We start from the raw sequence: 288358 nt of genomic DNA, 5'->3' as shown, positions 1-288358 counted from the left end.
ATTGGCTATAGTTGGCCGTTTAACTCTTAGCTCTTTCTGAATGATGCCACCCCCTGACGAAGACAAGAAGCCGAAACATACATCGGGTGGACGCCAATCAGGAGTGGGATCTGCATCTGCTATAGCGTGAGTACAATGCACATGTGGTCACCTTTTTTAAAAATGCTTAAAGTGGATACAAATACAGATCTGTCAACAGCACATATGCCCAAGTCAGTGCACTACTCTCTACAGGATTCACACCGACATCCAAATAATAAGGGACCAGCCCTTGTATATATACATACACAGGTGCATCTCACTAAAATAGAATATCATCAAAAAGTTAATTTATTTCAGTTCTTCAATACAAAAAAGTGAAACTCGTATAGCCATAATCATCAGCATTAACAGAAATAAACAATAACTGTTTGATTATATTCTAATTTAGTGAGAAACACCTGTATTTGTTCACATATGAGATATATAATTTATGTAGATTTATTCTTTGGAGGCACTTGCACTTTATGTAAAGTTTATGATAATTAAACAATCATATGTACAGATATATCTAACTAATGATATGTATATATATTTTTATATACTGGATTAATTTGTGGCTTGATTCTCTGTATTATCCCTTTGCTGTTCTAATCATGATCCATTCCCACTGGTGTTAATTGTAATTCCTGTCTCGACGTCCCCTTTGCGTATAGTTAATTCCCCCCTTTTTTTGCATTTCCTCCTCTTCCACCTGGTTATCAATATAATAATTATGTGCATCACCCACATGCCTGGACTCTTCTGGTCTCCTTTCTGCTATACACTAGAGTGGTATACTATGTGCACAGATACATGGAGTGCCATATACTTCTCAGGAGGTGCGCAGCGTCCACCTCCTCACCGCACAGGCCCACAAGCTCCTCTCCGGCAGGAAGAAGATGCATTCAGGCGGCTCCTACCACTGCAGCAGACGGCAGTGCACAAGTATACAGGGTGCAGTGTGGATGTGTCTGCACCACTGGGATGTGCCCGACCTGCATATATACATATGCCCCTCTGCAGGGCGGACTGGCCCACCGGAGGATCGGGAAAACCCCCGGGTCCCGATGGCCCCGCCCCCTACCCCCCTGGGCCCTGTACAGAGAACAGAGGGCCCCCCCCCCGGTTCGCAGCACTGCCGATATGATTAGTGATGGGCCCTCTGCCTCCTCTGCGCAGCACGACACTGCCGGCGCGTGCGCAGGAGGTCAGTCTCAGGGTGATGACGTCATTGCCCTGGGACTGCTTCCTGTGCGCGCTGTGGAGTACGGACCCTGCGTCTCTCCAGACAGCGGCTGCAGCTCATCTCGACGCGTGAGTATGAAACGGGGAGGGGGAGGGGGAAGGGATAGGGGGGAGGGGTGACTGGGAGGACCCCTGGCCGGGGCTGGCAGTAAATACTACTGGACAATGGGCATGGTTCTCATCATGCCCATTGCCCAGCATGTCCTGCTGCCAGCCTCTGGTTACTGGTACTATGCCCAGCAGCATGTACTATCACCAGGGGCTGGCAGGACATAGTGGGTGGGCATGATAGTACCAAGGAGGCTGGCAGGACATACTAGGCATGAATCATGCCCAGCATGTCCTGCCAGCCACTGGTGGTACCATCATGCATGCCCATTGCCCAGCCACTGGTGGTACCATCATGCATGCCCATTGCCCAGCCACTGGTGGTGTGGTACTATCATGCTAGTACTAACACCAGTGGCTGGCTGGCAGGACATGCCATGTGAGCTTGAATGCTAATACCACAGAGGCTGGCAGTACATACTGGGCAATGGGCATGATAGTACCACCAGTAGACTGACTAGGTGGTCTCCAGGGCTCCGTCTCCCCTTCTCGCTGCTGTTAGGCTGGGTTAACATTGCGTTTATGCTGTGCGTTACAACGCATCCGTTGTAAATCAGCGCAGACGCAATGTACCGTAGACTTGCATTGCAAAAATAGGCATGTGTTTGAAAGTATGCATTATTTGCAACGCACAGGAAAACATGGTCGGCGGCTGGAGGCCAGCTGAGCACTTCTCTGACAACTGGGTTCTAGTGTTATTCTGTGCCTGCTCATCTGTCAGCAGGCATATTTGTCTGATGGCAAAGATGTAGCTGAGCTGGAGACAGAAGATCCGTGGATTACGTCAGAGCGAGGATTTTGTTTTTAATTAAAGATGGAGTCCCTACATGTGTTTTGTGTTTTATTTTTATTAAAAAATTGTGTTGTGTTTTTTTCTGTTTACTGGAAATTCATGGTGGCCATGTGTAGTTTGGCGTGACTCCATGAATTTCAGGCTTAGTGCCAGCTGATAATACAAAGCTGGTATTAACTCCATTATTACCCAGCGTGCCACCCCCCACCAGGGCCGTTGGAAGAGCCGGATAAAGTGCCTGGAAATGGCGCTACGATGAATGCGCCAATTCCAGGGGTGGCTGCGGGCTGCCGTTTTCAGCGTGGGGGGCCCAGAATGCTTGGGCCCTACCATGCTGAGAATCCCAGCCCCCAGCCCCCCCGATCAAAATATGGCGGGAGCCCACGCATTTTTTTTTTTTTATTATTTTTTTAAATAATTAAAAAAAACATTGGGCTTTCCTGACTTTTGATCGCCAGTCAAGGTAAAACCAGGCAGATAAAGCAGACAGCTACGGGCTGCCACCTCTATCTGCGCTGAGAATCAAAACTTCTGCAGAGCGCTATGTCATTTTTGTTTTATTATTTATTTATTTTCACACTTCTATATGTGTGACAGTCCCAACAGCCAATCACAGAGGCTGACACAGAGAATGGGTGTCTGTGACTGGCTGCTTGAGTAACCTGAAAGCAACCCATACATAGTACCATACTAGAATGTATGGGCTGATTGTACATTACTCAAACAGCCAATCACAGAAGCCCATCCTCTTTGACAGCATCTGCGATTGACTGTTGGGTCTGTCACATATAGAAGTGTGAAAAGAAAATTTTAAAAACAAATTTTTGATTCTCACCGCAGATAAAGCAGACAGCTACGTACTGCCACCCCCATCTGCCTGGCTTTACCTTGTCTGGCGATCAAAAGACAGAGAAGCCGAATATTTGTTTTAAACTTAACTTTTTTTTTTCCCGCCATATGTTGATCGCCAGCCAGATAAAACCAGGCTGCTGGGGGCTGGGATTCGCAGCATGGTAAGGCCCAAGCGTTCTTGGCCCTCCACGCTGAAAATCGCAGCCCGCAGCCACCCCTGAAAATGGCGCATTCATCATGGCACCATTTCTAGGTGCTTTACCCGGCTCTTCCAGCGGCCCTGGTGGTGAGTGGCACACTGGGTAATAATAGGGTTAGTACCAGGCCATCTTTGCCTTATCAGCTGGTACTAAGCCCGAAATTCATGGTTTCACGCCAAATTAGACATAGCCACCATCAATTTCTAGTAAACAGAAAAAAAAAAGACAGAATTTTTTTTTTTATTATTAAAAATAAAACACATTTAGGGACTCCATCTTTAATAAAGAAAAATCCTCACTCCCAACGTAATCCATAGGTCTTCTTCCTTCATCTATCTTAGATCTTTGCCATCAGACAAATATGTCTGCTGACAGATGAGCAGGCACAGAATGACACTGGAGCACTGTTACTGTGTAGTGCAGTGCTATGTTTCTTTTTTTGTCATTTCATGTGACGCGCCCCTGGGCCTGTGTCGCGCTGCGGTGCGCACGCGGGAGCTTACCCGGAGCCGGATCCGTGGAGGGTTGTAATCTCGTGGCGGTGACCCGGTCCGTGCCCAGGGAGTCAAACTAGACGGCAGTCTATTAGTAGTAAATAGTTGATGACTACGCCACCCGTTGAGTGCAGCCAGGAAGCTGCTGCTGCAGGGCAGACCGCTGAGGCCGGTGGTAGGATTGTGCAGCGTGATAGTATAACCCCCAACGGGAGGGGTATGGCCTCAGGGCAGCCGACGTGGATGATGGGGGTAGCAGGAACCACTCAGAGACGGTACGGTGTAGTTCAGGGTCTTTACTGGTAACAACGACAGACCCTCCCGGAGTACTTGCTAGCAAACGGGGCCTGGTCAGTCTTTGAGCAGATGGGATCTCCCCTGGCCAGGCGTAGTTGTAGGCCTCCCAAACTGACTGTACTCTTCTGGCTACCTTGCTAGAAGCTGATGTAAGTAGCCCACGTCCCTGAGTGTACCGTGTGGTGCTCACCCGTATGGCCGGTGACTCGGGGCCTTCTAATGGCTTCCGCTCCACGATGGCGGTGCTGGTCCCACGCGTGTGACCGTGCCTTCGGGCTTCTGGGCCAGAGGACCTGAAATCCCCTGCCCGACGGATTCTGCTGCTGGGTAGGAGTTAGTCCCCACAGCCTCGGACTCCGGGTCCGGTAAAGAATCTTCTTAGTCAGGGCGAGCTCTGTAGCTGCCAGCCCCTGACTCCTTGTAACTCTGCTGTTTCCTATGCTGTTTCTCTTCTCCACTCTCCTTGTCTGACTCACCCTGCCTCAGCCCCGGGTTTATACAGGGGAAGTTCTTCCCCTCCCAAGACTGGGCAGGAGGTGTGGCATGCACAGGATCCCTGACCAAAGGACCTCCCACCTGCTCTCAGACATAATATCTCTATCACTGTGGCAACCAGACCCCTGGGGTGTCACATTCCCCCCTAGTGAAATTTAGTACTCCGGGACTAAACACATTTAGAAAAACATAACAAAGTATAACAATAACAATACTATAAGAAAAACACATAAGATGGTTACGGCGTGTCCGCAACCGGATGCAGTCTTTGAAGAAAAGCAAAGGTGTCCATTTCACCAACACAGGGAGACGTAACCAGGTAGGGGTCTGTCCTACCCCGAGTCCTTAACAGTCTCTAGTCCATCCTGGGTTACGCTCCAACTATATACAATGATTCCCGGTAAATCCACCAAGGTTTCCTAAAAATAACTAGAAACACAAAATTATACACAAGCAACAAGACACAGAAAAACATAAATAAAACAATTTATACACTTTAAATTCTCCAGCGTGCGGGTAACTGGCCTCTAGTGGCCCGAGTGGACCTACGGAGCTGACTGTCTGGCCCTGAACTACAGGGTGTAGGAGCTGTCAAGGGTAAACTGGGCAGCTGTCTACCGGCTCTTTGTCTCACTAGGGGTACGGCAGGCTCACTATAAGCAGAGGGTTGATTCTCCTGTTCTGCTTGTGTGGAGTCTTCTGCCTCCTGGACCGGCGGTTCTTCCAGCTCTACCCGTTGCTCCGTAGGTTCTTGGGATGATGGTTGGAGGAAGGTGAGTACGGGTACCACAACTGCACCATTGACTTGAGTCCAAGACTGAGGAAAGTCCCCGAGCACGGTACTAACCATATCTTCCCTTTCTTCCACGGGTCGATGGTCTTCTTGTTCCTCTTCAGGGTTCCTCAGTTGTTCGGGACACTTCTTCAGGTGGTCCCGGGATACAATGGCTGTGGTTTCCCCTCCGTCTTTACTGATGGTACAGACCTTCGGGTTCTCGTGGCTTGAGGGCAGTACGGTGTACGGGTCCTTCTCCCACTGGTCGTCCAACTTGTGGAGCCGTCTCTTCCTCTTCAAGACCTGCTCTCCGGGTACCAGGGGAACAGCGGGAGCATACTGGTTGTAAATTTTCTCTTGTCTTTCCCTAGCCTGACAGAGACTTCGCTCCACGCTCTCCTGTACTCTCCGGTACTGCTGCTGCCTCTCTGTGTCCCAGTCTGTTTCTGGTGAAGTGTCCTCGGGGGTCAGGACTCCCATTTCCAGGTCAACAGGTAACTTACCAGGTCTTGCCCTCATTAGGTAAGCCGGGGTACAGTTGGTGGAACCTACCGGGATGTGGTTGTATAGGTCCACCAAATCGGGCAACTTTTCAGGCCACAGACTGCGTTCTTCCAGGGGCAACGTTTTTAGAAGATCCATTACCACCTGGTTCATTTTTTCACAAAGTCCATTAGTCTGCGGATGGTAGGGTGTCGTCCTTATCTTCCGGCAGCCATACAGATTGCAGAATTCCTGAAAGACCTCCGCTTCAAAGGCAGGTCCCTGGTCCGTCAGCACTTGGTCCGGGTACCCGTGTGGACGGCAGAAGTGCTGCTGGAAGGCTCTAGCTGCTGTTTGAGCCGTTAAGTCCTTGACGGGGACGACAACCAAGAACCGGGAGTAATGATCCACGATGGTTAACGCGTAGACGTAGCCACTTCTGCTTGGGGTCAGTTTTACATGATCCAAGGCTACCAGTTCCAACGGTTGCCGGGTGACGATGGACTGCAGGGGAGTCTTCTGGCTGGCTCGGTCCTTCCTTCTCAGGTTGCACGGGCCACAATCTCTGCACCACTTCTCGATGGTTCCCCTCATGCCTACCCAGTGGAACCGCTCGCGCAGCAGGAACTCCAGCTTTTTCCACCCAAAGTGTCCAGCTCCATCGTGGTATGCCTCCATCACCATGGCTGCGTCTCTTCGTGGCACCACTACTTGCCAGAGTAATTCATGCGTCCGGGAGTTAACCATTCTGCGGCACAACTTCCCTTTGTAAAGGAACAGTCGACTCTTCTCTGCCCATAGTTGTTTGGCTTCCTCCGGAGCGTCTGGTTCAAGGCGAGCCTCCGGCCGAGTCAGCATCTCCTTCACCAGTCGGACGGCAGGGTCGCTGTCTTGCGTTTCCGCCCAGTTGTAGTGGGGTAAGGGGTTCAACGTAGCAGCCTGCTTACTCCTTACCCGGTGGGAATACTGAATAGTCCCATGACGGTGGAACGCAGGGAGTTCAACTTCTTCCAGTCCCTCCGGATCTTCTCCTCCGTCCGGCAGGTTGGGCATCCTGGACAGGGCGTCCGCGTTGGTATTGGAGCGTCCTGCCCGGTATTTAATTGTGAACTCGTAGTTGGACAGACGGGCCATCCACCTCTGCTCCAGGGCACCGAGTCTTGCCGTGTCCAGGTGTGTCAGCGGGTTGTTATCCGTGTACACGGTGAACCGGGAAGAAGCGAGGTAATGCTTAAAGCGCTCAGTGATTGCCCATACTACGGCCAGGAACTCTAACTTAAATGAGCTGTAATTCTCGGGGTTCCTTTCGGTGGGTCGCAGTTTTCGGCTGGCGTAGGCGATTACTCGTTCCTTCCCCTGCTGGATCTGGGACAGTACGGCTCCTAGCCCGATGTTACTGGCGTCGGTGTAGAGGATAAAGGACTGGCTATAATCCGGGTACGCCAGGATTTCGTCCCCCGTGAGGGCCATCTTCAGCTGGCGGAAGGACTCTTCTTCCAGCTCTTCCCATTTGAAGGGCGGCTTCTGGTTCTTGGCCTTCCGGGACTGGCCTATCAGGAGGTCCTGCATAGGTGCTGCCTTTTTGGTGAAACCGGGAATAAACCTTCGGTAGTAGCCTACCAACCCGAGGAACTGCCGCACTTCTTTTACGCTGGAGGGGCTTGGCCATCCCTTAATTGCGGTGATCTTATCGGGGTCGGGAGCCACTCCGTCAGCGCTCACCACGTGTCCCAGGTACTGCACCTTTGGTTTCAGGAGGTGACACTTGGAGGGTTTCACCTTTAGGCCGTAACTCGCCAGAGCCTCGAACACTTCCGCCAGGTGTTTCAGGTGGTCCTCATACGTCTTGGAATATACGATGACATCGTCCAGGTACAACAGGACCGTCTCGAAGTTTCTGTGGCCCAGACAACACTCCATTAGGCGTTGGAAGGTTCCTGGTGCGTTGCAGAGTCCGAACGGCATGCAGGTGAACTCGCTAAGTCCCATCGGGGTGGTGAATGCGGTCTTCTCCCGGTCCGCCTCTGCTACAGGAACCTGCCAGTACCCGCTAGTGAGATCCAAGGTAGAGAAGAAGTTAGCAGATCTTAAAGCAGCCAATGACTCCTCTATCCTTGGTAAGGGGTACGCATCCTTGTGTGTGATACGGTTGATTTTCCGGTAATCTACACACATCCTCATGGTGTTGTCTTTCTTTTTGACTAAAACTAATGGGGCTGCCCAGGGGCTACAACTATCCCGGATTACCCCAGCCTCCTTCATATCTCTAAGCATCCCCTTGGCGTGTTGGTAATGTGCAGGGGGTACGGGTCGATACCTCTCTTTTATGGGAGGATGATCTCCCGTGGGGATGCGATGTTCTACCCCCTTGACTCGCCCGAAGTCTAACGGGTGTTTACTAAACACTCTCTCATACTCTTGAACCACCCGATAGACTCCTTGTTTCTGATGTGAGGGAGTGGAGTCAGTACCCAAATGTAGTTGCTGACACCAGTCCTCCATGTCTTTCTTAGAGCCGTTACCTTCCTCCGGGTGAGATGGAGGCAAGGGTTCCACAGATTGTATAGAACTTTGATTAGTGGTATATAATTTGGCTAGCGTGGCATACCGGGGCAGGTACACTTCCCTCTCCCCGATATTTATTATGCGAATGGGCACCCTCCCATGGCGTACATTGACCACCCCCCGTGCTGTCAAAATGGTGGGCCTACTGTCTGAGTAAACTGGTTCTACCATTGCCTGGTAATCTCTACCTCTCAGACCAATAGCTGCCCGGCACCAAATCATCATTTCACTTTTTGGGGGCATGGCAATAGGAAAAGGGTCACACATTCTTACGCTACCAATCTCACCGCCGGAGAGTTCCACTTGTTGCCGTTGCATCAGTGCCCGGATCTCTTTCTGGAGCACCCGCTGCTCGCCGGAGCTGGCATTCTTGGCAACCTGCTGTAAAAGGAAAATCACCTCTGCAAGACAATTTTCAATTACATTAGTTCCTAGAGTTATTTTTGGGTGACTCTCATGTTTATCGATATCTACAATGATCAGTCCCTGTGCGGCCAGTTCGACTCTACCAATTTTGATGGTCACCTCTTTAAATCCGATCTGTGGCACGGGCTGACCATTGCTGGCGATGATACTCAAGTCGTCGTCGGGGTAGCGGGTAATATCCGAGTCATTCCAGTACTGCTTGAAGAGCACGTACGGGATGGTGGTGACCTGTGACCCGGTGTCCAGTAGGGCACTCATGGGAATGCCATCCAGTACCACAGGCAAGACTGGACGTCCTCCCACATATCTGTCGCGCCAGTTCGATGGGCCTGGTGATCTTTTTCCTGGGGGTTGGCCCTCTACCCCAGGTTGTGCCCGTTTAAAGAACAGTACCTTGCCATATGTCCGGGTTGATTGCAGCGGCGGCAGATGGGTCGTCCGTCCTCACTGTATCGGTCACTGGGTCTTCCTCTGGCCGGTGGGGTCCTCCTTGGTCGACGCCACGGGATGTCCTCCGGTCCGGATGCCAGCTGGATCTTCCCTGGGGTGGAAACCTGTAAAGACTGCACAGTTCGGGTTAGCGCAGCAACGCTCTTAGCTAGCTCTTGGACCTGATGGTGTAGGTCTGGAGCCGGGTCATTGTCCAAAGCCTGCGCATCAGCTCCCACAGGCCCTGCTGACAAGGGCGCCGCCTCCTGGTAGTAAGTGGTAGTGGGGCGTCTGTGGGTCACAACGCCACCTGGTGCCGGTTCTCGGAGCACCCGGATGGCTCTGTCCTTGAACTGTGCAAAGTCCAGATGGGGATCCTGTAAGGCCATTGCCCGCAACTGGGTTCGGTGGGCATTGCAATATAAACCCTCTATAAATTGTTCAGTCAACAGCCTGTCCTCGTTTCCCACCCCATCAGGGTCGGTCTGCTTTATGGCCCTCAGGGCCTCTTGTAGGTTTAGTGCATAGTCCCTTATACTCTCATGCGCTCGCTGCTTGCACCCGTAGAATCTAAGCTTAATCTCGGCTGAGGTGCGGGTATCAAAGGTGTCCTTCAGCCGGGTTAGTATCCCTGCGACAGTCTTCCTCCCAGGTGGCCAGGATTTTACTTCCCTTTTGGCTGCCCCGGTTAGTTGGGCCACCAGGATGCTCACTTTTTGCTCTTCTGTGAGGGGGTACACCTGGAAGAGGCTATCCAGCTTTTCTCTAAAGTCATGCAGGGTATGTGACTCCCCTGAGTACTGGGGTAGCCAAGCTGCTCCCGGGATATAGGGCATGGTGAAGGGCATAACTGCAGCAGCGGTAGCGCTGGCGGGGGTTGAGGCAGTGAAGCTCTCCTCCGTATCCGACATCTTCCTCCCCCCTAGTGGACCGTGGCCTACCTTGCGATGATCCTCTTCCGTAGGCCGCGGCTCCGCAGTGGATCGTCAGGGTTGAGGACCTTCCGTCGCGCTCCTGTGACGTCGGCGTCTGCTGGGCTCCTTCCAGGACCTTACGCAACGTCCGGACGTGAGGCGGGGCTTCAGTTCTCGCGCGCTTTCGGAGTCCACGCCCCTCTTCTTCCCGCGCGGCGTCCTCAAGATGGCGTCCAATGGCGGGAAAACTCCACGGATGGCGGGAAGAAGGTCGAAGATGGCGCCGGATGGCGGGAAAACTTCGCGGATGGCAGGAAGAAGGTAGAAGATGGCGCCGGATGGCGGGAAACCTTCACCACTGGTAAGTTTGAACAGTCTTTGCTTTTCAGGCACGCAGTACCCGGTGGTTGCGGGCACGAAATCCTGCCGACTACGCCAAAGTTGACGCGCCCCTGGGCCTGTGTCGCGCTGCGGTGCGCACGCGGGAGCTTACCCGGAGCCGGATCCGTGGAGGGTTGTAATCTCGTGGCGGTGACCCGGTCCGTGCCCAGGGAGTCAAACTAGACGGCAGTCTATTAGTAGTAAATAGTTGATGACTACGCCACCCGTTGAGTGCAGCCAGGAAGCTGCTGCTGCAGGGCAGACCGCTGAGGCCGGTGGTAGGATTGTGCAGCGTGATAGTATAACCCCCAACGGGAGGGGTATGGCCTCAGGGCAGCCGACGTGGATGATGGGGGTAGCAGGAACCACTCAGAGACGGTACGGTGTAGTTCAGGGTCTTTACTGGTAACAACGACAGACCCTCCCGGAGTACTTGCTAGCAAACGGGGCCTGGTCAGTCTTTGAGCAGATGGGATCTCCCCTGGCCAGGCGTAGTTGTAGGCCTCCCAAACTGACTGTACTCTTCTGGCTACCTTGCTAGAAGCTGATGTAAGTAGCCCACGTCCCTGAGTGTACCGTGTGGTGCTCACCCGTATGGCCGGTGACTCGGGGCCTTCTAATGGCTTCCGCTCCACGATGGCGGTGCTGGTCCCACGCGTGTGACCGTGCCTTCGGGCTTCTGGGCCAGAGGACCTGAAATCCCCTGCCCGACGGATTCTGCTGCTGGGTAGGAGTTAGTCCCCACAGCCTCGGACTCCGGGTCCGGTAAAGAATCTTCTTAGTCAGGGCGAGCTCTGTAGCTGCCAGCCCCTGACTCCTTGTAACTGCTGTTTCCTATGCTGCTTCTCTTCTCCACTCTCCTTGTCTGACTCACCCTGCCTCAGCCCCGGGTTTATACAGGGGAAGTTCTTCCCCTCCCAAGACTGGGCAGGAGGTGTGGCATGCACAGGATCCCTGACCAAAGGACCTCCCACCTGCTCTCAGACATAATATCTCTATCACTGTGGCAACCAGACCCCTGGGGTGTCACACATGCAGTATAGAAATCTTGGGAAAAGTGTGGCTTGTGCTCTGGAAGTGATCAGTTATAGCTAACTATGTTATTTTCTGCAGAGATAAGTCCTGTATAAAAGATGTGATATATCGGTCTGCAGTTAAAGAACTTCACCTAGAGACATCACTGGTGAGTATGTGTATTACATATACACACACACACACTGACACTATATACAGAGCTCCTGTGCATAATGTCACTGGTGATCACTGTATTACCTGTACACTGACACAATATACAGAGCTCCTGTGCATAATGTCACTGGTGATCACTGTATTACCTGTACACTGACACTATATACAGAGCTCCTGTGTATAATGTCACTGGTGATCCCTGTATTTCCTATACACACACACACTGACACTATATTCAGAGCTATGCATAATGTCACTGGTGATCCCTGTATTACCTGTACACTGACACCATACACAGAGCTCCTGTGTATAATGTCACTGGTGATCACTATATTACCTGTACACTGACACTATATACAGAGCTCCTGTGTATAATGTCACTGGTGATCACTATATTACCTGTACACTGACACTATATACAGAGCTCCTGTGCATAATGTCACTGGTGATCACTATATTACCTGTACACTGACACTATATACAGAGCTCCTATGCATAATGTCACTGGTGATCACTATATTACCTGTGCACTGACACTAAATACAGAGCTCCTGTGTATAATGTCACTGGTGAACACTGTATTACCTGTACACTGACACCAAACACAGAGCTCCTGTGTATAATGTCACTGGTGATCCCTGTATTTCCTGTACACTGACACTATATACAGAGCTCCTATGTATAATGTCACTGGTGATCACTGTATTACCTGTACACTGACACTATATACAGAGCTCCTGTGTATAATGTCACTGGTGAACACTGTATTACCTGTACACTGACACCAAACACAGAGCTCCTGTGTATAATGTCACTGGTGATCCCTGTATTTCCTGTACACTTACACTATACACAGAGCTCCTGTGTATAATGTCACTGATAATCTCTACATTATCTGTACACTGACTCTATATACAGAGCTTTTTTACATTTTCATTATCAGTCACTATCTGGTGCCATTATGTGCCATGGTCATGGCGTGGCGGTATTTGTCCCTTGTATGTGGTATTATTCAGACAGTCACTATGTTGTGGTAATATGTGGTCTTCTCATGGTGTGGCAGTATATATACCTTGTACTTGGTAGTATTTGATCACTATGTGGTGGTATGTGTTCTGGTCATGGTGTGGCGGTATTTCTCTCTTCTATATGGTATTATTAGTCTAGGTATAGTGGATTGTTGTCAGTCATTTGTTTTTTCGGATATTAAGAATGGGAACATTCTTTATTTGCAATACATATTAAATACTTGGATGTTTAACCTCTCCCTGTGTTGTGACTACTACACAGCAGCAGAGATTTATTGGTTAATAAAGTTGATTCATTTTGAAAGAGTTTGTGGACTTATGTTATTCCTATATACGGTAACTGCATGGTGCTGGTGGGTCCCAAGATTGATTTTTTCCTGGTGGGCCCCAGGTACTCCAGTCCGGCGCTGGTCCCAGACAGTTACCTCCTCATCTGTCCTGCTGCCGGCTGGGAGTCCTGTACAGTGCAGCATGTAGTGTGATGTGAATGCCACACTATGGAGATGCTGCTCCTACTACTGCCAAGTGAGGATCTCACCTCCCCAGTATGGTGCCCTCAGGAGCTCCCACAGGGCATCACAGGCCTTAGTATGAAGCAATTCCACAAGTCTTCTAGTATTGCTTCATACTAAGGCCTGTGATGCCCTGTGAGAGCTCCCTGAGGAGGTGAGAGCCTCACCTCATACGGCCCCATGATCTCTATGTACGATCCCTGACTGGGCCCCATGATCTCTATGTACGATCCCTGACTGGGCCCCATGATCTCTATGTACGCCGCTGACTCGGCCCCATGATCTCTATGTACGCCGCTGACTGGGCCCCATGATCTCTTTGTACGCCGCTGACTGGGCCCCATGATCTCTATGTACTCCGCTGACTGGGCCCCATGATCTCTATGTACGCCGCTGAGGGGGCCCCATGATCTCTATGTACACCCCTAACCTGATTGGCCCCATGATCTCTATGTACGCCGCTGACTGGGCCCCATGATCTCTATGCACGCCGCTGACTGGGCCCCATGATCTCTATGTACACCCCTAACCTGATTGGCCCCATGATTTCTGTATACGCCCCTGACTGGGCCACATGATTTCTATGTACGATCCCTGACTGGGCCCCATAATCTCTGATCTCTCATGATGTTTTTTTTTTATTAAAGATGGAGTCCCTAAATGTATTTTGTGTTTTATTTTTACTGTGTAGTGCGGCACTATGTTGCATTTTGTCATTTCATGCAGTGTAGAAATCTTGGGAAAAGTGTGGCTTGTGCTCTGGAAGTGATCAGTTATAGCTAACTATGTTATTTTCTGCAGAGATAAGTCCTGCATAGAAGATGTGATATATCGGTCTGCAGATAAAGAACTTCACCTAGAGACATCACTGGTGAGTATGTGTATTACCTATACACACACACACTGACACTATATACAGAGCTCCTGTGTATAATGTCACTGGTGATCACTATATTACCTGTACACTGACACTATATACAGAGCTCCTGTGTATAATGTCACTGGTGATCACTATATTACCTGTACACTGACACTATATACAGAGCTCCTGTGCATAATGTCACTGGTGATCACTATATTACCTGTACACAGACACTATATACAGAGCTCCTATGCATAATGTCACTGGTGATCACTATATTACCTGTACACTGACACTATATACAGAGCCCCTGTGTATAATGTCACTGGTGAACACTGTATTACCTGTACACTGACACCAAACACAGAGCTCCTGTGTATAATGTCACTGGTGATCCCTGTATTTCCTGTACACTGACACTATATACAGAGCTCCTATGTATAATGTCACTGGTGATCACTGTATTACCTGTACACTGACACTATATACAGAGCTCCTGTGTATAATGTCACTGGTGAACACTATATTACCTGTACACTGACACTATATACAGAGCTCCTGTGTATAATGTCACTGATGATCACTGTATTACCTCTACACTGACACTATATACAGAGCTCCTATGTATAATGTCACTGATGATCACTGTATTACCTCTACACTGACACTATATACAGAGCTCCTGTGTATAATGTCACTGGTGATCACTGTATTACCTCTACACTGACTCTATATACAGAGCTCCTGTGTATAATGTCACTGGTGATCACTGTATTACCTGTACACTGACACTATATACAGAGCTCCTGTGTATAATGTCACTGGTGATCACTGTATTACCTGTACACTATATACAGAGCTCCTGTGTATAATATCAATGGTGATCATTGCATTACCTGTACACTGACACTATATACAGAGCCTCTGTGTATAATGTCACTGGTGATGACTGTATAACCTGTACACTATATACAGAGCTCCTGTGCATAATGTCACTGGTGATCACTGTATAACCTGTACACTGACCCAATATACTGAGCTTTTTTACATTTTTATTATTTTAGCATTATTTGTCACTATGTGGTGGCATTATGTGCTTTGGTCATGACATGACGATATTTGTCCCTTCTATGTGGTATTATTCAGTCACTATGTGGTGGTAATATGTGGTCTCATGGTGTGTCAGTATTTATACCTTGTATCTGGTAGCATTTGATCACTATGTGGTGGTATTATGTGCTTTGGTCATGGTGTGGCGGTATTTGTGCCTTGTATGTGGCATTATTTGGGCACTATGTGGTGGTAATATGTGATCTGGTCACGGTGTGGTGGTATTTCTGCCTTCTATCTGGTAATATTGGTCTTGGTAGAGTGGATTGTGGTTGGTCATTTGTTTTATCTGATATCAATAAGGGGAAACCTCTTTATTTCCAATAGATATTAAATACTTGGATGTTTAACCCCTTCCTGCCCTGTGACTATTACACAGCAGCAGAAGTTCACCAGAGAAAGCAAGTTGGCATTTGGTGAGATTTTCACCTCTGTATTTATAAGACAAAACCAGGAGTGGGTGAGAAATGCATAAAACATGACCTCGGATTGCTCCACTCCTGGTTTTGTCTTATAAATACAGAGGTAAAAATCTCACCAAATAGTCAAAGTGCCACAATCTTCTGACAGTGCGGATTCCACCAATAAATAAGTGATCACCTTCCCAACCTGTGCATCGCTGAGAACTTGTTTTCACCAATAAAAACCCTTTAATGCAAACTACAGTAATTGTACATCGCAGCTCTGGTGAGCGCACAGTGATGGGCAGGAGACGCCAATATAATGGGTATAACGGCTAACAGGTATTTGCAAATAGCTGAAGGGTGGGTGGGCCCCTGGAGTCAATGTCCCTGGTGGGCCCCAGACACCCCAGTCCGGCTCTGCCCCTGACCCAGTCCGCTCCTGATTTGTCACGCACGGACCCGAAGCGACTGTGCACTGCGATACACACATCCTGTTGAAATTTCTGCTGCCGTTTACAAGCCCCAACCCCCCCTGGGCCCGGTCGCAGTGACTGCCACTGCGACCGCGGACATTACGCCCCTGGCTACGTGAATCATATGTCCCATTTTGGTGCTCCTCACCATTTGCATGGCACAGTCATGCATGCTTCTCTATCACCATAGCATGCTGCAAACAATCAGGATGGCTTCTGCTACATCTCTATATAAAAAGATAGTACATCTGTATTTCTATGATACGTAGAGTGGATGGAAATCATACATCTTGCTAATATTTATTATATTACATTCATCTGATGCTCTGTAGTAACAATGTAAATTAAATTGGCGACTTAGTGCAGTTCTATTACTATTACTAAATGTGGCACCTTGTGTTCCACAGAATAGCTCAATATTACCTGAATATTTAATCTCAGCTAATGTTCATTTATCTCTTAAATATCATTGGTCAGATGCTGATCACATGACCAGTGGTGGTGCATGCATGATGATTCCATATGAAGTGCACTGAGTGACAGTTGGAAGTGACAGTTGGAATTGACCAACAACAGTGGAAGAGATGTCGGCTAACTCTAAGCAAAGCAATAATATGAATATAAAAGAGGAGGAGATTGTGGTGAGCAGAGAAAGAGTGAAGACACGAAGACCTTCCCATGACACATCTGATGATGAGAGGAAGTCTTCAGTCAACAGGACAAAACCACCAGTCCAGAAGAAAGAAGAAGTAGAGGAGAACGTGGTGAGGAGAGAAGCAGCGAAGAGACTAAGACCTTCCCATGACACATCTGATGATGAGAGGAAGTCTTCAGTCAACAGGACAAAACCACCAGTCCAGAAGAAAGAAGAAGTAGAGGAGAACGTGGTGAGGAGAGAAGGAGCGAAGAGACTAAGACCTTCCCATGACACATCTGATGATGAGAGGAAGTCTTCAGTCAACAGGACAAAACAACCAGTCCAGAAGAAAGAAGAAGTGGAAGAAAAGGAGAAGGTAGAAAGTCAGAAGATGGGAGCCAAGAAGAGAGGAGCCATCTTCATCTCATCAGGGGACAAAAAGGAGAAGAAAAGAAGAAGGATTACATCAGGACAGAAACCCATGGATCTAAAGCAGAAGGCTGAAGAAGCTGAAGGAAGCAGCGGTGTTCGGCCAACCGGCTCCAAAAGCACAGTCTCTGATACCATCAAGAGGAGATTATTATTCCATCAAGTGCTTGGCCGGGGATGCTATGGAACGGTCCTGCTGGCGGAAGATTCATCTACCCGCAAACATTTTGCTGTTAAGATCATCGGCAAAAGAGCCCTGCTTGCTGACGGTGATGAGCGTGTGATGGTGGAGCGACGGGTTTTACAGCTGGCATCTGGGAGCCCCTTCCTTGTCCACGCAGACTTTGCATTCCAGACCAAGGTACAGTATTGATTGCTCGATATTAGGAAATGTCACACGTACCACACACTGCTCTGCCTCATGGACCCCACTGATATCATCTTACATTTCAATATAGCATGTCCCAAGGTAACCGCAGACAATAAGATGAATGTGATGACTATACACATGGGATATTGTGGCCCCTACTGTAATCAATAACATTTATGGCGGGGCTTGGTACATTGGGAATCATTTATTAAAACAGCCTTTTTACTTATCCCAGCCAATCACAGAACAGCTTTTACTTTTCCAGGTCAGTTAAAACAACCTTAGCTGAGCTCTAATTGGTTAGGATGGGCAACTAGTTTTCTAGTGAGCAGATTTATTAATGAGGCCCAATGTACCCCGCTGTATAAATGATTGAAAATATTAGATGTCATCATAGAGGTCAATAAACTGTAGAAAATCACTTGCCCGGACCTCATGTTTCTAATTGGGTGACTGGTAATATTTGTATAATTTGCAGCATTCGCTGGGCATTATCTTGTGTGTAGGCATCATCGCCATGTAGTAGTCTCTAGCTCATTTCTTTGACACTGTAGAATTTTACATATTATTATCTTGTATAGACATGGGATTTCAGAATAGATTAAATGTATTTGTTATTCTTTGTTATTTCCTGGATGACATTGTATTTTGTGTATACCATGTGGGGGACCCTGTGTACACTATATGTCAGGGCTATTGACTTTTGTGCACTTTATATACAATTTGAGAATGTGTTAATATTTTTGTATACAAGTATTATCTGTATCTTAAAGGTTTTTTTTAATTAATGTTGGGACATTTTTATGCACGTGCATCTACTTGTTTTTCATTGCCATGTTTTCTATGTATAAATATACTGGAATAAAGTACAAAATCCACTGTCTTGGAGTGAAATTTCTTCTAACCTCACCAACTAATGAAAAAGATGGTATCATATTGACCAGGGGCGAGGTGGGCCAGAGGGGCACATGCCCTCCAAGCCGGTGGCCAAGCAGCTGCTTCTTTACAGACTGCAGGGCGGCCCTGTATCTTTCATTGTGTACATGTGCCAGCTGGGCATCTGCAGCCCAGAACAGCCGGCACAGGCCACGTTCTTATGCCTGCCGGAGAGAAGCTTCAGCCGCTGAGCAGTACGAGAGGGCAGACATCTTTGATTCTTGTAAGGCCACGACCCCACTATCAGTATTCGGTCAGTATTCGGTCAGTATTTTTTCACAGGAGTGGGAGACAAAACCAGGAGTTGGTGATAAATGCAGAATTGGTGACTTGTTTCTATTATACCTTTTCTCTGATTGTTACTGACCTGGTTTTGGTTCCCACCCCTGAGAAAATATACTGACCAAATACTGATAGTGGGGCCGTGGCCTTAGCCTGAGCTCCGGATAGTGGTCAGGACAGGAGATTTATACTTTTTGTAGAGTGTGGAAGTGGCAGGATGCTGCTCACCTCCTGACAAGTCCAGGGCCAGATCCTGAATGTTATCTATGGTCGCTCTGCTGAGGATCAGAAAGATTTATTGTAGCAGATGGACCCTTCAAGCAGGTTGGGGTCGTGCTGTCAGTGTGAGGTCATCGGCTCTCGATCTGTATGAATGTTCAAATCACATCGGACCTGAGATCGAGACACTTCAGACCTTACTATACAGACCCCTGCCCCAGACTGATCCTGCACCAGCTACAGGGCCAGAGCCGGCATAACCACCCATTGCACCAGGGCAAGTGCCAGGGCCCTGGGCAAGAGGGGGGGGGGCCCACTCACAGTTGGGGACACTGGAACGCTATTGGGCCTGTGAGTTGGGGGGGCCCGGTGTAACCCCCCCACCCCCCCCCCCCCCCCGTGCTTTACGGTGTTTGAAATACTCACCTCTCGTCATACCCTGCTGGCCGCAGGTCCAGTCTCCTCTGCGTCTTCTGACTCTGTCACGTCTCAGTGTTGAAGAGACAGGACTTGTAGCCAGCAGGGTATGAGGAGAGGTGAGTATTTTATTATTTATTTTTTATGTATGGGGCCCATTCTCTATGGAGCATTATATGGGGCCCATTCTCTATCGTGCATTATATGGGGCCCATTCTCTATGGTGCATTATATGGAGCCCATTCTCTATGGAGCATTATATGGGGCCCATTCTCTATGGAGCATTATATGGGGCCCATTATTCTGTATGGCATATTACATGACGCCCTTTATTCTTCATGGAGTAATATATGGGGTCAATTATGGTGTAATGAGCATTATATGGGGTTCATTATTCTGTATAGAGCATTATATGGGGCCTATTATTCTGTATGGAACATTATATGGGGTCCATTATTCAGTATGGAGCCCATTCTGTATAGAGGACTATGTGGTGCCCATAATACTGTATGGAGTGCTATGTAGTGCCCATAATACTGTATGGAGGACTATGTGGTGTCCACAATACTGTATGGAGGACTATGTGGTGCTCATACTACTGTATGGAGGACTATAATGTACAGTCTAAAATGAAAACTTTTGAATCCCCCCATGACACGCCCCATGCACTGTGAGGATTCGCCGGTTTCTGAGCTATTATAGAATTTACAATAGATATCACTCATGTAATGTAAGAAGTACCGTATTTTTCGGACTATAAGATGCACCGGACCATAAGACTCACCTAGGTTTTAGAGGAGGAAAATAAAAATAAAAAAATTTAAGCCAAAAATGTGTTCCTGATGCACTTTTAAGGGGGAGGGGGTCTTCTGCTGACACTGGTATAGGGGTAATGTCCCCCAATTCTGACAATATCCCCCATCCTGGTATATATGCCCCCCCCCCTTCCTTTTATACGTGGTCCCCATCCCCATCCTGGTATGCATGGCACCCCTCATCCCTATCCCGGTATGCATGGCACCCCTCATCCCTATCCCGGTATGCATGGCACCCCTCATCCCTGTCCCGGTATGCATGGCACCCCTCATCCCTGTCCCGGTATGCATGGCACCCCTCATCCCTGTCCCGGTATGCATGGCACCCCTCATCCCTGTCCCGGTATGCATGGCACCCCTCGTCCCTGTCCCGGTATGCATGACACCCCTCATCCTTATCCTGGTATAGTGGTATGCATGGCACCCCTCATCCCTGTCCTGGTATAGTGGTATGCATGGCACCCCTCATCCCTGTCCTGGTATGTATGGCACCTCTAATCCCCATCATGCTGCACATGGCCCCCTCAGCGTTACCCTGGTATGTATGGCCTCCTCATCCCCCATCCTGGTATGCATGGCTCTCTCATCCCCAATCCTGGTATGCATGACTCTCTCATCCCCAATCCTGGTATGCATGGTTCCCTCATCCCCCAATCCTGGTATGCATGGTCCCCTCATCCCCCAATCCAGGTATGCATGGTCCCCTCATCCCCCAATCCAGGTATGCATGGTACCCCTCATCCCTATTCTGGTATGCATAGAACCCCACTTTCCTATCCTTGTATGCATGGTACCCCTCACCCCCCAATCCTGGTATGTATGGCACAACTCACCCCCCAATCCTGGTATGTATGGCACCCCTCACCCCCAATCCTGGTTTTCATGGTTCAGTCACCCCCCAAATCCTGGTATGTATGGCACCCCTCACCCCCCAATCCTGGTATGTATGGCATCCCTCACCCCCCAATCCTGGTTTTCATGGTTCAGTCACCCCCCAAATCCTGGTATGCATTGTACCCCTCATCCCCCAATCCTGGTATGCATGGTCCCCTCACACCCCTTTCCTGGTATGTATGGTACCCCTCACCCCCCATTCCTGGTATGTATGGCACCACTCACCCCCCAATCCTGGTATGTATGGCACCCCTCACCCCCAATCCTGGTTTTCATGGTTCAGTCACCCCCCAAATCCTGGTATGTATGGCACCCCTCACCCCCCAATCCTGGTATATATGGCACCCCTCACCCCCCAATCCTGGTATGTATGGCACCCCTCACCCCCCAATCCTGGTTTTCATGGTTCAGTCAGCCCCCAAATCCTGGTATGCATTGTACCCCTCACACCCCTTTCCTGGTATGTATGGTACCCTTCACACCCCATTGCTGGTATGTATTGCACCCCTCATCCCTTTCACGGTGCACAGATACAAAAAAATAAACACATACTCACCTTTCTTCCCTGTGCTCCAGCGCTTCTGTACCCTGTTCTGCCGGGGAGCAGTGCGGCGCCAGAGTACGCGTGTGCCCATACCGTGCTGTTCAACGCCATTTTGCTGAAGACACACTGCAAATATGTCTTCAGTAAAATGGCGCCGGATAGAGTTATGCACATGTGCCGATTCCAACGCCTTCACTCCTGCCCTGGTCTCCGGCGAGAAGAGAAGCACCGCTGCAAAGCTCCTCCCGGTCAGGCAATTATGGCGCCGGAGATCGCGGTATGTGTTCAGTGTCTACGCATACCGCAATCTCCGGCGCCATACACACTCCTCTTACCTGTAACGTAATGGGTTCTTCTGTCTAGAGCCAGACTGCGCAGGCATGTAGCGCTTGCCAAGTCTTTAAAGGCTTCAGACAGAGGGAGGCTTGTAGTGTTATATTATATATACAGTACAGACCAAAAGTTTATTTAAAGATTTTTCTGTATTTTCATGACTCTGAATATTGTACATTCACACTGAAGGCATCAAAAGTATGAATTAACACATGTGGAATTATATACTTAACAAAAAAGTGTGAAACAACTGAAAATATGTCTTATATTCTAGGTTCTTCAAAGTAGCCACCTTTTGCTTTGATGACTGCTTTGCACACTCTTGGCATTCTCTTGATGAGCTTCAAGAGGGAGTCACCGGAAATGGTCTTCCAACAATCTTGACGGAGTTCCCAGAGATGCTTAGCACTTGTTGGCCTTTTTGCCTTCACTCTGCGGTCCAGCTCACTCCAAACCATCTCGATTGGGTTCAGGTCTGGTGACTGTGGAGGCCAGGTCATCTGGCGTAGCACCCCATCACTCTCCTTCTTGGTCAAATAGCCCTTACACAGCCTGGAGGTGTGTTTGGGGTCATTGTCCTGTTGAAAAATAAATGATGGTCCAGCTAAACGCAAACCGGATGGAATAGCATGCCGCTGCAAGATGCTGTGGTAGCCATGCTGGTTCAGTATGCCTTAAATTTAGAATAAATCCCCAACAGTGTCACCAGCAAAGCACCCCCACACCATCACACCTCCTCCTCCATGCTTCACGGTGGGAACCAGGCATGTAGAGTCCATCCGTTCACCTTTTCTGCGTCGCACAAAAACACAGTGGTTGGAACCAAAGATCTCAAATTTGGACTTATCAGACCAAAGCACAGATTTCCACTGGTCTAATGTCCATTCCTTGTGTTCCTTATCCCAAACAAGTCTCTTCTGCTTGTTGCCTGTCCTTAGCAGTGGTTTCCTAGCAGCTATTTTACCATGAAGGCCTGCTGCACAAAGTCTCCTCTTAACAGTTGTTGTAGAGATGTGTCTGCTGCTAGAACTCTGTGTGGCATTGACCTGGTCTCTAATCTGAGCTGCTGTTAACCTGCGATTTCTGAGGCTGGTGACTCGGATAAACTTATCCTCAGAAGCAGAGGTGACTCTTGGTCTTCCTTTCCTGGGGCGGTCCTCATGTGAGCCAGTTTCTTTGTTTTCTTGATGGGTTTTGCAACTGCACTTGGGGATACATTCAAAGTTTTCCCAATTTTTCGGACTGACAGACCTTCATTTCTTAAAGTAATGATGGCCACTCGTTTTTCTTTACTTAGAATTTGTATTATGGTAAGAAAAAAGCAGCTAACAGTCTATTCATTAGGACTATCAGCTGTGTATCCAGCTGATTTCTGCACAACACAACTGATGGTCCCAACCCCATTTATAAGGCAAGAAATCCCACTTATTAAACCTGACAGGGCACACCTGTGAAGTGAAAACCATTTCCGGTGACTACCTCTTGAAGCTCATCAAGAGAATGCCAAGAGTGTGCAAAGCAGTCATCAAAGCAAAAGGTGGCTACTTTGAAGAACCTAGAATATAAGACATATTTTCAGTTGTTTCACACTTTTTTGTTAAGTATATAATTCCACATGGGTTAATTCATAGTTTTGATGCCTTCAGTGTGAATGTACAATATTCAGAGTCATGAAAATACAGAAAAATCTTTAAATGAGAAGGTGTGTCCAAACTTTTGGTCTGTACTGTATATATATATGTGACTACTATGTCTCTATAAATGTGATACTCATGTGTTTGTGATCCTCCATTGCTATACTCTGTACGATTGTCTTTTAATTTTTGCAATATTTAATAAAGATTTATTTTAGCGGCAATAAGCGCCTATTGTTTCATTTTGGTGGTATCTATAGTTTTGGTGTTGTCTGTAGTGATAAAGTCTTGGATTACTCATGCTCCTTATGTTGGTAGTCATATATATGACAGTGTATCTACTGTAAAACATCTGATGTCTGTATCACAGTATTTGATATACCAGTCACATATTATTGGCTGGCAAATTTTAGCCTGGGGGGCAAGCACAATGCAGCGGCCCATGAGTGTCGCGGCCATCTTTAGGCTTGAGTTTCATGTAGCACCTGATGAGTATAGCATGTGTGCGACCAAGGTACATCTGCTAACAACCCATTTCATAAAGATCACAGCTTTTTTGAGCTGTACTGGTAGAAATTAATTACAAATGGTTCACTTATTGTTAATGGCTGCACAGTTTTTGCAAAAGCATGCGGCCATTACCAAGAAACAAGCAATTTGCACTTAATATCTAATCATATAGTGGAAAAACAGTAGTTAAATGATTGGCAGTGAGCTCCTGTGCTTGGTTTGCACAGTCATGCTGAAAGAGTCCTATTAAAAGCCTAACTGTAGCTTCCAAATTAGTTTTACATGTTGGATAAACCCTTTATTTGTCCTGCTTATTCTTTTCTTTTAAACATCTTTTTATTAAGGTTTTTTTTAAAGAAGGTTAACAATTGAACAAAGAAAAGTCACATTGTTAATGAAACAAATCAAAGATAACGATATCACATAGATTATAAGAGCAGAAATTGACCAGACTGCATAAATTTCAGCCAAACATTGACACGTTTCGGAAGAGAAAAAAAATATAAGAGAGAGGTTCAATTCTTTTGAACATGTCGTAGTACAAAATTGTGGTCACATAACATGTTATCATATTCAAGAAGGTTTATTGTGATATCCTGGAAATAAAAACTTCAGAAGAGAAAAAGAAAAAAAAAAAACCTGGAGAAGGGGGGAAGGTTGAAAGGGAAGTGGGATGAACGGGGAGATGAGATGGAGGGGGGGGGGGGACTACAAAGATATAGATGATGGGGGGGGGGGGACTACAAAGATATAGATGATGGGAGGGGGGGGGAGTTGGGATTAGAATGGGCTAGCGATCTGAGTATTTTAGGTTAGTATTGTGCGGTCTGTAATATATTTGTGCCAGGGACGCCATATCAACGAGAATTGTTTATGCCTTTTTTCATCCCAACTAGCCAATTCTTCTAGCCTGTATACTTGTTCAACCTTCATTTCCCAGAGTGAGATATTTGGGGTCTTCGCAGATTTCCATAAGGATGTCACAAGTAACTTAGCCGAGGCCAGGAGCTGTCTAAGAAGGGTTAATTTTATTTTAGGGAAGTTATCTAGGAACAGAAACAGAAGGCAGATCTCCGGCGAGGTCAAGAGTTGCAAGTTTAAAATTGTATTAATAGTTTGAATTATTTTTGTCCAGAAGGGCTTAATCAATGTACAGTTCCACCACATGTGGAGCATAGTGCCCACATCAGAAGAGCATCTCCAGCAGTTAGGATCAAGTCCTTTGTAACATTTCTGAAGTTTTGATGGAGTCATATACCACCTGGAGAGAACTTTATAGCCATTCTCTTGTACTCTAACACATCTAGAGGAGACTTTAGGTGCTAGTAGTAATCTTTTAATTTCAGATGGGGTGAAAGGCCTATTCAGATCCTGTTCCCACTTCATTACATATGGCAGTTTCTTAGGGGTTCTGGCTAGGCATAATTGTTTTTGTAGAGCTGATAACGTTCTTTTTTAGGGGTTTTTTGCAGCTATAAGTTTTTCAAAATCAGTCATTTCCCTAATATAATTTGGAGTTTTAAAGACTAGTTTTAAGTTAGACATAAATTTCTGGTACATAAAGGGGTGAAAAGAGATAGTATCTAGCATTTGATTGAGTTCTGCCAAGCAGGGCATGACCCCATTATCTGTAATTTTTTGGAGTGGTGTTATCAAGTTGCGAATTGAGTTGTGTATTGTGGCATTATGGGCTGGAGAAAGGAGAGAACTAGGTCTGTAACTTGTAGTAGAGGGGAGGGAAACGGGGAGCATATTTGTCTTATATGGGGATTGGACCAGATTTTAAAAGTAGTGGCGGTGAAAGGGTTTTTAATTGATGTATACCTAGTACTACTTGAGGGCGTGAGGATGAGCTGTCTAAGGGGGAATTTAAGGATTGTTTCTTCTACTTTAATCCATTGCTTCTGTGGTGGGAGCCTGATCCATCCACGACTCTTTGGAGATGAGTGGCTTGTTGAAGTATCTTTAGATCTGGCAGATCTATACCTCCTTCAGAGTGTGGGAGGGATAATATTTGTAAGGGAAGTCTGGGTTTTTGGTTGTGCCACAGAAAACGGCTGAGGAGTTTTCGTATGTCAATGAAAAAAGAATTAGGTAGGTGGATTGGAAGGGCTTGCACTAGATAAGTTATTTTTGGCCATATCATACATTTAAGGAGATTTTTCCTACCCAACCAGGAGATGTATGAGATATTCCAGTTGGGGGTAAGTTTCTGGATTTTCTGCAATAGCAGTGGGAAGTTTAACTTATAAAGTTCTTGTAGGTTTGGAGAAATCTCAACTCCCAAGAAACATATTGATGGGGGGGACCAGGTAAAGGGGGACCCGATTGCCATTTGTGTTTTTTGTGGTTCTGGGATATTTATATTTAAGACTTGAGATTTGCTAAGATTCACCTTAAAATTTGATAGTGCACCGTATTCCTTGAGTAATGTCAGGATAACTGGGACAGATATTCTCGGGTTAGAGGTCATGATCAGTAGATCGTCTGCGTATGCTGCGATTTTATGTTCAGTACCAGCTGATTTGATGCCAACGATCCTCCCCTCCTCTCTGAGCTTTTGTAGTAAAGGTTCTAGTGTAAGAATAAAAAGGAGAGGGGAAAGCGGGCATCCCTGCCTGGTGCCGTTAGAAATATTAAAAGATGAAGACATAACATGAGAGAGGATTAGATACACTGCTCAGCAGACAGTATCACACCGGATAGGATTAGATACACAGCTCAGCAGACAGTATCACACCGGATAGGATTAGATACACAGCTCAGCAGACAGTATCACACCGGATAGGATTAGATACACAGCTCAGCAGACAGTATCACACCGGATAGGATTAGATACACAGCTCAGCAGACAGTATCACACCGGATAGGATTAGATACACAGTTCAGCAGACAGTATCACACCGGATAGGATTAGATACACAGCTCAGCAGACAGTATCACACAGGAAAGGATTAGATACACTGCTCAGCAGACAGTATCACACAGGAGAGGATTAGATACACGGCTCAGCAGACAGTATCACACCGGATAGGATTAGATACACAGCTCAGCAGACAGTATCACACAGGAGAGGATTAGATACACTGCTCAGCAGACAGTATCGCACAGGAGAGGATTAGATACACGGCTCAGCAGACAGTATCACACCGGATAGGATTAGATACACAGCTCAGCAGACAGTATCACACCGGATAGGATTAGATACACAGCTCAGCAGACAGTATCACACCGGATAGGATTAGATACACAGCTCAGCAGACAGTATCACACAGGAGAAGATTAGATACACTGCTCAGCAGACAGTATCACACAGAAGAAGATTAGATACACAGCTCAGCAGACAGTATCACACAGGAGAAGATTAGATACACAGCTCAGCAGACAGTATCACACAGGAGAAGATTAGATACACAGCTCAGCAGACAGTATCACACAGAAGATTAGATACACAGCTCAGCAGACAGTATCACACAGGAGAAGATTAGATACACAGCTCAGCAGACAGTATCACACAGGAGAAGATTAGATACACAGCTCAGCAGACAGTATCACACAGGAGAAGATTAGATACACGGCTCAGCAGACAGTATCACACCGGATAGGATTAGATACACAGCTCAGCAGACAGTATCACACCGGATAGGATTAGATACACAGCTCAGCAGACAGTATCACACCGGATAGGATTAGATACACAGCTCAGCAGACAGTATCACACAGGATAGGATTAGATACACAGCTCAGCAGACAGTATCACACAGGATAGGATTAGATACACAGCTCAGCAGACAGTATCACACCGGATAGGATTAGATACACAGCTCAGCAGACAGTATCACACCGGATAGGATTAGATACACAGCTCAGCAGACAGTATCACACCGGATAGGATTAGATACACAGCTCAGCAGACAGTATCACACAGGAGAAGATTAGATACACTGCTCAGCAGACAGTATCACACAGAAGAAGATTAGATACACAGCTCAGCAGACAGTATCACACAGGAGAAGATTAGATACACAGCTCAGCAGACAGTATCACACAGGAGAAGATTAGATACACAGCTCAGCAGACAGTATCACACAGAAGATTAGATACACAGCTCAGCAGACAGTATCACACAGGAGAAGATTAGATACACAGCTCAGCAGACAGTATCACACAGGAGAAGATTAGATACACAGCTCAGCAGACAGTATCACACAGGAGAAGATTAGATACACGGCTCAGCAGACAGTATCACACCGGATAGGATTAGATACACAGCTCAGCAGACAGTATCACACCGGATAGGATTAGATACACAGCTCAGCAGACAGTATCACACCGGATAGGATTAGATACACAGCTCAGCAGACAGTATCACACAGGATAGGATTAGATACACAGCTCAGCAGACAGTATCACACAGGATAGGATTAGATACACAGCTCAGCAGACAGTATCACACCGGATAGGATTAGATACACAGCTCAGCAGACAGTATCACACCGGATAGGATTAGATACACAGCTCAGCAGACAGTATCACACCGGATAGGATTAGATACACAGCTCAGCAGACAGTATCACACCGAATAGGATTAGATACACAGCTCAGCAGACAGTATCACACCGAATAGGATTAGATACACAGCTCAGCAGACAGTATCACACAGGAGAGGATTAGATACACAGCTCAGCAGACAGTATCACACAGGAGAGGATTAGAAACACTGCTCAGCAGACAGTATCACACAGGAGAGGATTAGATACAATGCTCAGCAGACAGTATCACACAGGAGAGGATTAGATACACAGCTCAGCAGACAGTATCACACAGGAGAGGATTAGATACATAGCTCAGCAGACAGTATCACACAGGAGAGGATTAGATACACAGCTCAGCAGACAGTATCACACAGGAGAGGATTAGATACACAGCTCAGCAGACAGTATCACAAAGGATAGGATTAGATACACGGCTCAGCAGATAGTATCACACAGGAGAGGATTAGAAACACTGCTCAGCAGACAGTATCACACAGGAGAGGATTAGATACAATGCTCAGCAGACAGTATCACACAGGAGAGGATTAGATACACAGCTCAGCAGACAGTATCACACAGGAGAGGATTAGATACATAGCTCAGCAGACAGTATCACACAGGAGAGGATTAGATACACGGCTCAGCAGACAGTATCACACAGGAGAGGATTAGATACACAGCTCAGCAGACAGTATCACACAGGAGAGGATTACATACACGGCTCAGCAGACAGTATCACACCGGATAGGATTAGATACACAGCTCAGCAGATGGTATCACACAGGAGAGGATTAGAGATACAGCTCAGCAGACAGTATGACACAGGAGAGGATTAGATACACGGCTCAGCAGACAGTATCGCACAGGGGAGGATTAGATACACGGCTCAGCAGACAGTATCGCACAGGAGAGGATTAGATACACAGCTCAGCAGACAGTATCACACAGGACAGGATTAGATACACGGCTCAGCAGACAGTATCACACAGGAGAGGATTAGATACACAGCTCAGCAGACAGTATCACACAGGAGAGGATTACATACACGGCTCAGCAGACAGTATGACACAGGAGAGGATTAGATACACGGCTCAGCAGACAGTATCACACAGGAGAGGATTAGATACACAGCTCAGCAGACAGTATCATACAGGGTAGGATTAGATACACAGCTCAGCAGACAGTATCACACCGGATAGGATTAGATACACAGCTCAGCAGACAGTATCACACCGAATAGGATTAGATACACAGCTCAGCAGACAGTATCACACCGAATAGGATTAGATACACAGCTCAGCAGACAGTATCACACAGGAGAAGATTAGATACACGGCTCAGCAGACAGTATCACACAGGAGAGGATTAGATACACAGCTCAGCAGACAGTATCACACAGGAGAGGATTAGATACACGGCTCAGCAGACAGTATGACACAGGAGAGGATTAGATACACGGCTCAGCAGACAGTATCATACAGGGTAGGATTAGATACACAGCTCAGCAGACAGTATCACACCGGATAGGATTAGATACACAGCTCAGCAGACAGTATCACACCGGATAGGATTAGATACACAGCTCAGCAGACAGTATCACACCGAATAGGATTAGATACACAGCTCAGCAGACAGTATCACACCGAATAGGATTAGATACACAGCTCAGCAGACAGTATCACACAGGAGAAGATTAGATACACAGCTCAGCAGACAGTATCACACAGGAGAAGATTAGATACACAGCTCAGCAGACAGTATCACACAGGAGAGGATTAGATACACGGCTCAGCACACAGTATCACACAGGAGAGGATTAGAAACACTGCTCAGCAGACAGTATCACACAGGAGAGGATTAGATACAATGCTCAGTAGACAGTATCACACAGGATAGGATTAGATACACGGCTCAGCAGACAGTATCACACAGGAGAGGATTAGATACACGGCTCAGCAGACAGTATCACACAGGAGAGGATTAGATACATGGCTCAGCAGATGGTATCACACAGGAGAGGATTAGAGATACAGCTCAGCAGACAGTATCACACAGGAGAGGATTAGATACACGGCTCAGCAGACAGTATGACACAGGAGAGGATTAGATACACGGCTCAGCAGACAGTATCACACAGGAGAGGATTAGATACACGGCTCAGCAGACAGTATCACACAGGAGAGGATTAGATACACGGCTCAGCAGACAGTATCATACAGGGTAGGATTAGATACACAGCTCAGCAGACAGTATCACACAGGAGAGGATTAGATACACGGCTCAGCAGATAGTATCACACAGGATAGGATTAGATACACAGCTCGGCAGACAGTATCACACAGGACAGGATTAGATACACAGCTCAGCAGACATTATCACACAGGAGAGGATTAGATACACAGCTCAGCAGACATTATCACACAGGAGGGGATTAGATACATACACAGCTCAGCAGACAGTATCACACAGGAGAGGATTAGATACATAGCTCAGCAGACAGTATCACACAGGAGAGGATTAGATACACGGCTCAGCAGACAGTATCACACAGGAGGGGATTAGATACACAGCTCAGCAGACAGTACCACACAGTATAAGATTAGATACACTGCTCAGCAGACAGTATCACACAGGAGAGGATTAGATACACAGCTCAGCAGACAGTATCACACAGTATAAGATTAGATACACTGCTCAGCAGACAGTATCACACAGGAGAGGATTAGATACACAGCTCAGCAGACAGTATCGCACAGGAGAGGATTAGATACACGGCTCCACAGACAGTATCACACAGGAGAGGATTAGATACACAGCTCAGCAGATGGTATCACACAGGAAAGGATTAGATACATAGCTCAGCAGACGGTATCACACAGGACAGGATTAGATGCACAGCTCAGCAGACAGTATCACACAGGAGAGGATTAGATACACAGCTCAGCTGACAGTATCACATAGGACAGGATTAGATACACAGTTCATCAGACAGTATCACACAGGAGTGGATTAGATACACGGCTCAGCAGACAGTATCACGAAAGATAGGATTAGATACACAGTTCATCAGACAGTATCACACAGGAGACGATTAGATACACAGCTCAGCAGACAGTATCACACAGGATGGGATTAGATACACAGCTCAGCAGACAGTACCACACAGTATAAGATTAGATACACTGCTCAGCAGACAGTATCACACAGGAGAGGATTAGATACACTGCTCAGCAGACAGTATCACACAGGAGGGGATTAGATACACAGCTCAGCAGACAGTATCACACAGTATAAGATTAGATACACTGCTCAGCAGACTATCACACAGCATAGGATTAGATACACGGCTCAGCAGACAGTATCACACAGTAGAGGATTAGATACACAGCTCAGCAGACAGTATCACACAGGAGGGGATCAGATACACAGCTCAGGAGACAGTATCACACAGTATAAGATTAGATACACTGCTCAGCAGACAGTATCACACAAGAGAGGATTAGATACACAGCTCAGCAGACAGTATCGCACAGGAAAGGATTAGACACACTGCTCAGCAGACGGTATCGCACAGGAGAGGATTAGATACACGGCTCAGCAGACAGTATCGCACAGGAGAGGATTAGATACACAGCTCAGCAGACAGTATCACACAGGAAAGGATTAGATACATAGCTCAGCAGACGGTATCACACAGGACAGGATTAGATGCACAGCTCAGCAGACAGTATCACATAGGAGAGGATTAGATACACAGCTCAGCTGACAGTATCACATAGGACAGGATTAGATACACAGCTCAGCAGACAGTATCACACAGGATAGGATTAGATACACAGCTCAGCAGACAGTATCACACCGGATAGGATTAGATACACAGCTCAGCAGACAGTATCACACCGGATAGGATTAGATACACAGCTCAGCAGACAGTATCACACCGGATAGGATTAGATACACAGCTCAGCAGACAGTATCACACCGGATAGGATTAGATACACAGCTCAGCAGACAGTATCACACCGAATAGGATTAGATACACAGCTCAGCAGACAGTATCACACCGAATAGGATTAGATACACAGCTCAGCAGACAGTATCACACAGGAGAGGATTAGATACACAGCTCAGCAGACAGTATCACACAGGAGAGGATTAGAAACACTGCTCAGCAGACAGTATCACACAGGAGAGGATTAGATACAATGCTCAGCAGACAGTATCACACAGGAGAGGATTAGATACACAGCTCAGCAGACAGTATCACACAGGAGAGGATTAGATACATAGCTCAGCAGACAGTATCACACAGGAGAGGATTAGATACACAGCTCAGCAGACAGTATCACACAGGAGAGGATTAGATACACAGCTCAGCAGACAGTATCACAAAGGATAGGATTAGATACACGGCTCAGCAGATAGTATCACACAGGAGAGGATTAGAAACACTGCTCAGCAGACAGTATCACACAGGAGAGGATTAGATACAATGCTCAGCAGACAGTATCACACAGGAGAGGATTAGATACACAGCTCAGCAGACAGTATCACACAGGAGAGGATTAGATACATAGCTCAGCAGACAGTATCACACAGGAGAGGATTAGATACACAGCTCAGCAGACAGTATCACACAGGAGAGGATTAGATACACAGCTCAGCAGACAGTATCACACAGGAGAGGATTAGATACACAGCTCAGCAGACAGTATCACACAGGAGAGGATTAGATACATAGCTCAGCAGACAGTATCACACAGGAGAGGATTAGATACACAGCTCAGCAGACAGTATCACACAGGAGAGGATTAGATACACGGCTCAGCAGATGGTATCACACAGGAGAGGATTAGAGATACAGCTCAGCAGACAGTATGACACAGGAGAGGATTAGATACACGGCTCAGCAGACAGTATCACACAGGAGAGGATTAGATACACAGCTCAGCAGACAGTATCACACAGGAGAGGATTAGATACACGGCTCAGCAGACAGTATCACACAGGGGAGGATTAGATACACGGCTCAGCAGACAGTATCGCACAGGGGAGGATTAGATACACGGCTCAGCAGACAGTATCGCACAGGAGAGGATTAGATACACAGCTCAGCAGACAGTATCACACAGGACAGGATTAGATACACGGCTCAGCAGACAGTATCACACAGGAGAGGATTAGATACACAGCTCAGCAGACAGTATCACACAGGAGAGGATTAGATACACGGCTCAGCAGACAGTATGACACAGGAGAGGATTAGATAAACGGCTCAGCAGACAGTATCGCACAGGGGAGGATTAGATACACGGCTCAGCAGACAGTATCACACAGGAGAGGATTAGATACACAGCTCAGCAGACAGTATCATACAGGGTAGGATTAGATACACAGCTCAGCAGACAGTATCACACTGGATAGGATTAGATACACAGCTCAGCAGACAGTATCACACCGGATAGGATTAGATACACAGCTCAGCAGACAGTATCACACCGAATAGGATTAGATACACAGCTCAGCAGACAGTATCACACCGAATAGGATTAGATACACAGCTCAGCAGACAGTATCACACAGGAGAAGATTAGATACACGGCTCAGCAGACAGTATCACACAGGAGAGGATTAGATACACGGCTCAGCAGACAGTATGACACAGGAGAGGATTAGATACACGGCTCAGCAGACAGTATCATACAGGGTAGGATTAGATACACAGCTCAGCAGACAGTATCACACCGGATAGGATTAGATACACAGCTCAGCAGACAGTATCACACCGGATAGGATTAGATACACAGCTCAGCAGACAGTATCACACCGAATAGGATTAGATACACAGCTCAGCAGACAGTATCACACCGAATAGGATTAGATACACTGCTCAGCAGACAGTATCACACCGAATAGGATTAGATACACAGCTCAGCAGACAGTATCACACCGAATAGGATTAGATACACAGCTCAGCAGACAGTATCACACAGGAGAAGATTAGATACACAGCTCAGCAGACAGTATCACACAGGAGAAGATTAGATACACAGCTCAGCAGACAGTATCACACAGGAGAGGATTAGATACACGGCTCAGCACACAGTATCACACAGGAGAGGATTAGAAACACTGCTCAGCAGACAGTATCACACAGGAGAGGATTAGATACAATGCTCAGTAGACAGTATCACACAGGATAGGATTAGATACACGGCTCAGCAGACAGTATCACACAGGAGAGGATTAGATACACGGCTCAGCAGACAGTATCACACAGGAGAGGATTAGATACACGGCTCAGCAGATGGTATCACACAGGAGAGGATTAGAGATACAGCTCAGCAGACAGTATCACACAGGAGAGGATTAGATACACGGCTCAGCAGACAGTATGACACAGGAGAGGATTAGATACACGGCTCAGCAGACAGTATCACACAGGAGAGGATTAGATACACGGCTCAGCAGACAGTATCACACAGGAGAGGATTAGATACACGGCTCAGCAGACAGTATCATACAGGGTAGGATTAGATACACAGCTCAGCAGACAGTATCACACAGGAGAGGATTAGATACACGGCTCAGCAGATAGTATCACACAGGATAGGATTAGATACACAGCTCGGCAGACAGTATCACACAGGACAGGATTAGATACACAGCTCAGCAGACATTATCACACAGGAGAGGATTAGATACACAGCTCAGCAGACAGTATCACACAGGAGGGGATTAGATACACAGCTCAGCAGACAGTACCACACAGTATAAGATTAGATACACTGCTCAGCAGACAGTATCACACAGGAGAGGATTAGATACACAGCTCAGCAGACAGTATCACACAGTATAAGATTAGATACACTGCTCAGCAGACAGTATCACACAGGAGAGGATTAGATACACAGCTCAGCAGACAGTATCGCACAGGAGAGGATTAGATACACAGCTCAGCAGACGGTATCGCACAGAAGAGGATTAGATACACGGCTCCACAGACAGTATCACACAGGAGAGGATTAGATACACAGCTCAGCAGATGGTATCACACAGGAAAGGATTAGATACATAGCTCAGCAGACGGTATCACACAGGACAGGATTAGATGCACAGCTCAGCAGACAGTATCACACAGGAGAGGATTAGATACACAGCTCAGCTGACAGTATCACATAGGACAGGATTAGATACACAGTTCATCAGACAGTATCACACAGGAGTGGATTAGATACACGGCTCAGCAGACAGTATCACGAAAGATAGGATTAGATACACAGTTCATCAGACAGTATCACACAGGAGACGATTAGATACACAGCTCAGCAGACAGTATCACACAGGATGGGATTAGATACACAGCTCAGCAGACAGTACCACACAGTATAAGATTAGATACACTGCTCAGCAGACAGTATCACACAGGAGAGGATTAGATACACTGCTCAGCAGACAGTATCACACAGGAGGGGATTAGATACACAGCTCAGCAGACAGTATCACACAGTATAAGATTAGATACACTGCTCAGCAGACTATCACACAGCATAGGATTAGATACACGGCTCAGCAGACAGTATCACACAGGAGAGGATTAGATACACAGCTCAGCAGACAGTATCACACAGGAGGGGATTAGATACACAGCTCAGGAGACAGTATCACACAGTATAAGATTAGATACACTGCTCAGCAGACAGTATCACACAAGAGAGGATTAGATACACAGCTCAGCAGACAGTATCGCACAGGAAAGGATTAGACACACTGCTCAGCAGACGGTATCGCACAGGAGAGGATTAGATACACGGCTCAGCAGACAGTATCGCACAGGAGAGGATTAGATACACAGCTCAGCAGACAGTATCACACAGGAAAGGATTAGATACATAGCTCAGCAGACGGTATCACACAGGACAGGATTAGATGCACAGCTCAGCAGACAGTATCACACAGGAGAGGATTAGATACACAGCTCAGCAGACAGTATCGCACAGGAGAGGATTAGATACACAGCTCAGCAGACGGTATCGCACAGAAGAGGATTAGATACACGGCTCCACAGACAGTATCACACAGGAGAGGATTAGATACACAGCTCAGCAGATGGTATCACACAGGAAAGGATTAGATACATAGCTCAGCAGACGGTATCACACAGGACAGGATTAGATGCACAGCTCAGCAGACAGTATCACACAGGAGAGGATTAGATACACAGCTCAGCTGACAGTATCACATAGGACAGGATTAGATACACAGTTCATCAGACAGTATCACACAGGAGTGGATTAGATACACGGCTCAGCAGACAGTATCACGAAAGATAGGATTAGATACACAGTTCATCAGACAGTATCACACAGGAGACGATTAGATACACAGCTCAGCAGACAGTATCACACAGGATGGGATTAGATACACAGCTCAGCAGACAGTACCACACAGTATAAGATTAGATACACTGCTCAGCAGACAGTATCACACAGGAGAGGATTAGATACACTGCTCAGCAGACAGTATCACACAGGAGGGGATTAGATACACAGCTCAGCAGACAGTATCACACAGTAGAGGATTAGATACACGGCTCAGCAGACAGTATCACACAGGAGAGGATTAGATACACAGCTCAGCAGACAGTATCACACAGGAGGGGATTAGATACACAGCTCAGGAGACAGTATCACACAGTATAAGATTAGATACACTGCTCAGCAGACAGTATCACACAAGAGAGGATTAGATACACAGCTCAGCAGACAGTATCGCACAGGAAAGGATTAGACACACTGCTCAGCAGACGGTATCGCACAGGAGAGGATTAGATACACGGCTCAGCAGACAGTATCGCACAGGAGAGGATTAGATACACAGCTCAGCAGACAGTATCACACAGGAAAGGATTAGATACATAGCTCAGCAGACGGTATCACACAGGACAGGATTAGATGCACAGCTCAGCAGACAGTATCACACAGGAGAGGATTAGATACACAGCTCAGCTGACAGTATCACATAGGACAGGATTAGATACACAGTTCATCAGACAGTATCACACAGGAGTGGATTAGATACACAGCTCAGCAGACAGTATCGCACAGGGCGGGATTAGATATATGACACAGCAGACAGTATCACACAGGAGAGGATTAGATACACAGCTCAGCTGACAGTATCACATAGGACAGGATTAGATACACAGTTCATCAGACAGTATCACACAGGAGAGGATTAGATACACAGTTCATCAGACAGTATCACACAGGAGAGGATTAGATACACAGCTCAGCAGACAGTAACGCACAGGAGAGGATTAGATACACGGCTCAGCAGACAGTATCACACAGGAGAGGATTAGATACACAGCTCAGCAGACAGTATCACACAGGATAGGATTAGATACACAGCTCAGCTGACAGTATCACACAGGATAGGATTAGATACACGGCTCAGCAGACATTATCACACAGTAGATGATTAGATACACAGCATAGGATTAGATACACAGCTCAGCAGACAGTATCACACAGCATAGGATTAGATACACTTCTCAGCAGACAGAATCACACAGGAGGGGATTAGATACACAGCTCAGCAGACAGTATCACAGGATAAGATTAGATACACTGCTCAGCAGACGGTATCACACAGGACAGGATTAGATGCATAGCTCAGCAGACGGTATCACAAAGGACAAGATTAGATACACAGCTCAGCAGACAGTATCACACAGGAGAGGATTAGATACACAGTTCATCAGACAGTATCGCACAGGGCGGGATTAGATATATGACACAGCAGACAGTATCACACAGGACAGGATTAGATACACAGCTCAGCTGACAGTATCACATAGGACAGGATTAGATACACAGTTCATCAGACAGTATCACACAGGAGAGGATTAGATACACAGCTCAGCAGACAGTAACGCACAGGAGAGGATTAGATACACAGCTCAGCACACAGTATCACACAGGAGAGGATTAGATACACGGCTCAGCAGACAGTATCACACAGGAGAGGATTAGATACACAGCTCTGCAGACAGTATCACACAGGATAGGATTAGATACACAGCTCAGCTGACAGTATCACACAGGATAGGATTAGATACATGGCTCAGCAGACATTATCACACAGGAGATGATTAGATACACAGCATAGGATTAGATACACAGCTCAGCAGACAGTATCACACAGCATAGGATTAGATACACTTCTCAGCAGACAGAATCACACAGGAGGGGATTAGATACACAGCTCAGCAGACAGTATCACAGGATAAGATTAGATACACTGCTCAGCAGACGGTATCACACAGGACAGGATTAGATGCATAGCTCAGCAGACGGTATCACAAAGGACAAGATTAGATACACAGCTCAGCAGACAGTATCACAAAGGAGAGGATTAGATAAACAGCTCAGCAGACAGTATTACACAGGAGAGGATTAGATACACAGTTCATCAGACATTATCACACAGGAGTGGATTAGATACACGGCTCAGCAGACAGTATCGCACAGGGCGGGATTAGATACACGACTCAGCAGATGGTATCACACAAGATAGGATTAGACACACAGTTCATCAGACAGTATCACACAGGATAGGATAAGATACACATCTCAGCACACAGTATCACACAGGAGAGGATTAGATACACGGCTCAGCAGACAGAGTCACACAGGAGAGGATTAGATACACAGCTCATCAGACAGTATCACACAGGAGAGGATTAGATACACAGCTCAGCAGACAGTATCACACAGGATGGGATTAGATACACAGCTCAGCAGACAGTACCACACAGTATAAGATTAGATACACTGCTCAGCAGACAGTATCACACAGGAGAGGATTAGATACACTGCTCAGCAGACAGTATCACACAGGAGGGGATTAGATACACAGCTCAGCAGACAGTATCACACAGTATAAGATTAGATACACTGCTCAGCAGACTATCACACAGCATAGGATTAGATACACGGCTCAGCAGACAGTATCACACAGGAGAGGATTAGATACACAGCTCAGCAGACAGTATCACACAGGAGGGGATTAGATACACAGCTCAGGAGACAGTATCACACAGTATAAGATTAGATACACTGCTCAGCAGACAGTATCACACAAGAGAGGATTAGATACACAGCTCAGCAGACAGTATCGCACAGGAAAGGATTAGACACACTGCTCAGCAGACGGTATCGCACAGGAGAGGATTAGATACACGGCTCAGCAGACAGTATCGCACAGGAGAGGATTAGATACACAGCTCAGCAGACAGTATCACACAGGAAAGGATTAGATACATAGCTCAGCAGACGGTATCACACAGGACAGGATTAGATGCACAGCTCAGCAGACAGTATCACACAGGAGAGGATTAGATACACAGCTCAGCTGACAGTATCACATAGGACAGGATTAGATACACAGTTCATCAGACAGTATCACACAGGAGAGGATTAGATACACAGTTCATCAGACAGTATCACACAGGAGAGGATTAGATACACAGCTCAGCAGACAGTAACGCACAGGAGAGGATTAGATACACGGCTCAGCAGACAGTATCACACAGGAGAGGATTAGATACACAGCTCAGCAGACAGTATCACACAGGATAGGATTAGATACACAGCTCAGCTGACAGTATCACACAGGATAGGATTAGATACACGGCTCAGCAGACATTATCACACAGTAGATGATTAGATACACAGCATAGGATTAGATACACAGCTCAGCAGACAGTATCACACAGCATAGGATTAGATACACTTCTCAGCAGACAGAATCACACAGGAGGGGATTAGATACACAGCTCAGCAGACAGTATCACAGGATAAGATTAGATACACAGCTCAGCAGACAGTATCACAAAGGAGAGGATTAGATAAACAGCTCAGCAGACAGTATCACACAGGAAAGGATTAGATACACAGCTCAGCAGACATTATCACACAGGAGAGGATTAGATACACAGTTCATCAGACAGTATCACACAGGAGTGGATTAGATACACGGCTCAGCAGACAGTATCGCACAGGGCGGGATTAGATACACGACTCAGCAGATGGTATCACACAAGATAGGATTAGATACACAGTTCATCAGACAGTATCACACAGGATAGGATAAGATACACATCTCAGCACACAGTATCACACAGGAGAGGATTAGATACACGGCTCAGCAGACAGAGTCACACAGGAGAGGATTAGATACACAGCTCATCAGACAGTATCACACAGGAGAGGATTAGATACACAGCTCAGCAGACAGTATCACACAGGAGAGGATTAGATACACAGCTCAGCAGACAGTATCACACAGGACAGAATTAGATACACAGCTCAGCAGACAGTATCACACAGGAGAGGATTAGATACACAGCTCAGCAGACGGTATCACACAGGACAGGATTAGATACACAGCTCAGCAGACATTATCACACAGGAGAGGATTAGATACACAGCTCAGCAGACATTATCACACAGGAGAGGATTAGATACACAGCTCAGCAGACAGTATCACACAGGAGAGGATTAGATACATAGCTCAGCAGACATTATCACACAGGAGGGGATTAGATACATACACAGCTCAGCAGACAGTATCACACAGGACAGGATTAGATACATAGCTCAGCAGACAGTATCACACAGGAGAGGATTAGATACACGGCTCAGCAGACAGTATCACACAGGAGGGGATTAGATACACAGCTCAGCAGACAGTACCACACAGTATAAGATTAGATACACTGCTCAACAGACAGTATCACACAGGAGAGGATTAGATACACAGCTCAGCAGACAGTATCACACAGTATAAGATTAGATACACTGCTCAGCAGACAGTATCACACAGGAGAGGATTAGATACACAGCTCAGCAGACAGTATCGCACAGGAGAGGATTAGATACACAGCTCAGCAGACGGTATCGCACAGGAGAGGATTAGATACACGGCTCCACAGACAGTATCACACAGGAGAGGATTAGATACACAGCTCAGCAGACAGTATCACACAAGAGAGGATTAGATACACAGCTCAGCAGACAGTATCACACAGGAAAGGATTAGATACATAGCTCAGCAGACGGTATCACACAGGACAGGATTAGATGCACAGCTCAGCAGACAGTATCACACAGGAGAGGATTAGATACACAGCTCAGCTGACAGTATCACATAGGACAGGATTAGATACACAGTTCATCAGACAGTATCACACAGGAGTGGATTAGATACACAGCTCAGCAGACAGTATCGCACAGGGCGGGATTAGATATATGACACAGCAGACAGTATCACACAGGAGAGGATTAGATACACAGCTCAGCTGACAGTATCACATAGGACAGGATTAGATACACAGTTCATCAGACAGTATCACACAGGAGAGGATTAGATACACAGCTCAGCAGACAGTAACGCACAGGAGAGGATTAGATACACAGCTCAGCACACAGTATCACACAGGAGAGGATTAGATACACGGCTCAGCAGACAGTATCACACAGGAGAGGATTAGATACACAGCTCTGCAGACAGTATCACACAGGATAGGATTAGATACACAGCTCAGCTGACAGTATCACACAGGATAGGATTAGATACATGACTCAGCAGACATTATCACACAGGAGATGATTAGATACACAGCATAGGATTAGATACACAGCTCAGCAGACAGTATCACACAGCATAGGATTAGATACACTTCTCAGCAGACAGAATCACACAGGAGGGGATTAGATACACAGCTCAGCAGACAGTATCACAGGATAAGATTAGATACACTGCTCAGCAGACGGTATCACACAGGACAGGATTAGATGCATAGCTCAGCAGACGGTATCACAAAGGACAAGATTAGATACACAGCTCAGCAGACAGTATCACACAGGAGAGGATTAGATACACAGTTCATCAGACAGTATCGCACAGGGCGGGATTAGATATATGACACAGCAGACAGTATCACACAGGAGAGGATTAGATACACAGCTCAGCTGACAGTATCACATAGGACAGGATTAGATACACAGTTCATCAGACAGTATCACACAGGAGAGGATTAGATAAACAGCTCAGCAGACAGTATCACACAGGAGAGGATTAGATACACAGTTCATCAGACATTATCACACAGGAGTGGATTAGATACACGGCTCAGCAGACAGTATCGCACAGGGCGGGATTAGATACACGACTCAGCAGATGGTATCACACAAGATAGGATTAGATACACAGTTCATCAGACAGTATCACACAGGATAGGATAAGATACACATCTCAGCACACAGTATCACACAGGAGAGGATTAGATACACGGCTCAGCAGACAGAGTCACACAGGAGAGGATTAGATACACAGCTCATCAGACAGTATCACACAGGAGAGGATTAGATACACAGCTCAGCAGACAGTATCACACAGGAGAGGATTAGATACACAGCTCAGCAGACAGTATCACACATGAGAGGATTAGATACACAGTTCATCAGACAGTATCACACAGGAGAGGATTAGATACACAGCTCAGCAGACAGTATCACACAGGAGGGGATTAGAGACATAGCTCAGCAGACAGTATCACACAGGAGAGGATTAGATACACAGCTCAGCAGACAGTATTACACAGGAGAGGATTAGATACACAGCTCAGCAGACAGTATCACACAGGAGGATTAGATACACAGCTCAGCAGACAGTATCACACAGCATAGGATTAGATACACAGCTCAGCGGACTGTATCACACGGGTGGATTAGATACACAGCTCAGCAGACAGTATCACACAGGATAGGATTAGATACACAGTTCATCAGACAGTATCACACAGGAGAGGATTAGATACACAGCTCAGCAGACAGTATCACACAGGAGAGGATTAGATACATAGTTCATCAGACAGTATCACACAGGATAGGATTAGATACACAGTTCATCAGACAGTATCACACAGGAGAGGATTAGATACACAGCTCAGCACACAGTATCACACAGGAAAGGATTAGATACACAGCTCAGCAGAGAGTATCGCACAGGAGAGGATTAGATACACAGCTCAGCAGCCGGTATCATACAGGAGAGGATTAGATACACTGCTCAGCAGACGGTATCACACAGGAGAGGATTAGATACACGGTTGAGCAGACAGTATTACACAGGGTAGGATTAGAGATACAGCTCAGCAGACAGTATCACACAGCATAGGATTAGATACACAGCTCAGCAGACAGTATCACACAGCATAGGATTAGATACACAGCACAGCAGTCAGTATCACACAGGAGAGGATTTGATACACAGCTCAGCAGACAGTATCACACAGGAAAGGATTAGATACACAGCTCAGCAAACAGTATCAGACAGGAGAGGATTAGATACATAGCTCAGCAGGCAGTATCACACAGGAGAGGATTAGATACACGGCTCAGCAGACGGTATCACACAGGAGAGGATTAGATACACAGCTCAGCAGACAGTATCACACAGGAAAGGATTAGATACACAGCTCAGCAGATGGTATCACACAGGATAGGATTAGATACACAACTCAGCTGACAGTATCACACAGCACAGGATTAGATACAAAGCTCAGCAGATAGTATCACACAGGAGTGGATTAGATACACGGCTCAGCAGACAGTATCGCACAGGGCGGGATTAGATACACGGCTCAGCAGACAGTATCACACAGGATAGGATTAGATACACAGTTCATCAGACAGTATCACACAGGAGTGGATTAGATACACGGCTCAGCAGACAGTATCGCACAGGGCGGGATTAGATACACAGCTCAGCAGACAGTATCACACAGGAGTGGATTAGATCCACGGCTCAGCAGACAGTATCGCACAGGGCGGGATTAGATACACGGCTCAGCAGACAGTATCACACAGGATAGGATTAGATACACGGCTCAGCAGACAGTATCACACAGGAGAGGATTAGATACACAGCTCAGCAGACAATATCGCTCAGGAGAGGATTAGATACATAGCTCAGCGGACTGTATCACACAGGACAGGATTAGATACACAGCGCAGCAGACAGTATCACACAGGAGAGGATTAGATACACGGCTCAGCAGACATTATCACACAGGAGAGGATTAGATACACAGCTCAGCAGATGGTATCACACAAGATAGGATTAGATACACTGCTCAGCAGATAGTATCACACAGTAGAGGATTAGATACACGGCTCAGCAGACAGTATCACACAGGAGAGGATTAGATACACTGCTCAGCAGATAGTATCACACAGGAGAGGATTAGATACACAGCTCAGCAGACAGTATCACAAAGGATAGGATTAGATACACAGCTCAGCAGCTGGTATCACACAGGACAGGTTTAGATACACTGCTCAGCAGATGGTATCACACAGGATATGATTAGATACAGGGCTCAGCAGACAGTATCACACAGGAGAGGATTAGTTACACGGCTCAGCAGATGGTATCACACAGGATAGGATTAGATACACAGCTCAGCAGACAGTATCACACAGGGCAGGATTAGATACACGGTTCAGCAGACAGTATCACACAGGGTAGGATTAGATACACGGCTCAGCAGACAGTATCACACAGGAGAGGATTTGATACACAGCTCAGCAGACAGTATCACACAGGAGAGGATTAGATACACAGCTCAGCAGATGGTATCACACAGGATAGAATTAGATACACTGCTCAGCAGACAGTATCACACAGGGCAGGATTAGATGCACGGTTCAGCAGACAGTATCACACAGGGTAGGATTAGATACACGGCTCAGCAGACAGTATCACACAGGAGAGGATTAGATACACAGCTCAGCAGACAGTATCACACAGGAGAGGATTAGATACACGGCTCAGCAGACAGTATCACACAGGAGAGGATTAGATACACGGCTCAGCAGATAGTATCGCACAGGAGAGGATTAGATACATAGCTCATCAGACAGTATCACACAGGACAGGATTAGATACACAGCTCAGCAGACAGTATCACACAGGAGAGGATTAGATACATAGCTCATCAGACAGTATCACACAGGACAGGATTAGATACACGGCTCAGCAGACAGTATCACACAGGAGAGGATTAGATACACAGCTCAGCTGACAGTATCACACAGGAGAGGATTAGATACACAGCTCAGCAGACAGTATCGCACAGGAGAGGATTAGATACATAGCTCATCAGACAGTATCACACAGGACAGGATTAGATACACAGCTCAGCAGACAGTATCACACAGGAGAGGATTAGATACACAGCTCAGCTGACAGTATCACACAGGAGAGGATTAGATACACAGCTCAGCAGACAGTATCGCACAGGAGAGGATTAGATACACAGCTCAGCAGCCGGTATCACACAGGAGAGGATTAGATACACTGCTCAGCAGACGGTATCACACAGGGTAGGATTAGATACACGGCTCAGCAGACAGTATCACACAGGAGAGGATTAGATACACAGCTCAGCAGACAGTATCACACAGGAGAGGATTAGATACACAGTTCATCAGACAGTATCACACAGGAGTGGATTAGATACACGGCTCAGCAGACAGTATCGCACAGGGCGGGATTAGATACACAGCTCAGCAGACAGTATCACACAGGAGTGGATTAGATCCACGGCTCAGCAGACAGTATCGCACAGGGCGGGATTAGATACACGGCTCAGCAGACAGTATCACACAGGATAGGATTAGATACACTGCTCAGCAGATAGTATCACACAGGATAGGATTAGATGCACAGCTCAGCAGACAGTATCACACAGGAGAGGATTAGATTCATAGCTCAGCGGACTGTATCACACAGGACAGGATTAGATACACAGCTCAGCAGACAGTATCACACAGGAGAGGATTAGATACACGGCTCAGCAGACATTATCACACAGGAGAGGATTAGATACACAGCTCAGCAGATGGTATCACACAGGAAAGGATTAGATACACAGCTCAGCAGACAGTATCACAAAGGATAGGATTAGATACACAGCTCAGCAGCTGGTATCACACAGGATAGGTTTAGATACACTGCTCAGCAGATGGTATCACACAGGATATGATTAGATACAGGGCTCAGCAGACAGTATCACACAGGAGAGGATTAGTTACACGGCTCAGCAGATGGTATCACACAGGAAAGGATTAGATACACAGCTCAGCAGACAGTATCACACAGGGCAGGATTAGATACACGGTTCAGCAGACAGTATCACACAGGGTAGGATTAGATACACGGCTCAGCAGACAGTATCACACAGGAGAGGATTTGATACACAGCTCAGCAGATGGTATCACACAGGATAGGATTAGATACACTGCTCAGCAGACAGTATCACACAGGGCAGGATTAGATACACGGTTCAGCAGACAGTATCACACAGGGTAGGATTAGATACACGGCTCAGCAGACAGTATCACACAGGAGAGGATTAGATACACAGCTCAGCAGATGGTATCACACAGGATAGAATTAGATACACTGCTCAGCAGACAGTATCACACAGGGCAGGATTAGATACACGGTTCAGCAGACAGTATCACACAGGATAGGATTAGATACACGGCTCAGCAGACAGTATCACACAGGATAGGATTAGATACACGGCTCAGCAGACAGTATCACACAGGAGAGGATTAGATACACAGCTCAGCAGACAGTATCACACAGGAGAGGATTAGATACACGGCTCAGCAGACAGTATCACACAGGAGAGGATTAGATACACAGCTCAGCAGATGGTATCACACAGGATAGGATTAGATACACAGCTCAGCAGACAGTAACGCACAGGAGAGGATTAGATACACAGCTCAGCTGACAGTATCACACAGGAGAGGATTAGATACACAGCTCAGCTGACAGTATCACATAGGACAGGATTAGATACACAGTTCATCAGACAGTATCACACAGGAGAGGATTAGATACACAGCTCAGCAGACAGTAACGCACAGGAGAGGATTAGATACACAGCTCAGCACACAGTATCACACAGGAGAGGATTAGATACACGGCTCAGCAGACAGTATCACACAGGAGAGGATTAGATACACAGCTCAGCAGACAGTATCACACAGGATAGGATTAGATACACAGCTCAGCTGACAGTATCACACAGGATAGGATTAGATACACGGCTCAGCAGACATTATCACACAGGAGATGATTAGATACACAGCATAGGATTAGATACACAGCTCAGCAGACAGTATCACAGGATAAGATTAGATACACTGCTCAGCAGACGGTATCACACAGGACAGGATTAGATGCATAGCTCAGCAGACGGTATCACAAAGGACAAGATTAGATACACAGCTCAGCAGACGGTATCACAAAGGAGAGGATTAGATAAACAGCTCAGCAGACAGTATCACACAGGAGAGGATTAGATACACAGCTCAGCAGACAGTATCACACAGGAGAGGATTAGATACACAGCTCAGCAGACAGTATCACACAGGAGAGGATTAGATACACAGCTCAGCAGACAGTATCACACAGGAGGGGATTAGAGACATAGCTCAGCAGACAGTATCACACAGGAGAGGATTAGATACACAGTTCATCAGACAGTATCACACAGGAGAGGATTAGATACACAGCTCAGCAGACAGTATTACACAGGAGAGGATTAGATACACAGCTCAGCAGACAGTATCACACAGGAGGATTAGATACACAGCTCAGCTGACAGTATCACACAGGAGAGGATTAGATACACGGCTCAGCAGACAGTATCGCACAGGGCGGGATTAGATACACGGCTCAGCAGACAGTATCGCACAGGGCGGGATTAGATACACAGCTCAGCAGACAGTATCACACAGGAGTGGATTAGATCCACGGCTCAGCAGACAGTATCACACAGGGCGGGATTAGATACGCAGCTCAGCAGACAGTATCTCACAGGAGAGGATTAGATACATGGCTCAGCAGACAGTATCACACAGGAGGGGATTAGATACACAGCTGAGGAGACAGTATCACACAGGAGAGGATTAGATACACTGCTCAGCATACAGTATCACACAGCATAGGATTAGATACACAGCTCAGCAGGCAGTATCACACAGTATAAGATTAGATACACAGCTCAGCAGACAGTATCACACAGCATAGGATTAGATACACGGCTCAGCAGACAGTATCACACAGGACAGGATTAGATACACAGCTCAGCAGACAGTATCACACAGGAGAGGATTAGATACACAGCTCAGCAGACAGTATCACACAGCGTAGGATTAGATACACAGCTCAGCAGACAGTATCACACAGGAGAGGAGTAGATACACAGATCAGCAGACAGTATCACACAGCATAGGATTAGATACACAGCTCAGCAGACAGTATCACAGAGGAGTGGATTAGATACACGGCTCAGCAGACAGTATCGCACAGGGCGGGATTAGATACACGGTTCATCAGACAGTATCACACAGGAGAGTATTAGATACACTGCTCAGCAGACAGTATCACACAGGAGAGTATTAGATACACAGCTCAGCAGACGGTATCACACAGGGAGAATTAGATACACAGCTCAGCAGACAGTATCACACAGGATTAGATACATAGCTCAGCAGACAGTATCACACAGGAGAGGATTAGATACACAGCTCAGCAGACAATATCACACAGGAGAGGATGAGATACACAGCATAGGTTTTGATACACAGCTCAGCAGGCAGTATCACACAGCATAGGATTAGATACACGGCTCAACAGACAGTATCACACAGGAGGGGATTAGATACACAGCTCAGCAGAGAGTATCACACAGGAGGGGATTAGATACACAGTTCATCAGACAGTATCACACAGGAGAGGATTAGATACGCAGCTCAGCAGACAGTATCTCACAGGAGAGGATTAGATACATGGCTCAGCAGACAGTATCACACAGCATAGGATTAGATACACGGCTCAGCAGACAGTATCACACAGGAGGGGATTAGATACACAGCTGAGGAGACAGTATCACACAGCATAGGATTAGATACACAGCTCAGCAGGCAGTATCACACAGCATAGGATTAGATACACAGCTCAGCAGACAGTATCACACAGCATAGGATTAGATACACAGCTCAGCAGACAGTATCGCACAGCATAGGATTAGATACACGGCTCAGCAGACAGTATCACACAGGACAGGATTAGATACACAGCTCAGCAGACAGTATCACACAGGAGAGGATTAGATACACAGCTCAGCAGACAGTATCACACAGCATAGGATTAGATACACGGCTCAGCATACAGTATCACATAGGACAGGATTAGATACACAGCTCAGCAGACAGTATCACACAGGAGAGGATTAGATACACAGCTCAGCAGACAGTATCATACAGCGTAGGATTAGATACACAGCTCAGCAGACAGTATCACACAGGAGTGGATTAGATACACGGCTGAGCAGACAGTATCACACAGGATAGTATTAGATACACTGCTCAGCAGACAGTATCACACAGGAGAGTATTAGATACACAGCTCAGCAGACAGTATCACACAGGAGAGAATTAGATACACAGCTCAGCAGACGGTATCACACAGGAGAGGATTAGATACACGGCTCAGCAGACAGTATCACAGGAGGGGATTAGATACACGGCTCAGTAGACAGTATCACACAGGAGAGGATTAGATACACATCATAGGATTAGATACACAGCTCAGCAGACAGTATCACACAGGAGGGGATTAGATACACAGCTCAGCAGACAGTATCACACAGGATAAGATTAGATACACTGCTCAGCAGACAGTATCACACAGGAGAGGATTAGATACACGGCTCAACACACAGTATTACACAGAGGATTAGATACACGGCTCAGCAGACAGTATCACACAGGAGAGGATTAGATACACAGATCAGCTGACAGTATCACACAGCATAGGATTAGATACACAGCTCAGCAGACAGTATCACACAGGAGTGGATTAGATACACGGCTCAGCAGACAGTATCGCACAGGGCGGGATTAGATACACGGCTCAGCAGACAGTATCACACAGGATAGGATTAGATACACAGTTCATCAGACAGTATCACACAGGAGAGTATTAGATACACTGCTCAGCAGACAGTATCACACAGGAGAGTATTAGATACACAGCTCAGCAGCCGGTATCACACAGGAGAGGATTAGATACACAGCTCAGCAGACAGTATCACACAGGATTAGATACATAGCTCAGCAGACAGTATCACACAGGAGAGGATTAGATACACAGCTCAGCAGACAGTATCACACAGGAGAGGATGAGATACACAGCATAGGTTTAGATACACAGCTCAGCAGGCAGTATCACACAGCATAGGATTAGATACACGGCTCAACAGACAGTATCACACAGGAGGGGATTAGATACACAGCTCAGCAGAGAGTATCACACAGGAGGGGATTAGATACACAGTTCATCAGACAGTATCACACAGGAGAGGATTAGATACGCAGCTCAGCAGACAGTATCTCACAGGAGAGGATTAGATACATGGCTCAGCAGACAGTATCACACAGCATAGGATTAGATACACGGCTCAGCAGACAGTATCACACAGGAGGGGATTAGATACACAGCTGAGGAGACAGTATCACACAGCATAGGATTAGATACACAGCTCAGCAGGCAGTATCACACAGCATAGGATTAGATACACAGCTCAGCAGACAGTATCACACAGCATAGGATTAGATACACAGCTCAGCAGACAGTATCGCACAGCATAGGATTAGATACACGGCTCAGCAGACAGTATCACACAGGACAGGATTAGATACACAGCTCAGCAGACAGTATCACACAGGAGAGGATTAGATACACAGCTCAGCAGACAGTATCACACAGCATAGGATTAGATACACGGCTCAGCATACAGTATCACACAGGACAGGATTAGATACACAGCTCAGCAGACAGTATCACACAGGAGAGGATTAGATACACAGCTCAGCAGACAGTATCATACAGCGTAGGATTAGATACACAGCTCAGCAGACAGTATCACACAGGAGTGGATTAGATACACGGCTGAGCAGACAGTATCACACAGGATAGTATTAGATTCACTGCTCAGCAGACAGTATCACACAGGAGAGGATTAGATACACGGCTCAGCAGACAGTATCACACAGGAGAGGATTAGATACACAGCTCTGCAGACAGTATCACACAGGATAGGATTAGATACACAGCTCAGCTGACAGTATCACACAGGATAGGATTAGATACATGGCTCAGCAGACATTATCACACAGGAGATGATTAGATACACAGCATAGGATTAGATACACAGCTCAGCAGACAGTATCACACAGCATAGGATTAGATACACTTCTCAGCAGACAGAATCACACAGGAGGGGATTAGATACACAGCTCAGCAGACAGTATCACAGGATAAGATTAGATACACTGCTCAGCAGACGGTATCACACAGGACAGGATTAGATGCATAGCTCAGCAGACGGTATCACAAAGGACAAGATTAGATACACAGCTCAGCAGACAGTATCACAAAGGAGAGGATTAGATAAACAGCTCAGCAGACAGTATCACACAGGAGAGGATTAGATACACAGTTCATCAGACATTATCACACAGGAGTGGATTAGATACACGGCTCAGCAGACAGTATCGCGCAGGGCGGGATTAGATACACGACTCAGCAGACAGTATCACACAGGAGAGGATTAGATACACAGTTCATCAGACAGTATCACACAGGATAGGATAAGATACACATCTCAGCACACAGTATCACACAGGAGAGGATTAGATACACGGCTCAGCAGACAGAGTCACACAGGAGAGGATTAGATACACAGCTCATCAGACAGTATCACACAGGAGAGGATTAGATACACAGCTCAGCAGACAGTATCACACAGGGTAGGATTAGATACACAGCTCAGCAGACAGTATCACACAGGAGAGGATTAGATACACAGTTCATCAGACAGTATCACACAGGATAGGATTAGATACACAGCTCAGCAGACAGTATCACACAGGAGGGGATTAGAGACATAGCTCAGCAGACAGTATCACACAGGAGAGGATTAGATACACAGCTCAGCAGACAGTATTACACAGGAGAGGATTAGATACACAGCTCAGCAGACAGTATCACACAGGAGGATTAGATACACAGCTCAGCAGACAGTATCACACAGCATAGGATTAGATACACAGCTCAGCGGACTGTATCACACGGGTGCATTAGATACACAGCTCAGCAGACAGTATCACACAGGATAGGATTAGATACACAGTTCATCAGACAGTATCACACAGGAGAGGATTAGATACACAGCTCAGCAGACAGTATCACACAGGAGAGGATTAGATACACAGCTCATCAGACAGTATCACACAGAGGATTACATACACAGCTCAGCAGATAGTATCACACAGGAAAGGATTAGATACACAGCTCAGCAGAGAGTATCGCACAGGAGAGGATTAGATACACAGCTCAGCAGCCGGTATCACACAGGAGAGGATTAGATACACTGCTCAGCAGACGGTATCACACAGGAGAGGATTAGATACACGGTTGAGCAGACAGTATCACACAGGGTAGGATTAGAGATACAGCTCAGCAGACAGTATCACACAGCATAGGATTAGATACACAGCTCAGCAGACAGTATCACACAGCATAGGATTAGATACACAGCACAGCAGTCAGTATCACACAGGAGAGGATTTGATACACAGCTCAGCAGACAGTATCACACAGGAAAGGATTAGATACACAGCTCAGCAAACAGTATCAGACAGGAGAGGATTAGATACATAGCTCAGCAGACAGTATCACACAGGAGAGGATTAGATACACGGCTCAGCAGACGGTATCACACAGGAGAGGATTAGATACACAGCTCAGCAGACAGTATCACACAGGAAAGGATTAGATACACAGCTCAGCAGATGGTATCACACAGGATAGGATTAGATACACAACTCAGCTGACAGTATCACACAGCACAGGATTAGATACAAAGCTCAGCAGATAGTATCACACAGGAGTGGATTAGATACACGGCTCAGCAGACAGTATCGCACAGGGCGGGATTAGATACACGGCTCAGCAGACAGTATCACACAGGATAGGATTAGATACACAGTTCATCAGACAGTATCACACAGGAGTGGATTAGATACACGGCTCAGCAGACAGTATCGCACAGGGCGGGATTAGATACACAGCTCAGCAGACAGTATCACACAGGATAGGATTAGATACACTGCTCAGCAGATAGTATCACACAGGATAGGATTAGATGCACAGCTCAGCAGACAGTATCACACAGGAGAGGATTAGATACACAGCTCAGCAGACAATATCGCTCAGGAGAGGATTAGATACACAGCTCAGCAGACAGTATCGCACAGGAGTGGATTAGATCCACGGCTCAGCAGACAGTATCGCACAGGGCGGGATTAGATACACGGCTCAGCAGACAGTATCACACAGGATAGGATTAGATACACTGCTCAGCAGATAGTATCACACAGGATAGGATTAGATGCACAGCTCAGCAGACAGTATCACACAGGAGAGGATTAGATACACAGCTCAGCAGACAATATCGCTCAGGAGAGGATTAGATACACAGCTCAGCAGACAGTATCACACAGGAGAGGATTAGATACACGGCTCAGCAGACATTATCACACAGGAGAGGATTAGATACACAGCTCAGCAGATGGTATCACACAAGATAGGATTAGATACACTGCTCAGCAGATAGTATCACACAGTAGAGGATTAGATACACGGCTCAGCAGACAGTATCACACAGGAGAGGATTAGATACACTGCTCAGCAGATAGTATCACAAAGGATAGGATTAGATACACAGCTCAGCAGCTGGTATCACACAGGACAGGTTTAGATACACTGCTCAGCAGATGGTATCACACAGGATATGATTAGATACAGGGCTCAGCAGACAGTATCACACAGGAGAGGATTAGTTACACGGCTCAGCAGATGGTATCACACAGGATAGGATTAGATACACAGCTCAGCAGACAGTATCACACAGGGCAGGATTAGATACACGGTTCAGCAGACAGTATCACACAGGGTAGGATTAGATACACGGCTCAGCAGACAGTATCACACAGGAGAGGATTTGATACACAGCTCAGCAGACAGTATCACACAGGAGAGGATTAGATACACAGCTCAGCAGATGGTATCACACAGGATAGAATTAGATACACTGCTCAGCAGACAGTATCACACAGGGCAGGATTAGATGCACGGTTCAGCAGACAGTATCACACAGGGTAGGATTAGATACACGGCTCAGCAGACAGTATCACACAGCAGAGGATTAGATACACGGCTCAGCAGACAGTATCACACAGGAGAGGATTAGATACACGGCTCAGCAGATAGTATCGCACAGGAGAGGATTAGATACATAGCTCATCAGACAGTATCACACAGGACAGGATTAGATACACAGCTCAGCAGACAGTATCACACAGGAGAGGATTAGATACATAGCTCATCAGACAGTATCACACAGGACAGGATTAGATACACGGCTCAGCAGACAGTATCACACAGGAGAGGATTAGATACACAGCTCAGCTGACAGTATCACACAGGAGAGGATTAGATACACAGCTCAGCAGACAGTATCGCACAGGAGAGGATTAGATACATAGCTCATCAGACAGTATCACACAGGACAGGATTAGATACACAGCTCAGCAGACAGTATCACACAGGAGAGGATTAGATACACAGCTCAGCTGACAGTATCACACAGGAGAGGATTAGATACACAGCTCAGCAGACAGTATCGCACAGGAGAGGATTAGATACACAGCTCAGCAGCCGGTATCACACAGGAGAGGATTAGATACACTGCTCAGCAGACGGTATCACACAGGGTAGGATTAGATACACGGCTCAGCAGACAGTATCACACAGGAGAGGATTAGATACACAGCTCAGCAGACAGTATCACACAGGAGAGGATTAGATACACAGTTCATCAGACAGTATCACACAGGAGTGGATTAGATACACGGCTCAGCAGACAGTATCGCACAGGGCGGGATTAGATACACAGCTCAGCAGACAGTATCACACAGGAGAAGATTAGATACACGGCTCAGCAGACAGTATCACACAGGATAGGATTAGATACACTGCTCAGCAGATAGTATCACACAGGATAGGATTAGATGCACAGCTCAGCAGACAGTATCACACAGGAGAGGATTAGATACACAGCTCAGCAGACAGTATCACACAGGATAGGATTAGATACACAGCTCAGCAGACAGTATCACACAGGAGAGGATTAGATACACGGCTCAGCAGACAGTATCACACAGGATAGGATTAGATACACGGCTCAGCAGACAGTATCACACAGGATAGGATTAGATACACTGCTCAGCAGATAGTATCACACAGGATAGGATTAGATGCACAGCTCAGCAGACAGTATCACACAGGAGAGGATTAGATACACAGCTCAGCAGAGAATATCGCACAGGAGAGGATTAGATTCATAGCTCAGCGGACTGTATCACACAGGACAGGATTAGATACACAGCTCAGCAGACAGTATCACACAGGAGAGGATTAGATACACGGCTCAGCAGACATTATCACACAGGAGAGGATTAGATACACAGCTCAGCAGATGGTATCACACAGGAAAGGATTAGATACACAGCTCAGCAGACAGTATCACAAAGGATAGGATTAGATACACAGCTCAGCAGCTGGTATCACACAGGATAGGTTTAGATACACTGCTCAGCAGATGGTATCACACAGGATATGATTAGATACAGGGCTCAGCAGACAGTATCACACAGGAGAGGATTAGTTACACGGCTCAGCAGATGGTATCACACAGGAAAGGATTAGATACACAGCTCAGCAGACAGTATCACACAGGGCAGGATTAGATACACGGTTCAGCAGACAGTATCACACAGGGTAGGATTAGATACACGGCTCAGCAGACAGTATCACACAGGAGAGGATTTGATACACAGCTCAGCAGATGGTATCACACAGGATAGGATTAGATACACTGCTCAGCAGACAGTATCACACAGGGCAGGATTAGATACACGGTTCAGCAGACAGTATCACACAGGGTAGGATTAGATACACGGCTCAGCAGATAGTATCGCACAGGAGAGGATTAGATACATAGCTCATCAGACAGTATCACACAGGACAGGATTAGATACACAGCTCAGCAGACAGTATCACACAGGAGAGGATTAGATACATAGCTCATCAGACAGTATCACACAGGACAGGATTAGATACACGGCTCAGCAGACAGTATCACACAGGAGAAGATTAGATACACAGCTCAGCTGACAGTATCACACAGGAGAGGATTAGATACACAGCTCAGCAGACAGTATCGCACAGGAGAGGATTAGATACATAGCTCATCAGACAGTATCACACAGGACAGGATTAGATACACAGCTCAGCAGACAGTATCACACAGGAGAGGATTAGATACACAGCTCAGCTGACAGTATCACACAGGAGAGGATTAGATACACAGCTCAGCAGACAGTATCGCACAGGAGAGGATTAGATACACAGCTCAGCAGCCGGTATCACACAGGAGAGGATTAGATACACTGCTCAGCAGACGGTATCACACAGGGTAGGATTAGATACACGGCTCAGCAGACAGTATCACACAGGAGAGGATTAGATACACAGCTCAGCAGACAGTATCACACAGGAGAGGATTAGATACACAGTTCATCAGACAGTATCACACAGGAGTGGATTAGATACACGGCTCAGCAGACAGTATCGCACAGGGCGGGATTAGATACACAGCTCAGCAGACAGTATCACACAGGAGAAGATTAGATACACGGCTCAGCAGACAGTATCACACAGGATAGGATTAGATACACTGCTCAGCAGATAGTATCACACAGGATAGGATTAGATGCACAGCTCAGCAGACAGTATCACACAGGAGAGGATTAGATACACAGCTCAGCAGACAGTATCACACAGGATAGGATTAGATACACAGCTCAGCAGACAGTATCACACAGGAGAGGATTAGATACACGGCTCAGCAGACAGTATCACACAGGATAGGATTAGATACACGGCTCAGCAGACAGTATCACACAGGATAGGATTAGATACACTGCTCAGCAGATAGTATCACACAGGATAGGATTAGATGCACAGCTCAGCAGACAGTATCACACAGGAGAGGATTAGATACACAGCTCAGCAGAGAATATCGCACAGGAGAGGATTAGATTCATAGCTCAGCGGACTGTATCACACAGGACAGGATTAGATACACAGCTCAGCAGACAGTATCACACAGGAGAGGATTAGATACACGGCTCAGCAGACATTATCACACAGGAGAGGATTAGATACACAGCTCAGCAGATGGTATCACACAGGAAAGGATTAGATACACAGCTCAGCAGACAGTATCACAAAGGATAGGATTAGATACACAGCTCAGCAGCTGGTATCACACAGGATAGGTTTAGATACACTGCTCAGCAGATGGTATCACACAGGATATGATTAGATACAGGGCTCAGCAGACAGTATCACACAGGAGAGGATTAGTTACACGGCTCAGCAGATGGTATCACACAGGAAAGGATTAGATACACAGCTCAGCAGACAGTATCACACAGGGCAGGATTAGATACACGGTTCAGCAGACAGTATCACACAGGGTAGGATTAGATACACGGCTCAGCAGACAGTATCACACAGGAGAGGATTTGATACACTGCTCAGCAGACAGTATCACACAGGGCAGGATTAGATACACGGTTCAGCAGACAGTATCACACAGGGTAGGATTAGATACACGGCTCAGCAGACAGTATCACACAGGAGGGGATTTGATACACAGCTCAGCAGACAGTATCACACAGGAGAGGATTAGATACACAGCTCAGCAGATGGTATCACACAGGATAGAATTAGATACACTGCTCAGCAGACAGTATCACACAGGGCAGGATTAGATACACGGTTCAGCAGACAGTATCACACAGGGTAGGATTAGATACACGGCTCAGCAGACAGTATCACACAGGAGGGGATTTGATACACAGCTCAGCAGACAGTATCACACAGGAGAGGATTAGATACACAGCTCAGCAGATGGTATCACACAGGATAGAATTAGATACACTGCTCAGCAGACAGTATCACACAGGGCAGGATTAGATACACGGTTCAGCAGACAGTATCACACAGGGTAGGATTAGATACACGGCTCAGCAGACAGTATCACACAGGAGAGGATTAGATACACAGCTCAGCAGACAGTATCACACAGGAGAGGATTAGATACACGGCTCAGCAGACAGTATCACACAGGAGAGGATTAGATACACAGCTCAGCAGATGGTATCACACAGGATAGGATTAGATACACAGCTCAGCAGACAGTAACGCACAGGAGAGGATTAGATACACAGCTCAGCTGACAGTATCACACAGGAGAGGATTAGATACACAGCTCAGCTGACAGTATCACATAGGACAGGATTAGATACACAGTTCATCAGACAGTATCACACAGGAGAGGATTAGATACACAGCTCAGCAGACAGTAACGCACAGGAGAGGATTAGATACACAGCTCAGCACACAGTATCACACAGGAGAGGATTAGATACACGGCTCAGCAGACAGTATCACACAGGAGAGGATTAGATACACAGCTCAGCAGACAGTATCACACAGGATAGGATTAGATACACAGCTCAGCTGACAGTATCACACAGGATAGGATTAGATACACGGCTCAGCAGACATTATCACACAGGAGATGATTAGATACACAGCATAGGATTAGATACACAGCTCAGCAGACAGTATCACACAGCATAGGATTAGATACACTTCTCAGCAGACAGAATCACACAGGAGGGGATTAGATACACAGCTCAGCAGACAGTATCACAGGATAAGATTAGATACACTGCTCAGCAGACGGTATCACACAGGACAGGATTAGATGCATAGCTCAGCAGACGGTATCACAAAGGACAAGATTAGATACACAGCTCAGCAGACAGTATCACAAAGGAGAGGATTAGATAAACAGCTCAGCAGACAGTATCACACAGGAGAGGATTAGATACACAGCTCAGCAGACAGTATCACACAGGAGAGGATTAGATACACAGCTCAGCAGACAGTATCACACAGGAGAGGATTAGATACACAGCTCAGCAGACAGTATCACACAGGAGGGGATTAGAGACATAGCTCAGCAGACAGTATCACACAGGAGAGGATTAGATACACAGTTCATCAGACAGTATCACACAGGAGAGGATTAGATACACAGCTCAGCAGACAGTTTTACACAGGAGAGGATTAGATACACAGCTCAGCAGACAGTATCACACAGGAGGATTAGATACACAGCTCAGCAGACAGTATCACACGGGTGGATTAGATACACAGCTCAGCAGACAGTATCGCACAGGGCGGGATTAGATACACGGCTCAGCAGACAGTATCACACAGGATAGGATTACATACACAGTTCATCAGACAGTATCACACAGGAGAGGATTAGATACACAGCTCAGCAGACAGTATCACACAGGAGAGGATTAGATACACAGCTCATCAGACAGTATCACACAGAGGATTACATACACAGCTCAGCAGACAGTATCGCACAGGGCGGGATTAGATACACGGCTCAGCAGACAGTATCACACAGGATAGGATTACATACACAGTTCATCAGACAGTATCACACAGGAGAGGATTAGATACACAGCTCAGCAGACGGTATCACACAGGAAAGGATTAGATACACAGCTCAGCAGAGAGTATCGCACAGGAGAGGATTAGATACACAGCTCAGCAGCCGGTATCACACAGGAGAGGATTAGATACACTGCTCAGCAGACGGTATCACACAGGAGAGGATTAGATACACGGTTGAGCAGACAGTATCACACAGGGTAGGATTAGAGATACAGCTCAGCAGACAGTATCACACAGCATAGGATTAGATACACAGCTCAGCAGACAGTATCACACAGCATAGGATTAGATACACAGCACAGCAGTCAGTATCACACAGGAGAGGATTTGATACACAGCTCAGCAGACAGTATCACACAGGAAAGGATTAGATACACAGCTCAGCAAACAGTATCACACAGGAGAGGATTAGATACATAGCTCAGCAGACAGTATCACACAGGAGAGGATTAGATACACGGCTCAGCAGACAGTATCACACAGGAGAGGATTAGATACACAGCTCAGCAGACAGTATCACACAGGATAGGATTAGATACACAGCTCAGCTGACAGTATCACACAGGATAGGATTAGATACACGGCTCAGCAGACATTATCACACAGGAGATGATTAGATACACAGCATAGGATTAGATACACAGCTCAGCAGACAGTATCACACAGCATAGGATTAGATACACTTCTCAGCAGACAGAATCACACAGGAGGGGATTAGATACACGGCTCAGCAGACAGAGTCACACAGGAGAGGATTAGATACACAGCTCATCAGACAGTATCACACAGGAGAGGATTAGATACACAGCTCAGCAGACAGTATCACACAGGAGAGGATTAGATACACAGCTCAGCAGACAGTATCACACAGGAGAGGATTAGATACACAGCTCAGCAGACAGTATCACACAGGAGGGGATTAGAGACATAGCTCAGCAGACAGTATCACACAGGAGAGGATTAGATACACAGTTCATCAGACAGTATCACACAGGAGAGGATTAGATACACAGCTCAGCAGACAGTATTACACAGGAGAGGATTAGATACACAGCTCAGCAGACAGTATCACACAGGAGGATTAGATACACAGCTCAGCAGACAGTATCACACAGCATAGGATTAGATACACAGCTCAGCAGACTGTATCACACGGGTGGATTAGATACACAGCTCAGCAGACAGTATCGCACAGGGCGGGATTAGATACACGGCTCAGCAGACAGTATCACACAGGATAGGATTAGATACACAGTTCATCAGACAGTATCACACAGGAAAGGATTAGATACACAGCTCAGCAGACAGTATCACACAGGAGAGGATTAGATACACAGCTCATCAGACAGTATCACACAGAGGATTACATACACAGCTCAGCAGATAGTATCACACAGGAAAGGATTAGATACACAGCTCAGCAGAGAGTATCGCACAGGAGAGGATTAGATACACAGCTCAGCAGCCGGTATCACACAGGAGAGGATTAGATACACTGCTCAGCAGACGGTATCACACAGGAGAGGATTAGATACACGGTTGAGCAGACAGTATCACACAGGGTAGGATTAGAGATACAGCTCAGCAGACAGTATCACACAGCATAGGATTAGATACACAGCTCAGCAGACAGTATCACACAGCATAGGATTAGATACACAGCACAGCAGTCAGTATCACACAGGAGAGGATTTGATACACAGCTCAGCAGACAGTATCACACAGGAAAGGATTAGATACACAGCTCAGCAAACAGTATCAGACAGGAGAGGATTAGATACATAGCTCAGCAGACAGTATCACACAGGAGAGGATTAGATACACGGCTCAGCAGACGGTATCACACAGGAGAGGATTAGATACACAGCTCAGCAGACAGTATCACACAGGAAAGGATTAGATACACAGCTCAGCAGATGGTATCACACAGGATAGGATTAGATACACAACTCAGCTGACAGTATCACACAGCACAGGATTAGATACAAAGCTCAGCAGATAGTATCACACAGGAGTGGATTAGATACACGGCTCAGCAGACAGTATCGCACAGGGCGGGATTAGATACACGGCTCAGCAGACAGTATCACACAGGATAGGATTAGATACACAGTTCATCAGACAGTATCACACAGGAGTGGATTAGATACACGGCTCAGCAGACAGTATCGCAGAGGGCGGGATTAGATACACAGCTCAGCAGACAGTATCACACAGGAGTGGATTAGATCCACGGCTCAGCAGACAGTATCGCACAGGGCGGGATTAGATACACGGCTCAGCAGACAGTATCACACAGGATAGGATTAGATACACTGCTCAGCAGATAGTATCACACAGGATAGGATTAGATGCACAGCTCAGCAGACAGTATCACACAGGAGAGGATTAGATACACAGCTCAGCAGACAATATCGCTCAGGAGAGGATTAGATACATAGCTCAGCGGACTGTATCACACAGGACAGGATTAGATACACAGTTCAGCAGACAGTATCACACAGGAGAGGATTAGATACACAGTTCATCAGACAGTATCACACAGGAGAGGATTAGATACACAGCTCAGCAGACAGTATTACACAGGAGAGGATTAGATACACAGCTCAGCAGACAGTATCACACAGGAGGATTAGATACACAGCTCAGCAGACAGTATCACACAGCATAGGATTAGATACACAGCTCAGCAGACTGTATCACACGGGTGGATTAGATACACAGCTCAGCAGACAGTATCGCACAGGGCGGGATTAGATACACGGCTCAGCAGACAGTATCACACAGGATAGGATTAGATACACAGTTCATCAGACAGTATCACACAGGAAAGGATTAGATACACAGCTCAGCAGACAGTATCACACAGGAGAGGATTAGATACACAGCTCATCAGACAGTATCACACAGAGGATTACATACACAGCTCAGCAGATAGTATCACACAGGAAAGGATTAGATACACAGCTCAGCAGAGAGTATCGCACAGGAGAGGATTAGATACACAGCTCAGCAGCCGGTATCACACAGGAGAGGATTAGATACACTGCTCAGCAGACGGTATCACACAGGAGAGGATTAGATACACGGTTGAGCAGACAGTATCACACAGGGTAGGATTAGAGATACAGCTCAGCAGACAGTATCACACAGCATAGGATTAGATACACAGCTCAGCAGACAGTATCACACAGCATAGGATTAGATACACAGCACAGCAGTCAGTATCACACAGGAGAGGATTTGATACACAGCTCAGCAGACAGTATCACACAGGAAAGGATTAGATACACAGCTCAGCAAACAGTATCACACAGGAGAGGATTAGATACATAGCTCAGCAGACAGTATCACACAGGAGAGGATTAGATACACGGCTCAGCAGACGGTATCACACAGGAGAGGATTAGATACACAGCTCAGCAGACAGTATCACACAGGAAAGGATTAGATACACAGCTCAGCAGATGGTATCACACAGGATAGGATTAGATACACAACTCAGCTGACAGTATCACACAGCACAGGATTAGATACAAAGCTCAGCAGATAGTATCACACAGGAGTGGATTAGATACACGGCTCAGCAGACAGTATCGCACAGGGCGGGATTAGATACACGGCTCAGCAGACAGTATCACACAGGATAGGATTAGATACACAGTTCATCAGACAGTATCACACAGGAGTGGATTAGATACACGGCTCAGCAGACAGTATCGCAGAGGGCGGGATTAGATACACAGCTCAGCAGACAGTATCACACAGGAGTGGATTAGATCCACGGCTCAGCAGACAGTATCGCACAGGGCGGGATTAGATACACGGCTCAGCAGACAGTATCACACAGGATAGGATTAGATACACTGCTCAGCAGATAGTATCACACAGGATAGGATTAGATGCACAGCTCAGCAGACAGTATCACACAGGAGAGGATTAGATACACAGCTCAGCAGACAATATCGCTCAGGAGAGGATTAGATACATAGCTCAGCGGACTGTATCACACAGGACAGGATTAGATACACAGTTCAGCAGACAGTATCACACAGGAGAGGATTAGATACACGGCTCAGCAGACATTATCACACAGGAGAGGATTAGATACACAGCTCAGCAGATGGTATCACACAAGATAGGATTAGATACACTGCTCAGCAGATAGTATCACACAGTAGAGGCTTAGATACACGGCTCAGCAGACAGTATCACACAGGAGAGGATTAGATACACTGCTCAGCAGATAGTATCACACAGGAGAGGATTAGATACACAGCTCAGCAGACAGTATCACAAAGGATAGGATTAGATACACAGCTCAGCAGCTGGTATTACACAGGACAGGTTTAGATACACTGCTCAGCAGATGGTATCACACAGGATATGATTAGATACAGGGCTCAGCAGACAGTATCACACAGGAGAGGATTAGTTACACGGCTCAGCAGATGGTATCACACAGGATAGGATTAGATACACAGCTCAGCAGACAGTATCACACAGGGCAGGATTAGATACACGGTTCAGCAGACAGTATCACACAGGGTAGGATTAGATACACGGCTCAGCAGACAGTATCACACAGGAGAGGATTTGATACACAGCTCAGCAGACAGTATCACACAGGAGAGGATTAGATACACAGCTCAGCAGATGGTATCACACAGGATAGAATTAGATACACTGCTCAGCAGACAGTATCACACAGGGCAGGATTAGATGCACGGTTCAGCAGACAGTATCACACAGGGTAGGATTAGATACACGGCTCAGCAGACAGTATCACACAGGAGAGGATTAGATACACAGCTCAGCAGACAGTATCACACAGGAGAGGATTAGATACACGGCTCAGCAGACAGTATCACACAGGAGAGGATTAGATACACGGCTCAGCAGATAGTATCGCACAGGAGAGGATTAGATACATAGCTCATCAGACAGTATCACACAGGACAGGATTAGATACACGGCTCAGCAGACAGTATCACACAGGAGAGGATTAGATACATAGCTCATCAGACAGTAGCACACAGGACAGGATTAGATACACGGCTCAGCAGACAGTATCACACAGGAGAGGATTAGATACACAGCTCAGCTGACAGTATCACACAGGAGAGGATTAGATACACAGCTCAGCAGACAGTATCGCACAGGAGAGGATTAGATACATAGCTCATCAGACAGTATCACACAGGACAGGATTAGATACACAGCTCAGCAGACAGTATCACACAGGAGAGGATTAGATACACAGCTCAGCTGACAGTATTACACAGGAGAGGATTAGATACACAGCTCAGTAGACAGTATCGCACAGGAGAGGATTAGATACACAGCTCAGCAGCCGGTATCACACAGGAGAGGATTAGATACACTGCTCAGCAGACGGTATCACACAGGGTAGGATTAGATACACGGCTCAGCAGACAGTATCACACAGGAGAGGATTAGATACACAGCTCAGCAGACAGTATCACACAGGAGAGGATTAGATACACAGCTCAGCTGACAGTATCACACAGGAGAGGATTAGATACACGGCTCAGCAGACAGTATCGCACAGGGCGGGATTAGATACACGGCTCAGCAGACAGTATCACACAGGATAGGATTAGATACACAGTTCATCAGACAGTATCACACAGGAGTGGATTAGATACACGGCTCAGCAGACAGTATCGCACAGGGCGGGATTAGATACACAGCTCAGCAGACAGTATCACACAGGAGTGGATTAGATCCACGGCTCAGCAGACAGTATCACACAGGGCGGGATTAGATACGCAGCTCAGCAGACAGTATCTCACAGGAGAGGATTAGATACATGGCTCAGCAGACAGTATCACACAGGAGGGGATTAGATACACAGCTGAGGAGACAGTATCACACAGGAGAGGATTAGATACACTGCTCAGCATACAGTATCACACAGCATAGGATTAGATACACAGCTCAGCAGGCAGTATCACACAGTATAAGATTAGATACACAGCTCAGCAGACAGTATCACACAGCATAGGATTAGATACACGGCTCAGCAGACAGTATCACACAGGACAGGATTAGATACACAGCTCAGCAGACAGTATCACACAGGAGAGGATTAGATACACAGCTCAGCAGACAGTATCACACAGCGTAGTATTAGATACACAGCTCAGCAGACAGTATTACACAGGAGAGGATTAGATACACAGATCAGCAGACAGTATCACACAGCATAGGATTAGATACACAGCTCAGCAGACAGTATCACAGAGGAGTGGATTAGATACACGGCTCAGCAGACAGTATCGCACAGGGCGGGATTAGATACACGGTTCATCAGACAGTATCACACAGGAGAGTATTAGATACACTGCTCAGCAGACAGTATCACACAGGAGAGTATTAGATACACAGCTCAGCAGACGGTATCACACAGGGAGAATTAGATACACAGCTCAGCAGACAGTATCACACAGGATTAGATACATAGCTCAGCAGACAGTATCACACAGGAGAGGATTAGATACACAGCTCAGCAGACAGTATCACACAGGAGAGGATGAGATACACAGCATAGGTTTAGATACACAGCTCAGCAGGCAGTATCACACAGCATAGGATTAGATACACGGCTCAACAGACAGTATCACACAGGAGGGGATTAGATACACAGCTCAGCAGAGAGTATCACACAGGAGGGGATTAGATACACAGTTCATCAGACAGTATCACACAGGAGAGGATTAGATACGCAGCTCAGCAGACAGTATCTCACAGGAGAGGATTAGATACATGGCTCAGCAGACAGTATCACACAGCATAGGATTAGATACACGGCTCAGCAGACAGTATCACACAGGAGGGGATTAGATACACAGCTGAGGAGACAGTATCACACAGCATAGGATTAGATACACAGCTCAGCAGGCAGTATCACACAGCATAGGATTAGATACACAGCTCAGCAGACAGTATCACACAGCATAGGATTAGATACACAGCTCAGCAGACAGTATCACACAGCGTAGGATTAGATACACAGCTCAGCAGACAGTATCACACAGCGTAGGATTAGATACACAGCTCAGCAGACAGTATCACACAGGAGTGGATTAGATACACGGCTGAGCAGACAGTATCACACAGGATAGTATTAGATACACTGCTCAGCAGACAGTATCACACAGGAGAGTATTAGATACACAGCTCAGCAGACAGTATCACACAGGAGAGAATTAGATACACAGCTCAGCAGACGGTATCACACAGGAGAGGATTAGATACACGGCTCAGCAGACAGTATCACAGGAGGGGATTAGATACACGGCTCAGTAGACAGTATCACACAGGAGAGGATTAGATACACATCATAGGATTAGATACACAGCTCAGCAGACAGTATCACACAGGAGGGGATTAGATACACAGCTCAGCAGACAGTATCACGCAGGATAAGATTAGATACACTGCTCAGCAGACAGTATCACACAGGAGAGGATTAGATACACGGCTCAACACACAGTATTACACAGAGGATTAGATACACGGCTCAGCAGACAGTATCACACAGGAGAGGATTAGATACACAGATCAGCTGACAGTATCACACAGCATAGGATTAGATACACAGCTCAGCAGACAGTATCACACAGGAGAGGATTAGATACACGGCTCAACACACAGTATTACACAGAGGATTAGATACACGGCTCAGCAGACAGTATCACACAGGAGAGGATTAGATACACAGATCAGCTGACAGTATCACACAGCATAGGATTAGATACACAGCTCAGCAGACAGTATCACACAGGAGTGGATTAGATACACGGCTCAGCAGACAGTATCGCACAGGGCGGGATTAGATACACGGCTCAGCAGACAGTATCACACAGGATAGGATTAGATACACAGTTCATCAGACAGTATCACACAGGAGAGTATTAGATACACTGCTCAGCAGACAGTATCACACAGGAGGGGATTAGAGACATAGCTCAGCAGACAGTATCACACAGGAGAGGATTAGATACACAGCTCAGCAGACAGTATCACACAGGAGAGGATGAGATACACAGCATAGGTTTAGATACACAGCTCAGCAGGCAGTATCACACAGCATAGGATTAGATACACGGCTCAACAGACAGTATCACACAGGAGGGGATTAGATACACAGCTCAGCAGAGAGTATCACACAGGAGGGGATTAGATACACAGTTCATCAGACAGTATCACACAGGAGAGGATTAGATACGCAGCTCAGCAGATAGTATCTCACAGGAGAGGATTAGATACATGGCTCAGCAGACAGTATCACACAGCATAGGATTAGATACACGGCTCAGCAGACAGTATCACACAGGAGGGGATTAGATACACAGCTGAGGAGACAGTATCACACAGCATAGGATTAGATACACAGCTCAGCAGGCAGTATCACACAGCATAGGATTAGATACACAGCTCAGCAGACAGTATCACACAGCATAGGATTAGATACACAGCTCAGCAGACAGTATCGCACAGCATAGGATTAGATACACGGCTCAGCAGACAGTATCACACAGGACAGGATTAGATACACAGCTCAGCAGACAGTATCACACAGGAGAGGATTAGATACACAGCTCAGCAGACAGTATCACACAGCATAGGATTAGATACATAGCTCAGCAGACAGTATCACACAGCATAGGATTAGATACACAGCTCAGCAGACAGTATCGCACAGCATAGGATTAGATACACGGCTCAGCAGACAGTATCACACAGGACAGGATTAGATACACAGCTCAGCAGACAGTATCACACAGGAGAGGATTAGATACACAGCTCAGCAGACAGTATCACACAGCATAGGATTAGATACACGGCTCAGCATACAGTATCACACAGGACAGGATTAGATACACAGCTCAGCAGACAGTATCACACAGGAGAGGATTAGATACACAGCTCAGCAGACAGTATCATACAGCGTAGGATTAGATACACAGCTCAGCAGACAGTATCACACAGGAGTGGATTAGATACACGGCTGAGCAGACAGTATCACACAGGAGAGTATTAGATACACAGCTCAGCAGACAGTATCACACAGGAGAGAATTAGATACACAGCTCAGCAGACGGTATCACACAGGAGAGGATTAGATACACGGCTCAGCAGACAGTATCACAGGAGGGGATTAGATACACGGCTCAGTAGACAGTATCACACAGGAGAGGATTAGATACACATCATAGGATTAGATACACAGCTCAGCAGACAGTATCACACAGGAGGGGATTAGATACACAGCTCAGCAGACAGTATCACACAGGATAAGATTAGATACACTGCTCAGCAGACAGTATCACACAGGAGAGGATTAGATACACGGCTCAACACACAGTATTACACAGAGGATTAGATACACGGCTCAGCAGACAGTATCACACAGGAGAGGATTAGATACACAGATCAGCTGACAGTATCACACAGCATAGGATTAGATACACAGCTCAGCAGACAGTATCACACAGGAGTGGATTAGATACACGGCTCAGCAGACAGTATCGCACAGGGCGGGATTAGATACACGGCTCAGCAGACAGTATCACACAGGATAGGATTAGATACACAGTTCATCAGACAGTATCACACAGGAGACGATTAGATACACAGCTCAGCAGACAGTATAACACATTAGAGGATTAGATACACAGCTCAGCAGACAGTATCACACAGGAGAGGATTAGATACACAGCTCAGCAGACAGTATCACACAGGATGGCATTAGATACACAGCTCAGCACAGTTTCACCAGGAGAGGATTAGATACACAGCTCACCAGACAGTATCACACAGCATAGGATTAGAAACACAGCTCAGCAGACAGTATCACACAGGAGTGGATTAGATACACAGCTCAGCAGACAGTATCGCACAGGGCGGGATTAGATACACAGTTCACCATCACTGCGTCATAATAGCACTGCAGTATGTGGTAAGGGACTACAACTCCCAGCAAGTGACAGTGCAGGCACCGATCATGTAACTAAACCATCACTACGTCATAATAGCACTGCAGTATGTGGTGAGGGAGTACAACTCCCAGCAAGTGACAGCGCAGGCACCGATCATGTAACTAAACCATCACTGCGTCATAATAGCACTGCAGTATGTGGTGAGGGACTACAACTCCCAGCAAGTTTATTTCTTTTTATTTTACACGCTGCTGTTTTCCATAGTGAATTACCAGAAAGATCTGCACCAAAATCATGGAGTGCAAATTTGCTGTTGTGGATTTTCTTGCGGATTTTTGCTAATTTGCTCTGATTTTCTATGGAAATCCTCCAGGAACAATCTGCCACATTTGAACAGATCTTCAGGCCTCATTCAGACATCTGTAGTTTTCTGGTACATTAAAAAAAAGGAAAAAAAACAAAACTGATTTTCATCAAAGGGATCGATCCGAATTGTATCAATGTTTGTTACTATATGCAAATAAAAAAAATATATATATATGGATATGTGAGCTGCCCCATAGATGATAAAGGTGCGTATAATGTCTGTCAATAACATGGATGTAAAAAAACAGACGTCTGAATGAGACGTTCACCCACAAGATCATCTAGCAATAGTGCAGCTCTGACCTGACACATAGCATTCACAGAAAGGCTCCTGATCAGCACATATGATGTCTGTGATCTATAAAGAGTCCTCCACATTGTACCCACTACATATACATTCACAATAAAGCTGCCCCCGTAACATCAACTGCCCCACACCTACCACATATAGCCAGGTCCCCGCTCCCCCGCACACAGTATATAGCCAGGTCCCCGCTCCCCCACACAAAGTATATAGCCAGGTCCCCGCTCCCCCACACACAGTATATAGCCAGGTCCCCGCTCCCCCACACAAAGTATATAGCCAGGTCCCCGCTCCCCCACACAAAGTATATAGCCAGGTCCCCACTCCCCCACACAAAGTATATAGCCAGGTCCCCGCTCCCCCACACACAGTATATAGCCAAGATCCCCGCTCCCCCACACAAAGTATATAGCCAGGTCCCCGCTCCCCCACACAAAGTATATAGCCAGGTCCCCACTCCCCCACACAAAGTATATAGCCAGGTCCCCGCTCCCCCACACACAGTATATAGCCAAGATCCCCGCTCCCCCACACACAGTATATAGCCAAGATCCCCGCTCCCCCACACAAAGTATATAGCCAGGTTCCCGCTCCCCCACACACAGTATATAGCCAGGTCCCCGCTCCCCCACACACAGTATATAGCCAGGTCCCCGCTCCCCCACACACAGTATATAGCCAAGATCCCCGCTCCCCCACACAAAGTATATAGACAAGGTCCCCGCTCCCCCACACAAAGTATATAGCCAGGTCCCCGCTCCCCCACACAAAGTATATAGACAAGGTCCCCGCTCCCCCACACACAGTATATAGCCAAGCTCCCCGCTCCCCCACACAAAGTATATAGCCAAGCTCCCCTCCTCCATGTATAGCATATTTATCCAGGTCCCCGCTCCCCCACACAAAGTATATAGCCAGGTCCCCGCTCCCCCACACAAAGTATATAGCCAAGCTCCCCGCTCCCCGACACAAAGTATATAGCCAGGTCCCCGCTCCCCCACACAAAGTATATAGCCAAGGTCCCCGCTCCCCCACACACAGTATATAGCCAGGTCCCCGCTCCCCCACACAAAGTATATAGCCAGGTCCCCGCTCCCCCACACAAAGTATATAGCCAGGTCCCCGCTCCCCCACACACAGTATATAGCCAAGATCCCCTCCTCCATGTATAGCATATTTATCCAGATCCCCGCTCCCCCACACAAAGTATATAGCCAAGGTCCCCTCCTCCATGTATAGCATATTTATCCAGGTCCCCGCTCCCCCACACAAAGTATATAGCCAAGGTCCCCTCCTCCATGTATAGCATATTTATCCAGGTCCCCGCTCCCCCACACAAAGTATATAGCCAGGTCCCCTCCTCCATGTATAGCATATTTATCCAGGTCCCCGCTCCCCCACACAAAGTATATAGCCAAGGTCCCCTCCTCCATGTATAGCATATTTATCCAGGTCCCCGCTCCCCCACACACAGTATATAGCCAAGATCCCCGCTCCCCCACACAAAGTATATAGCCAGGTCCCCGCTCCCCCACACAAAGTATATAGACAAGGTCCCCGCTCCCCCACACAAAGTATATAGACAAGGTCCCCGCTCCCCCACCCAAAGTATATAGACAAGGTCCCCGCTCCCCCACACAAAGTATATAGCCAGGTCCCCTCCTCCATGTATAGCATATTTATCCAGGTCCTCGCTCCCCCACACAAAGTATATAGCCAAGATCCCCTTCTCCATGTATAGCATATTTATCCAGGTCTCCCTCCCCCACATATAGCAAAAAGAACCAAGTCCAGCACCCCCTCCCCCACCACACAGCATACGGTATATAGACAAGTCCCCCCCACACAGCATACGGTATATAGACAAGACCCCCACACACAGCATACGGTATATAGACAAGTCCCCCACACACAGCATACGGTATATAGACAAGTCCCCCACACACAGCATACGGTATATAGACAAGTCCCCACACACAGCATACAGTATATAGACATGTCCCCCACACACAGCATACGGTATATAGACAAGTCCCCCACACACAGCATACAGTATATAGACAAGTCCCCACACACAGCATACAGTATATAGACAAGTCCCCCACACCCAGCATACGGTATATAGACAAGCCCGCCACACAGCATACGGTATATAGACAAGTCCCCCACACACAGCATACGGTATATAGACAAGTCCCCCCCACACAGCATACGGTATATAGACAAGTCCCCCCCACACAGCATACGGTATATAGACAAGTCCCCCCCACACAGCATACGGTATATAGACAAGTCTCCCCCCACACAGCATACAGTATATAGACAAGTCCCCCCACACAGCATACAGTATATAGACAAGTCCCCCACACACAGCATACGGTATATAGACAAGTCCCCCCCACACAGCATACGGTATATAGACAAGTCCCCCCCACACAGCATACAGTATATAGACAAGTCCCCCCACACAGCATACAGTATATAGACAAGTCCCCCCACACAGCATACAGTATATAGACAAGTCCCCCACACACAGCATACAGTATATAGACAAGTCCCCCATACACAGCATACGGTATATAGACAAGTCCCCCACACACAGCATACGGTATATAGACAAGTCCCCCACACACAGCATACAGTATATAGACAAGTCCCCCATACACAGCATACGGTATATAGACAAGTCCCCCATACACAGCATACGGTATATGGACAAGTCCCCCACACACAGCATACAGTATATAGACAAGTCCCCCATACACAGCATACGGTATATAGACAAGTCCCCCACACACAGCATACGGTATATAGACAAGTCCCCCACACACAGCATACGGTATATAGACAAGTCCCCCATACACAGCATACAGTATATAGACAAGTCCCCCACACACAGCATACGGTATATAGACAAGTCCCCCACACACAGCATACGGTATATAGACAAGTCCCCCACACACAGCATACGGTATATAGACAAGTCCCCCACACACAGCATACGGTATATAGACAAGTCCCCCACACACAGCATACGGTATATAGACAAGTCCCCCATACACAGCATACGGTATATAGACAAGTCCCCCACACACAGCATACAGTATATAGACAAGTCCCCCACACACAGCATACAGTATATAGACAAGTCCCCCACACACAGCATACGGTATATAGACAAGTCCCCCACACACAGCATACGGTATATAGACAAGTCCCCCACACACAGCATACGGTATATAGACAAGTCCCCCACACACAGCATACGGTATATAGACAAGTCCCCCCCACACAGCATACGGTATATAGACAAGTCCCCCACACACAGAATACGGTATATAGACAAGCCCCCCACACACAGCATACGGTATATAGACAAGTCCCCCACACACAGCATACGGTATATAGACAAGTCCCCCCCACACAGCATACGGTATATAGACAAGTCCCCCCCACACAGCATACGGTATATAGACAAGTCCCCCCCACACAGCATACAGTATATAGACAAGTCCCCCACACACAGCATACGGTATATAGACAAGTCCCCCCACACACAGCATACAGTACATAGACAAGTCCCCCACACACAGCATACGGTATATAGACAAGTCCCCCCCACACAGCATACAGTATATAGACAAGTCCCCCACACACAGCATACGGTATATAGACAAGTCCCCCCCACACAGCATACAGTATATAGACAAGTCCCCCACACACAGCATACGGTATATAGACAAGTCCCCCCACACACAGCATACAGTACATAGACAAGTCCCCCCCACACAGCATACGGTATATAGACAAGTCCCCCACACACAGCATACGGTATATAGACAAGTCCCCCCACACACAGCATAAGGTATATAGACAAGTCCCCCATACACAGCATACAGTATATAGACAAGTCCCCCACACACAGCATACGGTATATAGACAAGTCCCCCCCACACAGCATACGGTATATAGACAAGTCCCCCACACACAGCATACAGTATATAGACAAGTCCCCCACACACAGCACACAGTATATAGACAAGTCCCCCCACACACAACATACAGTATATAGACAAGTCCCCCCCACACAGCATACAGTATATAGACAAGTCCCCCACACAGCATACAGTATATAGACAAGTCCCCCACACACAGCATATGGTATATAGACAAGTCCCCCACACACAGCATACGGTATATAGACAAGTCCCCCACAGACAGCATGCAGTATATAGACAAGTCCCCCACACACAGCATAAGGTATACAGAGAAGTCCCCCACACAGCATACGGTATATAGACTAGTCCCCCACACACAGCATACAGTATATAGACAAGTCCCCCACACACACAGCATACGGTATATAGACAAGTCCCCCACACACAACATACAGTATATAGACAAGTCCCCCCCACACAGCATACAGTATATAGACAAGTCCCCCACACACAGCATACGGTATATAGACAAGTCCCCCACACAGCATACGGTATATAGACTAGTCCCCCACACACAGCATACGGTATATAGACAAGTCCCCCACACACAGCATACGGTATATAGACAAGTCCCCCATACAGCATACAGTATATAGACAAGTCCCCCCCACACAGCATACGGTATATAGACAAGTCCCCCACACACAGCATACGGTATATAGACAAGTCCCCCACACACACAGCATACGGTATATAGACAAGTCCCCCATACAGCATACAGTATATAGACAAGTGCCCCACACACAGCATACAGTATATAGACAAGTCCCCCACCACACATCATACAGTATATAGACAAGTCCCCCTCAAACAGCATACGGTATATAGACAAGTCCCCCCCACACACAGCATACGGTATATAGACAAGTCCCCCACACACAGCATAAGGTATATAGACAAGTCCCCCCACACAGCATACGGTATATAGACAAGTCCCCCCCACACACAGCATACGGTATATAGACAAGTCCCCCACACACAGCATACGGTATATAGACAAGTCCCCCACACACACAGCATACGGTATATAGACAAGTCCCCCCCACACAGCATACAGTATATAGACAAGTCCCCCACCACACATCATACAGTATATAGACAAGTCCCCCACACACAGCATACGGTATATAGACAAGTCCCCCACACAGCATACGGTATATAGACAAGTCCCCCACACACAGTATATAGACAAGTCCCCCACACACAGCATACAGTATATAGACAAGTCCCCCACACACACAGCATACGGTATATAGACAAGTCCCCCATACAGCATACAGTATATAGACAAGTCCCCCCCACACAGCATACGGTATATAGACAAGTCCCCCACACACAGCATACGGTATATAGACAAGTCCCCCACACACAGCATACGGTATATAGACAAGTCCCCCACACACAGCATACAGTATATAGACAAGTCCCCCACACACAGCATACAGTATATAGACAAGTCCCCCACACACAGCATACGGTATATAGACAAGTCCCCCGCACACAGCATACAGTATATAGACAAGTCCCTCGCACACAGCATACAGTATATAGACAAGTCCCCCGCACACAGCATACAGTATATAGACAAGTCCCCCACACACAGCATACGGTATATAGACAAGTCCCCCGCACACAGCATACAGTATATAGACAAGTCCCCCGCACACAGCATACGGTATATAGACAAGTCCCCCGCACACAGCATACAGTATATAGACAAGTCCCCCACACACAGCATACCCGGTCTCATGCTGCACATAACACATCTGCATCTCTGGCTGCTATGGGCATAAAAGGGGACAAACTTATGGTGTGGCCCCCATGCTCCCCTGACCTCAACCCCATTGAGAACCTCTGGAGCATCATCAGAAGGAGTGTCTATGATGGCGGGAGGCAGTTCACATCTAAGCAACAGCTCTGGGAGGGTATTCTGTCCTCATGGAAAACAATTGAAGCAGAAACCATCCAAAACCTGACAAATTCAATGGACGAGAGAGTTCAGAAGCTCCTTTCGAACAAGGGGTCCTATGTGCAAATGTAACATCACCTCGAATAAAGTTTTGAGTTGAAAACTGTTTGATTTCAGTTTGTAATAACCTGCTAATGCTTATAATTTCAAAAATGACCATTTTTTTGTTCTTTATTAAAATGAAAAGGTTGAAAACTCTGCTGTGCATAATAATTTGGAACATGCATTTTGAGTGCAGTTTGAGTTTTTATTTTTTTAAAAATATACTGTTATCATAGGCAGTTTGTACAAAAACCTTTCAATTGTACTCTAATAGTTATTTGACTGGAAAATTACAATGACTGCAATTCATATAGGTAATTTGGGAAAATCTGAGAAAATATTATTTACATAATAATTTGGAACACAGTGTAGACAAGTGCATAGCTGTGCTAGGGTAGGAGTGGGAGGAGCCTTCCTTCTCTTGTTAGTGCTGGCCCTGCAGTGGGGCCCACCGGGGAATTCCCCAGCAGGCCAGTCCGAGCCTGGTCACATGCTGACTAGAGTCTCAGACACCTCTCTGAGTAGCCCACTGATAGAAGTGGATGAGAATCTAGTCGGCATTTGACCTCAACTATTACATCATAACACCGGCTTTATCTTTTTAAAGCTTTGTAACCTTTACTCACTTTATGAATCAGCCACAGATAAAACTCAATAAGGATGGGTTGCTACTGTGTGCAATTTGCCAGCCAGCCCAGAACAGCGGTGACCTGAGCCGACAGCAGCGACTTGAGTAGACTGTGGCCACCTGAGCCAACAGCGGCATTTATATTGTGCTATCGCCAGGAAATGGATGACAATGGCAGTCAGGGGAATGGTGAAGGCCTGCATGGCTGCCATCTTGGTACTCCTGTGAAGTTCATCCACAGTCTGAACTTAATCTTATAAACTGTATACTGCATTACTAGAGGATTACTGTATATAGAATAAGCAGTCAAGAGATCGCAGGTTCAAGTGCCCTAAGGGGACATAAAAAAATAAAGTAAAAATGGAAAAAAAAGAAAAGTTTTACAAAGGAAAAAAAATAAACAAAAATGTTAAATCACCCCTTTTTCCCGAGGTAAAAAAAAATAAATTAAAAAAGAAACATTTTATATTGTCATGTCTGTAAAAGTCCGACCTATCAAAGCCCAAATTATTTAAACCGCACGTTAAATAGCGGAAAAATAAATTAAGAAGCCAGAATTGCCGTATTATGGTGTCACCAAACAGTAATTAATAACCCGGTATTGTGTCACCATTTTGTGAGACCCGGCATTTGTTCCATGCTTCTGCTGATGAATCTGGGCGAGGTTCGCTTTCTGCTCGCCGACCTGCGGGGGTTATTGATGCCATTCTCTGCCGTCTACAAACTTTTCATCTCTTTTTGATGCATTTTTTGGAAGGTAAAATTACCCAAAAAGAAAAAAAAAAACTGGGGTGTTTAGATTATCTTTGCTGTTGGGCATTTGCTGTAGGGGTTAATATATTTATGATTTGATAGATGGACTTTTTGTCAGTGTGTCAATACTAAATAAATAAATATATATATATAATCTTTTAGTGTTGCTTTGTATTGACAAATGGAGGTGGGAAATTTAAAAGGATTTTTTTTTTATATATATAAATTTCAATTTTAATCCTTTTCTATCACATTATTTTTTGGTCCCATTGGGCAACTTGAACCAAAAATCCACAACTCATTGGAATTGCGACACTTAAATTCTGCGGATGTCGGGAAGGGGATAAAGAGAATAAAGTAACTTTGCAGAAGGCTTCCGTTTTGTGTACACAGCTCCTGTGCTGACTTAGTGTTCTCTTTGGTTACACCACACACCCATTCTGTGTCCGGCCCCCACAGATCGCCATCTCCATATATATGGGGGGATTTCCTCATGTGACGACCCCTCTGCCGATGTATACAGATCACATGTGGCTTCACCTTCAGCTTTGATCTCCGCAGTCTTCAGTTCCGGATCCTCCAGGATGAGGGATAAATCTTTCTTGCTCTTCATTCCCCTCCGTGGCTGATACAGCAGCTCCACCGCGCCGACGTTCCCCTCATAGGGAGGAATCGCTCCGCAAAGACTGTTCTCAGCCACAGGACGATCCGCCGGATACAGGAGGAAAGTTCTCCTCTCTGCAATGAAGGATTATTCCACTGTTCTGCCATTTGTAAGATCTCTGCTTGTTGTCTGAGAATAAAATCATTCTTGTTAATATCCAGAACCTGAAAAAAATCTAATCCTGACAGCAGCGGAGCATTTATTACAATGGTATTCAGTCTAGACGATCCCCCTCCTGTCCTGACCGTTTGCTACAATGTATCAGTGCAGGGAAAATCTATCAGTTCGGACTTGGTTTCCCTTACAGAGGATTGTCCAGGCCAGACACCATTGTACCCAGTGGCGTCCCGCCAATGGCGGCAGGCCACGCGACTGCTATGGGACCCGTGAGCTGGGGGGGCCCCATAGCAGTCGCCTGCACTGTGTACCCCCGCATCGGGTCCCTCTCCTGCACCCAGGCAAGCGGCGGGGCCCCGAGCAGGCGGGGGGGCTTACTCGTCGTCGGGCATCCCGGCGCGCTATGGGCCCCCCGCCTGCTCAGGGCCCCTGCCGGCACAATACTTACCTCTTCCCGTGCCCTAGACGCTAGAATGTATGGGATCTTTCCAGGTATGATGTCATTTCCGGGGGCGTGTTCTAGTTCAGCACCAGACGCCAGAGTCTCATGCAGAGACAGAGCTGCCGGTGAAGCTGCAGGAGGAGGTCAGTATCCTAAGCTGAGAAACAGGAGATTGTTCTATTAATTGCTGGTCTGATGTCTTTTCTTCTTGTTGTTTTTGGGGTGAGGGGGCTTGATACTTGCGAGTGAGGGATTTGGGGGGGGTTAATGCTGGAGGGCAGTCTGGTGGGGTTAATGCTTGTGGAGATCTTAGGGGGCTCTGGGGAATAATGCAGGGATAATGTGTGCTTGTGGGGGCCCTAAGGGGATGCTGTGGGCTTGTGAGGGCTCTGGGGGGGATGCTGCGGGCTTGTGTGGGCCCTAAGGGGGATTTTGCGGTCTTGTGGGGGCTCTGGGGGGGATGCTGCGAGCTTGTGGGGCCCTGGGGGAGATGCTGCGGGCTTGTGGGGCCCTGGGGGGGATGCTGTGGGCTTGTGGGTGCTCTGGGGGGGATGCTGCGGGCTTGTGGGGCCCTGAAGGGGTGCTGTGGGTGTGTGGGGGCCCTGGGGGGGATGCTGTGGGCTTCTGGGGCCCTGGGGGGGATGCTGTGGGTTTGTGGGGGCCCTTGGGGGGATACTGTGGGCTTGTGGGTGCTCTGGGGGGGATGCTGCTTGCTTGTGGGGCCCTGGGGGGGGATGCTGTGGGCTTGTGGGTGCTCTGGGGGGATGCTGCAGGCTTGTGGGTGCTCTGGGGGGGATGCTGTGGGCTTGTGGGGGCTCTGGGGGGGATGCTGCAGGCTTCTGGGTCCTCTGCGGGGGGGGGGTGCTGCAGGCTTGTGGGGGCCCCGGGGGGAAGCAGAAGGCTTGTGGGGGCCCCGGGTGGGATGCAGCGGGCTTGTGGGGCCTCTGTATGGGGTCCAGCCTGCATATGGCATTACATGGGGACCAGGCAGTATTCTCTACGGTGAATTATATGGGATCCAGTATTTTGTGTGGAGCATTATATGGGGCTCATAATACTGTATGGAGGACTATGTGGTGCCCATAATATTGTATGGAGGACATAGTGGTGCCATAACACTGTATGGAGGACTATACTGTCCGGTCTGCACTGTGCGCTGTGAGGATTCACCGGTTTCTGAGCTATTGTAGAATTTACAATAGATATCACTCATGAAATGTAAGAAGTCAGTGAAATGTTTGGCATTGTACTATATCTATATCTATAATTTCTCTGCTGTATCTGTGCATCATGAATGGTTGGATGTGTTAAAGGGGCCACTGAGACTCTTTCGCCCGGGGCCCACGAAAACCTGGAGGAGGGAGCATCATGTGACACTCCCTCTCCCATCATTCCTCCTCTGCGTCTGACGCAGCAGCATGATGACGCGCCACGCTGTGTCAGACAGTGGAGCTGGCAGCTGCTGAGGTGATCAGCTGCAGAGACTGAAGCAGCGGGGAACGAGGAGCGGTAAGTATGTATTTATTTTTAAATCAGTGTGTACTGATAATACTGGAGGACTGGGGCTGCATTTTACCCTACGGGTGGGGGGGGGGGGCTGCATTTTACCCTATGGGGGGCTGCATTATACTGCGTACAGGATCATGGGGGAATGCATTATACTGAGTGGAGAACCATGGCGAGTGTCTTATACTGTGTGGAGGACCATGGGGGAGTGCATTGTACTGTGTGGAGGACCATGGGGGAGTGCATTGTACTGTGTGGAGGACCATGGGGGAGTGCATTATACTGTGTGGAGGACCACGGGGAGTGCATTGTACTGTGTGGAGGACCACGTGGGAGTGCATTATACAGCGTGGAGGACCACGAGGGAGTGCATTATACAGCGTGGAGGACCACGAGGGAGTGCATTATACTGCGTGGAGGACCATGGGGACTGTATTATACTGCGTGGAGGACCATGGCGAGTGCCTTATACTGTGTGGAGGACCATGGCGAGAGTCTTATACTGTGTGGAGGACCATGAGGGAATGCATTGTACTGTGTGGAGGACCATGGGGGAGTGCATTGTACTGTGTGGAGGACCATGGGGGAGTGCATTGTACTGTGTGGAGGGCCATGGGGGAGTGCATTGTACTGTGTGGAGGACCATGGGGGAGTGCATTATACTGTGTGGAGGACCATGGGGGAGTGCATTATACTGTGTGGAGGACCACGGGGAGTGCATTGTACTGTGTGGAGGACCACGTGGGAGTGCATTATACTGCGTGGAGGACCACGAGAGAGTGCATTATACTGCGTGGAGGACCACGAAGCAGTGCATTATACTGTGTGGAGGACCACGAGGGAGTGCATTATACTGCGTGGAGGACCATGGCGAGAGTCTTATACTGTGTGGAGGACCATGGCGAGTGCATTGTACTCTATGGAGTATGGAGAGGTGTGGGGCAGTTGGGGGATCATACTGTGTTGGTGTCATCATACTTTACCCTGGGAGTTGAGGTGGGGTACAGTAGGGTCATTATACTGTGCATATGGAGGAATTCACCATGGGGGTATCATACCGTGTTTGGGGGGCACTTTTGTTGGCACCACACTTTATGGGCAATGAAAAAGGGATCTAGGACTTCAGCAGGAGGAAAATTACTATGTAAAGGTTGGAAGGTTGTGACATCTGCTCTTCTGTGACCCCGACAATTATTTACATTTTTACAATTTTTTGTTGGGGGGGGGGCCCAATTAGAACTTCTGCTATGGGGCCCCATGATTCCTATGTACGCCCCTGATTGTACCAAATCCTCAGCTGTGCTGGTACTAAGGATATGGACACTCAGACATTTTGGGCAAAATATATACATACAAAAAAACCAGGGGAGGAGTCCTGAGGAGATAATTTGCATATTCCCACTGCATTTTGGGGTAAGTGAAGAGTCTCCGCGAGCTCAAAGAACACTGGATTTTGGCTGTTGGAGCTGAAAAGAGGACATCGGTAAACCAGGGGAGGAGTCCTGAGGAGATAATTTGCATATTCCCACTGCATTTTGGGGTAAGTGAAGAGTCTCCACGAGCTCAAAGAACACTGGATTTTGGCTGTTGGAGCTGAAAAGAGGACATCGGTAAACCAGGGGAGGAGTCCTGAGGAGATAATTTGCATATTCCCACTGCATTTTGGGGTAAGTGAAGAGTCTCCGCGAGCTCAAAGAACACTGGATTTTGGCTGTTGGAGCTGAAAAGAGGACATCGGTAAACCAGGGGAGGAGTCCTGAGGAGATAATTTGCATATTCCCACTGCATTTTGGGGTAAGTGAAGAGTCTCCGCGAGCTCAAAGAACACTGGATTTTGGCTGTTGGAGCTGAAAAGAGGACATCGGTAAACCGCGCGCCGGTAGGCGCGCGCATTTTGAAGCTTTTTTTTTAAGCTTTTTTCACTGTTTTCAGAACATTAACAATAAGAACATGGAAGAGTCCAGGAGCCATTTGGTGAGCTGCATATCCTGCTACATGTTCACAGGCTTGCCAGTGGAAAAGCCAAACTTCACATGCCAGAAATGCAAGCTTGTGTCCCTGTTGGAGGAAAAGTTGCGAAATCTAGAAGAGAGGTTAACTACCTTGAAAATCATTAAGGAAGGTGAAGAGTTCTTAGACAGAGCAGAATTATCTCTTCATGATTCAGAAAGAGAAGAAATTCGAACTGCACCTGATGAAACAGAGGAATGGAAGCATGTGACCCAGAGAAGCAGGAGGATCGAGAGGCAGTCAGCACCCATACTGCTCAGGAACCAGTACCAGGCTCTCACGCAGGAGAACCATGAAGAAATACAGCAAGATAAGACTTTGCCAGCAATGAATAACCTTGTAAGCCCTCAGAATCCTCCTGGATGGAGAAAGAAGAATGTTGTGAAGAAAAAACGGAGAGTGGTGGTCATGGGGGATTCCCTGTTAAGAGGAACAGAGGCCGCTATCTGCAGACCAGACATAACCTCAAGAGAAATGTGCTGTCTTCCAGGAGCAAAAATTAAAGATGTGTCTGACAGGATATCAAGACTCTTCAGACCTACAGATCACTACCCATTCCTGCTAATACATGTGGGGACAAATGACACCGCAAGAGAGGACCTGGAAACCATCTGCAGTGACTTTGAAGACTTAGGCAAGAAAGTGAAAGAATTGGGAGCGCAGGTGGTCTTCTCATCCATCCTCCCAGTGGATGGCCATGGAACAATGAGGTGGAATAAGATTCTACAGGTGAACAACTGGCTACGTCGATGGTGCCGTCAACAAGGATTTGGATTTCTGGATCACGGAATGAATTACCTATACGATGGACTACTTGCTAGAGATGGGGTGCACCTTACGAAGACTGGAAAACATGTATTTGGAAGTCGCCTTGCTACACTCATCAGAAGAGCTTTAAACTAGAACAATGTGGGAAGGGAAGCAAAAGGCCAGAAAAAGCCATACAGCTGACAAATACTATTGAGATCTCTGCTACTGGAAGTGGAAAAGAAGAACAAAGACAAAAAAATCTAAATAATAAAAATATGGGAGGAAGAGAAACCAATCACAAACTAAAATGTTTTTATACAAATGCACAAAGCATGGGCAACAAACAAGGAGAATTGGAACTACTAATGCAGGAAAAGGAATATGATGTCATTGGAATCACTGAAACTTGGTGGGACGATACACATGATTGGAATAAAAGGCTAAAAGGATACAACTTATTTGCAAGAAACAGACTTGATAAACGAGGAGGAGGTGTTGCATTGTATATTAGAAAAGCGTATATCTGCACAGAGATTGAAGCTTCAGAGACTGGGAGTTCTGTGGAAACTGTTTGGGTAAGAATACAAGGAAAGAACAACGGAAAGGACACCATTGTAGGCATTTACTACAGGCCACCTGGGCAAGCTGAATATATGGATGAACTCTTTATGTATCAAATGACCAAGTTCTCCAAAAAATATGACGTAGTGGTCATGGGAGATTTCAACTATCCAGACATTTGTTGGGAATCTCTCTCAAGTAAAACTAACAGGTCAAGCAAATTCTTATCCTCTCTTGCTGACAACTTTATCTTCCAAAAGGTAGGGGAGAAAACAAGGGGATCTGCTACTTTGGATCTAATTCTTATAAACAGGGAGGAAATGGTTGAGGAGGTAAAGGTGGCTGGGACCCTAGGAGGCAGCGATCATGCTATTATAGAATTTTGGATAACTAGAGGAGGAAGACATGTGAAGACTCAAACTTCAAGGTTAGATTTTAGAAAGGCAGATTTTAAGAGACTCAGAAAGAGAATAGGAGGGATCCAATGGCTGGATGTCCTTAAGGACAAAAATGTCCAGGAAGGATGGGAAATTTTTAAAAATGAGATTCTCAAAGCACAATCGTTAACAATCCCGAAAAGTAGGAAGAATGGGAAGCATTTAAGGAAACCAGGATGGATGAACACAGAACTTAAACACATGCTAAAAAGAAAGAAAGAAATGTTTATTAAATGGAAAGAGGGAGGCATATCTAAAGAAGATTATAATGCAGTCTGCAGATCCTGTAGGGCACGTATCAGGTTAGCTAAAGCTGACAATGAATTAAGGCTTGCAAGAGATGTCAAAAGCAATAAAAAAGGATTTTGGGGGTATGTCAAAAGTAAAAGAAAAGTCAAAGATGCTATAGGATTTTTACAGGATGAAAATGGAGAAATGGTAAGAGAGGATGTTGAGAAGGCCGAACTTTTTAATTCCTATTTTGCATCTGTTTTCTCTCAGAAAGAAAATGTAACATCAACTGATGTTCACTGTCCTTTTAAAGAAATAGAGGAATCCAAGTTATCAGTAAACAGAAAGATTGTGAGGGAATATTTAGCTAACATAAATGAGTTCAAGTCTCCAGGTCCAGATGAATTACACCCCAGAGTACTGAAGGAGATTGTAGAAGAAATTTTAGAACCACTCTCCATAATCTTTGAAAATTCTTGGAGAACAGGAGAAGTCCCAGAAGACTGGAGAAGAGCAAATGTTGTTCCTATCTTCAAAAAGGGGAAGAAGGTGGACCCAGGGAACTATAGGCCGGTGAGTCTGACTTCTATACCAGGAAAGATCTTTGAACAAATTATTAAACAACATGTATGTAAGTACATGGATAAGAATGAAGTGATTAACCAGAGTCAGCATGGGTTTGTAACTAACAAGTCATGTCAGACTAACTTAATTTCCTTCTATGACAGAATCACTGACTGGGTGGATCAGGGAAATGCTGTAGATATAGTATATCTTGACTTCAGCAAAGCATTTGACAAAGTATCTCACATCATCCTTATTGAAAAAATGACCAAGTATGCAATGGACCAGGCAACTGTTAGGTGGATTCATAACTGGCTTAGTGATCGGACTCAAAGGGTGGTTGTAAATGGCTTCACATCGAGCTGGATGAATGTCTCAAGTGGGGTACCACAGGGCTCCGTCCTGGGACCTGTATTGTTCAACATCTTTATCAATGATTTAGATGAAGGAATTGAGGGTAAACTGATTAAATTTGCTGATGACACAAAGCTAGGAGGGATAGCTAATACTAGAGAAGAGAGAGAGAGGATTCAAAAAGACCTAAATAAACTGGAGCAGTGGGCAGCAACCAACAGAATGGTTTTTAACAGGGAAAAATGCAAAGTACTACATCTGGGCAATAAAAATGAAAAAAGCATATACAGAATGGGAGGAATAGAGCTAAGCAACAGTACATGTGAAAAAGACTTAGGTATACTAATAGATCATAGACTGAACATGAGTCAACAGTGTGATGCAGCAGCAAAAAAGGCAAATACAATTCTGGGATGTATTAACAGAAGCATACAGTCTAGATCACGTGAAGTCATTCTCGGTCTTTACTCCTCTTTGGTCAGACCTCATCTGGAATACTGTGTACAGTTTTGGGCACCACATTTTAAAAAAGACATAGACAAACTGGAGCAAGTTCAGAGAAGAGCGTCCAGAATGGTGACTGGTCTGCAAACCATGTCCTATGAGGAACGGTTGCAGGATTTGGGAATGTTTAGCTTGCAAAAAAGAAGACTGAGAGGAGACTTAATAGCTGTCTACAAATATGTCAAGGGCTGTCACATTGTAGAAGGATCATCTTTATTCTCATTTGCACAAGGAAAGACTAGAAGCAATGGGATGAAACTAAATGGGAGGAGACACAGATTAGATATTAGAAAAAACTTTTTGACAGTTAGGGTGATTAATGAGTGGAACAGGCTGCCACGAGAGGTGGTGAGTTCCCCTTCAATGGACGTCTTCAAACAGAGGCTGGACAGACATCTGTCTGAGATGATCTAGTGAATCCTGCTTTGAGCAGGGGGTTGGACCAGATGACCCAGGAGGTCCCTTCCAACTCTACCATTCTATGATTCTATGATTCTATGAAATATTTTTTCAATAACGTTTCATAAACAATTTGGCTTTTTTATTTCCTTTGCATTGCTAGTTGCAGATTGAGCTCACTGAGAATTTATCAGTGAGCTCATTCTGACCTTCTCTGTGCTGATTATGTTCACAGACCAGCATGAAAGTTGGGCTGATCTCTGATTCAGTCATAAATCATCGCAGAAATAAAAGAGCTGGAAACTCCACATCATAAGGAGCTCACTGACTGAATCTCAAGTTAACTCATTCTGCAGCCATCAATGTGCTGCTGGGAAACAAAAAGCTGGTAAAGGCCGAACAGAGCAAATGTTACATGAAGAGAAATAGTAAAAAGTCTTTTTAGAGCAATATACATGTATTTAAAGGGATTGTCCGGTGTGAAGCTGAAGGCCTGCAGTCACCTGTGTGACTCTCTGTGACTGCAGACTTGTAATCCTCACATCATGTAGACTGCGCGCTGCCAGCATTATTCTCAGCCCAGAGATGGCAGAAGCCCCTGTATCATGTGTACAGGAATTGTGCCCCCTCTCCCCGAGGAGCAGCAGTGCCTCGTCCTCCAGATACATGAGGGTCCCATCGGGGAGATCCGCATGTACCGGCCATGATGTCATCTCCATGGATACGGCATCAATGTGCAGAGCAGAAGACCCCTGTAAGGGAGAGCTCAGACGTGGGGGGATTGATGTGGATGTGAGGAGCAGATCCCCCCATATTCACAGATTATCGCACAATACGTGTGGCCTTGCACAGGAAAAACTGTGAGGAAAGAAGAAATCAGATTTCTTACAATATAGAATAATGTCCTCCTGCCCTCGCTCATGTCCAGTATTATTTATCCCCTGACCTTTTGGGTGGGGAACCCCTCCTGAGCCCCCTCCATTATATAGGAGCCATATATCTGCTCCATTACTGGCAGAAGGTAAGGAGCCAATCACACTGCACGGCTTCTACTTCCTGCTCTAAGCCCCGCCCACCTGCCTTCCCTTGAGATCTCCATGACAACCCTTGTGTGACTACAGTGACAGGCCACGCCCCCGAGGATTCTGATCAGTGCGGATGTCTCCATATTGCTGAGGACTGCGAGCGGCTGATGGGCGGAGCCAGCAGCGATGTGAGGGGCGGAGCCAGCAGCGATATGAGGGGCGGAGCGCCAGCAGCGACATGAGGGGCGGAGCCAGCAGCGATATGAGGGGCGGAGCCAGCAGCGATATGAGGGGCGGAGCCAGCAGCGATATGAGGGGCGGAGCGCCAGCAGCGACATGAGGGGCGGAGCCAGCAGCGATGTGAGGGGCGGAGCCAGCAGCAATATGAGGGGCGCAGCCAGCAGCGATATGAGGGGCGCTCACAGCACTGACAGGAGCAGGTGTGTGCAGCCAGTTCCTCTGTTGTGGGTGTTGTGGTGTGTGAGCTTCGCCGTGTATATAATATACACACACATATATATATATATATATATATATATATATATATTCAGTTGAAATCAGAAGTTTCCATACACTGTATAAATAGACACATCTGCAGGTTTTTCTCAATATCTGACATGAAATCAGAATAAACCTTTCCCTTTTTAGGTCAATTAGGATTACCATCATTTTTAATATTTGCCAAATGCCAGAATAATGAGAGAGAGAGAATGTTTTAGGACATTTTTATTACTTACTGCTAAGTCAAAAGTTTACCTCTTTCCCTGTCCTCATTCATTGGGAGTGGGGCGCGGAGGATGCTGGGTGGGACGCGCGGGGTAACCCCCGCCCACAGCCCAGCATCCACCGCGGGGTCCGCGACACTAATGTCACGCATCATTTGACGTGACATCAGCGGAAGAAAGAGCCGGCTGCTGCCGGGGGGTCACGTGATGCCTGTGAGGGGCGCTATCGCCAGTCCCTCCTACAGGAAATCAACCCCACATGATGCTGCCTCCCCCGTGTTTCACAGTTGGGATGGTGTTCTTAGGCTTCCAAGCTTCTCCTTTTTTCTTCCAAAAGTAACGATGGTCACTATGCCCAAAAAGTTCAATTTTAGTTTTATCAGACCACGGGACATGTCTCCAAAAATTAAGGTCTTTGTTCCTGTGTGCATTTGCAAACATTAATCTAGCTTTTTTATCTTTCTTTTGGAGTAATGGCTTCTTCCTGGCACAGTGGCCTTTCATCCTATATTGATACAGTACTCATTTCACTGTGGATATAGACACAATCTTATCAGCTTCCCCTATCATCTTCACAAGATCTTTTGCTTTTGTCCTTGATATGCACATATCGGACCAAAGCACGTTCATGTCTGGGACACAGAACCCGTCTCCTTCCTGAGCGGTATGATGGCTGGACAGTCCCATCTTGTTTGTACTTGCATATAATTGTTTGTACAGATTAACGAGACACCTTCAGGTATCTTGAAATTGTACCCAAGGATGAGCCAGACTTGTGCAAGTCCACAATTCTCTTCCTGATATCTTGGTTGATTTCTTTAGACTTTCCCATGATGCTACACAAAGAAGCAGTGTGTTTCAGGTGTGCATTAAAATACATCCACAGGTGTGTCTCTAATTAACTGAGATGTTGCCAAAAAAACTATCAGAAGTTTCCAAACACATGACATCATCATATGGGCAGTCCAGAATTTTTTAAAGGTATAGCAATATTAGTGTATGTAAACTTATGACTTTGCAGTAAGTAATAAAAATGCTTTAAAACATTCTCTCTCTCTCTTATTATTCTGGCATTTGGCAAATCTTAAAAATTATGGTAATCCTAATTGACCTAAAACGTGAAGGTTTATTCTGATTTCATGTCAGATATTGACAAAAACATGCAGATGTGTCTTTTTATTGTTATGATCTGCAACAAGTACTAAGGAAAGAAAGGAGAAAGCTATCCCTACAGTAAGACTAAGCTGAATCCCTACAATGTAGCGGGCTGCCTGTTTCTAGCGAACAGACCCGCCTTAGTCCTCGGCTAGTCTGAACGAAGACCTATAGCATAAAGGAGAGGGGTCCCTAAAAGAACTAAGGACTGGAACAAAAATGGGACATCTCCTAAACAGAGAAGTTGTTACAGAACACAAAAAGATAAACTGACAAAAAGGTACTAGAGGTCCCAGAAGGACCAAGCGAACTGACAGAGAAAGGCACAGAAGCACCTGGCTAGCAAAGCAGTCAAACAACACCGAAGTCCAACACAGCCAAAAGGGCGGAGCTGGAATATAAAGGCAGATGGTCTTGTGACCACAAAACACAAGATGGAAAAACAAACAGGAGGGTTCTAACATTTATATAGTGTATGTAAATTTCTGGTTTCAACTGTGTATACAGGTGACAGGAGCAGGTGTGTGTGCAGCCAGGTCCGCTCTTTTTGTGGCGCCGCAGCGGAGCGTGTTGTGGTGTGTGAGCTCTGCCGTGTATATAGTACAGAGAAGTATATATATATGTGTATGTATATATATATATATACATATACACACATACACACACACACGGGGCATGCAGGAGTTTTTAGTTTACCAGTTTGGGTCCATGCGGAGCTGCTATAGGATTCACTGGTAACATTTTGGGGAACAGACGTTTTTATAATTTTTATTCCATTTTTCTTTTGCGTGAGATTAATAAAAAAACAATTCTGCTGATGTTTTTTTATTTTTTCCAGCATTCAATGGCAAAACCCCAGGAATGGTTTCTTTCCAGCGTTTATCGTGCAGTATAGAGACAAAATGAACAAAAGCTACAATTTTGCCATTAATTATTACTATTTTATTCTTATGCTGTTTTTCGTGCCGGATAAATCATGTGATCGTTGTACAATTTAGGTTGTTGTTCTCTGCGATGTTAATCAGGTTTAGTTTTTTTGTTCTTGTTTTTTGGGGGTTTATTTTAATAAAATCAAGTTTTAATGTAAGAAAAAAAATTATATTTGAGTTTTTACTTTGTATATTTCCAAATATTTTATTGAAACGGAGTAAAGGAAAGAAGGATGAACTAGTGGGAGAGCAACTGTAAAGGACCCCTGCCAGTCCCTAAAACTAAAGGGGCCTGTGACGACACAGCATTTAATCGTAATTATCCAGATGTAAATTCCATAGGCCCAGAATGATAGACTATTGCCTGAATTATTAACTATTGAATTTATGTGTTTCTTTCTTCGGTTGGTCAACGCACATGATCTTTTGTCATGAGTCTGAATGTTGACTCATCTTGTAGGTTGAGGTGATATTTGTTCATTGATAAATGGTTATTTACCTCTTATATCAACTCTTCTGGTTTATTGTACTGTTATCTTTGCAATACAGGGACGCAGGCTCTTTGAACAATGGATGTTTGCTAAATATGTTGATTACCATTTTATAAGTCCATGCAATTTGTTGACTTGCATTGTTTCGGAATTTATAGTTTATCCTTCAATGTTTGCAATGTTTGCAAGTCAACATTGGGGGATGAACTGTGGATGCTCCAGTAATGGGAATTAGTAACACCAGCCCTTTCTCTTGACCTGTGGATGAAGTCTTGAAGAAGGACAGTTGTGAACTACATAAAGGAGTCTTTTTACAAAACCACTGCCAGGAACACTCTATGGGACAGCTCTACAGAACACCATGAATCCATTAAGAGGGACACAGATTTGGTTTCTACAGGATGCCAGCTTAAGGGACCACAGCCCTGGCTGGAGGAATACAAATCTGCTCTATTGACTACTATAGAACCCATGGATACATCTGGGAAAACCAGGTTGGGACCCACCAGTCACCTGGTCCCATGGAGATGTTTGGAGTAGCCAGGTTGGGACACTCCGGCCACCTGGAACTCGTGAATATGCTCGGAAAAAGCCAAGTCGGGACCTTCCGGTCACCTAGTTCCATGGATATGTTTGGAGAAGCCAGATTGGAACTTTCTGGTCTCCTGGCCACGTACCTCAATGGACTGTCAGCTTTCTAAGCTTGTTGTTACCTCCTCTTTGTGGGTGCTCTTTGGTGGGGGTGCCATTGGTGGGGGTAGTCAGCCCCATAAGCCCCTCAGATTGGCAGCTGCTTTAATCCCGGCGAGTCAGCGGAAGGGTGAGACTCTGTAATTTGCACCATATTAGGTATTTGCTGGGACTGTTCGATATGTTTATTGTGTGTTTGGTGGCTCAATAAAATATTGCCTCACTGTTTTACAATCATCCTGTGTTGTTGTTTATGTATCTTCTATCAGTGATGGATTATAATGAGTGTGATCTGCTCCACCATCAGGGGCCCGATCCTCCCGGGGGCCCACGTTCAAAGATCCCAGCACGGCTCAGGACGGATTCTTGTAGTGCTGATGTTTGATAAATTGGATAATAGAGCGCTCATAGAAAATAAATGTCTGACCTCTTCTTTCTGATGGGCATTTTAGAGCGAGGAGCTGCGCTCTGGACTCACCGCTGCACTCCCCATGTCATTGCGGTGACCATCTTAATATCGATCTGTGCGGAGGAGACTGTGGGAGTCAGACGGAGGTGTCAAATGTACGGACCCTTTTAATCACAGGATGGAGGGTCACTGTGAATATTAATTCATGAACCACTGTGCATAGTGACTCGCCCCCAGGGCCGTGGGGCACTCGGCAGCCAGGCCTCTGGTTGCCGGGGGATATCAAGGTGGCTGGCCCGGTCCGTGGCCCAGGGCGGTCACTCAAAAGGGGGGGAATGTGACGCGCCCCCTGGGCCATGTGCAGGGGATACCCGGAGCCGGATCTCGATGGGGGTAGTAGTCCTTGTGGCGGTGACCCGGTCCGTGCCCAGGGTGTCAAACTAAGTGGCAGTCTATAGCAGTAGATGTTAATTTGATTGTCGACTACGCCACCCGTTGAGTGCGGCTTTGAAGCCGCCGCTGCAGAACAGTCCGCTGAGGCCGGTGGTATGTGTGCAGCAGTGATGGTATAACCCCCAACGGGAGGGGTATGGCCTCAGGGCAGCAGGTGTAGATGATGGGAGTTGTGACGGTGCAGTAAGAAGAGTCAAAGTCAGGAGATGCAGTTTAGGGGTTTTTACTTACGGGTGTTCCTCGGTCACTCTGGCCTTGAGTGACCACCCGAGCCGTGCTGCGTCCACCAGGTCCTGGACTCGGCCAACCCCCAAGCAATTCTGGAGCGTGGTCCTGAGCTCCTTTCTGACTCTCCCTTTCTCTGGCCGTTCCCACCAGGGATCCACTTTTGGCCGGCTCCCTCGGGTCTCTTGGTGGTCAAACCTCTTCTGGGTTCCCTGACCCTATACTTGGTGTGCCTTTCTAGTGGATTTGGTGAGGGTCGTGGCAAATCTTGACCACGACCTCCGGTCTCTGGCTGAGGATTAGTGGCCTCCACCAGCTTGGGTTCCGGTACCCTTGTCCGCCAACCCTTCACCCTTCTGTCCTTATTCTGGGATCTTGGGGTTCCCTTCTTGTTTCCTCTCTGGGTCCTTCTCACTCCTCTCTCTCTCTGCAGGCTCTGCTCTGGAGCTGGGCCCAGCCGGAGCCACGGCTCCCTGTCAGCCCTCCTGGCTGAGCTCCTCTGCTCTGCTCAGGCTCTCCTCTCTACAAGACTCCCTGCAACTAGATGGTGCCCACCTTATATACTCCCTCTATGTGTGAGCTCAGGTGACCAGCACCCAATGAGCTCCTAACTTTACCCAGACTACTCCCCCTATCTGCCCCTACACTACTGGGATGTTCCACCCCCCTCCCACTCCAGCCAGGGACAGACGCTGTCGTACCTGCACATAAACTTAGTGGGAGTACCGTAGTTCTTTCCCCCGGAAATGGGATGTATTTAGTGCATGCAGCCTACTGAGCTCAGTTCCACACTCCATCCTTACCCGGGAGTGGAATACCACACCTCTGGCTTGAGGTGTAATACCCCTGTAGCAGCCGAGCCCTCAGGGTGCTACATTCCCCCCTGGTAAATCACAGCACGTCCTCGGGCTGTAAAAGAATAAAAACATCCAAAAACATACAATTTTTTTTTCAAAACATCATGAACATAAAAACATATAAACATTATCAGCATCATAAAACTTTTCATATAAACATTCTTGTAAACATTCTTGTTCCTGCTGCCACGGTGCAACTTGTGACCGGGTAAAGTGCAACAGTCTTTTCAAGAAAAACAGTTTACTATAAAACCAGTAGGGGGCGCCTTAGAAAGCGCAACTATGTACAAGGGTAGGTATGGCCGCTCTCAGTCCTCGGCCAGTGGGGATTAGGAAAGAATGACCGCTCTCAGTCCTCGGTCAGTGGGAATAAGGGACATACGAGTAACAGTTTACACTTGTCACAACGGGGAACATATTTTAAACAGCAGCAGTTCTTGTACCCCGACGGGTAATTATGTACAGTTCTTTTTACCGTACTCTAGTAACGGCGTCCTCCTGATGCTTCCTCCGTGTGCTCTTCAGACCCGTCCGGGTCCTCTTGCTCCTCCTGACACCTCAGCTCTTCCTCCGTCAGCCGGTGTACATGAAGGGCGTAGGGTCCTTTAGCACACTGGTGCCGGGTAAAGGTGACCTCATCACCCAGGTACAGGTCACGACCTCTGTGTCCCTCCGGTAGGTGGGACTCGACATCTCTTCTGGTCACGAAGACGTCGCCGGGGGTGTGATGATCTCTTATGAAGCCCCAACCGTGCTGCAACTGGAATTTAATTACAGTCCCGGTGGCACGGGGACCGTGGGCTGCACGGGGGTTCCTTCTGGTCCGGCTCTTTTGTTCTGCACTTTTTATTTGCAGCCGCTGCTCACGGACCCGCCTCTCCCGTCGTTCCCGGTCGAAAACCTTTAATTGCTGCCGGCAGCACTCCGCACGCTCAGCTGCGGCCGCCCGGGTCTCCTGAGTGAACCCGATGAGGTCTCCTCCTGCGGGGTCCCACTCAAACTGCGCCTCCTCTAACGAGAGCGGGGTCATCTTGACGGGCGCCGGAGCCGGGATCAGGGGCTCGCACAGGGGTCTTTCTTTCCGGAGTTGGGGATGGTGGTACTCCGGTGGCCACACAAAGGGCTGCCCATCCGGGCAAGTGTGTTGGGCAAACAAGTCCTCACCCAGGTGCGGCACTGTGGAGGTTAAGGGCGCGGTGGTGGTAGCGGCGCCCGGGTTCACCAGGCCTTGCGACCAGGCTTGGGGCACCCTGAAGGTAAAGGGCACCGTGCAGACGGCGGCGCCCGGGGTCACTTGGCCTTGCGACCAGGCCGGTGGCTCCGTGGAGGTAGAGGGCGCTGTTGGAACTGCGACGCCCGGGGGCGCTCGGCCCTGCGACCAGGCCGGTGGCGTCTCTTGCTTGGCCGCGCTCACGGTCGAGGCGCGTGACGTCACAGGGGGCGTGGCCGCGGCTTCTGTTTGAGGCCTAGTCGGGAGCGGTGACGGTGCAGCGACGGGCACGGCAGGGGGTATTTCGGGCTCTGCGACGGGGAGCTGGGGCAGGCTCACGGTTTCTCGGCTCGGGGTAGTAACGTTCCCTTTACCTGCCTCCGTTTCTTTAGCTCCTTCCTCGGCGTCGTCTCCGGCCTTGATTCCTCCTGCACCATCCTCAGAGGCGGTCTGACTCCTCGTCTCGGGTGGCGTGCTCCGCTGGCGGGTTCCAGCCTGCAGGGCCATCTCTCTGCTCCACTCCGTCAGCGTCTCTCGCTGCACCTGGGCCATCCTCCGTGCGAGGCGCTCCAGCGCGGTCTGCGCACACTCCCGGTCTCGGGGGAGCTGTGCCAGGATCTCCACCAGGCCTAGTGTGGTGGTTGCTTGCAGCAGGCTCCTGACCACAGGGTCGGTGCTGCCTGACTCTCCCTCCATCTCCGGGTGCGACTTCTCCGGACTCCTCTCCAGACACCTCATCTCCGGGTGCGCTCTCTCCAGACTCCTCATCTCCGGACTCCTCATCTCCGGGTGCGCTCTCTCCAGACTCCTCCAGGCTGCACCCATCTTCTTACTTTTGTTCTGTATCCGCCCACATTCAGGGTGGTCCCGGGGCAACTTGGTGATTGTCAGTTCCAGGGGCAGACCCCTCACGCTGATGGACATCTCAATCATCACAGTCTCTGTTGGTGGGGGCGGTTTCCGCTTTTGGCGCCATTCTTGGACCTGGCCCACGATGGGAGGTGGCCTCTTGCCACCCTCTGGCACGCCCATAATGGCGGCCGCTCTGCCAGGGCGGGAAATCTTCTCAAAATGGCGGGAATCGTCTCCCAGTGGCGGGAAATTCCGTGGATGGCGGGAATCTTCACCGATGGTGGGAAGAAGGCTGAAGATGGCGCCGGATGGCGGGAATCTTCACCACAGGTAAGTTTTAAAAGTCTCTTTTTCAGGCACGCAGTACCCGGTGGTTGCGGGCACGGGATCCTGCCGACTACGCCAAAAGTTGATGCGCCCCCTGGGCCATGTGCAGGGGATACCCGGAGCCGGATCTCGATGGGGGTAGTAATCCTTGTGGCGGTGACCCGGTCCGTGCCCAGGGTGTCAAACTAAGTGGCAGTCTATAGCAGTAGATGTTAATTTGATTGTCGACTACGCCACCCGTTGAGTGCGGCTTTGAAGCCGCCGCTGCAGAACAGTCCGCTGAGGCCGGTGGTATGTGTGCAGCAGTGATGGTATAACCCCCAACGGGAGGGGTATGGCCTCAGGGCAGCAGGTGTAGATGATGGTAGTTGTGACGGTGCAGTAAGAAGAGTCAAAGTCAGGAGATGCAGTTTAGGGGTTTTTACTTACGGGTGTTCCTCGGTCACTCTGGCCTTGAGTGACCACCCGAGCCGTGCTGCGTCCACCAGGTCCTGGACTCGGCCAACCCCCAAGCAATTCTGGAGCGTGGTCCTGAGCTCCTTTCTGACTCTCCCTTTCTCTGGCCGTTCCCACCAGGGATCCACTTTTGGCCGGCTCCCTCGGGTCTCTTGGTGGTCAAACCTCTTCTGGGTTCCCTGACCCTATACTTGGTGTGCCTTTCTAGTGGATTTGGTGAGGGTCGTGGCAAATCTTGACCACGACCTCCGGTCTCTGGCTGAGGATTAGTGGCCTCCACCAGCTTGGGTTCCGGTACCCTTGTCCGCCAACCCTTCACCCTTCTGTCCTTATTCTGGGATCTTGGGGTTCCCTTCTTGTTTCCTCTCTGGGTCCTTCTCACTCCTCTCTCTCTCTCTGCAGGTTCTGCTCTGGAGCTGGGCCCAGCCGGAGCCACGGCTCCCTGTCAGCCCTCCTGGCTGAGCTCCTCTGCTCTGCTCAGGCTCTCCTCTCTACAAGACTCCCTGCAACTAGATGGTGCCCACCTTATATACTCCCTCTATGTGTGAGCTCAGGTGACCAGCACCCAATGAGCTCCTAACTTTACCCAGACTACTCCCCCTATCTGCCCCTACACTACTGGGATGTTCTACCCCCCTCCCACTCCAGCCAGGGACAGACGCTGTCGTACCTGCACATAAACTTAGTGGGAGTACCGTAGTTCTTTCCCCCGGAAATGGGATGTATTTAGTGCATGCAGCCTACTGAGCTCAGTTCCACACTCCATCCTTACCCGGGAGTGGAATACCACACCTCTGGCTTGAGGTGTAATACCCCTGTAGCAGCCGAGCCCTCAGGGTGCTACAAATGCTTATAGGGGAAATTGTCGTGACGCCACCTGTGGATTCTGGTAAGAGGTTACCAGCGCTGCGACAGTCCACTGAGGCTGATGTTAGGGGCAGCTATGATGGGACGGCTCCCCACAGGTGGAGCAGGCCTCAGGGCAGTGTAGAGGTGTAGAAAGATGGTGGAAGCAGGAGGGAGAAGGCAGGACGGTCCCAGAGGAAGTACAGGCACACACACAAGGGTAAACTTCAATACCTTTACTGGTAGTGATGCAGGTACGGTCCTGGGCTTCTGGGGGCCCCGGGGGGATGCTGCAGGCTTGTGGGGGCCCTAAGCGGATGCTGCGGGCTTGTGGGGCCTTGGGGGGGATTCTGCAGGCTTGTGGGTGCTCTAGGGGGGAATGCTGCGGGCTTGTGGGTGCTCTGGGGGGGAAGCTGCAGGCTTGTGGGGGCTCTGGGGGGGGTGCTGCAGGCTTGTGGGGGCCCCGGGGGTATGCAGCCGGCTTGTGGGGGCCCCGGGGAGGATGCAGCGGGCTTGTGGGGCCTCTGTATGGGGTCCAGCCTGCATATGGCATTACATGGGGACCAGGCAGTATTCTCTATGGTGAATTATATGGGATCCAGTATTTTGTATGGAGCATTATATGGGGCGCATAATACTGTATGGAGGACTATGTGGTGCCCATAATATTGTATGGAGGACATAGTGGTGCCATAACACTGTATGGAGGACTATACTGTCCGGTCTGCACTGTGCGCTGTGAGGATTCACCGGTTTCTGAGCTATTGTAGAATTTACAGTAGATATCACTCATGAAATGTAAGAAGTCAGTGAAATTTTTGGCATTGTACTATATCTATAATTTCTCTGCTGTATCTGTGTATCATGAATGGTGTGTTAAAGGGGCCACTGAGACTCTTTCGCCCGGGGCCCACGAAAACCTGGAGGAGGGAGCATCATGTGACACTCCCTCTCCCATCATTCCTCCTCTGCGTCTGACGCAGCAGCATGATGACGCGCCACGCTGTGTCAGACAGTGGAGCTGGCAGCTGCTGAGGTGATCAGCTGCAGAGACTGAAGCAGCGGGGAACGAGGAGCGGTAAGTATGTATTTATTTATAAATCAGTGTGTACTGATAATACTGGAGGACTGGGGCTGCATTTTACCCTACGGGTGTGGTGGGGGGGGCTGCATTTTACCCTATGGGGGGCTGCATTATACTGCGTACAGGACCATGGGGGAATGCATTATACTGAGTGGAGAACCATGGCGAGTGTCTTATACTGTGTGGAGGACCATGGGGGAGTGCATTGTACTGTGTGGAGGACCATGGGGGAGTGCATTGTACTGTGTGGAGGACCATGGGGGAGTGCATTGTACTGTGTGAAGGACCATGGGGGAGTGCATTGTACTGTGTGGAGGACCATGGGGGAGTGCATTATACTGTGTGGAGGACCACGGGGAGTGCATTGTACTGTGTGGAGGACCACGTGGGAGTGCATTATACTGCATGGAGGACCACGAGGGAGTGCATTATACTGCGTGGAGGACCACGAGGGAGTGCATTATACTGCGTGGAGGACCATGGCGAGTGCCTTATACTGTGTGGAGAACCATGGCGAGAGTCTTATACTGTGTGGAGGACCATGGCGAGTGCATTATACTCTATGTGAGTGTGGAGAGGTGTGGGGCAGTTGGGGGATCATACTGTGTTGGTGTCATCATACTTTACCCTGGGAGTTGAGGTCGGGTACAGTGGGGTCATTATACTGCGCATATGGAGGAATTCACCATGGGGGTATCATACCGTGTTTGGGGGGCACTTTTGTTGGCACCACACTTTATGGGCAATGAAAAAGGGATCTAGGACTTCAGCAGGAGGAAAATTACTATGTAAAGGTTGGAAGATTGTGAGATCTGCTCTTCTGTGACTCCGACAATTATTTACATTTTTAAATTTTTTTTGGGGGGGGCCCAATTAGAACTTCTGCTTTGGGGCCCCATGATTCCTATGTACGCCCCTGATTGTACCAAATCCTCAGCTGTGCTGGTACTAAGGATATGGACACTCAGACATTTTGGGCTAAATATATACATACAAATATTTTTTCAATAACGTTTCATAAACAATTTGGCTTTTTTATTTCCTTTGCATTGCTAGTTGCAGAATGAGCTCACTGAGAATTTATCAGTGAGCTCATTCTGACCTTCTCTGTGCTGATTATGTTCACAGACCAGCATGAAAGTTGGGCTGATCTCTGATTCAGTCATAAATCATGGCAGAAATAAAAGCGCTGGAAACTCCACATCATAAGGAGCTCACTGACTGAATCTCAAATTAACTCATTCTGCAGCCATCAATGTGCTGCTGGGAAACAAAAAGCTGGTAAAGGCCGAACAGAGCAAATGTTACATGAAGCAAAATAGTAAAAAGTCTTTTTAGAGCAATATACATGTATTTAAAGGGATTGTCCGGTGTGAAGCTGAAGGCCTGCAGTCATCTGTGTGACTCTCTGTGACTGCAGACTTGTAATCCTCACATCATGTAGACTGCGCGCTGCCAGCATTATTCTCAGCCCAGAGATGTCAGAAGCCCCTGTATCATGTGTACAGGAATTGTGCCCCCTCTCCCCGAGGAGCAGCAGTGCCTCGTCCTCCAGATACATGAGGGTCCCATCGGGGAGATCCGCATGTACCGGCCATGATGTCATCTCCATGGATACGGCATCAATGTGCAGAGCAGAAGACCCCTGTAAGGGAGAGCTCAGACGTGGGGGGATTGATGTGGATGTGAGGAGCAGATCCCCCCATATTCACAGATTATCGCACAATACATGTGGCCTTGCACAGGAAAAACTGTGAGGAAAGAAGAAATCAGATTTCTTACAATATAGAATAATGTCCTCCTGCCCTCGCTCATGTCCAGTATTATTTATCCCCTGACCTTTTGGGTGGGGAACCCCTCCTGAGCCCCCTCCATTATATAGGAGCCATATATCTGCTCCATTACTGGCAGAAGGTAAGGAGCCAATCACACTGCACGGCTTCTACTTCCTGCTCTAAGCCCCGCCCACCTGCCTTCCCTTGAGATCTCCATGACAACCTTTGTGTGACTACAGTGACAGGCCACGCCCCCGAGGATTCTGATCAGTGCGGATGTCTCCATATTGCTGAGGACTGCGAGCGGCTGATGGGCGGAGCCAGCAGCGATGTGAGGGGCGGAGCCAGCAGCGATATGAGAAGCGGAGCCAACAGCGATATGAGGGGCGGAGCCAGCAGCGATATGAGAGGCGGAGCCAGCAGCGATGTGAGGGGCAGAGCCAGCAGCGATATGAGGGGCTGAGCCAACAGCGACACGAGGGGCGGAGCCAGCAGCGATGTGAGGGGCAGAGCCAGCAGCAACATGAGGGGCGGAGCCAGCAGCGATATGAGGGGCGGAGCCAGCAGCAATATGAGGGGCGGAGCCAGCAGCGATATGAGGGCCGCTCACAGCACTGACAGGAGCAGGTGTGTGTGCAGCCAGTTCCTCTGCTGTGGGTGTTGTGGTGTGTGAGCTTCGCCGTGTATATATTATATATATATATATATATATATATATATATATATATATATATATATATATATATATATATACAGTTGAAATCAGAAGTTTCCATACACTGTATAAATAGACACATCTGCAGGTTTTTCTCAATATCTGACATGAAATCAGAATAAACCTTTCCCATTTAAGGTCAATTAGGATTACCATAATTTTTAATATTTGCCAAATGCCAGAATAATGAGCGTCTCTTGTAAGGGGCATTAAAAGCGTCTTGTTATACCACTCTGACCTCCACGTCTCTTCTGAGGGCCATTAAAAGAGTCTTGTTATACCACTCTGACCTCCACGTCTCTTGTAAGGGGCATTAAAACCGTCTTGTTATACCACTCTGACCTCCACGTGTCTTGTAAGGGGCATTGAAACCGTCTTGTTATACCACTCTGACCTCCACGTCTCTTCTGAGGGGCATTAAAACCATCTTGTTATACCACTCTGACCTCCACGTCTCTTCTGAGGGGCATTAAAACCATCTTGTTATACCACTCTGACCTCCATGTCTCTTCTGAGGGGCATTAAAAGCGTCTTGTTATACCACTCTGACCTCCACGTGTCTTGTAAGGGGCATTAAAAGCGTCTTGTTATACCACTCTGTCCTCCTCGTCTCTTCTGAGGGGCATTAAAAGCATCTTGTTAAGCTACTGGGACCTCCACAACTCTTTGAACGGGCATTGCATTTCCTCATAATTTTTTGGAAGCTTTTGCTTGGAAGGCATAAGCAAATACTATGGGAGACCCACTCCCCAATAATGGGAATAATGTTTTTAAGATGCTGTACTGTATGGCTCTTGTAAGGGGCATTAAAACCGTCTTGTTAAGCTACTGTGACCTCCACGTCTCTTCAAAGGGGCATTAAAAGCGTCTTCTTAAGCCACTCTGAACTCCACAGCTCTTCCAAGGGGCATTGAAATGTTGTTTTTAATTACCTTACCTCTAATCTCCACGACTCTTCCAACGGGCATTGCATTTCCTCCTAATTTTAGTCAGCTTTTGCTTTTCAATGCAAAGGTGAAAACTAAGGGAGACACACTCCCCAATAATGGGTAGAAGGATTTTAGTACGCTGTAATCCACGTCTGTTTCAAGGGGCATTGCAGTTCCTCATAATTTTTGGAAAGCCTTCCATTCACTGCTTAGGCCAACAGTGCACAGGAGACCCAGTTGCTATAAATGGAAAAAAAGGTTTAGTTAAGGCCCTCTGACCTCCATGTCATTTCCAAGTGCCTCAAAAGTTTTGGTAGGCATTGCACTCACTGTATGCCCTATAACTGTGTAGCCAAACCGCTCCTTTTGTTACAGAAACATATCCTACAAGACATATGTGGTTGACTGGCCTGATATTGATGTGAATGGTCCCTGTTCCTCCTGCTCTTTCTCCTTTGCCACTACCTCATCCATCATTTATCACTTGAAGCTTTGTTTTAACGAGAGTCATAGAACTTGGATAGTAGCAGGAAAACATCCAGCAATCCTCAGAGGAGGTAGGATATGCACCAAAACGCTGACCACCTCAGGCCTAGCCGCTACTACATACATGCGCTTGCATTCCTTGAAAACAAAGCAGATGCTAACTTCTATCATCCTCATCATGCTCCTCACCTTGGCACTCTCAACTCCCCTGATAGAGAAGCCAGGGCCCATCGGAGAAGTCGGGTTCTCTGGTGGGCTCGTCCAATGCTGCCCTAAAGCAGGCCAGTCTAAGAAAAGTGTGTGGGGATGTTCCGCGGTGAAATCGGGGCGGCTGGGGACAGTTTATGGACACCTGGCCGCGGGGCGGCTGGGGACCGAGTGTGGACACCCGGCCGCCCCCTAGCGGCTGGGGACCGAGCGTGGACCCCCAGCCGCCGGGCGGCTGGGGACTGAGTATGGATACCTCGCTGCCGAAGCAGCCATGAGGTAGTGGCCAGCTTCGGCCTCCACATGCCTAAAAGGCCCAATTTCAAGTGCACGCAAGCTAGCAGTATGGTATTGCAGCCTGGGGGTGGGTTGGTGGCAGGTTGCACACTTATGCTTGCATTCCAACAGAACAATGCAGATGCTAACTTCTATCATCATCATGCTCCTCACCTTGACACTCTCACCTCCCCTGATGGAGTCGGGTTCTCTAGTGGGCTCGTCCAATGCTGCCCTAAAGCAGGCCAGTCTAAGAAAAGTGTGTGGGGATGTTCCGCGGAGAAATCGGGGTGGCTGGGGACCGTCTATGGACACCCCGCCGCCCCAGGCAGCTGGGGACCAGGTGTGGACACCCAGCCGCGGGGCGGCTGGGGACCGAGTGTGGACACCCGGCCGCCGGGCGGCTGGGGACTGAGTATGGATACCTCGCTGCCGAAGCAGCCATGAGGTAGTGGCCAGCTTCGGCCTCCTCAAAACTAAAAGGCCCCATTTCAAGTGCAAGCTAGCAGTATGGTATTGCAGCCTGGGGGTGGGTGGGTGGTTAGCTGCATATTTGCGCTTGCATTGCAAGGAATGGGGGAGGTACAATTGAACACTGCCCTGGGACAAGGACTTGCACGGGGATAGTTGCAAGTCTGCATCTTCTGATGCGGCAAGGATCACTTCTGATGGGCACACTTTTAGGCAGTGACCTGGGAGTCAGAGATGCTTCCCCATGCTGTTCCCATGTCTTTTCAGCACTGTATGCATGTGTCACACAGCACATGGCCAGATAAGGTTGTAAAATGTTAAAATTACATTTCCCGGTGAATGCATTTGTCACAGTTGAAAGCAATACAAAAGTGCAAAAACGCATAAAAAATGCTACTTGTGAACATAGCCCAAGGTGTGGAGGAGTATTTTTGTTTTTGGTTATTTATTTTACCTTATACACAAGTCTTTACCCTGGAAAGGATGTTCCTTAACATATTTCACAGGAAAAAAGTTTCACTTTCGTTTTTGAACGTTTTCTTATGAGCCTGTAAAAGTGCCTCTGAACACATAGTTGACAACAGTGACTTGGGGGTCATAAATGCTTCCTGGGGCGATCCCCATGCTGTCCCCATGTCATCTGAGCACTGTCACTATCATTTTGGGCACTTTTTAGGCTTTCTACAGACTGCCGGGGGTGCCGCCGCAAAAATGCTCGGGTCTCCCATAGACTAACATGGGCTCGTTGCTCGGGTCGAGCACTCGAGTATCACGGCGAGCTCGGGCCGAGCTTCGAGCACCCGAGCATTTTAGTGCTCGCTCAACACTATTTATAACGGGGGCACAAGCTAGTAACTGATTTATATTCTCAGTGGAGCAGACTTCATTGCGGTGAATGATATACTCATGGGCACAGTGTGGCACATATTTGCATTTGGTGGCACAGTGGGCGGCATTATTTATTTAAGTCCCTTATATTTGTAACATTTTTGTTTTTCAGGAGTGCGGTGATCTGCTGAAAAGTGCGGAGCAGCCGAAACCTGGACAGCAAACTGCAAAGACGAATCATGGCGGGAAGTCGTCACGAAAGACTGGACTAGGTAAAGAAGAGAAGAAAGAGAGCGACTGCAGTGTATAAACTGGAGGGTTAGGTGGGGCCCATTATATTATAATAAATCTATGTGGGGCCCATTATATTATAATAAATCTATGTGGTGCCCATTATATTAAAGGGAAAGCTATGTGGGGCCAATTATATTAAAGGGAAAGCTATGTGGGGCCAATTATATTAAGGGGAAAGCTATGTGGGGCCCAATATATTAAAGATAAAGCTATGTGGTGCCCATTATATTAAAGGGAAAGCTATGTGGGGCCCATTATATTAAAGAGAAAGCTATGTGGGGCCTATTATATTAAAGAGAAAGCTATGTGGGGCCCATTATATTAAAGAGAAAGCTATGTGGGGCCCATTATATTAAAGAGAAAGCTATGTGGGGCCCATTATATTAAAGAGAAAGCTATGTGGGGCCCATTATGTTAAAGAGAAAGCTATGTGGGGCAAATTATGTTAAAGAGAAAGCTATGTGGTGCCCATTATATTAAAGGGAAAGCTATGTGGGGCCCATTATATTAAAGAGAAAGCTATGTGGGGCCCATTATATTAAAGAGAAAGCTATGTGGGGCCCATTATATTAAAGAGAAAGCTGTGTGGGGCCCATTATATTAAAGAGAAAGCTGTGTGGGGCCCATTATATTAAAGAGAAAGCTATGTGGGGCCCATTATATTAAAGAGAAAGCTATGTGGGGCCCATTATATTAAAGAGAAAGCTGTGTGGGGCCCATTATATTAAAGGGAAAGCTATGTGGGGCCCATTATATTAAAGGGAAAGCTATGTGGGGCCCATTATATTAAAGAGAAAGCTATGTGGGGCCCATTATATTAAAGGGAAAGCTGTGTGGGGCCCATTATATTAAAGGGAAAGCTATGTGGGGCCCATTATATTAAAGAGAAAGCTGTGTGGGGCCCATTATATTAAAGAGAAAGCTGTGTGGGGCCCATTATATTAAAGGGAAAGCTATGTGGGGCTCATTATATTAAAGGGAAAGCTATGTGGGGCCCATTATATTAAAGAGAAAGCTATGTGGGGCCCATTATATTAAAGGGAAAGCTGTGTGGGGCCCATTATATTAAAGGGAAAGCTATGTGGGGCCCATTATATTAAAGGGAAAGCTATGTGGGGCCCATTATATTAAAGAGAAAGCTATGTGGGGCCCATTATATTAAAGGGAAAGCTGTGTGGGGCCCATTATATTAAAGGGAAAGCTATGTGGGGCCCATTATATTAAAGGGAAAGCTATGTGGGGCCCATTATATTAAAGAGAAAGCTATGTGGGGCCCATTATATTAAAGTAAAAGCTATGTGGGGCCCATTATATTAAAGGGAAAGCTATGTGGGACCCACTATATTAAAGAGAAAGCTATGTGGGGCCCATTATATTAAAGGGAAAGCTATGTGGGGCCCATTAAATTAAAGAGAAAGCTATGTGGGGCCTATTATATTAAAGGGAAAGCTATGTGGGGCCCATTATATTAAAGGGAAAGCTATGTGGGGCCCGTTATCTTAAAGGGACATCTACGTAGGGCCCATTATATTAAATGGATGGCTATGTGGGGCCCATTATATTAAAGAGAGAGCTACGTATGGCCCATTATAATAAATGTATGACTATATGGGGCCCATTATATTAAATGGATGACTATGTGTGTTCCATTATATTTAATGGAAGGCTATGCGGTGCCCATTTAATTATGATAAATTCTATGTGGGGCACATGATATTAAATGGAAGGCTATGTGGAGCCCATTATATTAAATAGAGGGCTATGTGGGGACCAATACATTAAAAAGAAAGCTATATTGGGGCCCACTATGTTATCTGGAAGGTTTTGTGGGGCCCTCTGTATTAAATTGAGGGCTATGTGAGGCCTATTAAATTAAATGGAAAGCGTTGCGGGGCCCATAATATTATATGGAGGGCTATGTGAGGCACATTTATCAAATAAAGGGCTATGTAGCGCCAATTATATTAAATGGAAGCCTATGTTTTGTCCATTATATTAAATAGAGATGTATCTTGCCTCCATTATAATAAATGGAAGGCAATGTGGGGACCATTATATTAAATGGAGGGTTATGTGGGGCCCATTATATTAAATGGAAGCCTATATGGAGCCCAGTAAATTAAATGTAAAGCTATGTGGGGCCCAATATTTTAAATGGAAGGTTAAGTGGGGCCAATTGTATTAAAAAGAGGGCTATGTGGTGCCCAATATAAAACATGGAAGGCTTTTTGGTGCCCATTATATTAAATAGAGGGATATTTTGGCCCCATTTTATTAAATGGAAGGCTATGTCAGGTCCAATATATTAAATGGAGTCCAGTGCGGCCTATTATATTAAATTGAAGGTTATGTGGGGTTCAATAAATTAAATGAAAAGCTATGTGGAGCCCAATAAATTAAATTATAGTACATGGAAGGCAATGTGCGGCTCATTATACTATATAGAGGGCTATGTGGGGGCCATTATACTTTATAGAATTCTATGTGGGGGTCCATTATACTTTTTCCAATGGCAAATTATGTGTTCCGGTGGCACTCCAAAGGTAAAGGGTGTGCTCCGGTGGCACTCCAACGTCATAGGGTGTGCTCTGGTGGCACACCAATGGCAAAAAGGCCAAAGAGTAGACCCTGGTGGCAGACTGAGCAGCCCTAGAATGCGCCCCAGTGGTAAGCAATAGGGGCCAAAGAATGCACCCTGGTGGCAGGCTAAAAAGCCCTAGAGTGCGCCCCAGTGGTAAGCAATAAGGCCAAAAAGTGCACTCCGGTGGCAGGCTAAAAAAGCCTAAGAGTGCCCCGGTGGTAAGCAAAATGGTCAGAGTGTACCCCGGTCGCAGTTAAAAAGCCCAAGTTGGGTGCCCCGGTGGTAAGCTAAAAGGCCAAAGAGTGCACCCCGGTGGAAGCTAAAAAGCTCAAGATGGGTGCCCCGGTGGTAAGCAAAAAAGGTCACATATTGGGCCCCTCTGGTAGGGCTACGGGAAATAGAGTTCTCCGATGGCACGCCAACGGTAAAGGGTGTGCCCGATGGTACTCCAATGGTAAAGGGTGTGCTTCAGTGGCATGCCAGTGGCAAAAAGTGTACTCCGGTGGCATGCTAATGGTGAAAGGTGTGCTCTGTTGGCACCCCAACTGTAAAGAGTGTGTTCCAGTGGCACCCCAGCAGCCAATTGTGTACTTCGGTGGCAGACCATCGGGAAATGGTGTGATATGTAAGGCTCATGATAACAAAAGGGAGGGCTATGTGGGACCCATTATTTTATATGGAAAGCAAGGTGGGGCCCATTATATTAATTAGGGGCTTATGTGGGGCTCTTTATATTAAATAAAAACATATGTGGGCCCCATTAAATTAAATGGAAGGCTATGTGGACCCCATTGAATTAAATGGAAGGCTATGTGGACCCCATTAAATTAAATGGAAGGCTATGTGGGGCCCATTATATTAAATGGAAGGCTATGTGGGGCCCATTATATTAAATGGAAGCCTATATGGGGCCCAATAAATTAAATGAAAAGCTACAGTATGTACAGCAATAATAAAAATGGTAATAATACAGGGTGGGCTATTTATATGGATACAACTAAATTAAATGGGAATGGTTAGTGATGTCAACTTCCTGTTTATGGCACATTAGTATATGGGAGGGAGAAACTTTTCCAGATGGGTGGTGACTATGGCGGCCATTTTGAAGTCGGCCATTTTGGATCTAACTTTATTTTTTTCAATGGGAAGAGGGTCATGTGACACATCAAACTCATTGAGAATTTCATAAGAAAATACAATGGTGTGCTTGGTTTTAACATAACTTTATTCTTTCATGAATTTTTTACAAGTTTATGACCACTTATAAAATGTGTTCAAAGTACTGCCCATTGTGTTGGATTGTCAATGCAACCCTCTTCTCCCACTCTTGACACACTGATAGCAACACCACAGAAGAAATGCTAGCACAGGCTTTCAGTATCTGTTGTTTCAGATGCTGAAAGGTTATATGGGGCCTATTAAAATAAATGGAAGACTATGCAGGACCTCTTGTAATAACTAGAAGGCAATTTGTGGCCCATTATATTAAACTAGATGGTGGCCCGATTCTAACTCATCGGGTATTCTAGAATATGTATGCGGCCGGCCGCGACCAATCAGCGAACTGTGTTAGTGAGGACCGGAGAGCATGTTTAAATTTGGCGCCAAAACCGGTGATTGGTCACGGCCGGCGGCTGCGACCAATCAGCGAATCGTATTAGTGAGAACCGGGGAGCGGGTACTTCCACTGTGAGCAGCCGGGAGATGACCGGCTGCTCGCAGCAGAAGTATCCCAACCGGCGGCGCCACTCCCCGGTCCTCCCTTCACACTTGCCGTCGGGAGATAAGCGGCCCTAGCCACTGATCTAGCGACGGTAGCCGCATGGAGGTCAGCGGCGCCGCCGGTCGGGGTACTTCTGCTGCGAGCAGCTGGGAGATGACCGGCTGCATCGCCACTGACCTCTGTGCAGAGCGGTGTTTAAATTTGGAGCCAATATCGGTGATTGGTCACGGCCGGCGGCCGGGACCAATCAGCGAATCGTATTAGTGAGAAACGGGGAGCGGGTACTTCCACTGTGAGCAGCCGGGAGATGACCGGCTGCTCGCAGCAGAAGTATCCCAGCCGGCGGCGCCACTCCCCGGTCCTCCCTTCACACTTGCCGTCGGGAGATAAGCGGCCCTAGCCACTGATCCAGCGACGGTAGCCGCATGGAGGTCAGCGGCGCCGCCGGTCGGGGTACTTCTGCTGCGAGCAGCTGGGAGATGACCGGCTGCATCGCCACTGACCTCTGTGCAGAGCGGTGTTTAAATTTGGAGCCAATATCGCTGATTGGTCGCGGCCGCCGAATCGTATTAGTGAGGACAGGGGAGCGGCGCTGCCTGTGCGGGTACTTCCGCTGCGAGCAGCCGGGAGATGACCGGCTGCTCGCAGCAGAAGTATCCCAACCGGTGGCGCCGCTCCCCGGTCCTCCCTTCACACTTGCCGTCGGAAGATCAGCAGCCCTAACCGCTGATTTCCCGATGGTAGCCGCAATGAGGTCAGTGGCGCCGCCGGTCGGGGTACTTCTGCTGCGAGCCGGAAGTTGACCGGCTAGCGCCGGTCATCTCCCGGCTGCATCGCCGCTGACCTCCATGCGGCAGATGAGCCGCTAATGGCCGCCATCTTTTTCTGAAATCCCACGTCGCTGATTGACCACGGTCGGACCAATCAGCGACGCAGGACTTCCTGGACAGAAGGACAGACAGACAGACATGATAAGACGATTATATATATTAAATGTAAGGTTATGTGGGGCCCAATATATTCAATGAAAAACTATATGGGCCCATTATATAAAAGAAAAAGCTAAGTGTGGCCCATTTTATTAAATGGATGATGGTGTGCTCCGGTGGCAAGCCAGCGGGAAAGTGGTGTGCTCCGGTGGCAAGCCAACGGGAAAGTGGCGTGCTTCGGTGGCAAGCCAACGGGAAAGTGGCGTGCTCCGGTGGCAAGCCAACGGGAAAGTGGCATGCTCCGGTGGCAAGCCAACGGGAAAGTGGCGTGCTCCGGTGGCAAGCCAACGGGAAAGTGGCGTGCTCCGGTGGCAAGCCAACGGGAAAGTGGCGTGCTCCGGTGGCAAGCCAACGGGAAAGTGGCGTGCTTCGGTGGCAAGCCAACGGGAAAGTGGCGTGCTCCGATGGCAAGCCAACGGGGAAGTGGCGTGCTCCGGTGGCAAGCCAACGGGGAAGTGGCGTGCTCCGGTGGCAAGCCAACGGGAAAGTGGCATGCTCCGGTGGCAAGCCAACGGGAAAGTGGCGTGCTCCGGTGGCAAGCCAACGGGAAAGTGGCATGCTCCGGTGGCAAGCCAACGGGAAAGTGGCGTGCTCCGGTGGCAAGCCAACGGGACTGTGGCGTGCTCCGGTGGCAAGCCAACGGGACAGTGGCGTGCTCCGGTGGCAAGCCAACGGGAAAGTGGCGTGCTCCGGTGGCAAGCCAACGGGAAAGTGGCGTGCTCCGGTGGCAAGCCAAAGGGACTGTGGCGTGCTCCGGTGGCAAGCCAACGGGAAAGTGGCGTGCTCCGGTGGCAAGCCAACGGGAAAGTGGCGTGCTCCGGTGGCAAGCCAACGGGAAAGTGGCGTGCTACGGTAGCAAGCCAACGGGAAAGTGGCGTGCTCCGGTGGCAAGCCAACGGGAAAGTGGCGCGCTCCGGTGGCAAGGCAACGGGAAAGTGGCGCGCTCCGGTGGCAAGCCAACGGGAAAGTGGCACGCTCCGGTGGCAAGGCAACGGGAAAGTGGCGTGCTCCGGTGGCAAGCCAACGGGAAAGTGGCGCGCTCCGGTGGCAAGCCAACGGGAAAGAGGCGTGCTACCGTGGCAAGCCAACGGGACTGTGGCGTGCTCCGGTGGCAAGCCAACGGGAAAGTGGCGTGCTCCGGTGGCAAGCCAATGGGAAAGTGGCGTGCTCCGGTGGCAAGCCAACGGGAAAGTGGCGTGCTCCGGTGGCAAGCCAATGGGAAAGTGGCGTGCTCCGGTGGCAAGCCAACGGGAAAGTGGCGTGCTCCGGTGGCAAGCCAACGGGAAAGTGGCGTGCTCCGGTGGCAAGCCAACGGGAAAGTGGCGTGCTACGGTAGCAAGCCAACGGGAAAGTGGCGTGCTCCGGTGGCAAGCCAACGGGAAAGTGGCGCGCTCCGGTGGCAAGGCAACGGGAAAGTGGCGCGCTCCGGTGGCAAGCCAACGGGAAAGTGGCACGCTCCGGTGGCAAGGCAACGGGAAAGTGGCGTGCTCCGGTGGCAACCCAACGGGAAAGTGGCGCGCTCCGGTGGCAAGCCAACGGGAAAGAGGCGTGCTACCGTGGCAAGCCAACGGGACTGTGGCGTGCTCCGGTGGCAAGCCAACGGGAAAGTGGCGTGCTCCGGTGGCAAGCCAATGGGAAAGTGGCGTGCTCCGGTGGCAAGCCAACGGGAAAGTGGCGTGCTCCGGTGGCAAGCCAATGGGAAAGTGGCGTGCTCCGGTGGCAAGCCAACGGGAAAGTGGCGTGCTCCGGTGGCAAGCCAACGGGAAAGTGGCGTGCTCCGGTGGCAAGCCAACGGGAAAGTGGCGTGCTCCGGTGGCAAGCCAACGGGAAAGTGCCGTGCTCCGGTGGCAAGCCAACGGGAAAGAGGCGTGCCCCGGTGGCAAGCCAATGGGAAAGTGGCGTGCTCCGGTGGCAAGCCAACGGGAAAGTGGCGTGCTGCGGTGGCGAACCAACGGGAAAGTGGCGTGCTCCGGTGGCAAGCCAACGGGAAACGTTGTGCTCCGGTGGCATGCTAACGGGAAAAGGAGTGCTCCGGTGGCATGCTAACGGGAAAAGGGGTGCTCCGGTGGCATGCTAACGGGAAAAGGTGTGCTCCAGTGGCATGCTAACGGTAAAGGTGTGCTCCGGTGGCATGCTAATGGTAAAGGTGTGCTCCAGTGGCATGCTAACGGTAAAGGTGTGCTCCGGTCACATGCTAATGGTAAAGGTGTGCTCCGGTGGCATGCTAACGGGAATAGGTGTGCTCCGATGGCATGCTAACGGGAATAGGTGTGCCCGGTGGCAAGCCAACGGGAAAGTGGCGTGCTCCGGTGGCAAGCCAACGGGAAAGAGGCGTGCTCCGGTGGCAAGCCAACGGGAAAGTGGCGTGCTGCGGTGGCAAGCCAACGGGAAAGTGGCGTGCTCCGGTGGCAAGCCAACGGGAAACGTTGTGCTCCGGTGGCATGCTAACGGGAAAGTGGCGTGCTCCGGTGGCATGCTAACGGGAAAAGGGGTGCTCCGGTGGCATGCTAACAGGAAAAGGTGTGCTCCGGTGGCATGCTAATGGTAAAGGTGTGCTCCAGTGGCATGCTAACGGTAAAGGTGTGCTCCGGTCACATGCTAATGGTAAAGGTGTGCTCCGGTGGCATGCTAACGGGAATAGGTGTGCTCCGATGGCATGCTAACGGGAATAGGTGTGCCCGGTGGCATACTAACGGGAAAAGGTGTGCTACGGTGGCATGCTAGCGGGAAATGGTGTGCTTCGAGGGCATGATAATGAGAAAAGGGGTACTCCATTGGCACCACAATGGTAAAGGGACTTGGAAATGTCACTTGTGAAGTCATACTCGCATAGTGTCTGTTGTTGCAGGGATCAAAAGAGCGACCCGGTGGAACAAGATGTGGACACTGTGCGGCAGATGGTGGTTTAAGGACAGCAATAAAGCAAAATAAGACCAAGTAACAGCAAGAAAACAATCCAAGAATTACAGCAGCAGACAAGTAAGTGATTGTGATTCTTTTAAACGGTGATGTATGATCAGATGAAGTGGAATGCAGTAAGTTTGGAAATATGATTAACATGTTAATAAAGTGTCTGAAATGTATGAGCGAGAAAGAGAAAAAGGTGGATTGTTACAGGGGGACAGCTGAGAGTATGGAGTTACAGAGAAAGTCCTTGTGACAGGTTTAGGATGTATATGGCTGTTTATTGTCTCCTCCACATACAAAAGCAGGAGATGAGACTATCAAACTATTGAACTTGGAGTTGTCAGTAATGTTGGAGGAGAAATTAATAAAGGAAGTAAAATGGGAAAGAAAATAAGGGGTTGTATTTTTGCCTGGTCAGAGGGATGTTTGCCTGGTCAGAGGGATGTTTGCCTGGTCAGGGGGATGTTTGTCTGGTCAGGGGGATGTTTGTCTGGTCAGGGGGATGTTTGTCTGGTCAGAGGGATGTTTGCTTCACGTTGGGGAAGAGGGAAAGGACTGAATGATCCGGCACCTGTCCTATCCACAGGATGGTCAGCTAGTGCCGCCATAGGGAAAGAGCTGACCTAGTGTCACTATCAATCATCTGAGTCTGCAGTACAACTGATTAGGGGTCCAGCAGGGGGGCGCTGATGACACAGGTGGACCTTGGGGCGGTTTTCCGGTTGCGGACGCTGCACCTAGAGGGTTTTCTTCATGTAATTATCCTCCTCACATTGCAGACTTGTGAACTTTATAAATTTTCTTCATTTGCTTATTTTCTTACTTCTCTCCCAAACACGTTGCTGAAGTGCTGTCTCACCCCCACTGCCCCCATCCAGAAGCTTCTTGTAGCTGCTGTTCAGCGAGATTTGTCCTCTATATACCAGCAGTCTGTGTATGGGCCTGTCTCTGTCTGATCCTCTCTGCTCTCCACCCCTGCACTCAGACATGGGAAACCCTGTACTCGGATTACTTCACATCTTGGTGAACAACAGCTGAAAGGACCCTATAAAAGAGCCTGTACCAGGCAGGTGACAGCGGTGCAGCATTGTGCTTGTGAGGGCAATCGGGCGGTAGAGTCAGAAATTGGGGAATACTTGGGTGCTCTCTGGACGGACAATATTAGTGCTGCAGTAATTTCCCACAAGTTTTTGCACAGAGCGGCCACTAATATAGAATAAAGTAAAACAATTGTGCTGTGTAAATAATGGCTGTGCTTTGCTACAAATGCTTCATGTTTGCAGGAGGTTTTTTTTTCTTTAATAAATTTTATTTAGTTTATAATTGATTTTTTCTCTTTCTGCTAGATATCAGGACATGATAGAGGCCGTACGGGACTGATATAAGAAGTTCTTGGCTGAGAAGGAAAGAAGCTTCATTCCTCCATGAGCTGCAGTTCTTTGTGTCCAGTCAGGAACTCTATTAGTAAGTAGATTTTATCACCGGCGCAGACATTTCCGGGAAGGTTCCAATTGGCCAAATACAAGACGTTCATTAAACTCTTCATTTGAAATAAACGTCTGGTTATCATCCACAATACTTAATACCGGTCACTTGTCACAAATTTGTATATTTTTTACCTGTTATAAAATGCTGCTCATCCCTTGAATCTTTTTTTTTTTTTGTCATTTTAGACAAAACATTACATATTTCTGACAAGTCCCAGGTCTTTTCACACCACTCGTTTTGCAGATTCTTTAATACTACAGCACTTACGTTATTGGGGTCATTTTTGCGCAGTTTGCAGTTACATGATTTTTTATACATGTTTTTTTTTAGGTTTGTCTTGTTATTACATCACATTCATCTTTTTCCTCTCTTGCTTTCCTGGACTGAAGTAAACATATCTCCAAGTCACTCTGAGCTGCCGGCAGGAGAGATGGACCCTCAGGAGCCTCCTAGTCTTCAGAATCCACATGAAGGAGAAGTCCAAGAACAAGAAAGGCCTCCGACAGCAGAGCAACCTGTCCGCCAAAAAGTCCCAGAAGAAGAAGCGATGGTCCCGCAGCTCATCTGTGTTTTTCCTAAATGTGGATTATACTTTTACTGATTGTAATTTTCTTGGTCGATACCAGATAAAGTTTTGGATGACAACTGTCTGGACTTGTGTCTTATTTTACATTTCTCCTTTTTTCTTCTTGCTTCCCCTCCAGTGAGATCTGGCTTAGGTGATAAAAGCCTTTCTCTATCCGGCATTTTTTCAGCAGGCTGGAGAAAGACTTTCTGGATGATAACTTGCCTTAGTCTCAGATGCCCATACACTAGTTAGCTTTAGACCGGACGCTTGTCCACACAACACATCCCGACTCCCCCATATACATGAATGTGGTTATATGTGTGGGGGAGATGGCCCCATACACAGCACATGGTCGGCTGCTCCAGCAAAAATCCTTGGGTTTGACCTACCTTCCTGTAATATATATGGGGGGCCATTAGTTGGATGTTTGCAGGACCCCTCTTTGTCCGACAGCTTCCCTCCCCCACACATAGCAAGCAGTGTACAAACAAGCTCCCTTCCCGCACATACAGCATATATAGCATATAAAGAAAAAACCTAGAAGTCTGAACTGAAACACAAATTGATGTGCATGCAAAATGTAAATGCATGTTCACACAAGGCCACTAGACAAAGAAAAACCAAAGACAAGCAAAATACCCAAGTAACCGGAAGTGAATGGGTAAATCGCAAAGTGCAAAAATAATAAATAAGGAAGGGTATTTAGTTAACATAATTTTGATAAAAATAATGCAAAAGCTATCCCGCACATCACGACAACCCTTATGGGACAGTCCTAACTCTAATATTAAAACCTTACCATTTGTCAAGTGACGTACATATGGATAAGGGCAGAGAGACTGACCCCCTAGTAGAAGCATAGACCTGAGGCAGAATAAACATTTCAGCTCAGACAAAGGGTGGCCACACCCTAATATGTACTAAAGCACACTACAAAGAAAAAACCTAGAAGTCTGAACTGAAACATAAATTGCATGCAAAATGTAAATGCATGTTCACACAAGGCCACTAGACAAAGAAAAACCAAAGGCAAGCAAAATACCCAAGTAACTGGAAGTAAATGGGTAAATCGCAAAGTGCAAAAATAATAAATAATGAAGGGTATTTAGTAGTGAAGAGCGAGCACTAAAATGCTTGGGTGCTCGAAGCTCGGGCCGAGCTCGCCATGATACTCGGTTGCTCGACCTGAGCCATGAGCCCAATGTTAGTCTATGGGAGACCCGAGCATTTTTGCGGCGGCATCCCCGGCTGTCTTTTAAAAGCCTAACAAGTGCCCAAAACGATAGTGACAGTGCTCAAATGACATGGGGACAGCAAGGGGATCGCCCCAGGAAGCATTTCTGACCCCCAGGTCACTGCTGTCAACAACATGGTCAGAGGTATTAAGCCACTTTTAAGGGCTCACAATAAAACGTTCAAAAACTAAACTGAAACTGCTTTCCTGTGAAATATGTTAAGGAAGTTCCTTTCCAGAGTAAAGACTTGTGTATAAGGTAAAATGAATAACCAAAAAAAAAAATACTCCTCCACACCTTGGGCTATGTTCACAAGTAGCATTTTTAATGCGTTTTTGCACTTTTGTATTGCTTCAACCGTGACAAATGCATTCACCGGGAAATGTCATTTTAACATTTTACAACCTTATCTGGCCATGTGCTGTGTGACACATGCATACAGTGCTGAAAAGACATGGGGACAGCATGGGAAAGACCCCTGGAAGCATCTCTGACTCCCCGGTCACTGCCTAAAAGTGTGCCCATCAGAAGTCATCCTTGCCGCATCAGAAGATGCAGACTTGCAACTATCCCCGTGCAAGTTCTTGTCCCAGGGCAGGGTTCAATTGTACCTCCCCCATTCCTTGCAATGCAAGCGCAAAAATGCAGCCAACCACCCACCCACCCCCAGGCTGCAATACCATACTGCTTGCTTGCACTTGAACTTGGGCCTTTTAGGCATGTGGAGGCGGAATCTGGCCACCATGTCATGGCAGCGTTGGCGGCCTGGTATCCATACTCAGTCCCCAGCCGCCCGGCGGCGGGGTGTCCACACTCGGTCCCCAACCACCAGGGGACGGCCGGGTGTCCATACTCAGTCCCCAGCCGCCTGGGGGCAGCCGGGTGTCCATAAACGGTCCCCAGCCGCCCCTATTTCTCCTTGGAACATCCCCTCACACACTTTTCTTAGCCCGGCCTGCTTTAGGGCAGCATTGGACGAGCCCACCAGAGAACCAGACTCCTCCGGTGGTCCCTGGCTTCTCCATCAGGGGAGTTGAGAGTGCCAAGGTGAGGACCATGATGATGATGATACAAGTTAGCATCTGCTTTGTTTTCTTGGAATGCAAGCGTATGTATGTAGTAGCGGCTAGGCCTGAGGTGGTCAGCGTTTTGGCGCATATCCTACCTCCTCCGAGGATTGCTGGATGTTTTCCTGCTACTATCCCAGTTCTATGACTCCATTAAAACAAAGCTTCAGGTGATGAATGATGGATGAGGTGGTGGCAAAGGAGAAAGAGAAGGAGGAACAGGGACCATTCACATCAATATCAGGCCAGTCAACCACATATGTCTTGTAGGATATGTTTCTGCAACAAAAGGAGCGGTTTGGCTACACAGTTATAGGGCATACAGTGAGTGCAATGCCTACCAAAAATTTCGAGGCACTCCAATGTACCTTGGAAATGACATGGAGGTCAGAGGGCCTTAACTAAACCGTTTTTTCCATTTATATCAACTGGGTCTCCTGTACACTGTTGGCCTAAACAGTGAATGGAAGGCTTTCCAAAAATTATGAGGAACTGCAATGCCCCTTGAAACAGACGTGGATTACAGCATACTAAAAACCTTCTACCCACTATTGGGGAGTGGGTTTCCCTTAGTTTTCGCCTTTGCATTGAAAAGCAAAAGCTGACTAAAATTAGGAGGAAATGCAATGTCCGTTGGAAGAGTCGTGGAGGTTAGAGGTAATTAAAAACAACATTTCAATGCCCCTAGGAAGAGCTGTGGAGTTCAGAGTGGCTTAAGAAGACTGTTTTAATGTCCCTTTGAAGAGACGTGGAGGTCACAGTAGCTTAACAAGATGGTTTTAATGCCCCTCGGAAAAGACGTGGAGGTCCCAGTAGCTTAACCAGACGGTTTGAATGCCCCTCGGAAAAGGGGCTTTTAATGCCCTTTCCAAGAGCCATACAGTACAGCATAGTACAAACATTATTCCCATTATTGGGGATTGTGTATCCCATAGTCATAGCTTATGCCTTCCAAGCAAAAGCTGCCAAAAATTAGGATGGAGAAACTTGCAATGCCCCTTACAAGAGCCATGCAGTACAGCATATTCCAAACATTATTCCCATTATTGGGGAGTGTGTCTCCCATAGTCTTTGCTTATGCCTTCCAAGCAAAAGCTGCCAAAAATTAGGACGAAGGAGCTTGCAATGCCCCTTACAAGAGCCATGCAGTACAGCATATTCCAAACATTATTCCCATTATTGGGGAGTGTGTCTCCATAGTCTTTGCTTATGCCTTCCAAGCAAAAGCTGCCAAAAATTAGGACGAAGGAGCTTGCAATGCCCCTTACAAGAGCCATGCAGTACAGCATATTACAAACATTATTCCCATTATTGGGGAGTGGGTCTCCCATAGTCTTTGCTTATGCCTTCCAAGCAAAAGCTGCCAAAAATTAGGACGGAGGAACGTGCAGTGCCCCTTACAAGAGCCATGCAGTACAGCATATTACAAACATTATTCCCATTATTGGGGAGTGGGTCTCCCATAGTATTTGCTTATGCCTTCCAAGAAAAAGCAGCCAAAAATTAAGAGGAAATGAAATGCCCGTTCAAAGAGTCGTGGAGGTTAGAGTTAATTAAAAACAACATATCAATGCCCCTTGGAAGAGTTGTGGAGTTCAGAGTGGTTTAACAAGACACTTTTAATGCCCCTGAAAAGAGATGTGGAGGTCCCAGTAGCTTAACAAGACGGTTTTAATGCCCCTCGGAAAAGTGGTGGAGGTCACAGTAGCTTAAGAGGACGATTTTAATGCCCCTCAGAAGAAACGTGGAGATCCTAGTAGCTTAACAAGATGGTTTTAATGCCCCTTGGAAAAGTGGTGGAGGTCGCAGTAGCTTAACAAGACGGTTTGAATGCCCCTTGGAAGAGACGTGGAGGTCACAGTAGCTTAACAATATGGTTTGAATGCCCCTTGGAAGAGACGTGGAGGTCGCAGTAGCTTAACAAGACGCTATTAACGTCCCTCAGAAGAGACATGGAGGTCCCAGCAGCTTAACAAGACGGTTTTAATGCTCCTCAGAAAAGTGGTGGAGGTCCCAGTAGCTTAACAAGATGATTTTAATGCCCATCAGAAACGTGGTAGAGGTCCCAGTAGCTTAGCAAGACTGTTTGAATGCTCCTTGGAAGAGACGTGGAGGTCCCAGTAGCTTAACTGGCCGGTTTAAATGCCCTTCGGAAAAGTGGTGGAGGTCACAGTAGCTTAACAAGACGCTATAAATGCCCCTCAGAAGAGACATGGAGGTCCCAGTAGCTTAACAAGACGGTTTGAATGCCCCTTGGAAGAGACGAGGAGGTCCCAGTAGCTTAACAAGACGGTTTTAATGCTCCTCGGAAAAGTGGTGGAGGTCACAGTAGCTTAACAAGACGCTTTTAATGCCCCTCGGAAGAGACGTGGAGGTCCAAGTAGCTTAACAAGACGGTTTGAATGCCCCTTGGAAGAGACGTGGAGGTCCCAGTAGCTTAACAAGACGATTTGAATGCCCCTCGGAAGAGACGTTGAGGTCCCAGTAGCTTAAAAAGACGGTTTGAATGCCCCTCGGAAGAGACGTGGAGGTCCCAGTATCTTAGCAAGATGGTTTTAATGTTCCTCGGAAAAGTGGTGGAGGTCCCAGCAGCTTAACAAGACGGTTTGAATGCCCTTTGGAAGAGAAGTGGAGGTCCCAGTAGCTTAACAAGACGGTTTTCATGCTCCTCAGAAAAGTGGTGGAGGTCCCAGTAGCTTAACAAGATGCTTTTAATGCCCATCGGAAAAGTGGTGGAGGTCCCAGTAGCTTAACAAGATGGTTTTAATGCCCCTTGGAAAACTGTTGGAGGTCGCAGTAGCTTAACAAGACGGTTTGAATGCCCCTTGGAAGAGATGTGGAGGTCCCAGTAGCTTAACAAGACAGTTTGAATGCCCCTCGGAAGAGACGTGGAGGTCCCAGTAGCTTAACAAGATGGTTTTAATGCCCCTCGAAAAAGTGGTGGAGATCACAGCCGCTTAAGAAGACGCTTCTAATGCCCCTCAGATAAGTGGTGGAGGTCCCAGTAGCTTAACAAGACGGTTTGAATGCCCCTTGGAAGAGACATGGAGGTCCCAGTAGCTTAACAAGATGGTTTTAATGCCCCTCGGAAAAGTTGTGGAGGTCACAGTAGCTTAACAAGATGCTTTTAATGCCTCTCAGAAGAGACGTGGAGGTCCCAGTAGCTTAACAAGATGGTTTGAATGCCCCTTGGAAGAGACGTGGAGGTCCCAGCAGCTTAGCAAGACGGTTTGACTGCCCCTTGGAAGAGACATGGAGGTCCCAGTAGCTTAACAAGACGGTTTTAATGCTTCTCGGAAAAGTGGTGGAGGTCCCAGTAGCTTAATCAGACGCTTTTACTGCCCCTCGAAAAAGTGGTGGAGGTCGCAGTAGCTTAACAAGACGGTTTGAATGCCCCTTGGTAGAGACGTGGAGGTTGCAGTAGATTAACAAGACGGTTTGAATGCCCCTTGGAAGAGACGTGGAGGTCCCAGTAGCTTAACAAGACGGTTTTATTGCCCCTCGAAAAAGTGGTGGAGGTCACAGCAGCTTAATAAGACGCTTTTAGTGCCCCTCAGATAAGTGGTGGAGGTCCCAGTAGCTTAACAAGACGGTTTGAATGCCCCTTGGAAGAGACGTGGAGGTCCCAGTAGCTTAACAAGATGGTTTTAATGCCCCTCGGAAAAGTTGTGGAGGTCACAGTAGTTTAACAAGATGCTTTTAATGCCTATCAGAAGAGACGTGGAGGTCCCAGTAGCTTAACAAGATGGTTTGAATGCCCCTCGGAAGAGACGTGGAGGTCCCAGTAGCTTAACAAGACGGTTTGAATGCCCCTTGGAAGAGACGTGGAGGTCCCAGTAGCTTAACAAGACGGTTTTAATGCTTCTCGGAAAAGTGGTGGAGGTCCCAGTAGCTTAATAAGACGCTTTTACTGCCCCTCGAAAAAGTGGTGGAGGTCGCAGCAGCTTAACAAGACGGTTTGAATGCACCTTGGTAGAGACGTGGAGGTCCCAGAAGCTTAACAAGACGGTTTGAATGCCCCTTGGAAGAGACGTGGAGGTCCCAGTAGCTTAACAATACGGTTTTAATGCCCCTCGGAAAAGTGGTGGAGGTCACAGTAGCTTAACAAGTCGCTTTTAATGCCCCTGAGAAGAGAAGTGGAGGTCCCAGTAGCTTAACAAGACGGTTTAAATGCCCCTTGGAAGAGACGTGGAGGTCCCAGTAGCTTAACAAGATGGTTTTAATGCTTCTCAGAAAAGTGGTGGAGGTCCCAGTAGCTTAATAAGACACTTTTACTGCCCCTCGAAAAAGTGGTGGAGGTCGCAGTAGCTTAACAAGATGGTTTGAATGCCCCTTGGTAGAGACGTGGAGGTCGCAGTAGCTTAAAAAGACGGTTTGAATGCCCCTTGGAAGAGATGTGGAGGTCCCAGTAGCTTAACAAGACAGTTTGAATGCCCCTCGGAAGAGACGTGGAGGTCCCAGTAGCTTAACAACACAGTTTTATTGCCCCTCGAAAAAGTGGTGGAGGTCACAGCAGCTTAACAAGACACTTTTAATGCCCCTCAGATAAGTGGTGGAGGTCCCAGTAGCTTAACAAGACGGTTTGATTGCCCCTTGGAAGAGACGTGTAGGTCCCAGTAGCTTAACAAGATGGTTTTAATGCCCATCGGAAAAGTTGTGGAGGTCCCAGTAGCTTAACAAGATGCTTTTAATGCCCCTCAAAAGAGATGTGGAGGTCCCAGTAGCTTAACAAGACGGTTTTAATGCCCCTCGGAAAAGTGGTGGAGGTCACAGTAGCTTAAGAAGACGATTTTAATGCCCCTCAGAAGAAACGTGGAGATCCTAGTAGCTTAACAAGATGGCTTTAATGCCCCTTGGAAAAGTGGTGGAGGTCGCAGTAGCTTAACAAGACGGTTTGAATGCCCCTTGGAAGAGACGTGGAGGTCCCAGTAGCTTAACAAGATGGTTTTAATGCTTCCCAGAAAAGTGGTGGAAGTCCCAGTAGCTTAATAAGACGCTTTTACTGCCCCTCGAAAAAGTGGTGGAGGTCGCAGAAGCTTAACAAGACGGTTTGAATGCCCCTTGGTAGAGACGTGGAGGTCCTAGTAGCTTAACAAAACGGTTTGAAAGCCCCTTGGAAGAGACGTGGAGGTCCCAGAAGCTTAACAAGACGGTTTTAATGCCCCTCGGAAAAGTAGTGGAGGTCACAGTAGCTTAACAAGTCGCTTTTAATGCCCCTGAGAAGAGAAGTGGAGGTCCCAGTAGCTTAACAAGACGGTTTGAATGCCCCTCGGAAGAGACGTGGAGGTCCCAGTAGCTTAACAAGACGGTTTTAATGCCCCTTGAAAAAGCGGTGGAGGTCACAGCAGCTTAACAAGATGCTTTTAATGCCCCTCAGATAAGTGGTGGAGGTCCCAGTAGCTTAACAAGATGGTTTGAATGCCCCTTGGAAGAGACGTGGAGGTCCCAGTAGCTTAACAAGATGGTTTTAATGCCCCTCGGAAAAGTTGTGGAGGTCACAGTAGCTTAACAAGATGCTTTTAATGCCTCTCAGAAGAGACGTGGAGGTCCCAGTAGCTTAACAAGATGGGTTGAATGCCCCTTGGAAGAGACGTGGAGGTCACAGTAGCTTAACAATATGGTTTGAATGCCCCTTGGAAGAGACGTGGAGGTCTCAGTAGCTTAACAAGATGCTATTAACGCCCCTCAGAAGAGACATGGAGGTCCCAGCAGCTTAACAAGACGGTTTTAATGCTCCTCAGAAAAGTGGTGGAGGTCCCAGTAGCTTAACAAGATGATTTTAATGCCCCTCAGAAACGTGGTAGAGGCCCCAGTAGCTTAGCAAGACTGTTTGAATGCTCCTTGGAAGAGACGTGGAGGTCCCAGTAGCTTAACTGGCCGGTTTAAATGCCCCTCGGAAAAGTGGTGGAGGTCACAGTAGCTTAACAAGACGCTATAAATGCCCCTCAGAAGAGACGTGGAGGTCCCAGTAGCTTAACAAGACGGTTTGAATGCCCCTTGGAAGAGACGAGGAGGTCCCAGTAGCTTAACAAGACGGTTTTAATGCTCCTCGGAAAAGTGGTGGAGGTCACAGTAGATTAACAAGACGCTTTTAATGCCCCTCGGAAGAGACGTGGAGGTCCAAGTAGCTTAACAAGACGGTTTGAATGCCCCTTGGAAGAGACGTGGAGGTCCCAGTAGCTTAACAAGACGGTTTGAATGCCCCTCGGAAGAGACGTGGAGGTCCCAGTATCTTAACAAGATGGTTTTAATGTCCCTCGGAAAAGTGGTGGAGGTCCCAGTAGCTTAACAAGACGGTTTGAATGCCCCTTGGAAGAGAAGTGGAGGTCCCAGTAGCTTAACAAGACGGTTTTCATGCTCCTCAGAAAAGTGGTGGAGGTCCCAGTAGCTTAACAAGATGCTTTTAATGCCCATCGGAAAAGTGGTGGAGGTCCCAGTAGCTTAACAAGACGGTTTTAATGCCCCTTGGAAAACTGGTGGAGGTCGCAGTAGCTTAACAAGACGGTTTGAATGCCCCTTGGAAGAGACGTGGAGGTCCCAGTAGCTTAACAAGACAGTTTGAATGCCCCTCGGAAGAGACGTGGAGGTCCCAGTAGCTTAACAAGACGGTTTGAATGCCCCTTGGAAGAGACGAGGAGGTCCCAGTAGCTTAATAAGACGGTTTTAATGCTCCTCGGAAAAGTGGTGGAGGTCACAGTAGCTTAACAAGACGCTTTTAATGCCCCTCGGAAGAGACGTGGAGGTCCAAGTAGCTTAACAAGACGGTTTGAATGCCCCTTGGAAGAGACGTGGAGGTCCCAGTAGCTTAACAAGACGGTTTGAATGCCCCTCGGAAGAGACGTGGAGGTCCCAGTAGCTTAACAAGACGGTTTGAATGCCCCTCGGAAGAGACGTGGAGGTCCCAGTATCTTAGCAAGATGGCTTTAATGTTCCTCGGAAAAGTGGTGGAGGTCCCAGCAGCTTAACAAGACGGTTTGAATGCCCTTTGGAAGAGAAGTGGAGGTCCCAGTAGCTTAACAAGACGGTTTTCATGCTCCTCAGAAAAGTGGTGGAGGTCCCAGTAGCTTAACAAGATGCTTTTAATGCCCATCGGAAAAGTGGTGGAGGTCCCAGTAGCTTAACAAGACGGTTTTAATGCCCCTTGGAAAACTGTTGGAGGTCGCAGTAGCTTAACAAGACGGTTTGAATGCCCCTTGGAAGAGATGTGGAGGTCCCAGTAGCTTAACAAGACAGTTTGAATGCCCCTCGGAAGAGACGTGGAGGTCCCAGTAGCTTAACAAGATGGTTTTAATGCCCCTCGAAAAAGTGGTGGAGGTCACAGCCGCTTAAGAAGACGCTTCTAATGCCCCTCAGATAAGTGGTGGAGGTCCCAGTAGCTTAAAAAGACGGTTTGAATGCCCCTTGGAAGAGACATTGAGGTCCCAGTAGCTTAACAAGATGGTTTTAATGCCCCTCGGAAAAGTTGTGGAGGTCACAGTAGCTTAACAAGATGCTTTTAATGCCTCTCAGAAGAGACGTGGAGGTCCCAGTAGCTTAACAAGATGGTTTGAATGCCCCTTGGAAGAGACGTGGAGGTCCCAGCAGCTTAGCAAGACGGTTTGAATGCCCCTTGGAAGAGACATGGAGGTCCCAGTAGCTTAACAAGACGGTTTTAATGCTTCTCGGAAAAGTGGTGGAGGTCCCAGTAGCTTAATCAGACGCTTTTACTGCCCCTCGAAAAAGTGGTGGAGGTCGCAGTAGCTTAACAAGACGGTTTGAATGCCCCTTGGTAGAGACGTGGAGGTTGCTATAGATTAACAAGACGGTTTGAATGCCCCTTGGAAGAGACGTGGAGGTCCCAGTAGCTTAACAAGACGGTTTTATTGCCCCTCGAAAAAGTGGTGGAGGTCACAGCAGCTTAACAAGACGCTTTTAGTGCCCCTCAGATAAGTGGTGGAGGTCCCAGTAGCTTAACAAGACGGTTTGAATGCCCCTTGGAAGAGACGTGGAGGTCCCAGTAGCTTAACAAGATGGTTTTAATGCCCCTCGGAAAAGTTGTGGAGGTCACAGTATCTTAACAAGATGCTTTTAATGCCTATCAGAAGAGACGTGGAGGTCCCAGTAGCTTAACAAGATGGTTTGAATGCCCCTCCGAAGAGACGTGGAGGTCCCAGTAGCTTAACAAGACGGTTTGAATGCCCCTTGGAAGAGACGTGGAGGTCCCAGTAGCTTAACAAGACGGTTTTAATGCTTCTCGGAAAAGTGGTGGAGGTCCCAGTAGCTTAATCAGACGCTTTTACTGCCCCTCGAAAAAGTGGTGGAGGTCGCAGTAGCTTAACAAGACGGTTTGAATGCCCCTTGGTAGAGACGTGGAGGTTGCTATAGATTAACAAGACGGTTTGAATGCCCCTTGGAAGAGACGTGGAGGTCCCAGTAGCTTAACAAGACGGTTTTATTGCCCCTCGAAAAAGTGGTGGAGGTCACAGCAGCTTAACAAGACGCTTTTAGTGCCCCTCAGATAAGTGGTGGAGGTCCCAGTAGCTTAACAAGACGGTTTGAATGCCCCTTGGAAGAGACGTGGAGGTCCCAGTAGCTTAACAAGATGGTTTTAATGCCCCTCGGAAAAGTTGTGGAGGTCACAGTATCTTAACAAGATGCTTTTAATGCCTATCAGAAGAGACGTGGAGGTCCCAGTAGCTTAACAAGATGGTTTGAATGCCCCTTGGAAGAGACGTGGAGGTCCCAGCAGCTTAGCAAGACGGTTTGAATGCCCCTTGGAAGAGACATGGAGGTCCCAGTAGCTTAACAAGACGGTTTTAATGCTTCTCGGAAAAGTGGTGGAGGTCCCAGTAGCTTAATCAGACGCTTTTACTGCCCCTCGAAAAAGTGGTGGAGGTCGCAGTAGCTTAACAAGACGGTTTGAATGCCCCTTGGTAGAGACGTGGAGGTTGCTATAGATTAACAAGACGGTTTGAATGCCCCTTGGAAGAGACGTGGAGGTCCCAGTAGCTTAACAAGACGGTTTTATTGCCCCTCGAAAAAGTGGTGGAGGGCACAGCAGCTTAACAAGACGCTTTTAGTGCCCCTCAGATAAGTGGTGGAGGTCCCAGTAGCTTAACAAGACGGTTTGAATGCCCCTTGGAAGAGACGTGGAGGTCCCAGTAGCTTAACAAGATGGTTTTAATGCCCCTCGGAAAAGTTGTGGAGGTCACAGTATCTTAACAAGATGCTTTTAATGCCTATCAGAAGAGACGTGGAGGTCCCAGTAGCTTAACAAGATGGTTTGAATGCCCCTCCGAAGAGACGTGGAGGTCCCAGTAGCTTAACAAGACGGTTTGAATGCCCCTTGGAAGAGACGTGGAGGTCCCAGTAGCTTAACAAGACGGTTTTAATGCTTCTCGGAAAAGTGGTGGAGGTCCCAGTAGCTTAATAAGACGCTTTTAGTGCCCCTCGAAAAAGTGGTGGAGGTCGCAGCAGCTTAACAATACGGTTTGAATGCACCTTGGTAGAGACGTGGAGGTCCCAGAAGCTTAACAAGACGGTTTGAATGCCCCTTGGAAGAGACGTGGAGGTCCCAGTAGCTTAACAATACGGTTTTAATGCCCCTCGGAAAAGTGGTGGAGGTCACAGTAGCTTAACAAGTCGCTTTTAATGCCCCTGAGAAGAGAAGTGGAGGTCCCAGTAGCTTAACAAGACGGTTTGAATGCCCCTTGGAAGAGACGTGGAGGTCCCAGTAGCTTAACAAGATGGTTTTAATGCTTCTCAGAAAAGTGGTGGAGGTCCCAGTAGCTTAATAAGACGCTTTTACTGCCCCTCGAAAAAGTGGTGGAGGTCGCAGTAGCTTAACAAGACGGTTTGAATGCCCCTTGGTAGAGACGTGGAGGTCGCAGTAGCTTAACAAGACGGTTTGAATGCCCCTTGGAAGAGATGTGGAGGTCCCAGTAGCTTAACAAGACAGTTTGAATGCCCCTCGGAAGAGACGTGGAGGTCCCAGTAGCTTAACAAGACAGTTTTATTGCCCCTCGAAAAAGTGGTGGAGGTCACAGCAGCTTAACAAGACACTTTTAATGCCCCTCAGATAAGTGGTGGAGGTCCCAGTAGCTTAACAAGACGGTTTGATTGCCCCTTGGAAGAGACGTGTAGGTCCCAGTAGCTTAACAAGATGGTTTTAATGCCCATCGGAAAAGATGTGGAGGTCCCAGTAGCTTAACAAGATGCTTTTAATGCCCCTCAAAAGAGATGTGGAGGTCCCAGTAGCTTAACAAGACGGTTTTAATGACCAACGGAAAAGTGGTGGAGGTCACAGTAGCTTAAGAAGACGATTTTAATGCCCCTCAGAAGAAACGTGGAGATCCTAGTAGCTTAACAAGATGGTTTTAATGCCCCTTGGAAAAGTGGTGGAGGTCGCAGTAGCTTAACAAGACGGTTTGAATGCCCCTTGGAAGAGACGTGGAGGTCCCAGTAGCTTAACAAGATGGTTTTAATGCTTCCCAGAAAAGTGGTGGAGGTCCCAGTAGCTTAATAAGACGCTTTTACTGCCCCTCGAAAAAGTGGTGGAGGTCGCAGAAGCTTAACAAGACGGTTTGAATGCCCCTTGGTAGAGACGTGGAGGTCCTAGTAGCTTAACAAGACGGTTTGAAAGCCCCTTGGAAGAGACGTGGAGGTCCCAGAAGCTTAACAAGACGGTTTTAATGCCCCTCGGAAAAGTAGTGGAGGTCACAGTAGCTTAACAAGTCGCTTTTAATGCCCCTGAGAAGAGAAGTGGAGGTCCCAGTAGCTTAACAAGACGGTTTGAATGCCCCTCGGAAGAGACGTGGAGGTCCCAGTAGCTTAACAAGACGGTTTTAATGCCCCTTGAAAAAGCGGTGGAGGTCACAGCAGCTTAACAAGATGCTTTTAATGCCCCTCAGATAAGTGGTGGAGGTCCCAGTAGCTTAACAAGACGGTTTGAATGCCCCTTGGAAGAGACGTGGAGGTCCCAGTAGCTTAACAATATGGTTTTAATGCCCCTCGGAAAAGTTGTGGAGGTCACAGTAGCTTAACAAGATGCTTTTAATGCCTCTCAGAAGAGACGTGGAGGTCCCAGTAGCTTAACAAGATGGGTTGAATGCCCCTTGGAAGAGACGTGGAGGTCACAGTAGCTTAACAATATGGTTTGAATGCCCCTTGGAAGAGACGTGGAGGTCTCAGTAGCTTAACAAGATGCTATTAACGCCCCTCAGAAGAGACATGGAGGTCCCAGCAGCTTAACAAGACGGTGTTAATGCTCCTCAGAAAAGTGGTGGAGGTCCCAGTAGCTTAACAAGATGATTTTAATGCCCCTCAGAAACGTGGTAGAGGCCCCAGTAGCTTAGCAAGACTGTTTGAATGCTCCTTGGAAGAGACGTGGAGGTCCCAGTAGCTTAACTGGCCGGTTTAAATGCCCCTCGGAAAAGTGGTGGAGGTCACAGTAGCTTAACAAGACGCTATAAATGCCCCTCAGAATAGACGTGGAGGTCCCAGTAGCTTAACAAGACGGTTTGAATGCCCCTTGGAAGAGACGAGGAGGTCCCAGTAGCTTAACAAGACGGTTTTAATGCTCCTCGGAAAAGTGGTGGAGGTCACAGTAGCTTAACAAGACGCTTTTAATGCCCCTCGGAAGAGACGTGGAGGTCCAAGTAGCTTAACAAGACGGTTTGAATGCCCCTTGGAAGAGACATGGAGGTCCCAGTAGCTTAACAAGACGGTTTGAATGCCCCTCGGAGGAGACGTGGAGGTCCCAGTATCTTAACAAGATGGTTTTAATGTCCCTCGGAAAAGTGGTGGAGGTCCCAGTAGCTTAACAAGACGGTTTGAATGCTCCTTGGAAGAGAAGTGGAGGTCCCAGTAGCTTAACAAGACGGTTTTCATGCTCCTCAGAAAAGTGGTGGAGGTCCGAGTAGCTTAACAAGATGCTTTTAATGCCCATCGGAAAAGTGGTGGAGGTCCCAGTAGCTTAACAAGACGGTTTTAATGCCCCTTGGAAAACTGGTGGAGGTCGCAGTAGCTTAACAAGACGGTTTGAATGCCCCTTGGAAGAGACGTGGAGGTCCCAGTAGCTTAACAAGACAGTTTGAATGCCCCTCGGAAGAGACGTGGAGGTCCCAGTAGCTTAACAAGATGGTTTTAATGCCCCTCGAAAAAGTGGTGGAGGTCACAGCCGCTTAAGAAGACGCTTCTAATGCCCCTCAGATAAGTGGTGGAGGTCCCAGTAGCTTAACAAGACGGTTTGAATGCCCCTTGGAAGAGACGTGAAGGTCCCAGTAGCTTAACAAGATGGTTTTAATGCCCCTCGGAAAAGTTGTGGAGGTCACAGTAGCTTAACAAGATGCTTTTAATGCCTCTCAGAAGAGACGTGGAGGTCCCAGTAGCTTAACAAGATGGTTTGAATGCCCCTTGGAAGAGACGTGGAGGTCCCTGCAGCTTAGCAAGACGGTTTGAATGCCCCTTGGAAGAGACATGGAGGTCCCTGTAGCTTAACAAGACGGTTTTAATGCTTCTCGGAAAAGTGGTGGAGGTCCCAGTAGCTTAATAAGACGCTTTTACTGCCCCTCGAAAAAGTGGTCGAGGTCGCAGTAGCTTAACAAGACGGTTTGAATGCCCCTTGGTAGAGACGTGGAGGTCCCAGTAGCTTAACAAGACGGTTTGAATGCCCCTCGGAAGAGACGTGGAGGTCCCAGTAGCTTAACAAGACGGTTTTATTGCCCCTCGAAAAAGTGGTGGAGGTCACAGCAGCTTAACAAGACGCTTTTAGTGCCCCTCAGATAAGTGGTGGAGGTCCCAGTAGCTTAACAAGACAGTTTGAATGCCCCTTGGAAGAGACGTGGAGGTCCCAGTAGCTTAAAAAGATGGTTTTAATGCCCCTCGGAAAAGTTGTGGAGGTCACAGTAGCTTAACAAGATGCTTTTAATGCCTATCAGAAGAGAAGTGGAGGTCCCAGTAGCTTAACAAGATGGTTTGAATGCCCCTCGGAAGAGACGTGGAGGTCCCAGTAGCTTAACAAGACGGTTTGAATGCCCCTTGGAAAAGACGTGGAGGTCCCAGTAGCTTAACAAGACGGTTTTAATTCTTCTCGGAAAAGTGGTGGAGGTCCCAGTAGCTTAATAAGACGCTTTTACTGCCCCTCGAAAAAGTGATGGAGGTCGCAGTAGCTTAACAAGACGGTTTGAATGCACCTTGGTAGAGACGTGGAGGTCCCAGTAGCTTAACAAGACGGTTTGAATGCCCCTTGGAAGAGACGTGGAGGTCCCAGTAGCTTAACAATACGGTTTTAATGCCCCTCGGAAAAGTGGTGGAGGTCACAGTAGCTTAACAAGTCGCTTTTAATGCCCCTGAGAAGAGAAGTGGAGGTCCCAGTAGCTTAACAAGACGGTTTGAATGCCCCTTGGAAGAGACGTGGAGGTCCCAGTAGCTTAACAAGACGGTTTTAATGCTTCTCAGAAAAGTGGTGGAGGTCCCAGTAGCTTAATAAGACGCTTTTACTGCCCCTCGAAAAAGTGGTGGAGGTCGCAGTAGCTTAACAAGACGGTTTGAATGCCCCTTGGTAGAGACGTGGAGGTCGCAGTAGCTTAACAAGACGGTTTGAATGCCCCTTGGAAGAGACGTGGAGGTCCCAGTAGCTTAACAAGACGGTTTGAATGCCCCTCGGAAGAGACGTGGAGGTCCCAGTAGCTTAACAAGACAGTTTTATTGCCCCTCGAAAAAGTGGTGGAGGTCACAGCAGCTTAACAAGACACTTTTAATGCCCCTCAGATAAGTGGTGGAGGTCCCAGTAGCTTAACAAGACGGTTTGATTGCCCCTTGGAAGAGACGTGTAGGTCCCAGTAGCTTAACAAGATGGTTTTAATGCCCATCGGAAAAGTTGTGGAGGTCCCAGTAGCTTAACAAGATGCTTTTAATGCCCCTCAAAAGAGATGTGGAGGTCCCAGTAGCTTAACAAGATGGTTTTAATGCCCCTCGGAAAAGTGGTGGAGGTCACAGTAGCTTAAGAAGACGATTTTAATGCCCCTCAGAAGAAACGTGGAGATCCTAGTAGCTTAACAAGATGGTTTTAATGCCCCTTGGAAAAGTGGTGGAGGTCGCAGTAGCTTAACAAGACGGTTTGAATGCCCCTTGGAAGAGACGTGGAGGTCACAGTAGCTTAACAATATGGTTTGAATGCCCCTTGGAAGAGACGTGGAGGTCGCAGTAGCTTAACAAGACGCTATTAACGCCCCTCAGAAGAGACATGGAGGTCCCAGCAGCTTAACAAGACGGTTTTAATGCTCCTCAGAAAAGTGGTGGAGGTCCCAGTAGCTTAACAAGATGATTTTAATGCCCCTCAGAAACGTGGTAGAGGTCCCAGTAGCTTAGCAAGACTGTTTGAATGCTCCTTGGCAGAGACGTGGAGGTCCCAGTAGCTTAACTGGCCGGTTTAAATGCCCCTCGGAAAAGTGGTGGAGGTCACAGTAGCTTAACAAGACGCTATAAATGCCCCTCAGAAGAGACGTGGAGGTCCCAGTAGCTTAACAAGACGGTTTGAATGCCCCTTGGAAGAGACAAGGAGGTCCCAGTAGCTTAACAAGACGGTTTGAATGCCCCTTGGAAGAGACAAGGAGGTCCCAGTAGCTTAACAAGACGGTTTTAATGCTCCTCGGAAAAGTGGTGGAGGTCACAGTAGCTTAACAAGATGCTTTTAATGCCCCTCGGAAGAGACGTGGAGGTCCAAGTAGCTTAACAAGACGGTTTGAATGCCCCTTGGAAGAGACGTGGAGGTCCTAGTAGCTTAACAAGATGGTTTGAATGCCCCTCGGAAGAGACGTGGAGGTCCCAGTATCTTAGCAAGATGGTTTTAATGTCCCTCGGAAAAGTGGTGGAGGTCCCAGTAGCTTAACAAGACGGTTTGAATGCCCCTTGGAAGAGAAGTGGAGGTCCCAGTAGCTTAACAAGACGGTTTTCATGCTCCTCAGAAAAGTGGTGGAGGTCCCAGTAGCTTAACAAGATGCTTTTAATGCCCATCGGAAAAGTGGTGGAGGTCCCAGTAGCTTAACAAGATGGTTTTAATGCCCCTTGGGAAAAGTGGTGGAGGTCGCAGTAGCTTAACAAGACGGTTTGAATGCCCCTTGGAAGAGACGTGGAGGTCCCAGTAGCTTAACAAGACAGTTTGAATGCCCCTCGGAAGAGACGTGGAGGTCCCAGTAGCTTAACAAGATGGTTTTAATGCCCCTCGAAAAAGTGGTGGAGGTCACAGCCGCTTAAGAAGACGCTTCTAATGCCCCTCAGATAAGTGGTGGAGGTCCCAGTAGCTTAACAAGACGGTTTGAATGCCCCTTGGAAGAGACGTGGAGGTCCCAGTAGCTTAACAAGATGGTTTTAATGCCCCTCGGAAAAGTTGTGGAGGTCACAGTAGCTTAACAAGATGCTTTTAATGCTTCTCAGAAGAGACGTGGAGGTCCCAGTAGCTTTACAAGATGGTTTGAATGCCCCTTGGAAGAGACGTGGAGGTCCCAGCAGCTTAGCAAGACGGTTTGAATGCCCCTTGGAAGAGACGTGGAGGTCCCAGTAGCTTAACAAGACGGTTTTAATGCTTCTCGGAAAAGTGGTGGAGGTCCCAGTAGCTTAATAAGACGCTTTTACTGCCCCTCGAAAAAGTGGTGGAGGTCGCAGTAGCTTAACAAGACGGTTTGAATGCCCCTTGGTAGAGACGTGGAGGTTGCAGTAGATTAACAAGACGGTTTGAATGCCCCTTGGAAGAGACGTGGAGGTCCCAGTAGCTTAACAAGACGGTTTGAATGCCCCTCGGAAGAGACGTGGAGGTCCCAGTAGCTTAACAAGACGGTTTTATTGCCCCTCGAAAAAGTGGTGGAGGTCACAGCAGCTTAACAAGACGCTTTTAGTGCCCCTCAGATAAGTGGTGGAGGTCCCAGTAGCTTAACAAGACGGTTTGAATGCCCCTTGGAAGAGACGTGGAGGTCCCAGTAGCTTAACAAGATGGTTTTAATGCCCCTCGGAAAAGTTGTGGAGGTCACAGTAGCTTAAAAAGATGCTTTTAATGCCTATAAGAAGAGACGTGGAGGTCCCAGTAGCTTAACAAGATGGTTTGAATGCATCTCGGAAGAGACGTGGAGGTCCCAGTAGCTTAACAAGACGGTTTGAATGCCCCTTGGAAGAGACGTGGAGGTCCCAGTAGCTTAACAAGACGGTTTTAATGCTTCTCGGAAAAGTCGTGGAGGTCCCAGTAGCTTAATAAGATGCTTTTACTGCCCCTCGAAAAAGTGGTGGAGGTCGCAGTAGCTTAACAAGACGGTTTGAATGCCCCTTGGTAGAGAGGTGGAGGTCCCAGTAGCTTAACAAGACGGTTTGAATGCCCCTTGGAAGAGACGTGGAGGTCCCAGTAGCTTAACAATACGGTTTTAATGCCCCTCGGAAAAGTGGTGGAGGTCACAGTAGCTTAACAAGTCGCTTTTAATGCCCCTGAGAAGAGAAGTGGAGGTCCCAGTAGCTTAACAAGACGGTTTGAATGCCCCTTGGAAGAGACGTGGAGGTCCCAGTAGCTTAACAAGACGGTTTTAATGCTTCTCAGAAAAGTGGTGGAGGTCCCAGTAGCTTAATAAGACGCTTTTACTGCCCCTCGAAAAAGTGGTGGAGGTCGCAGTAGCTTAACAAGACGGTTTGAATGCCCCTTGGTAGAGACGTGAAGGTCGCAGTAGCTTAACAAGACGGTTTGAATGCCCCTTGGAAGAGACGTGGAGGTGCCAGTAGCTTAACAAGACGGTTTGAATGCCCCTCGGAAGAGACGTGGAGGTCCCAGTAGCTTAACAAGACAGTTTTATTGCCCCTCGAAAAAGTGGTGGATGTCACAGCAGCTTAACAATACACTTTTAATGCCCCTCAGATAAGTGGTGGAGGTCCCAGTAGCTTAACAAGACGGTTTGATTGCCCCTTGGAAGAGACGTGTAGGTCCCAGTAGCTTAACAAGATGGTTTTAATGCCCATCGGAAAAGTTGTGGAGGTCCCAGTAGCTTAACAAGATGCTTTTAATGCCTATCAGAAGAGACGTGGAGTTCCCAGTAGCTTAACAAGATGTTTTGAATGCCCCTTGGAAGAGACTTGGAGGTCCCAGTAGCTTAACAAGACGGTTTGAATGCCCCTTGGAAGAGACGTGGAGGTCCCAGTAGCTTAACAAGATGGTTTTAATGCTTCCCAGAAAAGTGGTGGAGGTCCCAGTAGCTTAATAAGACGCTTTTACTGCCCCTCGAAAAAGTGGTGGAGGTCGCAGAAGCTTAACAAGACGGTTTGAATGCCCCTTGGTAGAGACGTGGAGGTCCTAGTAGCTTAACAAGACGGTTTGAAAGCCCCTCGGAAGAGACGTGGAGGTCCCAGAAGCTTAACAAGACGGTTTTAATGCCCCTCGGAAAAGTAGTGGAGGTCACAGTAGCTTAACAAGTCGCTTTTAATGCCCCTGAGAAGAGAAGTGGAGGTCCCAGTAGCTTAACAAGACGGTTTGAATGCACCTCGGAAGAGACGTGGAGGTCCCAGTAGCTTAACAAGACGGTTTTAATGCCCCTTGAAAAAGTGGTGGAGGTCACAGCAGCTTAACAAGATGCTTTTAATGCCCCTCAGATAAGTGGTGGAGGTCCCAGTAGCTTAACAAGATGGTTTGAATGCCCCTTGGAAGAGACGTGGAGGTCCCAGTAGCTTAACAAGATGGTTTTAATGCCCCTCGGAAAAGTTGTGGAGGTCACAGTAGCTTAACAAGATGCTTTTAATGCCTCTCAGAAGAGACGTGGAGGGCCCAGTAGCTTAACAAGATGGGTTGAATGCCCCTTGGAAGAGACGTGGAGGTCCCAGTAGCTTAACAAGACGGTTTGAATGCCCCTTGGAAGAGACGTGGAGGTCCCAGTAGCTTAACAAGAAGGTTTTAATGCCCCTCGGAAAAGTGGTGGAGGTCCCAGTAGCTTAATAAGACGCTTTTACTGCCCCTCGAAAAAGTGGTGGAGGTCGCAGTAGCTCAACAAGACGGTTTGAATGCCCCTTGGTAGAGACGTTGAGGGCGCAGTTGCTTAACAAGACGGTTTGAATGCCCCTTGGAAGAGACGTGGAGGTCCCAGTAGCTTAACAAGATGGCTTGAATGCCCCTCGGAAGAGACGTGGAGGTCCCAGTAGCTTAACAAGACGGTTTTAATGCCCCTCGAAAAAGTGGTGGAGGTCCCAGTAGCTTAACAAGACGCTTTAATGCCCCTCAGATAAGAGGTGGAGGTCCCAGTAGCTTAACAAGACGGTTTGAATGCCCCTTGGAAGAGACGTGGAGGTCCCAGTAGCTTAACAAGATGGTTTTAATGCCCCTCGGAAAAGTTGTGGAGGTCACAGTAGCTTAACAAGATGCTCTTAATGCCTCTCAGTAGAGACATGGAGGTCCCAGTAGCTTAACAAGTTGGTTTGAATGCCCCTTGGAAGAGACGTGGAGGTCCCAGTAGCTTAACAAGACGGTTTGAATGCCCCTTGGAAGAGACGTGGAGGTCCCAGTAGCTTAACAAAACGGTTTTAATGCTTCTCGGAAAAGTGGTGGAGGTCCCAGTAGCTTAATAAGATGCTTTTACTGCCCCTCGAAAAAGTGGTGGTCGCAGTAGCTTAACAAGACGGTTTGAATGCCCCTTGGTAGAGACGTGGAGGTCCCAGTAGCTTAACAAGACGGTTTGAATGCCCCTTGGAAGAGACGTGGAGGTCCTAGTAGCTTAACAAGATGGTTTGAATGCCCCTCGGAAGAGACGTGGAGGTCCCAGTATCTTAGCAAGATGGTTTTAATGTCCCTCGGAAAAGTGGTGGAGGTCCCAGTAGCTTAACAAGACGGTTTGAATGCCCCTTGGAAGAGAAGTGGAGGTCCCAGTAGCTTAACAAGACGGTTTTCATGCTCCTCAGAAAAGTGGTGGAGGTCCCAGTAGCTTAACAAGATGCTTTTAATGCCCATCGGAAAAGTGGTGGAGGTCCCAGTAGCTTAACAAGATGGTTTTAATGCCCCTTGGGAAAAGTGGTGGAGGTCGCAGTAGCTTAACAAGACGGTTTGAATGCCCCTTGGAAGAGACGTGGAGGTCCCAGTAGCTTAACAAGACAGTTTGAATGCCCCTCGGAAGAGACGTGGAGGTCCCAGTAGCTTAACAAGATGGTTTTAATGCCCCTCGAAAAAGTGGTGGAGGTCACAGCCGCTTAAGAAGACGCTTCTAATGCCCCTCAGATAAGTGGTGGAGGTCCCAGTAGCTTAACAAGACGGTTTGAATGCCCCTTGGAAGAGACGTGGAGGTCCCAGTAGCTTAACAAGATGGTTTTAATGCCCCTCGGAAAAGTTGTGGAGGTCACAGTAGCTTAACAAGATGCTTTTAATGCTTCTCAGAAGAGACGTGGAGGTCCCAGTAGCTTTACAAGATGGTTTGAATGCCCCTTGGAAGAGACGTGGAGGTCCCAGCAGCTTAGCAAGACGGTTTGAATGCCCCTTGGAAGAGACGTGGAGGTCCCAGTAGCTTAACAAGACGGTTTTAATGCTTCTCGGAAAAGTGGTGGAGGTCCCAGTAGCTTAATAAGACGCTTTTACTGCCCCTCGAAAAAGTGGTGGAGGTCGCAGTAGCTTAACAAGACGGTTTGAATGCCCCTTGGTAGAGACGTGGAGGTTGCAGTAGATTAACAAGACGGTTTGAATGCCCCTTGGAAGAGACGTGGAGGTCCCAGTAGCTTAACAAGACGGTTTGAATGCCCCTCGGAAGAGACGTGGAGGTCCCAGTAGCTTAACAAGACGGTTTTATTGCCCCTCGAAAAAGTGGTGGAGGTCACAGCAGCTTAACAAGACGCTTTTAGTGCCCCTCAGATAAGTGGTGGAGGTCCCAGTAGCTTAACAAGACGGTTTGAATGCCCCTTGGAAGAGACGTGGAGGTCCCAGTAGCTTAACAAGATGGTTTTAATGCCCCTCGGAAAAGTTGTGGAGGTCACAGTAGCTTAAAAAAATGCTTTTAATGCCTATAAGAAGAGACGTGGAGGTCCCAGTAGCTTAACAAGATGGTTTGAATGCATCTCGGAAGAGACGTGGAGGTCCCAGTAGCTTAACAAGACGGTTTGAATGCCCCTTGGAAGAGACGTGGAGGTCCCAGTAGCTTAACAAGACGGTTTTAATGCTTCTCGGAAAAGTGGTGGAGGTCCCAATAGCTGAATAAGATGCTTTTACTGCCCCTCGAAAAAGTGGTGGAGGTCGCAGTAGCTTAACAAGACGGTTTGAATGCCCCTTGGTAGAGAGGTGGAGGTCCCAGTAGCTTAACAAGACGGTTTGAATGCCCCTTGGAAGAGACGTGGAGGTCCCAGTAGCTTAACAATACGGTTTTAATGCCCCTCGGAAAAGTGGTGGAGGTCACAGTAGCTTAACAAGTCGCTTTTAATGCCCCTGAGAAGAGAAGTGGAGGTCCCAGTAGCTTAACAAGACGGTTTGAATGCCCCTTGGAAGAGACGTGTAGGTCCCAGTAGCTTAACAAGACGGTTTTAATGCTTCTCAGAAAAGTGGTGGAGATCCCAGTAGCTTAATAAGACGCTTTTACTGCCCCTCGAAAAAGTGGTGGAGGTCGCAGTAGCTTAACAAGACGGTTTGAATGCCCCTTGGTAGAGACGTGAAGGTCGCAGTAGCTTAACAAGACGGTTTGAATGCCCCTTAGAAGAGACGTGGAGGTGCCAGTAGCTTAACAAGACGGTTTGAATGCCCCTCGGAAGAGACGTGGAGGTCCCAGTAGCTTAACAAGACAGTTTTATTGCCCCTCGAAAAAGTGGTGGATGTCACAGCAGCTTAACAATACACTTTTAATGCCCCTCAGATAAGTGGTGGAGGTCCCAGTAGCTTAACAAGACGGTTTGATTGCCCCTTGGAAGAGACGTGTAGGTCCCAGTAGCTTAACAAGATGGTTTTAATGCCCATCGGAAAAGTTGTGGAGGTCCCAGTAGCTTAACAAGATGCTTTTAATGCCTATCAGAAGAGACGTGGAGTTCCCAGTAGCTTAACAAGATGGTTTGAATGCCCCTTGGAAGAGACTTGGAGGTCCCAGTAGCTTAACAAGACGGTTTGAATGCCCCTTGGAAGAGACGTGGAGGTCCCAGTAGCTTAACAAGATGGTTTTAATGCTTCCCAGAAAAGTGGTGGAGGTCCCAGTAGCTTAATAAGACGCTTTTACTGCCCCTCGAAAAAGTGGTGGAGGTCGCAGAAGCTTAACAAGACGGTTTGAATGCCCCTTGGTAGAGACGTGGAGGTCCTAGTAGCTTAACAAGACGGTTTGAAAGCCCCTCGGAAGAGACGTGGAGGTCCCAGAAGCTTAACAAGACGGTTTTAATGCCCCTCGGAAAAGTAGTGGAGGTCACAGTAGCTTAACAAGTCGCTTTTAATGCCCCTGAGAAGAGAAGTGGAGGTCCCAGTAGCTTAACAAGACGGTTTGAATGCCCCTCGGAAGAGACATGGAGGTCCCAGTAGCTTAACAAGACGGTTTTAATGCCCCTTGAAAAAGTGGTGGAGGTCACAGCAGCTTAACAAGATGCTTTTAATGCCCCTCAGATAAGTGGTGGAGGTCCCAGTAGCTTAACAAGATGGTTTGAATGCCCCTTGGAAGAGACGTGGAGGTCCCAGTAGCTTAACAAGATGGTTTTAATGCCCCTCGGAAAAGTTGTGGAGGTCACAGTAGCTTAACAAGATGCTTTTAATGCCTCTCAGAAGAGACGTGGAGGTCCCAGTAGCTTAACAAGATGGGTTGAATGCCCCTTGGAAGAGACGTGGAGGTCCCAGTAGCTTAACAAGACGGTTTGAATGCCCCTTGGAAGAGACGTGGAGGTCCCAGTAGCTTAACAAGATGGTTTTAATGCCCCTCGGAAAAGTGGTGGAGGTCCCAGTAGCTTAATAAGACGCTTTTACTGCCCCTCGAAAAAGTGGTGGAGGTCGCAGTAGCTCAACAAGACGGTTTGAATGCCCCTTGGTAGAGACGTTGAGGGCGCAGTTGCTTAACAAGACGGTTTGAATGCCCCTTGGAAGAGACGTGGAGGTCCCAGTAGCTTAACAAGATGGCTTGAATGCCCCTCGGAAGAGACGTGGAGGTCCCAGTAGCTTAACAAGACGGTTTTAATGCCCCTCGAAAAAGTGGTGGAGGTCCCAGTAGCTTAACAAGACGCTTTAATGCCCCTCAGATAAGAGGTGGAGGTCCCAGTAGCTTAACAAGACGGTTTGAATGCCCCTTGGAAGAGACGTGGAGGTCCCAGTAGCTTAACAAGATGGTTTTAATGCCCCTCGGAAAAGTTGTGGAGGTCACAGTAGCTTAACAAGATGCTCTTAATGCCTCTCAGTAGAGACATGGAGGTCCCAGTAGCTTAACAAGTTGGTTTGAATGCCCCTTGGAAGAGACGTGGAGGTCCCAGTAGCTTAACAAGACGGTTTGAATGCCCCTTGGAAGAGACGTGGAGGTCCCAGTAGCTTAACAAAACGGTTTTAATGCTTCTCGGAAAAGTGGTGGAGGTCCCAGTAGCTTAATAAGATGCTTTTACTGCCCCTCGAAAAAGTGGTGGTCGCAGTAGCTTAACAAGACGGTTTGAATGCCCCTTGGTAGAGACGTGGAGGTCCCAGTAGCTTAACAAGACGGTTTGAATGCCCCTTGGAAGAGACGTGGAGGTCCCAGTAGCTTAACAAGACGGTTTTAATGCTCCTGGGAAAATTTGTGGAGGTCCCAGTAGCTTAATAAGTCACTTTTAATGCCCCTGAGAAGAGAAGCGGAGGTACCAGTAGCTTAACAAGACGGTTTGAATGCCCCTTGGAAGAGACTTGGAGGTCCCAGTAGCTTAACAAGACTGTTTTAATGCCCCTCGGAAAAGTGGTGGAGGTCCCAGTAGCTTAACAAGTCGGTTTTAATGCCCCTTGCAAAAGTGGTGGAGGTCGCAGTAGCTTAACAAGACGGTTAGAATGCCCCTTGGAAGAGACGTGGAGGTCACAGTAGCTTAACAAGATGGTTTTAATGTTCCTCGGAAAAGTGGTGGAGGTCCCAGTAGCTTAACAAGATGCTTTTAATGCCCCTCGGAAAAGTGGTGGAGGTCCCAGTAGCTTAACAGGACGCTTTGAATGCCCCTTGGAAGAGACGTGGAGGTCCCAGTAGCTTAACTAGACTGTTTGAATGCCCCTTGGAAGAGACGTGGAGGTCCCAGTAGCTTAACAAGACGGTTTTAATGCTCCTCAGAAAAGTGGTGGAGGTCCCAATAGCTTAATAAGACGCTTTTAATGCCCCTCGAAAAAGTGGTGGAGGTCGCAGTAGCTTAACAAGACATTTTGAATGCCCCTTGGAAGAGACGTGGAGGTCCCAGTAGCTTAACAAGACGGTTTTAATGCCCCTCGAAGAAGTGGTGGAGGTCACAGCAGCTTAACAAGACGGTTTGAATGCCCCTTGGAAGAGACGTGGAGGTCCCAGTAGCTTAACAAGACGGTTTTAATGCTTCTCGGAAAAGTGGTGGAGGTCCCAGTAGCTTAATCAGACGCTTTTACTGCCCCTCGAAAAAGTGGTGGAGGTCGCAGTAGCTTAACAAGACGGTTTGAATGCCCCTTGGTAGAGACGTGGAGGTTGCTATAGATTAACAAGACGGTTTGAATGCCCCTTGGAAGAGACGTGGAGGTCCCAGTAGCTTAACAAGACGGTTTTATTGCCCCTCGAAAAAGTGGTGGAGGTCACAGCAGCTTAACAAGACGCTTTTAGTGCCCCTCAGATAAGTGGTGGAGGTCCCAGTAGCTTAACAAGACGGTTTGAATGCCCCTTGGAAGAGACGTGGAGGTCCCAGTAGCTTAACAAGATGGTTTTAATGCCCCTCGGAAAAGTTGTGGAGGTCACAGTATCTTAACAAGATGCTTTTAATGCCTATCAGAAGAGACGTGGAGGTCCCAGTAGCTTAACAAGATGGTTTGAATGCCCCTTGGAAGAGACGTGGAGGTCCCAGCAGCTTAGCAAGACGGTTTGAATGCCCCTTGGAAGAGACATGGAGGTCCCAGTAGCTTAACAAGACGGTTTTAATGCTTCTCGGAAAAGTGGTGGAGGTCCCAGTAGCTTAATCAGACGCTTTTACTGCCCCTCGAAAAAGTGGTGGAGGTCGCAGTAGCTTAACAAGACGGTTTGAATGCCCCTTGGTAGAGACGTGGAGGTTGCTATAGATTAACAAGACGGTTTGAATGCCCCTTGGAAGAGACGTGGAGGTCCCAGTAGCTTAACAAGACGGTTTTATTGCCCCTCGAAAAAGTGGTGGAGGGCACAGCAGCTTAACAAGACGCTTTTAGTGCCCCTCAGATAAGTGGTGGAGGTCCCAGTAGCTTAACAAGACGGTTTGAATGCCCCTTGGAAGAGACGTGGAGGTCCCAGTAGCTTAACAAGATGGTTTTAATGCCCCTCGGAAAAGTTGTGGAGGTCACAGTATCTTAACAAGATGCTTTTAATGCCTATCAGAAGAGACGTGGAGGTCCCAGTAGCTTAACAAGATGGTTTGAATGCCCCTCCGAAGAGACGTGGAGGTCCCAGTAGCTTAACAAGACGGTTTGAATGCCCCTTGGAAGAGACGTGGAGGTCCCAGTAGCTTAACAAGACGGTTTTAATGCTTCTCGGAAAAGTGGTGGAGGTCCCAGTAGCTTAATAAGACGCTTTTAGTGCCCCTCGAAAAAGTGGTGGAGGTCGCAGCAGCTTAACAATACGGTTTGAATGCACCTTGGTAGAGACGTGGAGGTCCCAGAAGCTTAACAAGACGGTTTGAATGCCCCTTGGAAGAGACGTGGAGGTCCCAGTAGCTTAACAATACGGTTTTAATGCCCCTCGGAAAAGTGGTGGAGGTCACAGTAGCTTAACAAGTCGCTTTTAATGCCCCTGAGAAGAGAAGTGGAGGTCCCAGTAGCTTAACAAGACGGTTTGAATGCCCCTTGGAAGAGACGTGGAGGTCCCAGTAGCTTAACAAGATGGTTTTAATGCTTCTCAGAAAAGTGGTGGAGGTCCCAGTAGCTTAATAAGACGCTTTTACTGCCCCTCGAAAAAGTGGTGGAGGTCGCAGTAGCTTAACAAGACGGTTTGAATGCCCCTTGGTAGAGACGTGGAGGTCGCAGTAGCTTAACAAGACGGTTTGAATGCCCCTTGGAAGAGATGTGGAGGTCCCAGTAGCTTAACAAGACAGTTTGAATGCCCCTCGGAAGAGACGTGGAGGTCCCAGTAGCTTAACAAGACAGTTTTATTGCCCCTCGAAAAAGTGGTGGAGGTCACAGCAGCTTAACAAGACACTTTTAATGCCCCTCAGATAAGTGGTGGAGGTCCCAGTAGCTTAACAAGACGGTTTGATTGCCCCTTGGAAGAGACGTGTAGGTCCCAGTAGCTTAACAAGATGGTTTTAATGCCCATCGGAAAAGATGTGGAGGTCCCAGTAGCTTAACAAGATGCTTTTAATGCCCCTCAAAAGAGATGTGGAGGTCCCAGTAGCTTAACAAGACGGTTTTAATGACCAACGGAAAAGTGGTGGAGGTCACAGTAGCTTAAGAAGACGATTTTAATGCCCCTCAGAAGAAACGTGGAGATCCTAGTAGATTAACAAGATGGTTTTAATGCCCCTTGGAAAAGTGGTGGAGGTCGCAGTAGCTTAACAAGACGGTTTGAATGCCCCTTGGAAGAGACGTGGAGGTCCCAGTAGCTTAACAAGATGGTTTTAATGCTTCCCAGAAAAGTGGTGGAGGTCCCAGTAGCTTAATAAGACGCTTTTACTGCCCCTCGAAAAAGTGGTGGAGGTCGCAGAAGCTTAACAAGACGGTTTGAATGCCCCTTGGTAGAGACGTGGAGGTCCTAGTAGCTTAACAAGACGGTTTGAAAGCCCCTTGGAAGAGACGTGGAGGTCCCAGAAGCTTAACAAGACGGTTTTAATGCCCCTCGGAAAAGTAGTGGAGGTCACAGTAGCTTAACAAGTCGCTTTTAATGCCCCTGAGAAGAGAAGTGGAGGTCCCAGTAGCTTAACAAGACGGTTTGAATGCCCCTCGGAAGAGACGTGGAGGTCCCAGTAGCTTAACAAGACGGTTTTAATGCCCCTTGAAAAAGCGGTGGAGGTCACAGCAGCTTAACAAGATGCTTTTAATGCCCCTCAGATAAGTGGTGGAGGTCCCAGTAGCTTAACAAGACGGTTTGAATGCCCCTTGGAAGAGACGTGGAGGTCCCAGTAGCTTAACAATATGGTTTTAATGCCCCTCGGAAAAGTTGTGGAGGTCACAGTAGCTTAACAAGATGCTTTTAATGCCTCTCAGAAGAGACGTGGAGGTCCCAGTAGCTTAACAAGATGGGTTGAATGCCCCTTGGAAGAGACGTGGAGGTCACAGTAGCTTAACAATATGGTTTGAATGCCCCTTGGAAGAGACGTGGAGGTCTCAGTAGCTTAACAAGATGCTATTAACGCCCCTCAGAAGAGACATGGAGGTCCCAGCAGCTTAACAAGACGGTTTTAATGCTCCTCAGAAAAGTGGTGGAGGTCCCAGTAGCTTAACAAGATGATTTTAATGCCCCTCAGAAACGTGGTAGAGGCCCCAGTAGCTTAGCAAGACTGTTTGAATGCTCCTTGGAAGAGACGTGGAGGTCCCAGTAGCTTAACTGGCCGGTTTAAATGCCCCTCGGAAAAGTGGTGGAGGTCACAGTAGCTTAACAAGACGCTATAAATGCCCCTCAGAATAGACGTGGAGGTCCCAGTAGCTTAACAAGACGGTTTGAATGCCCCTTGGAAGAGACGAGGAGGTCCCAGTAGCTTAACAAGACGGTTTTAATGCTCCTCGGAAAAGTGGTGGAGGTCACAGTAGCTTAACAAGACGCTTTTAATGCCCCTCGGAAGAGACGTGGAGGTCCAAGTAGCTTAACAAGACGGTTTGAATGCCCCTTGGAAGAGACATGGAGGTCCCAGTAGCTTAACAAGACGGTTTGAATGCCCCTCGGAGGAGACGTGGAGGTCCCAGTATCTTAACAAGATGGTTTTAATGTCCCTCGGAAAAGTGGTGGAGGTCCCAGTAGCTTAACAAGACGGTTTGAATGCTCCTTGGAAGAGAAGTGGAGGTCCCAGTAGCTTAACAAGACGGTTTTCATGCTCCTCAGAAAAGTGGTGGAGGTCCGAGTAGCTTAACAAGATGCTTTTAATGCCCATCGGAAAAGTGGTGGAGGTCCCAGTAGCTTAACAAGACGGTTTTAATGCCCCTTGGAAAACTGGTGGAGGTCGCAGTAGCTTAACAAGACGGTTTGAATGCCCCTTGGAAGAGACGTGGAGGTCCCAGTAGCTTAACAAGACAGTTTGAATGCCCCTCGGAAGAGACGTGGAGGTCCCAGTAGCTTAACAAGATGGTTTTAATGCCCCTCGAAAAAGTGGTGGAGGTCACAGCCGCTTAAGAAGACGCTTCTAATGCCCCTCAGATAAGTGGTGGAGGTCCCAGTAGCTTAACAAGACGGTTTGAATGCCCCTTGGAAGAGACGTGAAGGTCCCAGTAGCTTAACAAGATGGTTTTAATGCCCCTCGGAAAAGTTGTGGAGGTCACAGTAGCTTAACAAGATGCTTTTAATGCCTCTCAGAAGAGACGTGGAGGTCCCAGTAGCTTAACAAGATGGTTTGAATGCCCCTTGGAAGAGACGTGGAGGTCCCTGCAGCTTAGCAAGACGGTTTGAATGCCCCTTGGAAGAGACATGGAGGTCCCTGTAGCTTAACAAGACGGTTTTAATGCTTCTCGGAAAAGTGGTGGAGGTCCCAGTAGCTTAATAAGACGCTTTTACTGCCCCTCGAAAAAGTGGTCGAGGTCGCAGTAGCTTAACAAGACGGTTTGAATGCCCCTTGGTAGAGACGTGGAGGTCCCAGTAGCTTAACAAGACGGTTTGAATGCCCCTCGGAAGAGACGTGGAGGTCCCAGTAGCTTAACAAGACGGTTTTATTGCCCCTCGAAAAAGTGGTGGAGGTCACAGCAGCTTAACAAGACGCTTTTAGTGCCCCTCAGATAAGTGGTGGAGGTCCCAGTAGCTTAACAAGACAGTTTGAATGCCCCTTGGAAGAGACGTGGAGGTCCCAGTAGCTTAAAAAGATGGTTTTAATGCCCCTCGGAAAAGTTGTGGAGGTCACAGTAGCTTAACAAGATGCTTTTAATGCCTATCAGAAGAGAAGTGGAGGTCCTAGTAGCTTAACAAGATGGTTTGAATGCCCCTCGGAAGAGACGTGGAGGTCCCAGTAGCTTAACAAGACGGTTTGAATGCCCCTTGGAAAAGACGTGGAGGTCCCAGTAGCTTAACAAGACGGTTTTAATTCTTCTCGGAAAAGTGGTGGAGGTCCCAGTAGCTTAATAAGACGCTTTTACTGCCCCTCGAAAAAGTGGTGGAGGTCGCAGTAGCTTAACAAGACGGTTTGAATGCACCTTGGTAGAGACGTGGAGGTCCCAGTAGCTTAACAAGACGGTTTGAATGCCCCTTGGAAGAGACGTGGAGGTCCCAGTAGCTTAACAATACGGTTTTAATGCCCCTCGGAAAAGTGGTGGAGGTCACAGTAGCTTAACAAGTCGCTTTTAATGCCCCTGAGAAGAGAAGTGGAGGTCCCAGTAGCTTAACAAGACGGTTTGAATGCCCCTTGGAAGAGACGTGGAGGTCCCAGTAGCTTAACAAGACGGTTTTAATGCTTCTCAGAAAAGTGGTGGAGGTCCCAGTAGCTTAATAAGACGCTTTTACTGCCCCTCGAAAAAGTGGTGGAGGTCGCAGTAGCTTAACAAGACGGTTTGAATGCCCCTTGGTAGAGACGTGGAGGTCGCAGTAGCTTAACAAGACGGTTTGAATGCCCCTTGGAAGAGACGTGGAGGTCCCAGTAGCTTAACAAGACGGTTTGAATGCCCCTCGGAAGAGACGTGGAGGTCCCAGTAGCTTAACAAGACAGTTTTATTGCCCCTCGAAAAAGTGGTGGAGGTCACAGCAGCTTAACAAGACACTTTTAATGCCCCTCAGATAAGTGGTGGAGGTCCCAGTAGCTTAACAAGACGGTTTGATTGCCCCTTGGAAGAGACGTGTAGGTCCCAGTAGCTTAACAAGATGGTTTTAATGCCCATCGGAAAAGTTGTGGAGGTCCCAGTAGCTTAACAAGATGCTTTTAATGCCCCTCAAAAGAGATGTGGAGGTCCCAGTAGCTTAACAAGATGGTTTTAATGCCCCTCGGAAAAGTGGTGGAGGTCACAGTAGCTTAAGAAGACGATTTTAATGCCCCTCAGAAGAAACGTGGAGATCCTAGTAGCTTAACAAGATGGTTTTAATGCCCCTTGGAAAAGTGGTGGAGGTCGCAGTAGCTTAACAAGACGGTTTGAATGCCCCTTGGAAGAGACGTGGAGGTCACAGTAGCTTAACAATATGGTTTGAATGCCCCTTGGAAGAGACGTGGAGGTCGCAGTAGCTTAACAAGACGCTATTAACGCCCCTCAGAAGAGACATGGAGGTCCCAGCAGCTTAACAAGACGGTTTTAATGCTCCTCAGAAAAGTGGTGGAGGTCCCAGTAGCTTAACAAGATGATTTTAATGCCCCTCAGAAACGTGGTAGAGGTCCCAGTAGCTTAGCAAGACTGTTTGAATGCTCCTTGGCAGAGACGTGGAGGTCCCAGTAGCTTAACTGGCCGGTTTAAATGCCCCTCGGAAAAGTGGTGGAGGTCACAGTAGCTTAACAAGACGCTATAAATGCCCCTCAGAAGAGACGTGGAGGTCCCAGTAGCTTAACAAGACGGTTTGAATGCCCCTTGGAAGAGACAAGGAGGTCCCAGTAGCTTAACAAGACGGTTTGAATGCCCCTTGGAAGAGACAAGGAGGTCCCAGTAGCTTAACAAGACGGTTTTAATGCTCCTCGGAAAAGTGGTGGAGGTCACAGTAGCTTAACAAGATGCTTTTAATGCCCCTCGGAAGAGACGTGGAGGTCCAAGTAGCTTAACAAGACGGTTTGAATGCCCCTTGGAAGAGACGTGGAGGTCCTAGTAGCTTAACAAGATGGTTTGAATGCCCCTCGGAAGAGACGTGGAGGTCCCAGTATCTTAGCAAGATGGTTTTAATGTCCCTCGGAAAAGTGGTGGAGGTCCCAGTAGCTTAACAAGACGGTTTGAATGCCCCTTGGAAGAGAAGTGGAGGTCCCAGTAGCTTAACAAGACGGTTTTCATGCTCCTCAGAAAAGTGGTGGAGGTCCCAGTAGCTTAACAAGATGCTTTTAATGCCCATCGGAAAAGTGGTGGAGGTCCCAGTAGCTTAACAAGATGGTTTTAATGCCCCTTGGGAAAAGTGGTGGAGGTCGCAGTAGCTTAACAAGACGGTTTGAATGCCCCTTGGAAGAGACGTGGAGGTCCCAGTAGCTTAACAAGACAGTTTGAATGCCCCTCGGAAGAGACGTGGAGGTCCCAGTAGCTTAACAAGATGGTTTTAATGCCCCTCGAAAAAGTGGTGGAGGTCACAGCCGCTTAAGAAGACGCTTCTAATGCCCCTCAGATAAGTGGTGGAGGTCCCAGTAGCTTAACAAGACGGTTTGAATGCCCCTTGGAAGAGACGTGGAGGTCCCAGTAGCTTAACAAGATGGTTTTAATGCCCCTCGGAAAAGTTGTGGAGGTCACAGTAGCTTAACAAGATGCTTTTAATGCTTCTCAGAAGAGACGTGGAGGTCCCAGTAGCTTTACAAGATGGTTTGAATGCCCCTTGGAAGAGACGTGGAGGTCCCAGCAGCTTAGCAAGACGGTTTGAATGCCCCTTGGAAGAGACGTGGAGGTCCCAGTAGCTTAACAAGACGGTTTTAATGCTTCTCGGAAAAGTGGTGGAGGTCCCAGTAGCTTAATAAGACGCTTTTACTGCCCCTCGAAAAAGTGGTGGAGGTCGCAGTAGCTTAACAAGACGGTTTGAATGCCCCTTGGTAGAGACGTGGAGGTTGCAGTAGATTAACAAGACGGTTTGAATGCCCCTTGGAAGAGACGTGGAGGTCCCAGTAGCTTAACAAGACGGTTTGAATGCCCCTCGGAAGAGACGTGGAGGTCCCAGTAGCTTAACAAGACGGTTTTATTGCCCCTCGAAAAAGTGGTGGAGGTCACAGCAGCTTAACAAGACGCTTTTAGTGCCCCTCAGATAAGTGGTGGAGGTCCCAGTAGCTTAACAAGACGGTTTGAATGCCCCTTGGAAGAGACGTGGAGGTCCCAGTAGCTTAACAAGATGGTTTTAATGCCCCTCGGAAAAGTTGTGGAGGTCACAGTAGCTTAAAAAGATGCTTTTAATGCCTATAAGAAGAGACGTGGAGGTCCCAGTAGCTTAACAAGATGGTTTGAATGCATCTCGGAAGAGACGTGGAGGTCCCAGTAGCTTAACAAGACGGTTTGAATGCCCCTTGGAAGAGACGTGGAGGTCCCAGTAGCTTAACAAGACGGTTTTAATGCTTCTCGGAAAAGTGGTGGAGGTCCCAGTAGCTTAATAAGATGCTTTTACTGCCCCTCGAAAAAGTGGTGGAGGTCGCAGTAGCTTAACAAGACGGTTTGAATGCCCCTTGGTAGAGAGGTGGAGGTCCCAGTAGCTTAACAAGACGGTTTGAATGCCCCTTGGAAGAGACGTGGAGGTCCCAGTAGCTTAACAATACGGTTTTAATGCCCCTCGGAAAAGTGGTGGAGGTCACAGTAGCTTAACAAGTCGCTTTTAATGCCCCTGAGAAGAGAAGTGGAGGTCCCAGTAGCTTAACAAGACGGTTTGAATGCCCCTTGGAAGAGACGTGGAGGTCCCAGTAGCTTAACAAGACGGTTTTAATGCTTCTCAGAAAAGTGGTGGAGGTCCCAGTAGCTTAATAAGACGCTTTTACTGCCCCTCGAAAAAGTGGTGGAGGTCGCAGTAGCTTAACAAGACGGTTTGAATGCCCCTTGGTAGAGACGTGAAGGTCGCAGTAGCTTAACAAGACGGTTTGAATGCCCCTTGGAAGAGACGTGGAGGTGCCAGTAGCTTAACAAGACGGTTTGAATGCCCCTCGGAAGAGACGTGGAGGTCCCAGTAGCTTAACAAGACAGTTTTATTGCCCCTCGAAAAAGTGGTGGATGTCACAGCAGCTTAACAATACACTTTTAATGCCCCTCAGATAAGTGGTGGAGGTCCCAGTAGCTTAACAAGACGGTTTGATTGCCCCTTGGAAGAGACGTGTAGGTCCCAGTAGCTTAACAAGATGGTTTTAATGCCCATCGGAAAAGTTGTGGAGGTCCCAGTAGCTTAACAAGATGCTTTTAATGCCTATCAGAAGAGACGTGGAGTTCCCAGTAGCTTAACAAGATGTTTTGAATGCCCCTTGGAAGAGACTTGGAGGTCCCAGTAGCTTAACAAGACGGTTTGAATGCCCCTTGGAAGAGACGTGGAGGTCCCAGTAGCTTAACAAGATGGTTTTAATGCTTCCCAGAAAAGTGGTGGAGGTCCCAGTAGCTTAATAAGACGCTTTTACTGCCCCTCGAAAAAGTGGTGGAGGTCGCAGAAGCTTAACAAGACGGTTTGAATGCCCCTTGGTAGAGACGTGGAGGTCCTAGTAGCTTAACAAGACGGTTTGAAAGCCCCTCGGAAGAGACGTGGAGGTCCCAGAAGCTTAACAAGACGGTTTTAATGCCCCTCGGAAAAGTAGTGGAGGTCACAGTAGCTTAACAAGTCGCTTTTAATGCCCCTGAGAAGAGAAGTGGAGGTCCCAGTAGCTTAACAAGACGGTTTGAATGCACCTCGGAAGAGACGTGGAGGTCCCAGTAGCTTAACAAGACGGTTTTAATGCCCCTTGAAAAAGTGGTGGAGGTCACAGCAGCTTAACAAGATGCTTTTAATGCCCCTCAGATAAGTGGTGGAGGTCCCAGTAGCTTAACAAGATGGTTTGAATGCCCCTTGGAAGAGACGTGGAGGTCCCAGTAGCTTAACAAGATGGTTTTAATGCCCCTCGGAAAAGTTGTGGAGGTCACAGTAGCTTAACAAGATGCTTTTAATGCCTCTCAGAAGAGACGTGGAGGGCCCAGTAGCTTAACAAGATGGGTTGAATGCCCCTTGGAAGAGACGTGGAGGTCCCAGTAGCTTAACAAGACGGTTTGAATGCCCCTTGGAAGAGACGTGGAGGTCCCAGTAGCTTAACAAGAAGGTTTTAATGCCCCTCGGAAAAGTGGTGGAGGTCCCAGTAGCTTAATAAGACGCTTTTACTGCCCCTCGAAAAAGTGGTGGAGGTCGCAGTAGCTCAACAAGACGGTTTGAATGCCCCTTGGTAGAGACGTTGAGGGCGCAGTTGCTTAACAAGACGGTTTGAATGCCCCTTGGAAGAGACGTGGAGGTCCCAGTAGCTTAACAAGATGGCTTGAATGCCCCTCGGAAGAGACGTGGAGGTCCCAGTAGCTTAACAAGACGGTTTTAATGCCCCTCGAAAAAGTGGTGGAGGTCCCAGTAGCTTAACAAGACGCTTTAATGCCCCTCAGATAAGAGGTGGAGGTCCCAGTAGCTTAACAAGACGGTTTGAATGCCCCTTGGAAGAGACGTGGAGGTCCCAGTAGCTTAACAAGATGGTTTTAATGCCCCTCGGAAAAGTTGTGGAGGTCACAGTAGCTTAACAAGATGCTCTTAATGCCTCTCAGTAGAGACATGGAGGTCCCAGTAGCTTAACAAGTTGGTTTGAATGCCCCTTGGAAGAGACGTGGAGGTCCCAGTAGCTTAACAAGACGGTTTGAATGCCCCTTGGAAGAGACGTGGAGGTCCCAGTAGCTTAACAAAACGGTTTTAATGCTTCTCGGAAAAGTGGTGGAGGTCCCAGTAGCTTAATAAGATGCTTTTACTGCCCCTCGAAAAAGTGGTGGTCGCAGTAGCTTAACAAGACGGTTTGAATGCCCCTTGGTAGAGACGTGGAGGTCCCAGTAGCTTAACAAGACGGTTTGAATGCCCCTTGGAAGAGACGTGGAGGTCCTAGTAGCTTAACAAGATGGTTTGAATGCCCCTCGGAAGAGACGTGGAGGTCCCAGTATCTTAGCAAGATGGTTTTAATGTCCCTCGGAAAAGTGGTGGAGGTCCCAGTAGCTTAACAAGACGGTTTGAATGCCCCTTGGAAGAGAAGTGGAGGTCCCAGTAGCTTAACAAGACGGTTTTCATGCTCCTCAGAAAAGTGGTGGAGGTCCCAGTAGCTTAACAAGATGCTTTTAATGCCCATCGGAAAAGTGGTGGAGGTCCCAGTAGCTTAACAAGATGGTTTTAATGCCCCTTGGGAAAAGTGGTGGAGGTCGCAGTAGCTTAACAAGACGGTTTGAATGCCCCTTGGAAGAGACGTGGAGGTCCCAGTAGCTTAACAAGACAGTTTGAATGCCCCTCGGAAGAGACGTGGAGGTCCCAGTAGCTTAACAAGATGGTTTTAATGCCCCTCGAAAAAGTGGTGGAGGTCACAGCCGCTTAAGAAGACGCTTCTAATGCCCCTCAGATAAGTGGTGGAGGTCCCAGTAGCTTAACAAGACGGTTTGAATGCCCCTTGGAAGAGACGTGGAGGTCCCAGTAGCTTAACAAGATGGTTTTAATGCCCCTCGGAAAAGTTGTGGAGGTCACAGTAGCTTAACAAGATGCTTTTAATGCTTCTCAGAAGAGACGTGGAGGTCCCAGTAGCTTTACAAGATGGTTTGAATGCCCCTTGGAAGAGACGTGGAGGTCCCAGCAGCTTAGCAAGACGGTTTGAATGCCCCTTGGAAGAGACGTGGAGGTCCCAGTAGCTTAACAAGACGGTTTTAATGCTTCTCGGAAAAGTGGTGGAGGTCCCAGTAGCTTAATAAGACGCTTTTACTGCCCCTCGAAAAAGTGGTGGAGGTCGCAGTAGCTTAACAAGACGGTTTGAATGCCCCTTGGTAGAGACGTGGAGGTTGCAGTAGATTAACAAGACGGTTTGAATGCCCCTTGGAAGAGACGTGGAGGTCCCAGTAGCTTAACAAGACGGTTTGAATGCCCCTCGGAAGAGACGTGGAGGTCCCAGTAGCTTAACAAGACGGTTTTATTGCCCCTCGAAAAAGTGGTGGAGGTCACAGCAGCTTAACAAGACGCTTTTAGTGCCCCTCAGATAAGTGGTGGAGGTCCCAGTAGCTTAACAAGACGGTTTGAATGCCCCTTGGAAGAGACGTGGAGGTCCCAGTAGCTTAACAAGATGGTTTTAATGCCCCTCGGAAAAGTTGTGGAGGTCACAGTAGCTTAAAAAAATGCTTTTAATGCCTATAAGAAGAGACGTGGAGGTCCCAGTAGCTTAACAAGATGGTTTGAATGCATCTCGGAAGAGACGTGGAGGTCCCAGTAGCTTAACAAGACGGTTTGAATGCCCCTTGGAAGAGACGTGGAGGTCCCAGTAGCTTAACAAGACGGTTTTAATGCTTCTCGGAAAAGTGGTGGAGGTCCCAATAGCTGAATAAGATGCTTTTACTGCCCCTCGAAAAAGTGGTGGAGGTCGCAGTAGCTTAACAAGACGGTTTGAATGCCCCTTGGTAGAGAGGTGGAGGTCCCAGTAGCTTAACAAGACGGTTTGAATGCCCCTTGGAAGAGACGTGGAGGTCCCAGTAGCTTAACAATACGGTTTTAATGCCCCTCGGAAAAGTGGTGGAGGTCACAGTAGCTTAACAAGTCGCTTTTAATGCCCCTGAGAAGAGAAGTGGAGGTCCCAGTAGCTTAACAAGACGGTTTGAATGCCCCTTGGAAGAGACGTGTAGGTCCCAGTAGCTTAACAAGACGGTTTTAATGCTTCTCAGAAAAGTGGTGGAGATCCCAGTAGCTTAATAAGACGCTTTTACTGCCCCTCGAAAAAGTGGTGGAGGTCGCAGTAGCTTAACAAGACGGTTTGAATGCCCCTTGGTAGAGACGTGAAGGTCGCAGTAGCTTAACAAGACGGTTTGAATGCCCCTTAGAAGAGACGTGGAGGTGCCAGTAGCTTAACAAGACGGTTTGAATGCCCCTCGGAAGAGACGTGGAGGTCCCAGTAGCTTAACAAGACAGTTTTATTGCCCCTCGAAAAAGTGGTGGATGTCACAGCAGCTTAACAATACACTTTTAATGCCCCTCAGATAAGTGGTGGAGGTCCCAGTAGCTTAACAAGACGGTTTGATTGCCCCTTGGAAGAGACGTGTAGGTCCCAGTAGCTTAACAAGATGGTTTTAATGCCCATCGGAAAAGTTGTGGAGGTCCCAGTAGCTTAACAAGATGCTTTTAATGCCTATCAGAAGAGACGTGGAGTTCCCAGTAGCTTAACAAGATGGTTTGAATGCCCCTTGGAAGAGACTTGGAGGTCCCAGTAGCTTAACAAGACGGTTTGAATGCCCCTTGGAAGAGACGTGGAGGTCCCAGTAGCTTAACAAGATGGTTTTAATGCTTCCCAGAAAAGTGGTGGAGGTCCCAGTAGCTTAATAAGACGCTTTTACTGCCCCTCGAAAAAGTGGTGGAGGTCGCAGAAGCTTAACAAGACGGTTTGAATGCCCCTTGGTAGAGACGTGGAGGTCCTAGTAGCTTAACAAGACGGTTTGAAAGCCCCTCGGAAGAGACGTGGAGGTCCCAGAAGCTTAACAAGACGGTTTTAATGCCCCTCGGAAAAGTAGTGGAGGTCACAGTAGCTTAACAAGTCGCTTTTAATGCCCCTGAGAAGAGAAGTGGAGGTCCCAGTAGCTTAACAAGACGGTTTGAATGCCCCTCGGAAGAGACATGGAGGTCCCAGTAGCTTAACAAGACGGTTTTAATGCCCCTTGAAAAAGTGGTGGAGGTCACAGCAGCTTAACAAGATGCTTTTAATGCCCCTCAGATAAGTGGTGGAGGTCCCAGTAGCTTAACAAGATGGTTTGAATGCCCCTTGGAAGAGACGTGGAGGTCCCAGTAGCTTAACAAGATGGTTTTAATGCCCCTCGGAAAAGTTGTGGAGGTCACAGTAGCTTAACAAGATGCTTTTAATGCCTCTCAGAAGAGACGTGGAGGTCCCAGTAGCTTAACAAGATGGGTTGAATGCCCCTTGGAAGAGACGTGGAGGTCCCAGTAGCTTAACAAGACGGTTTGAATGCCCCTTGGAAGAGACGTGGAGGTCCCAGTAGCTTAACAAGATGGTTTTAATGCCCCTCGGAAAAGTGGTGGAGGTCCCAGTAGCTTAATAAGACGCTTTTACTGCCCCTCGAAAAAGTGGTGGAGGTCGCAGTAGCTCAACAAGACGGTTTGAATGCCCCTTGGTAGAGACGTTGAGGGCGCAGTTGCTTAACAAGACGGTTTGAATGCCCCTTGGAAGAGACGTGGAGGTCCCAGTAGCTTAACAAGATGGCTTGAATGCCCCTCGGAAGAGACGTGGAGGTCCCAGTAGCTTAACAAGACGGTTTTAATGCCCCTCGAAAAAGTGGTGGAGGTCCCAGTAGCTTAACAAGACGCTTTAATGCCCCTCAGATAAGAGGTGGAGGTCCCAGTAGCTTAACAAGACGGTTTGAATGCCCCTTGGAAGAGACGTGGAGGTCCCAGTAGCTTAACAAGATGGTTTTAATGCCCCTCGGAAAAGTTGTGGAGGTCACAGTAGCTTAACAAGATGCTCTTAATGCCTCTCAGTAGAGACATGGAGGTCCCAGTAGCTTAACAAGTTGGTTTGAATGCCCCTTGGAAGAGACGTGGAGGTCCCAGTAGCTTAACAAGACGGTTTGAATGCCCCTTGGAAGAGACGTGGAGGTCCCAGTAGCTTAACAAAACGGTTTTAATGCTTCTCGGAAAAGTGGTGGAGGTCCCAGTAGCTTAATAAGATGCTTTTACTGCCCCTCGAAAAAGTGGTGGTCGCAGTAGCTTAACAAGACGGTTTGAATGCCCCTTGGTAGAGACGTGGAGGTCCCAGTAGCTTAACAAGACGGTTTGAATGCCCCTTGGAAGAGACGTGGAGGTCCCAGTAGCTTAACAAGACGGTTTTAATGCTCCTGGGAAAATTTGTGGAGGTCCCAGTAGCTTAATAAGTCACTTTTAATGCCCCTGAGAAGAGAAGCGGAGGTACCAGTAGCTTAACAAGACGGTTTGAATGCCCCTTGGAAGAGACTTGGAGGTCCCAGTAGCTTAACAAGACTGTTTTAATGCCCCTCGGAAAAGTGGTGGAGGTCCCAGTAGCTTAACAAGTCGGTTTTAATGCCCCTTGCAAAAGTGGTGGAGGTCGCAGTAGCTTAACAAGACGGTTAGAATGCCCCTTGGAAGAGACGTGGAGGTCACAGTAGCTTAACAAGATGGTTTTAATGTTCCTCGGAAAAGTGGTGGAGGTCCCAGTAGCTTAACAAGATGCTTTTAATGCCCCTCGGAAAAGTGGTGGAGGTCCCAGTAGCTTAACAGGACGCTTTGAATGCCCCTTGGAAGAGACGTGGAGGTCCCAGTAGCTTAACTAGACTGTTTGAATGCCCCTTGGAAGAGACGTGGAGGTCCCAGTAGCTTAACAAGACGGTTTTAATGCTCCTCAGAAAAGTGGTGGAGGTCCCAATAGCTTAATAAGACGCTTTTAATGCCCCTCGAAAAAGTGGTGGAGGTCGCAGTAGCTTAACAAGACATTTTGAATGCCCCTTGGAAGAGACGTGGAGGTCCCAGTAGCTTAACAAGACGGTTTTAATGCCCCTCGAAGAAGTGGTGGAGGTCACAGCAGCTTAACAAGACGCTTTTAATGCCCCTCAAATAACTGGTGGAGGTCCCAGTAGCTTAACAAGATGGTTTGAATGCCCCTTGGAAGAGACGTCGAGGTCCCAGTAGCTTAACAAGATGGTTTTAATGCCCCTTGGAAAAGTGGTGGAGGTCGCAGTATCTTAACAAGACGGTTTGAATGCCCCTTGGAAGAGACGTGGAGGTCCCAGTAGCTTAAGAAGACGGTTTGAATGCCCCTTGGAAGAGACGTGGAGGTCCCAGTAGCTTAACAAGACGGTTTTAATGCTTCTCGGAAAAGTGGTGGAGGTCCCAGTAGCTTAATAAGACGCTTTTAATGCCCCTCGAAAAAGTGGTGGAGGTCGAAGTAGCTTAACAAGACAGTTTGAATGCCCCTTGGAAGAGACGTGGAGGTCCCACTAGCTTAACAAGACGTTTTTAATGCCCCTCGGAAAAGTGGTGGAGGTACCAGTAGCTTAATAAGACACTTTTAATGCCCCTCAGAAAAGTGGTGGAGGTCCCAGTAGCTTAACAAGACGGTTTGAATGCCCCTTGGAAGAGACGTGGAGGTCCCAGTAGCTTAACAAGACGGTTTTAATGCCCCTCGGAAAAGTGGTGGAGATCGCAGTAGCTTAACAAGACGGTCTGAATGCCCCTCGGAAAAGTGGTGGAGGTCGCAGTAGCTTAACAAGACACTTTTAATGCCCCTTACAAGAGCCATACAGTACAGCATTTTAAAAATATTATTCCCATTATTGGGGAGTGGGTCTCCCACAGTCTTTGCTTATGCCTTCCAAGCAAAAGCTGACAAAAATAAGGACGGAGGAACTTTCAATAATGGCAACACGGACCACGGTCACCCTGGTGGTATAGTGGTGGTGGAGGCTGAGGATAAGGAGAAGAACATAAAACAGCCGAAATGAGGAAGCGTATACCCATGTGTGCGGCCACCACACTGCTTCTTCCTGCCTGTGTGCTGCTGGCCTCGCTCTGCATGTCCTCCTGCCACGTTGGGTCAGTTACTAGATCATCCAGCACCTCCTCCTCTTCCACTTGCGCACCACAATCCTCCTCCTCAATTCCTGGCAACTGTGTCTCGTCATCGTCCACCTCTTGTGACAAATTGCCAGCATTGACTTCCTGTGGCCGTGGCTGTTCAAATATTTGGGCATCTCTACATGGGATCTCCTCTTCCACCACTTCAAGCGGAGCAGGCGAGGGGCACAAATCTGGAAATGGAGCAGTGAACAGCTCTTCAGAGAGTCCAAGTGTGGGATCAGTTGCTGTCTGACGACACTCGGCATGGTGGGAGGGAGGAGCATCAAGGTGAGGAGGAGTATGCGGTCGAGACTCACGGCTACTAAGAGTTGACCGTGTGGAAGACAGACCGGAAGTGGTGGTGCCCAGGTAACTGGAAGTATTATCTGCTATCCAATTAATAACCTGTTCACACTGATCAGTTCGCAATACTGGTGTTGTTCTGTGCTTCCCTAGTAATTCGGTCAAGAAGTGGGAGCGAGAAGATATGGCTGTTGGTTGTGGCACATTTTCACCTTGGCCACGGCCCCGTCCTCTGCATGCACCATCACCAGAACGTCCACTTCCATGTCCCTTGCCACGCGCCTTGCCCATTGTAAAGTAAGTAAAATAGCTTACACTCGCACTATCAATGGAAAAAGGGTAATAAAGTAGATTAGAACCGTGGAAGAGGAAAACCACAGTTCTATTTCTCTGGCCTACACCCGACTCTTTTAAACAATCTGAACAATCAGGGAGAAACTTTTACTGTTTTTCTTTACGGAAAAAATATCAAAAGGTGAATAATAGAGATTTTTTACCGTGGAATGGCAAAACCACAGTTATTGTTTACTGGGGTATACCAGAAAATTTTAAATAGATATATTTGCGGCTGAAAAATGAGCGACACACTCAAACTATTTATTTTTAGGTAAAAATGGCCCAAAAGTGGATAATACAAAGATTTGACCCGTGGAACTACAAAACCACACTTGTATTTCTTGGGCCCACACCAGACTATTTTCAACAGATATATTTGTGTCTGAAAAATCAGGGAGACACTATTAGTTTTTTTTTTTACGGCAAAAAATGCCAAGATCAGGATAATAGAGATTTTTACCGTGGAACAGCAAAACCACAGTTATAATTTACTGGTGTATACCAGACTATTTTCAACAGATATATTTGTGTCTGAACAATCAGGAGACACTACTACTGTTTTTCTTTGCGGCAAAAAATGCCAAAAGCAGGATAATAGAGATTTTTTACCGTGGAACAGCAAAACCACAGTTATAATTTACTGGTGTATACCAGACTATTTTCAACAGATATATTTGTGTCTGAACAATCAGGAGACACTATTAGTTTTTTTTTTTACGGTGACACATATTACTATAACTTGCACCCATAGTGCAAAAAAAAAAAAAACCCTAAAAAAACACAATGGGTACTCAAATTGTTAACTAGGAGCAATGATTAGTGTGAATAATATAATATTTTGATTGGAGATGATCCACCCTCTGGTTCCACCACTGATCCTGAGAATGAAGGAATGGGGAATCTATCAGTTTTTTTTTTCCTGCACAGCTGTGCTCCCAACCGCCCACAGTGCAAAAAAAAAAACCTAAAAAAACAATAGGTATAACCGTACTCAAATTGATAATTGGGAGCAAGGATTAGTGTGAAGGATATAATATTGTGATTGGCGATGTTCCATCCACTGATTCTGAGAATGAAGAAATGGGGAACCTATTAGCTTTTTTTCCTGCACAGTTGTGCTCCCACCCATTGCGCAAAAATACCCTAAAAAAAATACCCTAAAAAAATGCACGTACTCAAATTGTTAATTGGGAGCAATGATGAGTGTGAAGGGATATAATATCTTGATTGGCGATGGTCCGACCTGTGGTTCCGCCACCGATCCCAAGAATGAAGGAATTGAGAACCTGTAAGCTTTTTTTTTCCTGCACAGCTGTGCTCCCAACCACCCACCCATAGTGCAAAAAATAAAAAAAACAATAGATCCAACTGTACTCAAATTGTTAAATTGGGAGCGTGAAAAAAATAATGCATCCACTTCTTTCTAAATTAGGCTGTCAGACCCCCAAGAATGACATCCTAGTAATATGCCATGACTTATACCTCTTTAAATGTATGCAAAGGATAAACCTGGATATCCAGGTATACGTTCTATTGATTGAATTCTATAAGGGCCTATTTCCACACGTAAATGTGTATCTGCTACGGACATGAATGATCGGCTGCAGCCCTTCCACGTGGCCAGTCAATGGATCCGCAAATCACAACAAGTAATTCAAGGAAATGGAAAAGTAAAAAAAAAATTCTAGTAACATTGCATAGCGTACCGGTGATTGCGCTATTTAACTTGCCATCAGTGATTGATGGCATATAAATGGTTAAACAGCAGTGATTGACGCTTCGCTCTGGCCGCTGCTGTTACAGCAAGATGTCAGCTGTGTAGGATGGGGGCCTCTGCTCCTGAGCCCACCCGAAACAGCAATCCAATGGACGGTTTCACACACCACATTATCCAGTGGTGTTTAATTTGCTTTCCTATTTAGGAAACAAAACCGTTTTAATAACGTTTTCCTTCTCTGGTATCTAGGAGCCATTTCAGCTATTTAATGCCCCTGAGAAGAGAAGCGGAGGTACCAGTAGCTTAACAAGACGGTTTGAATGCCCCTTGGAAGAGACTTGGAGGTCCCAGTAGCTTAACAAGACTGTTTTAATGCCCCTCGGAAAAGTGGTGGAGGTCCCAGTAGCTTAACAAGTCGGTTTTAATGCCCCTTGCAAAAGTGGTGGAGGTCGCAGTAGCTTAACAAGACGGTTAGAATGCCCCTTGGAAGAGACGTGGAGGTCACAGTAGCTTAACAAGATGGTTTTAATGTTCCTCGGAAAAGTGGTGGAGGTCCCAGTAGCTTAACAAGATGCTTTTAATACCCCTCGGAAAAGTGGTGGAGGTCCCAGTAGCTTAACAGGACGCTTTGAATGCCCCTTGGAAGAGACGTGGAGGTCCCAGTAGCTTAACTAGACTGTTTGAATGCCCCTTGGAAGAGACGTGGAGGTCCCAGTAGCTTAACAAGACGGTTTTAATGCTCCTCAGAGAAGTGGTGGAGGTCCCAATAGCTTAATAAGACGCTTTTAATGCCCCTCGAAAAAGTGGTGGAGGTCGCAGTAGCTTAACAAGACATTTTGAATGCCCCTTGGAAGAGACGTGGAGGTCCCAGTAGCTTAACAAGACGGTTTTAATGCCCCTCGAAGAAGTGGTGGAGGTCACAGCAGCTTAACAAGACACTTTTAATGCCCCTCAAATAACTGGTGGAGGTCCCAGTAGCTTAACAAGATGGTTTGAATGCCCCTTGGAAGAGATGTGGAGGTCCCAGTAGCTTAACAAGATGGTTTTAATGCCCCTTGGAAAAGTGGTGGAGGTCGCAGTATCTTATCAAGACGGTTTGAATGCCCCTTGGAAGAGACGTGGAGGTCCCAGTAGCTTAAGAAGACGGTTTGAATGCCCCTTGGAAGAGACGTGGAGGTCCCAGTAGCTTAACAAGACGGTTTTAATGCTTCTCGGAAAAGTGGTGGAGGTCCCAGTAGCTTAATAAGACGCTTTTAATGCCCCTCGAAAAAGTGGTGGAGGTCGAAGTAGCTTAACAAGACAGTTTGAATGCCCCTTGGAAGAGACGTGGAGGTCCCACTAGCTTAACAAGACGTTTTTAATGCCCCTCGGAAAAGTGGTGGAGGTACCAGTAGCTTAATAAGACACTTTTAATGCCCCTCAGAAAAGTGGTGGAGGTCCCAGTAGCTTAACAAGACGGTTTGAATGCCCCTTGGAAGAGACGTGGAGGTCCCAGTAGCTTAACAAGACGGTTTTAATGCCCCTCGGAAAAGTGGTGGAGATCGCAGTAGCTTAACAAGACGGTCTGAATGCCCCTCGGAAAAGTGGTGGAGGTCGCAGTAGCTTAACAAGACACTTTTAATGCCCCTTACAAGAGCCATACAGTACAGCATTTTAAAAATATTATTCCCATTATTGGGGAGTGGGTCTCCCACAGTCTTTGCTTATGCCTTCCAAGCAAAAGCTGACAAAAATAAGGACGGAGGAACTTTCAATAATGGCAACACGGACCACGGTCACCCTGGTGGTATAGTGGTGGTGGAGGCTGAGGATAAGGAGAAGAACATAAAACAGCCGAAATGAGGAAGCGTATACCCATGTGTGCGGCCACCACACTGCTTCTTCCTGCCTGTGTGCTGCTGGCCTCGCTCTGCATGTCCTCCTGCCACGTTGGGTCAGTTACTAGATCATCCAGCACCTCCTCCTCTTCCACTTGCGCACCACAATCCTCCTCCTCACTTCCTGGCAACTGTGTCTCGTCATCGTCCACCTCTTGTGACAAATTGCCAGCATTGACTTCCTGTGGCCGTGGCTGTTCAAATATTTGGGCATCTCTACATGGGATCTCCTCTTCCACCACTTCAAGCGGAGCAGGCGAGGGGCACAAATCTGGAAATGGAGCAGTGAACAGCTCTTCAGAGAGTCCAAGTGTGGGATCAGTTGCTGTCTGACGACACTCGGCATGGTGGGAGGGAGGAGCATCAGGGTGAGGAGGAGTATGCGGTCGAGACTCACGGCTACTAAGAGTTGACCGTGTGGAAGACAGACCGGAAGTGGTGGTGCCCAGGTAACTGGAAGTATTATCTGCTATCCAATTAATAACCTGTTCACACTGATCAGTTCGCAATACTGGTGTTGTTCTGTGCTTCCCTAGTAATTCGGTCAAGAAGTGGGAGCGAGAAGATATGGCTGTTGGTTGTGGCACATTTTCACCTTGGCCACGGCCCCGTCCTCTGCATGCACCATCACCAGAACGTCCACTTCCATGTCCCTTGCCACGCGCCTTGCCCATTGTAAAGTAAGTAAAATAGCTTACACTCGCACTATCAATGGAAAAAGGGTAATAAAGTAGATTAGAACCGTGGAAGAGGAAAACCACAGTTCTATTTCTCTGGCCTACACCCGACTCTTTTAAACAATCTGAACAATCAGGGAGAAACTTTTACTGTTTTTCTTTACGGAAAAAATATCAAAAGGTGAATAATAGAGATTTTTTACCGTGGAATGGCAAAACCACAGTTATTGTTTACTGGGGTATACCAGAAAATTTTAAATAGATATATTTGCGGCTGAAAAATGAGCGACACACTCAAACTATTTATTTTTAGGTAAAAATGGCCCAAAAGTGGATAATACAAAGATTTGACCCGTGGAACTACAAAACCACACTTGTATTTCTTGGGCCCACACCAGACTATTTTCAACAGATATATTTGTGTCTGAAAAATCAGGGAGACACTATTAGTTTTTTTTTTTACGGCAAAAAATGCCAAGATCAGGATAATAGAGATTTTTACCGTGGAACAGCAAAACCACAGTTATAATTTACTGGTGTATACCAGACTATTTTCAACAGATATATTTGTGTCTGAACAATCAGGAGACACTACTACTGTTTTTCTTTGCGGCAAAAAATGCCAAAAGCAGGATAATAGAGATTTTTTACCGTGGAACAGCAAAACCACAGTTATAATTTACTGGTGTATACCAGACTATTTTCAACAGATATATTTGTGTCTGAACAATCAGGAGACACTATTAGTTTTTTTTTTTACGGTGACACATATTACTATAACTTGCACCCATAGTGCAAAAAAAAAAAAAAACCCTAAAAAAACACAATGGGTACTCAAATTGTTAACTAGGAGCAATGATTAGTGTGAATAATATAATATTTTGATTGGAGATGATCCACCCTCTGGTTCCACCACTGATCCTGAGAATGAAGGAATGGGGAATCTATCAGTTTTTTTTTTCCTGCACAGCTGTGCTCCCAACCGCCCACAGTGCAAAAAAAAAAACCTAAAAAAACAATAGGTATAACCGTACTCAAATTGATAATTGGGAGCAAGGATTAGTGTGAAGGATATAATATTGTGATTGGCGATGTTCCATCCACTGATTCTGAGAATGAAGAAATGGGGAACCTATTAGCTTTTTTTCCTGCACAGTTGTGCTCCCACCCATTGCGCAAAAATACCCTAAAAAAAATACCCTAAAAAAATGCACGTACTCAAATTGTTAATTGGGAGCAATGATGAGTGTGAAGGGATATAATATCTTGATTGGCGATGGTCCGACCTGTGGTTCCGCCACCGATCCCAAGAATGAAGGAATTGAGAACCTGTAAGCTTTTTTTTTCCTGCACAGCTGTGCTCCCAACCACCCACCCATAGTGCAAAAAATAAAAAAAACAATAGATCCAACTGTACTCAAATTGTTAAATTGGGAGCGTGAAAAAAATAATGCATCCACTTCTTTCTAAATTAGGCTGTCAGACCCCCAAGAATGACATCCTAGTAATATGCCATGACTTATACCTCTTTAAATGTATGCAAAGGATAAACCTGGATATCCAGGTATACGTTCTATTGATTGATTTCTATAAGGGCCTATTTACACACGTAAATGTGTATCTGCTACGGACATGAATGATCGGCTGCAGCCCTTCCACGTGGCCAGTCAATGGATCCGCAAATCACAACAAGTAATTCAAGGAAATGGAAAAGTAAAAAAAAAATTCTAGTAACATTGCATAGCGTACCGGTGATTGCGCTATTTAACTTGCCATCAGTGATTGATGGCATATAAATGGTTAAACAGCAGTGATTGACGCTTCGCTCTGGCCGCTGCTGTTACAGCAAGATGTCAGCTGTGTAGGATGGGGGCCTCTGCTCCTGAGCCCACCCGAAACAGCAATCCAATGGACGGTTTCACACACCACATTATCCAGTGGTGTTTAATTTGCTTTTCTATTTAGGAAACAAAACCGTTTTAATAACGTTTTCCTTCTCTGGTATCTAGGAGCCATTTCAGCTATTTGTAAAGGGAATCTGTCAGCAGGTTTTTCTTGGCTATTCTGAGAGCAGCATGATGTGGTGAGCGCCACACTAGGAGTAGGACCACCGAGCCCAGAGCTATTGCAAGACGTGCAGACAATATATACCAGGTATGAATGAATCCAATACAACATTATTGTTACTTGGGAATTAACCTACTTGGATATAATACATCCCTTGATATGTATATACCATAAGGTCATTATCTTGGGAATGCCTATATTGGCTTTTATTATTTGGGATTATATCCTTTTACTATGTGACCTAGGATATACTATCAGTATGCATTAGCACAATTGGAGCTACTACTATTTAGCCCTGGTGTCTCTGCAATTCAAATATTTACATTATACCTCCTCACTATTATATGGTATTACTATATATATGTGTGTGTGCTCTTTTCTTTGCCGCCATGTACCCAAATTGTTATAATAAAGGTCTTTTTTAACACATTGACCCCTTGTCGGATGTACTATATATTGGTTGTTGTTGAGAGCAGCATGATGTAGAGACAAAGACCCTGATTCTAGGGACGTCTCACTTACAGGGCTGCTGGTTGTAGTTTTGATAAAAATCACACTTTTATTAGCAGAAGATTATCACTAGAGGACTAGTAAACCTGCAGCCAGGTAGTCCAACCACGCCCCCCACCACTGATTGGCAGTTTATATACAGTGTACACAGAAAGCGGCCAATCAGTGGTGTGGGTGGGGTTATTATACAGAGCTCAGCATTCAGAGATCTGCATGAGAAAAAAAGCCTGCAATTTTATCAAAATAACACCAAGCAGCCCAGTAAGTGATACATCGTTGGAATCAGGGCCTCGGATTATGCTGCTCTCAAATGGGGTAGCAAAAACCTGCTGACATATTCCATTTAAAGGGGCAGCTGCTACTAAATCCAGACATGGTGCAAAATGTAAATTCTGCTGCAGATTTACTGCTGTAGATTTTTAATTCCTAAAAATCCCTGTAGATTCAGAGGATCTTAACCTTTTCAATGCAAATTATTTTCAAGACTTATTCACAGATATTATGAAATATTACAGTAGAAATAAAAAAGAAAAAAAAAAGCACAATACCTAAACCCCCTCCTTGGGAAAAATATACGGCAAGTATAAGAAAGACAAAAATTTATTCTGGAGTCATATTGAAGTGTAAATAGACTTGTAACCATACAATGTAAACAGCAGCGAATGTAAGTAGGATCCACTGGATCTATATAAGGAGATTTTTGTGTACTCACCGTAAAATCTCTTTCTCTTAGCCTCTAATTGGGGGACACAGGACCATGGGTGTTATGCTGCTGTCCACTAGGAGGCGACACTATGCTTAATCTGAAAAAGATTAATGGTGGCTCTTCCTTCGCAGTATACACCCCTGGACGGCGTCAGCCATCTTCAGTTTTGTGCAAAAGCAGTAGGAGGAACGTAACATGGATAACATAACCATGCCTATAAGAAGGCAACTATGAACGAGCTCAAGAAAAACACCAATATGAGAACTCAACGTAACAACGGCCAAAGACGGGCAACAGGGTGGGAGCTGTGTTCCCCAATTAGAGGCTAAGAGAAAGAGATTTTACGGTGAGTTCACAAAAATCTCCTTTACTCTGTCGCCTCATTGGGGGACACAGGACCATGGGACGTCCCAAAGCAGTCCCTGGGTGGGAAGCAATGGACGAATTTTGTGTAGACAGGCCCGTATAATTGGGGCACTGCCGCCTGCAGGATAGGTCTACCCAGGCTCGCGTCTGCCGAGGATTGGGTGTGAACCCTGTAGTGCTTGGTAAACGTGTGTAGACTAGTCCAGGTGGCTGCCTTACACACTTGCTGCGCTGAAGCCTGGTGCCGAATGGCCCAGGAGGCCCCTACCGCACGAGTAGAGTGTGCCGTAATACCTGCTGGAAGAGGAGAATTTTTGAGGCGGTACGCCTCTTGTATGGTGGATTTGATCCACTTGGCAAGGGTAGCTTTGGAAGCTGGTAGACCCTTGCAGCCACCTTCCAGAAGAAGGAAAAGAGAATCAGAGCAGTCCTAGACACATAGATACGTAATGCCCTGACAAGGTCAAGTGTATGCAGAGCCTTTTCCACTCTATGAACCGGGGCCAGACAGAGGGATGGCAGTGAAATTTACTCATTGAGGTGGAAGTTGGACACAACCTTCGGAAGGAAGGATGGAACCGTATGGAGAACTACCTTGTCCTGGTAAAAAGCCAGGAAGGGTTGTCTGCAGGAGAGTGCTGTGAGTTCAGACACCCTACGTAGCGAGGTGATTGCCACTAGGAAAACCACTTTCTGGGATAGAAGGCGGAGTGAGACTTCCCTAAGGGGTTCAAAAGGTGTTTCCTGCAATGCTGTCAGCACCAGGTTGAGATCCAAAGTTTATAGTGGCCGTCTGTAGGGAGGAACCAATCGGGAAACCCCCTGAAGAAATGTATTTACTTGCGGCTTGTTAGCAATGCGCGTCTGAAAGAGCACAGAGAGAGCTGACACCTGGCTCTTAAGAGAGCCCAGAGACAGTTTGGCCTCCAGACCCGATTGGAGAAGCCCAAGTATCCTGGGGAGGGAATAAGGGAATGGGGTCTGGTCAAGAGAATCGCACCAGGTAAAGAAAGCTTTCCAGGTACGGTAATAAATCTTTGCAGAGTTTGGCTTTCGTGCTCTGATCATGGTTTTGATGACGTCAGGCGAGAACCCTGACTGGGTTAAAACCCAGGTCTCAATGGCCATGCCGTCAAATTGAGGGCCCCTGAGTTCTGGTGGTAGAACGGGCCTTGTGACAGAAGATCCGGGCAGTTGGGGAGACGCCAGGGGACGTCTGCTGTAAGCTGCACGATGTCAGCGCACCACGTACGTCTGGGCCAGTCTGGTGCGATGAGAATGGTTGGAACTCCTTCTTGCTTGATCTTCCTCACCATTCTGGATATCAGGTGAAGAGGTGGAAAGATGTACAGGAGCTGGAACTGAATCCAGTCCTGAACCAGGGCGTCAGCTCCCAGCGACCGCGGGTCGTGTGTTCTGGTCATGAAGTTGGAGACTTTGGCATTGAAGTGGGATGCCATTAGGTCCACGTCCGGAGTCCCCCAGCGATGGCAGATCTGGTGAAAAACTTCTGGATGGAGAGACCACTCTCCCGAGTCCATTCCTTGCCGGCTGAGGAAGTCTGCTTCCCAGTTGTCCACACCCGGAATGTGGACCGCAGAGAGAACAGAACCTGTGTCTTCCGCCCAGTGGAGAATGTGTGTCACTTCTCGCATCGCCTGGGCACTGCGGGTCCCCCCTTGGTGATTTACATATGCCACAGCTATGGCATTGTCCGACAGTACTCTGATGTGAGAGGCTGCCAATAAATGATAGAAGGCTCTCAACTCCAGGAGAATGGCACGAATTTCCAAGATGTTGGGCATGGTCGCTTCTGTTGGGGACCACTTGCCCTGTGCTCTGTGGTGTAGGTGTACCGTACCCCAACCCGTCAGGCTCGCGTCGGTGGTCAGAACTTTCCATTGACCCGTGAGAAAGGATTTTCCTTTTGTTAGTGAGGTTGGCTTGAGCCACCAGTGCAGGGATCTCCTGGTTGACGATGTCAATGAAACTCCCTGTCGAGAGAAAAAGGATTCCTGTCCCATGACTTGAGGATGGCTAGTTGGAGAGGCCTGAGGTGAAGCTGGGCAAATGGGACCGCTTCTATTGCCGCCACCATCCTACAAAAAGGACTCTCATGGCAAACCGGAGAGACCAAGGGGGTTTGCGAAGTAGGGTGCGGACTCCTATACGGAGAGGCAGTGCTTTTTCCTTGGGTAGGGGTACCAGACCCTTGAGGGTGTTGAATAACATTCCCAAGAAGGTCAGAGACTGACTCGGGGTTGGTGATGACTTTTTTAAGTTGACTAACCAGCCCAAACGACTCAGAATGTCGATTGTGATTGAGACGCTGATTTCGCAGTCCTTGAAGGTGGGAGCCTTGATGAGGAGATCGTCCAGAGATGGAACGACTATTATGCCTCTGGAGTGCAGGATGTCCATGGTGACTGCCATGACCTTGGTAAACACTCTGGGAGCCGTGGCGAGTCCGAACTGGAGAGCCACGAACTGCTAGTGTTCCTGGTTGATTGCGAACCTCAGAAATCTCTGATGAGCGGGCGTAATTGGTATATGTAGGTATGCATCTTGAATGTCTATGGAGGCGAGAAATTCTCCCTTCTCCATGGACGCAATGATGGACCGAAGGGACTCCATGCGAAAATAACGTACCCGTACATATTTGTTGAGCTGTTTTAGGTCCAATATGGGCCGTACGCTGCCTCCTTTTTTGGGGATTACGAATAAATTTGAGTAGAACCCTTGGAAGTGTTTGGCCGTGGGGACCGATACTATGACACCTGCTTGAAGAAGCGAGGAAACCGCATGGTGGAAGGCACGAGCCTTGGCTGGGGGTTTTGGGGGAACAGACAGAAAGAATCTGTTTGGCGGGTTGGAAGTGAACTCTATTTTGTATCCTGAAGACACTAGTTCCTTGACCCACCTGTACTCTGTAATAGGCAGCCAGACTTGGTGAAAGAGCAAAAGACGGCCGCCTACAGGTGGGGTGTCTTCCGGAGTTCATGAGTCATGATGAGGAGGAGATAAGAGATTTTCCTCTTTTAAATTTTGACTGGTTTGCCCTTGATTGCCAGGTCTTGTCCGACTTTTGCGTCGACCTCGAGTTGTCCCTGCGTGGAGCACGGTTGTTATTCTGTGCTGGTCGCGAGACGGACCAGCCGGAAGAGTTCCGAAAGGATCGGTATCGTGCTTGATTGCGCTTTTTGTAAGTGTATGTTTGGGCTTTAGTTGGGGGAGAGAGGTACTCTTACCCCCGGTGGCGTTGGATATCATTGTGTTCAACTGTTCACCGAAAAGCCGACCACTGAGGTATGGGAGGTGTGTGAGGGACTTCTTTGAAGCTGCATCAGCTTTCCATTCCTGCAGCCAGAGGATACGCCGAATCGTGATGGCGTTTGATGCTATCCCGGCTGCACCCCTTGCAGAATCCAGAGCTGCATGGAGCATGCAATCTTCCACAACTGCTATTTGAGCCGCTTGGTCCGACAGTTCAGGGGTAGATGCTTGTAGGCCAGTTTGTACATTTTGGAGGCCCAGGCCAAGATTGCCTTGGCAGCCCAAACTGAGGCGAACGCGGGAGCCAGGGAGGCCCCTGCGGCCTCGAAAATTGAACGAGACATGCGTTCCACCTGCCGGTCGGCTGTGTCCCTGAGGGTTGAGCTATCTGGCAGTGAAAGGAGTGTCTGTGCTGCTAGTCTGGAGACTGGGGGATCCACTTCAGGTGGAGCTGTCCACTGTTTGGTGACCTCCTGTGGAAAGGGGTACCGCGCCTCCAGATATTTGCGATTAATAAACTTTTTCTCAGGTTGTGAGAACTGCTTTTTAAGGATCGCATTAAACTCTGGGTGGTCAAAGAAGACCTTAGGCGGTTTCAGGACTCCTTCAAAGGAAATCTTTTGTCCTGGTGTCTCCAGGGGTGGATCGGAGATGTCCAGCACCCGATGGATGGATGAGATTAAATCATCAACTAGCACTGTATTGCCAGGGGGAATAGGAATTAGGGACCCTTCGGTTTCCTTGTCTGAGTCGGAATCACAGATATCTTCCGAATCCTGAGTATCACTAAGGCGTCTCCTGCTGGGAGAACCGGAGCAGAGGCCTTCTCTGGTCAGGGATGGCTGTTTGGATCTACGTTGCCTGTCCCTGTCAGGGGACAGTCTAGATGAGCTGGGAGTACGGTGTCTCTCACTGGAAGGGGACGACCGTGTGGGTATGGGATGACGCAAATGAACGTAACCTGTGAGTTCGCTTGTGTCCTGATCTAGACGTGGATGTGACCGTGCCATCATGTCCCCGATTGGAACTCTCCCTTTGCTGAGTAATGTTCATAGCCGAGGCATGAGTCTGCAAAGCCTGAAGCAATGTGGATGTGAGGTTATCTATAGACTGCATCATAGATTGCGACATCTGAGTGACCCATTCCGGTGTGGTATAAGGCACCGAAGTATTGGCAAGTGCTTCATGGGGCTCTGGCGCAGCAGTCTGCCTGCAGTCCTGGCAATGTGGATACGTGCTGCCATTAGGGAGAGTATTACTGCAGGCTGTACAGAGTGCATAATAGCAATCCTGCCTGGTTCTCTTGGACTTTGAGCCCGGTATAGTATACAGGGGTGGCTATGCAGAGGGGGCCAGCAATGCAGAGAAGCTTATAGAATTCACAGCCGAGTGAGAGACTCCAGCTGTGATCTTAACCCACCAGTGTGCCTCTTGAAGTCCAGCGCCGCTTACATCCGCGATCCTGTGCCCCCCGGAGACTAGCTGCCGACCGGTAACTGAAGGGTTAACGCTCCTTCAGTAGACAATGGCCACCGGAGTGCGGAGAAGAAGGTGGGTGGAGCGCTGAAAGGGGCGGCAGTATGCTGGAAAGCACACCCTTTCAGTTCATCTCCGCCCCTTCTATGACACTGTGTAGTGTCATATTGGTCCTCCGGCCCGGGGGGCGGCAGCTTCGGCTAGGCCGGAGCCGCGGTCTAAATTTATAATCTATGCCCAAAAGGGCTCCAGGCCGGCGCAGTAGTCTGGGGGGGTGCCGGATCTGAACCGGACCCCCCCGGTTTTAATGGCAGTGAAGGCGGTGGGGGTATTAGCTTAAGGGGGGCCCTTAAAGGGTCCCCCTGAGGCACCAGAGTGCTGGTGCCAGCAGAGAGACAGAGCTAAGAGTAGCCTTTGTCTCTGATGCCTATCTGCCTGCACTGTCCCCCGGCCCCAGCAGGAGTCTGCAGCAGAGCTGTGATTCCTGGAAGTTGGTGCAGAGCATCAGCTACTGGGAGCTGTATATTGCTGCCTGCACAGACCCTACCTGCGGTGTCTCAACCTAATAACCCCAGAGGGGGATTAGGGAGGGTGCTGCCATCACCGTCAGGGGGCTGTCGTCACCGTCAGGGGGCTGTAATTCTCGCCTCGACCTCAACCCAGAGACCAAAAGGAACTGGGGAAGGAGGGGGTTCTCGACTTCGAACCAACACCTGAGGGATTGGGAAGGAGCGACATGGTAGGGAGACGTCTCGACTTCAACTGTGCACCCCTAGAAGGGGGCAGAGGAAGGAGCCATGCCGGGAGTCTCTCCGGAGACCCACTTATCTCCATCTGTAATTCCGTTGAAAAAAGAAAAAAAATCGGAAAAAAATGGAGTAAAAATCTTTAGGTGTGCCTCCTTGCAACACTAAGCAAAAACTGAAGATGACTGATGCTGTCCAGGGGTGTATACTGCAGAGGAGGAGCCACCGTTAATCTTTTTCAGATTAAACCTAGTGTCGCCTCCTAGTGGACAGCAGCATAACACCCATGGTCCTGTGTCCCCCAATGAGGCGACAGAGTAAAGAGGAACATTTTCCAAAGCTGATCTTCTGAGCCCACCGCTATGCTGGCTGCACCGGCATTGTGATCGTCAGCACCTGGAATATACGTCACGTTTTACTGCAGCTCAGAGAACCAAATGATAAGACGCAGAGCAGTGCGAGGCTTGTGACTCGCTATACACAAAATATACGACATGTTTGATGAATGGCATAAAGGAAAGCCGATGCATTCAGATGTCTCAGGGCAACTATATGTTGTGATAGGATGCTGCCCCTCACCCTGACAGGAACTTATCTATCGTTGGCCATTATGTCCATACGCAATTATTATCCCCTAATTGTGATGTACAGTACAAATTGATGTAAATACTTTTATGCCCAAAAATGGCAAAAGTATTCTTGGAGTGATACCTCTATTGGCTAACCAGAAAATATATATATATATGCAAACTTACAGAGCACACAGGCTCCTTCTTCAGGCAGGATTACAAATGTTATCAATTCATTTGTAATATTGCCTGAAGAAGGAGCCTCTGTGCTCTGAAAGCTTGCATATACAGTACAGACCAAAAGTTTGGACACAACTTCTCATTTAAAGATTTTTCTGTATTTTCAGGACTATGAAAATTGTACATTCACACTGAAGGCATCAAAACTATGAATTAACACATGTGGAATTATATACTTAACAAAAAAGTGTGAAACCACTGAAAATATGTCTTATATTCTAGGTTCTTCAAAGTAGCCAACTTTTGCTTTGATGACTGCTTGGTTGGAACCAACGATCTCAAATTTGGACTCATCAGACCAAAGCTCAGATTTCCACTGGTCTAATGTCCATTTCTTGTGTTCTTTAGCCCAAATAAGTCTCTTCTGCTTGTTGCCTGTCCTTAGCAGTGGTTTCCCAGCAGCTATTTTACCATGAAGGCCTGCTGCACAAAGTCTTCTCTTAACAGTTGTTGTAGAGATGTGTCAGCTGCTAGAACTCTGTGTGGCATTGACCTGGTCTCTAATCTGAGCTGCTGTTAACCTGCGATTTCTGAGGCTGGTGACTCGGATAAACTTATCCTCAGAAGCAGAGGTGACTCTTGGTCTTCCTTTCCTGGGGCGGTCCTCATGTGAGCCAGTTTCTTTTTAGCACTTGATGGTTTTTGCAACTGCACTTGGGGACACTTTCAAAGTTTGCCCAATTTTTCGGACTGACTGACCTTCATTTCTTAAAGTAATGATGGCCACTCGTTTTTCTTTACTTAGCTGCTTTTTTCTTGCCATAATACAAATTCTAACAGTCTATTCAGTAGGACTATCAGCTGTGTATCCGCCCGACTTCTGCACAACACAACTGATGGTCCCAACCCCATTTATAAGGCAAGAAATCCCACTTATTAAACCTGACAGGGCACACCTGTGAAGTGAAAACCATTTCCGGTGACTACCTCTTGAAGCTCATCAAGAGAATGCCAAGAGTGTGCAAAGCAGTCATCAAAGCAAAAGTTGGCTACATTGAAGAACCTAGAATATAAGACATATTTTCAGTTGTTTCACACTTTTTTGTTAAGTATATAATTCCACATGTGTTAATTCATAGTTTTGATGCCTTCAGTGAGAATGTACAAGTTTCATAGTCATGAAAATACAGAAAAATCATTAAATGAGAAGGTGTGTCCAAACTTTTGGTCTGTACTGTACATCTGACCAACATGCAGGTGGGGGCCTATCAGACTCTAGTTACTCCACTGGGTGGGACCAGATCATTTCCAGGACTCCTTGTTCTTTACATTGAAGATAATTCTTAATGACATTGGCTGTAAGTTTGGGGTTGTTGTTCTGCTGAAGAAAACATTTGGATCCAATCAGACACCTCCTTCATGATATTGCATGATGGATAAGTATCTGCCTCTATATCTCAGCATTGAGGGAACCAATAATTCTGACCCAATTTCCACCTCCATTTGCGGAAATGCAGCCCCTATCTTACAGGACCCTCCACCGTGCTTATGCATCACTATTGCCCACAGACACTCATTATTGTACTGCTCTCCAGCCCTTCAGTGAACAAAATCTCTTCTGTAATAACAACATTTTTCATATTTTGACTCAACCGTCCAGAGCACATCCTGCCAATTTTCTACACCCTGGTTCCTCTGTTTTAATGCATAAGTTGAGTCACTTGGCCTTGTTTTGATGTGGAAGATATGGCTTTTTCGCCACAATTCTGCTATGAAGACCACTTCTGGCCAGTCTTCTCTGAACAGTAGATGAGTGAAGCTGAGTCCCACAGGTTGCTGCCAGTTCTGAGCTGATGGCACTGCTGGACATCTTCTGCTTTTGAAGGAAAGTAACCATAATGTGTCATACATCTGCTGCACTAAGTTTCCTTGGCTGACCACTGCATCTACTAACCTCAACGTTGCACATTTTCTTGTGCTTCTTCATAAGTGCTTGAATGACACATCTTGAACCCTCAATCTGCTTTGAAATTTGTGCCTTAGAGACCTTGCTGATGTAGTATAACTTCCTTGTGTATTCTTGCTCAGTCTTACCATGGTGTATGACCAGACACCTGACTGTATTATTACAAAATCCCTGACTTTGCGCAGGTGCACCTAGAAGACTTGATGCTTTTTTAAAGTGAACAGTTGGTCACACCAAATATTGATTGGATCTAGATTTTTCGTTTGTTCATTCACTTGTATTTTGTTAATTGATTAAATAAATCATTAACATTTCTATTTTTGAAGCGTTCTTACTTTACAGCATTTTTTCTACACCTTTCTAAAAATTATTTTTATGTTATTGTGTCTTTTATTTGCTCATTAATAATCTGATATATCTTTTGGTATTTTGTGTATAGTTGTTATTTTGCTGTTGGGGTAAATTGTAGGATATTGATTTCAGAGTGGTTTCCTGATCCTTTTATTGTAGGAATGAGTGGTATATATGTGCTAATAAATTAGGACAAAACATAGGAAATTTAGGAAAAAACTGAACATCTCAGCAGTAATAACATGCTGATTGTGATGTCATGAAGATGACTTGAATTTCCACCAATCAGAGATCAGCATGTTTCAGGTCACCCAGATAGAACAGTCCATGAAACATGAGTCACGGCCACTGTGAGGTCATAATGCTGATTAGAATTTCCACCAGTCAGAAAACAGAACCGCCCAGAAGAACCACCCAGGAGGTATGAGTCATCGCCACTGTGAGGTCATAATGCTGAACAATCACAGAGCAGCCACACCCAGATTTTCCACCAATCAGAGAGCAGCCACGCCCAGATTTTCCACCAATAAGAGATCAGCAGTGGGTATAAATAGCCGCTGCCGCCTGCCAGGCTTAGCCTTGCACTTGATGGGTCTCTCTTTTTTTCTCTCTCTTGGTATCTCTCCCTCCCCTCTCTCTTCTCTCTCTCTCTCTTTGACCCAACGGCCCTCTTAAGGGCTACCCCAAATGTGTAAAAGATAGAACCAATATTTGTGTTGTTTGTCCGTTTTATGAGCCTGTGATTAACCCCTTCCCACTCTTTGCCATATATATATATATATTATATACATAGTATGTGCAGGTGGGCCTTAAAGGGAATTTCCAGGACAAACATATTGATGGCCTATCCCCTGGTTAGCTCATTAATATCTGATTTGTGGGGGTCCGGCATGTGGCACCTCCACTACTCAGTTGTTTGAAACTCTGGCAGAGGTCAGATGTAAATGTAGCGCCCCGAGGGTTCGGTTGCTACAGGGGTATTGCACCTCAACCAGAGGTGTGATATTCCACTCCCAGGTAAGGATGGAGTATGGACCAGGGCCCAGTATCTGCATACACACACTCACCCCATTTCCGGGGGACAGTTCGACGGTGCTCCCATATAATTGCAGGCACAACTGACCATGTCCCTGGCAGGAGTGGGGAGGGGGGAGAGAACCCAGTGATGTAGGAGCAGAAGGGGACGGTTTCTGGAGCATAGGAAGGAGCTCATTGGGTGCTGGTCACCTGAGCTCATACACAGAAGCAGATAAAAGGTGGGAGCCATGTTAGTTGAGGAGTCGGGTCAGTTCAGTACAGTGGAGAGGTGACAGGGAGCAGAGGCTCTGTAGGAGCTCTGCTCAGAAGGCAGGCCTGGGGTGAAGGCCGGAGCCAGAGAGGAGAAGAGAAGAAGGAGAAGGAAGGAAAGAGGAGAGACAGAGGAGTAGAAAGGCTCCAGAAACAAGGAGGCAGAAGGGACCCTTAGAGAGAGCAGAACGGACAGCAACCGTTGCAAACCCGCGTTATATTGGGTGAAGGGTCAGGTCGTGGAAGGGTACCGGATTCCCAAGTTGGTGGAGGTAAATTATCCCTCAGACAAAAACCGGGGGTCGTGATCATCTATTGGTGCGACCCCCCGCCAAACCTGCTAGGAAGGCACCATATAGGATAGCGGGAAACGGGGGCCAACGTTTGCCCGCAAAGATCCGCGGCAGCTGGACAAAAGTTTGGTCACTGGTGGGGCACGAGAGGCCAGAGAAAGGACAGAAGGGGGTCCTGTGCCATACTCCTGAATTGTCTGGGGGTTGACCGAGCCCCTCACCTGGTGGATACAGAACGGCTTGGGCAGTCACTGCTGACAGAAATGACATGGATAACAACTGCGAGTAAAACCCTGGACTGCATTATTGGACTTTGTGTTATTTATGCTGCGCCTGCACCATCACCCCCAGCATCCTCTTACACTGCCCTGAGGCTATACTCTTCCCGTGGGGAGTTGTCCTATCCCTCTGCTGCACACCAACACCAGCCTCAGTGGTCTGCCTTGCAGCGGCGGTTAACCCTGACCGCAATCCACGGGTGGCGTAGTCGGACATTCAAATCTATAAATAGACTGCCACAGCATTTGGTCTGACCACCCTGAGCCACGGCAACGGGTTGCCACTACTACCCCCATCATCGCACTAAAGCCCGGTTCCGGGTGCCCCACGGCCCAGGGGGCGAGTGAGCTTTTGGCGTAGTCAGCAGGATCGTGACCAACCCGCCACCAGCGGGTATTGCGTGCCTGAAAAGAGACTGTTTCACTGTATTAAAAATGGCGCCCGCCCCAGAAGAACTGACGCCATAATGTGCGCGCCAAAAGACAACAGGAAGTCACCTCCCATCGTGGGCCAGGTCCCAGAATAGCGCCAAAGAAGGAGCCCACCCCCAACAGCCATGAGTGCGGCTGTAGAGATGTCCATCAAAGTGGGGGGCTGCCCCTGAGAGTGATTGTCAGCAGATTGCCCCAGGACCACCCCCAACAGGGGCAGAAAGAGAAGAAAACCGAGGGGCAGGGTGTGGTTTGGATCAGTCTCGCCAGACCACACCCGGAGATGGAGAGGAGCGTCAACTCCAGAACCCTGGCAAGCGGCCTGCTGCAGGCCGAGGCGTCCCCTTACAGCCTCATGGAGCTGATGGCTCAGCTCCCTGCAGAAGACCCTGAGTTCCTGCGGACTGCACTGGAGGAGCTGGACCGGAGGATGGTCCGAGCGCAGAGGGACGTCGTCGCTGGGTGGAGAGAGGAAGTGGCCTGGCGAGTAGCGGCCCGGCAGCAAGAGGCACTGTCAGCACTCGGCAGCGCGCCTGCCCCCGAGGACGGAGAGAGGAGACCGGAGGCCGATGCTGCAGAGGAGGCAAGTAAAGCGGACGCCCCGGCCCCGGGTCCTGACACCGTAGCCTTACCTCTGGATCCCGCCGCGGAGCCAGAAGTCCCGGGAGCTGCTGCAGCTTCCACGCTCCCGCTGCAAACACCTGGACCGCAAGCCGCGAGGACCGCCGCTGAACCACGCCCCCCGTCGTGCCCTCTGACCCCGGACGTGGTAGGAAGCGGCCCGCTCCAGGCCCGGTCGTAAGGCCTGACCACCCTAGGCGCCTCCCAACCGCGTGCGCCCCCGGTCTCGAAACCACCACCCCTGGGCACGGACCTGTATGCCCAACTGTCCGGTCCGGATGGAGAGCCAGTCCCTCCACCACCTGGGTGGATCCACCCTAGTCTTCGGGAAAGCCTGCCCGCGGAGGCCGGAGCTCCTCTGCTTTCACTCCTGCCTGACCCACGGCCTGTTGAAGTTCCCCAGCTCCCGGTCGAGGAGGTCCAATATGAGTGGGACCCGACAGGAGAAGACCTCATGGGGTTCTCGCAGGAGACACGGGCGGCCGCAGCCCGCAGACGGGAGTTCTGTCGCCGCCAGGTGGCGCAGTTTGAGCAGGAGAGGCGTACACGACGACAGAGACAGGAACAGCTGCAGGCCCGAAGCGCGGAGCAGAAGATGCGCGTCCGGCAGGACCCCCAGGCTGCGTGAGGTCCCAGAATCATCGGGACCGTAGTAAAGTTCCAGCAGGAGCAGGGATGGGGTTTCATCCGAGACTCAACCACGGACACGGATGTGTTTCTTTACCCGGAGAGATGTGGAGAGCCACCTGCCAGAAGGCCACCTGGAACGGGATCTGTTTCCAGGAGACTTGGTGTCCTACACCTGACACCGAGGCCTAAAGGGATGGTATGCCCTTCATGTCCAGAGGGTAAGAGAGGAGCAGCACCCTGAACCAGAACCCGAATATCAAGAGGACCCGGATGGGTCTGAAGATCAGTACGAGGAAGAAGGAGGAGCATCAGGAGGATACCGTTACTGATGAGCAAATGTGTACAAGGAACTGTTTTTGTTTCCCCCGTTGGGACTGTAGCCCGTTCAAAATGAACCCTCAAGTCACCTGGCTGAGGACTGAGAGCAGCCATCCCTCTTCCCCACCTGGCTGAGGACTGAGAGCAGCCATTCCCCTTCCCCATCCGGCCGAGGACTGGGAGCGGCCAATCCCTGTAAATAGTTGCGCTTCTTAAAGCGCCCCCTATTGGTTTTATAAAAGTACGGCAACGTCTACCTCTGGACAAAGCGTCCCTCATGTTTGAAAGTTGCTGAAGTTTTGCACTTAATAGAAAAATGGACACCTGGTCGCAAGTTGCAAAGTGGCCAGTGAAGAAGAGAGTTTACTTATATGAAAAGTTTTATATGCTGCTAAAAGAGTCACATAGTATTGAAAATGTTTTATATGATATATGACAAAAGAGTTCGGGTAATATTAAAAATGCAGTAAAATGTCTGGTAAAAAGAAAGTGTTTCCCATGAAGGGAAGTTGAATAATGCCGGCCGTTTTCTAATGTAAAAAATTTTTAAAAAGTTTTGCATGTCTTGTAAATAAAATGTTTTTGCTCTTTTCCAGCCCGAGGACGTGCTGTGGTTTACCAGGGGGGAATGTAGCGCCCCGAGGGTTCGGTTGCTACAGGGGTATTGCACCTCAACCAGAGGTCTGATATTCCACTCCCAGGTAAGGATGGAGTGTGGACCAGGGCTCAGTAGCTGCATACAACTGACCATGTCCCTGGCTGGAGTGGGGAGGGGGGAGAGAACCCCGTGATGTAGGAGCAGAAGGGGATGGTTTCTGGAGCATAGGAAGGAGCTCATTGGGTGCTGGTCACCTGAGCTCGTACACAGAGGCAGATAAAAGGTGGGAGCCATCTTAGTTGAGGAGTCGGGTCAGTTCAGTACAGTGGAGAGGTGACAGGGAGCAGAGGCTCTGTAGGAGCTCTGCTCAGAAGGCAGGCCTGGGGTGAAGGCCAGAGCCAGAGAGGAGAAGAGAAGAAGGAGAAGGAAGGAAAGAGGAGAGACAGAGGAGTAGAAAGGCTCCAGAAACAAGGAGGCAGAAGGGACCCTAAGAGAGAGCAGAACGGACAGCAACCGTTGCAAACCCGCATTATATCGGGTGAAGGGTCAGGTCGTGGAAGGGTACCGGATTCCCAAGTTGGTGGAGGTAAATTATCCCTCAGACAGGGGTCGTGATCATCTATTGGTGCGACCCTCCACCAAACCTGCTAGGAAGGCGCCATATAGGATAGCGGGAAACGGGGGCCAACGTTTGCCCGCAAAGATCCGCGGCAGCTGGACAGAAGTTTGGTCACTGGTGGGGCACGAGAGGCCAGAGAAAAGACAGAAGGGGGTCCTGTGCCGTACTCCTGAATTGTCTGGGGGTTGACCGAGCCCCTCACCTGGTAGACGCAGCACGGCTTGGGCAGTCACTGCTGACAGAAATGGCATGGATAACAACTGTGAGTAAAACCCTGAACTGCATCATTGGACTCTGTGTTATTTATGCTGCGCCTGCACCATCACCCCCAGCATCCTCTTACACTGCCCTGAGGCTATACTCTTCCCGTGGGGAGTTGTCCTATCCCTCTGCTGCACACCAACACCAGCCTCAGCGGTCTGCCTTGCAGCGGCGGTTATCCCTGACCGCAATCCACGGGTGGCGTAGTCGGACATTCAAATCTATAAATAGACTGCCACAGCATTTGGTCTGACCACCCTGAGCCACGGGATCGGGTTGCCACTACTACCCCCATCATCGCACTAAAGCCCGGTTCCGGGTGCCACACGGCCCAGGGGGCGAGTCATAAACATTGTTGAGGAGCTGAACATCACAGCTCTGGTCACTGTGTAGTGGCTGCTACCTGGTGCTGCAGATCAGCTCCTATTACATGAATATTAGCTGACTTGCAGGACACACAGTACAGTGAATGGAGCAGTGATGTTCAGATCTTCAAACTATTTACATCTGAGCGTTGCAAACAACTGATGGGTAGAGCCAGTGCCGCGTGTCGGAGCCCACCGATCTGATATTTATAACCTATCCCCAGGATGGCAGCTCAGTAGATACCATACCAGGATGGGAGACATTATGCCAGAATGGGTACATTATACCAGAATGGGGACATTGTATCAGAATTAGGTCATTATGCCAGAATGTGAGACATGGTAACAGAATGGAGTGCATTGTACCAGGATGGGGGACATTAAACCAGGGCGAGGGACATTAAACCAGTATGATGGTTATTAAACCAGGATGGGGGGCATATACCAGGATGGGGACATTATACCAGAATGGGGACACTATACTAGTATGGGGACATTTTACCAAGATGAAGGACACTATATCAGAATGGGGACAATATATCAGAATGGGGACAATATACCAGGAAGGGGGACATTAAATCAGAATGGGGACATTATATCAGAATAGGGAAATTATACCAGAATTGGGGACATTATACCAGAATAAGGGACACTATACCAGAATGGGGTACACCATACCCGGGATGGGTGACACTATATCAGAATGGGGACATTATATCACAATGATGATGTTATACCAGGATGGGGGACATTATATCACAATGATGATATTATATCAGTATGGGGGATATTATAGCAGCATGGGGGACATTATGCCAGAACTGGAGATACTATACCAGGATGTGGGGCATTATACCAGCTTTGGGGACATTATAGCAGAATTGGGAGCATTACACCAGCATGGGGGATATTATACCAGGTTAGAGACATTATACCAAAATGGGAACATTATATCAGAATGGGGACACTATACCAGGATGGGGACATTAAACAAGAATGAAGGAAATGATGCCAGAATGGGGACATTACAAGACAGGGGCACAGGTGGGGGAAAATGTTATAACATAAGGCCCAGCATGTGGGAGATTATTACAAGAAGGAGCCAGGATGGGGGACATTACTACATAGGGAGAGAACACATATACTGTATCTTTATAGGATCCAGAACGCTACAAGGGCCCATACATCTGACCATCATGCAGGTGGGGGCCTATCAGACTCTAGTTACTCCACTGGGTGGGACCAGATCATTTCCAGGACTCATTGTTCTTTACATTGAAGATACATAGTTACATAGTTTATAAGGCCGAAAAAAGTCAAGCGTCCATCCAGTTCAGCCTATTTCTTGTGCACTGCAGCTATTCCGCAGCGTTAATCAAGGGGAAGGCAAAAAAAACCCATGCGGTATAGGCCAATTTACATCATTGAGGAAAAATTCACTTCCCGACTCCAATCTGGATTAGTTAACTATCACTAAGCATAAGATATAATTTTATTGTTCTCAAGAAAGGCGTCCAGGCCTCTCTTGAACTCATTAAGTGAGTTGGACATCACTACTTCCTCTCCCAGAGAGTTCCAGAGTCTCACGGCTCTGACCGTAAAGAATCCCCTTCTATGCTGGTGCAGGAACCTCCTTTCATCCAGACGCATAGTGTGCCCCCTCGTCTTTGTCACCATCCTTGGTATAAACAGGTCATGGGAGAGATCTCTGTACTGCCTCCTGATGTATTTATACATGTTTATGAGGTCTCCCCTAAGCCTTCTCTTTTCCAACGTAAATAGGCCTAATTTTGACAACCTCTCTGGGTATTCTAGTCCCTCCATTCCCTTTATTACCTTAGTCGCCCTCCTTTGTACCCTCTCTAGCTCCAATATGTCTTTCCTGAGCACAGAACTGTGCACAATATTCTAAGTGCGGCCTTACCAGCGCTTTATACAGAGGAAGAACAATGTTCTCATCATATGCCCCTATTCCTCTTCTGATGCATGCCATGACTCTATTTGCCTTCGCAGCTGCTGCCTGACACTGGGCACTCCAATTTAATTTGCTGTTAACCAAGACGCCCAGGTCCTTCTCCATGTCAGATTTCCCCAACGGTTTCCCATTTAATATGTATGGGTGACTGCTGTTTTTCTTTCCCATGTGCATGCCCTTACATTTATCGTCATTGAACCCCATTTGCCATTTTTTGGCCCAACTCCCCAATTTATCTAAATCCTCCTGTAGCTGTGCCCTATCCTCATCTGTATTAACTACTTTACAAAGTTTAGTATCATCTGCAAATATTGCTATTTTACTATGCAACCCTTCCACTAGATCATTAATAAATATATTAAATAATATAGGGCCCAAGACAGACCCTTGAGGCCCCCCGCTAGTAACCCTGACACACCCTGAGCTTACTCCATTGATAACCACCCTCTGCTTTCTATCACTCAGCCAGCTATTTACCCACTTGCACACATTATCCCCCAGACCAAGCATTCTCATTTTATATACCAACCTTTTGTGTGGCACGGTATCAAACGCTTTGGAGAAGTCAAGGTATACAACATCCACTGACTCTCCCCGGTCCAGCTGCGAGCTCACCTCCTCGTAGAAGGCGATCAGGTTTGTTTGGCAGGAGCGATCCCTCATGAATCCATGTTGATATGGAGTTAGACAGTTATTATCATTAAGATATTCTACAATCGCATCTCTAAGAAATCCTTCAAACAATTTACCCACAACAGACGTTAAGCTGACTGGTCTATAGTTCCCAGGGTCACTTTCAGACCCCTTTTTGAATATTGGTGCCACATTTGCTTGGCGCCAGTCTAGTGGGACAGTCCCTGTCCATAAAGAGTGCTTGAATATAACATACAGCGGTCTGTCTATCACATTACTTAATTCTTTTAGTACCCGGGGGTGTATGTCATCTGGGCCTGGTGACTTGTCTATTTTGATATTATTTAGGCGTTTCTAAACTTCCCCCTGGGTTAGGTGGGTGATATTTAGCGGAGGATTTACTTTATCACTCTGCATTTCCTCCGATAAATTGTTTTCTTTTGTGAAAACAGTGGAGAAGAAGCTATTGAGTAGGTTTGCTTTACCCTCATCGCCCTCTATGATTTTACCCAGGTTATTTTTCAATGGGCCAACTCCATCAGTTTTAATCCTTTTACTGTTTATATAGTTAAAGAACAGTTTGGGATTCGTTTTACTTTCCTTGGCAATTAGTCTCTCTGTCTCCTCTTTTGCTATTCTTATTTGTTTCTTACAGATTTTGTTTTTTTCCCTATAAGATATTAGCGCTTCCTCGCTGCCTACTTGTTTAAGTTTACCGAAAGCCCTTTTTTTGTTTTTCATTGCCCTCTTGACTTCCTTATTTAGCCACATTGGCTTCCTCCTATTCCTAGCCCTTTTATTCCCATAAGGTATGTACCTTCTACAGTGACTATGTAGGACTGTTTTGAAAATTTCCCATTTTCTATCCGTGCTCCTATTACTGAAGATACTATCCCAGTCTATAAGGTGAAGGGCATCTCTTAGCTGATCAAACTTTGCCCTCCTAAAGTTCAGTGTTTTTGTGAGTCCCTTGCTGGGCACCCTACTGAAGCACATGTGGAATTGTATAATGTTGTGGTCACTATTTCCCAGGTGCCCCCCGACCTGCACCTCAGTTATTCTGTCTGGCCTGTTAGTTAATATTAAGTCTAAAAGGGCCGTCCCTCTAGTTGGTTCCTGCACAAGTTGTGACAAATAATTGTCTTTGATAATTGACAGAAACCTGTTTCCTTTCTGAGATCTACAGCTTTCGGTTTCCCAGTCTATATCGGGGTAGCTGAAGTCCCCCATAATAATCACCTCATTATTTTTTGCTACTTCGTCTATTTGTCTCATTAATAGACTTTCCGTGGCTTCTGCTATATTTGGTGGTTTATAACAGACTCCTATGATAATTTTATTATTGTTTTTTGCCCCATGTATCTCCACCCATAAGGACTCGACCTCCTCATTTCCCTCCCATACATCCTCCCGTATTGTAGGCTTTAGACACGTCTTTACATATAGACAGACTCCACCCCCTTTCCGATTTCTTCGATCCCTTCTAAACAGACTGTAACCCTGTAAGTTAACTGCCCAGTCATAGCTTTCATCTAACCATGTCTCGGTTATTCCCACTATGTCATAGTTACCTGTAGCTATTTCTGCTTCCAGTTCATCCATCTTGTTTGTCAGGCTTCTGGCATTTGCTAGCACGCAGTTGACACGATTTTGTTTTGTTCCAATCTTCTCCCTGTGGATTGTATTAGAAATTTTCTTACCTCCCTTCCAAGTATCTTGTCTTGGAACTTCTTTGTCGCACTTCATATCTTTCATTAGTATGTTCTCTGGCTTCATGTTCGTGTCCGGCGTTTTTCTTCCCATCCCCTCTTCTTCTAGTTTAACGCCCTCCTGATGAGTGTTGAGAGTCTCCTGGCGAATGTGTGTTTCCCGGGTTTGTTGAGGTGTAGTCCGTCTCTGGCAAGGAGTCCGTCATAGAGGTAATTCACACCGTGGTCCAGGAATCCAAATCCTTGTTGTCTGCACCATCGTCTCAGCCAGTTGTTCACATCAAGGATCCTGTTCCATCTCCTGACGCCATGCCCGTCTACTGGAAGGATAGAAGAAAAAACTACCTGCGCATCCAGGTCTTTTACTGGATGCGCAGGTAGTTGTTTTTGCTGCAGAATATGTTGGTGCTATAAAAATAAAAATTATCATTATTATTAAGTGCAGAGTAAGATTTACTTAAGCACAAATAACACTTAAGTATAAAGAGGTCGTAGTGTGGACCTACGGTAAGTAAATAGAGAAGATAAAGAGTAAGGCTGCGTGCCCACTATCCGTTTTTCAATCATTTTTGTCGCTGAATTTCTGCAGCAAAAACACTTAAAAAACACTTGGTTATACGTGCCCCATGGTCCCCAATGACAATCCGCATGTGCTGTGCACATGCGGCGGAAATTTCCGCTGTGGTTATTGACGCGCCCCTGGGCCTGCTGTGTCGTGCGGCATCGCGCGCACGGGGGCTTACCCGGAGCCGGATCAGATGGGGGTAGTAGTCTCGTGGCGGTGACCCGGTCCGTGCCCAGGGAGTCAAGCTGGGGGGCAGTGTTTTGGACAGTAGATGTTGTACGACTACGCCACCCGTTGAATGCAGCTATGGGGCTGCCGCTGCAGGACAGTCCGCTGAGGCCGGTGATATGATTGTGCAGCGTAGATGGTATAACCCCCAACGGGAGGGGTATGGCCTCAGGGCAGCAGACGTGAATGATGGAGGTAGTGATGGTGCAGCAAGGAGACTCAGAAACGTATGATGCAGTTTCAGGGTTTTTACTCACAGATGTTGCTTCAGTCACTTCGGCCGGGAGTGACCACCCGAGCCGTACTGCGTTCACCAGGTGCGGGACTCGGCTAACCCCCAGGCAGTTCCGGAGCGTGGTCCTGAGCTCCCTTCTCTCTCTCTCTCTGCTGGCCGTCCCCACCAGGGATCCACCTTTGTCCGGCTCCCTCGGGCCTCTTGGTGGCAAAACCTTTTCTGGCTTTCCTGACCCTATTCGTGGTAAGCCTTCCTGGTGGATATGGTGAGGGTCGTGGCAAAACTTGACCACGACCTCCGGTTCCTGGCTAAGGATCATTAGCCTCTGCCAGTTTGGGTTCCGGTACCCGTTTCCGCCAACCCTTCACTCTTCTGGTTTACTTCTGGGATCTCAGGGTTCCCTCTTGTCCTGCGTCTCTGGGCCTTTTTTCCTCCTCCTCTCCACTACAGGCCTGGCCCTGGAGCTGGGCCCAGCCGGAGCCACAGCTCCCTGTCAGCCCTCCTGGCTGAGCTCCTCTGCTCTGCTCCTCCTCTGAACTCGACCCTGTCTCTAGATGGTGCCCACCATATATACTCCCTCTATGTGTGAGCCCAGGTGACTGGCACCCAATGGGCTCCTACCTCTATGCCCAGAGTCCCTCCCCTATCTGCCCCTACACTACTGGGATGTTCCTCCCCCCCTCCCACTCCAGCCAGGGACAGACGCTGTCGTACCTGCACATCTAACTGGTGGGAGTACTGTAGTTCTGTCCCCCGGAAATGGGATGAGTGTAGTGCATGCAGCTATCTGAGCTCAGTCCCACACTCCATCCTTACCCGGGAGTGGAATACCACACCTCTGGTTCGAGGTGCAATACCCCTGTAGCAGCCGAGTCCTCGGGGTGCTACATTATCATTGCGGAAAAATCTGCAGCATGTCCATTATTTTTGCGGAAACGTGGCGTTATTGCCGCCATTGACTTGCATTGAATCGCATAATATCCCCATGACTACATGAAGCGATTCAATGTGCAGATGGTACCCAGGTCTGGAGAAGAGGAGACTCTCATCCAGACCCGGGTACCATAGTACCTGTAAAAAAAAAAAGAATTTAAAATAATAAAAAAATTATACTCACCTTCTGATGGCCCGCGGTCTTCTCTCCGGTGCGTCCTGGTTCCCCGGTGGCTCGCGATGATGTAAAAGGACCTTCCATGGCGTCATTTAGTCATGTGACAGGTCACGCGACCGCTGACGTCGGCATGGAAGGTCCTTTTACACCATCGCTAGCCGCCAAGACACTGGACGCACCGGAGAAGGAGACTGGCGGCCATCAGAAGGTGAGTATAATGTTTTTTATTTTTACATTTTTATTCTTTTTTTAACTATTAACTTGGTCACACTGTATAAATCCATGCCAATTTATATATATATATATATATATATATATATATATATATATATATATATAGCGTGACCAAGTTGTCAAGCACTTTTCCAAGTGATGCTAAATCGCTTGGAAAAGCGCTTGATAACCCGCATGCGAAAATGCATGTAAAAACGCTTGACAAACGCTTCTACATGGCAGGAAAAACGCATGTAAAATCCGCATGCGTTTTTGCTGCCAGGGAAATGCAGAAAAAATCAGCAGCATTTCTGCATCGTGGGCACTTAGCCTTACTGAAGCAACAGTGGCAAATGAATGTGAAGAGGCTATGGCATAAGTGGTATAAGTCCTCATTAAATAAATAGGGAAAATTACTAACACGGGTTCATGCTGTCGATGCTGCTGCCGCCGCCTCCCGCTCAGTCACTCAGCTTCCTCAGGGAGTGATCAACCCCTCATATACAGCCTGCACCCCATGTACCCCTCATACAGCCTGCACGCCCCATATATAGCCTGCACACCATGTACCCCCATATACAGCCTGCACCCCCCATATACAGCCTGTACACCATGTACCCCCATATACAGCCTGCACCCCCATATACAGCCTGCACTCCATGTACCCCCCATATACAGCCTGCACCCCCCATATACAGCCTGCACTCCATGTACCCACATATACAGCCTGCACCCCCCCATATACAACCTGCACTCCATGTACCTCCCATATACAGCCTAAACTCCATGTACCCCTCATACAGCCTGCACCCCCCATATACAGCCTGCAACCCATGTACCCCTCATACAGCCTGCACGCCCCATATACAGCCTGCACACCATGTACCCCCATATACAGCCTGCACCCCCCATATACAGCCTGCACACCATGTACCTCCATATACAGCCTGCATCCCCCATATACAGCCTGCACTCCATGTACCCCCCATATACAGCCTGCACGCCATGTACCCACATATACAGCCTGCACCCCCCATATACAACCTGCACTCCATGTACCTCCCATATACAGCCTAAACTCCATGTACCCTTCATACAGCCTGCACCCCCCATATACAGCCTGCACTCCATGTACCCCCCATATACAGCCTGCACGCCATGTACCCACATATACAGCCTGCACCCCCCCATATACAACCTGCACTCCATGTACCTCCCATATACAGCCTAAACTCCATGTACCCCTCATACAGACTGCACCCCCCATATACAGCCTGCACTCCATGTACCCCCCATATACAGCCTGCACGCCATGTACCCACATATACAGCCTGCACCCCCCATATACAACCTGCACTCCATGTACCTCCCATATACAGCCTAAACTCCATGTACTCCTCATACAGACTGCACCCCCCATATACAGCCTACACACCATGAACCCCCCACTTCACTTCCTGCAAACTTGCATGGGAGGATGGCTCCTCCTATATGAGTCACATGGGCATGACGTCCTCACAGGTCCTTTACCTGTCCTCTAGGATTCATTGTCTCCTGCGGGAGCAGGGAGTTACTCAGTGCTCCTCCGCCCATGCAGCACACGGGCGACTCCTGAACCTCCACCATCTTTCCCCTCCCATCCTCTCCAAACAGAAACCATGATACTTATATTTGGTCCAGTGGTGAAGCAGGGGGAAATTAATATTAGTTTTTTAACTCCTTCATGGTGGCGCCGCCCCCTGCCGTCTTATGCACCCGCCCTCCAATGCCTAAATATTCAGCAGGCGCAGGTCAATTTGTCAGGAGGGGCAGGTCAATTTGTCAGGAGGGGCGGGTCAATTTGTCAGCAGGGGCAGGTCAATTTGTCAGGAGGGGCGGGTCAATTTGTCAGCAGGGGCGGGTCAATTTGTCAGCAGGGGCGGGTCAATTTGTCAGCAGGGGCAGGTCAATTTGTCAGGAGGGGCAGGTCAATTTGTCAGCAAGGGCGGGTGAATTTGTCAGCAGGGGCGGGTCATATTGTCTGCACGTTACTTTTGAGTTTTGTTTTTTTTTGTCTCCCTAAGGTAAAAAATTCTCCATTACAGGCCCATAAATAGAGCTGAAGTTCTCCTGTATAATTGTGTGTGGAGCAGAGATTGAGGTCGTCATCCAGGCATTTGCATGGAGAGCACGGGAGTGACGCAGGTATCTGTTTGGGGATTACCGTACTTAGTGATCCAGGTACTTGCCATGTGCACATACGATTACATGGTTTACAATGCAGCCCACCTTACCTGAGAGTTCTCATATGTGGTGATACATAACTGGAACTCGCCTGAGGCTCCGGGAGGTCTATGAATTTCCCCCATTATAATTGGCAATCCCATGTGTTATTTAAGTTACCGCTGCGGGCGCGCGGCAGCAGGCGGCTTGAATGATGCTGAGCCCGCCCTGCCGCATGAAGTCAGGCAGAGCGGACTCAGCATACACAGCGCGGGCAGCCGGGCGCGTCTGTTTTCCCACTCATGTCACGACCCAGCCGCCCGCAGCGGCCGCATATTGTCACCATCGCGCGCAGATGCTGGGCCCGCCCTGCCTCATGACGTCAGGCAGAGCAGGAATGGCCCCGGGTACCATCTGGAGCACAGCGTCTGGGGTACGGGAGCAAGGTGAGTATGTGTTGTGTTTATTTTTTTAACTATATATATATCCATCTATGGGGGCTCATACTAAATATAACCAGCTATGGGCGGCTCATATTGTATATAACCAGCTATGGGGTGCTCATATTGTATATAAGCAGCTGTGGGGGGCTCATACTGTATATAACCAGCTATGGGGGCTCATACTGTATATTACCAGCTATGGGGGGCTCATACTGTATGTAAGAAGCTATAGGGGGGCTCATATTGTATATAACCAGCTATGGGGTGCTCATATTGTATATAAGCAGCTGTGGGGGGCTTATACTGTATATAACCAGCTATGGGGGCTCATACTGTATATAACCAGCTATGGCGGCTCATACTGTATATAACCAGCTGTGGGGGGCTCATACTGTATATAACCAGCTATGGAGGCTCATACTGTATATAACCAGCTATGGGGGGCAAATACTGTATATAACCAGCTATGGCGGCTCATACTGTATATAACAAGCTATAGGGGGCTCATACTGTATATAACCAGCTATAGGGGCTCATACTGTATATAACCAGCTGTGAGGGGCTCATAGTGTATATAACCAGCTATGGGGGCTCATACTGTATATAACCAGCTATGGGGGCTCATACTGTATATAACACGCTATAGGGGGGCTCATACTGTATATAACACGCTATGGGGGCTCATGCTGTATATAACAAGCTATGGGGGGCTCATACTGTATATAACCAGCTATGGGGGCTCATACTGTATATTACCAGCTATGGGGGTCTCATACTGTATGTAAGAAGCCATAGGGGGGCTCATACTGTATATAACCAGCTATGGGGGTCTCATACTGTAAGTAAGAAGCCATAGTGGGGCTCATACTGTATATAACACGGTATGGGGGCTCATACTGTATATAACAAGCTAGAGGGGGCTCATACTGTATATAACCAGCTATGGGGGCTCATACTGTATATAACCAGCTATGGGGGTCTCGTACTGTATGTAAGAAGCCATAGGGGGGCTCATACTGTATATAACCAGCTATGGGGGCTCATACTGTATATAACTAGCTATAGGGGGTTCATACTGTATATAAAAAGCTATAGGTGGGATGTGTCTCCGAGACCAACTGGCTCCCTGCACTACAATCCATTCCAAAGGCCAATCAGAGGCCGGCAGCTGACGTCGGCCAGCCCGTCATGGACGGTGCATGGCAGTGACGCACCGTAAGACAACGACAGTATATAGATAGGTAGGAAAAGACAGTAACAGCTGCACCGTGAAATATTGGGTGCAAGCCCCTATACAGCGACCTGAGGTCCACTATATAAGTATAGAAGATGCAGGCCGTCCTCCAAATAAGGTGTACAAAATACTGGGGGTATGTCTACTGACCCACCTGAAATGTTGTGTGACCCATCAAACAACATTTTTTAGAAGCCAAAATATCCGCATCATTTTTGAAGCAGATGACACTTCAGGAAAACAATGGCGGCGTGTTTCCTGAAGCGACTTCTTTGCCGTCTTTCTTGTCATTTCTGTGGCGGCTTTGCTGTCAATGTCCTTTTTCTTTACTTTTATACCTAAGATAGTGGCTCCGTCTGAAGAATGGCCCGGTCACGTCTTTTAGCCTCTTCACTGCTGTTGAAATCTGAAGTGGTTAAAAGAAGTGACAAAAGACGGGACATATTCTCAGCAAGGCGTTTTGACTTTGCTGTGTATATATTCATTCTATTTGCCGTTTATCGAGCTCTTTTTCAGGCGGGTTTCAGGCAGAATCTGCATGTATATGACATTGTGTGAACATACCTTTACAGTCCAACAGAACCCAGCACCGTACCCAGTATTCAGATGTGTAACCTAATTCTATACAGTAAAGAGTAACAGCCGGACATAAAGATGACAAATGATATTTATTTGAATGAATATTTTGCCAGTGGATGTAATGTATGGCGACATCCGTGTCTGTACCATGTGCCATCGCCTTCAGTCCTTGTGCTCACCTTGGCTTAGTGAACCCACCTCACCAGGTAAGCCCTAACAGAACAATCAGGCAATGGAGTCCAGGGGAGCAGCACTGACAACACTGCTGCCATTAGATAGCAGCTGAATGGACTCATGGTCTCTTCCAGTATCACTGCCACAATCTTATCTCATTCCTTGAATCTTTAAGATGTTCTGAAGCTTCAAAGGAAGCAGTGACTACGGCATAGGGGGCAGCGAGGGTTGGAGTGGAGCCATGTAGAGATGCAACCGTGATGGTAGGAATGACTGCATGGCAGAACTACGACTTCCTCTCCAATCTCATAATCCATTATACAGATGGCACAAGATTCGGCCTCCTCCTGAGATTTTATATTCCATGTTGGAAAGTTCCTAGCTCGCAGAGCTTGCCTTCGCTGCAGAATATTAACCAGATTATACTGTGCAGGTGGGGATGGTGGCTGCATCTGTGGCCGAGATGTCACCATTCCCATTCCCTGCAGCTGAATGATGGGGTCAACCAGACAGTTGTCCTGGTGTAGCTGTACAGCAGATCGGCTTGGCGCTGGAAGCTCCCTAGGTCTGGAGGGTTCTGCAGGGACCGGTCTTAGTGGCGAGCGGCTTCTTTCCCTGCTCTCTTGTGCTGTCTGCTGCAGAGGAGCTCTGGCCCATCTCCCACTCGTGGTGACGGCAGTGGGGTCTGCCTGATGTCCATCATTGCTGATTAGCCTTCTCTCATCGCTTTGAGAAGATCTTAATCGATGGTGGAGGATTATGGCCTGACCTATAAAGAAAAAGATTACTATTATTATGCTAAATTTAAAAAAAAACACTTTTTGGCCAAAGGGATAGAACCAGCTGATGCTTCGAGATTCAGGGAGAGAAGCAAAAATTATTTCATCTTTGGACTACATAATCCTGCTCAGTTTCAGTATCCCTTCTCTTAAGACATCACAAAGCAGGGGTGCAAATATGTTAGCATTTGGGGCTCCAGTTTTAACTTTTTCCAATGGTCCCACTTTGTCCAAAACTGGCCCTGATCGGCCCCAAGGAATATGAATGGAGGGTGGAGGACATACTGTGTGTTATAAAACATCTTACCCCAGGGAAAACTCTCAGAAAAGCCCCAATAAAGCGGAATATTCTGTCACTTACCCTGATTTTCAGGTCGGCTCATCCATGTGTCGTTGTCAGCATTTAGCTGATGAAGCTCCCGGGAAGTCATGGCTTGGTTACCCGGGGCTGAGATGGTGAAATGTAATAGAACTAAGTTCTCTGATGGCGCAGATGTTATAGCGCCCAAATAACAGTAAGAAGCTGTGGAAGTAAATACTAGACGTACAGAACAATCTAGCTCGTGCTTCCAAGACCAAAGTGGAGTCTCCGCAAATACATCAACTCTGAAAATGGCGCTGATGTCACCGTGCGCAGAGATTGTATAACCTCACAGCATTCTATGTCACTGTGACATCACATGTGAGAGCAACAACGCGCTGTCATAATGGCTGACTGTCCAATCTGTTATATGTCCTCTATATACACACATACAACCAAACAAATGACATGCATACATTGTAAGAATAATAGACACCTGGGAATAATAATCATTTTATCATTTATATTAATCTGCGCATTATTCCCTATAGAAACCTCAGCCACTGCAGAACCGGTTTCTCACGGTGGTCCTGAAATAAAGCAAAACACAAACCCGCCTACAGACCCCAGCTGCTCCTCGGTACTGCTGCCAGTGTCCCCCGCCAATCTCCTGGCTTCCTCTTCTAGCAAAGGCCATTGGGTGACCACTGCAGCCGATCAGTTACTTTAATACAAATTTCCCATTCATTTGTTTAAAGAAAACAGATAAATATGATTTTCAGAAAATGGCATGTATGAAGATGGATACTTATGGTATGATATGTGTAACGGGTCCGGGAGGCGGAACCTCTGAGCTACTATACAAGGGGGCGGCCCTTGTAAGGGAGCGGGTGGCAGTCTCTGGGTGAACGGACAGGGAGTTACGGCAAGTGATCAGGGCAGTCTCTGGGTAAGGGGTAGGTACGACCTGTGATGGCAGAGCCTCCGGGTAGGCTAGCAGGCAGATGGTAGATGTGTGCTCCCAGGTGAGCAAGCGAGAGTCTCTGGAATAGCAGGTGGTCACGGCACGTGACGGCGGAACCTCCGGGCTGGCAGGCAGGTAGGTAACGGAGAAGCGCTCCCAGGTGAGCGGGCAAGAGTCTCTGGAATAGCTGGTGGTCACCGCACGTGACAACGGGACCTCCGGGCTGGCAAGTAGGCAGGTAACGGAGAAGCGCTCCCAGGTGAGCGGGCAAGAGTCTCTGGAATAGCTGGTGGTCACCGCACGTGACAACGGGACCTCCGGGCTGGCAAGTAGGCAGGTAACGGAGATGCGCTCCCAGGTGAGCGGGCAAGAGTCTCTGAGATAGCTGGTGGTCACAGCACGTGACAACGGAGCCTCCGGGCTGGCAAGCAGGCAGATAACGGAGAAGCGCTCCCAGGTGAGCGGGCAAGCTGGTCCATAGACAGACTGACCGGAGTAGTAAGGCAGACCGTCGGACCTCAGGCAAGCAGGCAGGTAGCTGATATGCGCTCCCAGGTGAGCGGGCAGGCTGGTCCTTTAGACAGACTGACAGGAGTAGTAAGGCAGACCGTCGGACCTCAGACTGGCAGACAGGTAACAAGTATTCAGGCAGGAATCAGGCAGGTAACTAGGAGGAAACTGGCAGGAAACTGGCAGGTAACTGGCAGGTAACTGGCAACGGGACCTGAGGGCTGAAGCACAGGTGAGACACAGGTGCAAACAACATTGCTCGGGCACCTCCATTTTGGAGGAGGTGCCTTATATATGATGAAGTCCTCCGGCCATTGGCCGGGGACTCCTTAGGACGGCGCGCGCGGCCCCTTTAAGAGGAGGGGAGCGCGCGCGCGCGCGCCCTAAGCACAGGGGCCGGGAAGGAGCGCGCGCTGAGAGCAGAGCGGGAGGAGGACGCCGGGAAGGAGCGCGCGCTGACAGCAGAGCGGTGAGGGGAGCAGCGTCCCTGCCTAGCAGAGGGCAGGGACGCCAGCGCTACAGTACCCCCCCCTTTAGGCCCCCCCTTTTTTAGGCCAGACAGAAATTTAGCTAGGATGAGAGGGGCATGGATGTTCTCCCGGGGCTCCCACGTTCTCTCCTCAGGACCAAACCCCTTCCAATCTACCAGAAAAAAGGTCTTTCCTCTTACCCTTTTGGTGGCAAGAATGTTCTCTACCTCAAACTCGTCCTCAGCAGAAACCGGAGCAGGAGGCGTACCTGTAGACTTGGAAAAAGAGTTAAGCACTACAGGTTTGAGGAGAGACACATGGAAGGAGTTAGGGATCCGTAAGTTGGCCGGGAGTTTCAATTTATAGGCCACCGGGTTGATCTGACTGATGACCTCCAGTGGGCCGATGAACCGAGGCCCTAACTTATAGGAAGGGATCTTGAGCCGGACATATTTGGACGAGAGCCAGACTTTATCCCCAGGGCGGAATTGAGGAGGGTCCAGACGTTTTTTGTCAGCGTGTCTTTTCATACGCTCGGATGACAGAAGGAGTGCGGACCGGGTACTCTCCCATATGGAGGAAAATTTGTTAACAAGAGATTCCGCAGCCGGATTGTCCGCCGAGGTGGAGACGGGAAACGGGATCCGAGGATGCTGACCGTAAACTACAAAAAACGGGGATTTGGAGGAAGACTCGCTCTCGTGATTGTTGTACGAGAATTCGGCCCATGGCAGGAGATCCACCCAGTCAGAATGGTGGGCATTAACGAAGTGCCGAAGGTAACTGGTCAGGTTCTGATTGATCCGCTCCACTTGACCATTAGACTGTGGGTGGTAAGCGGAGGAGAAGTCCAGGGTGACGTCCAGCAATTTACAAGTGGCTCTCCAGAAACGGGAAGTGAACTGTACCCCACGATCCGACACGATGTGACGGGGCAGGCCATGAAGACGGAAGATGTGGCGGATAAAGTCTTTAGCCAGCTCGGGTGCAGACGGAAGACCTGGCAGTGGAATGAAGTGAGCCATCTTGGAGAAGCGGTCAGCGACCACCCAAATGACCGTACAACCGGCAGAGACGGGTAGATCAGTAATGAAGTCCATCGCTATATGCTGCCAGGGGGCAGCAGGTACTGGCAGAGGTAGGAGGCGGCCAGCCGGCAGGTGTCTCGGAACTTTGTTGCGGGCGCAGGACACACAGGCAGAAACAAAGTCTATTACATCCTTGTGCAGGTTAGGCCACCAGTAGTGCCGGGTAATAAGCTGGAGGGTCTTTTTCTGACCGGCGTGGCCAGCTAGTTTAGACGAATGACCCCAGTGTAGGATCTTCTCCCGATCAGGTACTGGTACGAACGTCTTACCAGGAGGAAGACGATTTAGACTCACGGGAGCCACCTGCATTACTCTGGCGGGATCGATGATATGTTTCGGATCCTCCTCGAGATCAGACACCAGAAAGGACCGAGACAAGGCGTCCGCCTTGACGTTTTTGTCAGCCGGGCGAAAATGAAGGACAAAATCAAAACGAGCAAAAAACAAGGACCACCGGGCTTGGCGCGGGTTAAGTCTCTGGGCATGCTGGAGGTAAGCCAAGTTCTTGTGGTCAGTGTAAATTATTACCGGGTGAAGAGCCCCCTCGAGCAGGTAACGCCACTCCTCCAATGCCAGTTTGATGGCCAATAACTCTCGGTCTCCTATGGAATAGTTGCGCTCAGAGAAGGAGAAGAGTTTAGAGAAGAAGCCACAAGTTACCATCCTCCCGGAAGATGATTTTTGAGTAAGTACCGCTCCGGCTCCAGAGGAGGAGGCGTCAACTTCCAGGAAGAACTGTTTGTTGCCATCTGGGCGATGCAGCACCGGGGCGGAAGAGAAGGCCTGTTTAAGGGAAAGAAAGGCCTCCTCTGCTTCGGGTGGCCACTCTTTGAGATTAGTACCTTTACGGGTGAGCGCAGAAATTGGGGCCGTCCGGGAAGAGAAGTGTGGTATGAAGAGGCGGTAGTAGTTGGCGAAGCCCAGGAATCGCTGAATGGCCTTCAACCCCTCCGGTCGGGGCCATTTCTCGATGGCAGACAGTTTCTCAGGATCCATTTGTAGGCCGGTCTGAGAGATAATGTAGCCCAGAAACGGAAGCGAGGTCTGCTCAAAGAGGCACTTCTCAAATTTAGCGTAGAGATGGTTCTGCCTTAGCCTGAGCAGGACCTGACGAACGTCCCTCCGGTGAGTCTGGAGATCCGGAGAGAAGACCAAGATGTCGTCCAGGTACACCACTACGCAGGAGTAGAGAAGGTCCCGGAAGATGTCATTGACCAACTCTTGAAAGACGGCAGGAGCGTTACAGAGACCAAAGGGCATTACCAGGTATTCATAGTGGCCGTCCCGGGTGTTGAATGCCGTCTTCCATTCATCCCCCTGACGAATACGAACCAGGTTGTACGCCCCACGAAGGTCCAGTTTGGTGAAGATCCTAGCCCCCCTCAGGCGATCAAATAATTCTGGAATGAGCGGAAGGGGGTACTTATTCTTCACCGTGATCAGGTTTAGGCCTCTATAGTCTATACAGGGACGGAGAGAGCCGTCCTTCTTTTTGACGAAAAAGAAGCCTGCTCCCGCCGGGGAGGTAGATTTCCGGATGAATCCTCTGGCCAGATTCTCCTCAATATATTCGGACATTGACCAGGTCTCAGCAGCGGATAAAGGATAGATACGCCCACGGGGAGGAGTAGTACCGGGTAGCAGATCGATGGGACAGTCGTATGGTCTATGTGGTGGTAATGTCTCTGCCTCCTTTTTATTAAAGACATCTGCATAAGACCAATAAGGAATCGGAAGTCCAGGTAGATTAGCTGGGGTAGGAGAGGGACGGACGGGATGGACGGGAACCAGGCAGGTTTTATGACAGTCTTGTCCCCAGCGAAGGACCTCTCCGGTTTGCCAGTCTAGCACGGGTGCATGTCTCTGGAGCCAGGGCAGACCTAGCAAGAGGGCGTGAGAGAGTCCAGGCAGAACATGAAAGGAGATACTTTCAGAATGCAGCATTCCCACCTGCAGGGTAATGGATTCGGTGATGAGTTGAATGGGGCGAGGTAAGAGGCCCCCATCCACGGCAGCGACAGACAAGGGTACAGCCAGAGGTTTGGTAGGGATGCGGTATTTCTCAACCAGGGACTGTGAAATAAGGTTCCCGGCTGCTCCAGAGTCAAGTTGGGCTAGTTCGAAATAACGGTTCTCCCCGTAGATGATCGAAACTGACAACAGCAGGGATGGAGAGGATTTATTCTTGTCTAGGTGGACCTCTCTGAGCGAACCTAGACACAGGCGTTTCCCGACCTCTCCGGGCAGGCACGGATCCGGTGCTCCTTACTGCCACAGTAGAAGCAGCTCCCCTCGGCACGGCGTGAGTCCTGACGGGTTTTGACCATCTTGGTCTGGTCGACCTGCATAGGCTCAGGAGAGTGTACCTGGGGAGAGATGGAGGGAATGACGGGTTTCTGGAAAGTAGGAGCTAAACGTGGAATCCTTCTCTCACGGGTGACCTCTTTGGCACGCTCCTGGAACCGTAGGTCAATCCGGGTGGCAAGGGTTATTAGATCATCGAGAGAGGTAGGAATGTCCCGACCAGCAAGTTCATCTTTAATACGACCGGACAGACCCTCCCAGAAGACGGATACCAGAGCGTCGTTATCCCAGGCCAGCTCCGAGGCAAGGGTGCGGAACCGTATGGCATATTGGCCCACGGTGAGACCCTCCTGACGGAGGCGTAGCAGAGAGGATGCGGATGAGGTCTTCCGTCCGGGTTCGTCGAAGACTTTCCGGAAAGCCGAGAGAAAAGCAGGCAAGTTGGACACCAGGGGGTCTCCTCTCTCCCATAGAGGATTTAGCCAGGCCAGGGCCTCCCCGGTGAGATGGGACATGATAAAGGCAATTTTGGCCCGGTCGGAATTAAACTGATGGGACAAAAGTTCAAAGTGCAGGGTGCACTGATTTATGAAGCCCCGAGCCTGGACGGGGTCGCCTCCGAAGCGAGGAGGTGCAGAAAGCCGGGGTCCGGGGTAGGATACCATAGTATTAGTGGGCAGCGGAGCTGCCGGATTGCAAGATATGGCACTGGCGGAGGTTGTTGGTGGATCAGACAGAGTGTTCAGGCGAGTATTAACATTCCGCAGGTGACCCAGGATGGCCTCCTGTTGGGACCTCTGACGGGACAGTTCAAGACAGAGGTCCGAGAGCGAGGGAGCTTGGGTGCCACCGGGTTCCATGGCCCGAGCAAACTGTAACGGGTCCGGGAGGCGGAACCTCTGAGCTACTATACAAGGGGGCGGCCCTTGTAAGGGAGCGGGTGGCAGTCTCTGGGTGAACGGACAGGGAGTTACGGCAAGTGATCAGGGCAGTCTCTGGGTAAGGGGTAGGTACGACCTGTGATGGCAGAGCCTCCGGGTAGGCTAGCAGGCAGATGGTAGATGTGTGCTCCCAGGTGAGCAAGCGAGAGTCTCTGGAATAGCAGGTGGTCACGGCACGTGACGGCGGAACCTCCGGGCTGGCAGGCAGGTAGGTAACGGAGAAGCGCTCCCAGGTGAGCGGGCAAGAGTCTCTGGAATAGCTGGTGGTCACCGCACGTGACAACGGGACCTCCGGGCTGGCAAGTAGGCAGGTAACGGAGAAGCGCTCCCAGGTGAGCGGGCAAGAGTCTCTGGAATAGCTGGTGGTCACCGCACGTGACAACGGGACCTCCGGGCTGGCAAGTAGGCAGGTAACGGAGATGCGCTCCCAGGTGAGCGGGCAAGAGTCTCTGAGATAGCTGGTGGTCACAGCACGTGACAACGGAGCCTCCGGGCTGGCAAGCAGGCAGATAACGGAGAAGCGCTCCCAGGTGAGCGGGCAAGCTGGTCCATAGACAGACTGACCGGAGTAGTAAGGCAGACCGTCGGACCTCAGGCAAGCAGGCAGGTAGCTGATATGCGCTCCCAGGTGAGCGGGCAGGCTGGTCCTTTAGACAGACTGACAGGAGTAGTAAGGCAGACCGTCGGACCTCAGACTGGCAGACAGGTAACAAGTATTCAGGCAGGAATCAGGCAGGTAACTAGCAGGAAACTGGCAGGTAACTGGCAGGTAACTGGCAACGGGACCTGAGGGCTGAAGCACAGGTGAGACACAGGTGCAAACAACATTGCTCGGGCACCTCCATTTTGGAGGAGGTGCCTTATATATGATGAAGTCCTCCGGCCATTGGCCGGGGACTCCTTAGGACGGCGCGCGCGGCCCCTTTAAGAGGAGGGGAGCGCGCGCGCGCCCTAAGCACAGGGGCCGGGAAGGAGCACGCGCTGAGAGCAGAGCGGGAGGAGGACGCCGGGAAGGAGCGCGCGCTGACAGCAGAGCGGTGAGGGGAGCAGCGTCCCTGCCTAGCAGAGGGCAGGGACGCCAGCGCTACAATATGCAGAGAGAAGAATACTGGGAGGACACAGATCTTGTTAGTCCACCTACTTAACCCACAGGAAAATAATCAGGTCATACAGGGGCGTACATAGAGACCCTCAGACCCAATAGCAAAGGTCCGAATTGGAATCTCTCATTGGCCCCCGTCAGCTATTAAGCAACCTGGTGGAGATGACAGAGGCCTCCTGTCTAACTGCTTAGTTGCTGGTCACTTTGGAGTCTAAGGGGTTAAACTGAGCTAGCTTGAATTGCAGCAGGTGTAGAACAGCCGGCACCCAGTGGATATAGAGCGGGCTCAGCTTGTGAGTCTGCTCCTTATAAATCATCTTATACTGTACATATACGGCATGAGCCGGGGATGGGGCCATTCGGCACCAGGCTCCCCCTGTACATAGGCCCCATAGGTGAATGAAAAATATATAAAATAATGTACGGTAGAAAATTAAGATTCATCTCAGAAAAAAAGTCCATTTCTCTTGTGCCCATTCACATTAAAGCTAATTTATCTGAAACTGCTGATTTTGGTTAGAGAGGCTGATTATCCTAAAGAAAGCACATGCACGCTCGGCCGAATCAGTCATACATGTGTATTGGGGGGGCGGTGAGGGAGAGAAGATTGAAGTGCTAACAATACTTTACATAGATATTTAGGATGGATTAGGAAAAATAGCTTGGAGTGCTTCTTTATATCCTGGTGTGCACCATGCATTTAGAAAAATGAATTTTGTAAAATACATGGTGTCTACAGTGAAACATGACGGTCTCAGTGTCTATATGTGGGGCTGCATGAGTGCTGCTGGTGTTGGGAAGCTACATCTCATTGATGGTGTCATGAATTCACAGATGTACTGCTCTATATTGAAAGAGAAGATACTACCATCACTCTGTGCCCTTGGTAGACGTGCACATTTCCAACATGACAATTATCCAAAACACACATCTGTTGTATTTCTGAAGAACAGGGTGAAAGTGATTTAGTGGCCAATTATGTCTTCTGATCTGAACCCAACCGAACACCTAAGAGGAATTCTGAAGAGACAAGTAGTCATCACTCTCCATCCATCATCCAGGCTCTAAAAAGTGAGTTTGTGAAGAATGGAAAAACATGGTGCAACATGTCATCAACTTGTTCATTCCAGGCCTAGAAGATTTGGTGCGATCCTTAAAAATCATGGGGGTCATACAAAATAGTAATAGTATTTAATGTAGGGTGTACTCATTTTTGCAACAACTAATTTGAGTAAAACTGAAGATCTGTAGATTGTGAGCCCTCGGGGGCAGGGTCCTCGCTCCTCCTGTATCAGGCGCTATAATAATAAATAATAATAATTTTGTAATTAAAGTTAAATTATTAACCTTATTTTCATGTTATGGGTCAAAAACATGTTCTAAGAAACTCAGTCTTGTCAACATTTGGAAATTGTTCTTGTATTCAGTGACATAATGATTAATATCTTTCTTTCACGGGGGGGGATACTCATTATTGCTGAGCACTGTAATATAACATATATATGAATACCGTATACAGGACAAGAGAAGTGGTACTGAGCAGTGTGTGTATGAAAAGTGTTTGCCCCCTTCCTGATTTCTTATTCTTTTGCATGTTTGTCACACTTAAATGTTTCAAATCACAAAACTATTTTGAAAGTAAATACAAAATGCAGTTTTTAAATTATGGTCTTTATTATTAAGAGAAAATGAAATCCAAACCTACAAGGCCCTGTGTGTAAAAGTGATTGCCCCCCCCACCCACTTAAAACATAAATTAACTGTGGTTTAACACATCTTTGGGAAGCTGAGTTCAATTTCCCTAGCCACACACAGGCCTGATTACTGCCACAACTGTTCTCAATCAAGAAGCTACTTAAATAGGACCTGCCTGACAAAGTGAAGTAGACCAAAAAATCCTCAAAAGCTAGACATCATGCTGCGATCCAAACAAATTCAGGAACAAATGAGAAACAAAGTAATTTACATGTATCAGTCTGGAAAAGGTTATAAAGTAATTTCTAAAGCTTTGGGACTCCAGCAAACAACAGTGAGAGCCATTATCCACAAATGGTGAAAACATGGAACAGCGGTGAACCTTCCCAGGAGTGGTCGGCCGACCAAAATTATCCCAAGAGCGCAGTGACGACTCATCTAAGAGGTCACAAAAGCCCCCCCAACAGCATCCAAAGAACTGCAGGCCTCACTTGCCTCAGTTAAGGTCAGTGTTCATGACTCCACCATAAGAAAGAGACTTGGCAAAAATGGCATGCATGGTAGAGTTCCAAGACAAAAACCACTGCTGAGCAAAAAGAACATAAAGGTTCGTCTCAGTTTTGGCAGAAAACATCTTGATGATCGCCAAGACTTTTGGGAGAATATTCTTTGGACTGACGAGACAAAAGTTGAACATTTGGAAGATGTATGTCCCATTACATCAGGCGTAGAAGTAACGCAGCATTTCAGAATTTCTGCTGGTAGTGTGATGGTCTGGGGCTGTTTTGCTTCTTCAGGACCTGGGAGATATGCTGTGGTAAATAGAACCATGAATTCTGCTGTCTACCAAAAAATCCTGAAGGAGAATATCCGGCCATCTGTTCATGACCTCAAGCTGAAGCGCACTTGGGTTATGCAGTAGGACAATGATTCAAAACACACCCACAAGACCAGCTCTGAGTGGCTTAAGAAAAACAAAATTAAGACTTTGGAGTGGCCTAGTCAAAGTCCTGGCCTTAATCCGATTGAGATGCTGTGGCATGATCTTAAAAAGGTGATTCATGCTCAGAAACCCTCCAATGTGGCTGAATTACAACTATGTTGCGATGATGAATGGGCCAAAATTCCTCCAGAGCATTGTAAAAGACTTACTGCCAGTTATCGCAAACACTTTATTGCAGTTGTTGCTGCTAAGGCTGGCCCAACCAGTTATTAGGTTTAGGGGGCAATCACTTTTTTCCCCACAGGGCCCTGTAGGTTTCGATTTCTTTTTCCCTTAATAAAGATCTTCATTTAAAAAATGCATTTTGTGGTTACTTGTGTTATCTTTGTCTAATATTTCAATTAGTTTTTGTGATCTGAAACATTTAAGTTTGACAAACATGAAAAAGAATAAGAAATCAGGAAGGGGGCAAACACTTATTCCACACCACTGTCTACACAGGTGCATCTCACTAAATTAGAATATCATCAAAAAATTAATTTATTTTATTTCTTCAATACAAAAAGTGAAACTCATATATTATATAGAGTCATTACAGACAGAGTGATCTATGTCAAGTGTTTATTTCTGTTAATGTTGATGATTATGGCTTACAGCCAATGGAAACACAAAGTCATTATCTCAGTAAATTAGAATACTTTGTAACAACAGATTGAAAATGTTTTTGAAATCCGAAATGTTGTCCGACTGAAATGTATGTTCAGTAAATGCACTCAATACTTGGTCGGGGCTCCTTTTGCATCAATTACTGCATCAATGCGGCAATGTGGCATGGAGGCGATCAGCCTGTGGCACTGCTGAGGTGTTATGGAAGCCCGGGTGGCTTTGATAGCAGCCTTCAGCTCGTCTGCATTGTTGGGTCTGGTGTCTCTCATCTTTCTCTTGACAATACCCCATAGATTCTCTATAATAGATTCTCTATGGGGTTAAGGTCAGGAGAGTTTGCTGCCAATCAAGCACAGTGATACTGTTGTTTGTAAACCAGGTATTGGTGCTTCTGGCAGTGTGGACAGGGGCCAAGTCCTGCTGGAAAATGACATTTCCATCTCCAAAAAGCTTGTCGGCAGAGGGAAGCATGAAGTGCTCAACAATTTCCTGGTAGACAGCTGCGCTGACTTTGGTCTTGATAAAACACAGTGGACCTACACCAGCAGATGACACGGCTCCCCAAACCATCATTGATGGTGGAAACTTCACACTAGACCTCAAGCAGCTTGGATTGTGGCCTCTCCACTCTTCCTCCAGACTCTGAGACGTGGATTTCCAAATGAAAATTGGAAATCTGGGACCTTGTGGAGTGTGTCACTGACTGCCTTCTGGACATCTGTCAAGTCAGCAGTCTTCCCCATGATTGTGAAGCCTAGTGAAACAGACTAAGGGACTTTTTTAAACACGTAGGAAGCCTTTGCAGGTGTTTTTGTTAATTATTTTAATTTACTGAGATAATGACTTTTGTGTTTTCATTGGCTGTAAGCCATAATCAGCAACATTAACAGAAATAAACACGTGAAATAGATCACTGTTTGTAATAACTCTATATGAGTTTCACTTTTTTTTATTGAAGAACTGAAATAAATTAACTTTTTAATGATATTCTAACTTAGTGAGATGCACCTGTGCATAGACATATATTATACACTAGATGGTGGCCCGATTCTAAAGCATCGGGTATTCTAGCATATGTCTCCCGTTCCTCCTTCATAATGCCCCATGCAGGAAGTCACATCCCCCGTATATAATACCCCATGCAGGATGTCACATCCCCCCTATATGATGCCCCATGCAGGAAGTCACATCCCACTATAGTGCCCCATGCAGAATGTCACATCCCCCCTATATAATATCCCATGTAGGATGTCACTTCTCCCCCATATAATGCCCCATGAAGAATGCCTCTCCCCTATATAATGCCCCATGTAGGATGTCACCTCTCCCCCCATATAATGCCCCATGCAGGATGTCACCTCTCCCCCATATAATGCCCCATGTAGGATGTCACCTCTCTCCCCATGTAATGCCCCATGCAGGATGTCACCCCTCCCCCCATATAATGCCCCATGCAGGCTGTCACATCCCCCTATATAATACCCCATGCAGGATGTCACCTCTCCCCCCATATAATGCCCCATGTAGGATGTCACCTCTCCCCCATATAATGCCCCATGTAGGATGTCACCTCTCCCCCCATATAATGGCCCATGTAGGATGTCACCTCTCGCCCATATAATGCCAAATGTAGGATGTCACCTCTCCCCCCATATAATACCCCATGCAGGATGTCCCATACCCCCATACCCCCATAGTGCCCCATGCAGGTCCCCTATTGCCCCATACAAAAAAAAAAAATCCAATACTCACCTCCCTTCTCAGCTGCTTCTCTGGACTCCAGAGTAGCCGGCATCTTCACTCTGTCCGCTGTGATCGGTCAGGAGAGAGCGCGGTGTAAAGACGTCACTGCGCCCTCTGACCTGAGACATCACAGAGCTGCAGCGGAGGCACGGGGAGGGGTAAGTATGACGCCGGGGTCCTGATCGAGTGGGGGGGGGACGAGAGGAGAGGAGAGTGGAGGGGAGGGGTAAGTATGACGCCGCATCGAGAGGACAGGGGAGGGGAGAGGAGTGGAAAGGAGGGGAGAGGAGGGGAGAGGAGGGGAGGGGAGGGGCGTCACACTTGTCCTTGGGAGATAAGCGGCCGTAGCCGCTGATCTTCCGACGATAGCCGCATGTAGGTCAGCGGCGCCTGCGGTCGGGGGACTTATGCTGCGAGCATACGGCTGCATCTCCCGGCTGCATCGCCGCTGACCTCCGTGCCTCACATGAGCCGCTAACGGCCGCCATGTTTTTCTGAAATGCCGCGTCGCTGATTGGCCGCGGCCGGACCAATCAGCGACGCGGGATTTCCAGGACAGATAGACAGACAGAAAGACAGACAGACAGATGGGATAAGACAATTATATAGATAGATATACACTGCTCAACAACATAAAGGGAACACTCAAATAACACATCCTAGATTTGAATGAATGAATGAATGAATGAATGAAATATTCTCATTGAATACTTTGTTCTGTACAAAGTTGAATGTGCTGACAACAAAATCACACAAAAATCATCATTGGAAATCAAATTTATTAACCAATGGAGGCCTGGATTTGGAGTCACCCCCAAAATTATAGTGGAAAAACACACTACAGGCTGATCCAACTTTGATGTAATGTCCTTAAAACAAGTCAAAATGAGGCTCAGTGTTGTGTGCTGCCTCCACGTGCCTGTATGACCTCCCTACAACGCCTGGGCATGCTCCTGATGAGGTTGCGGATGGTCTCCTGTGGCATCTCCTCCCAGACCTGGACTAAAGCATCCGCCAACTCCTGGACAGTCTGTGGTGCAACTTGACGTTGGTGGATGGAGAGAGACATGATGTCCCAGATGTGCTCAATCGGATTCAGGTCTGGGGAATGGACGGGCCAGTCCATAGCTTCAATGCCTTCATCTTGCAGGAACTGCTGACACACTCCAGTCACATGAGGTCTGGCATTGTCCTGCATTAGGAGGAACCCAAGGCCAACCGCACCAGCATATGGTCTCACAAGGGGTCTGAGGATCTCATCTCGATACCTAATGGCAGTCAGGCTACCGCTGGCGACCACATGGAGGGCTGTGATCCAAAGAAATGCCACCCCACACCATTACTGACCCACTGCCCAACCGGTCATGCTGAAGGATGTTGCAGGCTGCAGATCGTTCTCCACGCCTTCTCCAGACTCTGTCACATGTGGTCAGTGTGAACCTGCTTTCATCTGTGAAGAGCACAGGGCGCCAGTGGCGACTTTGCCAATCCTGGTGTTCTGTGGCAAATGCCAAGCGTCCTGCACAGTTTTGGGCTGTGAGCACAAGCCCCATCTGTGGACGTCAGGCCCTCATACCACCCTCATGGAGTTGGTTTCTAACCGTTTGGGCAGACACATGTGACGCGCCCCCTGGGCCAGTGCTGTTTGGGATACCCGGAGCCGGATCTAGATGGGGGTAGTGGTCCTTGTGGCGGTGACCCGGTCCGTGTCCAGGGTGTCAAACTAAGTGGCAGTCTATGGCAGTAGATGTTAACTTGATTGTCGACTACGCCACCCGTTGAGTGCGGCTTTGAAGCCGCCGCTGCAGAGCAGTCCGCTGAGGCCGGTGGTATATGTGCAGCAGTGATGGTATGACCCCCAACGGGAGGGGTATGGCCTCAGGGCAGCAGGTGTAGATGATGAGGGTTGTGACGGTGCAGTATGAAGACTCAGAGTCGGGAGATGCAGTTCAGGGTTTTTACTTACTGGTGTTCTTTTAGTCACTCTGGCCTTGAGTCACCACCCGAGCCGTGCTGCGTCCACCAGGTCCTGGACTCGGCCAACCCCCAGGCAATTCTGGAGCGTGGTCCTGAGCTCCTTTCTGACTCTCCCTTTCTCTGGCCGTTCCCACCAGGGATCCACTTTTGGCCGGCTCCCTCGGGTCTCTTGGTGGTCAAACCTCCTCTGGGTTCCCTGACCCTATACTTGGTGTGCCTTTCTAGTGGATTTGGTGAGGGTCGTGGCAAATCTTGACCACGACCTCCGGTCTCTGGCTGAGGATTAGTGGCCTCCACCAGCTTGGGATCCGGTACCCTTGTCCGCCAACCCTTCACCCTTTTGTCCTTATTCTGGGATCTTGGGGTTCCCTTCTTGTTTCCTCTCTGGGTCCTTCTTACTCCTCTCTCTCTCTCTGCAGGCTCTGCTCTGGAGCTGGGCCCAGCCAGAGCCACAGCTCCCTGTCAGCCCTTCTGGCTGAGCTCTTCTGCTCTGCTCCTCTTGCCTGACTGAACCCTGTTCTAAGATGGTGCCCACCTTATATACTCCCTCTATGTGTGAGCTCAGGTGACCAGCACCCAATGAGCTCCTAGCTTTACCCAGACTACTCCCCCTATCTGCCCCTACACTACTGGGATGTTCCACCCCCCTCCCACTCCAGCCAGGGACAGACGCTGTCGTACCTGCACATATACTGGTGGGAGTACCGTCGTTCTGTCCCCCGGAAATGGGATGTATGTAGTGCATGCAGCCTACTAGCTCAGTTCCACACTCCATCCTTACCCGGGAGTGGAATACCACACCTCTGGCTTGAGGCGTAATACCCCTGTAGCAGCCGAGTCCTCAGGGTGCCACATTCCCCCCCGGTAAACCACAGCACGTCCTCGGGCTGTAAAGGAATAAAAACATCCACAAACATACAAATTTTTTCAAAAACATCATAAACATATAAAACACTATATATATCATCAGAATAAAACTTTTCATATAAAACTTTTCATAGTAAACATTCTTGTTCCTCCGGCCACGGTGCAACTTGTGACCGGGTAAAGTGCAACAGTCTCTTCAAGAAAAACACAGCTTTCCTATAAAACCAGTAGAGGGCGCCTTAGAAAGCGCAACTATATACAAGGGGAGGTATGGCCGCTCTCAGTCCTCGACCAGTGGGATTAAGGAAAGAATGACCGCTCTCAGTCCTCGGTCAGTGGGAATAAGGGACATACGGGTAACAGTTTACACTTGTCCCAACGGGGAACATATTTAAATCAGCAGCAGTTCTTGTACCCCGACGGGTAACTTTATACAGTTCTCTTTACCGTGCTCTAGTAACGGCGTCCTCCTGATGCTTCCTCCCTGTACTCTTCAGACCCGTCCGGATCCTCTTGCTCCTCCTGACACCTCAGCTCTTCCTCTGTCAGCCGGTGCACATGAGGGGCATAGGGTCCTTTGGCACATTGGTGCCGGGTAAAGGTGACCTCATCACCCAGGTACAGGTCACGACCTCCGTGTCCCTCCGGTAGGTGGGACTCGACATCTCTTCTGGTCACGAAGACGTCGCCGGGGGTGTGATGATCTCTGATGGAGCCCCAACCGTGCTGCAACTGGAATTTAATTACAGTCCCGGTGGCACGGGGACCGTGGGCTGCACAGGGGTTCCTTCGGGTCCGGCTCTTTTGTTCTGCACTTTTTATTTGCAGCCGCTGCTCACGGACCCGCCTCTCTCTCCGTTCTCGGTCAAGGACTTCCAACTGCTGGTGGCAGCGCTCCGCACGCTCAGCTGCGGCCGCCCGGGTCTCCTGAGTGAACCCGATGAGGTCTCCTCCTGCGGGGTCCCACTCAAACTGCGCCTCCTCTAACGAGAGTAGGGTTATCTTGACGGGCGCCGGAGCCGGGATCAGGGGCTCGCACAGGGGTCTTTCTTTCCGGAGTCGGGGCTGGTGGTACTCCGGTGGCCACACAGGGGGCTGCCCATCCGGGCAAGTGTGCTGGGCAAATAGGTCTTCACCCAGGTGTGGCGCTGTGGACGTTGAGGGCGCGGTGGTGGTAGCGGCGCCCGGGCTCACCAGGCCTTGCGACCAGGCTTGGGGCACCCTGAATGTAAAGGGCACCGTGAAGACGGCGGCGCCCGGGGTTACTTGGCCCAGCGACCAGGCCGGTGGCTCAGTGAAGGTAGAGGGCGCTGTTGGCACTGCGGCGCCCGGGGGCACTCGGCCTTGCGACCAGGCCGGTGGCGTCTCCTGCTTGGCCGCGCTCAGGGTTGAGGCGCGTGACGTCACAGGGGGCGTGGCCGCGGCTTCTGTTTGAGGCCTAGTCGGGAGTGGTGACGGTGCAACGACGGGCACGGCAGGGGAAATTTCGGGCTCTGCGACGGGGAGCTGGGGCAGGCTCACGGCTTCTCGGCTCGGGGTAGTGACGTCCCCTTTACCTGCCTCCGTTTCTTTAGCTCCTTCCTCGGCGTCGTCTCCGGCCTTGATTCCTCCTGCACCATCCTCAGAGGTGGTCTGACTCCTCGTCTCGGGTTGCGTGCTCCGCTGGCGGGTTCCAGCCTGCAGGGCCATCTCTCTGCTCCACTCCGTCAGCGTTTCTCGCTGCACCTGGGCCATCCTCCGTGCGAGGCGCTCCAGCGCGGTCTGCGCACACTCCCGGTCTCGGGGAAGCTGTGCCAGGATCTCCACCAGGTCTTGTGGGGTTGTCGCTTGCAACAGGCTCCTGACCACAGGGTCGGTGCTGCCTGCCTCTCCCTCCATCTCCGGGTGCGACTTCTCCAGACTCCTCTCCAGACTCCTCTCCAGACTCCTCCAGGCTGCACCCATCTTCTCTCTTTTGTTCTGTATCCGCCCACATTGAGGGTGGTCCCGGGGCAACTTGGTGATTGTCAGTTCCAGGGGCAGCCCCCCCACGCTGATAGACATCTCTAGCATCACAGTCTCTGCTGGTGGGGGCGGTTTCCGCTTTTGGCGCCATTCCTTGACCTGGCCCACGATGGGAGGTGGCCTCTTGCCACCCTCTGGCACGCCCATAATGGCGTCCGCTCTGCCAGGGCGGGAAATCTTCTGAAATGGCGGGAATCGTCTCCCAGTGGCGGGAAACTCCGTGGATGGCGGGAAAAAGCTGCAGATGGCGGGCAACCGGCGGGAGACGACCCGTGATGGCGTCCGATGGCGGGGACCCTCCGGAACCGGCGGGAGACTTCTTTTTGAGGTAAATGTGAACTTTTCTTCAGGCACGCAGTGCCCGGTGGTTGCGGGCACGTAATCCTGCCGACTGCGCCAGAGTTGACGCGCCCCCTGGGCCAGTGCTGTTTGGGATACCCGGAGCCGGATCTAGATGGGGGTAGTGGTCCTTGTGGCGGTGACCCGGTCCGTGCCCAGGGTGTCAAACTAAGTGGCAGTCTATGGCAGTAGATGTTAACTTGATTGTCGACTACGCCACCCGTTGAGTGCGGCTTTGAAGCCGCCGCTGCAGAGCAGTCCGCTGAGGCCGGTGGTATATGTGCAGCAGTGATGGTATGACCCCCAACGGGAGGGGTATGGCCTCAGGGCAGCAGGTGTAGATGATGGGGGTTGTGACGGTGCAGTATGAAGACTCAGAGTCGGGAGATGCAGTTCAGGGTTTTTACTTACTGGTGTTCTTTTAGTCACTCTGGCCTTGAGTGACCACCCGAGCCGTGCTGCGTCCACCAGGTCCTGGACTCGGCCAACCCCCAGGCAATTCTGGAGCGTGGTCCTGAGCTCCTTTCTGACTCTCCCTTTCTCTGGCCGTTCCCACCAGGGATCCACTTTTGGCCGGCTCCCTCGGGTCTCTTGGTGGTCAAACCTCCTCTGGGTTCCCTGACCCTATACTTGGTGTGCCTTTCTAGTGGATTTGGTGAGGGTCGTGGCAAATCTTGACCACGACCTCCGGTCTCTGGCTGAGGATTAGTGGCCTCCACCAGCTTGGGATCCGGTACCCTTGTCCGCCAACCCTTCACCCTTTTGTCCTTATTCTGGGATCTTGGGGTTCCCTTCTTGTTTCCTCTCTGGGTCCTTCTTACTCCTCTCTCTCTCTCTGCAGGCTCTGCTCTGGAGCTGGGCCCAGCCGGAGCCACAGCTCCCTGTCAGCCCTTCTGGCTGAGCTCTTCTGCTCTGCTCCTCTTGCCTGACTGAACCCTGTTCTAAGATGGTGCCCACCTTATATACTCCCTCTATGTGTGAGCTCAGGTGACCAGCACCCAATGAGCTCCTAGCTTTACCCAGACTACTCCCCCTATCTGCCCCTACACTACTGGGATGTTCCACCCCCCTCCCACTCCAGCCAGGGACAGACGCTGTCGTACCTGCACATATACTGGTGGGAGTACCGTCGTTCTGTCCCCCGGAAATGGGATGTATGTAGTGCATGCAGCCTACTAGCTCAGTTCCACACTCCATCCTTACCCGGGAGTGGAATACCACACCTCTGGCTTGAGGCGTAATACCCCTGTAGCAGCCGAGTCCTCAGTGTGCCACACATGCACATTTATGGCCTGCTGGAGGTCATTTGGCAGGGTTCTGGCAGTGCTCCTCCTGTTCCTCCTTGCACAAAGGTGGAGGTAGCAGTCCTGCTGCTGGGTTGTTGCCCTCCTACAGCCCCCTCCACATCTCCTGGTGTACTGGCCTGTCTCCTGGTAGCGCCTCCAGCCTCTGGACACTACGCTGACAGACACAGCAAACCTTCTTTCCACAGCTCGCATTGATGTGCCATCCTGGATGAGCTGCACTACCTGAGCAACTTCTGTGGGTTGTAGAGTCCGTCTCATGCTACCACGAGTGTGAAAGCACAACCAACATTCAAAAGTGACCAAAACATCAGCCAGAAAGCATTGGTACTGAGATGCGGTCTGTGGTCCCCACCTGCAGAACCACTCCTTTATTGAGGGTGTCTTGATAATTGCCAATAATTTCCATCTATTCTCTATTCCATTTGCACAACAGCATGTGAAATTGATTATCAATCCGTGTTGGTTCCTAAGTGGACAGTTTGATTTCACAGAAGTTTAATTTACTTGGAGTTATATTCTGTTGTTTAAGTGTTTCCTTTATTTTTTTGAGCAGTGTATATATATAATACATATATTCCACGAAACAACTTTTACCATATGTGAGGCAGTGACTGGGATCTTATATGACGGCCGTTATATATCCCCCAGAATGTGTACAGAGACCTATGAAACCTATTGATGTGCATTGCAGTCACAGACACACCTGCAATGCAGGAATGAAGGTGAGCATTGACCTGGTCAGGCTATCTGGCTAAGGCAGATTAAGTAAAACCCGGCAGGGCCTTCATTTCTTGGAGGAGGCTACAAGAAGGCAGTGGGGGTGGCCTCCTCCCTCCAACCCGGGTTTTCCAGTGGCTCTTGCCACAGGTCCTTTAAAACCCTGCATTAAGGTTAGTGGTGTTCAGTGTTGGGACCTGCTAGGCGCATAGCAGGAAAGCTTGGCGGGCCTGTGTGTAGCTGAACCCACGCCTGGGAAGGCTCTGCACCCGTCAGGCTCTGAGCGGCCCGGACCGGCCGTTGCCCACGGCGACCATTGTTTAAGGACTTATGTTAACCCGGCTGCGAACCGGAGGACTTTCTGTTTACCCGTGAGTTGCTGAATAAAAGCTGCTTATGTTGGACTTGCTTGGGTCACTGCCTCAGTTACTGCACGGTGTGAACACCGCCTCCTTACAGATATATATATATATATATATATACATATACTGTACATACAGTAGGGAAAATAAGTAGTTAATACACTGTCGATTTTGCAAGTTTTCCCACCTACAAAGAATGGAGAGGTCCGTAATTTTTTTCGTAGGTACACTTCACCTGTGAGAGACAGAATGTAAAAGTAAAATCCAGAAAATCTCATTGCATGATTTTTAGATAATTAATTTGCATTTTATTGCATTCAATAAGTATTTGATACATAAGAAAAGCAGAACTTAATATTTGGTACAGAAACCTTTGTTTGCAATTACAGAGGTCAGACGATTCCTGTAGTTCTTGACCAGGTTTGCACGCACTGCAGCAGGGATTTTGGCCCACTCCTCCATACAGATCTTCTCCAGATCTTTCAGGTTTCGGGGTTGTAGCTGGGCAACATTGAGTTTCAACTCCCTCCAAAGATTTTCTATTGGATTTAATTCTGGAGACTGTATAGGCCACTCAGGACACTGAAATGCTTCTTATGGAGCCACTCCTTAGTTGCCCTGGCTGTGTGCTTCGGGTCATTGTCATGCTGGAAGAACCAACCATGACCCATCTTCAATGCTCTTATTGAGGGAAGGAAGTTGTTAACCAAAATCTCGTGAAACATGACCCCATCCATCCTCCATTCAATACGGTGCAGTGGAGTTGATACCAAGAGGTTCTATTTGGATCTCATCTGACCACATGACCTTCTCCCATGCCTCCTCTGGATCATGCAGATAATCATTGGCGAACATCAAACGGGCCTGGACATGTGCTGGCATGAGCAGGGGGACCGTGCGTGCCCTGCAGGATTTTAATTCATTACGGTGTAGTGGTACTAACGGTAATGCTTGAGACTGTGGTCCCAGCTCTCTTTACATTATTGACCAGGTCCTCCTTTGTAGTTTTGGGCTGATTCCTGACCTTTCTCAGAATCATCCTTACCCCACAAGGCAAGATCTTGCATGGAGCCCCAGACCAAGGAAGATTGACAGTCATCATGTGTTTCTTCCATTTTCTAATAATTGTGCCAACAGTTGTTGACTTCTCACTAAGCTGCTTGCCTATTCTCCTTTAGCACTGGGATGGCCTTGTGCAGGTCTACAATTTAGTCCCCGGTGTCCTTAGATAGCTCTTTGCTCTTGGCCATGGTGGAGAGGTTGGAGTGTGATTGATTGTGTGGACTGGTGTCTTTTATACAGGTAATGAGTTCAAACAGATGCAGTTAATACAGGTAATAAGTGCAGAGTAGGAGGGCTTCTTAAAGAAAAACTAACAGGTTTGGGAGAACCAGAATTCTTGCTGGTTTGTAGGTGATCAAATACTTATTTCATTCAATAAAATACAATTTAATTATGTAAAAATCATACAATACCCTTTTGGAAGTGCATTGAGCTGTAGGGTGCATTGCTGGAAAAGGGGAAAAAAAAAAAAACTCTTTAAATCTCTTAGTTTGCAAGTGTGAACGAATTGAGTGGGACTGGAGCGTAAGTGCGAACGAAAGTAAGTGTGTGACTTGTTTTTCAGTGAAGAGGTATTTGGGAATCCTGCAGAAAATACCTGTGTGAATTGCGGTGAGTTGCTGCATTGTGACCTGCTGAGTGCTTTTCTACCTGTTTAGTTTTATTGGGCTTTTTAAAACCTATTTTCTCACTACAGTTTTACAGCTTCTTAGTTTACTACCTGTGTATTTAAGGGTTAACTACATTGCACTAAAATCCTGAGGTGTAGCTATACTCACAAGCTGTTAATTAAGGGAGAGGGGTCATAATTAAGGGTTTATAAGGGGCAGCTAGTTGGGCATCCAGTCCTTTGGAAGTGCATTGAGCTGTAGGGTGCATTGCTGGAAAAGGGGAAAAAAAAAAACTCTTTAAATCTCTTAGTTGGCGAGTGTGAACGAGCTGAGTGGGACCGGAGCGTAAGTGCGAACGAAAGTAAGTGTGTGACTTGTTTTTCAGTGACTTTGGATTCAGCGAGTTTGGAAGGGAGGACTTTGGACTGAATTGCTGTCTGTATTTTATTAACTTTTTACTTTTCTTTTTACTTAACATTCTGTCTATTGCAATCCCCATTAGGAAATGAGCTCCATTATTGACAATGCTATCCAGTGTACATCTTGCCACATGTATGCATTCCTTAAACAGCCGGTCGGGGTTGCTTACTGCTGTGTGAGATGTGTGCACGTTGTGCGTTTGGAAGCCCAGATACTGGATCTAAATGAGCAGCTGGCAACACTGAGATCCATTGACAATATGGAAAGGAGTCTGCTGCTCACTGAGCAGTAGCTCACTGGGGTAGATGTGGGGGAGGGTGGTAGTCGGGAGCTGCAGGACAGTGAGGCTGTTAGTTGGGTGACAGTTAGAAGGGGGGGTAGAGGGAAGAGTGCCAGGGAGGCTAGTCCTGATCTGGCACACCCCAATAAGTTTGCAAAGTTGGCAGATGAGGGGAGTGACGGTCCAGGGGTAGCACTGCTGCAGCAAGGCATGTCCCCTGAAAGTCAGAGGAGTGTCAGCTCCAGTAAAGAGGGAAATAGGAGAGCAGGGCAGGCCAGGCAGGTGCTGGTAGTGGCGGACTCAATTATTAGGGGAAAAGATAGGGCAATCTGTCACAAAGACAGGGATCATCGAACTGTTAGAACCTTGCTCTTAGGTTTTTTCCTTTGCTGGTCACATGACCTTGTTGGCCTATTTAATCCTGCTCCGCCCTTCTGGCTTTGCTGGACTTCATTGTATAACTACTTTCTAGCTAGCCTGTGCTCTGTATCTAACTCTGTTAGTTTGCTTGGTCTACGGACCTCTATGTTCTATATATTTTGTTTGTTCATCTGTCTGCTACTATTTCTGTTAGGAGGTGTCCCATTTTCCTCCCAGTCCTTAGTACTTGTAGGGATTCCTTCCCCACATCTATAGGTCTCCGTACAGACTAGCTTAGGACTTTAGCAGGTCTGATCGCAGGATCAGGTTCCCTGTTACATCGTAGGGATTCAGCTGAGTTCTATCGTAGGGACAGATCTCCTCTCTTTCCTTAGCTCTGGTAGCAGAACATAACAGTAAGTCCAGCCTGCAAATTCTCTAAGGAAAGATTTTTCTGTTCCATCATGGTGTCGGTTCAGGATTTGGCTCATCGCCTGCAGGGACTCTCTCTGGAGGTGGTCGAGCTCCGTCAGCACGTGAGTAACTGTCCTGGAGCACATTTCTTGGAGCCTAAGGTATGTTTGCCAGATTTATTTTTTGGTGAACACCGAGAATTTTTTTCATTTAAAAATGCTTGCTTATTGTATTTTCGTTTGAGACCCAAGTCCTCTGGGGATGAATCTCAGCGCATAGGGTTCATAATGTCACTTTTGCGCAAAGAGCCTCAGGAGTGGGCCTTTTCTTTGCAACCTAGTGATACATGCTTCAGATCAGTGGATAGTTTTTTTTCTGCTTTGGGACTATTATATGATGATCCTGACCGTGTCGCATCAGCTGAGACTGAGTTGAGACGTTTGAAACAGGGATCAGGTAATGTGGAAAAATATTGTACTCATTTCCGTCGTTGGTCTACTCAAACAGGGTGGAACGATTCTGCTCTGAAAAGTCTATTTCTTGCTGGGCTCAATGAAAGGGTTAAAGACCTGCTAATTGCTTATCCTACACCTGAAGATTTGCAACAGGCTATGCAATTAGCTATACGGGTGGATAGGAGACTGCGTGCAAGGGTTAATGAGAGCAAATCCTCTGCTATGTCAGTTTCTGGTTATGAGAATGTGTGTACTAACAGTGGTGAACCGATGGAGATTGGATCGGTGGCACCTCGCTCTCAAGAAAAAGACCGTAGATTTTCTGAAGGCTTGTGTTTCTATTGCGGAAAATCTGGTCATTTGATTAAAGGCTGTGAGCTTCGTATGAAGAAAGAAAAAAAAAATGGTCAGTCATGCCCGTATTGCCTGTTTAAATTCCAAGGGTGTATTTTTAGCTGCTTCCACGATTGCTCAGGAAAAATTAATGGAATTTCGGGTGTTTGTTGATTGTGGGTCTACTCTGAATGTAATTGATGGGGGATTCTTGGAAAGACTCAATTTAAAACCCGAACCTTTATCATCCCCCATTGCTGTGGTTTCTGTGGATGGTTCCCCTTTGAAGAATATTACTCTCAAGGTCTGTGAATTTCCTCTCACTATTAATGGTGTTCACCATGAGAAATTGGATTTGGTAGTTTTGAATAACTTGCCTTCTCCAGTAATATTGGGATTGCCCTGGTTAAAATTTCACAATCCTGTACTGGATTGGTCTACCAGTGAAATTAAATCCTGGAGCCATAAATGTTATGACAAGTGTTGTAACGGGCGTATTGCAGCTTTGGATAGGGGAGAATTGCCTGTTCCTATTCAGGATTTTTGGAGAGTTTTTTCTGAGAAGGAATCGCAGGTTTTGCCTCCCCATAGAGACTATGATTGTTCTATTGAATTTGTCCCTGGAGCGACTCTTCCTAAAAGTCGTTTATTTAACCTTACTATTCCTGAGAGGAAGGCTTTGGAGGAATACATACAGACAAGTTTGGCCGCCGGTCACATTAGGCCCTCTAAGTCTCCTGTGGCGGTTGGATTTTTTTTTGTAAAAAAAAGGACGGCGGTTTACGTCCTTGTCTGGATTTTCGTGAGATTAACAAAATTACTGTACGCAATCCTTACCCACTGCCATTGATTCCTGATCTGTTTAACCAGTTAATGGGGGCCAAGTGGTTCTCTAAAATTGACCTTAAGGGGGCATACAATCTGTTGCGCATGAAGGAGGGTGACGAATGGAAGACTGCTTTTAACACTCCTGTGGGTCATTTTGAGAATCTGGTTATGCCTTTTGGTCTTACTAATGCTCCTGCATTTTTTCAGAATCTGATTAATGACATCCTTAGACCTTTGATCGGCAAAAATGTGGTTGTGTATTTGGATGACATTTTGATTTATTCGCCGGATCTGGAGTCTCATTGGCGGAGCGTACGTGAGGTATTACAGTTATTAATGGACAATTCGCTTTTTGCTAAGCTGGAGAAATGTGAGTTCGCTGTACAGAGAATTAGTTTTTTGGGCTACATTATCTCCAGCGAAGGTTTTGAGATGGACCCGGTTAAAGTTCAAGCTGTACAGGAATGGCCTAGGCCTATTGGTTTGAAATCGATACAGAGGTTTTTAGGTTTCGCCAATTATTACAGAAAATTCATAAAAAATTTTTCTAGTATTGTCAAACCTCTGACCGATCTCACCAGGAAAGGTGCTGATGCGGTTCAGTGGTCTTCTGAGGCCATTGAAGCTTTTGTGTATCTCAAGGAGAGGTTCACCTCTGCTCCCATCCTTATGCAGCCTGATGTGACTAAGCCGTTTTTGGTTGAGGTTGATGCTTCCTCTGTGGGGGTTGGCGCAGTATTGTCTCAGGATAACGGTGATGGATTACATCCCTGTGCCTTTTTTTCAAAAAATTTTTCGGAGACTGAACTGAATTACGATATTGGTAATCGGAAATTATTGGCTATTAAACTCGCATTTGAACACTGGCGCCACTTCTTGGAAGGTGCGGAATTTCCCGTTCAGGTTCTTACAGATCATAAAAATCTGATATATCTTGATGCTGCCAAGCGCCTGAATGCCCGTCAGGCTAGGTGGGCACTGTTTTTCTCGCGGTTTAATTTCTCCGCTACTTACATCCCTGGTACTAAGAATGTTAAGGCGGATGCCTTGTCTCGCAGTTTTTCTCCCATAGTCGGTGCTGAGAAAGAGGAGAACATTTTACAAGAAGGTGTTGTGATAGCTGCTTTGGACTCCGTTTTGGAAGATGAGATTCTTAAAGCACAGGAGAATGCCCCATCTAACACTCCTCATGGGAGGTTGTTTGTGCCTGGGACCTTTAGGAGAGATTTGTTTGTTGAGTGTCACGAATCTCGGTTGGCAGGTCATCCCGGAATCTCTGAGACCAAGAGACTGGTGGGTCGCAGTTTTTGGTGGCCTGGATGGCAGAAGGAAGTCATTAAGTGGGTGCGTCAATGTACTATATGTGCTAGATCTAAGTCCTCACATACTCCTGCTGCGGGGTTGCTTTGTCCTTTGGAGGTTCCCAGTGCTCCTTGGACACATTTGGCTATGGACTTTATAACTGACCTTCCCCCCTCTGAGGGTTTTACTGTCATCTGGGTGGTCATGGACCGTTTTAGCAAGATGTGTCACTTGGTTCCCTTCGTCAAACTGCCCTGCGCTAAAACTCTCGCTAAGGCCTTTGTCAAGGAAATTGTCAGACTTCATGGCGTTCCTACTGACATTGTTTCTGATAGGGGTCCTCAGTTCGTGGCTCGTTTTTGGCGTGCCTTTTGTGACAGGTTGGGAGTTCATTTGTCGTTCTCGTCCGGATATCATCCTGAATCTAATGGCCAGACAGAAAGGAAAAACCAGGATGTTGAGCAGTTCTTGCGTTGTTTTGTGGCAGACAATCAAGAGGGGTGGTCTGAGTTTCTGCCACTTGCTGAATTTGCTCTGAACAATCATACATCTTCTTCTGCTGGTTGTTCGCCTTTTTTTTGTTGTTCTGGGAGACATCCGTCGTTTGGGTCGTTCTCCAAGTTGGGATCTGCCGTGCCTGAGGAGGAGAATTTTTCCGGTGATTTGGAGAGAGTTTGGACGGATGTGCGTGGTAATCTTCAGGAGGCCAACAGAAAATCTAAAGACTACTTTGATAGGAAACGACAGGAGGTTTTGTTCGCTGTTGGTGACATGGTTTGGTTGTCCTCTAGGAATCTGCGGTTGAGGATTCCTTCTAAGAAATTGGGTCCCAAGTTTGTAGGGCCCTTTAAGGTGCTTCAGGTTGTCAACCAATCTGCTGTTAGGTTGGAGGTTCCTACCTCCTGGAGAATTAATCCGGTATTTCATGTATCTCTGTTAAAAAAAGCTGTTGTGTCGGATGGTGACGCCTCTGCCTCTGTTCCTCCGGTGGTGGAGGACGGGGAATATGAAATTTCTCGCATCCTTAACTCTAGACGGTATAGAGGTAGTTTGCAGTATCTTGTGGCCTGGAAAGGTTTCGGACCCGAGGATAACTCTTGGGTGAGGTCAGATGATGTTTCCGCGTCCAGACTTATCAGAGCGTTTCACAGGAGATTTCCTGATAAGCCTGGTCCTAGGGGATCCGGAGGATCCTCTTAGAAGGGGGGGGTACTGTTAGAACCTTGCTCTTAGGTTTTTTCCTTTGCTGGTCACATGACCTTGTTGGCATATTTAATCCTGCTCCGCCCTTCTGGCTTTGCTGGACTTCATTGTATAACTACTTTCTAGCTAGCCTGTGCTCTGTATCTAACTCTGTTAGTTTGCTTGGTCTACGGACCTCTATGTTCTATATATTTTGTTTGTTCGTCTGTCTGCTACTATTTCTGTTAGGAGGTGTCCCATTTTCCTCCCAGTCCTTAGTACTTGTAGGGATTCCTTCCCCACATCTATAGGTCTCCGTACAGACTAGCTTAGGACTTTAGCAGGTCGGATCGCAGGATCAGGTTCCCTGTTACATCGTAGGGATTCAGCTGAGTTCTATCGTAGGGAGAGATCTCCTCTCTTTCCTTAGCTCTGGTAGCAGAACATAACACGAACAGTGTGCTGCCTACCTGGCGCTCGAGTCCGGCACATCGCTGATCGGGATGACAGATTACTGGGAGGGGCTGGTGAGGACCCAGCAGTCATGGTGCACATTGGCACAAATGACAAAGCTAGAGGTAGGTGAAAGGTCCTTAAAGATGATTTCAGGGAATTAGGCTGCAAGCTGAAAGCAAGGACCTCCAAGGTGGTATTCTCTGAAATACTACCGGTACCACGTGCCACGCCAGAGAGGCAACGGGAGATTAGGGAGATAAATAAGTGGCTCAAGAACTGGTGTAGGAAGGAGGGATTTGGGTTCCTGGAGAACTGGGCCGACTTCTCAGTTGACTACAGACTCTACGCTAGGGACCGGCTGCACCTCAATGGGGAGGGTGCAGCTGTGCTGGGGAAGAAAATGGCTAGAAGGTTGGAGGAGTGTTTAAACTAGGGATTGGGGGGGAGGGTATTCATTTTATAGGTGGGGAAGATAGTGCAGATAGTGACCTGGGCACAAATAAAGAAATTGGGGGTGGGGTTAGAACAGTCAATAAAGTAAGAAGGAATAGAGGTACAGAGAGATACATAAAATGCATGTACACTAATGCCAGAAGCCTCACCAACAAAATGGAGGAATTAGAATTAATTTTGCTGGAAAATAATTATGACATGGTAGGGATATCTGAGACGTGGCTGGACGAGAGCCATGACTGGGCAGTTAATTTACAGGGCTATAGTCTGTTCAGAAATGACCGTACAAACAAGCGAGGGGGGGGTGTGTGTTTATATGTAAAATCATCTTTAAAACCCGTCTTGCGGGAGGATGTAGGTGAATCTAATGAAAATGTAGAGTCCCTGTGGGTGTAGATAAGGGGAGGGGGGAAAAAAATAAATTACTGATAGGGGTTTGTTATAAGTCTCCAAAAATAATGGAAGTAGCGGAGAATGTCCTCGTAAAGTAAATAGATGAAGCAACGACTCAAGGAGAAGTCATTATTATGGGAGACTTCAACTACCCTGAAATATATTGGGGGACAGAAACATGTAGTTCAAGCAAAGGTAATAGGTTTTTGACAACTATGAGAAACAATTACCTTTCACAACTGGTTCAGGACCCAACAAGAAGGGGGGCACTGCTAGACCTAATATTAACCAATAGGCCAGACCGCATATCAAATATATGAGTTGGGGGTCACTTGGGTAATAGTGATCACAAAATACTACGTTTTCATGTAACCTTTAATAAGATGTGTAGTAGAGGGGTTATAAGGACACTAAACTTCAGGAAGGCAAATTTCCAACGGTTGAGAGATGATCTTAGTGAAATAAACTGGGATGATATCCTGAGACATAAAGCTACACAAAGCAAATGAGATACATTTATTAGCATCCTGAATAGGACCTGTGCACAATATATACCCTTTGGGAATAAACATGCTAGAAATAGGAGGAAACCACTATGGCTAAATAGAGCTGTAAGGGGCGCAATAAGTGACAAAAAGAAAGCATTTAGGGAACTAAAGCAAGTAGGTAGTGATGAGGCATTAAATAAATATAGAAAATTAAATAAATGATGTAAAAAACAAATCAAGGCAGCAAAGATTGAGGCAGAGAGAATCATTGCCAGAGAAAGTAAAAATAACCCCAAAATATTCTTTAACTACATAAATAGTAAAAAACTAAAAAATGATAGTGTTGGCCCCCTTAAAAATAGTCTGGGTGAAATGGTAGATGAGGATGAGGAAAAATCCAATATGCTAAATGATTTTTTTTCAACCGTATTTACACAAGAAAATCGCATAACAGAAAACATGATTAGTGATAACAAAAATTCTCCATTAAATGTCACTTGCTTAACCCAGCAGGAAGTACGGCGGCATCTAAAAATCACTAAAGTTGACAAATCCCCGGGCCTGGATGGGATACACCCGCGAGTACTGCAGGAATTAAGTAAAGTCATAGATAGACCATTATTTTTAATCTTTAAAGATTCCATAATAACAGGGTCTGTACCACAGGACTGGCGTATAGCAAATGTGGTGCCAATATTCAAAAAGGGGACAAAAACTGAACTTGGAAATTATAGGCCAGTAAGCTTAACCTCTACTGTGGGTAAAATCCTGGAGGGTTTCCTAAGAGATGCTATGATAGAGTATCAGAAGAAGAATAACCTCATGACCCAATATCAACATGGGTTTACGAGGGACCGTTCCTGTCAAACTAATCTGATCAGTTTTTATGACTAGGCAAGTTCTGGACTGGACCAAGGAAATGCAGTGGATGTTGTGTATATGGACTTTTCAAAAGCTTTTGATACGGTTCCACATAAAAGGTTGATACATAAAATGAGAACAATGGAGATAGGGGAAAATATATGTATGTGGGTTAAGAACTGGCTTAGTGATAGGAAACAAAGGGTGGTTATTAATGGAAAACACTCAGACTGGGTCTCAGTTAACAGTGGGGTACCACAGGGGTCAGTATTGGGCCCCCTTCTTTTTAACATATTTATTAATGACCTTGTAGGGGGCATACAGAGTAATATTTCAATATTTGCAGATGACACTAAACTCTGTAGGGTAATCAATACAGAGGAGGACAATTTTATATTAGAGGAGGATCTATGTAAACTAGAAGCTTGGGCTGATAAATGGCAAATGAGCTTTAATGGGGATAAATGTAAGGTAATGCACTTGGGCAGAAGAAATAAAATGTATAATTATATGCTTAATTGTAAAACACTGTGCAAAACTGTAACTGAAAAAGACCTGGGTGTATTGGTGGACGACAAGCTCACGTTTAGTGGCCAGTGTCAGGCTGCTGCTGCAAAGGCAAATAAAATAATGGGATGCATTAAAAGAGGCATAGATGCTCATGAGGAGAACATAATTTTACCTCTATACAAGTCATTAGTGAGACCACACTTAGAATACTGTGTACAGTTCTGGTCTCCGGTGTATAAGAAAGACATAGTTGAACTAGAGAGGGTGCAGAGAAGAGCGACCAAGGCTATTAGAGGACTGGGGGGTCTGCAATACCAAGACAGGCTATTAGAGGACTGGGGGGTCTGCAATACCAAGACAGGTTATTACACTTGGGGTTATTTACTGTGGAAAAAAGAAGGCTTAGGGGTGATCTTATTACTATGTACAAGTATATGAGGGGACAGTACAAAGACCTTTCTACTGATCTTTTTACTCTGAGGCCTGAGACGGGGACAAGGGGGCATCTTCTACGTCTGGAGGAAAGAAGGTTTAATCATAATCACAGAAGGGATTCTTTACTGTAAGAGCAGTGAGACTATGGAACTCTCTGCCGCATGATGTTGTAATGAGTGATTCACTGTTAAAATTTAAGAAGGGCATGGATGCCTTTCTTGAAAAGTATAATATTACAGGTTATAAATACTAGATTCCTTGATAGGGCGTTGATCCAGGGAACTAGTCTGATTGTCGTATGGAGTCGGGAATTTTTTTTTTTCCCCAATGTGGAGCTTAGTGTTTGCCACATGTTTTTTTTTTGCCATCCTCTGGATCAACATGTTAGGCTATGGGTTGAACTAGATGGACTTAGTCTTCCTTCAACCTTAAAAACTATGTTACTATGTAATATACCAGGAAGGGGGACATTAAATCAGAATGGGGACATTATATCAGAATGGGGAAATTATACCAGAATTGGGGACATTATACCAGAATAAGGGACACTATACCAGAATGGGGTACACCATACCCGGATGGGTGACACTATATCAGAATGGGGACAATATATCACAATGATAATGTTATACCAGGATGGGGGACATTATATCACAATGATGATATTATACCAGTATGGGGAATATTATAGCAGCATGGGGACATTATGCCAGAACTAGAGATACTATACCAGGATGTGGGGCATTATACCAGCTTTGGGGACATTATAGCAGAATTGGGAGCATTACGCCAGCATGGGGGATATTATACCAGGTTAGAGACATTATACCAAAATGGGGACATTATGTCAGAATGGGGACACTATACCAGGATGGGGACATTAAATCAGAATGAAGGAAATTATGCCAGAATGGGGACATTACCAGACAGGGGCACAGGTGGGGGAAAATGTTATAGCATAAGGCCCAGCATGTGGGAGATTATTACAAGAAGGAGCCAGGATGGGGGACATTACTATATAGGGAGAGAACACATGTAGCATCGGCGTCCCTGCCCCCTGCTAGGCAGGGACGCCGTTCCCCTCACCTCTCCGCTCCGTGCCCGGCGGCTTCCTCCCGCTCTGCTGGCAGCACGCGCTGCTTCCCGGGCTCTGTGCTTAGGGCGCGCGCGCGCGCGCTCCCCCTCTCTTTAAGGGGCCGCGCGAGTCGTCCTAAGGAGTCCCCGGCCAATGGCCGGAGGACCTCACCATATATAAAGCACCTCCTCCAAACTGGAGGTGCCCGAGCAATGTTGTTGCATCAACTCTGCTTCAGCCCTCAGGTCCTGTTACCAGTTACCTGCCAGTTACCTGCCAGTCACCTGCCAGTCACCTGCCAGATTCCTGCCTGATACTTATCTATCTGCGGTCCGACAGTCTGCCTACCAGCCCTGCCAGTCTGTCTATGGATCAGTCTGCCCGCTCACCTGGGAGCGCTCACCTACTACCTGTCTGCTAGCCTACGTGGAGGCTCCGCCGTCACGTGCTGTGACCACCTGCCTGTCCAGAGACTCTTGCCCGCTCACCTGGGAGCGCTCACCTGCTACCTACCTGTTAGCCTACCTGGAGGCTCCGCCGTCACGTGCTGTGACCACCTGCCTGTCCAGAGACTCTTGCTTGCTCACCTGGGAGCGCTCACCTGCTACCTGCCTGTTAGCCTACCTGGAGGCTCCGCCGTCACGTGCTGCGACCACCTGCCTGTCCAGAGACTCTTGCCCGCTCACCTGGGAGCGCTCACCTGCTACCTGCCTGCTAGCCTACCTGGAGGCTCTGCCGTCACGTGCCGTGACCACCTGCCTGTCCAGAGACTCTTGCCCGCTCTCCTGGGAGCGCTCATCTGCTACTTGCCTGCTAGCCTACCTGGAGCTGTCACTTGCTGTGACCACCGGCCTGTCCAGAGACTCTTGCCCGCTCACCTGGGAGCGTCCACCTGCTACCTGCCTGCTAGCCTACCTGGAGGTTCTGCCGTCACTTGCCGTGACCACCCGCCTGTCAAGAGACTGTCTCCGTCTCTTGCCGTGACCTCCTGCCCTTCTACCCAGAGACTGTCCCCGTCACTTGCCGTGACCTCCTGCCCTTCTACCCAGAGACTGTCCCCGTCACCTGCCGTCACCTCCTGCCCTTCTACCCAGAGACTGTCCCGGTCACTAGCCGTGACTACCTGCCCGCCGTCCCTGGGAGCCACCCGCTTCCTTACAAGAACTGCCCCCTTGTATAGTTGCTCAGAGGTTCCACCTCCTAGACCTGTTACAACACATATATATTTATAGGATCCAGAACGCTACAAGGGCCCATACATCTGACCAACATGCAGGTGGGGGCCTATCAGACTCTAGTTACTCCACTGGATGGGACCAGATCATTTCCAGGACTCCTTGTTCTTTACATTGAAGATAATTCTTAATGACATTGGCTGTACGTTTGGGATTGTTGTTCTGCTGAAGAAAACATTTGGATCCAATCAGACACCTCCCTGATGATATTGCATGATGGATAAGTATCTGCCTCTATATCTCAGCACTGAGGGAACCAATAATTCTGACCCAATTTCCACCTCCATTTGCTGAAATGCAGCCCCAAACTTACAGGACCCTCCACCGTGCTTATGGATCACTATGCCCACAGACACTCATTATTGTACTGCTCTCCAGCCCTTCAGTGAACAAAATCTCTTCTGTAATAACAACATTTTTCATATTTGGACTCAACCGTCCAGAGCACATCCTGCCAATTTTCTACACCTTGGTTCCTCTGTTTTAATGCATAGTTGAGTCACTTGGCCTTGTTTTGATGTGGAAGATATGGCTTTTTCGCCACAATTCTGCTATGAAGACCATTTCTGGCCAGTCTTCTCTGAACAGTAGATGAGTGAAGCTGAGTCCCACTGGTTGCTGCCAGTTCTGAGCTGATGGCACTGCTGGACATCTTCCGCTTTTGAAGGAAAGTAACCATAATGTGTCATACATCTGCTGCACTAAGTTTCCTTGGCCGACCACTGCATCTACTGACCTCAACGTTGCACATTTTCTTGTGCTTCTTCATAAGTGCTTGAATGACACATCTTGAACCCTCAATCTGCTTTGACATTTGTGCCTTAGAGACCTTGCTGATGTAGTATAACTTCCTTGTGTATTCTTGCTCAGTCTTGCCATGGTGTATGACCAGACACCTGACTGTATTATTACAAAATCCCTGACTTTGCGCAGGTGTACCTAGAAGAATTATTGCTGTTTTAAAGTGAAAAGTTAGTCACACCAAATATTGATTGGATCTAGATTTTTCGTTTGTTCATTCACTTGTATTTTGTTAATTGATTAAATAAATCATTAACATTTCTATTTTTGAAGCGCTCTTACTTTACAGCATTTTTTCTACACCTTTCTAAAAATTATTTTTATGTGATTGTGTCTTTTATTTGCTCATTAATAATCTGATATATCTTTTGGTATTTTGTGTATAGTTGTTTTTTTGCTGTTGGGGTAAATTGTAGGATATTGATTTCAGAGTGGTTTCCTGATCCTTTGATTGTAGGAATGAGTGGTATATATGTGCTAATAAATTAGGACAAAATGCAGGAAATTTAGGAAAAAGCTGAACATCTCAGCAGTAATAACATGCTGATTGTGATGTCATGAAGATGACTTGAATTTCCACCAATCAGAGATCAGCATGTTTCAGGTCACCAAGATAGAACAGTCCATGAAACATGAGTCACGGCCACTGTGAGGTCATAATGCTGATTAGAATTTCCACCAGTCAGAAAACAGAACCGCCCAGAAGAACCACCCAGGAGGTATGAGTCATCGCCACTGTGAGGTCATAATGTTGACCAATCACAGAGCAGCCACACCCAGATTTCCCACCAATCAGAGAGCAGCCACACCCAGATTTTCCACCAATCAGAGACCAGCAGTGGGTATAAATAGCCACTGCCATCTGCCCGGCTTAGCCTTGCACTGGTTGGGTTTCTCTTTTTTTCTCTCTCTTGGTATCTCCCGGTATCTCTCCCTCCCCTCTCTCTTCTCTCTCTCTCTCTCTCTTTGACCCAATGGCCCTCTTAAGGGCTACCCCAAATATGTAAAAGATAGAACCAATATTTGTGTTGTTTGTCCGTTTTATGTGCCTGTGATTAACCCCTTCCCACTCTTTGCCATATATATATATTATATACGTAGTATGTGCAGGTGGGCCTTAAAGGGAATTTCCAGGACAAACATATTGATGGCTTATCCCCTGGTTAGCTCATTAATATCAGATTTGTGGGGGTCCGGCATGTGGCACCTCAACTACTTAGTTGTTTGAAACTCTGGCAGAGGTCAGATGTAAACATTGTTGAGGAGCTGAACATCGCAGCTCTGGTCACTGTGTAGTGGCTGCTACCTGGTGCTGCAGATCAGCTCCTATTACATGAATATTAGCTGACTTGCAGGACCCACAGTACAGTGAATGGAGCAGTGAAGTTCAGATCTTCAAACTATTTACATCTGAGCGTTGCAAACAACTGATGGGTAGAGCTAGTGCTGCGTGTCGGAGCCCACCGATCTGATATTGAAAACCCATCCCCAGGATGGCAGCTCAGTAGATACCATACCAAGATGGGGGACATCAGTGGCGTACCGCCAATGGCGGCAGGCCACGTGACTGCTATGGGGCCCCTGGGCGCCCCATAGCAGTCCAGGGGCGGACATACCGCTGCCGGTGCAGCTGCGCCGGGGGGGCCGCCAGTGCAGCTGCTCCCTGCCAGCGGCGGGCAGGGAGCGATCCCTGCAGCTCCGCTGCTGACAGGAGGAGAATGGCAGCGGCGCTGAAGGGATTCCTTCTCTGCTTCCTCCCTGACCTAGGAGCGCGCAGCTTGATGATGTCATCATGCTGCGTGCGCCTGGGTTAGGTAGGAAGCTGCCGGCAACCAGGAGAATGCTGCAGGGGAGCGAGCTGAGGTAAGTTGTTGTTTTTTGGGATTTTTTTTACCGCTGGGGAGGGGAGGTGGGGAGAGCAATGATGGGATGGTGGGGCTGAGGAGAGAAATAATGGGTCTGGGGAGAGAAATTATGGGATGGTGGGGCTGGGGAGAGCAATAATGGGTCTGGGGAGAGAAATTATGGGATGGTGGGGCTGGGCAGAGCAATAATGGGGCTTATGGGGTTGGGGAGAGGAATGATGGGGCTGGGGAGAGGAATGATGGGGCTGCGAAGAGCAATAATGGGGCTCATGGGGCTGGGGAGAGCAATGATGGGGTTAAGGAGAGCAAGTATGGGGCTGGGGAGAGCAATGATGGGGCTTATGGGTCTTGGGAGAGCAAAGATTGGGCTGGGGAGAGCAATGATAGGGATGGTGGGGCTGGGGAGAGAAATGATGGGGCTGGAGAGAGCAATGATGGGATTGGTGGGGCTGGGGAGAGCAAATATGGTGATGGGGGCTGGGGAGAGCAATGGTGGGGATGGGGGGGCTGGGGAGAGCAATGATGGGGATGGTGGAGATGGGGAGAGCAGTGAACAATGATGGGGATAGTGGGGCTGGGGAGAGCAATGATGGGGATAGTGGGGCTGGGGCGAGCAATGATAGGGATGTGGGGAAGGAGAGAGCAATGACGGGTTGCTGGGAGAGAGCAATGATGGGAGTGCTGGGAGAGAGCAATGATGGGGGTGCTGTGACAGCAATGATGGTGCTGTGAGAGAGCAATGACGGGGTTTGCTGTGAGAGAGCAATGACGGGGTGCTCAGTAAGAGCAATGACGGGGTGCTGGGACAGAGCAATGACGGGGGTGCTAGGAGAGAGCAATGACGGGGGTGCTGGGACAGAGCAATGATGGGGGTACTGGGAGAGAGTAATGATGAAGGTGCTGGGAGAGATCAATGACGGGGGTGCTGGGAGAGAGCAATGACGGGGGTGCTGGGAGAGAGCAATGACGGGGTGCTGGGAGAGAGCAATGACGGGGGTGCTGGGAGAGAGCAATGATGGGGGTGCTGGGACACAGCAATGATCGGGGTGCTGGGACAGAGCAATGATGGAGGTGCTGGGACAGAGCAATGATGAGGGTGCTGGGAGAGATCAATGATGAGGGTGCTGGGAGAGAGCAATGATGAGGGTGCTGGGAGAGAGCAATGATGAGGGTGCTGGGAGAGAGCAATGACGGGAGTGCTGGGAGAGAGCAATGACGGGGTGCTGGGAGAGAGCAATGATCGGGGTGCTGGGAGAGAGCAATGATCGGGGTGCTGGGAGAGAGCAATGATGAGGGTGCTGGGAGAGAGCAATGATGAGGGTGCTGGGAGAGAGCAATAATCGGGGTCCTGGGAGAGAGCAATGATCGGGGTGCTGGTAGCGAGCAATGATGAGGGTGCTGGGAGAGAGCAATGATGAGGGTGCTGGGAGAGAGCAATGATGGGGTGCTGGGAGAGAGCAATGATGGGGGTGCTGGGAGAGAGCAATGACAGGGGGGCTGGGACAGACCAATGATAGAGATGCTGGGACAGAGCAATGATGGAGGTGGTGGGAGAGAGCAATTATGGGGGTTTCACTTTGCTTGTACTGTGAAGCCTTGTATGTTTTCCGTGTGCACATAGCCTTACAGTTAATTGGGGAGAGTCACAGAGACTGAATAATTTATATTATTGGCTGGTGGAGATTATAGTTAATGGGGGGCACAGTGCTGCTTATCACTTTATATTTTGATTACTAAGTGGATAATAGTATATTAATGGGGGGGTACATATCTGTAGTCAGTAGCGCAGTGTGGGGGAGATGCATGTGACTCGCCCCCTGGGCCGTGGGGCACTCGGATCCGGGCAATAGGGAGACGATGGGGGTAGTAGTGGCAACCCGGTTCCGTGGCTCAGGGTGGTCAGGCCAATAGTAGTCTGCTACGTTCTGCTGATAATGTCCAACTACGCCACCCGTGGATTGCGGTTATTAGGAACCGCCGCTGCATGCAGACCACTGGGGCTGATGATATGTGCAGCTAGGGTAGTATGACTCCCCACGGGAAGAGTGCGGCCCCAGGGCAGTATAATGGATGTTGGGAGTGATGGTAGTGAGAGTTCCAGTGCCGGTAGTCCTGGAGGAGCAAGGAGCACACAGACAACAGGTTGCAGTCCAGGGTCTTTACTGAAACAGGTAAACTGACCCATAAACAGTCCCAGCTAGGAGGGGACCTGGATGTCTGAGAGCAACGGGGAAATTGGCCCTGGTCAGGGTGAGGGTGTAGGCCTACCGTGCTTTCTGCGCTCCTTCTGGCTATCTCCTCCTGATAGGGTAACAGCCCACGTTTCCGAGCTTTCCGTGTATTCTCGCCTGTATGGCCTGCGACGTGGGTTCCTTTCTGCTCCCAGCCTTGTACGGCTTTACTGGTCCCTTCGGTTGTGGCAGGGCCTCCAGGCTTCTTAGGCCAAGGAATGTACAGTCCCTTGCGAACTGGTTCTCTGCTGGGGGGATGTAGAATCCTTCCAGCCTCAGACACCAAAGTCTGGTAAAGTAAGTCTTTATCTGCCAAGACAGGCTCTCTTCGCCTCTTGTCTCTGGCTGGTGGCTCTCTCCTACTGCCACACTTCCTCTTAGGTGCAATCAACTTTCTGTCCCTGCTCCACTCTGGGACACGTCTCAGTGCTGAGACAGGCTTTCCAGTTCTCCCTAACCCTGCCCTCAGTACCAGCTTTTATAGGGGCAGCCAGCTCCCCCTACTGGCCTGAGACAGGAGGCATTGCATGCTAATGTTCCCCTGACTAGAGAACCTCCCCCTTGCTCTCAGACACAGCTTTAATTACACTTGTGGCATCCAGGTCAGGGTGACACATTCCCCCCTAGTGAAATTTAGTACTCCGGGACTAAACAATAAACAAGGATAATATACATGACAATAAAACATTAATAGACAAACGACGCACAGATTGAGTTCTTAAGGTCACAGTGTGGCCTGTGACCGGGTGTCCATATCACCAAAACAACGGGAGCCTTAACCAGGTGGGGGTCTGTCCTACCCCAAGTCCTTCACAGTCTTAGTTCATTCCTGGGTTAGGCTCAGAATGCAGTCCACACAAGGTCCCGGTTATAAAAAGTCCATAACCTGTGAGTCCTTACGGTAGCTGCAAGAAACTGAAACACAGTATTACCAAACATGCATGTAACTTTGCAAACGATTCAACATTTGGCAACAGGGTCATTTACAATTTAGCACACTCTATATTCTCCAGCGAGCGGGTATCTGTCCCTTTGTGCTCCTGGTTGACCTACGTAGCCCACTGTCTGGTGGTGGACCAACCTGGCTTTCCCCACTAGCGTTAGGGGTACAGCTACCAGCTGGGTGTACAGGTAGGGCAGGCAGCTGTCTGCGGGTTCTTTGGCTTACCGCAGGCATGGCAGGCTCACTGTCAGCAGAGGGTTGACTCTCCTGGGCTGCTGGTACAGGCTCTTCTGCCTCTGGAACCGCTTGCTCCTCTTCACCTTCCGGCTCTGGTGTTGGTTGTTGCTGTGCCGGTTGCAGGAAATGCAGGACGGGTACCACTATAGCATCATTTATGCGAGTCCAGGACTGAGGGAACTCTCCGAGAATGGTGCTGATCATTTCTTCCTTGTCCTCTGCGGGTTCAAGGTCACTCTGATCCTCTTCTGCACTACGGAGTTGCTCGGGGCAACTTTTGAGGTGGTCTCTGGAGACGACACTAGTGGTTTCTCCTCCGTCCTTGGTGATTACGCACACCTTTGGGTTGTCGTGGTCAGACTGCAGTACGGTGTAGGGTTCCCTTTCCCACTGGTCGTCCAACTTATGTAGCCTTCTTTTTCGCTTTAGGACTTGCTCACCAGGTTCTAGGGGACCAGCAGGGGCGTGTTGATTGAAGAGTTTTTCTTGCCTCTCTCTCACCTGGGCCAGGCTCTTCTCCACACTCTCCTGTACCTTCTTGTACTGCAGTTGCCTTTCCGTATCCCAGTCCGCATCCGGGGAGGTGTCCTCAGGTATTAGGACTCCCATCTCCAGGTCCACGGGCAGCTTACCTGGTCTAGCTCGCATCAGGTAAGCCGGGGTGCAGTTTGTAGCATTCACCGGGATATTGTTGTACATGTCTACCAGGTCCGGCAATTTTTCTGGCCACAGGCTGCGTTCCTCCAGGGGCAATGTCTTCAGGAGATCAATGACTATATTGTTCATCTTCTCACACATCCCGTTGGTTTGGGGGTGGTAAGGCGTTGTACGAATCTTCTTACAGCCATAGAGGTTGCAGAACTCCTGGAAGATTTCAGCTTCAAACGCTGGACCCTGGTCTGTCAGGACCTGTTCCGGATACCCGTGTGGACGGCAGAAGTATTGCTGGAAGGCTCTGGCCGCTGTTTGGGCTGTCAAGTCCTTTACCGGGACCACCACTAGAAAACGGGAATAGTGGTCCACGATTGTCAGGGCATAGATGTATCCAGACCGGCTTGGAGCCAATTTGACGTGGTCCAGAGCTACCAGCTCAAGAGGCTGCGTGGTGACGATGGGCCTCAAGGGTGTCTTCTGGCTGGTGCGGTCCTTCCTCCTCAGGTGACAAGGGCCACAGTCTCTGCACCACTTTTCTACTGCTCCTCTCATGCCGACCCAAAAGAACCTTCCTCTTAGTAGGAACTCCAGTTTCTTCCAACCGAATTGTCCCGCTCTGTCATGGTAAGCCCCCAGGACCATAGCTGCATCCCGCCTTGGGACCACGACTTGCCAGGTCAGCTCGTGCGTCCGGTGGTTGACAATCCTTCGGCACAACTTGCCTTCGTAGAGGAACAGCTTGCTCTTCTCCTTCCATAGCTGCTTGGCTTCCTCTGGGGCATCTGGATCTAGGCGGGCATCTTCCCGGGTCAGCAGATCTTTCACCAGGCGGACTGCAGGGTCACTATCTTGGGTCTCGGCCCAGCTGTGGTGAGGTAGGGGATTCATCATCACAGTTGTTAGATCCTCCTCCTTCACGCGGTGAGAGTGTTGAGCGGCTCCATACCGGTGAAACGCAGGGAGTTCTACCTCCTCCAGCTCTTCTGGGTCTTCGTCACCTTCAGGTAAGTGAGGCATCCTTGATAGGGCGTCCGCGTTGGCGTTGGTTTTGCCTGCCCGGTACTTGATCACGAAGTCATAGTTGGAGAGACGGGCCATCCACCGCTGTTTCAGGGCACCCAGTCTTGCATTGTCCAGGTGTGTCAACGGGTTGTTGTCCGTGTACACGGTGAACTTTGCGGAGGCCAGGTAATGCTTGAAGCGTTCCGTCACGGCCCACACCACCGCCAAGAATTCTAGCTTGAAGGAGCTGTAATTCTCCGGGTTCCTCTCGGTGGGCCTCAGCTTCCGGCTGGCGTATGCGATCACCCGTTCTCTGCCCTGTTGGTTTTGGGACAGTACTGCTCCCAGTCCCACATTACTGGCATCTGTGTGGAGAATGAAAGGCTGGCCATAATCAGAGTAGGCCAGGATCTCATCCCCTGTGAGGGCCATCTTTAGCTGGCGGAAGGACTCCTCTTCCGGTTTATCCCACTTGAAGGGTGGCTTTTGACTTCTGGACTTGGACTGTCCGATCAGGAGGTCCTGCATAGGAGCTGCCATCTTGGTGAACCCGGGGATGAACCTTCGGTAGTAGCCTACCAACCCGAGAAACTGTCTCACCTCTTTGATGTTCGAGGGGCTTGGCCAGCTCTTGATTGCCGTGACCTTGTCAGGGTCGGGGGCCACTCCTTCCGCGCTTACCACGTGCCCTAGGTACTGGACCTTTGGTTTCAGCAGGTGACACTTCGATGGTTTCACCTTCAGGCCATAGCCTGCCAGGGCTTCGAACACCTCGGCCAGGTGCTTTAGATGGTCCTCGTAGGTTTTCGAATAGACGATCACGTCGTCCAGGTAAAGGAGGACCGTCTCGAAGTTTCGGTGCCCTAGACAGCATTCCATCAGCCGCTGGAAGGTCCCTGGTGCGTTGCAGAACCCGAAAGGCATGCAGTTGAATTCGCTCAGTCCCATCGGGGTGGTGAAGGCGGTCTTCTCCTTGTCAGCCTCTGCCACAGGAACCTGCCAGTACCCGCTAGTAAGGTCCAAAGTAGAAAAGAAGTTAGCAGATTTTAGTGCGGCTAAAGACTCTTCTATTCTAGGCAGCGGATATGCGTCTTTGTGGGTGATACGGTTGATTTGTTTATAGTCCACGCACATTCTCATGGTGCCGTCTTTCTTTTTGACCAGAACCAAGGGGGCTGCCCAGGGGCTACAGCTGTCTCTAATGACCCCAGCTTCTTTCATCTCTCTTAGCATGCCCTTTGCGTTCTGATAATGTGCAGGGGGTACAGGTCTGTGTCTTTCCTTTATCGGTGGGTGGCTCCCTGTGGGGATGTGGTGTTCTATCCCTTTTACTCTGCCGAAGTCTAGCGGGTGCTTACTAAAGACTCTCTCGTACTCCTGTACCACCCGGTAGACTCCTTGTATTTGGTGCAGGGGAGTGGAGTCAGCACCCACATGGAGTTTCTGGCACCAGTCTTCCTTTTGTTTCTGGGAGCCATTACCCTCCGCCTGAGGAGATGGAGGCAAGGGTTCCACGGCCCTGATAGCTTGGTGTTCGACAACAAACAGTTTGGCGAGTGTAGCGTACCTGGGTAAATGTACTTCCCTCTCCCCAATGTTGAGGATGCGGACGGGCACCCTCCCATGATGGACATCAACCACCCCCCGGGCTGTCAAAATGGTGGGCCTGCTGTCTGAGTACACGGGTTCTACCATGGCTTGGTAGTCTCTACCTCTCAACCCGATTGCAGTCCGACACCAGATCATCATTTCACTTTTGGGAGGCATGGAAATGGGGAATGGATCACTGAGTCTTACGCTACCGATCTCACCACCAGACAGTTCTACCTGCTGCTGTCTCATCAGGGCTTTTATCTCCTTGTTGAGGACCCTCTGTTGGCTGGAACTAGCATTCACCGCCACCTGTTGTAGAATTACAATTACCTCTGAAAGACAATTTTCAATTATGTTAGTACCCACAGTTATTTTAGGGTGACTTTCATGACGGTCAATGTCCACAATAATCACTCCCTGTGCCGGCAGTTCAACTTTACCAATTTTAATGGTCATCTCCTTGAACCCCATCTGCGGCACGGGTAAGCCATTACTGGCGATGATGCTCAAGTTACTGTCTGGATACCGTGTGATATCAGCATCAGTCCAATACTGCTTAAAAAGTACATAAGGGATTGTGGTTACTTGGTACCCAGTATCCAGCAAGGCGCTCATGGGGATACCGTCCAGCACCACGGGTAAAACCGGGCTCCCCCCAACGTACTTATCACGCCAATTATAAGGGCCTGGTGATCTTATACCTGGGGGTCGGCCCTCTGCCCCAGGTTGGACCCGTTTAAATTACAGTACCTGGAAATGTGTCCGGGCTGGTTGCAACGACGGCAAATGGGCTGTCCATCCTCTGCGTAGCGGTCTGTGGGCCTCCCTCGGAACGACGGGATCCTCCTCTGTCGACGCCACGGGACATCCTCCGGACTTGAAGCCAGCTCGATGGGTCTTGACGGGTCCACTTGCAACGCCTGGACGGTCCTGGTCAACGCCGCGATGCTCCTGGTCAGCTCCTGGACTTGGTGGTGCAGGCCTTTCGACGGGGCTTGGTTCAGGGCCTGTGCATCAGCCTCCATGGAGTCCATAGAGGAGGGCGCCGCCTCCTAGTGGTAGGTGATAGCAGGGCGCCGGGGGTTTATAGCGCCACTGGTTGCAGATTCACGGAGCACCCTTATGGCCCTGTCCTTAAATTGGGCAAAGGTCAGGTCGGGGTTCTGAAAGAACATGAGGCGCAGTTGGGCCCTGTGGGCGCTAGACAGCAGACCCTCTATGAATTGTTCTGTTAGCAGTTTATCCGTTTCCTGCACACTGCCAGGGTCAGTTTGTTGAATAGCCCTCAAGGCTTCCTGCAGATTTAGGGCATAGTCTCTGATGCTGTCCTGTGCCCGCTGCCTACATCCATAGAACCTCATTTTAATCTCAGCGGAGGTACGTGTATCAAAGGTACCCCGCAGCCGGGCCAGAATACCCTTCACAGTCCTTTTCTCCTCAGTGGGCCATGACTTTACCTCCCTTTGGGCTGCGCCAGTTAACTGCCCTGTCAATATGCTGACCTTCTGCTCCTCTGTCAGGGGGTAAACCTGAAACAAACTGTACAGCCTTTCTTTAAAGTCAGTTAGGGCATGGGGCTCCCCTGAGTATTTGGGCAGCCAGGTCGTTCCAGGGATGTAGGGCAGGGAAAAGGGCATCACCGCTGCTGCAGCTGCGTTGGTGGTAGTGGGCGCCTCTGTGTCTGACATCTTCCTCCCCCCTAGTTAAGCGTGGCCTACCTTCCAGCGATCCTCTTCTGTAGGCCGCGGCTCCGCTGCTGCTGCTATGGACGAGGACCTGGCGTCGCGTCCTGATGACGTCAGCGTCGCTCTCTCTCCCTTCCAGGACCTTGCGCAGCGTCGGAGCGTGGGGCAGAGCTTCGGATCTCGCGCGGTTTTGACGTCCACGCCCCTCTTCTTCCCGCGAGGCGTCCTGAAGATGGCGTCCGATGGCGGGAAGCAGCTGCGGATGGCGGGAAGACGGCAGAAGACGGCGGGAAACGGTCCAAGATGGCGTCTGATGGCGGGAATCGGCTCCGGATGGCGGGAAACGACTCCACAGGTAAGTTACAAAAGTCTTTTTCAGGCACGCAGTACCCGGTGGTTGCGGGCACGAAATCCTGCCGACTACGCCAAAGCTGACTCGCCCCCTGGGCCGTGGGGCACTCGGATCCGGGCAATAGGGAGACGATGGGGGTAGTAGTGGCAACCCGGTTCCGTGGCTCAGGGTGGTCAGGCCAATAGTAGTCTGCTACGTTCTGCTGATAATGTCCGACTACGCCACCCGTGGATGGCGGTTATTAGGAACCGCCGCTGCATGCAGACCGCTGGGGCTGATGATATGTGCAGCTAGGGTAGTATGACTCCCCACGGGAAGAGTGCGGCCCCAGGGCAGTATAATGGATGTTGGGAGTGATGGTAGTGAGAGTTCCAGTGCCGGTAGTGCTGGAGGAGCAAGGAGCACACAGACAACAGGTTGCAGTCCAGGGTCTTTACTGAAACAGGTAAACTGACCCATAAACAGTTCCAGCTAGGAGGGGACCTGGATGTCTGAGAGCAACGGGGAAATTGGCCCTGGTCAGGGTGAGGGTGTAGGCCTACCGTGCTTTCTGCGCTCCTTCTGGCTATCTCCTCCTGATAGGGTAACAGCCCACGTTTCCGAGCTTTCCGTGTATTCTCGCCTGTATGGCCTGCGACGTGGGTTCCTTTCTGCTCCCAGCCTTGTACGGCTTTACTGGTCCCTTCGGTTGTGGCAGGGCCTCCAGGCTTCTTAGGCCAAGGAATGTACAGTCCCTTGCGGACTGGTTCTCTGCTGGGGGGATGTAGAATCCTTCCAGCCTCAGACACCAAAGTCTGGTAAAGTAAGTCTTTATCTGCCAAGACAGGCTCTCTTCGCCTCTTGTCTCTGGCTGGTGGCTCTCTCCTACTGCCACACTTCCTCTTAGGTGCAATCAACTTTCTGTCCCTGCTCCACTCTGGGACACGTCTCAGTGCTGAGACAGGCAATCCAGTTCTCTCTAACCCTGCCCTCAGTACCAGCTTTTATAGGGGCAGCCAGCTCCCCCTACTGGCCTGAGACAGGAGGCATTGCATGCTAATGTTCCCCTGACTAGAGAACCTCCCCCTTGCTCTCAGACACAGCTTTAATTACACTTGTGGCATCCAGGTCAGGGTGACACACATGTACAATATATGTGACCTTGTTATTTTCTAGGCTGGAGATCATCGTGACAAGACGAGTCGTGGCTGGGAGATGTCGACATGAAGGTCTGACCAGATGGAGAAGAAGAAGCAGAAACCGACTCTGATCAGATGAGACGTCAGCGGTAAGTGCCTGGATGTAAATATTATTCTGTATCTGCACTGTGTGACTTGGATTGATAATGTTATCTGTAAAATCCCTTAGGCTGTACTCTCACATTTTTGTGAAATGTCCGTGTGCTGCCAGATTTTTTATCGGATGGTCCACGGACTCGTAGAGTTTTATAGATCCATTCACACATCCATGAAAATCACGGATCTGAGAATGAGATCTAAGAGGGCAGAGAATGTCCTGTTCTGATCCGATATTGAGGATTAGAATAGGACATGCTCAATGCGTCAGTAAAACAGGGCAGCACACCGACACTGCACACAGATGCAGGAATGTAGCCTTATTATGTATAGCACAGTCCCTTAGTATATAGTGTACTCACTTATTATGTATAGCGCCATCCTTAGTTATATAGTTTCCTCTTTTATTATGTATAACACTCTCCCTTATTATGTACCATTCTTTCTAGCTGTAGGAGGTCACAGTTGGGGGATCATACTATGTTGGGGTCAGCATACTTTGCCCTGGGAGTTGAGGTGGGGTACAGTAGGGTCATTATACTGCGCATGTGGAGGAATTCACCATGGGGGTATCACACTGTGTTTGGGGGCACTTTTGTTGGCATCACACTTTATGGGGCAATGAAAGAGGAATCTAGGACTTCAGCAGGAGGAAAATTACTATGTAAAGGATGGAAAGTTGTGAGATCTGATCTTCTGTGACCCCGACAATTATTTACATTTTTTTGTGGGGGGTAGGGGGCCCATTTAGAGCTTCTGCTATGGGGCCCCATGATTCCTATGTACGCCCCTGGGGGACATTATACCAGAATGGGGACATTATATCAGAACTAGGTCATTATGCCAGAATGTGAGACACTGTAACAGAATGGAGTGCATTGCACCAAGATGGGGGACATTAAACCAGGGCGAGGGAGATTAAACCAGTATGATGGTCATTAAACCAGGATGGGGGGCATTATACAGGATGGGGACATTATACCAGAATGCGGACACTATACTAGTATGGGGAAATTTTACCAAGATGAAGGACACTATATCAGATTGGGGACAATACATCAGAATGGGGACAATATACCAGGAAGGGGGACATTAAATCAGAATGGGGACATTATATCAGAATGGGGAAATTATACCAGAATTGGGGACATTATACCAGAATAAGGGACACTATACCAGAATGGGGTACACCATACCCGGATGGGTGACACTATATCAGAATGGAGACATTATATCACAATGATGATGTTATACCAGGATGGGGGACATTATATCACAATGATGATATTATACCCGTATGGGGGATATTATAGCAGCATGGGGGACATTATGCCACAACTGGAGATACTATACCAGGATGTGGGGCATTATACCAGCTTTGGGGACATTATAGCAGAATTGGGAGCATTACACCAGCATGGGGATATTATACCAGGTTAGAGACATTATACCAAAATGGGGACATTATATCAGAATGGGGACACTATACCAGGATGGGGACATTAAACCAGAATGAAGGAAATGATGCCAGAATGGGGACATTACCAGACAGGGGCACAGGTGGGGGAAAATGTTATAGCATAAGGCCCAGCATGTGGGAGATTATTACAAGAAGGAGCCAGGATGGGGGACATTGCTACATAGGGAGAGAACACATATATCTTTATAGGATCCAGAACGCTACAAGGGCCCATACATCTGACCAACATGCAGGTGGGGGCCTATCAGACTCTAGTTACTCCACTGGGTGGGACCAGATCATTTCCAGGACTCCTTGTTCTTTACATTGAAGATAATTCTTAATGACATTGGCTGTAAGTTTGGGGTTGTTGTTCTGCTGAAGAAAACATTTGGATCCAATCAGACACCTCCTTCATGATATTGCATGATGGATAAGTATCTGCCTCTATATCTCAGCATTGAGGGAACCAATAATTCTGACCCAATTTCCACCTCCATTTGCGGAAATGCAGCCCCTATCTTACAGGACCCTCCACCGTGCTTATGCATCACTATTGCCCACAGACACTCATTATTGTACTGCTCTCCAGCCCTTCAGTGAACAAAATCTCTTCTGTAATAACAACATTTTTCATATTTGGACTCAACCATCCAGAGCACATCCTGCCAATTTCTACACCCTGGTTCCTCTGTTTTAATGCATAGTTGAGTCACTTGGCCTTGTTTTGATGTGGAAGATATGGCTTTTTCACCACAATTCTGCTATGAAGACCACTTCTGGCAGGTCTTCTCTGAACAGTAGATGAGTGAAGCTGAGTCCCACTGGTTGCTGCCAGTTCTGAGCTGATGGCACTGCTGGACATCTTCCGCTTTTGAAGGAAAGTAACCATAATGTGTCATACATCTGCTGCACTAAGTTTCCTTGGCCGACCACTGCATCTACTGACCTCAACGTTGCACAATTTCTTGTGCTTCTTCATAAGTGCTTGAATGACACATCTTGAACCCTCAATCTGCTTTGAAATTTGTGCCTTAGAGACCTTGCTGATGTAGTATAACTTCCTTGTGTATTCTTGCTCAGTCTTGCCATGGTGTATGACCAGACACCTGACTGTATTATTACAAAATCCCTGACTTTGCGCAGGTGTACCTGGAATAATTGATGCTGTTTTAAAGTGAAAAGTTGGTCACACCAAATATTAATTGGATCTAGATTTTTCGTTTGTTCATTCACTTTGTATTTTGTTAATTGATTAAATAAATCATTAACATTTCTATTTTTGAAGCGTTCTTACTTTACAGCATTTTTTCTACACCTTTCTAAAAATTATTTTTATGTGATAGTGTCTTTTATTTGCTCATTAATAATCTGATATATCTTTTGGTATTTTGTGTATAGTTGTTTTTTTGCTGTTAGGGTAAATTGTAGGATATTGATTTCAGAGTGGTTTCCTGATCCTTTGATTGTAGGAATGAGTGGTATATATGTGCTAATAAATTAGGACAAAACATAGGAAATTTAGGAAAAAACTGAACATCTCAGCAGTAATAACATGCTGATTGTGATGTCATGAAGATGACTTGAATTTCCACCAATCAGAGATCAGCATGTTTCAGGTCACCCAGATAGAACAGTCCATGAAACATGAGTCACGGCCACTGTGAGGTCATAATGCTGATTAGAATTTCCACCAGTCAGAAAACAGAACCGCCCAGAAGAAACACCCAGGAGGTATGAGTCATCGCCACTGTGAGGTCATAATGCTGACCAATCACAGAGCAGCCACACCCAGAGTTTCCACCAATCAGAGAGCAGCCACACCCAGATTTTCCACCAATCAGAGATCAGCAGTGGGTATAAATAGCCGCTACCACCTGCCCGGCTTAGCCTTGCACTGGTTGGGTCTCTCTTTTTTTCTCTCTCTTGGTATCTCCCGGTATCTCTCCCTCCCCTCTCTCTTCTCTCTCTCTCTCTCTCTCTCTCTCTGACCCAACGGCCCTCTTAAGGGCTACCCCAAATGTGTAAAAGATAGAACCAATATTTGGGTTGTTTGTCCGTTTTATGAGCCTGTGATTAACCCCTTCCCACTCTTTACCATATATATATATATATATATTATATACATAGTATGTGCAGGTGGGCCTTAAACGGAATTTCCAGGACAAACATATTGATGGCCTATCCCCCGATTAGCTCATTAATATCAGATTTGTGGGGGTCCGGCACGTGGCACCTCAACTACTCAGTTGTTTGAAACTCTGGCAGAGTTCAGATGTAAACATTGTTGTGGAGCTGAACATCACAGGTCTGGTCACTGTGTAGTGGCTGCTACCTGGTGCTGGAGATCAGCTCCTATTACATGAATATTAGCTGACTTGCAGGACCCACAGTACAGTGAATGGAGCAGTGATGTTCAGATCTTCAAACTATTTACATCTGATAGTTGCAAACAAGTGATGGGTAGAGCCAGTGCCGCGTGTCGGAGCCCACCGATCTGATATTGATAACCCATCCCCAGGATGGCAGCTCAGTAGATACCATACCAGGATGGGGGACATTATGCCAGAATGGGTACATTATACCAGAATGGGGACATTGTATCAGAATTAGGTCATTATGCCAGAATGTGAGACACTGTAACAGAATGGAGTGCATTGTACCAGGATGGGGGACATTAAACCAGGGCGAGGGACATTAAACCAGTATGATGGTCATTAAACCAGGATGGGGGGCATTATACAAGGATGGGGACATTATACCAGAATGGGGACACTATTCTAGTATGGGGACATTTTACCAAGATGAAGGACACTATATCAGAATGGGGACAATATATCGGAAGGGGGACAACATACCAGGAAGGGGGACATTAAATCAGAATGGGGACATTATATCAGAATGGGGAAATTATACCAGAATTGGGGACATTATACCAGAATAAGGGACACTATACCAGAATGGGGTACACCATACCCGGATGGGTGACACTATATCAGAATGGGGACATTATATCACAATGATGATGTTATACCAGGATGGGGGACATTATATCACAACGATGATATTATACCAGTATGGGGTATATTATAGCAACATGGGGGACATAATGCCAGAACTGGAGATACTATACCAGGATGTGGGGCATTATACCAGCTTTGGGGACATTATAGCAGAATTGGGAGCATTACACCAGCATGGGGATATTATAACAGGTTAGAGACATTATACCAAAATGGGGACATTATATCAGAATGGGGACACTATACCAGGATGGGGACATTAAACCAGAATGAAGGAAATGATGCCAGAATGGGGACATTACCAGACAGGGGCACAGGTGGGGGAAAATGTTATAGCATAAGGCCCAGCATGTGGGAGATTATAACAAGAAGGAGCCAGGATGGGGGACATTGCTACATAGGGAGAGAACACATATACTGTATTTTTATAGGATCCAGAACGCTACAAGGACCCATACATCTGACCAACATGCAGGTGGGGGCCTATCAGACTCTAGTTACTCCACTGGGTGGGACCATATCATTTCCAGGACTCCTTGTTCTTTACATTGAAGATAATTCTTAATGACATTGGCTGTACGTTTGGGGTTGTTGTTCTGCTGAAGAAAACATTTGGATCCAATCAGACACCTCCCTGATGATATTGCATGATGGATAAGTATCTGCCTCTATATCTCAGCATTGAGGGAACCAATAATTCTAACCGAATTCCCACTTCCATTTGCTGAAATGCAGCCCCAAACTTACAGGACCCTCCACCGTGCTTATGGATCACTATTGCCCACAGACACTCATTATTGTACTGCTCTCCAGCCCTTTAGTGAACAAAATCTCTTCTGTAATAACAACATTTTTCATATTTGGACTCAACCGTCCAGAGCACATCCTGCCAATGTTCTACACCCTGGTTCCTCTGTTTTAATGCATAGTTGAATCACTTGGCCTTGTTTTGATGTGGAAGATATGGCTTTTTCACCACAATTCTGCTATGAAGAGAACTTCTGGCCAGTCTTCTCTGAACAGTAGATGAGTGAAGCTGAGTCCCACTGGTTGCTGCCAGTTCTGAGCTGATGGCACTGCTGGACATCTTCCGCTTTTGAAGGAAAGTAACCATAATGTGTCATACATCTGTTGCACTAAGTTTCCTTGGCCGACCACTGCAGCTACTGACCTCAACGTTGCACAATTTCTTGTGCTTCTTCATAAGTGCTTGAATGACACATCTTGAACCCTCAATCCGCTTTGAAATTTGTGCCTTAGTGACCTTGCTGATGTAGTATAACTTCCTTGTGTATTCTTGCTCAGTCTTGCCATGGTGTATGACCAGACACCTGACTGTATTATTACAAAATCCCTGACTTTGCACAGGTGTACCTGGAATAATTGATGCTGTTTTAAAATGAACAGTTGGTCACACCAAATATTAATTGGATCTAGATTTTTCGTTTGTTCATTCACTTGTATTTTGTTAATTGATTAAATAAATCATTAACATTTCTATTTTTGAAGCGTTCTTACTTTACAGCATTTTTTCTACACCTTTCTAAAAATTATTTTTATGTGATAGTGTCTTTTATTTGCTCATTAATAATCTGATATATCTTTTGGTATTTTGTGTATAGTTGTTTTTTTGTTGTTGGGGTAAATTGTAGGATATTGATTCCAGAGTGGGTTCCTGATCCTTTGATTGTAGGAATGAGTGGTATATATGTGCTAATAAATTAGGACAAAACATAGGAAATTTAGGAAAAAACTGAACATCTCAGCAGTAATAACATGCTGATTGTGATGTCATGAAGATGACTTGAATTTCCACCAATCAGAGATCAGCATGTTTCAGGTCACCCAGATAGAACAGTCCATGAAACATGAGTCACGGCCACTGTGAGGTCATAATGCTGATTAGAATTTCCACCAGTCAGAAAACAGAACCGCCCAGAAGAACCACCCAGGAGGTATGAGTCATCGCCACTGTGAGGTCATAATGCTGAGCAATCACAGAGCAGCCACACCCAGATTTTCCACCAATCAGAGAGCAGCCACACCCAGATTTTCCACCAATCAGAGATCAGCAGTGGGTATAAATAGCCGCTACCACCTGCCCGGCTTAGCCTTGCACTGGTTGGGTCTCTCTTTTTTTCTCTCTCTTGGTATCTCCCGGTATCTCTCCCTCCCCTCTTTCTTCTCTCTCTCTCTCTCTCTTTGACCCAACGGCCCTCTTAAGGGCTACCCCAAATGTGTAAAAGATAGAACCAATATTTGTGTTGTTTGTCCGTTTTATGAGCCTGTGATTAACCCCTTCCCACTCTTTGCTATATATATATTATATACGTAGTATGTGCAGGTGGGCCTTAAATGGAATTTCCAGGACAAACATATTGATGGCCTATCCCCTGGTTAGCTCATTAATATCAGATTTGTGGGGGTCCGGCACGTGGTACCTCAACTACTCAGTTGTTTGAAACTCTGGCAGAGGTCAGATGTAAACATTGTTGTGGAGCTGAACATCACAGCTCTGGTCACTGTGTAGTGGCTGCTACCTGGTGTTGCAGATCAGCTCCTATTACATGAATATTAGCTGACTTGCAGGACCCACAGTACAGTGAATTGAGCAGTGATGTTCAGATCTTCAAACTATTTACATCTGAGCGTTGCAAACAAGTGATGGGTAGAGCCAGTGCCGCGTGTCGGAGCCCACCGATCTGATATTGATAACCCATCCCCAGGATGGCAGCTCAGTAGATACCATACCAGGATGGGGGACATTATGCCAGAATGGGTACATTATACCAGAATGGGAACATTGTATCAGAATTAGGTCATTATGCCAGAATATGAGACACTGTAACAGAATGGAGTGCATTGTACCAGGATGGGGGACATTAAACCAGGGCGAGGGACATTAAACCAGTTTGATGGTCATTAAACCAGGATGGGGGGCATTATACCAGGATGGGGACATTATACCAGAATGGGGACACTATTCTAGTATGGGGACATTTTACCAAGATGAAGGACACTATATCAGAATGGGGACAATATATCGGAAGGGGGACAACATACCAGGAAGGGGGACATTAAATCAGAATGGGGACATTATATCAGAATGGGGAAATTATACCAGAATTGGGGACATTATACCAGAATAAGGGACACTATACCAGAATGGGGTACACCATACCCGGATGGGTGACACTATATCAGAATGGGGACATTATATCACAATGATGATGTTATACCAGGATGGGGGACATTATATCACAACGATGATATTATACCAGTATGGGGTATATTATAGCAACATGGGGGACATAATGCCAGAACTGGAGATACTATACCAGGATGTGGGGCATTATACCAGCTTTGGGGACATTATAGCAGAATTGGGAGCATTACACCAGTATGGGGATATTATACCAGGTTAGAGACATTATACCAAAATGGGGACATTATATCAGAATGGGGACACTATACCAGGATGGGGACATTAAACCAGAATGAAGGAAATGATGCCAGAATGGGGACATTACCAGACAGGGGCACAGGTGGGGGAAAATGTTATAGCATAAGGCCTAGCATTTGGGAGATTATTACAAGAAGGAGCCAGGGGGGACATTACTACATAGGGAGAGAACACATATACTGTATCTTTATAGGATCCAGAACGCTACAAGGGCCCATACATCTGACCAACATGCAGGTGGGGCCCTATCAGACTCTAGTTACTCCACTGGGATCATTTCCAGGACTCCTTGTTCTTAACATTGAAGATAATTCTTAATGACATTGGCTGTACGTTTGGGGTTGTTGTTCTGCTGAAGAAAACATTTGGATCCAATCAGACACCTCCCTGATGATACTGCATGATGGATAAGTATCTGCCTCTATATCTCAGCATTGAGGGAACCAATAATTCTAACCCAATTCCCACTTCCATTTGCTGAAATGCAGCCCCAAACTTACAGGACCCTCCAACGTGCTTATGGATCACTATTGCCCACAGACACTCATTATTGTACTGCTCTCCAGCCCTTTAGTGAACAAAATCTCTTCTGTAATAACAACATTTTTCATATTTGGACTCAACCGTCCAGAGCACATCCTGCCAATTTTCTACACCCTGGTTCCTCTGTTTTAATGCATAGTTGAGTCACTTGGCCTTGTTTTGATGTGGGAGATATGGCTTTTTCACCACAATTCTGATATGAAGAGAACTTCTGGCCAGTCTTCTCTGAACAGTAGATGAGTGAAGCTGAGTCCCACTGGTTGCTGCCAGTTCTGACCTGATGGCACTGCTGGACATCTTCCGCTTTTGTAGGAAAGTAACCATAATGTGTCATACATCTGCTGCACTAAGTTTCCTTGGCCAACCACTGCATCTACTGACCTCAACGTTGCACAATTTCTTGTGCTTCTTCATATGTGCTTGAATGACACATCTTGAACCCTCAATCTGCTTTGAAATTTGTGCCTTAGAGACCTTGCTGATGTAGTATAACTTCCTTGTGTATTCTTGCTCAGTCTTGCCATGGTGTATGACCAGACACCTGACTGTATTATTACAAAATCCCTGACTTTGCGCAGGTGTACCTGGAATAATTGATGCTGTTTTAAAGTGAAAAGTTGGTCACACCAAATATTAATTGGATCTAGATTTTTCGTTTGTTCATGCACTTTGTATCACTTTGTATTTTGTTAATTGATTAAATAAATCATTAACATTTCTATTTTTGAAGCGTTCTTACTTTACAGCATTTTTTCTACACCTTTCTAAAAATTATTTTTATGTGATTGTGTCTTTTATTTGCTCATTAATAATCTGATATATCTTTTCGCATTTTGTGTATAGTTGTTTTTTTGCTGTTGGGGTAAATTGTAGGATATTGATTTCAGAGTGGTTTCCTGATCCTTTGATTGTAGGAATGAGTGGTATATATGTGGTAATAAATTAGGACAAAACATAGAAAATTTAGGAAAAAACTGAACATCTCAGCAGTAATAACATGCTGATTGTGATGTCATGAAGATGACTTGAATTTCCACCAATCAGAAATCAGCATGTTTCAGGTCACCCAGATAGAACAGTCCATGATACATGAGTCATGGCCACTGTGAGGTCATAATGCTGATTAGAATTTCCACCAGTCAGAAAACAGAACCGCCCAGAAGAACCACCCAGGAGGTATGAGTCATCGCCACTGTGAGGTCATAATGCTGACCAATCACAGAGCAGCCACACCCAGATTTTCCACCAATCAGAGAGCAGCCACACCCAGATTTTCCACCAATCAGAGATCAGCAGTGGGTATAAATAGCTGCTACCACCTGCCCGGCTTAGCCTTGCACTGGTTGGGTCTCTCTTTTTTTCTCTCTCTTGATATCTCCCGGTATCTCTCCCTCCCCTCTCTCTTCTCTCTCTCTATCTCTTTGACCCAACGGCCCTCTTAAGGGCTACCCCAAATGTGTAAAAGATAGAACCAATATTTGTGTTGTTTGTCCGTTTTATGAGCCTGTGATTAACCCCTTCCCACTCTTTGCCATATATATATATTATATACGTAGTATGTGCAGGTGGGTCTTAAAAGGAATTTCCAGGACAAACATATTGATGGCCTATCCCCTGGTTAGCTCATTAATATCAGATTTGTGGGGGTCCGGCATGTGGCACCTCAACTACTCAGTTGTTTGAAACTCTGGCAGAGGTGAGATGTAAACATTGTTGTGGAGCTGAACATCACAGCTCTGGTCACTGTGTAGTGGCTGCTACCTGGTGCTGCAGATCAGCTCCTATTACATGAATATTAGCTGACTTGCAGGACCCACAGTACAGTGAATGGAGCAGTGATGTTCAGATCTTCAAACTATTTACATCTGAGCGTTGCAAACAAGTGATGGGTAGAGCCAGTGCCGCGTGTCGGAGCCCACCAATCTGATATTGATAACCCATCCCCAGGATGGCAGCTCAGTAGATACCATACCAGGATGGGGAACATTATGCCAGAATGGGTACATTATACCAGAATGGGGACATTGTATCAGAATTAGGTCATTATGCCAGAATGTGAGACACTGTAACAGAATGGAGTGCATTGTACCAGGATGGGGGACATTAAACCAGGGCTAGGGACATTAAACCAGTATGATGGTCATTAAACCAGGATGGGGGGGCATTATACCAGGATGGGGACATTATACCAGAATGGGGACACTATTCTAGTATGGGGACATTTTACCAAGATGAAGGACACTATATCAGAATGGGGACAATATATCGGAAGGGGGACAACATACCAGGAAGGGGGACATTAAATCAGAATGGGGACATTATATCAGAATGGGGAAATTATACCAGAATTGGGGACATTATACCAGAATAAGGGACACTATACCAGAATGGGGTACACCATACCCGGATGGGTGACACTATATCAGAATGGGGACATTATATCACAATGATGATGTTATACCAGGATGGGGGACATTATATCACAACGATGATATTATACCAGTATGGGGTATATTATAGCAACATGGGGGGCATAATGCCAGAACTGGAGATACTATACCAGGATTTGGGGCAATATACCAGCTTTGGGGACATTATAGCAGAATTGGGAGCATTACACCAGCATGGGGATATTATACCAGGTTAGAGACATTATACCAAAATGGGGACATTATATCAGAATGGGGACACTATACCAGGATGGGGACATTAAACCAGAAGGAAGGAAATGATGCCAGAATGGGGACATTACCAGACAGGGGCACAGGTGGGGGAAAATGTTATAGCATAAGGCCCAGCATGTGGGAGATTATTGGAAGAAGGAGCCAGGATGGGGGACATTGCTACATAGGGAGAGAACACATATACTGTATCTTTATAGGATCCAGAACGCTACAAGGGCCCATACATCTGACCAACATGCAGGTGGGGGCCTATCAGACTCTAGTTACTCCACTGGGTGGGACCATATCATTTCCAGGACTCCTTGTTCTTTACATTGAAGATAATTCTTAATGACATAGGCTGTACGTTTGGGGTTGTTGTTCTGCTGAAGAAAACATTTGGATCCAATCAGACACCTCCCTGATGATATTGCATGATGGATAAGTATCTGCCTCTATATCTCAGCATTGAGGGAACCAATAATTCTAACCCAATTCACACTTCCATTTGCTGAAATGCAGCCCCAAACTTACAGGACCCTCCACCGTGCTTATGGATCACTATTGCCCACAGACACTCATTATTGTACTGCTCTCCAGCCCTTTAGTGAACAAAATCTCTTCTGTAATAACAACATTTTTCATATTTTGACTCAACCGTCCAGAGCACATCCTGCCAATTTTCTACACCCTGGTTCCTCTGTTTTAATGCATAGTTGAGTCACTTGGCCTTGTTTTGATGTGGGAGATATGGCTTTTTCACCACAATTCTGATATGAAGAGAACTTCTGGCCAGTCTTCTCTGAACAGTAGATGAGTGAAGCTGAGTCCCACTGGTCGCTGCCAGTTCTGAGCTGATGGCACTGCTAGACATCTTCCGCTTTTGAAGGAAAGTAACCATAATGTGTCATACATCTGCTGCACTAAGTTTCCTTGGCCGACCACTGCATCTACTGACCTCAACATTGCACAATTTCTTGTGCTTCTTCATAAGTGCTTGAATGACACATCTTGAACCCTCAATCTGCTTTGAAATTTGTGCCTTAGAGACCTTGCTGATGTAGTATAACTTCCTTGTGTATTCTTGCTCAGTCTTGCCATGGTGTATGACCAGACACCTGACTGTATTATTACAAAATCCCTGACTTTGCTCAGGTGTACCTGGAATAATTGATGCTGTTTTAAAGTGAAAAGTTGGTCACACCAAATATTAATTGGATCTAGATTTTTCGTTTGTTCATTCACTTTGTATCACTTTGTATTTTGTTAATTGATGAAATAAATCATTAACATTTCTATTTTTGAAGCGTTCTTACTTTACAGCATTTTTTCTACACCTTTCTAAAAATTATTTTTATGTGATAGTGTCTTTTATTTGCTCATTAATAATGTGATATATCTTTTGGTATTTTGTGTATAATTGTTTTTTTGCTGTTGTGGTAAATTGTAGGATATTGATTTCAGAGTGGTTTCCTGATCCTTTGATTGTAGGAATGAGTGGTATATATGTGCTAATAAATTAGGACAAAAACATAGGAAATTTAGGAAAAAACTGAACATCTCAGCAGTAATAACATGCTGATTGTGATGTCATGAAGATGACTTGAATTTCCACCAATCAGAGATCAGCATGTTTCAGGTCACCCAGATAGAACAGTCCATGAAACATGAATCAAGGCCCCTGTGAGGTCATAATGCTGAATAGAATTTCCACCAGTCAGAAAACAGAACCGCCCAGAAGAACCACCCAGGAGGTATGAGTCATCGCCACTGTGAGGTCATAATGCTGACCAATCACAGAGCAGCCACACCCAGATTTTCCACCAATCAGAGAGCAGCCACACCCAGATTTTCCACCAATCAGAGATCAGCAGTGGGTATAAATAGCCGCTACCACCTGCCCGGCTTAGCCTTGCACTGGTTGGGTCTCTCTTTTTTTCTCTCTCTTGGTATCTCCCGGTATCTCTCCCTCCTCTCTCTCTTCTCTCTCTCTCTCTCTTTGATCCAACGGCCCTCTTAAGGGCTACCCCAAATGTGTAAAAGATAGAACCAATATTTGTGTTGTTTGTCCGTTTTATGAGCCTGTGATTAACCCCTTCCCACTATTTGCCATATATATATATTATATACGTAGTATGTGCAAGTGGGCCTTAAACGGAATTTCCAGGACAAACATATTGATGGCCTATCCCCTGGTTAGCTCATTAATATCAGATTTGTGGGGGTCCGGCACGTGGCACCTCAACTACTCAGTTGTTTGAAACTCTGGCAGAGGTCAGATGTAAACATTGTTGTGGAGCTGAACATCACAGCTCTGGTCACTGTGTAGTGGCTGCTACCTGGTGCTGCAGATCAGCTCCTATTACATGAATATTAGCTGACTTGCAGGACCCACAGTACAGTGAATGGAGCAGTGATGTTCAGATCTTCAAACTATTTACATCTGAGCGTTGCAAACAAGTGATGGGTAGAGCCAGTGCCGCGTGTCGGAGCCCACCGATCTGATATTGATAACCCATCCCCAGGATGGCAGCTCAGTAGATACCATACCAGGATGGGGGACATTATGCCAGAATGGGTACATTATACCAGAATGGGGACATTGTATCAGAATTAGGTCATTATGCCAGAATGTGAGACACTGTAACAGAATGGAGTGCATTGTACCAGGATGGGGGACATTAAACCAGGGCGAGGGACATTAAACCAGTATGATGGTCATTAAACCAGGATGGGGGGCATTATACCAGGATGGGGACACTATTCTAGTATGGGGACATTTTACCAAGATGAAGGACACTATATCAGAATGGGGACAATATATCGGAAGGGGGACAACATACCAGGAAGGGGGACTTTAAATCAGAATGGGGACATTATATCAGAATGGGGAAATTATACCAGAATTGGGGACATTATACCAGAATAAGGGACACTATACCAGAATGGGGTACACCATACCCGGATGGGTGACACTATATCAGAATGGGGACATTATATCACAATGATGATGTTATACCAGGATGGGGGACATTATATCACAACGATGATATTATACCAGTATGGGGTATATTATAGCAACATGGAGGACATAATGCCAGAACTGGAGATACTATACCAGGATGTGGGGCATTATACCAGCTTTGGGGACATTATAGCAGAATTGGGAGCATTACATCAGCATGGGGATATTATACCAGGTTAGAGACATTATACCAAAATGGGGACATTTTATCAGAATGGGGACACTATACCAGGATGGGGACATTAAACCAGAATGAAGGAAATGATGCCAGAATGGGGACATTACCAGACAGGGGCACAGGTGGGGGAAAATGTTATAGCATAAGGCCCAGCATGTGGGAGATTATTACAAGAAGGAGCCAGGATGGGGGACATTGCTACATAGGGAGAGAACACATATACTGTATCTTTATAGGATCCAGAACGCTACAAGGGCCCATACATCTGACCAACATGCAGGTGGGGGCCTATGAAACTCTAGTTACTCCACTGGGTGGGACCACATCATTTCCAGGACTCCTTGTTCTTTACATTGAAGATAATTCTTAATGACATTGGCTGTACGTTTGGGGTTGTTGTTCTGCTGAAGAAAACATTTGGATCCAATCAGACACCTTCCTGATGATATTGCATGATGGATAAGTATCTGCCTCTATATCTCAGCATTGAGGGAACCAATAATTCTAACCCAATTCCCACTTCCATTTGCTGAAATGCAGCCCCAAACTTACAGGACCCTCCACCGTGCTTATGGATCACTATTGCCCACAGACACTCATTATTGTACTGCTCTCCAGCCCTTTAGTGAACAAAATCTCTTCTGTAATAACAACATTTTTCATATTTTGACTCAACCGTCCAGAGCACATCCTGCCAATTTTCCACACCCTGGTTCCTCTGTTTTAATGCATAGTTGAGTCACTTAGCCTTGTTTTGATGTGGAAGATATGGCTTTTTCACCACAATTCTGCTATGAAGAGAACTTCTGGCCAGTCTTCTCTGAACAGTAGATGAGTGAAGCTGAGTCCCACTGGTTGCTGCCAGTTCTGAGCTGATGGCACTGCTGGACATCTTCCGCTTTTGAAGGAAAGTAACCATAATGTGTCATACATCTGCTGCACTAAGTTTCCTTGGCCGACCACTGCATCTACTGACCTCAACGTTGCACATTTTCTTGTGCTTCTTCATAAGTGCTTAAATGACACATCTTGAACCCTCAATCTGCTTTGAAATTTGTGCCTTAGAGACCTTGCTGATGTAGTATAACTTCCTTGTGTATTCTTGCTCAGTCTTGCCATGGTGTATGACCAGACACCTGACTGTATTATTACAAAATCCCTGACTTTGCGCAGGTGTACCTGGAATAATTGATGCTGTTTTAAAGTGAAAAGTTGGTCACACCAAATATTAATTGGATCTAGATTTTTCGTTTGTTCATTCACTTGTATTTTGTTAATTGATTAAATAAATCATTAACATTTCTATTTTTGAAGCGTTCTTACTTTACAGCATTTTTTCTACACCTTTCTAAAAATTATTTTTATGTGATAGTGTCTTTTATTTGCTCATTAATAATCTGATATATCTTTTGGTATTTTGTGTATAGTTGTTTTTTTGCTGTTGGGGTAAATTGTAGGATATTGATTTCAGAGTGGTTTCCTGATCCTTTGATTGTAGGAATGAGTGGTATATATGTGCTAATAAATTAGGACAAAACATAGGAAATTTAGGAAAAAACTGAACATCTCAGCAGTAATAACATGCTGATTGTGATGTCATGAAGATGACTTGAATTTCCACCAATCAGAGATCAGCATGTTTCAGGTCACCCAGATAGAACAGTCCATGAAACATGAGTCACGGCCACTGTGAGGTCATAATGCTGATTAGAATTTCCACCAGTCAGAAAACAGAACCGCCCAGAAGAACCACCCAGGAGGTATGAGTCATCGCCACTGTGAGGTCATAATGCTGACCAATCACAGAGCAGCCACACCCAGATTTTCCACCAATCAGAGAGCAGCCACACCCAGATTTTCCACCAATCAGAGATCAGCAGTGGATATAAATAGCCGCTACCACCTGCCCGGCTTAGCCTTGCACTGGTTGGGTCTCTCTTTTTTTCTCTCTCTTGGTATCTCCCGGTATCTCTCCCTCCCCTCTCTCTTCTCTCTCTCTCTCTTTGACCCAACGGCCCTCTTAAGGGCTACCCCATATGTGTAAAAGATAGAACCAATATTTGTGTTGTTTGTCCGCTTTATGAGCCTGTGATTAACCCCTTCCCACTCTTTGCCATATATATATATTATATACGTAGTATGTGCAGGTCGGCCTTAAACGGAATTTCCAGGACAAACATATTGATGGTCTATCCCCTGGTTAGCTCATTAATATCAGATTTGTGGGGGTCCGGGACGTGGCACCTCAACTACTCAGTTGTTTGAAACTCTGGCAGAGGTCAGATGTAAACATTGTTGTGGAGCTGAACATCACAGCTCTGGTCAAAATGGGGACATTATATCAGAATGGGGACACTATACCAGGATGGGGACATTAAACCAGAATGAAGGAAATGATGCCAGAATGGGGACATTACCAGACAGAGGCACAGGTGTGGGAAAATGTTATAGCATAAGGCCCAGCATGTGGGAGATTATTACAAGAAGGAGCCAGGATGGGGGACATTACTACATAGGGAGAGAACACATATATCTTTATAGGATCCAGAACGCTACAAGGGCCCATACATCTGACCAACAAGCAGGTGGGGGCCTATCAGACTCTAGCTACTCCACTGGGTGGGACCATATCATTTCTAGGACTCCTTGTTCTTTACATTGAAGATAATTCTTAATGACATTGGCTGTACGTTTGGGGTTGTTGTTCTGCTGAAGAAAACATTTGGATCCAATCAGACACCTCCCTGATGATATTGCATGATGGATAAGTATCTGCCTCTATATCTCAGCATTGAGGGAACCAATAATTCTAACCCAATTCCCACTTCCATTTGCTGAAATGCAGCCCCAAACTTACAGGACCCTCCAACGTGCTTATGCATCACTATTGCCCACAGACACTCATTATTGTACTGCTCTCCAGCCCCTTAGTGAACAAAATCTCTTCTGTAATAACAACATTTTTCATATTTTGACTCAACCGTCCAGAGCACATCCTGCCAATTTTCTACACCCTGGTTCCTCTATTTTAATGCATAGTTGAGTCACTTGGCCTTGTTTTGATGTGGAAGATATGGCTTTTTCGCCACAATTCTGCTATGAAGACCACTTCTGGCCAGTCTTCTCTGAACAGTAGATGAGTGAAGCTGAGTCCCACTGGTTGCTGCCAGTTCTGAGCTGATGGCACTGCTGGACATCTTCCGCTTTTGAAGGAAAGTAACCATAATGTGTCATACATCTGCTGCACTAAGTTTCCTTGGCCGACCACTGCATCTACTGACCTCAACGTTGCACATTTTCTTGTGCTTCTTCATAAGTGCTTGAATGACACATCTTGAACCCTCAATCTGCTTTGAAATTTGTGCCTTAGAGACCTTGCTGATGTAGTATAACTTCCTTGTGTATTCTTGCTCAGTCTTGCCATGGTGTATGACCCGACACCTGACTGCATTATTACAAAATCCCTGAGTTTGCGCAGGTGTACCTGGAATAATTGATGCTGTTTTAAAGTGAAAAGTTGGTCACACCAAATATTAATTGGATCTAGATTTTTCGTTTGTTCATTCACTTTGTATTTTGTTAATTGATTAAATAAATCATTAACATTTCTATTTTTGAAGCGTTCTTACTTTACAGCATTTTTTCTACACCTTTCTAAAAATTATTTTTATGTGATTGTGTCTTTTATTAGCTCATTAATAATCTGATATATCTTTTGGTATTTTGTGTATAGTTGTTTTTTTGCTGTTGGGGTAAATTGTAGGATATTGATTTCACAGTGGTTTCCTGATCCTTTGATTGTAGGAATGAGTGGTATATATGTGGTAATAAATTAGGACAAAACATAGGAAATTTAGGAAAAAACTGAACATCTCAGCAGTAATAACATGCTGATTGTGATGTCATGAAGATGACTTGAATTTCCACCAATCAGAGATCAGCATGTTTCAGGTCACCCAGATAGAACAGTCCATGAAACATGAGTCACGGCCACTGTGAGGTCATAATGCTGATTAGAATTTCCACCAGTCAGAAAACAGAACCGCCCAGAAGAACCACCCAGGAGGTATGAGTCATCGCCACTGTGAGGTCATAATGCTGACCAATCACAGAGCAGCCACACCCAGATTTTCCACCAATCAGAGAGCAGCCACACCCAGATTTTCCACCAATCAGACATCAGCAGTGGGTATAAATAGCCGCTACCACCTGCCCGGCTTAGCCTTGCACTGGTTGGGTCTCTCTTTTTTTCTCTCTCTTGGTATCTCCCGGTATCTCTCCCTCCCCTCTCTCTTTTCTCTCTCTCTCTCTTTGACCCAACGGCCCTCTTAAGGGCTACCCCAAATTTGTAAAAGATAGAACTAATATTTGTGTTGTTTGTCCGTTTTATGAGCCTGTGATTAACCCCTTCCCACTCTTTGCCATATATATATATTATATACGTAGTATGTGTAGGTGGGCCTTAAACGGAATTTCCAGGACAAACATATTGATGGCCTATCCCCAGGTTAGCTCATTAATATCAGATTTGTGGGGGTCCGGTACGTGGCACCTCAACTACTCAGTTGTTTGAAACTCTGGCAGAGGTCAGATGTAAACATTGTTGTGGAGCTGAACATCACAGCTCTGGTCACTGTGTAGTGGCTGCTACCTGGTGCTGCAGATCAGCTCCTATTACATGAATATTAGCTGACTTGCAGGACCCACAGTACAGTGAATGGAGCAGTGATGTTCAGATCTTCAGACTATTTACATCTGAGCGTTGCAAACAAGTGATGGGTAGAGCCAGTGCCGCGTGTCGGAGCCCACCGATCTGATATTGATAACCCACCCCCAGGATGGCAGCTCAGTAGATACCATACCAGGATGGGGGACATTATGCCAGAATGGGTACATTATACCAGAATGGAGACATTGTATCAGAATTAGGTCATTATGCCAGAATGTGAGACACTGTAACAGAATGGAGTGCATTGTACCAGGATGGGGGACATTAAACCAGGGCGAGGTACATTAAACCAGTATGATGGTCATTAAACCAGGATGGGGGGCATTATACCAGGATGGGGACATTATACCAGAATGAAGAAAGAAGGAATTCTGTGGTGTTAGTGAAGCGCTAGAACAACTAGACAGTGGATTAGGTTATAACACACAAACCTTTTATTGTTTAGTACGCTCTCTAACGCCACGACGCGTTTCGATAGCATACGCTATCTTCCTCAGGTAGATTAGAGAGCAAATGAAAGAGCAACCATTATATAGGGTAGGTGCACCAATCAAAGGACACTAACAATTATGACAACACAGGGAATACAAAACAGGAAGTTAAAAAAAGAAAAAAAGGTAAGTAAAAGAAATGAATATCATATAAATATGAATATAAATACTACATTAGATCAGCAGGTTAAAAGAGAGGATAAAAGATGCCACAGTATACCCAATAATGTCATGATGTACTAAAAGCAGGGATTATGAATAAAATATAAAATTAATAAAAAAAAAAAAAAAAAAAAAAAAATGAAATAAAAACTAGTAATGCATGAATAAGAACCAAGAGGGAAATAGGGTTAATGAATCGCATTCTCAATTGTTAAATTAAGGCCCTCAGGGGACAGAGTGCCCAATCTAAAAATCCAATAACTCTCACGATTAATTAAATGACCCAAGCTTTCAGTCGTGGTTTCAGCAATCTGATCAATGATTTTAAGCCTTAAGTCAGTAGGATCCTTATTATGCGCCACAGAAAAATGTTTAGAAACGCTATGTAGAAGGAAACCACTGCGAATGTTAGACCTATGCTTATTCATCCGCGCATGCATGGCCTGTATCGTATGGCCCACGTATTGTAGGCCGCACGTACATTCAAGAAGATATACCACGAACATGGAGTGACAGTTTAAAAATTGTCTAATGGTATATGTTTTGCCAGTGGTATTCGAGGAGAAAGTCTTTGAACCACTAAAGATGCTCTGGCAACACATGCATTTTGGGGACCCACAAGAGAAATAACCACTGATCAAATTGCCCATGCTGGTAGATTGGGTTGGAGAGGATTCACATAGCGTATTGCTAGGAGCCACCGTATTGCGGAGGCTCTTACCCCTTCTGAACACCACCCTTGGTTTATCAGGAAGGTGCCTAGAGAGGACCGGATCGCTCTTAAGGATAAACCAGAATTTGTCTAGTAACTTCTGGATGTTCCTGTGAGACTGGTTATAAGTAGTCACCAGGCTCCAGTTACTCAACTCAGTAGCGTCATCAGGGTTTTTATCACTGGCAGAAGTCATACTCTTAACAATACTGTCTTGGGAACGGAGCTGGAGTTTTTTGATACAGGACTCTTGAGATAATGCTCTACATTTCTGAAAGGCATCACTCTGTAATTTCCATGGATATCCTTTTTGCCTGAACCGTTTGTTGAGGATTTTGGCCTCCAGGGCAAAATCAGAATTATTAGTGCAGTTTTTTCTGATCCTCCAGTATTGGCCATATGGTACGTTTCTGACCCATCTAGGGAGGTGTCCACTGTCAAAGCAAAGGTAGCTGTTAACATCAACCTGTTTAAAATGGGTAGACGTGGACAACCTCCCCGACGGGTCAACCCGCACCAAAAGGTCCAAATAATAGAGGGCTGTTTCAGACACAGTTGCTGTAAAGGTAAGACCCCATGTATTCAAATTTAATTCTTCCACAAACATAGATGCCTCCTCTTTAGTCCCTGACCACAAAAAGAAGAGATCATCAATGAAACGCTTGTAGAGGAGAACATGTCCAGCTGCAGAGGGGGACTGCGCGATGAAGACAGACTCAAACACCCCCATAAACAAGTTAGCGTAACTGGGGGCGAATCTCGTCCCCATCGCGCAGCCCCTCAACTGCTTGTAAACAGATGTCCCAAAAGTAAAAACATTATTGTTCAAAATGAATAGGATCCCCATCTTAAGAAATTCCTTCTGGTCCTCCAAGAGAGTATCATCCAAGGACAGAAAATGATCTACCGCAGATATGCCTAGCTCGTGAGGAATATTGGAATAAAGAGCTGTGACGTCTAGAGTCATCAGCAAACAACCTTGCACTGAAGGAACATCTCTAAGGTGTCTGATCAATTGGGATGAGTCCTTCAGATAGGACGCTAACTTAAGAACAAACTTTTGCAAAAAAGGTCTATATAATGTGATAAGTTGCAAGTAATAGAACCTACCCCTGAAATTATGGGGCGGCCAGGAGGGTTTTTGGCGTCCTTATGGACTTTGGGCAAAAAATAGAAAAAAGGGGTCTGATACCTCGAGATGTTTAAAAATTTCATCTCTTTCTTATTTAAAATGCCTCGAGCATAGGCATTCTTAATAAGTTTATTGTAATTTATAAAAATAGAGACGGAAGGATCATTATCAAGTCTCTCATAGTAATTTACATCGTCGAGAATTCGTTTACCTTCACTCAGATACCAAACGCGATTCATCACCACTATGCCCCCCCCTTATCCGCATTCTTTATAACAATCTCCCTAATTTCTCTTAGAGTATTAATAGCCTGCCTTTCCCCCGGAGTTAGATTATCTCTTTTTCTAATAATCGCAAAGGACCGGATTTCTTTTAAGGCTAAATGTTGGAAGGTTTCCAAGTGGGGGCCCCTATGATGTAAAGGGAAAAATTTACTGGTATTTTTTGGGTTCACATGTTGGAACCCATCTGTAAGAGGTTCATTAGGGGCACTCATCATATCAATTGGACCACATTTTTTGTGCTGCCTTTCTAAAATAAAATGGCGTTGAACAGTTAATTTCCTCATGTACTCATTAAAATCAAGATACAAGGTAAAGGGATTAGCCAGTGAGTTTGGGCAAAATGAAAGGCCCCTTTTAAGTAGTGACACTTGTTCCTCTGTGAGAGTAATATCGGAGATATTAAAAATCCCCGTGCACTCAGAGGAACAGTCAGAAAGGGATTTTAATTGATTTTCGTCCTTTTCAATGTGAGATCTGTCGCCATCAACAGCTCGGCGGAAGCTTCGTCCACTGCCTCTGCATCCACGCCTCCTCTTTTTCTTTTTGGGTGGCGCCCTGGAGCCACCCGAAAAAACTGTGTAATTTTTGTGTTCTTGAGAGTCTTAGGAGAAGGAGATTCCCTTACTAATTCAACAGATGGCAACAAAGAATCATTAGCCACTACTTCTTGTAAAGGTACAATAAGATCCAGTGAGGAGGAAAAGCTCAACCTAGGAGGAGGTTTATTGAGGATTAGGTCAATCTCATTACCCCTTGATTCACTGCTTACTATCTCAATGTTTATTTTATTAGCTGAATCCTCAATAATTATTTCAGATGGGTGTAAAGGCATGGAGTCCTGTTGAGGATTCAAACAAAATGCAGTTTTTGGGGCTATATTATCTATTATACTAGTTATTGGGAATATATAATCTCTTATAGGTGGCACAGCTGAAGGTACTGGTATAGCAGGAGGTTCTGGCAAAGGTTCAGGTAGAATTTGGTACATAGCTTCATCAAGTGGAGAAAGGGACTGTGTTTGGGTTTTTTGGAAATAAATAACTTCATGTGTAGTTAATAGGGATAAATTAAGGGAATCCGTATTACCTTGTGTGGAGACTAGTGGTTGTGAAAGGTCTAAACCAAAATCAAAAGTGGGGGAAATACATGGAACAGTAGATTCTGTCTCAATGGGGACTGGTGGATAAGGCAATATTACCGGAGCCAATAGCCGTGTATGGGGTGCAGAGGTGTCCAAATTAATTATAGTGTCATGTGATCTGTTCGTTACAAGTGATAATGCCTTTTGAGTCCCTGGCATGGTATCATCCACCGTTTGCTTATGAAACAAGGAACCCTTCTTCAAAGTTTTTTTATGCAATTCGTAGAAATTCCTCTGTTTGTCCGTTTTTAGTACACTTAAGGAATTACTACTGGGTAATTGATCTAAATGCGATTCAACCCCCACTGACTTCTGTGAGATTTGGATTGGGACCTGTGGGCCTTCCAGTATCGGCTGTGGGGAGACCTCCATAAATTCATCTAAATCAGTGAAGCCCCTATCTCGTAAAAGTTTTGCCACCTTTTTTCTAATTATATCGTCCTCTAATTTACTTAGTCTTATTCTCAATTTGGAATCCAAATCCTTGTAATCCAAAGAAAAGGAATAATAGTCAATACTAGTTCTTAAAGAGACCACATCACTCAAGGCTTTTTCTGCTAAGGAAACCCTCTTCTGAATTAATAATTGTATCATCCCTAATGAGCATTTTAAGGAAAATTCATCCCAGAGTTTAGTAAAGTCAGGGTCCTGCGGGAAAGAGGACTTCTGAGATAAGCGCAAACCCTTAGGTGCTATGCCTTCGGATAAATAACGTTTCAAAAATATTGCATCAAGGTGATTCGTAATCTCTACTTTGCACTTATTCTCATATTCATGGAACAATTCCATCAGGTGTTTCTTATCCACTTCGCTTAAATGGTGAAGATCAATTAATTTGTGTGAGGATTTGGGTACACCACCAGGATCATCCAAAGCTTCGCATATTAGGAATTCCCTATGTGATTCCCAATTGGTCACATAAAAATCCATATCACTCAACTAGGATGTGGGGAAATGTAAATAAAAAATAAATAAAAAAAAAAAATAAAAAAAAAAATTCCTTCTTTCTTGATTGCTAATCTCCCCTATGGAGAGCAGATATTGGATATTGATTTCAGAGTGGTTTCCTGATCCTTTAATTGTAGGAATGAGTGGTATATATGTGCTAATAAATTAGGACAAAACATAGGAAATTTAGGAAAAAACTGAACATTTCAGCAGTAATAACATGCTGATTGTGATGTCATGAAGATGACTTGAATTTCCACCAATCAGAGATCAGCATGTTTCAGGCCACCCAGATAGAACAGTCCATGAAACATGAGTCACGACCACTGTGAGGTCATAATGCTGATTAGAATTTCCACCAGTCAGAAAACAGAACCGCCCAGAAGAACCACCCAGGAGGTATGAGTCATCGCCACTGTGAGGTCATAATGCTGACCAATCACAGAGCAGCCACACCCAGATTTTCCACATCAGAGAGCAGCCACACTCAGATTTTCCACCAATCAGAGATCACCAGTGGGTATAAATAGCCGCTACCACCTGCCCGGCTTAGCCTTGCACCGGTTGGGTCTCTCTTTTTTCTCTCTCTTGGTATCTCCCGGTATCTCTCCCTCCCCTCTCTCTTCTCTCTCTCTCTCTCTTTGACCCAACGGCCCTCTTAAGGGCTACCCCAAATGTGTAAAGATAGAACCAATATTTGTGTTGTTTGTCCGTTTTATGAGCCTGTGATTAACCCCCTCCCACTCTTTGCCATATATATATATTATATACGTAGTATGTGCAGGTGGGCCTTAAACGGAATTTCCAGGACAAACATATTGATGGCCTATCCCCTGGTTAGCTCATTAATATCAGATTTGTGGGGGTCCGGCACGTGGCACCTCAACTACTCAGTTGTTTGAAACTCTGGCAGAGGTCAGATGTAAACATTGTTGTGGAGCTGAACATCACAGCTCTGGTCACTGTGTAGTGGCTGCTACCTGGTGCTGCAGATCAGCTCCTATTACATGAATATTAGTTGACTTGCAGGACCCACAGTACAGTGAATGGAGCAGTGATGTTCAAATCTTCAAACTATTTACATCTGAGCGTTGCAAACAAGTGATGGGTAGAGCCAGTGCCGCGTGTCAGAGCCCACCGATCTGATATTGATAACTCATCCCCAGGATGGCAGCTCAGTAGATACCATACCTGGATGGGGGACATTATGCCAGAATGGGTACATTATACCAGAATGGGGACATTGTATCAGAATTAGGTCATTATGCCAGAATGTGAGACACTGTAACTGTTATGTTCTGCTACCAAAGCTAAGGAAAGAGAGGAGATCTGTCCCTACTATAAGACTCAGCTGAATCCCTACGATGTAACAGGGAACCTGATCCTGCGATCAGACCTGCTAAAGTCCTAATCTAGTCTGTACGAAGACCTATAGATGTGGGGAGGGAATCCCTACAAGTACTAAGGACTGGGAGGAATATGGGACACCTCCTAACAGAAATAGTAGCAGACAGACGAACAAACAAAATAGATAGAACATAGAGGTCCGTAGACCAAGCAAACTAACAGAGTTAGATACAGAGCACAGGCTAGCTAGAAAGTAGATATACAATGAAGTCCAGCAAAGCCAGAAGGGCGGAGCAGGATTAAATAGGCCAACAAGGTCATGTGACCAGCAAAGGGAAAAAAAAACCTAACAGCAAGGTTCTAACAGTACCCCCCCTTCTAAGAGGATCCTCCGGATCCCCTAGGACCAGGCTTATCAGGAAATCTCCTGTGAAACGCTCTGATAAGTCTGGACGCGGAAACATCATCTGACCTCACCCAAGAGTTATCCTCGGGTCCGAAACCTTTCCAGGCCACAAGATACTGCAAACTACCTCTATACCGTCTAGAGTCAAGGATGCGAGAAATTTCATATTCCCCGTCCTCCACCACCGGAGGAACAGAGGCAGAGGCGTCACCATCCGACACAACAGCTTTTTTTAACAGAGAGACATGAAAGACCGGATTAATTCTCCAGGAGGTAGGAACCTCCAACCTAACAGCAGATTGGTTGACAACCTGAAGCACCTTAAAGGGCCCTACAAACTTGGGACCCAATTTCTTAGAAGGAATCCTCAACCGCAGATTCCTAGAGGACAACCAAACCATGTCACCAACAGCGAACAAAACCTCCTGTCGTTTCCTATCAAAGTAGTCTTTAGATTTTCTGTTGGCCTCCTGAAGATTACCACGCACATCCGTCCAAACTCTTTCCAAATCACCGGAAAAATTCTCCTCCTCAGGCACGGCAGATCCCAACTTGGAGAACGACCCAAACGACGGATGTCTCCCAGAACAACAAAAAAAAGGCGAACAACCAGCAGAAGAAGATGTATGATTGTTCAGAGCAAATTCGGCAAGTGGCAGAAACTCAGACCACCCCTCTTGATTGTCTGCCACAAAACAACGCAAGAACTGCTCAACATCCTGGTTTTTCCTTTCTGTCTGGCCATTAGACTCAGGATGATATCCGGACGAAAACGACAAATGAATTCCCAACCTGTCACAAAAGGCACGCCAAAAACGAGCCACGAACTGAGGACCCCTATCAGAAACAATGTCAGTAGGAACGCCATGAAGTCTGACAATTTCCTTGACAAAGGCCTTAGCGAGAGTTTTAGCGCAGGGCAGTTTGACGAAGGGAACCAAGTGACACATCTTGCTAAAACGGTCCACGACCACCCAGATGACAGTAAAACCCTCAGAGGGGGGAAGGTCAGTTATAAAGTCCATAGCCAAATGTGTCCAAGGAGCACTGGGGACCTCCAAAGGACAAAGCAACCCCGCAGCAGGAGTATGTGAGGACTTAGATCTAGCACATATAGTACATTGGCGCACCCACTTAATGACTTCCTTCTGCCATCCAGGCCACCAAAAACTGCGACCCACCAGTCTCTTGGTCTCAGAGATTCCGGGATGACCTGCCAATCGAGATTCGTGACACTCAACAAACAAATCTCTCCTAAAGGTCCCAGGCACAAACAACCTCCCATGAGGAGTGTTAGATGGGGCATTCTCCTGAGCTTTAAGAATCTCATCTTCCAAAACGGAGTCTAAAGCAGCTATCACAACACCTTCTTGTAGAATGTTTTCCTCTTTCTCAGCACCGACTATGGGAGAAAAACTGCGAGACAAGGCATCCGCCTTAACATTCTTAGTACCAGGGATGTAAGTAACGGAGAAATTAAACCGCGAGAAAAACAGTGGCCACCTAGCCTGACGGGCATTCAGGCGCTTGGCAGCATCAAGATATATCAGATTTTTATGATCCGTAAGAACCTGAACGGGAAATTCCGCACCTTCCAAGAAGTGGCGCCAGTGTTCAAATGCGAGTTTAATAGCCAATAATTCCCGATTACCAATATCGTAATTCAGTTCAGTCTCTGAAAATTTTTTTGAAAAAAAGGCACAGGGATGTAATCCATCCCCGTTATCCTGAGACAATACTGCGCCAACCCCCACAGAGGAAGCATCAACCTCAACCAAAAACGGCCTAGTAACATCAGGCTGCATAAGGATGGGAGCAGAGGTGAACCTCTCCTTGAGATACACAAAAGCTTCAATGGCCTCAGAAGACCACTGAACCGCATCAGCACCTTTCCTGGTGAGATCAGTCAGAGGTTTGACAATACTAGAAAAATTTTTTATGAATTTTCTGTAGTAATTGGCGAAACCCAAAAACCTCTGTATCGATTTCAAACCAATAGGCCTAGGCCATTCCTGCACAGCCTGAACCTTAACCGGATCCATCTCAAAACCTTTGCTGGAGATAATGTAGCCCAAAAAACTAATTCTCTGTACAGCGAACTCACATTTCTCCAGCTTAGCAAAAAGCGAATTGTCCATTAATAACTGTAATACCTCACGCACGCTCCGCCAATGAGACTCCAGATCTGGCGAATAAATCAAAATGTCATCCAAATACACAACCACATTTTTACCGATCAAAGGTCTAAGGATGTCATTAATCAGATTCTGAAAAAATGCAGGAGCATTAGTAAGACCAAAAGGCATAACCAGATTCTCAAAATGACCCACAGGAGTGTTAAAAGCAGTCTTCCATTCATCACCTTCCTTCATGCGCAACAGATTGTATGCCCCCTTAAGGTCAATTTTAGAGAACCACTTGGCCCCCAATAACTGGTTAAACAGATCAGGAATCAATGGCAGTGGGTAAGGATTGCGTACCGTAATTTTGTTAATCTCACGAAAATCCAGACAAGGACGTAAACCGCCGTCCTTTTTTTTTACAAAAAAAAATCCAACCGCCACAGGAGACTTAGAGGGCCTAATGTGACCGGCGGCCAAACTTGTCTGTATGTATTCCTCCAAAGCCTTCCTCTCAGGAATAGTAAGGTTAAATAAACGACTTTTAGGAAGAGTCGCTCCAGGGACAAATTCAATAGAACAATCATAGTCTCTATGGGGAGGCAAAACCTGCGATTCCTTCTCAGAAAAAACTCTCCAAAAATCCTGAATAGGAACAGGCAATTCTCCCCTATCCAAAGCTGCAATACGCCCATTACAACACTTGTCATAACATTTATGGCTCCAGGATTTAATTTCACTGGTAGACCAATCCAGTACAGGATTGTGAAATTTTAACCAGGGCAAACCCAATATTACTGGAGAAGGCAAGTTATTCAACACTACCAAATCCAATTTCTCATGGTGAACACCATTAATAGTGAGAGGAAATTCACTGACCTTGAGAGTAATATTCTTCAAAGGGGAGCCATCCACAGAAACCACAGCAATGGGGGATGATAAAGGTTCAGGTTTTAAATTGAGTTTTTCCACGAATCCCCCATCAATTACATTCAGTGTAGACCCGCAATCAACAAACACCCGAAATTCCATTAATTTTTCCTGAGCAATCGTGGAAGCAGCTAAAAATATACCCTTGGAATTTAAACAGGCAATACGGGCGTGACTGACCATTTTTTTTTCTTTCTTCATCCGAAGCTCACAGCCTTTAATCAAATGACCAGATTTTCCGCAATAGAAGCACAAGCCTTCTGAAAAACGACGGTCTTTTTCTTGAGAGCGAGGTGCCACCGATCCAATCTCCATCGGTTCACCACTGTTAGTACACACATTATCATAACCAGAAACTGACATAGCAGAGGATTTGCTCTCATTAACCCTAGCACGCAGTCTTCTATCCACCCGTATAGCTAATTGCATAGCCTGTTGCAAATCCTCAGGTGTAGGATAAGCAATTAGCAGGTCTTTAACCCTTTCACTGAGCCCAGCAAGAAATAGACTTTTCAGAGCAGAATCGTTCCACCCTGTTTGAGTGGACCAACGACGAAAATGTGTACAATATTTTTCCACATTACCCGATCCTTGTTTTAAACGTCTCAACTCAGTCTCAGCTGATGCGACACGGTCAGGATCATCATATAATAGTCCCAAAGCAGAAAAAAAACTATCCACTGATCTGAAGCATGAATCACTAGGTTGCAAAGAAAAGGCCCACTCCTGAGGCTCTTTGCGCAAAAGTGACATTATGAACCCTACGCGCTGGGATTCATCCCCAGAGGACTTAGGTCTCAAACGAAAATACAATAAGCAAGCATTTTTAAATGAAAAAAATTCTCGGTGTTCACCAAAAAATAAATCCGGCAAACATACCTTAGGCTCCAAGAAATGTGCTCCAGGACAGTTACTCACGTGCTGACGGAGCTCGGCCACCTCCAGAGAGAGTCCCTGCAGGCGATGAGCCAAATCCTGAACCGACACCATGATGGAACAGAAAAATCTTTCCTTAGAGAATTTGCTGGCTGGACTTACTGTTATGTTCTGCTACCAAAGCTAAGGAAAGAGAGGAGATCTGTCCCTACTATAAGACTCAGCTGAATCCCTACGATGTAACAGGGAACCTGATCCTGCGATCAGACCTGCTAAAGTCCTAATCTAGTCTGTACGAAGACCTATAGATGTGGGGAGGGAATCCCTACAAGTACTAAGGACTGGGAGGAATATGGGACACCTCCTAACAGAAATAGTAGCAGACAGACGAACAAACAAAATAGATAGAACATAGAGGTCCGTAGACCAAGCAAACTAACAGAGTTAGATACAGAGCACAGGCTAGCTAGAAAGTAGATATACAATGAAGTCCAGCAAAGCCAGAAGGGCGGAGCAGGATTAAATAGGCCAACAAGGTCATGTGACCAGCAAAGGGAAAAAAAACCTAACAGCAAGGTTCTAACAGTAACAGAATGGAGTGCATTGTACCAGGATGGGGGACATTAAACCAGGGCGAGGGACATTAAACCAGTATGATGGTCATTAAACCAGGATGGGGGGCATTATACCAGGATGGGGACATTATACCAGAATGGGGACACTATTCTAGTATGGGGACATTTTACCAAGATGAAGGACACTATATCAGAATGGGGACAATATATCGGAAGGGGGACAACATACCAGGAAGGGGGACATTAAATGAGAATGGGGACATTATATCAGAATGGAGAAATTATACCAGAATTGGGGACATTATACCAGAATAAGGGACACTATACCAGAATGGGGTACACCATACCCAGATGGGTGACACTATATCAGAATAGGGACATTATATCACAATGATGATGTTATACCAGGATGGGGGACATTATATCACAACGATGATATCATGCCAGTATGGGGTATATTATAGCAACATGGGGGACATAATGCCAGAACTGGAGATACTATACCAGGATGTGGGGCATTATACCAGCTTTGGGGACATTATAGCAGAATTGGGAGCATTACACCAGCATGGGGATATTATACCAGGTTAGAGACATTATACCAAAATGGGGACATTATATCAGAATGGGGACACTATACCAGGATAGGGACATTAAACCAGAATGAAGGAAATGATGCCAGAATGGGGACATTACCAGACAGGGGCACAGGTGGGGGAAAATGTTATAGCATAAGGCCCAGCATGTGGGAGATTATTACAAGAAGGAGCCAGGATGGGGGACATTGCTACATAGGGAGAGAACACATATATCTTTATAGGATCCAGAACGCTACAAGGGCCCATACATCTGACCAACATGCAGGTGGGGGCCTATCAGACTCTAGTTACTCCACTGGGTGGGACCAGATCATTTCCAGGACTCCTTGTTCTTTACATTGAAGATAATTCTTAATGACATTGGCTGTACGTTTGGGGTTGTTGTTCTGCTGAAGAAAACATTTGGATCCAATCAGACACCTCCCTGATGATATTGCATGATGGATAAGTATCTTCCTCTATATCTCAGCATTGAAGGAACCAATAATTCTAACCCAATTCCCACTTCCATTTGCTGAAATGCAGCCCCAAACTTACAGGACCCTCCAACGTGCTTATGGATCACTATTGCCCACAGACACTCATTATTGTACTGCTCTCCAGCCCTTTAGTGAACAAAATCTCTTCTGTAATAACAACATTTTTCATATTTGGACTCAACCGTCCAGAGCACATCCTGCCAATTTTCTACACCCTGGTTCCTCTGTTTTAATGCATAGTTGAGTCACTTGGCCTTGTTTTGATGTGGAAGATATGGCTTTTTCACCACAATTCTGCTATGAAGAGAACTTCTGGCCAGTCTTCTCTGAACAGTAGATGAGTGAAGCTGAGTCCCACTGGTTGCTGCCAGTTCTGAGCTGATGGCACTGCTGGACATCTTCCGCTTTTGAAGGAAAGTAACCATAATGTGTCATACATCTGCTGCACTAAGTTTCCTTGGCCGACCACTGCATCTACTGACCTCAACGTTGCACAATTTCTTGTGCATCTTCATAAGTGCTTGAATGACACATCTTGAACCCTCAATCTGCTTTGAAATTTGTGCCTTAGAGACCTTACTGATGTAGTATAACTTCCTTGTGTATTCTTGCTCAGTTTTGCCATGGTGTATGACCAGACACCTGACTGTATTATTACAAAATCCCTGACTTTGCGCAGATGTACCTGGAATAATTGATGCTGTTTTAAAGTGAAAAGTTGGTCACACCAAATATTGATTGGATCTAGATTTTTCGTTTGTTCATTCACTTTGTATTTTGTTAATTGATTAAATAAATCATTAACATTTCTATTTTTGAAGCGTTCTTACTTTACAGCATTTTTTCTACACCTTTCTAAAAATTATATTTATGTGATAGTGTCTTTTATTTGCTCATTAGTAATCTGATATATCTTTTGGTATTTTGTGTATAGTTGTTTTTTTGCTGTTGGGGTAAATTGTAGGATATTGATTTCAGAGTGGTTTCCTGATCCTTTGATTGTAGGAATGAGTGGTATATATGTGCTAATAAATTAGGACAAAACATAGGAAATTTAGGAAAAAACTGAACATCTCAGCAGTAATAACATGCTGATTGTGATGTCATGAAGATGACTTGAATTTCCACCAATCAGAGATCAGCATGTTTCAGGTCACCCAGATAGAACAGTCCATGAAACATGAGTCACGGCCACTGTGAGGTCATAATGCTGATTAGAATTTCCACCAGTCAGAAAACAGAACCGCCCAGAAGAACCACCCAGGAGGTATGAGTCATCGCCACTGTGAGGTCATAATGCTGACCAATCACAGAGCAGCCACACCCAGATTTTCCACCAATCAGAGAGCAGCCACACCCAGATTTTCCACCAATCAGAGATCAGCAGTGGGTATAAATAGCCGCTACCACCTGCCCGGCTTAGCCTTGCACTGGTTGGGTCTCTCTTTTTTTCTCTCTCTTGGTATCTCCCGGTATCTCTCCCTCCCCTCTCTCTTCTCTCTCTCTCTCTTTGACCCAACGGCCCTCTTAAGGGCTACCCCAAATGTGTAAAAGATAGAACCAATATTTGTGTTGTTTGTCCGTTTTATGAGCCTGTGATTAACCCCTTCCCACTCTTTGCCATATATATATATTATATACGTAGTATGTGCAGGTGGGCCTTAAACGGAATTTCCAGGACAAACATATTGATGGCCTATTCCCTGGTTAGCTCATTAATATCAGATTTGTGGGGGTCCGGCACATGGCACCTCAACTACTCAGTTGTTTGAAACTCTGGCAGAGGTCAGATGTAAACATTGTTGTGGAGCTGAACATCACAGCTCTGGTCACTGTGTAGTGGCTGCTACCTGGTGCTGCAGATCAGCTCCTATTACATGAATATTAGCTGACTTGCAGGACCCACAGTACAGTGAATGGAGCAGTGATGTTCAGATCTTCAAACTATTTACATCTGAGCGTTGCAAACAAGTGATGGGTAGAGCCAGTGCCGCGTGTCGGAGCCCACCGATCTGATATTGATAACCCATCCCCAGGATGGCAGCTCAGTAGATACCATACCAGGATGGGGACATTATCCCAGAATGGGTACATTATACCAGAATGGGGACATTGTATCAGAATTAGGTCATTATGCCAGAATGTGAGACACTGTAACAGAATGGAGTGCATTGTACCAGGATGGGGGACATTAAACCAGGGCGAGGGACATTAAACCAGTATGATGGTCATTAAACCAGGATGGGGGGCATTATACCAGGATGGGGACATTATACCAGAATGGGGACACTATAAAAGTATGGGGACATTTTACCAAGATGAAGGACACTATATCAGAATGGGAACATTATATCACAATGATGATGTTATACCAGTATGGGGGATATTATAGCAGCATGAAGGACAAGATGAAGGACACTATATCAGAATGGGGACAATATATCGGAAGGGGGACAACATACCAGGAAGGGGGACATTAAATCAGAATGGGAACATTATATCAGAATGGGGAAATTATACCAGAATTGGGGACATTATACCAGAATAAGGGACACTATACCAGAATGGGGTGAACCATACCCGGATGGGTGACACTATATCAGAATGGGGACATTATATCACAATGATGATGTTATACCAGGATGGGGGACATTATATCACAACGATGATATTATACCAGTATGGGGTATATTATAGCAACATGGGGGACATAATGCCAGAACTGGAGATACTATACCAGGATGTGGGGCATTATACCAGCTTTGGGGACATTATAGCAGAATTGGGAGCATTACACCAGCATGGGGGATATTATATCAGGTTATTGACATTATACCCAAATGGGGACATTATATCAGAATGGGGACACTATACCAGGATGGGGACATTAAACCAGAATGAAGGAAATGATGCCAGAATGGGGACATTACCAGACAGGGGCACAGGTGGGGGAAAATGTTACAGCATAAGGCCCAGCATGTGGGAGATTATTACAAGAAGGAGCCAGGATGGGGGACGTTACTACATAGGGAGAGAACACATATATCTTTATAGGATCCACAACGCTACAAGGGCCCATACATCTAACCAACATGCAGGTGGGGGCCTATCAGACTCTAGTTACTCCACTGGGTGGGACCAGATCATTTCCAGGACTCCTTGTTCTTTTCATTGAAGATAATTCTTAATGACATTGGCTGTACGTTTGGGGTTGTTGTTCTGCTGAAGAAAACATTTGGATCCAATCAGAGACCTCCCTGATGATATTGCATGATGGATAAGTATCTGCCTCTATATCTCAGCACTGAGGGAACCAATAATTCTGACCCAATTTCCACCTCCATTTGCTGAAATGTAGCCCCAAACTTATATGACCCTCCACTGTGCTTATGCATCACTATTGCCCACAGACACTCATTATTGTACTGCTCTCCAGCCCTTCAGTGAACAAAATCTGTTCTGTAATAACAGCATTTTTCATATTTTAACTCAACCGTCCAGAGCACATCCTGCCAATTTTCTACACCCTGGTTCCTCTGTTTTAATGCATAGTTGAGTCACTTGGCCTTGTTTTGATGTGGAAGATATGGCTTTTTTGCCACAATTCTGCTATGAAGACCACTTCTGGCTAGTCTTCTCTGAACAGTAGATGAGTGAAGCTGAGTCCCACTGGTTGCTGCCAGTTCTGAGCTGATGGCACTGCTGGACATCTTCCGCTTTTGAAGGAAAGTAACCATAATGTGTCATACATCTGCTGCACTAAGTTTCCTTGGCCGACCACTGCATCTACTGACCTCAACGTTGCACATTTTCTTGTGCTTCTTCATAAGTGCTTGAATGGCACATCTTGAACCCTCAATCTGCTTTGAAATTTGTGCCTTAGAGACATTGCTGATGTAGTATAACTTCCTTGTGTATTCTTGCTCAGTCTTGCCATGGTGTATGACCAGACACCTGACTGTATTATTACAAAATCCCTGACTTTGCGCAGGTGTACCTAGAAGAATTGATGCTGTTTTAAAGTGAAAAGTTGGTCACACCAAATATTGATTGGATCTAGATTTTTCGTTTGTTCATTCACTTGTATTTTGTTAATTGATTAAATAAATCATTAACATTTCTATTTGTGAGGTGTTCTTACTTTACAGCATTTTTTCTACACCTTTCTAAAAATTATTTTTATGTGATTGTGTCTTTTATTTGCTCATTAATAATCTGATATATCTTTTGGTATTTTGTGTATAGTTGTTTTTTTGCTGTTGGGGTAAATTGTAGGATATTGATTTCAGAGTGGTTTCCTGATCCTTTGATTGTAGGAGTGAGTGGTATATGTGTGCTAATAAATTAGGACAAAACGTAGGAAATTTAGGAAAAAACTGAACATCTCAGCAGTAGTGTTGAGCGAACATGCTCGACACTGCTCGGTACTCGCCCGAGCATCACGCTACTCGGGATGTTCGGCGAGCACCGAGCATTTCCGGGTTACTCTGGCGGGAGCTCGGGTCTCCGCCCTGCATGTTTGGCGCTCTTTACAGAGCCAATGAACATGCAGGGATTGCCAGCCAGTCACTGTAATGCTGCAGCCATGTTGGTTGTGGGCATTACAGTGATTGGCTGGCCGCACAGTGTCACCTCGAGTATTTAAAACCGGGCGCCGCCATCTTGGACACAGTCGCTCCAGATTAGACAGTGTAGGGACAGCGCTGCTGATTTAGGGAGAGATATAAACTGCGAAATAGTTAGTGTGGGGTCTGTAAAGGCTGCCAGAACAAACAAACAGTCCTTTTCAGGACTAATATCCATCCCAGATACCAGGCAGGCAGGCTGTATAGGAGACACAGTGGTTATACCAGCAAACGCTGCATTACAGTCCTGTGTGCTCCTGTTGCCAAAATTGCTGGACTTAGCACCAGGTGTCGGGGGCCAGGAAAAATCATTTTTTTTCATCTAAATCCTCCTTTTTTTTTCCTCCTTCACACTGTACAAATACCCGTCTTATTAACCTTTAGGTGTGTCGTCCCCCCCCAAAAAAAAGCGTGTCTCTGATTTTTCAGACACAAATATAACTGTTGAAAATAGTCTGGTGTAGGCTAGAGAAACAGAAGTGTTGTTTTGCACTTCCACGGTTCAAACCTCTGTATTATCCATTTTGGGCCATTTGTATCTAAAAAAAAAACAGTTTGAGTGTGTCGCCCACTGTTCAGCCGCAAATCTATATATTTAAAAAAGTCTGGTATACCCCAGTAAACAATAACTGTGGTTTTGCCATCCCACGGTAAAAAATCTCTATTCTTCATGTTTTGGTATATTTTCCGTAAAGAAAAACAGTAGTGTCTCCTGACTGTTGTGACACAAAATTATATCTGTTGAAAATATTCTTGTGTAGGCCCGACATCCCAGTGTGGTTTCGCAGTTCCACGGGTCAAATCGCTGTACTATCCAGTTTTGGGCCTTTGGTATCTAAAAAAAAGCAGTTTGAGTGTGTCGCTCACTGTTCAACCGCAAATATCTCTATTTAAAAAAGTGTGGTATACCCCAGTAAACAATAACTGTGGTTTTGCCATCCCACAGTAAAAAATCTCTATTATTCAGCTTTTGGTAGTTTTTTCCGTAAAGAAAAACAGTAGTGTCTCCTGACTGTTGTGACACAAAAATATATCTGTTGAAAATAGTCTTGTGTAGGCCCGACATCCCAGTGTGGTTTCGCAGTTCCACGGGTCAAATCGCTGTACTATCCAGTTTTGGGCCTTTGGTATCTAAAAAAAAGCAGTTTAAGTGTGTTGCTCACTGTTCAGCCGCAAATATCTCTATTTAAAAAAGTGTGGTATACCCCAGTAAACAATAACTGTGGTTTTGCCATCCCACAGTAAAAAATCTCTATTATTCAGCTTTTGGTAGTTTTTTCCGTAAAGAAAAACAGTAGTGTCTCCTGACTGTTGTGACACAAAAATATATCTGTTGAAAATAGTCTTGTGTAGGCCCGACATCCCAGTGTGGTTTCGCAGTTCCACGGGTCAAATCGCTGTACTATCCAGTTTTGGGCCTTTGGTATCTAAAAAAAAGCAGTTTAAGTGTGTTGCTCACTGTTCAGCCGCAAATATCTCTATTTAAAAAAGTGTGGTATACCCCAGTAAACAATAACTGTGGTTTTGCCATCCCACAGTAAAAAATCTCTATTATTCAGCTTTTGGTAGTTTTTTCCGTAAAGAAAAACAGTAGTGTCTCCTGACTGTTGTGACACAAAAATATATCTGTTGAAAATAGTCTTGTGTAGGCCCGACATCCCAGTGTGGTTTCGCAGTTCCACGGGTCAAATCGCTGTACTATCCAGTTTTGGGCCTTTGGTATCTAAAAAAAAAGCAGTTTGAGTGTGTCGCTCACTGTTCAGCCGCAAATATCTCTATTTAAAAAAGTGAGGTATACCAAAGTAAACAATAACTGTGGTTTTCCTCTTCCACGGTTCTAATCTACTCTTTATTACCCTTTTTCCATTGATAGTGCAAGTGTAAGCTATTTTACTTCATTTACAATGGGCAAGGCGCGTGGCAAGGGACGTGGAAGTGGACGTTCTGGTGATGGTTCGTGCAGAGGACGGGGACGTGGCCAAGGTGAAAATGTGCCACAACCAACAGCCACATCTTCTCGCTCCCACTTCTTGACCAAATTACTAGGGAAGCACAGAACAACACCAGTATTGAGAACTGATCAGTGTGAACAGGTTATTAATTGGATAGCAGATAATACTTCCAGTCACCTGGGCACCACCACCTCCGGTCTGTCTTCCACACGGTCAACTCTTAGTAGCCGTGAGTCTTGACTGCATACTCCTCCTCACCCTGATGCTCCTTCCTCCCACCATGCCGAGTGTCGTCAGACAGCAAGTGATCCCACACTTGGACACTCTGAAGAGCTGTTCACTGGTCCATTTCCATATTTGGGCCCCTCGCCTGATACGCTTGAAGTGGTGGAAGAGGAGATCCCATGTTGCGATGCCCAAATATTTGAACAGCCACGGCCACAGGAAGTCGACGTTGGCAATCTGTCACAAGAGGTGGACGATGACGAGACACAATTGCCAGGAAGTGAGGAGGAGGATCGTGGTGCGCAAGTGGAAGAGGAGGAGGTGGTGGATGATCTAGTAACTGACCCAATGTGGAAGGAGGACATGCAGAGTGAGGCCAGCAGCACACAGGGGGAGGGAGGCAGAGTACCCCAACAGGCAGGAAGAAGCAGTGTGGTGGCCGCAGACAGAAGGCAGGCAACCATTCCCCGTAACACCAACACGAGGGACGTTGCCAGTACAAGGGGTAGGTCTTCCAGAGTCTGGAATTTTTTTAAAGACTCTGCTGATAACCCCAAAAAGGCCATATGTTCCACCTGCCATGCCAGCATCAGCAGGGGTGACAAAACTACCAGCCTGACCACCACCAGCATGATCAGGCACATGGCAGCAAAGCGCCCGACTTTGTGGAGCGAAACCCAGGGTCCACGACCAGTGTCAGCGGGTGTCACCACTGCTTCTTCCACTGTTGTGCGTGCAATAGAACCCCCTGTTGTGTGTGCAAGGCAATTCCCTGTCCATACTGCATGTAAAGATGCCCCCTCCTCTCAGTCTTCACTTGTTATGGCAGTTTCTCAAGAAACAGCATCAATGTCCACGTCCACGTCCCACCGCAGCGTTTAATTGTCCATATCCCAGACCTTTGAACGAAAGCGGAAATTCGCAGCTAACGCCCCACAGGCCACAGTCCTAAATTCGCACATTTCACGACTGCTTGCGTTGGAAATGCTGCCTTTTAGGCTGGTGGAGACGGAATCCTTCCGCAATCTTATGGTGGTGGCCGTCCCTCGGTACTCAGTCCCCAGCCGATGCTATTTTGCCTGGTGTGCCATCCCTGCACTACACAAGCACGTGTCCCAAAGCATCTGCCAAGCCCTCAACAACGCAGTTACTGGGAGAGTCCACCTGACAACGGACACGTGGACAAGTGCTTGTGGCCAGGGACGGTACATCTCTCTGACGGCACACTGGGTAAACATAGTGGAAGCCGGGACCCAGTCGGACCTTGGGACGGAACACATCCTCCCCACACCGAGGATTGCGGGCCCTATGTCAGTCAGAGCTGCCCCCACAGTGTACAGCTCCTGCGCATCCTCCTCCTCCTCCTCCTCATGTTCAGCCTCCCTCTCAGATATCACCACATCAGTTACAAGCTGGAAGCATTGCAGTACTGCCTCCGCCAAGCGGCAACAGGCTGTGCTGAGACTCATAAGCTTAGGTGATAAACCTCACACTGCTTGTGAGTTGTGGACAGCTGTGAAAGAGCAGGCAGATCTGTGGCTGAGTGTTATGTTCTGCTACCAGAGCTAAGGAAAGAGAGGAGATCTGTCCCTACGATAGAACTCAGCTGAATCCCTACGATGTAACAGGGAACCTGATCCTGCGATCAGACCTGCTAAAGTCCTAAGCTAGTCTGTACGAAGACCTATAGATGTGGGGGAGGAATCCCTACAAGTACTAAGGACTGGGAGGAATATGGGACACCTCCTAACTGAAATAGTAGCAGACAGACGAACAAACAAAATATAAAGAACATAGAGGTCAGTAAACCAAGCAAACTAACAGAGCAAGACACAGAGCACAGGCTAGCTAGAAAGTAGAAATACAATGAAGTCCAGCAAAGCCAGAAGGGCGGAGCAGGATAAATAGGCCAACAAGGTCATGTGACCAGCAAAGGAAAAAAAACCTAACAGCAAGGTTCTAACAGTACCCCCCCTTCTAAGAGGATCCTCCGGATCCCCTAGGACCAGGCTTATCAGGAAATCTCCTGTGAAACGCTCTGATAAGTCTGGACGCGGAAACATCATCTGACCTCACCCAAGAGTTATCCTCGGGTCCGAAACCTTTCCAGGCCACAAGATACTGCAAACTACCTCTATACCGTCTAGAGTCAAGGATGCGAGAAATTTCATATTCCCCGTCCTCCACCACCGGAGGAACAGAGGCAGAGGCGTCACCATCCGACACAACAGCTTTTTTTAACAGAGAGACATGAAAGACCGGATTAATTCTCCAGGAGGTAGGAACCTCCAACCTAACAGCAGATTGGTTGACAACCTGAAGCACCTTAAAGGGCCCTACAAACTTGGGACCCAATTTCTTAGAAGGAATCCTCAACCGCAGATTCCTAGAGGACAACCAAACCATGTCACCAACAGCGAACAAAACCTCCTGTCGTTTCCTATCAAAGTAGTCTTTAGATTTTCTGTTGGCCTCCTGAAGATTACCACGCACATCCGTCCAAACTCTTTCCAAATCACCGGAAAAATTCTCCTCCTCAGGCACGGCAGATCCCAACTTGGAGAACGACCCAAACGACGGATGTCTCCCAGAACAACAAAAAAAAGGCGAACAACCAGCAGAAGAAGATGTATGATTGTTCAGAGCAAATTCGGCAAGTGGCAGAAACTCAGACCACCCCTCTTGATTGTCTGCCACAAAACAACGCAAGAACTGCTCAACATCCTGGTTTTTCCTTTCTGTCTGGCCATTAGATTCAGGATGATATCCGGACGAAAACGACAAATGAATTCCCAACCTGTCACAAAAGGCACGCCAAAAACGAGCCACGAACTGAGGACCCCTATCAGAAACAATGTCAGTAGGAACGCCATGAAGTCTGACAATTTCCTTGACAAAGGCCTTAGCGAGAGTTTTAGCGCAGGGCAGTTTGACGAAGGGAACCAAGTGACACATCTTACTAAAACGGTCCACGACCACCCAGATGACAGTAAAACCCTCAGAGGGGGGAAGGTCAGTTATAAAGTCCATAGCCAAATGTGTCCAAGGAGCACTGGGGACCTCCAAAGGACAAAGCAACCCCGCAGCAGGAGTATGTGAGGACTTAGATCTAGCACATACAGTACATTGGCGTACCCACTTAATGACTTCCTTCTGCCATCCAGGCCACCAAAAACTGCGACCCACCAGTCTCTTGGTCTCAGAGATTCCGGGATGACCTGCCAACCGAGATTCGTGACACTCAACAAACAAATCTCTCCTAAAGGTCCCAGGCACAAACAACCTCCCATGAGGAGTGTTAGATGGGGCATTCTCCTGAGCTTTAAGAATCTCATCTTCCAAAACGGAGTCTAAAGCAGCTATCACAACACCTTCTTGTAAAATGTTTTCCTCTTTCTCAGCACCGACTATGGGAGAAAAACTGCGAGACAAGGCATCCGCCTTAACATTCTTAGTACCAGGGATGTAAGTAACGGAGAAATTAAACCGCGAGAAAAACAGTGCCCACCTAGCCTGACGGGCATTCAGGCGCTTGGCAGCGTCAAGATATATCAGATTTTTATGATCCGTAAGAACCTGAACGGGAAATTCCGCACCTTCCAAGAAGTGGCGCCAGTGTTCAAATGCGAGTTTAATAGCCAATAATTCCCGATTACCAATATCGTAATTCAATTCAGTCTCCGAAAATTTTTTTGAAAAAAAGGCACAGGGATGTAATCCATCCCCGTTATCCTGAGACAATACTGCGCCAACCCCCACAGAGGAAGCATCAACCTCAACCAAAAACGGCCTAGTAACATCAGGCTGCATAAGGATGGGAGCAGAGGTGAACCTCTCCTTGAGATACACAAAAGCTTCAATGGCCTCAGAAGACCACTGAACCGCATCAGCACCTTTCCTGGTGAGATCAGTCAGAGGTTTGACAATACTAGAAAAATTTTTTATGAATTTTCTATAGTAATTGGCGAAACCCAAAAACCTCTGTATCGATTTCAAACCAATAGGCCTAGGCCATTCCTGCACAGCCTGAACCTTAACCGGATCCATCTCAAAACCTTTGCTGGAGATAATGTAGCCCAAAAAACTAATTCTCTGTACAGCGAACTCACATTTCTCCAGCTTAGCAAAAAGCGAATTGTCCATTAATTTTTCCTGAGCAATCGTGGAAGCAGCTAAAAATATACCCTTGGAATTTAAACAGGCAATACGGGCGTGACTGACCATTTTTTTTTCTTTCTTCATACGAAGCTCACAGCCTTTAATCAAATGACCAGATTTTCCGCAATAGAAGCACAAGCCTTTCGAAAAACGACGGTCTTTTTCTTGAGAGCGAGGTGCCACCGATCCAATCTCCATCGGTTCACCACTGTTAGTACACACATTATCATAACCAGAAACTGACATAGCAGAGGATTTGCTCTCATTAACCCTAGCACGCAGTCTTCTATCCACCCGTATAGCTAATTGCATAGCCTGTTGCAAATCCTCAGGTGTAGGATAAGCAATTAGCAGGTCTTTAACCCTTTCACTGAGCCCAGCAAGAAATAGACTTTTCAGAGCAGAATCGTTCCACCCTGTTTGAGTGGACCAACGACGAAAATGTGTACAATATTTTTCGACATTACCTGATCCTTGTTTTAAACGTCTCAACTCAGTCTCAGCTGATGCGACACGGTCAGGATCATCATATAATAGTCCTAAAGCAGTAAAAAAACTATCCACTGATCTGAAGCATGAATCACTAGGTTGCAAAGAAAAGGCCCACTCCTGAGGCTCTTTGCGCAAAAGTGACATTATAAACCCTACGCGCTGGGATTCATCCCCAGAGGACTTGGGTCTCAAACGAAAATACAATAAGCAAGCATTTTTAAATGAAAAAAATTCTCGATGTTCACCAAAAAATAAATCCGGCAAACATACCTTAGGCTCCAAGAAATGTGCTCCAGAACAGTTACTCACGTGCTGACGGAGCTCGGTCACTTCCAGAGAGAGTCCCTGCAGGCGATGAGCCAAATCCTGAACCGACACCATGATGGAACAGAAAAATCTTTCCTTAGAGAATTTGCTGGCTGGACTTACTGTTATGTTCTGCTACCAGAGCTAAGGAAAGAGAGGAGATCTGTCCCTACGATAGAACTCAGCTGAATCCCTACGATGTAACAGGGAACCTGATCCTGCGATCAGACCTGCTAAAGTCCTAAGCTAGTCTGTACGAAGACCTATAGATGTGGGGGAGGAATCCCTACAAGTACTAAGGACTGGGAGGAATATGGGACACCTCCTAACTGAAATAGTAGCAGACAGACGAACAAACAAAATATAAAGAACATAGAGGTCAGTAAACCAAGCAAACTAACAGAGCAAGACACAGAGCACAGGCTAGCTAGAAAGTAGAAATACAATGAAGTCCAGCAAAGCCAGAAGGGCGGAGCAGGATAAATAGGCCAACAAGGTCATGTGACCAGCAAAGGAAAAAAAACCTAACAGCAAGGTTCTAACACTGAGACCGCTGAACCTACATCCCGGCATGGTCGTGTGTGACAATGGCCGTAACCTGGTGGCGGCTCTGAGGCGAGGTGAGATCACACACGTACCATGCCTGGCTCATGTGCTTAACCTCGTGGTTCAGCGGTTTCTTAAATCGTACCCCGAGTTGCCAGATCTGCTCGTGAAAGTACGCCGCCTGTCAGCTCATTTTCGCAAGTCGGCTACAGCTTCCGCCGCCCTTGCTGTGTTGCAGCAGCGTTTGCAGCTTCCGGCACACCGACTAGTGTGTGATGTCCCCACACGTTGGAACTCTACCCTCCACGTGTTGCAAAGGATTTGTGAGCAGAAGAGAGCAGTTGTGGAGTACAAGCTGCAACAAGGCCGTCGATATTCAGGTCAGACTCCACACATAAGACCTCAGGAGTGGACCTGGATGTTTGACATATGTACCATCCTGACAAACTTTGAGGAGGCCACCAAGATGGTGAGTGGCGATGACGCCATCATTAGTGTCAGCATCCCACTTGTCTGTCTTTTGCAACGCTCTCTGCAGAGAATTAAAGAGGAGGCATTGCAGCCAGAGTATGATGAGATGGATCAAGAAGCCGTAGCGGGCGATTACACACAGCGCAGCCTCATCTCATCCCAACGTGCATTGGGGGACAATGAGGGAGAGGAGGAGGAGGAAGAACAGGAGCTGCTATCATGCGTTGTAGACGGTAGTACCTGTACAAGTGTCATACCGTCGGTTCAGCGTGGGTGGCCTGAGCACAGGGGGGAGGAGGAAGAGGAGGAGGAGAGCATGGTCAGTCGTCATCTTGGTGAGGACACGGAAATCTTGCCCGTTACCAGTCTGGCACTCATGGCTGACTTTATGTTACGCTGCCTTAACCGTGACCCTCGCGTTGTCAAAATGTTGGGTGACAGTCATTACTGGTTGGTGACACTTGTGGACCCCCGCTACAAGGAGAACTTTCAGTCTCTTATTCCTGTGGTGGAGAGGTCTACAAAAATGGGGCAGTACCAGAAGGCCCTTGCTGCAGAACTCTTAAAAAAATTCCCATCTGAACACGCTAGCGGCAGAGGTCACAGTTCGTAGCCCAACCAAGGCGTACAGGCGAGAGAGATGCAACTCCAATCCAGCAGAGGCAGGGGAACACTGTCAACGTTCTGGTACAGTTTTCTGACACCCGCCCAGCTTACAGGCCCTGAGGCGCGGGGTACTCTCACAAGGAGTGGAAAGTTTCAAAAGATGGTGAGGGAGTACCTTGCCGACCGTACCAGCGTCCTCCGTGATTCCTCTGTGCCTTTTAATTATTGGGTTTACAAGCTGGACACTTGGAATGAACTCGCTCTGTACGCCTTGGAGGTCCTGGCCTGCCCTGCCGCTAGCGTGTTATCGGAGCGTGTTTTTAGTGCCGCTGGGGGAATTATAACTGATAAGCGCACTCGCCTGTCAACTGACAATGCTGACAAGCTGACCCTTATCAAAATGAACAAGGGCTGGATTGGGCCAGACTTCTCATCACCACCAAATGACAGCAGAGTAACATAAAGTCAAATCCACTGTGTTATTTCGGGAGGTGTATTCACATGTATCGCTTCACACCCACACATGGGTATACGCTTCCTCGTTTCGGCTGTTTTATCTTCTTCTCCTTATCTTCAGCCTCCACCACCACTATACCACCAGGGTGCCAGCATTGCAAGTTCCTCCGTCCTTATTTTTGGCAGTACCACCGCTGCAAGGCAGACCGCTGAGGCTGGTGTTGTGTGCGCAGCAGAGAATGGGATAACTCCCCACGGGAGGAGTATAGCCTCAGGGCAGTGAGTGTGGATGATGGGGGTGATGGTGCACGAGCGCAGCAGGAACTACTAAGAGTCTTTGCAGTGCAGTTCAGGGTCTTTACTGATGATTATAAGGTAGACCCTCCCGGGAGTACTGGCTAGCATAAGAGGCCTGGTCAGTCTGTGAGCAAGCAGGAGTTCCCCTGGCCAGGTGGAGTTGTAGGCCTCCCCGTCTGTCTGCACTCTTCCTGGCTACCTTGCTGTAAGCGGGTAGAAGTACCCCACGTCCCTGCGTGCACCGTGTAGTGCTCACCCGTATGGCTGGTGACTTGGGGCCTTCTGTTAGCCTCCGCTCCACGACGGCGGTGCTGGTCCCTTGCTTGTGACTGAGCCTCCGGGCTTCTATGGCCAGAGGACCTGAAATCCCCTGCCGGCTGGTTTCTGCTGCTGGATATATAAGTCCTCACTGCCTCGGACTCCTGTGTCCGGTTCCTATTGTCTTCTGCCAGGGCGAGCTCTGCTCAGCTTCCAGCCCCTGGTCTTTAGCTCCTAGCTCCTACAGAACTCCTTGCTGTTACTTTCCCTTGCTCTCACTCTGACTCTGACTGTTCTCTGTTCTCTGACTCACTCAACCCTGCCCCAGATCCAGTTTATAAGGGCAGAATTCTCCCCTCCCAGGACTGGGGCAGGAGGATGTTGCATGTTTAAGGGATCCTGACCAGGAAACCTCCCACTTGCTCTCCGACGTAATGTCTCTATTACTGTGGTGACCAGACCCCTGGGGTGCCACACATGGCTCTTGTAAGGGGCATTGCAGCTCCTCATAATTTTTGGAAAGCCTTCCATTCACTGCTTAGGCCAACAGTGCACAGGAGACCCAGTTGCTATAAATGGAAAAAAAGGTTTAGTTAACGCTCTCTAACCTCCATGTCATTTCCAAGGGGCATTGGAATGCCTCGAAATTTTTGGTAGGTATTGCACTCACTGTATGCCCTATAACTGTGTAGCCGAACCGCTCCTTTTGTTACAGAAACATATCCTACAAGACATATCTGGTTGACTGGCCTGATATTGATGTGAATGGTCCCTGTTCCTCCTGCTCTTTCTCCTTTGCCACTACCTCATCCATCATTTATCACCTGAAGCTTTGTTTTAATGGGAGTCATAGAACTTGGATAGTAGCAGGAAAACATCCAGCAATCTTCGGAGGAGGTAGGATATGCGCCAAAACGCTGACCACCTCAGGCCTAGCCGCTACTACATACATGCGCTTGCATTACAACAAAACAAAGCAGATGCTAACTTCTATCATCCTCATCATGCTCCTCACCTTGGCACTCTCAACTCCCCTGATGGAGAAGCCAGGGCCCACCGGAGGAGTCTGATAGTCCGGTGGGCTCGGCCAATGCTGCCCTAAAGCAGGCCAGGCTAAGAAAAGTGTGGGAAAGGTTACCGGGACAAATAGGGGTGGCTGGGGACCGAGTATGGACACCCGGCCACCCCCTGGAGGCTGGGGAGCAAGCGGGGATACCCGGCCACCAGGCGGCTGGGGACTGAGTATGGATACCAGGCCGCCGACACAGCCATGGCGTGGTGGCCAGATTCCGCCTCCACATGCCTAAAAGACCCAATTTAAAGTACAAGCAAGCAAGCAGTATGGTATTGCAGCCTGGGGGTGGGTGGGTGGCAGGCTGCATACTTGCGCTTGCATTGCAAGGAATGGGAGAGGTACAATTGAACACTGCCCTGGGACAAGGACTTTGAATGGGGATAGTTGCAAGTCTGCAACGACAGGTGCAAGGTGGGAGGCATCTTCGCATGTACCATGAACAAGGGTTTGGCATGCACACACTACAGCGGAATAGGCTCTCCTTCCCACTAAATGCACTGGGGAGGGCACGGGTAATGTTTTGGTATACGCGCTTAATCTTATTTAAATACTTGAAGAGAAAGAATACGACCATATCAACCCAAAGTTGTAATAAAAATTAACTTTTATTCATAAATAGTATAAAAAGTTACTACATAGTCAATATAGGGCACAGTATAGAAATACGAAAAGACATATAACATGTAGAAAAAACCGTCTCACTGAAGGGACGATGTGGTCCACAAATAACGAAGGGGGGGCCTCAGCACCACAGCAAAAACATATATATATCTAGTCCTTCATCTGTAATGTCAATAAGGAGGACTATCGGATAGCCACAGAGAAATACCCATAATAATATCCATATAGTAATGCATGTCACAAGCAGTATTAGAGTACTTGAAGATTTCCTCAGAAGGGACTCATAATCAGTACTATCTGAATGCCATATGTGGACTACTAGACTGTGCTTTTCATCATATCAGATGCACAGTATGAAAATAGGTAGGTGTAGAGTTGAATAAAGGCAAATACTGCATAGTATCAAAAAGGTTACCTGGGCTACAAGCTGTAATGTCGGGGCTCCCCCACGTGGACCGCTCGCCCACCCCAACGCACGTTTCGGCGTTTGCCTTCTTCAGGGGGCGTCAACTTCCTCCGGGAGAGTATGGACTTAAATACCATGCTGGCCAATCAGATGGAGGGGGTGGACCCGTAGTGACGCGCGTAGCGTCCCCGCTGCTAAGCAACCAGTGACGCGGGCGTCATGCAAGGAATCACATGATGGTCACATGGACCCATGTGATGCAGGTCCTTGCATAAAGACGCCAGGCGGCACGGGGTACTCAGAAAGCGGCGACGCTCGCACGTCAGGTCCTATTAGATTCACATAATTGGGGAACATACCGGAAGATATATACTATTCTTGCGCAATATAGTATATTTTTTCTTTCCCACTGCCACCACTTCAGTATATGGATGTATCATATAGTAACACTATGTCACAGTCCAGCAACTTAACATTATGACAATCAAATAATACATCATTACATCAATTATATATATCCCATCATACAGAGGGCTAGTATAGATCATTTGCAATCCCATAAGTATATAAGTAAATGTGTAGGGGCCATATTGTCACACCAGTAATATATACTAAGTGAGATTTTAAAAAATAGAGATAACATCACATATATCATCACAAGTTCACAGAGAATCATGTATAGTGTGGGGTTAGCGAACTTCCCTGATCCAGATTCTATCAAAACAACAGGGTATATAAAGATCATATAGCACAAGACAAAAAAATCCACAGTATATATATATACACCGCAGTAGTTGTTCCCAGATGAGATGGATTATTCAATGTATTCATATTCACATATTGGTCCATATGGTATCAGCCATAATATACATATAACTCGTCGGAGGAAGTAAGGTGCAAACAGATGGTGAAACACACTGAAAATAAAAAAATATAGATTAAAATCATAAAAACCACAACAGAGATATGTGACAGGGGAGGAATCTAAAGAAAAGGAGCGAAGCTGAGATTCTCATTAAGTCCATTGGGATGTACGGTATTTAGTCGCCAAATCCATCTAGATTCGAGCTGAGCCAAGCGTTGGCTCTGTCTACCTCCACGAATACCCATTCTCAACGCGTCTATCCCCCGAACCCTCAGGAGGGAACTGTCACAGTCATGATGCTTGTATTGCAAGGAAAGGGGGAGGTACAATTGAACACTGCCCTGGGACTAGAACTTGCATGGGGATAGTTGCAAGTCTGCATCTTCTGATGCGGCAAGGATCACTTATGATGGGCACACTTCTAGACAGTGACCTGGGAGTCAGAGATGCTTCCAGGGGTCTTACCCATGCTGTTCCTATGTCTTTTCAGCACTTTATGCATGTGTCACACAGCACATGGCCAGATAAGGTTGTAAAATGTTAAAATGACATTCCCGGTGAATGCATTTGTCATAGTTGAAAGCAATACAAAAGTGCAAAAATGCATAAAAAATGCTACTTGTGAACATAGCCGAAGGTGTGGAAGAGTATTTTTGTTTTTGGTCATTTATTTTAACTTATACACAAGTCTTTTCCCTGGAAAGGATGTTCCTTAACGTTTCACTTTCGTTTTTGAACGTTTTATTGTGAGCCCGTAAAAGTGGCTTAATACCTCTGACCACGTTGTTGACAGCAGTGACCTGGGGGTCAGAAATGCTTCCTGGGGCGATCCCCATGCGGTTCCCATGTCATTTGAGCACTGTCACTATCGTTTTGGGCACTTGTTAGGCTTTTAAAAGACTGCCGGGGGTGCCACCGCAAAAATGCTCGAGTCTCCTATAGACTAACATTGGGCTCGTTGCTCGGGTCGAGCACCCGAGTATCACGGCGAGCTCGGCCCGAGCTTGGAGCATCCGAGCATTTTAGTGCTCGCTCAACACTACTCAGCAGTAATAACATGCTGATTGTGATGTCATGAAGATGACTTGAATTTCCACCAATCAGAGATCAGCATGTTTCAGGTCACCCAGATAGAACAGTACATGAAACATGAGTCACGGCCACTGTGAGGTCATAATGCTGATTAGAATTTCCACCAGTCAGAAAACAGAACCGCCCAGAACAACCACCAAGGAGGTATGAGTCATCGCCACTGTGAGGTCATAATGCTGACCAATCACAGAGCAGCCACACCCAGATTTTCCACCAATCAGAGAGCAGCCACACCCAGATTTTCCACCAATCAGAGATCAGCAGTGGGTATAAATAGCCGCTAACGCCTGCCCGGCTTAGCCTTGCACTGGTTGGGTCTCTCTTTTTTTCTCTCTCTCTTGGTATCTCCCGGTATCTCTCCCTCCCCTCTCTCTTCTCTCTCTCTCTTTGACCCAACGGCCCTCTTAAGGGCTACCCCAAATGTGTAAAAGATAGAACCAATATTTGTGTTGTTTGTCCGTTTTATGAGCCTGTGATTAACCCCTTCCCACTCTTTGTTTGCCATATATATATATATATATATATATATATATATATTATATACATAGTATGTGTAGGTGGGCCTTAAAGGGAATTTCCAGGACAAACATATTGATGGCCTATCCCCTGATTAGCTCATTAATATCAGATTTGTGGGGGTCCG

Source organism: Phyllobates terribilis, unplaced genomic scaffold, assembly GCF_046119375.1.
Source record: "Phyllobates terribilis strain yellow unplaced genomic scaffold, ASM4611937v1 Scaffold_451__1_contigs__length_1474165, whole genome shotgun sequence".
Lineage (NCBI taxonomy): Eukaryota > Metazoa > Chordata > Amphibia > Anura > Dendrobatidae > Phyllobates > Phyllobates terribilis.
Note: the sequence above shows the minus strand (reverse complement) of the source record.